At 37.6% G+C, this 253,553-nt stretch overlaps 2 protein-coding genes across 7 annotated transcripts; one reads left to right on the top strand and one right to left on the bottom strand.

Moving 5' to 3' along the window:
• Positions 1–31,129: 31,129 nt before the first annotated feature.
• Positions 31,130–96,362, bottom strand: SPEF2 (sperm flagellar 2). Its single transcript, XM_074932681.1, is given in 34 exon segments — positions 31,130–31,623; positions 31,725–31,848; positions 31,935–32,143; positions 32,230–32,447; positions 32,550–33,362; positions 33,364–33,746; positions 41,102–41,331; positions 42,656–42,794; positions 45,505–45,627; positions 47,771–47,936; positions 48,714–48,894; positions 51,077–51,237; positions 53,699–53,836; positions 56,615–56,753; positions 56,858–56,985; positions 58,431–58,585; positions 58,706–58,866; positions 59,664–59,772; positions 61,492–61,739; positions 62,581–62,684; positions 63,494–63,567; positions 66,230–66,308; positions 66,527–66,657; positions 67,109–67,328; positions 71,251–71,419; positions 72,929–73,116; positions 74,272–74,460; positions 80,106–80,322; positions 81,178–81,257; positions 82,290–82,427; positions 84,017–84,187; positions 85,887–86,139; positions 95,373–95,475; positions 96,266–96,362. Coding segments are annotated over 34 exon segments (6,375 nt in total). The 5' UTR covers positions 96,324–96,362; the 3' UTR covers positions 31,130–31,247.
• Positions 96,363–97,152: 790 nt separating this feature from the next.
• On the top strand, positions 97,153–246,485 carry PRLR (prolactin receptor). Of its 6 annotated transcripts, XM_074931823.1 has the most exons (21): positions 97,153–97,267; positions 98,658–98,738; positions 100,241–100,286; positions 103,660–103,706; positions 114,166–114,258; positions 119,373–119,506; positions 181,141–181,228; positions 225,579–225,647; positions 230,981–231,091; positions 232,033–232,165; positions 233,634–233,803; positions 234,625–234,791; positions 236,185–236,187; positions 236,407–236,548; positions 237,952–238,084; positions 239,289–239,458; positions 240,726–240,895; positions 241,903–242,047; positions 242,879–242,978; positions 243,924–243,993; positions 244,637–246,485. In XM_074931823.1, the coding sequence occupies exons 9-21, from the start codon at positions 231,022–231,024 to the stop codon at positions 245,654–245,656; spliced, it is 2,493 nt and encodes an 830-aa protein (XP_074787924.1). In that variant the 5' UTR covers positions 97,153–97,267; positions 98,658–98,738; positions 100,241–100,286; positions 103,660–103,706; positions 114,166–114,258; positions 119,373–119,506; positions 181,141–181,228; positions 225,579–225,647; positions 230,981–231,021; the 3' UTR covers positions 245,657–246,485. The 6 variants fall into 6 exon arrangements, with proteins under 6 accessions (XP_074787924.1, XP_074787920.1, XP_074787925.1 ...); XM_074931819.1 differs by lacking the exon at positions 236,185–236,187; XM_074931824.1 differs by lacking the exon at positions 236,185–236,187 and having other exon boundaries at positions 244,641–244,759.
• Positions 246,486–253,553: the final 7,068 nt, after the last annotated feature.

Below are 253,553 nucleotides of genomic sequence, written 5' to 3'. Positions count from 1 at the left end.
TTGCAGGGATGTGGTATGATGAGATGTCAAACTGCAGAACCTTCATTACACATAATTCTTAAAAATAAGAATTAAAAAAAAATATTTCCCACTGTCAAGAAAATTTCATAAAATCAGGAATGAAATAGAATTGTTTTTCTACTTACAAATGCACAATTTGTTACAGAATCTGCTAGAGGTAACAAAAGCAAGTATTTCATACTGATAAATTGAACAATATTCCATCTTTTAAAATTTTCGGATTGCTGTTTAGTTTCATAACTATAATACTGCAAATAAGTTTGTGCAGTATGCTTGATTTTTAAATTTTAGCTATCATTCTGTGCTTCTTTGAACATTTTTGAGCACATCTGTTCAGCAGTCTTCATGCATTAAGAAAATTCAGCATAGCTAAGAGGCTTTTCACAAAATGGCTTGCCTCGCTCATGAAGAATACAAAAAGAAACCATGACTAAATCTCACGCTCAGGGGAAATTTTGAGGTATGGACCACAAAGCAGATTGAGGAACTTTTCTTGCTATTAAGGCAGCAATGTGGCATAACATAGCTTTATTTTAAAGTGAAAAAAACACTGTCTTTAAAAGTGTTCTGGTTACTTGTAAATTTTTGAATCTGCTTCCTAAGGGATGTGCCTGGAAGGATTCTACTTAAGTAAAGGAATAAATCACACCTCTAAAGCAGACTAGTATGGAGCCTGAATTCTTTACAGAATGAAATGTTGAGCTTGATTTATACAGAGCGATTTTATGTGAGTCAACAGAAGTGTAGGAGACATCCTAATTTAGCAGTATGTTTTGGTTTGTTGGGTTTTTTGAAAGAACATTTTTGCAGGGATGGCATACAACTAATTTAAATTATGATGAGAACATTGTTTACATAAACTCCTTTGCATCTTTTCTAAGGCAAACTATCCAAGGAATTTTCTATGCAGCATACACAATACTTAAAATAAGTAAAGAGTAGAGGAAATATAACATTCAAAGAGAGCAAGCTGTGAAAACAGGATCAAACACATTGCATACAATTAACAGAAAGTCAAACTAATATTTCAGGTTTTGTTTTTAATTATGTATTTTAATATAAAATGTGCAGTTATTTCTTGTTTTAGTTCCCATCACAAACTGGATTTAAAAATAATTATCTATCTTGATTTCACAACTCTGTGATGAGGAAATTGCCACAACATTTAGTAACTTGCTTCAAAAGTTAATCTACCTCCCTGTTAAAAATTTGCATGTTACTTTGAAGCCTAAGGTTCCAGCCATTGAATCTTGCTTTGTCGACCAGAATGAAGATGCCTTACACGCATTCTTGTAAACTGATCTCTGAACCCCTATTAAGTTTTCCTCTTATGAAGAAGACTGAGTTACTTGAATTTTCAGGTACAAGACATGATTTTCCATCATTCTTGTAGCTCTTCTCTGAACACTTTCCAGTTTTCAACATCCCGGTTGAAGGGCAGATATGAAAATTGAAGATGATATGACTGTAACTCCATGGCCAAATCTGAATGCAAATCTACTCAGCATTCCCCCTTCATAAATACAAGTACCTCTTCCATGTCTGGGCCCAGCATTGGATTGGGAACCCCAAGTCTATTGAATAACTACTGTGATACCTAATTATATTCAAGTAGCAACTGTTAGTTAAATTAAGTTGCTATTGTCAGGGCATACATTCTGCGCTTTTAAAATTACACCTTTTACCATAGAGAAATATGTACTGTTTGACACTTCACCATGCAATCCAGTTTGCTTTTTATTATTTGACATTGCTCTACAGATTGCACTTATTTTCAAACTTTATCAGCAATGATTTTATGTTCCATTCTAGGCCATAGGTAAAATATATGAACAGTGTACGACAAAGGAGTAACACGACGAAACTTATCTAAGTAGCAGTTTATGATTTCCAGTAGCTGACATTCCCTTTTACCTCATTCAGATTTAGGGACTGTAGGTACGCCTTTCTGAAAAGAATATCTTTTTATTTTTACATGAAGAACTCCAGTATGCAAATTCAGAATTTAACACTTAGTAATTAAAGCTGGCTTTTATTAAAGAAACCAAATACAGAACAAAATAAAAAATTTAAAGATTCTGAAACATGCAAAAAGCAGAGAACTGCACTGTGATTTTTTTCTACCCACATAATATTTTCATATGAGAAGAAAACAGCCAAAATCTCGTATGAATATATAAACATATATAATGTTTCAAGAACATTGGGGATGAAATTTTGACCAGGTTGTATGTTCTATGTGAAGAAATTATTCTGGTAACAAAGCAGATTAATTTGTATGCATGATAAAGTCTGTTGTCATAAGTAAAACGAGGATGTTGAGGTTTTAACATGGTTTGCGGGGGCACAACAAAGTTACATGTGTTTCTAAGATAGTACTTAGCTACAATGTGCTGGTGTGGTTAGCACAAAATATGTAGAGTGAAGAGACACAACATTATTCGCCTGAAGCGATAAGCTTACTGGATTCTATTCTGAGCTTTGTATATCACATATAGATACTTTGATCTGCTACCACTAGACTATCAACTTTCCTTTCAAAATTTGACTGCCTTTAATCAACAAAGAGACAAACCTGTCATTATTGTCACCAGCAAGTTCTAAAAATCTGAAAAAATATTTATTGTTTTATCACGACAGAAAACAGAATGTATTTTACAGGTAGGTTTGTTAGTCATTGCCTAAATATAACTATGACAGTTTCTCTTTTTTGTATGCTGCTATTGCTTTTTCTGATACTTATTGTTTTATACCTCAAGCAGGCAAGTTAGAAACCTCATGAGGAACACCAGCAAATGTTATGCAAGTACTATACTACGTCATGCATATTTAGCTAAAAAGTAATAAAGATACATTAAAAATGTAAAAGTGTTCTGTGCAGATAGTACTTCCCAACAAAGGGCAAAGGTTTGTGGTTCGCTATGAGTTAGCTGACTTCAATGGGACTATTTGTGTTCTTAGAGAGCATCATATGTTTGAGTACTTCGCTGAATCAAACCAGGGAAAGGAAGTTTTAAATGTTTTGTGTAATTGTTACCAGGGTATTGCCAAATGCAGCAAAAAATATCCCAGAATGACAAAGCAGTGTTCAACTATGAGTAGGCTTCTTGGAAGTATTTACTTATTAATTATGTTTCTAAGCCAGTAAGACAATGTAGAATGTACAAGGTTTGCCAACATCTTGGGCAGCTGACAGATTGCAAATTAGAAGGTATACAGAGTTCAGATAACCACAGTTACCTACTTGCTATGTTCAGTCTTCAGAAAACTTGAAACTGTAGATCAGAAGAATAAGTACCACTGAAAATTGAGGATTTATTAGACATCTCAGTGTTGAATTCCAGAGGAATTCTAAAATGTATGCTAAAGTTCCATGAAAAAATATTTCCTACCATCTTATGGTTAGCCATTATCATTAGCCACAAGAGAATGAAAACATTGGAATAAAACTGCAAGGAAATGTGAACATCCTATTGACAAGAAAATTTCTATGAAAACTATTCCAGAACAACTTCCAGGAAAGCCACTAAGACTGGGTATAGAAGAAGCAACAACCACTTCAGCAGTCAATAAGGAGAGTGTTTCACCAAGACTCTGCTTAGTCTCCCACAGAAGGCAACATCCGCTAGATGTCATCGTGTGTCATAGAGATTTTTAGACAAACACCTACCACACGGGTGTCTGGAGTACAGGGTGCCCTTGAATACACTGTGCTGATTAAAAAAGGACTTTCAGTAGATTAAAACAGTTGTGTGGAGCCCCACCGTGAATTCTAATGACTAGCGATACTACGTGCAGAGTTAGCAGTGGAACCACAAATGGTGTAGTGTCTACGTAGTGCCTACCTTATGGCTTCATCTGGGGCCTGCTCAGTGCAACATGATGGGAGGGGAGGTTACTGGGGAGCAGCACCCTGTGCCACCCACTCCCTCGTGCTGTGTGTGGTGCTGCACTGGAGAAAGAGCCTGCAGATTTTTAGTGGGTGGTAGCAGAGTTGAGCTGTAATGGAAAGTTAGAAATAGGAAGGTTGGATAAGAAAGGTTCATAATCTCTGCCATCAATAAGCTCTCTATTTTCATGTACATGATGTCCTTTTACTAGTTTACCCTGATCTTAGAGAAAACAGTGTTTTAATTATTTTATTAGCTATGAATTGCAACATTTAAAAAAAATAATTGATTACATTTAATTCATTAAAAATTAATGAATTAATAAACTATATACATAAAAGTTGACCAGATATATCTTAGCTCACTTACAAGAATTCAACATACTCTGTTCTTATACCAATTATTAATGAGCACACCATCAGCTCTATTTAAGTTCAGAAACTGTTTAATTTTATTTAGAAGTATCATCAGATCATTTAATATTTACTAACCATAACTTTCCCATTTGTTTGTTTCTTTGTTTTTTTAATTTAAATTAACAGAAAACGTGTAATTACAATAGGATTTTGCTCTCACAACAATAAACAATCCTTTCCCATGGAAGGGAGGACTGAAGATCTAAGACACATTTCTTACAAAATTAAAAAAAAATAATAATTCTTTAATGTTCACGAACATCAATTTTTCATACATTGATGTCTTTATATGTGAGGGTTTTTTTCATCAGTTGACTGTGCTTGTTCAGATCTTTGGAGAAAGATTTTTATATCCTATGAAAAGAAAAATGAAATATTAAAAGGTTATTTCATGTTGCAGTTTGATCTACCTTAAAACTTGTAATAATAATGCCTGTCTTTCCATGGAGTGATCTTTCTAACTAATGACTAGAAGATAGAAGACTAACTTCAGTGGAGATATGTTACTATAAATGACACTTTCCCTAGGTTACATAAGATGTCTTCCCACAAGATCACTAAAAACAACGCTGTCATTCATCTTAAGCACTATGTATGTTCAGTGCACTAAGGAAAACTTAAACATACAGTGACAACTGCAAAAAGAACAGTCTTCGTAGAAAATTCTAAAAGAGCTGTGATGTATCATTAATATCACTGAGATAATGGTTTCATGTTATCCACACATCATTGTCTTCAGTGGTTTTACAAAACTACAGTGCGTTAAATTGCAATTCTTAAAGTAAGCAGATATCTTAAGCATCAGTTTAAACTTATCAGTAAAAAAAAAAAAAAAAAGAATGTTCTTTAAACTAGCAAATATTATTCAGAACATACACAGAAAAATTTGTCCATAAAGTTTCTTTTTTCTATGTGTCCTATTTCAGGCTGAACTTAAACAACACTTCAAGGAAATGGAAATAAAAGAAAATAAGTAACTGACATATGGAATAATACATACCTGCATTCTTTATAACACATTGTCTAATTTGTTAATTTTCAATATTTTTTTACTAGCACAATTGTCTCTAATTCCAATTGCAGCAATACTATCCATTGTGTAAGTAGGTTGAACAGGAAATTTTTAATTTTAAAAAATGATGTACTAAATGTCTAATACAAAGACAAACAGTAATACAACTTTCTAGCATTTTCTGGTATTGTCAGTAAATACATTTTTCCTTTAGGAAAATAATTAACCATCAGAATTCTTATAAAATAAAGTAGTTTAAATTCAGATACACACTCCAATATGTGTTTTATGCATATTCTGAAGATACAGACTTTTTTCAGGACCAGAAACTGCCTGTATGTAATGATGCCTCACATGCCTTGCAATATATCAGGAGTATTTCAGTGAATACAGAAGAACTATGTTAAAAAGGTAATTTTACCAGTCCTTTGTTTTAGAAGGTAGCACTAATATTTATCTTTGACTCTAAGAAATACTTCAGTTTAAGGAGGCCTTTTTCAGCACATTGAGTCAGAAAAAGGAGTTTCAATTCCGGTTTGACAAAAGTAAATGTTAGCAAATGGAACCTTCAGCAAGTTCATTATCAGCACTTATCATTACCACACCAAGCAGATGAGGATCTCAGTAAACTGTAGTGCTTCTGGCAGGACAGAATGTGAATTTTTTTAAGAGAGTTCTAAATAGTCTCTGTTCCTGTAAAATGTGTGAGAAAGGTACTGCTGATCAACGTCAAGCAAATGATATATAGAGACACTGTCACTGTTCATATGTGTGGGAAGTGAAAATTTTATGTTTTAGCAATGGCACAGAAATATACATTAAATATAAGTACAAAAGTAAGAATGGTATGATTGAAAATTATAATCTCTTGCAGAAAAGAGAGTGACAACATTTAAGAATGTGTTAATTAAAAAAAGTTTCCTCTGGACAGATTTTATTTGTCTAACCACCAGTTTTGCAGAGGAAACCTAAACTAAATAAACTCAAAACACCGGAGAAATAGTACTTCAACAGATTTACTAGGTCTGTGTTTAATGAAGTGAATAATGTTTCTGTTACATGAATAGATATTTTTATCATTTTTTAATGTAAGAAAATATTTCTAATGTATATTTGTATTTCTTAAGATTTTTTTGATAGAATACATGATAAAGAGAAATATACATCTCTTTTCTAAACTAGGTATTCAAAGATTGAGTTAAATTTTCCTTCTCTTGCACACTGGGACATTTAAAACACCACATGAAAAAGGCTCCTCATGTTTCATAAGTATTACAACTACTGCCTATGAGTAGACAGTGATTCAGCGGTGCTTTTTTTCTGCTAAAATATTAAGTATTGACTATGAACTATACAGTCCACCTCATAAATCTTACTGAATATAATCTGCATGAACTCTCCCTAGACAGAAAGCATTTTTACTTGGTTAAAAGATACATGGACTTTTGAATGTTTGTTGAGTTGTGTAATATTAAGTGGCTGCTGTGAGTATAAACACGTTTTGTAATAATTGTTCAACACACTAAAATGTTTTTTTGACAAAGACATGTCAACTATACATCATTAGGAATCCTGCCTCAGTGGAAGTCTCATTTGAATTATTTGAATGTTACTGATATGATTAACAAATCCAACTACAATAACGGCAGTGACAATTAACTTAGAAGAAACAAGCTTGATGCAAGGGCCTATGTTAAATGTATTCAAAACACAGATGCATAGAAATACAATGTGATATCCCTATCTCCAAAACCAGAGCTTTTAAAATATGACTATTCAGGATTTGAAAGCAGGAAAAAAAATGTGACACAACATTATCAAATGTATAATAGTTTTGATATCAGCAAACAGCATGCTAATTATAAAACTACTTGTTATCCTCAGTAATTATAAGAATGTAGTCCACCCAAATTAACAGATTAATGAAAGCATTGAGAATTATAGAAGTAGACAATAAAATGTGTGGTTGATTCTGTTACTGTACCTGTGGCAGTCTCAGGACAGAAGGCAAAATGTGTAACACAAAATAATACCAGGCCTGAAGAAGACCCCTTAACAGACCAACCTTAATAGACAAACCTATTCAGTAGAAAAAGCAGAAGTTCTTGCTTCTTCCACCTGAATCAGTCAGTCTAATAAAAATATTTTCTCACTTATTATTAAATGTATTTAAAGACAATTTAATTCAGAATGTAATGAAGTGCATTTATAAACACACACAAGTATAGGTGTGGTCTAACAATTCTAAACAAATAAATTTCATCTGATAAGTGAAAAAAATGTGCTGATAATGGGAAACCACTTGGAAGTTCTAGTCAGGACCAGAAAGATTTCTAATCAGGAGAGAAGAGGCCAGATGAAAAAGTAATATAATTTCCAGTTGGCATTTGTACTAAGGCTAACAGAAAGGTCATCATGTAGGGTGTTGCCAGCCCACTGGTATATGAACTGAGAAAACAACCTTCCTTCAAAAGACAAGAATATATCTCACCTGGAGACAGTATTTTTTCAGAGATAGTACTGCTTAAAATTGAACAGGTCAAGAGGCCAAAGGAATCAGGTGCCCTCACTCAAATTTTTAAAAAATATAAGCTAGATACACCATCTATAGTTTTCAACAAAACATTTTATTTTCTACTGTTTATGACTGCGATAGTAGAAGCATTTTAACCTTAGAAACCACACCCTAACTTACTATATTTATCTAGTAAAAAGATCTCAAAATAACAGCACTGTGGTTGAATTTCATTTTTATAGAGATTTTTACAGTCTTAGGAGTACTTCTGAAAGAAATAATCAATGCTAAAAATATTGTTTACTTACTTTGGAAATGTTTTGGGAAGAAAAAAGTTCATGTGTTCACCAAATATAGAATTGTCAGAGGAAAACTGTTCCTGGAGTTCATATGTTTTTGAATTCTAACCCACATAAAACAATGGCCTCTGGGACTCTATGTCTGTTTGCTGGTGAATATAATAATTGCTGTAAAGTTGAGTAAGTACTTGTGGTTTTAGCTGTTCCCCACTTAGTCAGAATTTGAAAATAAGACTGTGAATTGTTGATTTCATGCATAAAACAACAGTCTGCTATACCTAACTGTCAAGTCAGGAGACACAAGCATCAAATTAATCTGCCAGATAAGTAGAAAAATGTATTATTTATATGCAATGATACCAATATAGCTTTGGTAAACAAGTTGAGGAAACTCCTTTGGGCTTGAACATGTGCACTGAAACACTCAACTACTGCCAAGATTCATATACAATAGTTTCTCATCTACACCTTTTCTCATAGAATAACAATTTTTATAAGTGTACTGCCCTGAACATATCCTGACAGCCAGAAACAACATAGGTGATGGATGGTAGCAAACAAAATTTAAACATCTACTACAATGTACTCTTTAAGCTATATAACATAGTTCCTCCTGAAAGTGGTACAGGAAGGTTAGAAAATTTGATAAAGAATAGATGCTGTGCTCTTGATATTCAGCTATTGGTTAGTGAAAAGGTTTTAAAACAAAGTTCCTCTCTCTCTAAATAGCAGAGCATATGCACATAGCATTTTTCAGTTTACATCCTAGTTAAGTATTACTTTAGGTTGCATCACATCTGGTCTTCATGGGGAGCTTGCATTATGTTAAATGTTGCAAAGTCAGTGAGTTCTTTGTGTAAAGAACAGTTTTTGAGATGGATCATGTATAGAACACAGAACTACTTTAAGTACTGCTTTGGTCTACAAGAAATTCAGAGAAGTTGGAAAAAAATGTTCAAATTAGGAAATGCAGTACTTGATTAAATAAAAAGTGTCAGAAAGAAAGAAACGGGAAGGGAGAAATTACCTAATATTCTATGGTGTTTATCTTCCCAAATTGGCTGAGACATTGAAATAGGCAGGGTAGACACTCACTGATAGTTATAATCTTCAGCTGTATTGTCTTTGTCTTGCATTTACCTTTTTTATCTCTTCCTACTATGGCAAATAGATTTTTAACCCTGACTTTGACAGAGTACATATATTCTTTTATTCTTACAGCTTGTCTTTTACTAATGGTGACTACAAGTGATATAATAAATGCTGGGCATTTCAGTTCTTACAAGTGATGAATATACTTCTTACAAGTGATGAATGAAAGAAATAGCAAGTTACTCCTGGAGCGACATGCATCTATTCAGATTTACAGTTTGTGGAACAGATTTAGTTTGTGCCCCTGGGGGTGATCATCTCAATCTTGTGAAGAGTGTTTATGTCTGATCTTTGGATCTGCGAATGCAAGCATGCTTTCATCTTGTCTCATGCTATTTTCTTACACACTGTATATCATGTATTTTTGCCAGAGTTCAACACATTTAATAGGTTGATATTCTGGCCCAAACTTCCCTTATGTGCAACTGTTTTAATGCACATTTAAATGTAGCAACAGGGAAGCTCTAGAGTATGGCAGAGAAAAATTTTTGGAGCTGTACTACCTCTGCATGACCTTTTCTGCACCTGGTTGACCTGGGATAGAATGTGTTCTATTATATTTCACATAGTGTCTTGCAGTAAAATCTACTTGGGAAGAGAAACCAGCCAGGCTACTTCCTACAGGTGCGGGAAAAGGCAATGCCACATGTGACAAGGCAGTAGAAAACATGTGGGCAGGTGTAGGCCAGAAAGATAGGTATAAAAGAATAGGTCAGAAAGCAGCATAGTCTTTAATGAACAGAGATTTCACAGTAAACAAAACAACTGATCTAATCTACAACCTGCTGTCCTGTGCATCTAGTCTACACTGCAAATTGGCAGTATCAAAATTAATTACATTTACATTTCTGGAATGATGTAAATTTCAGTACATCTACTTAAAAAGCTCTTGGTCCCAGAAAGCTATACTTACAGGAAGCTTGTAGCCTTGATATGTGTTCATCAAGTCTTGAATGAAAGGATGCTTCAAAAGGAGTGCAACTGGAATGGGTGTCAGATCTTCAGTGCCTAATTCTTTGTATATTTTGATGAAATGCTTAATAAAAAATAATATGGGGTCAATTTATTAAGTGTTTAAAAAATTTTGGGGAAAAGCAAAGATTGCAGCAAGTATTTATTTAACATATAATGTAAGGTACAAAAACTTCTTTGTCTCAATAATCCTACCTTATCATAGCTGCCTTCCTTCTGCAGATTACTAAATCTATTATTATCTTCATCTTTACTTCCTCCAGTATGAAAGACTTTGAGTAGAGTTGCCACTGAAATGAGTCCTTCGCCTGTGTAATCCAAGACTTCTTTTCCATCTTCTATCAAAATTTTCTCATTTGGCACTATGTTCGTATAAGGAAAACCCTAAAAAAATAAAGCATAGGTTTAATACTTGGTGATAAACAGTCTGTGAGTAGGTCATTTGCTTCAGTTAGACATTAATTAAGGATCAGTGGATTATACTTCCAAACTTCAGTTCTTACAAAACAGAAATCATCAACTCACACAAAATTATCTACTGAACTATAGGATGAAGGAATACATCATGAGTTCAGAAATATCTACAACATTGGCATTAGGAGAAATTTAATAAACAGCTTCTTGCAGGAATGTGGCCAACATTCCACTGAGAAATTAATATTCTTCAAAGCAGCAAAACATAAAAATACTTAATAGTTACAAATTACAATACTTTATCAAGAACTTTGAATCAGGAGTAAACTTGGTGCCTCTGGATGTTCACATGAAAAAAATCATCATGAATTTTCTAGTCTAAATCAAGGAGTCACTGCAAGAACTTTAATTTGGTTAACAGTTAACATAGGCTCACCAACTCTTCACAGAAAAAGATGAAAAAAGCTGTATGCAGAAAAATAAGAAGTTTAAAATGCAATGAGGTGTCTTTGTGGTCATATTAGAGGTGGTCAAAGAGAAAAAAAAACTGTTGTAGACATTTGTGAGCACAAAGATGAGAAAGAACCTCACATAGGTTAACAATACTTTGATTACATTAGGCCACTGTGTAAACTAACCATTAACTGCAACTGGAAATTGCATTTACTTGAATGTACCATTTCTTTCCTCATTAGGAAGGAGAGACCTGAGATTCAGTCACACTTCTGCTACATGTCTTAGGCCTTAATACATGTATTTTTCAACACAGAAGAAGCATAGTCGTTGATAGTCTTTTTAACACTCAACAGTGGAGATTACATAAGTACCAGCACTTAGGTTTTTCTATCACCTACTGTACCATTTACATCTAGCTATAAGATCTACACAACAACTCAACGAAATTATTGACTTAAAAGCTAAGCATTTAAAGTGAGTCTTAGCTATGAAGTTAGTAAAAGTAACAAAAGTCTCTAGAATAGGTTTGTGTGATCTTCTCCTATTAACATTAATTTAAGATATAATTAATTATATATAAATTAATATACATTTCAGATGTATTTCTGTAGGCAGCTATCAATGAGAAGTCATTACAATTATCAGCACAGAACCAGAAAAAGAGAAGAGACAACTTAAATTAGGTGCTGCCATGTAAGTGTCTACTTATAAGCTGGCTATCTAAGGTTTACATAAAAATTCTCTGAGATGAGATGGATAGCTCTTTATATTCCACTGATAAATACTCCACTCATAATATTTACTGGATTTCCAGTACCTGTAGTGAAAACTGGGATATTTAGATCACATGTATACTGGACAAGGTAGTCAAAGGTATAGGTTCTTAATTTGGTGATGAAGACCACTTTGAATGTCTTCAGGAGTCAATGTCTTTCCATTTGATAGAGCTTGACACAAACATGACATGATACCAACTCATTTCCTTTTTGCCCCCTTGTGGTTGTGGAATATCCTGCATGAAATGCTGGCTCTACTGAAGCCAATGGTGAGAACTCATTCACTTCAGTGCAACAGGATTTTATTGTTTTTTCTGTTTTCAACATTATTGTTAAAGTGTACTCATATAAAACACAAGGTATAAGAAGAAATAAAAGATTGAAATTATGTTATTATCAGCCCTGCAGCTCTGAGCACCAATGGACTAAAGACAATTATAAAATCAAAGAGAATCTACACATGCAAGATGTTCATTTACCATCTAATTCTTAGATATTTCTGTGTTTCTAAGGGACTCCCTGAGACGAACTGGGCACACAAGCTGTCTGTATGATACACTGTGAGACATACATGAGATAGCACAGATTCACAGAGACAGTACATTGAGTGGGAAAATAAGCATGAGGAAATTCTCAGGTTTGATGGGATATAACCCTTGTCCCTCAGAGATATGTTGTTAATTCTGTATCGAAGGGAAATGTTTCCTTTCACTTGTGACTCACAGCCTTAAGAATTCATTGACACATAGGTGATAATGATAATGCCAGTGCAGCTACTTGCAATCTTACAAAAGTCCCAACCAAACAGATGAATCCAAACAGAAAACAGTAAGGAGGAGAAGAGGCTGTGTTGCTTTATACTCAGTGACATGAGAGTTAGAACTTTTCACTGAAATACGGAGACAAAGTACAGATCTACTGTATATAATTGGAAGTATCCTGTGCTCTCCTTCTTCCTATGAAATGTGAAAATTTTCTTATTCAGTCTCTCCCATGGACAAAAACTTTGATGTGCCAAATAAAAGCAGTACAATAATAGATTCTATTCTGTCATTTAAAGTGATAAAATGTAATTATTAATATGTATAGGATTATACTGTGTGGTAAGATAATGTACTTTCCACTGTTTCTGGAAAGCACGACTATTATTAATATATTTCTGTATGTTCACAACAATATTAAATCTTAGGCAAATATTAAAGTCAATGTGGTTGTGACAGTATAGTGAAACGTTTTATGACCTAGAAGAGCAAGCTCTTTCCAAGGTGTGCACAGATACATATTTTATGTCTCAAAAAATTACTTATACTTTAATAATAAGAACTGATGAATGCAGTGCACTAACAGCAGTTTTGAGACTTTAAAAACAACAACATACTGCAGATATGCTAACAATGTTCAAAAGCCCAGCTTAATTTGACATGACAATACATTCATCATGGTTCTAAAAAGAATTTTTAAAATTATTTCTTATAAAACTAATTATTAACTATGAATCTTTCTGATTCACAGGTAAACCAAAACACTGGAAGATAACAGCAAAGGTATAGCCCAAAGAAACATAGCGGAAAAGAAAATAAGACCAGCAATAATATCAGGTTTTTATATCTTTAGATAACAATACCATAAATCACACCACAATCTCATTCCTGGGGATTGATAGCTGGATATAATTGTCTAAGATTTGGTCAGACAATGTCCTCTATTCATCTGTGTAAGGAGTATTCATCAATAAATATCTTGAACTTTCATTATTATTCGACAAGCAAATTTTCAGACTTTTCTAAGAATACTCTGAGTATTATTACCAAAGCAAGTGGAACTATTCGCAGAATTCCCATGAAGTCAGCAGGACTATTTGTGAGGACTGGAGATAGCCAGCATAAGAAAATATACAGAAATCTAGATTATTTATAATTTGCAAGCCCCACTGCTATTCTCTATTATTTTATTGTAATATTTTACCCCACATGGAAGAGTAGCTTCTTCTTTTCTATGAATATATGTTCCAGTAGCAATGCTAAGTGCTCTGTAAACACCTTCAACTGGATCGGAGTGGGAGGCAAAATAAAGTAGCATCTCAGTATAGTTGAGCAGAGGAGGATCTTTTCCGGTATCTGCAAATAAACTGAAAAAAAACTATAAAAGGAAAAAAAAATTAAATTAATTTCTATAAGTGGAACTTAATCAAATACAAATCAAAGAGTGTAGATAAAAGGATGAAATAAATTAATGGCTGCTGACAAGTGATTATATTTTAAAATGTGATAAGGCTGTGGAAATCAAGATAAATTAGTCTAATTCATTCAAGGAAACAGAAATTGTAGTATTTTCTTTTCTAGATTGATGATTTCCACAGAATAGGGAGAAATTAATAAAATCTTGTATCATGACAAATAGATCCAAAACATTTTCTTGTATGCAGATCACACTATTACTCCCTCCTTCATGGAAATTTCCATGAGCTTAGATGCAGGGATCATTTGCCTCCCATTCTTTACAAAGTTGGTTACCGTGCAGCAAAATTAATGTGGTTCAAAGAACAGGACTAATGAAGTCCTTCTGAGTATACTGATTTAGAATACTGAAGGACAATTCCTAGATTTCTTTCTACATTATTTCTAACTTTAAGTTTTTATACATGGAAATCATATTCTGAAGCACCACCTGACCTCAAAAACATCGCAACAGTTATAGAAAAAAAGCAACCCAAGAAACTTCTGTATAAGACTTCTTGGTTAGAATAGTGAATGGTCTCTTCAAAATAACTATATTTTTAAAGTTACCTTTATGAGATGTCTTAGCCTATCTAAAGGCAAAGGTACTGTGCAACTTTTTGTTATGCTTAGATCTTCATTTTCATTAAACCATAAACCAACCTGATTAAAAAAAAAAAAAAAAAAAAAGTCATTGATGATTTCACACATTAAAATAAAGTGGTCTTTATGCTTTATAATTAACAGATTACTAAAACCTTAATTCCTGGATTTAATCAAGCTGAATTTGTTATATAATGACATTAACTAACTGTTTGCACTTTTGTAACAGATGCTTTGATAAATACTGAAAATGAAGAGGGATAAAAGTGACACTATGCTCTTGAAAAAAGTGAAAATTAACTAGGTAGTTTTTAAACGTGCACTGGCCAGGAAGCAGAATGTATATTCTGGTTTCTTCCTTTTAGGGTATACTTTGCTATTCCAAAGCTTTTATCCTAACTCAACTTTTGGAAGACACTGTCCATACACTTCAATATAATGAATGATAGAGGCATGGCTCTTCCAATTCTTGCCTGTTCCCAACAACAAGACTAAGTGTCCTGCAATGCTTACAGAGTTATACCTACAACTGTAAATTAAAAGTGACAAAAACCAATTTTCCAATTCTAGACCCAATACACAGGAAATATCAGCTGGATCTTACCTTCTAAAACAGGATGGCCATGAATAGACTGTCTACAAAAAAACTCACTTAGAAGTGGCCCAGGTTAAACCATGCCAGGTTGTGCAAACTATGCCACAACATGCACAACTGAGTATCATTACCTGGGAATGTTCCCCAATACTGTGTTCCCCAGTACCGGGGAATGTTCCCCAGTACTGTGTAGTTTAGTAGTACAGGTGCAGACAAAGGGGCCAGCTGGGGCACCTCTAATTCCCAGTGGAAGAGTCTTCCTGTCATTCTCAATGAAAGTTGCTTGTAATTGTTTCTTGTTAAGATAGTAAAATAAAGTAAGTTTCATGGCATTTTGAATGTATGTAAGTCTCAGTATTGAACAGAGAATAAAGTTTGTTTCCATTTTATGGAAAGATTTTAACATTTTAACATTTAAAAAACCTCAATATATTACCTATTAGATTAATGGACTAATAAGGAAGATTTCAAATAGTTGGAAACCTTTATGAATCACAGATGATAATGAGAGATGTAACAGTCTTGCATTGTAGGCTTTAAGTTAAAATATTGTAACAACATTCTAAATTTCATTAGCAACAGCTTTTCCTTTTCCATATTTCAGGTGAATTACTACATTCTTGATTATATAAAATATTTCATTATTATGAAGTGCTTTCTTTACAAAGCAAGACAATGAAATAGGACAAAACAAGAAGTTCCAAGAGATTCTTAAAAAAGAAAATAAATTAACAAAGCTAGTTTTCTGCTTTTTACCCATGTGAGTTAGCTGGGAGATCTGAGCAAATGAATAACAAGAAAATACACTTCATGTTGTCTTTGTGATCATTACCAGAAATATATAAGATGGTTTGCTGTAGATGATATAACTGTATTATCAATTATAACAATTGATGAATAATTATTTTACTCTCTGCTATTGTTCTTTCCTTAATTTTATGGACTGCACTGACTCATTAATTCTCTAGTGCACCATGTTCCACAGAACATGAATCATTTTCTTTTCAAGAAATTAATAAGAAAGAAACAAAACAATATTGACCTCAAAATTTGCCATAAATTGCTCCAAAAGGATGCAACAAACATTGCAATAAAAGCAATTCAGATGTTCTTCATCAATTAATTTGAAATTAGAGGACTAAATTTTATTAAAGTCTGAAAAATTCTGTTCCTGTTCTTCTCCTGTTCTTCTGTTCTTCTTTTGCACTGTATATGCAAAACTTCCATAACACAGTACTGTAAGTAACATGAAGTGTAGGACCTCATAAACAGCAGATATATGGGTTTTCATGAGGTTTTTAAGTGAATAAAGTTTTGGTCATATTTTCAAACATGAAATAGGAGTGACAGACATTATAACTTTTATTGAGTTGACCATCTGCAACAGGTCAAGGGCACTCATGCCACCTGATCCTCAAGGCAAAATGGTGGGCACTTGTCTGAGAGCAAAGGCTGCAGCTCTGGCTGGAGGGTCTGTACCATCTACCCAGCCATGACTGATGCCTCCCCGCAAACAGAGCTGCTGAAGAGAGAGGCTGCAGTGCAGACCTTAGACTGCAGGAGGTGCTTAGATCTTTCTCCTGGGGCAGGACAGGCAGCAGAGCTGTCTGCAAAAGGTGTGCCCGTGTGGAGGGCCTCCTGCAGCAGGTAGCAGAGCTACAGGAGACAGTGAAAAGGCTGCCTAGCATCAAGGAGGCTGAGAAAGAGTTAGATAGATGGTTCCAGGAGCAGTCTGCAATGATTCATAGCCCACAGACAGTCAAAAACTCCCCCACCAGGACACATGGAAGGAAGCCAGGCCAGTAATGCAGAAGAATGGAAGCTTGCAATGGCAAGAACCTGCAGGAGGAAGAGACTTCCACCTAAGCCTGAGATGCTCTTGCAGAACCACTTCACTGCTCTGCAGACTGAGAGCCAGCACATCAGGAGAGATGCTGGAGCTAAGGCAGGCCAGCCTGCTCCCTATATAACAACCAGTGCAACTAAGAAAAGGTGACAGCAGTAGATGATTCTGAGGTACAGAGACACCTATCTGCTGACCTGATGCACTCTCTAGAGATGTGTGCTGCTTACTGGGGGTTCGTATCAGGGATGTCACCAAGAGACTACCAAACATCATACAGTCCCCTATTATCTTCTGCTTTTCTTTCATGTGGCACCAATGATACAGCCAGGAGCAGTCTAAGGAATATCAAGAGGGATTACAGAGCCCTGCAAGCAGTGATAACAGACTGGAGTGCAGGTAGCTTTTTCATCAGTCCTCCCAGTCAAAGTGAAGGGATTTGAAAGGACCAGTTGAATCTGGTAAATCAATAATCAGTTACAAGATTGGTGCCACAGACAGGGGTTCAACTACTTAGACCATGGGACTCACTTTGAGAAACCTGGTCTATAGGGGGCTGATGGGGTCCATCCATCAGAGAAGGGGAAGAGCATCTTCTGTCATAGGCTTGCCAAGCTGGTGAAGAGGCCTTTAAAGTAAAGTTGCTGGGGGAGAGGAACTTCAGTCCATCCCTCTCCTACCAGCTTGATGCCAGTGCCAGCCACAGATGCCCAGAGCCTGGAGAGGGATCACAGGTCAGCAGGAGACAACCTGAAGAGCAGCATAAAGGAATTCCAGCCAGTAAGTCAGCTTCATCAACTTAAATGTCTCTATGCAAACACACGCAGCATAGGGAATAAACTAGAGGAGCTAGAGACGTGTCCATGCCTGCAGGGCTACGATTTTATTGGCAGCATGGATACTTGGTAGGATGACTCTTATGACTGTAGTATTGGAATTGAAGGATACAGGCTCTTTAGGAAGGACAGGCAGGGGAGACGAGGAGGGGGTGTCACCCTCGATGTCAGTGACAGCTGGAGTGCAGGGAGCTCTGCCTGGGGATGGGTGAGGAGCCAACCGAGAGCTGATGGGTCAGGATTAAAGGGAGGGCAGGGACAGGAGATGTTATTGTGGGGGTCTGCTACAGGCCACCCAACCAGGAAGACCGAGTGGATGAAGGCCTCTATAGATGGATAGGAGCAGCCTCATGTTCACAGGCCTGGTCCTCATGGGGGACTTCAGCCACCCCAGTACCTGTTGGAGGGAAAACACAACAGGGCATAAGAAATCCAGGAGGAATGTGCTGATGTTACCTCCACATGATAGCGGAGCCAAGAAGGAGAGGCACTATGTTGAACCTTGTTCTCACCAACAAGGAGGGGCTGGTGGGGAGTGCAAAGCTCAAGGACAGCCTTGGCTGCAGTGACTGTGAAATGGTGGAGTGCAAGATCCTCAGGACAGCGAGGAAGGTGCACAGCCAGCTCACTACCCTGGGCTACAGGAGAGCAGACTTTGGCCTCTCCAGGGATCTGATTGGCAGAGTAGCATGGGGTAAAGCTTTGGAGGGAAGAGGGGCCCAAGAAAGCTGGTTAATATTCAAGGATCACCTCCTCCAAGATTAGGAGAGATGCATCCTGACAAAGAGGAAGTCAGGCAGAAATGTCAGGAGGCCTGCACAGATGAGCAAGGAGCTTCTGGACAAAGTCAAGCACAAAAAGGAAGCCTACAGAGGGTGGAAGCAAGGACAGCTAGCCTGGGAGGAATACAGAGAAACTGTTCGAGCAGCCAGGGATCAGGTTAGGAAGGCCAAAGCCCTGACAGAATTACATGTGGCCCAGGACACCAACGGCAACAAGAAAAGCTTCTACAAGTACAGCAGTGATAAAAGGAAGACAATGGAAGGATTGCTGGTTACTCAGGACATGGACAAGGCAGTACTCAATGACTTTTTTGCCTCAGGCTTCACCAAAAAGTGCTCCAGCTACATCACCCAAGTTACAGCAGGCAAAGGTGGGGACTGAGAGAATGAAGAAATGCCCACCATAGGAGAAGATCAGGTTCAAGACCATCTAAGCAATCTGAAGGTGCATCTGCAGGTCCTGAGGGAACTGACAGATGAAGTGTCTAGGCCACTATCCATCATATTTAAGAAGTCATGTCAGTCCGGTCAAGTTTGCACTGGCTAGAAAAGGGGAAACATAACCCCCATTTTTAAAAAGGGAAAAGAAGACCCAAGGAACCACAGATCAGTCACTCTCACCTCTGTGAGATGTGGATTAGATCTTCCTGGAAACTGTGCTAGGGCCCATGGAAAATAAGGTGATTGGTGACAGCTAACATGGCTTCACTAGGGGCAAATAGTGCCTGATGAATTTGGTGGACTTCTACGACAGGGTTACAGCGTTGGCGGATAAGTGAAGAGAAACTGATGTCATCTACCTGGACCTGTGCAAATCATCTGACACTGTCCCGCACGACATCCTTGTCTCTAAATTGGAGAGACATGGATCTGATGGATGGACCACCCAGTGGATAAGGAATTGGCTGGATGGTCACACTCAAAGAGTTGTGGTCAGTGGCTCAATGTCCAAGTTGAGAGCAGTGACAAGTGGCATTCCTCAGGGGTCCATATCGGAACTGGCACCGTTTAACATCTTTATTGGTGACATGGACTGAGTGGGACTGAGCACACCCTCAGCAAGTTTGCTGATGATACCAAATTGGGTAATGGTTTTAAACTGAAAGAGGGTAGATTTAGATCAGATATTAGGAAGAAATTCTTTACTGTGAGCACAGTGAGACACTGGCACAGGTTTCCCAGAGCAGCTGTGGCTGCCCCCTCCCTGGCAGTGTTCCAGGCCAGGCTGGACGGGGCTTTGAGCAACCTGGGCTAGTGGAAGGTGTCCCTGCCCATGGCAGGGGGGTTTGAACTGGATGATCTTTAAGGTCCCTTCCAATCCAAACCATTCGGTGATTCTATGATTCTATATTTGCAGTATGAATCAGCTGGAGAGTAAAATCCTCAGAGCAATGCAGACTGTTGAACTGAGTTGCTTTGCATTGCCTCTGGAGGTTTCCATAACATTCTCTTGAGCATCTAAGTTATGTGCCTACCTCTATAGTTCTCTTCTGAAAAAGCAACTTCAGTTGTGGAGTTAGCTGTGTGTTTATGAAATTTTTAGTCCTTTTTAGTCTTTAAGCAGCTGTATGAGACTGTAGGTTCAGAGTCATCACTCTCATGGAAGTTTGGAAAAAATAACAGTGGGTAGCTCTATAAACAAATGCGTATACACCATTGCATATTTACTATCATTGACTGAATGTGGGATAAATCCAACCCTCACAGGAGTAAATTAATTGCTCAGTTAATATTATATTTGAATTACAATCCTGTGTTAAAAATATATGTATTCACAGTCTGCATGTCTTATTTTAAACTCTCACACCTCAGTAAAAATTATTGCATCAGTAGACAAATAGGTGCAGATAGACCTGCATATTTTGTTGGTTTTCTTTGCAAGTCTGGGGTGAGTAGGGGTTGGCAGGCACTCTTGGAAGTTTTAAATTAATCAAAGCTGTTTTGAAACTGATGGGTTTCTGGAATAACATAGCCTCTTTAATTTCTGAAGACAAATACTACTAGATAATTAGAAAACAAACTGCAATAAAGGTTCTATGAAATTTATTTAAAACAGTTTGAAAATTATTTTAGTATCACCAAACAAATACAAACTGACGGAACTGTAGAACTTTAGTGCATACATGCACAAACATATGTATCTACATATGTATATATATGATATATATGGCTAGTATGCATTAAAAGTGAATCAGCAGTCATCATAAGTATGATTAAGAATCCAAAGTAAAAGTAAAAATTTAATGACCAGAATCTTGATAAAAGAAGAAAAATGTATTCTTAATACTCTTTCATGAAACTTGCTTCCTAAAAAAACTTGATGAACAGTGCAACGGTTCAAATAGAAGCTGTCTTCTGATAAATTAATAGATCAATTGATTTTATAATTTTCCATGTATTCAAGATCCGAAAAACATTCTTTATTTACAAAAAATCCTTACTGGGAAAATTCTAGAAATATTTAAATAAAGTAGAGCTGGTGAGCCCAAACTAAAATACTTCTGTTAGGAGCTCATTTTTTGTCTTACAGATACAGTGTCCATCAAGTTAATAGTAGAAATGGAAGAAATGTAGAATAGTAGAAGTGGAATAGTAGAAAGTAGAAATGGAAGCAAAAATTAAGCTTAATTAGCCCAATTTGTGGAACTATGGATAAGATAGATATTAGGCCTTCAATTTCCTGATGACAGTTTTCACTAGAAAGCACTCTCAAAAACCAAAACATCTAAAATTCAGACTCAATTTCTGAATGTGAATAAACCCAGCAATACATCATTCAATTCAGACACTTTAATGAACGAATATTATTCAAAAGATAAAAGAATTCCAACCTGCATATAGTATTCCTGTGTAACAAAGCCTGATCCAGCTACATCAACAGACTTGAAGCTACGTAGCAATTTGAGAAGCTGTGTGACAGACGGCACTGGCCAAGGCTGTGCTGCTGCTAGCAAGAATCTGCGCCAGTCAGTAATCTCTGAGTTCACTGTGAATGCAGATGCCAGATTCTGTAACTATAAAAGCAAAATAATTAATATTGTCAAATATGCATGCATAAACATACTCTTTCTATATACTATGTATCCTTAGGCCTTTTTCCTGTTTAGGATGGACAAGGTTCTGCAGTGAGATTTCAAAGGTGTATAGACATGAATCACAAACAAAACAGGCCACAGACCACAGACTGTCACTAAGGCTGACTGGCATGTCCACTTGATAGCCCTCTAAATAAATACTCTTATTTCCTAAACAGGGGTCTCTATCTAAACTGCGTGATAACAGCCTGGTAACAGCCCTTAGTACATGCTAACCCCTGAACTGTGCTTCATCTGGGAGAGCACTAAGAATTGAACTAGCAATTTAGCAGCATGACTACAAAATCTAGCAAATGCTTGGGCCTGTGCCTTGGCCCTGTTCTGCTTATTCTTACAGGTGTCCACCGTGCGGCTTTTCTCTGTTCCAGAATTATTTTCAGTTAGAAAAAAGTAATAGTCAAAAGGCTGCTTTGCAGCTTGTCTGTGTGGTTTTTAACCACTGAAGACATTGTATGTGGATAGCAGAGAGGGTTACAGAACACAAATAGGAGAATACATGTAAAATCTCCTGATACAACATTGCAAAGGCTGTATTTGATAGAGTGAACAAAATTGGCACAGTTCATTTCAGCACTACTGGTGTTGTGAGACCCTACTATGTACCTCTACACTATTTCCTGTCCCACACCAAGATTTCCTTGTCAAGGGAAGTGTCTGGTTGCTTCAGACTAGAGTTTGAGAAGGAAGCAATGTGTTTACAGGAATAAGGGCCTGAGGCAACTCAGTGAGTCAATTTGGTAGTGTTGTAGATGTCATCTGCCCTAATATTGGCAGGTACAATACCGCTTATTACAATTTGAAAACTTATTTGAAATTCTATTAAGTCACACAACGATGAAATGGTGAGTTCAGTTCAGAATAGTTTGTGCAGAATAAATGTATACCTTATCTTATGCTTCATGCATTTCCTTTTATGTGTAAGTTCTTACTTTCACTATAAATTTAAAAGTCTCGTTTTAAAATGGTTCTTTTAAGGAAAGGAAATTCTGTTATTAAAATAAAAATAATATTTACAAGAACTAAAAGCTCTCAGATAATAAAGAACATGGGATATGTGCACATGTGGTCTATTAATAAACAATGTTTCACTCAGTTTTCCTGTGCTAAGATTAGATTTTTATACTGATGATGACAGCTATGCCTAGTTTTCACTGAATTCAGTGGAAATCCACCACGCAGAACCTTTAGAATGGTTTACTCATGCAGTTCATCTGTGCAAAGAATACTTGAATAAAGCTGTTTCCCTTATGTAAAATCCAATTAAAATTTTAATGTGAAACATGGCTTACGGTCAGAAATAAGTATCAAAATATGCTAAAACAATAAAATCTTGGATAAATAAATTTAAGGACATACAGCTTCAGATTTTATTCTCCTGTCTTGGAATGAAGAACATGAACAGTCTTATTTTAAGTCCTGGAAATAAATTTTCAGTGGTGTCTAAGGAATCGATATAATTTGAAAATTGTAAATAAATATAGTGCTGACAAAAGCATTTTTTTTTCCTGGAACAGTAGCTTCCAAAATCTTTAGTGAAACAGAAGAATTTAAAGGAAAAACTGATAATGCCCTATACTCTTGACTTTATCATAGTAAGGACAATGCTGCATCTTCTACACAAACCAATACTTCAGTTGAAATCAAAATGGGTTAACTTACATCTGGAAGCACTAAATTCGTCCATGCATCAGGAAGACAATTTGTTCCAAGATTCAAATTAATCAAGTCAATAAAAATGTCAATAAATACTTTCCTTTTTATAAAACCTAAGAAAAGAAAGTCAATATATAAAAAAATTACATTTACCATTTGAAATAGACTTTTGTTAAAGGAAATCTATTTTTTTATTTTAATGGCTATGGGAAAATAATTTATTTTACTATTGATAGTGGTAATATCTTTCAAGCCAAACATAAATTTTTTCTCATTTAAAATAAATAATGTGTGGCCTGTCTAATAGCAAAATGTCAAATATCCCAATACATTGCGATTTTCTTGATACTTGTCCTGATCTGCATTGTGATCACCAATCCATCCTCACCATCTACACTGACAGTTAATGAGCAGTTCACAAATACTGATCACATACATATTCTCTGTATTGAATACCTACCAACCTTTACTTTCACTGTGCTCTCTTTTAATCAGTCAAAAATCTATCTATACTTTTGAAAGCAAGCATGTTAGAGAATAGCATGGAAAATGCATACAATTAATTGTCTGTTGAAATTTGAAACAAAATCGAATTGCTTAAAAAGCTTCTCAGAATTTGCTTGTGGGAGTTATAAATAGCTCTGTTATTTTTATTTTAAAGAAATCATAAGATAAAAAATAAGTGCAACAAAACCTATTTGTTTTTTTTAAATAGGCATGGATTTGCTTATAAGCAATTAGAAAATTCAAAGTTCATGCACAGTATTAAAACACAAAATGATGCATACCAAAATTTGACAGATATGAGTCTTTTCTTTCAGAAATGGACTTTGCTGCCTCAGTGAGGATTCACTGTGAAACCTTTACAGTAACAACAAAAATTATAAAATAAGTTTCAAATTACCTAAATTTTGAGAGCCAAAACTGATTTTGTCAAGTTATGATCACTTCCATAGCATCACACCAGTTGGTTTTCAGATTAGCTTTAAAAGCAAACACAACCAGTGAAATACTGGAAGGACTAATTTTTTTTCCTTTTTACAGCCAAACATCTTGCCTTTTTGAAAAGGCACAGCTGTGCACATTCTGTGGCTATTAAACTCTTTTCTTCAAAGGGGAACAGTGTAGTGAAATTTGTTAAATTTATGAGAAAGGCTTGTGGTAGGAATTCTAAGAATGTGTTTGAGTATTAGTTTCATAATGTCAATATTCAAAATCAAGTAGCCAATTTGAAATAATATCGTATAATCTCTGTAGACCTGTTTGCCTCCCATCCGGAAAAACAGGAGTAATTCCCTCAGCATATCTTAATATAGAAGGGAAATCCTATACATATATAAGCTTGGAGATAAGAGGAAAAAAATAGATTTGGGAAGACAGGAAGAAGGAAGGGAATTTGAAGCCTTATGTCTGACCATAAATTTCAGCATGAAAGTGCAAGCTAGGAAAAAATACCGGCAGACTGATAACAGGGCTCTGATGTCAGCTCCTGAAGGTTTTTGAGTAATCTACTTTGAGAAAGAACATCTTTTAAAAATCATGTGTTAGGCTGTTTACTGAAGCATCTTGGATTGCTGATTGAATAATTTTAAGGTAACCAGAAGCTTGTATTTTGACAAGAACTTCAAGCCACAAGAATAAGATTATTTCCACATGGCACAATAAGGCTTACATCACAGAAGTAATACTGGGAGACTTCATAGAAGATTCAATAAACCAGGTAACTTTTTAGTGGTTCATGGGAGAATAGGCTACATTTCACTAAGGAGCCAGTGAAAACTTTATATTAAAATAACAGGAAAAGATTTTACAACTTATTTGCAGTCTCAAATTGTCTAGTGCTTTACCATGAAAAGCCTAGCTACCATAATTTTTATTTCATGTTTTACTAAACATTTCCCTTTCCACATCTGATCCCTAGTACTCTGGTAATCTAACTTATTTGTCTCACATTATCTTATGGTTTAAACTGTTCAATTCCTACTACCATTTCCCTATATGACAATAAAAAAATGCTGTTTCTGTACTTCTTACGAATTTCTGGCTTCCTAAAACAAAAATGAGTTTTGTTTTTGTGCACAAAATTCTAAAAGGATACTCATGTCAGTATCCTTCAAAATCAGGTCGCACCTCGATTCCTGTGTTCAGTTTTGGGCCCCTCACTCCAAAAAGGACATTGAATGACTCGAGCGTGTCCAGAGAAGGGCAACGGAGCTGGTGCAGGGTCTGGAGCACAGGTCGTACGAGGAGCGGCTGAGGGAACTGGGGGTGTTTAGTATGGAGAAGAGGAGGCTGAGGGGAGACCTCATCGCCCTCTACAACTCCCTGAAAGGAGGCTGCAGAGAGCTGGGGATGAGCTTCTTTAGCCTAGTAGAAAGTGATAGGACAAGAGGGAATGGCCTCAAGTTGCACCAGGGAAGGTTTAGGCTGGATATCAGGAAGCATTTCTTTCCGGAAGGGGTTGTTAGGTGTTGGAATGGGCTGCCCAGGGACGTGGTGGAGTCCCCATCCCTGGAGGTGTTCAAGAGTAGGGTCAACCTAGCACTGAGGGATATGGTGTGGCTGGGAATGGAAAAGTGTGAGGTTAATGGCTGGACTAGATGATCTTCAAGGTTTTTTATAATCTAGATGATTCTGTGATATCCTCATGTGACGTTTTTTGAGGCTACATGACTTCAGAAACATACTTAAAAAATATTTGAGGGGCAAGGAAATTAAAAAACTGGAATTGATAAATCACAATTTATAGAACTTTGATTAGATTATAGAACATAATACAACATAGTTTTCAGGTAATTTGATATTGGCTGATGTAAGTATATGGCAAACATGAGTTATTGTGAGATATTTAAGCACTGTCAGGTGATCTGCAGTGTCTACCCATTTTTCTTCCTCTGTGTTAAATGCGAATAAAACCACCCTCTCTTTAATTCACAACTAAACTACTTTCTATCTGTTAATTATAGCATTGCTGATGTGCTATAGGGTAATTTACTTTATTACCTCCTCCTAAAACATCTGATGCGGGACAATTCCAAAGTGTCCTCAAAGTTATAATAGTTCATAAACTTCAAATGGTGTGTGACCTAATTCCTCCTCATGACATACCTAGGACAAATGAGGAAGTCTCAAAGAGAGGGAGGAAACCCCTCATAAACATATAGAAAAGGTATCAAATAACTTTTCTCAATGTATTTTTAGTTATTTTGTCTAGATCTAATGTGGTTTGGTGGTTTGGTTTTTTTTACATTATAGAACATGGAACTGGTTTTGAATATCGGATTATATTACAAGAAAAAATGTAATTCACCAATTTAATTGAGGGGTTGCCAATGCTTTATAATCATGGAGAGATGCTATGAGTGGGCAGCTACACAGATGGTGCTGAGAAAAGGATACCGGTGTCTGCAAATGGTACTCTGCAAGTGGTAGAAGGAAATAATGTCCTCTGGGAAAGAATGGGAAAACAATTCCCAGAGTTGTCTGGAAATTGTCCACCTAACAAGACTGGTTTCAAAACAGGTATGTTCTTTACATAATCTTTTTGTTAAGTCAAAAAAAAAAAGAGAAGAAACCAAACCCAACATGTTTTTGCTGAATGATGTAGGACACTGAACAGAAAATGAACTTATTAAATGTCTAGAAACACTTTTAATTAGGAGGGATAACAAGCATTTTGGAAAAAGAATCCGATTTCTAAAGGATGTTGAAAAACTGGTGATATGGTCAAGATCAGTAAGTAAATTTCAGTGGAAACAGATCAAAGCACTTTAAGGAAACAGACTGCACAAATTAATACACTTATTACGTTGCAGATAAAACCAATCAGGAAAGGACTTCAAGAACACCAGAGAACAGGATTAGAATTCAAAGTAAACTTCACAAATCTGAGATATAGTCTAGGATAAGAAGGACACTATCCAATAAGAATAAATGTCAAGTGCAACACTGGACTGAAATAATAAACTGCATAAATGTCACAATGGGAATCTTACTGACAAAGTAAAATTTTTGTAGAAAGTCTCTAAAGATTATGGTAGATTACAATATCACCAGAAAGTACATGGGAAGACACTGGAAATAATCCTTGCACTCTTTTCAGTTGTTTTGGCTTCTGCTGGTGTACAATTTTGGAATTTGCCAATATAGAAGGATGTAAGGAAACTAAAGAGTGCCCAGAAGAAAGTAGCAAGAATCATCACAGCGTTAGAAAACATGTCTTGAGAGGCAAGGTTGAAGGAATAGTGCTAGTTACATCTACAAAAGGAAGATTATGAGAAAACATAGCAGTAGTTTTCCAGTTAAAACCAAACATTACAAAGAGGATAGGGATAACTCCCTCTTCCATAAGTGCATTTAGGAAGAATCATAGGAAATACAATTTGTTTGCAGCAAAACCAATTCAGACAGTAGTAAAAAAAACATAAGGAAAGCAAACTACACATTCTACAGTAGACTATTTCAAAAGTTTATCACAAAAGAACGAGGGTTAAATACTAGATACAGATTGTCTGACTAAACTTGATCCCATTTTTAGACATGAATGACTTCTTGATATCCCTTTCCAACTACTTGTTACAACAGTCAGATTTTCCTAGTATTTTTCCAAGGGCAATGTATCCACTATCTTCAATCCTAATACTAAAAATGTGATGCTGCCCACCTTGTATCATGGAAGTGGCTTCCATGTTACAGATTCTAAATACATTTTTGTTCATTACTTTGGTTTTTGCCTTCTGCTGTTGGACATTCTGGGGATACATTTTCAAACTTTTTCTAACCCCGTCATAGTTAAAATGTCCTATTTGAAAACTTTGAGGGGAAAAACTTTGAATTATGCGACCTAAGAGAAAATCCTTAGAATTAGCAATGCCACTTATAAGGTATCCTGTAAAATATATATCCTTTAGCTTATTAGGTAAAGTATAGGTAAACTTTTTTGTTATCTGAGAAATCACACAAGTGAAGATATTTCAATGATGTATCTTTTATAATCAATGATATAATGCATAGTGCTGATCTCTTTTTCTGATCCTTACAGATTAACTACTTGACTGGACTAACATTCTTTAATGAGGCATGCATTCAAAGCCTACTCTATTTCTGACATAATATTTAGACATTGAAGTAGCATGAATATATATGCAAGACATACCAAAAAAAAAGACTGTATGTTTGTGTGTGCATGTATAGAATATATCTTCCTCAATTACTAGACATATTTTATATTGAAATTAGAGAGTTGATATTGATTTAGAAAAAGTTTGATTTAAAGGTGAATGATCTTACATTCTTTTCTCCCAAATTCCTTCTAATTAATATTCATCACTGTTAGAAGAAGCAGGGTCATTAATGACTTCAGCTATCTTTTGATATAAATCATTGCTTTTTCCTTGATGGTCAAAATACATTCTGCTGGTATATTTTACCTTGATTGGAAATTATCAAGTAGAAAGTTGCATTTAGATCATGTAGAACTATGAAATTATGAAATCAGGTACTTCGCTGAACAATTCTCATTCTCAGCTCCTAGATTAAAAATCAAGATACAGCATCCTATTGCAGCCCTCACAAACATTTCTACCGGGAAAAAGGTCATTCAAGATGTGAAGTGTATTAGTCATATCCTGGCTGTAAGAGTATTTGCTATTGGAAAACTGATTCATGTTCTGTCTCTGTAGGAAAGTCTTCTGAAGGACAAGTCTGACAAAAATCTGTGAAAGGTCATGCTAAACCTTATCAACAAGAGAATAAGAAGTAGCAACATGTACAGATATGGAGAGAAGGTATGACCCCAAGTTCGTAGGCTAAAGAGGTCAAGCAATCACTCAAGAGAAATAATATTCTGATTTTCCACACATTTATCAAAAGAAAATCAGAGTTTTCAAAATCAGTGAAACTTCTTGAACAATGAAAGACTGATAGTAAGATGATAGTAACTCTGGCGGTTATAATATATCATTATAACTCAGCTAAATGCAACAAACAATCAGACTGAAGTTAAGACATCCCTCTGTCCACATGTTGCCGAGGTAACAATTACTCTATTTTTTTTGGACATTGTCTTCAGATTCCTAGAAGTCAGGTATAGAAGGGCAAATGTAAACATCTACAGATTGCCACATTTGTAAACATTACAGATTGGAAATTGGCCAATGTGACGCCCATCTGTAAGAAGGGTCAGAAGTATGACCCAGGAAATTACAGGCCTGTCAGCTTGACTTCGGTGCCCAGGAAACTGATGGAGCAGCTCATCCTGAGTACCATCACACAACACGTGTGGCACAACCAGATGCTCAGGCCCAGTCAGCATGGGTTCATGAAAGGCAGGTCCTGCCTGACAAACCTCATCTCCTTCTATGACAGGGTTGTATCCTGCTTGTTGGATGAGGGAAAGGCTGTGGTTGTTGTCTACCTTGACTTTAGTAAGGCCTTCGACACCGTTTCCCACAGCATTCTCCTGGGGAAACTGGCTGCTCATGGCTTGGATGGGCACAGGCTTTGCTGGGTAAAAAACTGTCTGGATGCCGGGCCCAAAGGGTAGTGGTGAATGGAGTTAAATCCAGTTGGCAGCCGATCACAAGTGGTGTCCCCCAGGGCTTGGTGTTGGGGCCGCTCCTGTTTAACATCTTTATTGATGATCTAGACGAGGGGATCGAGTGCACCCTCAGTCAGTTTGCAGATGACACCAAGTTGGGTGGGAGTGTTGATCTGCTCGAGGGTAGGGAGGCTCTGCAGAGAGACCTGGACAGGCTGGAGCCATGGGCTGAGCCCAACTGGAGGAGTTTCACTAAGGCCAAATGCCGGGGGCTGCCCTTGGGCCACAACAACCCCCAGCAGCGCTACAGGCTTGGGGAGGAGTGGCTGGAGAGCTGCCAGTCAGAGAGGGACCTGGGGGTGTTGATTGACAGCCGGCTGAACAGGAGCCAGCAGTGTGCCCAGAGGGCCAAGAAGGCCAATGGCATCCTGGCTTGTGTCAGCAATAGCGTGGCCAGCAGGGACAGGGAAGGGATCTGACCCCTGTACTGGGCACTGGTGAGGCCGCCCCTCGATTCCTGTGTTCAGTTTTGGGCCCCTCACTCCAAAAAGGACATTGAATGACTCGAGCGTGTCCAGAGAAGGGCAACGGAGCTGGTGCAGGGTCTGGAGCACAGGTCATACGAGGAGTGGCTGAGGGAACTGGGGGTGTTTAGTCTGGAGAAGAGGAGGCTGAGGGGAGATCTCATCGCCCTCTACAGCTCCCTGAAAGGAGGGTGCAGAGAGCTGGGGATGAGTCTCTTTAACCAAGTAACAAGTGATAGGACAAGAGGGAATGGCCTCGAGTTGCACCAGGGAAGGTTTAGACTGGATATTAGGAAGCATTTCTTTCCAGAAGAGGTTGCTGGGTGTTGCAATGGGCTGCCCAGAGCAGTGTTGGAGTCCCCATCCCTGGAGAGGTTGAGTCAGGTTGACATAGCGCTGAGGGATATGGTGTAGCTGGGAACTGTCAGTGAGGTTAATGGTTGGACTGGATGATCTTCAAGGTCTTTTCCAACCTTGACGATTCTGTGATCTACTGATGACTCTGATAAAGAAAAGCCACATTTTAACATTATAATACATTATGGAAAAGGATATAAATTTCACATTCATTAACTCTGCAAGGCATTCTGCCCATGGAAGTTGCAAGAAGATTTTGAAACAAAACCTAATAACTTTCATCTAGTTAATTCCGCAGAGACTCTCCAAATCAAACTCAGAGTAGTAATCTGGTCTTTCATTTGTCATTATATCACCTCCGTGAAGTCTTCTGTTTTTCTGACAAGTAGCATTCCACAAATCAATAGCTTTCTGGGGATCAAATTTTTTGATATCTGGAGAGTTCATCTGAATTATCATAAGGTCCGTCACACTTTCAGATCTTAGTTTAGAGTGCAAATGCATCATGGTGAGTTTCATCTGACTGAAGCCTCTCTCTGTTTCAGTTGAGCTTGCCGGCAGAGTTAGGATCAAATCTACCAATGTCAGGATGCTGGGATACTTCTTTGAATAATCTGAATTCACTGAATCCCATGTCAAGGTCTGGATGTTCTGAAATCTAAAAAGCACAGTAAAAAGCATAATTATAACTGTCACTAAATGTATTTTGATAATCCTTTTGAATAAATCAATAAACAGACATAAATGCAATTTTATTACCTTTTATAAAGCTCTAATTTCAACATGCTCCATTCAGTTTCTACTTCACCTATTTTCACACTAGCAGCTTCTAGTATTACTTCATAATGCTTAGTCAAGACAGACACTTCCTTTTCACCAAATTCTATAACAGGGGCAAATGAAAAATATTTTTATACTTTTAAAACATTTAGAAGTTGTACTTCAAATAGCCACTATCAAGTTCTATACCTTGTTTCATTTTGTCAGGCCATAGCTTAAAACTTCCAATAGTAGTTGCTCTCAAAACATATTGACTAGCATCACAAAAACAATCACATAGTCTCTTCACCAAATTACTTAATACTTTGGTTCGTACTGCTGAAATATTTCCATTTCCAACAAGCAGGTAACCGTGAAAGTGCTGAATGGTCTCTATCAGGCGTTCCTTTGGACCAGCTCTAAATGATATAGAATACAGAACAATATATAATACTCTTTTTTTATATTCTCAGAAATCATGGTTCATTTATTAGAAATGCCAGACCTTGTTTGATACATGTGAAGTGTTTCCAGTGTCAACTGCATGGTTGCAAATATATCTGCAATGGAGGAGTTGTGATCCAGAGTAACACGTGACAGAATGTTGAGGACATTGATGACATCCAACAAGAAGTGAGAAAACTTGACTATCTCCATTCTAAGAAGCAGACATAGAAGGCCTTTGACCTTCTGCTGGTTTGAGGCTCTTGAATCTCTTTCAATCTGGAAATCAACATAGAAGAAGAAAGCATCAGGTATGTGGACCAAAATTAGCCACAGCAATTAATTTTTCCTGAAGTTACATCCAAATTTTAAATAATTTACCTTAGTCAGATGTAGCACAATTGCAGGGTAACCTTTAAGGAGAATTTGTAGGGCTGTTTGTAGACGAGGAAGCCACTGGGAGCCTCCAATGCGAGAAGGAATAGCTGGGTGTAACTTAATGGCTTCATATATGGCTTTGAGATTATTCTTATTTAGAGGTGAGTTATGATAAAAGTAATACATATTTCTCAATGCATTGCTTAAGATGTTGTATAGCTGAATATTTTTCAGTGTTCCCTTGTAAGCCAGCTTTAGGCGCTGAGCAAAACAATGCACAGACTGTACACAAGGCTGAATTTCCCTCAGAAGTTTAGCTACCCCACTGTTTTCTTCTACCATGACATCTTTCCCATCGTTTCCAAATCCAACTAATTTTCTTGACCAGTCCTGGCTTGCCAGACTGAGCTGAAGATTTATTTGTAATGTTTCCTCAATTGCATTTTTTATAGTTGAAGCATCAGTTTTGTTAACAGGTTGAACCTCAACAATCTGGCAATGAACTCTTCCTTCATTTGCAAAGCGTACATAGACAACTGCAGCTGCTTTGAGTGTACTGTCTGTAATTCCATCACTAATAACAGAAAAGAATTTACATTTCTTCAGTTTCTTTTTCAAAGCTCTTCTTTCTACTTCTGCAACAAAGTGTATAAACATTCTTGCTGACTTGTCATTTCTAAATACAGAACCAATATCCACTCCTTTCATATCATCTAGTTTGCACATCCAGTCAAGGTCTGTAAAGGGATGACCAGATTTAGCAATAGCATGACATGTTCTAAAAATATTTTCTACTCTAGCTAATGTTATGGATGGAGTTCATACTCTTCAACATCTGCTAAGCAGAAGCTGTATCTAGTGAAGCATTACTGGCAGCTTCCATGCAGGTAGCCCAGGCATGAGCTTCACTACTCTGGTGTGTATTTATAAATTCAAGTTTGAAATCATCAGTGCCAGAACAAAAATTATGAATGTTTTCTCCCAAATCCACGTTATGCTTACGACACGGTGAACAAAACATTATTCCCCTTTCATCATCATATTTTAACCAGGAGTATTTTGTTAACCATATTTTTGGAAACTGGCGATTCCTCTTTGTTCTCTGATGTTCCAAATCTTTCTTCTCTTTCCCTCTGTCACCAACTTCTCTCTTGCTAGAAGAATTACTCTTGCTTTTAAATTGCTTCAGTGCTTTTATGGCTATAATTTAAAAAAGAAACAACTAAATATAAAGTAGTTTTTATTTATAAATTATCAATCGCATTTTTTTTCATCCACATTTATTTTGTTAATTTAGGACTAGACTGTGACTTGAAATAAACAGCCATAAAAGAGGACAAGAAAAACTGAGATCTGCTCTTAAATCACTTGGAGGCTACTCAGGACCCTTGTAAGAAATAGTCAGTTTTGACTCCAATTTCCTTTTGACTACTAGAAGTTAGTCAGAATATGCAACTAGATGCAGCAGCATCAATACCATTTTTGAAAGAGAGAAAAACAGAGTTAGGGAGTGAGATTCTGAATAATCTTTCAGGCAAAACTTCTCCAGAAGATTCTACTACTGAAGTCACAAACCTATTACAGTGCCCATTACACCTGACATTAACAGAAAAGTTAACTTGGAGCAAGTCTGTAAATACATAAATACATGTCACAGAATGCAGAAGATGTTCTAAGGCATATGTAGCTGGCCTGATCTTCTTAAAATACATTTATCTACAGACTGATTTTATGACTGCTTTTAGAAAAACAGCTGTACAAGCTTCACATTTTGCTCTCAAAATGGAAATGGTCTTAAAGCACTGAGATTGCTCTCAATATTATTTTCCCAAATTGTTCTCAAAATGGTCATTCTTACATTTTGTAAGAGTAAATGCCATAAGCTGACATTTTTGAAAATTCTATCTCTAAGGCTCATGAATCCCCTACTTTTGGCAAGGAATTTAATGATTCTTTTACTACATCATGTCTTTGAAAAGAAAGCAAATAATGAATACAAATTCCATGCAGAACTATAAATCTATTCATTGGAAAACAACAGAAGTAAAGCAATGAGGAAATGACCTAAGAACAACCTGACTCCTCACCCTCCTTATTGTGATGCATACATCAAGAGGCAAAATTAATGATTACATTAAGCTAATCACAGAAAGAAATGCCATTTCTGCTGCTTTAAAAGGTCTTAAGAAAAAGAACCCTTGTATTCTACTCTTTTCTATTTTACAAGAAGGGTTAGATTTTCATATATGCCTTATACAATTTGTGAGAACTGCTTGTTCCCATTGCCATAAAAATGATAGTTTGTCTGCTTCATTCTATTCTGAGCATTCTGAAAGGCCATAATATTAAAAAATGTTAGGAACATGCACTTTAAATACATTTCCATTATGAGTCATTCTTTCAAAGAACTTCAAATCTGAAGTAGCAGCTGTGGTCCACATGGACAGCTAAAACAGCTAGATCACAGAAGCTTTTTCTGACATGTGCCCAAGTACCATATCCAGGACCAAAAAGAGAGGAGCATTCTTAATAGACATTAAATATTAAAAACCTTCCCTGACATTAGGAAGGCACAAAACCACAAGAAAATGTGAAATAGAGATGGGGGGCAGGATTAATGGATCTGTAACTGCAGAAGTCAGCGGGTGGAGAGGACAAAACCATTGTAAAACTTCTATAGTGCCTACTGCTTCTTGAGGTGTATGGGCACCTGGAGAAATCTGCTGTTGATTAGAAAAATGGGAATCAGAGTAGATTCTGTGAGCCACTGTCAGGGATAACGTTCCCTGTATGATTGACCTTCAATGTTACCAACGTTTTTCAAGTTTTGAATTTTTTAATTTCAAAACACAAGTGTTTAAACTCTTAGAAATATATGTTTGGGACATCATGTGTTTATAAGTGATTGGCTGTATGTGTCTTTAGAAAGACACATATATGCTACAGTGTGTTAGAACAGTAAATCCACAGCTGAGAGGTACAAATTATCAGATCAGCTCTATAATCCATCTAAAGTATGATTATATTCATTACAAGTCCTCCCTCTAGTATATTCTTACCGTGCTTACCTAAGAAAATGAAGGTTATGCAGTTGTGTTGCCTATATATCTCTACACCAATTTGTCTGTCTGCCAGTTCTCCCTCACTAATAATTTTAGAATGGCCAATTTGAACCAAGTTTATCAGATGGGCAGAGTTATGAAGGTCCTATAAATGTCTTTCAGATATCATCTGAGGTACATTACAAAGATCCTCGTAACACTCCCACTGAGGAAAAAAGCAGGGAGATGATCAGCTTTTATCCACTGTGGCCAAGAGGCATGAGTCAGTCTAAAGTCAGTTCCAGACCACACACAGCATCTAGTGCATCCTAGCCATAGCTGTGCAAGCAAAACATGTAGGTAAGATGACATGAAAGAAAGACAATAGTAGTTGGTTTTTTTAAAAAAATTAGGCTAATACACATGGAAAGGAACAGGAGATGGAGTAGCAGGAGGAAACTGGGAACATGGGAAAAGATGGGATTTGTTGCAGTGGGACTATGGAAAGAACACAGAATACAAAAGGAAGCCATCCTGTACTACTTATGAAGCAACCTCTTTTCACATAAAACTTTCTCATCAATGAAATCAAAAGGAAAACTAAAAAGCTACACAAAGTAGAATTATTTTTCATTAAAATATTTTTTTTAAAATGAGTATCATTCACTAATACACAAGGTGACAACCATTTATATGTTTCAATAAGTAGTGCAGAAACAAAATAAGCAAATGCAAAAAATTAATTGTGAACAATTTAAGATTATGACCACAACTGAAACTGAAAACAGAAAAATAAACATTCAAAAAGGAGCATTAAGAATTACAACAGCGTGTGTACACTAGATGGGTATATTCTGTGAACCAGAACCATGACATTTTAAAGAGACGTAAGAAATAGAGCAACCACCATGCCTCAGTTACAAGGCACTGATATACAGAAGAGACTATTTCTTAATGATACACCAGTCAGCAGAATATTTTCATAGAAGCACTGTATAAAAATATTTCCCTAAACTGAGGAATTGAAGTATATTCAGATTATAAATTTATACAGGCAACAAAATGTGAATACATTGTAAACCTATACTAGAGATGAGAATTATGTTAACATTTTATTCCCTTTTCATCGAATTTTACCAGAACATTTAAATAGATTCCTATTCCCCTCCATTTACTCTGAGAAAAATGTTTCCATAGCAATTTCTGGCTAGAAGTTTGGATGATGATCTATGCAAGTTATGCACCGGAGTCTGTAGCAATGCTGTAAGGGCTGAATGAGTGAAATAAACCCTATGAATTACATTCATCTAACTTCAGCAGTCTAAAAGCCAGTAATATGGGATACTGTTGTCCTTAGATGACAAAGACAGGAGTCTCAAAACCATGATTAATTCCCTCCAAGATATTTAGATACTCATAACCCCCTGCAAGTAATTTTCATTGTAAATATTTACTTAATTTATTCACCAATTATTACTGATTCTGCTATGATATATGTCCAGTCTTCACTCATTAGCAAGAATTGGGTTTTTAAATTTAGAATCACAGAGTTTAAGGTATGCCTGTTGCTGCACAGATTCAATGAAGGGAAAGGAGAATTCCTCTGATTGAAATCTTAATACTTGGATATATAGATTCAAATGCACAGAAATATATACAAACATGTTAAATATGTTTCATGAAAGTAATTGGATACATAGATTTTTAAACACCATGGGCAAACAGTCAAAGATTTCTGAAATTAAATAACATACATGATTTAGTAGGAAACATAACAGGAGGTGTAAGTGAAACTAAGTCAGCAGAATTACTGAATTTTCCATTATCTGTAGGGAGAGGTAGTGTATCTATTCTGGATCTCTGATTAAGGTTTTTACATCCCAGAAGTTTAGGCATTTTCTATCTGTGTCATTTGTCTAGTACATGATACTTCCTCTGTCTACAAACTTAACCTTTCTTATTTTCAAGTTTTGAAAAAAGCACATTGGAAAGAAATATAGTCTTAGAAAAGATAAGTTAGAGATGACAAACTTCTATGCTCACATATGGACTTCGCTATTCACATCAAAGTCACATCATTACTATTGTAATTACTATGTATTACTATTGTAAGGTTTTGAATTGTTTCTACAAAACTGCTTGGGAAGAAAAATAATAATTTATGACATTATTTAGGGTCAGCATATAATTCTGACTTTCCAATCAACAAAATATTCTATTAGAAAGGTAAAATTTCATTCTGAAAATGAACTAGATGCATACTTTAATATGCCTGTCTGTTCCAAACCTAGCAACACAGTAAAACTCAATTGACAAGTCCACAATTTGAAAAGAAACAGCAATACAATTTGGTCATAGGCTGTTCTCTATATTTTACTGGTTTACATTTTAGCAGACTATTTTATAGTTTTATAAACAAGCATTTTAAACATTTTTTGTATATTGGATATAGAAATTTTTTAAACCTGACTGAAATTTATTTCTGATCAATAATCAGTTCTATAATTCAACTGGAATAGTTTGTGAGGATCAAGACTGTGAAAAACCTAAGTTTTAAGATCCCCTTGTGAAATTCAGTCATAAGATGGAGAACAGAAGTCTGGGATAGAATTTGTATCGACCTGTTTGGTAATGCACAACGTCACCAAAACTGCATTCTCTGAAGCACCTTTAGAAGAAAATTGAGACATTCCAGATGTGTGCTAATGGAATTGACAATAGACGTAGTCATAGGGAGGATACAGTGCTAAAGGGAATCAGGAGGGATGAGATCGCATAGATGATTAGTTTAATTTTGTTGATAAGAACAGAGCACATCCAAAGAGACTGTAGAAAAGAAAAAAAAAGTGAGTGTTAGTAGCTCCTATTAAGACCTGCCACAGTTCTTCCTATAAAAAAGCAGCATGTTCCTGAGGCAATATATTAAAGCACTGCTAACAAATCAATCAAAGGATTTAGTGAAATCGACAAATACTGCAGAGCCACCTTGAGTTTGGGCAATGGCACTTGAAATAATAAAAAAAAATAATAATTTAAGTATTTCCTTATCAAATGAAAGACTGTCAGGAGGTAGCAAGGTCCAAGCGTAGGCTGTATGTTTTGTCCATCGGTGCTTAGAATGGTGAGTAATGTGCTTCCATGGAGAACCAAGTGTGCAGGATAGAACAAAGCTGTCAGTGATGAATCGGCAATCCTTTAATATTTTAAATTCCTAGGAAACACAGAACTGTTTACAATTTGTATAACATCTCTGTTGTAAATATAAAACAATTTTTAAGTATATTGGCACTCCCACTTTTTGCTTTCATTTTGGCAATTTGTTAAACATATCTTGAAAAGACATCCTTTTGACATTTACCAAATATCCTGTAAGAACACTGTTTACTATTTATTTCGTCCAACAAAATAATTTCTCCTTTTACTCTTTCTTTGCTTGGATTTCTAGGTAAAATTATTCTTCATGTAATCTCCATAATGCTATAGAAAAGAAGTCTAATATTCCATTTTCAGAACAATATTAGGAATTTTGCTATATACATAGTACAGAAGATTGGTAGATATATTCTCTTTAGACTTGCCCTATAGTCTATGCCTCATGTGCTCGTTTGTGTGGATTTCCATTATGAATGCTGTTAGAGGACTGTCCAGGTGAGTAACAATTAGAAAACTAAGATGTTTGGCAGCAAATCTAGATCTGTGTAGAGGTTCTCCAAGACAGGGATTAGTCTGTTTTTTGTCATCTTCTTCAGAGCTGCTGTCCAACATTTTCACTGTCAGGGTGCTGGGTGCCTTAGCGTTTTCCCATCTTTTGTTTAGTAAGAAACTACTAAGGAGGTATATATTTTCTATTGAACATTCAATTGAACACGGGAAAACAGAAGGATGGCAAAAATTGTCCTGATATTTTAGGAGATGAAGGATTTAACTCTTCCTGTGGAATTTCTATAATGAAGGAGAGTGCTTACCTTAGGAAATCTCAGATGTCATTTATGTGGTCTTAGAGTGTGTAAGAGAATAGGAGAAACTATTTTAAAGATGATTTGCACATCTTGTGCTTCCTATCCTAAATCTGCTATCCAAAAGAAGTAAATATCTTGACTTAATAATTATGAGACAGTTAAAGAATGTGGTTGTATGTTCTTTGGGACCTCATTTTAAACAATAATTCTTTACCATTGTTCCATTCACTTTTTTGGATAGCTGTGCAAGTCATCTTGGGTCATTTTAGTGAATATGTTATTATCAAAAGGACAATATTGTAGACAGATAAGATTTAATTTATCTTCTTGTAATTATTATAAATGTACAAGGAAAATAGTTGTTCTGTCTTAAGCATGTAAAGAATATTAGAGTTTGTATTAGACAAAATTTTAATTTTAATTATCTTAATGAATAAATGGCACATTAAACTGTTATCTGTGTTTCACCACTATGGCACTACCTAATGATTACAAATATGCAGATTTTTAGTTTCATGTGGCATTATATATGAAATACTACTAGCTAAATTAATCTCTGTAGAAGAGTTTGGAATGCTTACACACATACTCACACTCCTACACTATAGATAAGATGACATGCATCTCTCTAAAGGAAAATTGTAAACATCTTTCTGCCTAAAATGTGTTCATGCTCAAAGGGTAATTGGATTTTCTCCATAAATATAGACAAAAAGCATTTCTTAATAAAGAATTAAATTCAACTTCATCATGCCTTTGTGGCCTTATTAGATTGGGAAAGTTGGATCCAAAATTTTAAGTACATGTTCACACATCGTATTTCATGACCTTAATGGCAATCATACCAAAATTTAATTATAATATGGAACACTGGTAGTAATGAAACCCTTCACAAATATATGTTTAAACACTTCCCATCTCAGTTTAAAACTGCCTTACCTAAATTATTTTCTAACATTTATACAGCAGTAGGAAGTTTTGCAAGAAAGTCTTTTCAAGCATCCTAAACCTAAGGTTCCCATAATTAGAGGGTAGGCACACAGCAAATCCATACAAAGGAAAAAAAATACGTATCTGAATTAACACTGAAAACAACAGGGACACATTGACTTGGAGAATATAATGGTTAGTAGTTATAATAGGCCCTATACAATAGTTTCAAGAAAATACTGATTTCTTAAAAGATATGTTTTAAAATAATATAACTTCAGTGTTCACTGAGCCATGACAAGTTAAAGACTTGCATCTCTAAACAAAGTAAGCATGGTATGTAGCACTTTCAAACAGAGACACCTGTTACAGGAATATTAAGTACACGGCCTTGAGGATATAACGCCCGTAGCAAAGACATTACAAGTTTTCATGTGGTCTGGTTATTTCACATTTTCAATACTCTGCACTATGAGTTTACTTTTATATGTAGCAGGATCTTTAATTGTAGTATGATCTTTAACAATATAGGTAACTAATGTTCAGTAGCTCCCAGAAGTTACTTTAAATTTTAAGTAGGTTACTAACAGTCCTTCAGGAGTGAAAAGAAAAAAATTTTTCTTACCTTTAGGTGCCACCTGTAAAAATTGCTTATGAAGTGTAGTAAGTTGTGAAATAGTTAGAGTACTACTTCCAGAATTGTCTACATGTGGAACATGTGGTAAAGGAGCAGGGTCAGGAATCACTTTTACATCACCGTTGATGAAGAAATCTGTTTCTTCTAACGTAATTTCATATTGGATTTTGCTAGAACTCTCAATATGATGTCGTGCAACTTCAATCAGCTTTTCAACACTGTGACAGTGTAAATGCAGAAAACAAAGAGTACTTTTAATACACAATGTTAATAACTTAGCTTCAAATTTTAATGTGTTTACACTTTGAGAGCTTTCCTGAAGTAAGTTACAAACCTTCTGTGTGAATTCTGTACTCAGCAAAATCATTATGAAGTGTACTACTCCTCTGATAGCAAGAAATCTTTTGACTGTGGTAAGAAATTTATATAAAGGTATATCTAAGCCACAAAAGAGTCCTGATGGAAAATACAAAAGGATGATACTTTCTTTATTCCATAAATTTTGTAGGGGTGGAGCATACATGTTCCATCGGTAAACATCCTTTAGCCTATTTCAACGTCTTCTCCTCTGTCCCTAAATCCTAGATGTACAAAGCACTTTCTAAAGTAGCATTGTACAGGGGCATATGAACTCCTGTTTCAAGTGTAATGAGTATAATTTATACAGAAAAACACATCAGCTGTGTATAACATTCAACTAGACATAGGTTTGGCCTGGCACATCAGGTCAAAGGACATGATGTTCTATAAATATTGCATCTTTGGTAGCGCTTGGTGTCAAGAGATTAAATAAAACTGGCTGGAAGGCAGAGACTCAGCCTCTGAGTTACTGCCTGTTACAGCCTTCACATCCTACATTCATGTCTCTTGTCTTGGGCTTGCCCTGACATGGATCAACTAGCACTGCCCCAGGTATGCTTCAGAAGTTTGTACAGGCCAAAAACATTTTCCAAAAGGCAAAGTGAACCTTTCTTTTGGAGAGTAAAATCCTTTAATGATATGGAAACAAGACATTCTATGCCAGTTGGCCTAAGTGTCGTAGAGTGGTCCCAAGCACATTTTATTTACTAGGGCAGAAAAAATTTGAAGAAGGTTTTTTTTTAATGGACCCTGAAATAAATTTTAAAAATGTTATACATGGTGGTAATTACAGTAGGTGGAATTTTCCAGGATGTGTAAAGCACAGGAAAGAAAATAACCCTCAATCCAAAGTGACAGAAGCCACTGAAATGATATAGAGGTTCCTACTAAATGGAATAACTGGTTGTCTGCTGGTGCTCATAAATATGCTAAATATGTAGTCTAGAAAAACTGAACTGATAATTACCTCTACAGCTGCCAGAAGTATCTTCTAATCATCTAAGAAATTAGTTATTACCATACAGGTATTTAAGTTAAAATTAAATTCCAGTTCATTAAATTAAAGTATTATTTTCTACTTTCTTTTTTTTCAAATTATTTGATTCTGCATAAATAACTATCTTTACTAGTACAGTCTAGTTTGAAAAAAAAGGTTCCCACATAAAACTGGATATATATTACCTGGACATTTCTGCCAAGAACCTGGATCCAAGCCACTTTTCCATATCTTTATAAGCCTCTTCTGCTTTCATCGTTAGTTCTTCAACAAATGCTAAAGCTTTTTCTTTTATAAGTTCTAGTCGAGATTTTGCTGCTACCTCTGTTTAAACAATAATGTCAAAATAATTCTTACAAAATTTGAGGAAAATTCTCAGTCTTAAGCACCTAATGTTAACCTGTTTTTAGGGAGTAAAATATTTAATTTGTTACATTTTTTAAAAAATTATTTTTCAGAATCACCCCTGTTGCACTGTGTATTTTACAAAAGTGTGTCTTCTATGAGCATCAGAATTCGCAAGGTAGCAAATACCTTAATAAAATGATTATAGAGGTGCACTAGAGGTAAGTAGACAGTGACATCGAACTAAATTAACATTATATATCAACAGACCTACCTAGAAGCTTAATGATGTGAGTACCCTGTTATGGATAAATTTTAAAGAGAACACATCTAAATCATTATGTACGTTAATCAGAATAAAAGTTCGCTTTTCTGGCAAACTTCACTGGTTTTGCTTCAAGCTTCCTGCATATGACTATTTATACTCTAAAACTCAGGTTGCATTAGAGAAGTTTGATTAGTGAACACTAAAAAATAAATAACCTCTACCAAAATTATGCACAGAATACTTACACAAAACTTTTAAAAACATTGAGAATGTAATGATTTTTAGTTTTCAGAATAGGAAGAACTGAGAAAAAAAAAAAATCAGTCTCTCACTGAGAGGGTAATATTTAAAAAAAGGAGCTAAAAGGACAAGAAATGGGAAGAAAGTAAAAAGGATGCCAACTGGATGAAAAGACAGATAAGGTAATGCATTGAGACACTCATGAAAGAGGCATTGAAAGATACTCAAAGCCTTATAAAAGAAGAGTAAGAAAAGAGGACCAGTAGATAGAGATTATTTTTCAATCCTGAAGGCAAATTCAGTATTCAGCTTGATTTTTCTTCATATTTAACCTTCTGTACTGCAGAATCTTTTAAACATTTAATATTTTAGAGTAATTGGCACAGTGACTTCAAAGTTTAAGACTGTAAAATTATTTACATTATAATCCTTATTCTAGATGCTACTAATTTTTCAAAATACTTAGGTTTAGGGATGAAACTTTCTTTAAGCAACCAATGTAGAAAGATGGACCCTAGAAAATATAAGGCATGTCCTTTTAGTGTTATTTCTCAGTCACAGTAGAACGCAACTTTGCACACTTTCTGTTTTCAGCAAGAAAGAGTTGACGTTCAAAATTTTAAACATAGAATGGATCTGGGTCTCACAGAGGATTATTTTACCTGATGGCAAAGTTATAAGTGTAAAGGTTCTAAGCAACTGAAAGTACCTTAGAGGATGCTTTGTGGCTGTCTAGTCACCTTTCCTTAATACAGTTTAAGACTGCCTTATTTGTGATTTCTCTGCATTTTCCTTGAGTAGCTGCTATCAATATGTTACAAAGATAAGTGTATGACAAATTTTGTCTCCCTATATTTGCAGAAGCAGGTACTGCACAGTCCACTGATAAAGCTGCTCTCTTAACAGTAGCAGAGTAAAAGGCAAGGCACATTGATGCAACAAAGAAATGGAATATGAAATCATCATAAAAAACTCAGCAACTGTCCACAGCTAGTGACTTTGCTAGTGTTTGTGTATCTGGATAACCAAAACCACAAGCATCCAGTTACCACAGCTGCAAGTGAAACTATAATCCTCAAATGTACGAGCTATGTGCCTGTGCAGTTATGAGATATAGCTCAACATATTTCATCTCACATTCTTATCTTGGGGTTTTTTTTTGTTAAATATAAGATGAAAAAGAAGCAAATTCAAGAAAATAAAACATGTCAATGAACCCCTAAAATTTGTCTTCATATTACCGAGATCAAATTATTAACATTCCTCTCCTCATTATCCCAAAATATTAGACTATTTATTCCTAAACTGTTTTTCAATTAAACCATGTTGAAAGTGGTAGGTGTACAAGCATTTGGACCAGTATAGACCTAAAGAAGCGTTATGAATTTTTGTTTTGTTCATTAACTGCTCTTTGCCCTCTACTTTTCCTAATAAATATAAAAGCCTTCCAAGGGCTTGCCACCTGTGTCAAACAGGATCTCTAACAGCTAGGTACTATCTTCCCTTTAGTAAGAAAGAGGTCTTTTTTCATCTAGCCAAAACGCATCTTCGAAAAAAAAATTCCAGCCTATTTTCAGTTTGGGACTTCTGTTTTTCAGACATCTACTTTTGACTGAAATTGATCAATTAGCTTGGGAGTTATTGGGTAAGACAGTCAAAGAGACAGAACAACTGAAAAATACATAGTTTTTGGAACAGTCTGTCTGGAAAGGAGTCTGGAAGAACAAACAAAATCTGTGTCTTGCTGCTTGAATCCCATGTGGCTTGAGGAAGCGTGAATCAGAAGAGCACCAGTGAAATATAACTGCCAACAAATTCTTTCCCAGATCAAAACATTTCAAATACTGAATTCAATACTGAAGAGTGGCTAACCACCTACGTGAAACTTATTCTCTCATGATGAACACTTGCTTAGTCATGGAAAATTAAATGAAATGAAACAAGAAAGAACAAAAAAGAAGAATAAGAACAACATTTCTATTTTAAATATATTTACCACAAAATCACTGATGAGTACTACCCTAAAAAATTCCTGATTTCTCCAGACCCTTCTTTCTCTCCCCTCGTTTTTCTTACTTATCCACCCATCTTCCCTAGATTTTCTGGGTAGGTTTGACTATTACACCACCTAAATCAGGAATAACAATCATCCTCAATATAAGTAACCAAATAGTAACATACCCTCATGTTTCAAGGCACTGAAATATTCTTGCTTTATTTTAAGTGTCAGTTCTTGTTTCTTTAATTTTTCTGGTGTTATAGGAACTGGATTGACTTCAACCACAGATGCAGTAGAAGGTGGTCCTGCAGGAAAATAGATCTCTCACAGTTTTTGGACGTTGCTGGTAAGTTTGTGTATCCATACATAGTTACTCACAAAACAGGACATTATTTAAAATGGAAAATGGCACTTTCCATCTTACTTGATGTGACCATTTATGACAACATAGAGGTGGTTAGTTGTGTCTTATGTCAACAATAAATAATTAGATTTCTTCAAATGTCATTTACATTTACACTGCATAAAATTACTCCAGCATATATAACTTATTAAAATTGGTTAAATAACATGCTAAAATATATTTCTGCAGGGAAAATCATGACTGAGTAGGTGTGCCTCTTTTGTGATTCTAAATGGTCAAAATGTCCTCTTTGACCCTAAAATCTACCAATTTATCACAAGGAGCACACAAATAAACCCCTTTTGAGTGAGAACTGTTGCTTCTGAAGCAAATTTTTTTAGTAAACTGTAGTAAAAATGCTACGTTAGTAAATATCATTGGTTACCATCAATCATTGAAAATAATGCTATTTAAAAAATCAGAAAAAAAAAAAAAGAGAGCTATGTTATTTCATGTCTTTTTAAACCATTCTGTTAGCTGCTTTTGCAGCTTGTTTTAACTTACATATGTATGAACAAACATTCTAAAGGTATTTTATCATGGTTTTGAAGATTGCATGAAATTCTGCAGTCACAACACTTCTACTCAAAAGTATTATATTTGTAACTGCTTTGTCCTAGAAGAGCAGATGGAGCTGGTACAGAAAAAAATATTGATATCTGCATGATACACAAGGTCAGCATAAAGCAAATGGTCAAACCTAGAAGTGATAAAATTACATGTGGCAAATTGTATCACTCACTCACTAGCCTATAGCTGTATCCCAGGGTATTTTGTTACAGCAGCACTACAGTAACACTGTTTGGCATGAAACCAAACTTCAGTTACAAATACATCAGTTGATACTTCATCTTGTACCATGAGGAATGCACAGCTGAGTTCTAGCTGCAGATCTGTCACTTCATAGTTTTGTGATTTCATGCAAGCCATCCAGTGCCAGGTCTGAACAATAATTTACTTCCAAGAGGCAATCCACAAACCCCACCCTAACCACTTAGCATAAAATGGGTGATAACTGCTGATTTTTTATCACAAATCTTTTCCAGAAATCCGAAAAATTGCTAAAAATTCAGTCACTTTATGCATAGTAAGTATGCAGTTACAGCTTTCTCATTTGGAAACAGAGTACCTGAATTTCAGTCTACCCTCACACCCACAGGGCTTGAGCCCCTCTCTTGCTGAGTAGAATGCTTTTACAAAAGATATGAAGTTTAGGCTACTAGCCTTGCTTCCTGCTGCAGCTACAACATTTTGCAGAAAGAAGTGGAAGTTACTTAAACCACTACCTGCTCAAGGAAGTATTTATGAAAAAATTTATAAAAAGCATTGCGTGCCAGAATTCCTTCCAGCAGACTGGCTGAATTGCTAGGCTAAACAGATAGAGGGTTTTAGATCTGTTTCTCCTTTGAATTTTGTCTTCTCACCTGGTTGGAAAGATTCTTGCCAGGCCTGTGAGCAAGATCTATCTCAATGGGAGTCTGCTCTTTTTTAGCACTACATCTGCCATTAAATTTTATGTTCTTTGTTTACACCATGTTACAGTTATAGATAAAAACGATGGACCTTGATAGATCCCTGCTACTATATGGCTGATAAATTCATTCCAAAATACATTGTGGTATTGGATGATTTATCAATTTTATTCCAGTACTTTCATTTTCATATATGAAATATTTTAACATATGGCTGGAAAGTAGGCAGAATTGAACAGAATTTTATTTAATTTTATAACTAGTTCAAACTATTCAATTCCAAAACAGCACATGGAGAAAAATTAATATTTACTTTCTAAGTTCTATTTAGAATATTTATTCCTGCATAATAGTAATGGCAACACATATGATTAAATAAATGCAATTGCCATTCAAAAGCCTTTGCACTCCTTTATCACCACCAGATTTTCACATTGATATGTCACATTCGACATTGCAAAAGAGAAATTAAATCCAAATTAAATGTCTTGGCTTACTCATTTCTGTATTACAGACATATTTATATTTCAGTAATTTCAAGCACTGCTGAAACAAAGTCTGCATTTCAAATACCTTTCTTTTTGGTAGCTGATTTAGGAGAAAGCTTTTTGGCATCTTTGGCATCTTTCCCAGTAGCTTTGCCTGTCAGTGTCTGTGAAGATTTCATATCTTCTTTCAGTTCTAGCTGCTGACGTTCATTTCCTTCCTCCATTTCTTTAGACTCTATTTCAGCTGTTACCTTGACACCATAGTCATACATAGTAAAGCACATAGTATCAACCCTGCGCAACTACTGTTTTTAATAGTCTATATTTGCTGCAAGCATTTGCTGAGACATACACACATAAATAAAACAAATGAGATATTGTAATTATTTAAATTTATTACATTTTGATTATTTATCAAAAATAAAATTCTACAGCAAAAATGCAAGAAGGAGTGACAGTGGTTTTAATTCTTGTAACCTATTACATGTACTCTAGGAACAAGTGAGAAATGTAAGAATTAACAGTCCGCAAAGCAAGACTACAGTTACACTTTAAGGGTGCAGAAATTCACTTACTGTAAAATGATCAAAGAGAAAAGAAAAAGTGAACCTAGAAACCATCCATTTGAAATGCCCACCTAATTTATTATTAGCTAGAAGAATGTAACCATAGCTTCTGAAGCTGTGAAAGGTATGAGCAAACAGTGCATCACAGGATAAAATTTGTCCCTCTTCTCATGCTTCTGCTGAGGGATAAGGGAAGAGTTTATCATGGAAGAAGTAGATTATATAAAGAGTCAACATTCAAAGTATTTCTCTCAGTAATGTAATGAAAGTATCAGGTATAAACACATATTCCAACATTTTCCTCATAGAAACACAAACACATTCAATGACAATATCGGTGGTGGAGCAAGACACATGAAATTGAGATAAACAGTGCAAAGGCCGTGTGTTTAGGCTGCCTACTGAAAGGGAGGCTTTGACTGTCTGATTCAGACAGGTTTAAGTAAATAAAACATTTCTTACCATATTTGATACTGCTGTTACTGCTGCTTGCCATGTATCAGTAATAAGATTTTCATCTTTCCTAAAAGTGGCCACTTCATTTTCAGAATTCTCATCTTTAGCACTCTTCTGTGTTCCCTTGATTTTTGACTTGGTAATATTTATTTCTAGCGAAGGCAGTTTCCAAGAAACCAGAGGAATCCTTAAAAAGAAAAATATAAGGCACAATTCACACACCCCTTTATGAAAAGTGTTACTTTATAACTACATTGGAGAATATGCTGAGAATGTGAATGCTATTTTCAAAATTTGCCATAGCAACAGAAAAGGGATGAGCTTTCCTCATGACCAAAAGTAGAGAAATGTGTAGATCACAAGAAAACTGTCTAGTTTAACTACAGAAGCTAAGGAAAAATAGATGGCTAAAACTATGTCAAGTGACTACATGATCTGCTGATATTTTCCACATGGGCTAAAAGCATGGCCTCATTACTCAGTTTCTAAATGAACTGTAAGTATTTTTTAGAAGTAGATGTCATTATTGACAGCATTTTTGATATTATGAAATTATTTTATAGCATCCCTTACCTTTTAATATGGCATTCAGTTCTCTGCATCTTTGTAGACTGCTTTCACAGAATCAAAGAATCATCAAGGTTGGAAAAGACCATGAAGATCATCTAGTCCAAGCATTAACTAACGTTGACAGTTCCCAACCACACCAGATCCCTCAGGGCTATGTCAACACGACTCTTAAACACCTCCAGGGATGGGGACTCCACCACTGCCCTGGGCAGCCCACTGCAACACCTAACAACCGCTTCTGGAAAGAAATGCTTCCTAATATCCAGTCTAAACCTTCCCTGGCGCAACTCGAGGCCATTCCCTCTTGTCCTATCACTTGTTACTTGGTTAAAGAGACTCATCCCCAGCTCTCCGCAACCTCCTTTCAGGGAGCTGTAGAGGGTGATGAGGTCTCCCCTCAGCCTCCTCTTCTCCAGACTAAACACCCCCAGTTCCCTCAGCTGCTCCTTGTACGACCTGTGCTCCAGACCCTGCACCAGCTCCGTTGCCCTTCTCTGGACACGCTCGAGTCATTCAATGTCCTTTTTGTAGTGAGGGGCCCAAAACTGAACACAGGAATCGAGGTGCAGCCTCCCCAGTGCCGAGTACAGGGGTCAGATCCTTTCCCTGTCCCTGCTGGCCACGCTATTGCTGACACAAGCCAGGATGCCATTGGCCTTCTTGGCCCCCTGGGCACACTGCTGGCTCCTGTTCAGCCAGCTGTCAATCAACACCCCAGGTCCCTCTCTGACTGGCAGCTCTCCAGCCACTCCTCCCCAAGCCTGTAGCGCTGCTGGGGGTTGTTGTGGCCCAAGGGCAGCCCCCAGCATTTGGCCTTAGTGAAACTCCTCCAGTTGGGCTCAGCCCATGGCTCCAGCCTGTCCAGGTCTCTCTGCAGAGCCTCCCTACCCTCGAGCAGATCAACACTCCCACCCAACTGGGTGTCATCTGCAAACTGACTGAGGGTGCACTCGATCCCCTCGTCTAGATCATCAATAAAGATGTTAAACAGGAGTGGCCCCAAAACCGAGCCCTGGGGGACACCACTCGTGATTGGCTGCCAACTGGATTTAACTCCATTCACCACAACTCTTTGGGCCCGGCATCCAGACAGTTTTTTACCCAGCAAAGCCTGTGCCCATCCAAGCCATGAGCAGCCAGTTTCCCCAGGAGAATGCTGTGGGAAACGGTGTCAAATGCCTTACTAAAGTCAAGGTAGACAACATCCACAGCCTTTCCCTCATCCAACAAGCAGGTCGCCCTGTCATAGAAGGAGATCAGGTTTGTCAGGCAGGACCTGCCTTTCATGAACCCATGCTGACTGGGCCTGAGCATCTGGTTGTGCCGCACGTGTTGTGTGATGGTACTCAGGATGAGCTGCTCCATCAGCTTCCTGGCCACTGAAGTCAAGCTGACAGGCCTGTTGTAACCCACTTAATTATATTTGTTGGTGCTTATTTTAAACCTATTTAAGTTCCACAATAAAATCTAACTTAGTTATGTGAGGGTCATGCTGAAAACTGTCAGCAACACAAAGGGAAGTAGGAAACACTTCTACAGCAGATTTCTTTCTAAGGCAGCATTTAAAGTATTTTATAATTCAGGGATGCATTAGTGAAAATGAAATGGGCAAATCAGTAAAAAATCAGGGATAAATTAAACCTATGATTCAAGACTCATCAATTGACTGCAATCCCTATTTAAAAATTTTTATTTCCCCATCCATTGAAATCTAAGCACATATATTTCCACATACACCCACAAAGCTATCAGTGCATTGTATCTGTTGATATTTGTATAATTTAGTAATGCATTTCTACCTTCTTGATTTATTTTGATCTTCCTTCTCCTCTACACCAATAATATCTAACAATGGGATTCTAGTAAAATCTTGACAATCATCTGTTGGGATTTTTCCTTCCATTGCCCTGTAATAGTCATGAAGAAGTTTCTTTGTATCTTGGAAACGATCCAGTTCAACCTCAGAAAAAAGGACAGAAAAATTGCAATTCAAAACAGAAATTAACAAATTTATGCTACATTTTTAAATAGATGATAGCAGAGGAAATTGTAAATTCTAAGAGTTTGAGGGAGAGCAACAAACATAACCATATTTTAAAAAAAATTTATAGTGTATTCAGTGCATACGTCTACTGCACCTATAATGTCTTCACACTGGTATTTGTAAGGATTAATAAAAATTTTAGTTGTTAGAATAGGAAAAACTATATGCCATAAATAATGTTCGATGCATTAATTTTAATAACAATATATTTTGAGCTATATGTATTTCTATAGCAGCAAGTATACTAATACCAACAAATTATAGGCACCTTTTTGTTCAAAAGAAATAAAATGCTTAATAGCATAAAATAAGAAGGGTTAAGTGATTGAGAAAAATTTAAAATCCATACAGTTTTTCTGGACCAAAATCAACAGACTTTATACACCTAAGTGTCTTGAAGACTTTTGTGTGAATCATCCTGGAAGAAATCAAGTATGATTCAAAAAACATTTAACACCTGTCATGTTTTGATTTATTGATAGGGTATGGTGTTTCTAACTGACAAAACAGTACTAAATATTCATGGGAAAATGTACAAAACCACAGTCACAAAACAAAGGATAAAACCTTTGTGGTGTAAACCAGCACTTATCCATAAGTTAAGGAGAAAATATCTTCTGGTATACCAGTGTGTACACAGAAAGGTGGAAAGAAATCTGATAAACGGCATTTATACAAATCTATGTGTAAATACAGTAACAGAGCCACCTGGGGAATATATGTAATTTCCCACAGAAAAACCCACAGATGCAGAGCTCAAGACCAAAGAAGCCTATTTTTGGCTGCTTCTCAAACAAAGCCATAACATAAAGATATAATTATTATATTTTTAGTTCTGTAGTTTTAGCTTTAATTATTCATTTATTTTGGGGACTATATACTAACTAAAGAAAGTAAAAACTGTTTCCTTTGCATTTTTGTTTAGGAAAATAAAAGCTGTTAATACAAGTAAATGTAATACAGGTAGTTGTAATTTTAAATGGCTATTCTGCATATACACACAAGACAGATCAAACTAGATTCATAGTGAATCTCCTCTGGACTGCATCATACATGTCCATGAAATTCTGCTAGAAGTGAGTTAGGATTGCAAAGTCATATATGAATATAAAAGGAGAAAAATAAAAGATTTAAACTCAGCAATATTACTTTAATTTGGCTCCCTTATGCATATAATTCAAGATATATTTTTTAAATACTCCTATAAATATCCTAATTACAGGATGAATGTGTTTCAGTCAGTAGTTATTTGATATTTTGACCTCTCTCTTTAGCCAGTGGCCTTAAGTCTTTATTTAGGGCATTATTTAGACTCTGAAAAGACAGTTAATAATTTCCTTACTCTAGCAACTGACTACTTCACAAACTTTCCTAAATTACCTCAACATTCATATAAGAAAGTAATTCCCTTGTTTATTAAACATATAAAAATAACACATTTAAAGGGCAGGTAGCCTACCCTAAACTGTTTAGGCCTAATTTTTCAGCCAAATTAGCACCACATGACATGTGTTTAAAGCACTGTTTTCACTGAGTTCTTTAAAGTTGCCAAAACTTTCACAGAATGGTCACTCAGTTTATAGAAAAGTCTGCCTAGTCTAGTCTAGTCCAGTTTAGTTCAGCCCTAAACCAAATTTATGCACCTAGAACAGAAGTCACAGCGAAATCTTACTTTACTTCAGGAACTGAAATAATTAATGGTCAGGCTGAATGAGTAGAAAGGCTTAACGTTGGAGAGAGGAGAGACAACTAATTGAAGATGGTCTCTTGAAAACTTTAAAATCAGATGCTGGATTATGTTTGAATGGATTATCTCAAGAGCAACAAATGACACCACATTCTGTAGGTATCTACAGAATAGTATTTCAGTTTGTAGGTAAAATTTCAAGCCACGTTGGTGAAGTTAACAACTGAAATAATTTTGTGATATAGGGAATACAGGACAACCTTAGCAGCAAGTGGGTCTAGAATAGCAGTGAATTATGTACTTTGTAAAGTGAAAGCAGATGTCAGTATGATCACAGAAGAATAAACACCTCTAACATTCCTGTTACAAACTCAGACAATTCACTGGACTGATAAAATTGCAGAAAGTAGCACTATACACCACAGATTTTAAGTCAGAGGGGGGTAGACAATACCAATGGTGTTTTTCTTAACCTTTTCTGTCTGCCAAACAATTTCATATATGGAGTGACATCTACTTTTTGTCTCTTAATTTTCCAGATAAATTCCAGAGAAGCATGAATATTTGCTTATCTAATTCTCAATCCCTCACTTATTTGGAGCCAACCATATGAAATTTCTCTGAGACTGACTATCCTCCAAATCTAAGTCATTATCGTCTTCCATTGTAGACTCCATACTGGATCCATACCTGCATAAGTGAAAAGAAATGGTTCATTGCAATCCCACTATGATCTGGTAACCAGCCATCATTCATGATATCAGTACGTTCCTGCTCTGCTTCTTCCCTTCTGTTATCACAGATATCCCAGAGAAGATCTCTTAGATCCTAAAACACAAAATCAAATATGAGATATAACTATGAAAGAAAACTTGAATAGCTTTTTTAGATTTATTATTTTAAATTATATTTTTTGCATGTGCATAGGTAATTTTTCCATCTGGAGCTTTTTCTTTACTGATACAAATGTCAAAGCCTGGTCAGGAAGTCATGTGCTCACAGAAAGTAGCTTTATAAATGTGCCAGAGAGAAGAATACAAAGGTACGAGATGAATGTGTAGGCTGCCTTGCTTTCCTCAAGAGAGAAGACCTATCTAAGCTAGAGAAAGATGTGAGAATATGAATAGCTAAGCTCCCAACTGCACCAACAACTTTCCACTTGAATGGTTTACTAATTAATACAAGGAGAACACTAAGGGGATGCGCGATCTGAAAAATTCCAAGAAATTATGTTCAAGTTTTCTTCTAATTTTTATAGCTCCTTGCCATTTTTCTTTCATGTTCTTTATAACTAAGGGCTCTTCAACTACTGACTGTATCTAATAGCAGAACTATGTGGCTCACTGACAGCACTGAAGACCTACTAAGCATACAACATGCATGCAAACTCTCTGTTCCCCATTGCTGTCTCTGCCTGGAAACAGTGTGACAGACCTCTGTGTAATAAGGTGGCGAAAGAGAAGAGTGCTGTTCAATGCAGTGCTAAGGTAAGCTAAAATGAGCTGTCTCTCAGGCTCCAAGCAGTTCTACCTCACCTGACCTGTTTCTGTATAGAGAAAAGATGTTCCAGACTACCAGCCCTGCAATAAGGAGCTTAGGCTTCAGGTGATAAGTGATTCTATATTCATCCATTCTTGGTCTCAGAGCAGTATGTTGAGATCCTGTTTCTCTCCCCCCCATCCAAAGACTTCAGACAAATCCAGTTGTCCTCTGCTGGACAAGAGCCACAGGGAAGCTGACAAATGAGTAATACATAACACATCCAAGGTGAGGCTACCAGATATTCATGGTTGCCAATATTGTAGGATATACATGTAAGGATAAGCAACTGAATAAAATAAGCATACAACTTATCTGTTTTGCAGTGGTGTGTTGACCTTGGCTGGCTGCCAGGTGTCCACCAAGCTGATCTATTGCTCCCCCTCTTCACAGGACAGGGGGAGAAACAATGATGGAAAAGTTAGTGGGTCAAGATAATAATGGGAAGATTGTTCATTGCCATCATGTGCAAAACAGACTTGACTCAGGGAAATTAATTTATTGCCAACTAATAACAGAGCAGAATAGCGAGAAATAGAACAAAACTAAAACCACCTTTCTCCCACACTTCTTCCAGGTTCAACTTCACTCCTGATTCTTCTACCTCCTTTCTCCCAAATGATGCAGAGAGGATGGGGAATGAGGGGTTGTGGTGAGTTTATTATGCATTGCCTCTGCCACTCCTTCCTCCTCATGCTCTTCCCTGGCTCCAGAGACAGGTCCCTCTTGTGGGATACAGCCATTCATGAACTTCTCTCACATGGGTCCTTCCCATGGGCTGCATTTCTCCAAGAACTCCAGCGTGGGTCCCTTCTATGGGTGGAGTCCTTCAGGTTCATGCTGCTCCAGTTGGGTCCTCCATGGGCCACAGGTCGTGCCAGAACACCTGCTACTGTATGGGTTCCTCTCTACAGGCTGCAGTTCCTTCCAGGAGCCTGCTCTGGTGTGGGCTGTCCACAGGTTGCCTCTCCCTTCAGGGCATGTCCCCCTGCTCCAGCATGGGGGTCCTCCACAGGCTGCTGTGTTGCTATCTGTTTCACTGTGGTCCTCCATGTGCTACATCTGCAACACCATCATCTTCTCCACAGGCTGTAGGGGAATCTCTGCTCTGGCACCTGGAACACCCACTCCTCCTCCTTCTTCACTGACCTGGGGACTGAATAGTTGTTTCTCTCAAATTTTCTCACTCCTCTCTCACAGCTGCCACGCAGTGTTTTTTACCCTTTCTGAAATATGCTATCACAGAGGCACCACCACCATCACTGATCGGCTTAGCTTTGGCCAGCAGCAGGTTCGTCTTGGAGCCTTCTGACCGTGGCTCTGTTTGACATGGGGGCAGCTCCTGATGTCTTCTCAAAGAATCCATCTCAAAGAATCATCCATGATTCCACCACTGTTCCTTTCAACTAATAATGTTGCCAGCATTTTTTTCCCTGTTTTATGGGAGCACTTCCTGATATGATTTCAACCAAAAATCATGTCTGCTCTGAAATAGGAATCTAATCAATTCAAAGATAGTTCTACTTCCTGCCTAAGTTAAATCTGGCTCTGAACTTGTTAGGACCTTTAGTGTCATGGGTTTTCATGAAGAACTCTCAGGACGTGTATGACCTAGCAAAGAACTACCTGAGTCAAAACATTTTGAAGAAATTCTCTGTACTTTGTATGAATCAGTTTTAGAAAACATATATTACCATATATCATTTATGGAAAAAGTAAATGACTGCCAAGATTTGTCAGAATGTAACAGAAATGTCCAAATTTATGAGTAAAATCACTGAAAACGATAAAACATAAAAAAAAAAGAAAGCAGAGAAATATTTATTTTATAATGTGCCAGAATACCACAGTATAACCTAAAAAAAGAAGCAAGACACAAGAAAGATATGGCCAAAAAACAGAGAAACAATTGTGAAGAACACTTTATGTAGAAGAGGAAGTGAAACAGCTTAAGAGGAGTGGTAAAAAGGAAAAAAATGTAAATAATAGTATCATTCGTGGTACATCAAATTTGTATACAATGAAATAATACTTTAGGGTATATTACAACTTTTGCCATTTACTTACAGTAACTCTTTGGTGTAGTTCTGCCTTTGTTTCCTCATCTTCTCTCATGTCATCATCAACTGAATTAAAATCTGATTGCCACTGAGATACAAACTCCTGCTTAAGATCTGGATGCTTCAAACAATCTTGGAATTTTTTTCTGTAAATTACGGTAAAAATAATTTTGGTTTTAAAAGACATAGAATGCCAGAGGGAAAATACTAAATACGAGAATTAATGTAATAAGCTACTATTTCTACTCACCTAACATCTGCTAAGTAATCAATCACAGCATGCTGTTCATCCCTTAGACATCGAAGTATAGTTTTGATGGTACTCTTATATGTGTTTTCTACCATTTCCCAGTAAGGTACTAAAAAATCAGGTATCTCCTGTGAATTTTTTAAAAACATCAGAATTAATCAATATATTTCTTGGTAACCCATTTGGTTGTAGCATTAGCAAATATAAGAAAGGTTATTTATTGAAATCAAATTACTGAATTTTTCACTATGTACTTCTTTTGATTTACAACTGTGTGCAACTGATTACAGAGACTGTACCAACATACAGTTTATCATGTGCATTTCATTGGAAAAAGTGTCAGTACTCAAAATGAATGGGAAATTCCAGCAGAACACTCTAGTATCTGTAGTTCTGGATATATTCATAAACTAAGTGAAAATACTAAGTGAGTACTTAAGAATCAAAATTTGGTTTATGCTGTTTATGCTGGTAAAAATCTAAGCTGTCTAGTATTGCAAAAGTGACATTTGACTGACTGTCATTAAATGCAAAATAAAGCCCATGGACAAAGGAAACACATTTCTATGCAAGCTAATTGCAGTCATGAAGGCAAAACTGGTAAAGGAATTGCAGGAAAAAAACCCCAAAGCATCATTATGCACCCTTCAAATCTAAATTTCAAATACTGCATACTGTCCCAGCTCCCCATTTAAAAAAATTTACAGTTGAACTAGAACAGCCAGACAGAAGGACAAGAATCATAACGTATGAACAGCTCCACATGAGGATTTAAACAGATGATGACTGGATTGAAAAAGCAAGGCAACACTGAGCAAAATGAGGATGTAATAGATGCTCGTCACTTCTTAAATACCTTAAGAGAGTGATTATAAAATTATTATTCATTGTATCTCACAATAAAAGTAGAGTCATCAAATGACTCAAGTAAACAAAAGGTTTAAAGCAAAGAGACAGAAATACTTTTTCAGAAAGAGCCTAATTATACAGGCTATATCATGGAGATCAAAAAGTAAATTGCTTCAAAAAGAAGCAACTAGACATAATCACGGAAGAAAAATCTACCGAGAGCTACTAAACACAAATATGCAGATAAAAAGTCATCTCAGGAAACCCCTAAATTTCACATTATTGGAAAGTAGGAAGATATCTTTGGGGAAAATACGTTGGAAAAAAGTATCCCAGGAGAAATATCAGTGCACACACTCCCCATTCTTACATTCTTTCTACAAGATGCACAGTAAAGAAACTGACCTAGTAAGTCTATGTTAGTATTTCATAATATTAAAAAGTATTATTTTGGCATCCATGTGTTATTCTTCAACATTATGTGAAGAATTCAGAAAAATACAATGATCAAAATTTTAAAGTGTGTACCTTATTTTATATAGTTTAGTAGAAACTGTTATTTGTATTTTTCAATATTTATAATACAGTAGTAGTGTATCTTTCCTTGAAAAACACTGAAGAAAACAACATGCAATGAGACAAAATGTTTGGGTATAATATGCATAAAATACTGAGAAAAAGATATACTTCGGTATCTAAGACTTTTAATCACGAATGAATGTACCTTGGGAAGTGGTTCATCTACATAAATCCATTCATCTGATCCTGGTTCAATTGGTGGTGGTGCCACAGGAATGGGAGGGAGCAGATCTTGACTTGTAACCGGTAAAAGCTTTTTTTCTGATGATATTTCTTGAGCAGACCCTTATATATGAATGTATAATTAATACCTTCAAATATGTTTTAAATATCAATAGTTTTACATATTTATTATTAGTGTTAATTATAAATAACAAAGTCTTTTCTTACTGAATTGTAAGAAGTAAGAACAGGAAAACTTACTTCTATTCTGTTTTTTGTCAATTTCCTCCATTATAATTTCCTTCACTGTTTCACACACAAGACTTTCTTCTGTCTCTGCATTGACTTTCACTAGAATATTTTGATGGACTGAAAACCATTTCTCTAATTTTGGCCACGTGTCTAGAAAGCCTGAAATTCTACAAAAATCATATTAATGTATAAAAGTAAAACCTAACTAATGAAAAATAAAACATTTTCCTGAATTAATAAACAAAAGAAAAAGCAGACCATCTAATGTAATACTAAAACAAATCTAGGTAATATTTTTGGCAGAATACCCCACCCACACCAACCCTTCATTTTCAACATAGTAAAATTTTAAAAATCCTACTGCTAACTAGACTTCCATATTTCTTACTCTTTCTTATCACAAGCTAAACCTACTTTCTTATATCACAACAATAATAATAATCTCTGAAATAGTTGACAGTATCAAATATTTAGTAACAAAACTTGTTCTTAATTTTGCCCTTTATGCAAAGTTAAACATCTAATCAAAACCAATTGTTTTTTAGAAATGTAAAAGCAGAAAATACCATTTTAGAAAATCTGTCACTCAAATCAAGTGCATTTCACTCAAGGGCAGTCACATGATGTATGACATACTTCAGACATATGTATGCATAGATACATATACACACATATACGTATACATACAGTTCATGCAATATATATATATATATATATATATATGAAAAATAAATTCTCCTTGGAAGAATACTTTGGAAAAGCAAAGCACTTTAATTCTTATAATCTAGGATTATATATGTTGTGCAAAAATGAAAGTACCCTTTAAGCTCTACATTAGAGAAACTCCTAAGTAAATTCTGAACACTAGGCATATCAGTATTATATGGATCATATATGAGATTCAGATTAATGACATGCCTAAACATCTGGCTGAAGCAACTTTTTTGTACTTCATATAACATACCTATGTAGCACCTGGTCCCTGGCTAGGTCAATCTTCTCCTCTAGGATTTCAGCATCTGAACTTTGATTGTTGTCGTCCTGTTCAGTTTGAGATGACTTTGATTTATCTGCTGTGTGAAAAACAGCGTATATTTGGATATATTGAAAAAGGCAATTATAGAGGTGGTTATTAGCCCAAAGTAAGATCATTATTAAAAGAAAAATCTCAGTATTCCTTGATCTTATATTTCTTCATTTAAAAATTGGGTACCAAACTCCCTAAGAGAAAGGAAAACTCAAGAGAAAATAATAAAAATCTAAAATTAAGCTGGAAAGACAGAGTCTTGCCTCTTCCTCTGTTTAAATGCATAGCCAGTTATAGCACTAATATTTCCTGATGGATGCTTTGCAGTCACAGAAATCTCCAGTTGCAGAGAGGGAGCATTCCTGCAGGTGGACTATTACAGGTTTATCTATTCTAAAAGTTAAAAGGTATTTTCACAGTCTAATCTGAATCTTCCTCGAAGTAACTACTCCTTTTCACAACAATAGGCAGATATTCCACTGTATTTGAAGATGGTATTCTCTCTTTCTGAGTCTTCTAGAAATTAAAAAAACCCCTTTAACTAGTACAAATAAACCAATTTTTAATGGATTTTAGATTTTTTAATTTTTTGACTCTATCACATTACCTCTGATGAAATAAATTCTGTTTGGATTTATGAGATTATATACTTTATTATCACATTTTCAAAGTGTTTTGGCAATACAAAGTTTTTAAATGAATAAGAATTTCAAGTGTCTACATTTATCTTCACCACATTTTTAGCAGAAGCTCTAATGATTTTGCCTTAACCTCTTTCCTACCTATACATAGAAGTTAAAGGTAAAGGTGGTTTAATCCAAGCCATATACCATATACCATGTAAGTGCTGCAGTGAAAGCAACAGAGTAGAATTTCCTTGTAATTTGGACAATATGGGACATACTAATGAAAAGAACTTGTTTTACCAAGGTGAGCAAAGGCAATTAAAAATGTGTGCTCTAGAAGCAAAACAGCCCTCAAAAAGCTTTTGATGCCTTTGCCTTTGTTGGACAAAATCAACAATTTCTGATTGTTCACTGACTAACTGAAGACAAAACAAAGGTAATAATCTATAGGGAATGAATGCTGGCACATCCCTTTGTTTATAATTTCCTTCATCCCTTTCCAAATGTATCTCCTGGAGAAAAATACTATTTACACACAGTCATTTGTAATGAGGCATTTTTCTGAATGTGTTGTGTTTTTTCCAGCTGCTGTTTTATGTGGTATCTACACCAGCCATTTTGGTATCTCAGCTCCGGGGAAAATTCAGTATGAATAGAAACAAGCATATACACATGTACTTCCACATTTCTGATCTGCCTTTGACTGAAGCAAATAAAAGTATTTGAAATAATCTGGAAGCATTCAAGGTGATAATGCACAATTAATGAAAGTGATACTGTGAGATGAAGAGCACTTGTGCAGTAATACTATTTTTCTCCCATAAGTACAATTTATGTTTGGTAAATAATGTTTGGGATGAATGTGTTCCTTATACCTAGTCATGTACTTTTAGATAAAGTTAAAAGGGGCCTTAAAAATGGAGAAGAAAACTGTCAAGAAATCTAAACAATTTCTAACTTCATAATTGTCAGAGGAAAATAAACACATAAATTAGTGTTTTTAATTAAAATATGCAACTCACTAGTATTTTGCAAAGTAGTCACAATTTAGTTATTTCAGTGTTATATCAATCTTTACATGCCCCATACGTCAGAATCTGCTCGTCATTTTACTTTTTTAAAAGTAGTTGGAAACTTACTCTTCAAGTTAGCCACACGTTTCAGTACCACAGTGTCTGAAACATCCAATAACACAGAAATATCAAATGCAGGTGAGGTAACAGGAGACTTGTTAGGGACTCTGGGATCTGTAACAAGTGAAAGCTTTCCAGAATTTGTATCTTTTGCTTCTGGATCAATCCCTGTATAGGCTTTTTCAAATAGTTTTGCCTGATTAATTGTCATTGGAAACCCATCCACAATCCACCCCTTCTCTGCTGGTATTTTGCTAAAAGTAAATGAAGAAGCAGAATTATACAGAGAATTGATAAGATAATAATAACACCTAAAGAAGAGCTGGCCTTAGCAATCTTTCATTCTAAATTCAATATATTAAATATCCAGAGAAATACAAAATATAACAGACTATTAAAACTTACACTATGTAACAATGGATTTTAAATCAGAAAAATAACATGCCTAACTAAGTGAAAAAAAGCAAAAACAAAACATTTTTTGCTATATTGATAAATAAAGATTTCAAAAACATTCTCTATATGGACTATGATCAGAGGTGTAATTTCACTATTTTGTCTACTAACTTTTGCATTGAAGTAACAAATAGCAAAATCTGGTTTGTAACTTTAAAATATACTAATAGGAGTAATATAACAAATTATATTCATGTAGGAACTTAAGTGCTAATTGCACATTGCATTAGTTGAGAGAATGTTCTGTCAAGAGTAGTTGAAAGGAAGTAACATAACTGCTGAAGTGTGAATGCTTGGATTATTAATTTCATAAAATCTAAAAGAAAAAATACTAGCACATGCTGAATAGCTTCCAACTAATACATAAAATAGAGACACTAGCTGTGCTTAATGACTATGTGATAGTCATGTGTATATTTTTACTTACCTGAAGTAGTGTACAATGTCTGCATAATTTAGTGCCAGACTCTACTGCTAGCATAAAATGAGCATTAATAACTCCACTATCTAGCTCCACTTTCCAAGTAGAAGACCAATGTTCAAAAAACCATCTTAATAAAGACAAATGGTTGAATCTAGACTACAAGCTGGATAATTACATTTTAAATAACTGAGGAAAAAAGCTACACAATTTCATACTTAATGGCTTCCAATAGGATGTCAATTAGTAATTCATCAGGAATACTTTTTCCTTTCTTCAAAAATTTCTGTGATGTAGCACCAAGCTGGGCACGTACAGACAGCTGTGGAAGAGTGCAGTGTAAGACTAATATGCTCAGAACATTCACAATACTCAGTCTTAAAAATAGTATGCTTCTACTGTATACATTATATATGTATTTAAATTTAATGTTTACTGTGTTGTTTATATTTAGTACTTAATGTTATCTATTAAAGATAAATAGGCTCAACTGATGTAAAAAAGGCCTAACTTAATTGAATCTCCAACTGATTTCCATCATTACACCCATTAAAATTTTAGACAGAAACAAGGTTGAGAAACAAAGTATATGACCAAGAAATAAAAAAGTAAGTGCCCTGGTCCTAAGCTTATTCTGATTTTTCACTACCGTGAATCCACTGACAGTTTTCTACAGCAGAATTTAACTTTATTATTTCTGCAGGGATTCTTTTCCATCTTAGCTTTCGAAGTATTTTCCAGTGAGCAATAAAGTCAAAGAGATCATTGCAGAATTAAATATTTCTGAATATAATGAAAAGAAACCTTGTCGTGGGATGAATTATCTGCTTGGTAGCAGCAAGATCAGGAATACATCTTTGCTAACTCAGAAATGATGTAGAAACTACCATATCTTACATAAATGTAGGACTTAACAAGAAGATATATAACATTAACAATATGTACAACTTTAATCAACATACACAGGAACACATTTTCATAATAAACTCTTTTCATATTTCACACAGAAAATGCTTGCAGTGAAGTCAACAAATTAATTTTAGAATGATGAATGGTTATCACCTTCTAAGTAATTTAATCATTTTAACTAATATATCTTTATAAAGTAGAAGCTAAAACTGCATTACAAACCTTGGATAAGCCATCCTGACTGTTATCCAATATAAATTCTTGTCCAGATGGATCCTTTTTGACAGGATAATTGCCTAAAATAGGTACATTATATAAAGTTTGATAATTCTATTACTATAATATTTTTTACTATAGACAAATATAAAGTATATGCCTCATTATTGTTCTTTGAACAAATCAATACAGAAGGTGTATACATAATTGTTAGAACCATAGGAACATTGATTAATTCAGGTTGGAAGCAACTTCCAGAGATCACTTAGTTCAAGTTCAACCTTCTGCTTCAAGTGCCATCAGTGAAAAAGTCAGACAAGGTTGCTCAGTTGCTCACCCAATTGTGATCTAGAAAAATTTCCACGGATGGAGACTACACTCACTCTACAGGCAATTTGTTTCAAGGCTTGATGATTCTCGTAGGGAAAAGGCGTTGTTTTATGTCCAGTCAGAAGGCAACAAAGAGGTCTTTTACAGTTATCTCTACAGCAAAAGGAAGGCTTGGGAAAATGTCGGCCTGATGAGAGAGACATGCAGAAGACTGAGGTATCCCAAGCCCCTGAGACTAGCAGGAAAGTCTGCAGCAGGAAAGATTTACCCTTGGTGGAGGAGGATCAGCTTAAGGAACACTTATGTAAACTGTCAGTACACAGGTCCATGGGACCTGATGGCATATACACACACATGCTGAGGGACCTGGGTGGTGTCATTGCTATGTCACTCTCAATAATCTTTGAAAGATCCTGGTGATTGGAGGAGATTCCTAGGACTAGAAGAATGCAACTGCCACTCCTGTCGTCAAGAAAAGCAAGAAGGGGAAACTGGGGATGTACAGGCCAGTCAGCCTCACCTCAGTTGCTGGGAACCAACGGAACAAATAAGCATGGAAACCATTTCCAAGTCTATTAAGGACAAGAAGATGATTTGGAGTTGTCAGCATGGATTTATGAAGGGGAAATCATGCCCGACTACATGACACCCTTCTACAGTGAGGTGGCGGGCTCAGTGGCTGAGAGAAGATCAGTGCATGCTGTTTGCATTGACTTTTGACACTGTCTTCTTAACATTCTCATAGACAAACTGATGAAGTATGGACTAGGTAACTGGAGAGCGAGGTGGACTGAACACTGGCTGAACTGCCAGGCTCAGGGGTTTGTGATCAGCTGTGTGAAGTATAGGTGACAGTCAGTGATTAGTGGTGTAGCCCAAAGGCTCATTCTGAGACCAATACTGTTTAACATCTTCATTAATGACCTGCATGATGAGACAGAGCGCACCCTCAGCAAGTTTCCAGAGGATACAAAACTGGAAGGAGAGGTTGATACACCAGATGTCTGTGCTGCCCTTCAGAGGCACCTTGATGGGCTGGAGAAAAGGGCTGGCAGAAATGTCATGAAGTTCAGCAAAGGGAAACGCTTCTGGTGAGGACAACCCTGTGCCTTCAGTACCAGCTGAGGGCCAACTGTCTTGAAAGCAGCTTTGCAGAGAAGGGCCTGGAGGCCCTGGTGGAGAAGCAGTTGATCATGAGCCAGCAATGTGCCCTTGCAGCAAAGGCGACCAACAGTGTCCTGATCACATTAAAAAGAGATGGCACTGGTGAGACCACATCTGGAGTGCTGCATCCAGTTCAGGACTCCCCAGTGCAAGAAAGACATGGATATATTGGACCAGGCCCAGAGAAAGACCCTGACAATTCCTAAGGTCTGGAAGAATCTGGCATAGAGTAGAGACTGAGAGGTGGGACTGTTCAGCCTGGAGAAGAGAAGGCCTGAGGGGAAATACCAATGTTTAGGAATATCTGGGGTGGGGAGAAGAGTAAAGAAAACAGAGACAGACTCTTCTTAGCAGTTCCAAGAAAAATAACAAAAGGCAACGGACACAAATTGAAACACAGACAATTCCATTTAAACGTAAAAATATTAACTGTAAGGTTACAGAATATTGGAACATGTTGCTCAGTGAGGTTGTTGAGTCTCCCTCCTTGGAGATGTTCAGCATCCAACTGAACATATTCCTAAACAACCTGCAGTAGTGACCCTGCTTTGAGGAGGATGATTGGACTAGGTGATCTCCAGAGGTCCCTTCCACCCTCAATCATTCTGTGATTCTGAGTATAGGTGGCTGATACCAATGTCAGTTTCTTTATTGGTAAGATCTGTTGTAGAGAAAGGTAAAATGACAGGAGGTGAGGGCTTGCTCTTCCTTCCTTTGGAAGCTGCTTTCAGGCTGAAGCTCTCATCCTGGACCCTGCCTGTGGTACATTACAGCTGTGTAGAAGTGATGTCTGCACCCCGTGTCCTGTGTACTTGATTCTGACCCCGATCCACATGTGCTAACTTGAGCTCCCAGCTTGACCTCAGACTTGATTCATTGGCAGAATTGGTGGGTTATCACCAGACTGAGGTGCAGGCTGATCAATGTCTCTGGACCTTACAGTGACCCTGACTTCAGTCAATATCCTCACTCTTGCTGGTGAATGTTGGCACTTCCTGCTTTGTTATTGTCCTTGTCATCTAGCTCACGCTCCTTCATGAAGCAGACTGCACTTGCTGTCCCCAGAGAGTAGGAATGCGTGGAAACAGGAAATTCATAATGGAAACTACTGTGAAAACTCAGATGTCAGGGATACTACCTCAAATGTAGAAGAGAAAGGGAAATTGCCATTTAAATGTAATAAGAATTGAAAATAAATTTTACAAATATATAAATATACACACACATATAAATAAAATATATACACACCTTCGGTTCCATTGATAGGTGTTTCTGTTTGGAGTTTCTTTAGATGTTCCGGTGGTGATTTTGATAATTTCTCCTGGACCTTGTATCAATTATGAAAAGAAATGGATTAGAAAGGAAACTACGTATTACAGGAAAAACAAGCCTGCCAGTACAAACTGACTGTTTAAGTCTTGTAAATCAAAATTTAAAATTAAGTCTGAAATTGAGTAAAAAATTGAAATAATATGTTTTCTTCCTTATATATTTCATTCTCATCTCCCCGTGTAAGCCAAAACCAAAATTAACAAAAATGTTTACCTCATTTTGTTTCCCAGAACTCTCTGCTTCTTGTGGAATCACATTGTGTTCACCTCTCATTTCACTTTTAAGAAAAGCTTGGATAGCCTCCTGAACCAGAGTATCAACACATAGTACCTGAATATTGCAAACTAATACACAAAAAAATTAGATAGCCTTACAGTTCAAGTGGAGCATACATACAGAGACACTATTACTGTAAAGTAATGATTTTGTTCGGGCTTTTGATATAAGTTGTTTCCACTGTCTTCTCTGTAACCACTGCACAGTGTGTACCTACAGTCACAGCTATCTTGCTAGTCTATTCTATAAGAAACATCCCCAGAGAAATTTGCCAAAAGCATTTTCAAATTCTCAATGCAGAAGCAATACTGTTTTAACACTATATTAAAATTCAGATGTTTTTAATCTCATTTTGGAAGATAACGGATGACTCGCAACCAACCCCTGCAAAATACAGATGCATCTGAGGTTCAAGGATTAGTAATGCAAGAATTTGCACAAACAATTTTCACTTTAAGATGGGATTCTAACACAAATAAAGATTTTTAAGAATTTTAGTTTTTTTAAAAGTATCTCTACCTTTTTCAATAAACTTTACACAGGTGGTTTTTCCACTAAAAAGTTTTCCCAAAATACATCCCTTAATAGGAAATGGAGGAAATACAGGTGGTGAACATTTGGGTTTTGGAGGATAGAAAATCTCCATCAGTCTGCGAAGCACATGACCCAATATGTTATTATTAAGAGGAGGTTTGATTACACTGTTCTCTTCTGTTGGGCACCATTCCCCTGTCATACTCTGTATAAATGACAAATTACCAAATAATTTGTTAATATGCCTTGTCTTTCATCTTTCTAGATATATGTCTTTATATACAAACACAATACATACAATAACCAAATCTGCATAGTACTAATAATATTTTTTAAAATAGACCCTCGTTAAAAGCTATATTTTTTTCACAATCATTAAGCATTTATTGATAATCACTAATACCTAGATGAGAGACAAGTACTCCTATAACCATTTTCATAGATTTCTAGAATCCTTTTTTTTTTTAATTCCATAAACATGAAAAATCATTTCACTAATACCAGAGAATGAATCAGTAGTAGATTTTTTGAATAGAAGCCCAGCTTCCTAATATTCAGCATTCTAAAAATTGGGCAACATTATTGCCCAGTATCACACATAAATATTTGAAAATTTTATGGACAAATATTTCAAATATATATACTTGCCTAACACACATTCAATAGAGAAAAAAAAAAAAAAAAAGCAAACACACCCCCCCAAAAAAAACCCAACAACGCTGAACAAATCCAAACCAAACAAACCATCATATAATTCAAATAATTTTAAGGGAAGGAAATACTGAGTACAAACTTCTAGTTCATCTACTTTGAGACCAATAAAAATTTATCAGTGGTATGAGTTACCAGAATACAGCTTAATGAGGTTTTGTCAGTAAATATACTCTTACTGACAATCACATTGGAAGAAAGATAAGAATGGAAGGATGTAATCAAAAGAACCGAACACAGAATTGTGTTCACATTATAATATATACTCTACCACTATTGGATCTTATAACACTAGCAAAGTCCTGATGAGCAGTTTATGCTATGAGAAGCTAAAAGAGAACATTTTAGTATGCAGGATAATACTAGTCCTGTATTACTTATTATTTGAGCGCAGGCTACTAAACAGCTTTTTGGAAGATATGTTGACTAATATTCCCAATCAGATTCTAGCTTGGTTCCTCATTTGGGGTGGTGCACAATAAAGGGTTTAGAGGCAAAATCAAATGTTTCAGTAAGAGAAATTCCAACTAAGAAAAAAAAAAAAAAGAAGAAAAAAGTTCACAATGAAAGTAAAGCACAGTAACAGGTTGCACAGAGTCTGGAATCTTTATCCTTTGAAACACTTGAAAGCTGACCAGACAAGGTGCTAACAACCTCATCTGACTCAGAAGTTGGTTCTGCTTTGAGCAAAGAAGTTGAACTAAATGACCTCCACATCCCTTTCAACCTAAACTTTACCATTCTATAACTTAAATATTTAATCACCATCAACAGAAGCAACCAGTTTCAAAGTTCTACTGGAAAACGTTTTGAATTCATGTTCCAGGAAGAATATGCAACCTTTTCCTGAACTTACTACCAGGAATGATATATTGCCACAGCATGCATTTTGCTAACAAAACTTTATCGGTGTTGATTTTAAACATATGTGCATTACATAGAACAACACAATGTAACTTCTTATAACTCTAAATGAAAATACCATCTATTTTTAATCAGTAAAACCAAACAAACAAAATCCTTCTCTTCTCTAATACATCTCAGAAAATGTACTTCTTAACACATAATTGAAAAGACAGGCTTAAAAAAACCCAAACCCTTGACCTATCTGAACGAGTCTTCCTTAAACATATAAGTAGAGATGGATCAGTTATTTTAAGTTCTATCAGACCTGTAGGAAAAACGAATTCCAAATGGAATAGGCTCCCCATTCGAAGTACTCACCTTTCATATTTCTTGTCCTTTTGACCAGAAGATTGCTAGACTGTACCTTTCTTGAGCTAAAGTAGCTTACCTGTCAGAAACAAGTTTTCAGGTATCCAGGTGCCAGTTACGTAACTCCTGGTTAATACTCTCAATCAAAACTGGAAATTATTTTATATTTTCAGCAGTTATGTTATGCCTGTTATGGGTGATTCCATTAATTTATTAATTGATTAGCCATAACTGACAATGTGGCAGCTTCCAAATATTTTCAAACTCAATCTAATTTGGAATGTGCAATGGACTGATTTTGTTCTTGTATTTTATATATTTGACACTTCTAGTCAGGATTCCTAACGTAAATTTAGTATTATTGAGATACCAAAATGTGGTGCAGGGCTTTTTTCTCAAGGCTTAAGAAAATCAGCATAAGATTTGTCAGAATGCCCTGCCAATAGACTTTAATCTAGAATACTTTGAAGGTATTAGCTGTTCACTGGGTTTTTAGAAGACATAAGTACAAACTGCCAACAATTTTATATGTCATATGAACCAGCTTCTTATACAGAAACGATAACAACATCTGCAAAAAAAATTAATTATGTGAATGCATTTGAAACAGGCTGGTAGTGAAAAGGAGGCTTAATCTGTCATTAAATGATTGCAACATTCAGTGCCCTTACATCTAGAGAAGATTTTGTAATATAAACAACAATATGATGAAAAACTTAATTTTCATTAGTTCTCTCCACTGTTTCCTGCCTGTCTATCCTATATGTCCCCCCTGTTGGTCATGTATATATGCCTTTTTCCCCCTAAAGAAACTTATCATGAAATTCATTACATGCATTGATATGGTTTGAACAAGGGCCTTATAAATAAACAAATCAGGAAAACATATTAATATTGACAACAAATTGAGCTGTCAGTCATTCACCACAGAAACTTGTAACATTTATACTCCTTGCAAAAGAAAATGTACCAGTTGGTTCAGGAAGTAGATATTCTACACTGCAGTTATAATTTCCCAACAGGTCAAAGACAGGTTATTTGCCATGATTTTGCCGTATTCTAGTTATACAGATCATTTGAAAAGACTAAATATGTAGGGGGATTTTTTTTTTTTCAAAGAAAAGCACTGTTAATGTAATTTGGAAAAAATTGTACAATATATTTTAACAGGGAAACATTCATTCTTTATCTTTCATTTGTGAAATTACACTAATATATTGCAAAGTTGAAGAAAAGTTTTAAGGCACCTTGAAAAATAGTCACTTGTATTCTAACAGAAGGTTAACAAAAATGTCAGCCATTTTTAATGATTTTCACAAATCACAGAATCATCTAGGTTGGAAAAGAGCTTGAAGGTCGTCCAGTCCAACCATTAACCTCACACTGACAGTTCCCAACTACACCATATCCCTCAGTGCTATGTCAACCTGACTCTTCAACCCCTCCAGGGATGGGGACTCCACCACTGCCCTGGGCAGCACATTCCAACACCCAACAACCCCTTCTGGAAAGGCGTTGTTAAATCCAGTCTAAACCATCCCTGGCACAACTTGAGGCCAATCCCTCTTGTCCTATCACTTGTTACTTTGTTAAAGTGACTCATCCCCACCTGAAGCCAAGCTGACAGGCCTGTAATTTCCCAGATCATCATTCTTACCCTTCTTATATATGGGCGTCACATTGGCCAATTTCCAATCTGTCGGGACCTTCTCAGTCAGCCAGGATTGTTGTTAAATGTTACCATCTTAAAATAAATAAAGCTTTCACTTAAAATTGCTGAAACTAAGACTATTAGGTTTTGTAACAGATATAATATTTTGTTTTACTTGCTTTTGCTGGCTATTTTCTGTCGCATTTTCAAATGTGGTAGCTTTAACCACACTTTCAAATTCCAATTAGCTGAAAATTAATTGCATTGCAATTAACATGTTGGTCCTATGAACTCAGGAGAGAAATATGATCAATGTCATATATAGGAATAAAATTAGCAATGTTTTAAAATAGCACTAGTGATTCAGTGCTACTAACATAGAATATAGCCATATATTTCATATACAACCTCAGGCAACACAAAGAAAACGCATGTCAAGATCTGACATCAGAAACTAGTGAAAGAATAAAATAAAACTTCACAACAAAATATTTGATTATGAAACATCAAGCTGTATTTTCATATATTATGTCTTATCAGTCTGATGTACCTTGTATTCACCATAATCTTTTTCATCTAACAGATTCATTTTATTCAGCTCTACAAGTTGTTCTGGGCTCAGATCATTTGGCAAAGGTTGAACTGAGGCTTGTTCATACATTGGTTTTCCATTAAAAAAAAATTCCTTCCAATCAAGCATCACTTTTAATGGTATTCTGCTGCAGAAGAAAAAAAAAAGGTTACAAAGTAAAGATTAAAGGTGTTAAGGGAACCCAAATTTACAAGAATCACAATCATGAAACAAGCATATGTTAAACTAGATATAGTTTATAATGCTTTCTATAATTATTAGAGCTTTTTATAAGTGCTTTCTTACTTATATGACAGCCATAGGCACTTGTAGGCTTCAGTATTTTCACAAATGTGTTATCACACAGTATTTGGCTGGCAGAGCTATGTAGTAACAGTTTTGCTACTGCGATTTTTCCCTGTTCCAAAATATTCTTCCCTTTTTTGGGGTAAAGCCTCCTCTCACCAAAAATCTATATAATTTTTTCCTGGAATCTAAAATTAATTCAGAATGATATGAGTAATTACAGTCTTTTTTTTTTTTCTTTTAGAAAGGGAAAATATGCATATAAAACCAGATAAACTGCATATAGTAGCAAGCTAAATGCAAACAGGATGCTGACATATGTCACATTAGAATTCTATGGCTGCCAAATAAACAATAACAGCTTAATTTTAACAAATTATCAAAATGAAAATCTCTACTATTTCTTAAGATTACCTCAATTTGGAGTTCCTTTTTTTTAGTAGTGATTGTTGATACTTTAGTGTTATAGCTTTAAATAAACTCTGCATGTGCTGTTCAAAAATAATTGAATACCTGTTACATGCATCCTGCACAATTAAGTGCATGGAAAGACAGATAAAGCACACCTATAGTGAAAGTAAATGTAGATACAACCCTGATATGCATACTTTAGAAAGGTATTTCAAATATCTGCACATATTGTGCACCACTCAGTACAAGCAAACATGATACTAGCTGACACTGGAACCATGACTGTGTCAGACAAGGCAATATTCAAATCGTCACTAAACTGTGTCTAGGCTGACTATTTTATCGTGTACTTACTGAGCCTAAATTTACATAATTTCCATAAAATATAATCATATGTATTTCATATGGTTACAGCTTTATTATTTTAACACAGAATTATTCTAAAAGGCAATGAAGATTTTGGCAAACTTTCTCATGCTGTAAGCCTTACCCCATAGTCTAATCACTGAATACTAATGAAAGAACAACAGCAACACCCCACTCTGTGGCTTTCAAAACAATCCTACACTTGGAGGTTACTGCTTTTTTAGGACCTTCTCAGAAACCCTGTGCAATTAGGGCACATCAGAAGAGGGAATCACAGCATGTACAAGATTTTGGACTGAGTTGCTACTATTTAGGACAGTCCAGGCAGGTTGATATGTCTTAGGAAATTCATTCAGGTTTGAATTGTTCAGCTAGTGCAGATATCTATGAGATAAGCACCACTCAGTTTTTAACTTTTAAACTAATGAATTTGTTCACAAAAAAAGCAATCAGTAGTTCTAAGGCTGTAGAACTAATAGATCTTAGTCTTCTAAGGATTCAAGTTGCGAAAAGTTTGATGTTTGAGAATCTAACCTAATGGCTGTTATTTTTGCCTAACAGCTATCATACTCACTTGTTTGTCAGTAGACGATATTCTCCTACTTTTGTGGACAAATCAATAATTTGGTCAACCACTTCCGAACATATAGAATAATGCTTTTTATAACGTGCCTGAGCTCTTTCAACTGCAATTTTCTCATGGCATTCTCTTTCTTTGATAATTTGTTCTTCACAATCAATTTTTTCTTGTTTTGCAAGAGCCTAGAATTTTTTTTAAAGAGTAAATTTGAGATTGTAAAGAAAATGAAAGTGCAGAAGTGCACAGTCCTGGAAAAGAAAATTAACTTGCTCATTTAAGTCAAGAAATTAAAACAGCTAGACTCTCACCAGAGCTGGATAGTCAGCAAAAAGATTAACACATAGAGAAATCTAAAAATTCTTATTCATTCTAAAAATTCCAGTTTGTTTGATTTTCAACTGCTAAAATATAATGAAATAAAAGAGAAACATATTACCTCTTTCATGACAAACAGATTGAGAACATATTCAGTGCTTAGAGGGCAGGGAAACATGAAATTATGCTCTCTACTCTTTCTAAGGAACAACTATGCAGATGCATTGGTAAAGGCTTAGTTCCACTGAAACACACAATGGAATACTCATTTAGAGTATGTGTCAATTTAACTTACAAGATTCTGATCTGCAAATAATCTGATACTATTAATGCTGTTCAATCTTTGAGAAAGATTTCTGGTCGTGGTAGAAAATTATCAGTAGTTCATGTGATGGTGTGTTCGTTTTGGCAGAAAGTGTACTGAAAGAGATGTAATCAAGAGCTATAGCTGCTGATTACACAGGACTCCAGCAGTGTTGGAGGATTTGGAGCTGCTAATTGCTTTTGGCAGAAGCAACGTAAGATTTCTACCATCACATTACAGCCTACTATGAGCATAGCACTTGGCAGTTTCCCACAGGATTAGAAATCCTTTTAATTTACTAATCAGCTCCAAGATCCAAGGTAGAAATTAGAACTCATGAGTGAAGCTCCTCCAGCGTTTGTCAAAAATGGATGTTAAAAAATTACATCTAAAGGAAATTAAAAACATGAGTCTTGAAACAAGTTCTTATGTCATTGTCTTTTGTCATTTTGCCTCTGTGCCTTTTAAACTCAGCATACAGAGATGAGTTTTCTTACAAAGTTAATATTAGTTTGAAAGAAAAGATCAAAATCACACTTTAAGTTGCTCAGCTTTATCCCTTATAGAATATATTAACCCCTAAAGAATATATTCATCATTAAATCACACTGCCTCTAGAAAAGTCCTGAATTCTAACAGTTGACAATACAAATTTCATTTATAACAGGAAAGTACTGTAACAGTCCTGCAGCAGTTCAAGGAGCAGATAATCTTTTACCGCTTCTCTATCAAGAGCTTCCTGGAATTCTTTCAGTCGTCTTTCTTCATACTGTTTTTCCCTGAAAATTCTGTTTTGTTTTAACACCTCTTTTTCATGTCGAACATGCATGAGTTGAACTCCAATCCTCCGCTCCTGTTGAGATTGTCTCATTAGCCTGTAAATAAGTTGCTCCTCCTGGTAAGCCTCCTAAAAGATAACAAATAATAGTATTAAGCACAGCTTATAAACTATCTCATAGACATCTCATCAGTCTCATATGAGAAATATCAGTGGAGTCATATACCAGCATTTACCTGCTCATTTGATATATAAATCTGGATACATACCTATTTATGAGTACTATTTCTGCAAACAATGTAAGAACGTAGAACTATGGAAGTGAATTCTAAATATGTCTTAACTGAGATTCAGTAAAAACATTTGTTCAGATTACTCAGTTTTAACTTGGATATTTCCTGTGTGCAAAGCAACTGGTGCACATTTCAAACAATTGATTTCTGTATGTAAAGATATACCTTTTCCTCAAAACATTAACTTATCCCTGCTCCTCACCAGTCCCCATCCTCAGCCATACTCTGCTGGATCCTTCATCCAGTCTATTCTCCTACGGGTTTGAATTTTTTCCCTCTTTCTTCAGATTTGGGTAATTACTTTCTCCGTTCTCCTCCATTCAGGAGACTGGGAATATAAAGAAGCATTCAGAACAGAGGAAGATACAAGATTTCCAGGTAACAATTTCAGTGGTTTAACTGGGACATGAATAGAACCCCATGTTTGGTACTGTAAGAAAACAATTCTGAATCAGTGCCTGAAGCAAATTGATGTGCACAGACATTTTAAGGGTTGTAGACTGTTAATTTTCAAAATACTTGTGAAAACATAATAGTATCTTCTCACTACTACACTTCTCTAGACTGTTCTTGGTATCTAAAGCTTTGCCTCACTTCTTTCACAGTCCAGAAATACTTCTGAGTTCTATGCAAAAGCTTGCTTTTCAAGCCCCACTGCCAAATATCATTTCTACAGCAGAATTTTGAAAGGAAATTTCTGATTCCCTGGACATTTGTTTCAGATGCTGCAAAACTGCTATGAAATATATTAAAATTTAAGGACCTAAATTGGGAACTGATCTGGAGATTTCAAATTAATTTTCCTAACAGTGGAACAGGTAAGGCAGTTAGTAGTAGTACCAAAAAATCAAACTAAATTAAAATATTGCTTCTACTTTCTTTTAATCTGGTTTATTTTTCATCAGCTGCCTGTGACAGAGAGGGCAGAACACATTACATAAATTCACCTACAAATGAAAAAATCAAACTTTATTACATATTATCATATTATTTATGAAACAACTCCACAAAGATGTCTAGATACGTGCTACACAGTGCAATCAGGACATCTGTAATAGATTTCTAATGCAAAATTTGGCTATTTTAATTGCACTAATAAGAACAACAACTTTCTAATTAATTTATATCTTTAATGTTGATGTTAGGGAGAAGCCATTATTTTTCAAACAAAATTCTCTTCATATTTTTAAGTGTCTTTGCTTTACATGGGAATAAAGTACATTCCAGTTAAATACTGGTGACCTGAAAATACTAAACATATAAAAATCCCTCAACATTTTGCTTATTTCAGCCAAAATGTGAGCTTTGCACTCCCCTTTCCTAGCACTGAATCTCATGGCACTGCATGGTAGCTCTAATGGCAAAGATGTGGTCATCTCAGGTTTTAATCCCAGAGTACTTCACCTGCACAAAATATTGTCTCTCTACAAAGCTTACCACAAAATGAGGATCTAATTTTGAATGTGTTTTATTTGTACTCTATTTGTAGTGTACTGTTTGTACTATTTTTCTGTGCACAGAATTATCATCATGCATATAATTGAAATGGAAAACTATACAATAGTAACAACTTCATGTGCACTTTATATTTTTGTATTCAGGCTATGCGTCATTTGATACAGTATAGGTGATAAAATTTTCCAGTAGCACTGTCTACCGAAGAGTTAATCTGCCCATTTGTCTCTTATATTCATGAAGTCAAGGCAATAAAAGGAGACATGATGCTCTTTGCTGCTTCAGTTCTATTCACTGCTACTTTGGACCTAGTATTTCATTAGCATTTGAAAGCAGAGTAGAGGACGCACAGGCTTTGTTTCCTATTAAAACAAAATATCCTTCACCGTTTTCTTTACTTGCAACTGTTTATCCTCAACCATGGATTAGTACAGCAATAAGTACTTCACCAGAGGAAAAGGGATGTTTAAGTCCTAATTAGCAGGGGATTGAAGGAGCCACCCTTAGAGAGTGGTCATTTGTCATACTCAAACCATCAACTGTACAGTGCAAATAGTTGGACCAGTGAGAAATCAAAGCACCTCAGAGTATAAGTGAATGAGTTCTTTATAAAGGAGTGGGAAAATGCTCCTTTAGAACACTTCAGAGCAGCCAAAAGAGACCTCTTCTTTGTTAACTGAAGGGTAGAGAACTTTGATATTCTAAGTGATCAAATATTTGACATGCTGATTTGGCCTAAAAAGCGCCATCAGAAAATTTTTGAGGAACAGGAATATATAAAAAGGCAATTAACTTAAAGCTACACAATGGTTAATTTAGGATTCAGAACACCAAAGTGAAGCATTGGTAGCTATCTTTCATACAAACAGGAATAGACAAAGTACTAAAGCTGAAAAGTTCTGAAACTTCTGGACATATCAGGAGATAAAATGGTAACACTATTTTTTGACCTAACATTTTACATCAGCTTCTGCATAGAGAGTACTGTGCAGTGTCTGAAGAAATCATAAATATCATAAAAGGGACATAAAATCATAGAATGGTTTAGGTTGGAAGGGACCTTAAAGATCACCTAGTTCCACCCCCCCTGCCATGGGCAGGGACACCTTCCACTAGCCCAGGTTGCCCAAAGCCCCGTCCAGCCTGGCCTGGAACACTGCCAGGGAGGGGGCAGCCACAGCTGCTCTGGGAAACCTGTGCCAGTGTCTCACCACACTCACAGGAAAGGATTTCTTCCTAATATCTAATATAAATCTACCCTCTTTCAGTTTAAAGCCATTCCCCCTCACCCTATCCCTACACGCCCTGATAAAGAGTCCCTCCCCATCTTTCCTGTAGCCCCTTTAAGTACTGGAAGGGCACTATAGGGTCTCCCCAGAGCCTTCTCTTCTCCAGGCTGAACAACCCCAACTCTCAGCCTGTCCTCACAGGGGAGGTGCTCCACCCCCCTGACCATCTTCGTGGCCTCCTCTGGACCTGCTCCATAGTAATCATTTGAAAAATTCCTACCGAGAAAGCATAATGCACACTTTTTTTCCATTTACCTACTTGAGACAACAGTGGCATCCAGTGGCCAAATATTAATGTATTTACGCTTCATGTTGCTCATACATAATTACAATATCACGTTTTTCTATTTTTTCAGTTCCTTTTTTAATTTACATACAAATGAAACAATTCTGTCCTGTTGTGTAGTCATAAAATTTATCACGAAAACTTACAACTTAGCATACATAAATCTATTTGGTTGACAAGGAATGTAACAATCCATTTCCCCTCCTGTTTTCATCTTCCCAATTTATTGCTAATGGTAACTTCTTCATGATAATTTTTTAAATTCAGAGAGATAAAACCAGAACAGAGTATTTAATAATGAGTGCTTAGAACAAATACTTTGTTGAAATGGTGGAGATCAAAGATACAACTGGGATGAAGCCATGTTACTGTGAAGTACTTTCCACTCCTGCCTCTGAAAATCTGACTGGCATCACCCCTGTGCTCCATGTAGAGGAGTGTCATGTCATTGTAAAGTATTTTTTCTCCCAGGCTCCAACTTGTAGTGTGCCAAAACTCAAAAATTTAAACAAGATTCATTTAATAGAGATTTATACTTATGGACATGAAACACACTAAAGCACTCTCGAGGGATGAAATTCATTTGACTCTAATCCCATGTCCTGTGCTCAAGTTTTATGCAGTACAGGTAAAAATCTAACTCTAATGTTTACAAGAAAGCTGCAATTTCAGTCTGCAAATCCTTTCTAGTTCAATGTCTAATGGAGGAAGAAAGTAATTTTCAAGTCCTTTGTATATTTTTTTTTAAAGAAAATAATCTCACTTTGCTTCAAGCTTCTCTTAAATCACGCAACACCTGATTTTTGACATCTCACAGAATTCCAGCCAAACACCTCTTCGTCTGTTAATTTAGAACCAAATTACTACTAAGATTCTCTAAACTGGTCAGAATATTGTTGTAGTCAACTGCTCACTTGTCTTTCCTAATTCCTGCAGTTTGTGATTTTGATTGTTTCTATATCCACACTGATTTTTCTTCTTGATAAGTTAGGAATACTGTTGTTACTTTTGCCTTGCTTTGGAGCCTCACTGGAGCCAGTCTGATTGACAGCACATTGCAATAACTCCTCCATCTCAAACTGACAAAAGTTGTACTACAACCACAGATGGACCAGCTGTCTGACGTCTTGACAGCACTGGCTGGCTTTGCTGTCTTAGAACTACTGTATCCACCAAATGCCCCAGTGATTGTTGCTGGACACATGGCAATCAGCTGATAGCCACGGTTATCAGAACCACTAGTTCAGGATGTTGGGATTGTGCTGGAGCTGCAACAGCTAATAGCAGATAAAGACCAAGTTTTGGGACTACAGTGATTTCAGACAATTGGGTTGTAAACTTCTTCATGGCCTATGCATATCGACAAGAACATGATATAGAACATCTTTGAATGAGAACTCAGAGACAGCATACATGGATAGACAGACTCTTTATCTAAACCACTACAGGTGTTTTTCATAGAATACAGGTCTGGGATAGATCTTAAGAAGTCATCTAACACCTAGACGCCTACCCCAACAATTTCTTAACAACTCCAAAAACATTTCCAGATGTCATAAGCCAATAAATAAATACACATGTAATTTCATACTTTCCCTTTCAGAGATGCCACACATCTGAAGTGCTATTATTTTATGCAAAAGCAGTGGAGACAGACTCAGCTATACTGGATTCAACACATATGAACTAAGCTAAGGATTCACAGTGTAACACTAAGATAAAAGATAACTAGAAATCATAGAAACCCAGTGAGTTTCTATTTTGATACAATCATTACAAAAGAGAAGATCCCGGAAGTCAGTAATCTAAGAGCTGCTTTTTGAATAAGGAGTGTCTGAGGAGGAATCTGAAAAGCCTTATGCTTTATGGGACAGGATTCAAATGCAACATCCACTTTCAGACACAACATAGACATCCTCCAGAGACACATTAAAAATCAAAGCTTTGATCTGCAAAGTGTTTTGATTCTTCATATCACCCAACACAACCACTTCAGAATTCATTCAATCCAGATCAAAAAATTTACATGACAGATTTGTAAATAGAGGTTTTCTACCAAGGAATGCCATAGTTGTTGCTTTTTAATAAGTACGTTCTTTAGAACCAATATACATTTTGATAATTTAAAGCTCAACTTTGGGGGGGTGGGAGCAATAGAAGGCAGGTCTTCAATGAAATTTTAATAATCTTAGCTCTGCTGCCTTCATTTATCCTTTACAATGTATAAGAATGAAGTATGACGTAAAGGTGGTAAGAAAGAATGGACAACCTTCTATAGTTTCCAAGGAAAGACAACAGTTGGTATAAAAGTTTTTTCCTGAGGTAAGTGTATTTATCTCCCTTTATTCCCTCCAGATTTTATTCAACCCTCCAAAAACACTGTTCTTTTACATTTGTAAGCAAATTCTTAAATTGTGCATGAGTTATACACTTCAGCATACATTTTCTCACCTCCTCAGTTTCATGTGCTATTAACTGTTCCATTAGCATTTTTCGTCGTCTCTTTTCTCGTTGTTCTCTAGCAAACGTATCTTCCTCTAAACGTTTTTGAATTTTCCTTATATATTCATCATCTGAATAAATATTTAACAGCTCATTTGCAGTCTGTGCTGTAGTTTCTAGAGTTGTTTCTTGCAACTTCTGTGTTTGCAGTGATTGCTGTATATCACTGATTGAAAAGATTAAAAAGAAAAATATCACTGACTTTATAGGAATTATGGTTCTTAGAGGTGTTTTCATAGAGATACGTATATAGTTATGTGCAAGTCTGACAAACGCACAGTAGCACTCTTTGTGGGCACTGTGGCTACTTCTTCATGTGTCTGTGCCCCACAATGACCACTAAGTCCAGAGGAGGGCTCCAGCACTGACTTGAACCAACAATTAGTTCATTTGATATTATGAAGCCATGTTCTGCAGAAACAGGAAATTAGGATAGCTCACAAAATATCAAAGAATGATGAGTTACTCTTGAATATATCCATACATTCTGAGTGCAGTTTTGAAGAGCTATTAATGACAGGTTATTTACACGCAGCAGTATGCATGAGTGCCATCTCTTCTGAGTATGGTATACGTATCACTAAAGATGACAGAATGACTATTACTGAAAATAATTCACAAATCAACATACAGATAAGTCTAAGTAGAAAGGCTATTTCTCTATATTTTCTTTGAAATGTGTTACCATTTATGTACATCCACAACCATTCTCGTCTCTCTGCAAGTCTAACTGACCTTACACACTCAGTGACTGAAATGAACAGAGATGCACTTTGTGTCCTTTCTTGCTGCATATATGGCAAAAAGGAGAGCAGGAAGCTTGAGCCAAAGGTGAGGTAAAAATACTGTAATGGTGCTGGAGTTGGAATATTTTGAGTGCTAGTGGGACAGTTGCTCAAAGGACAGTCACAGCTTAAACTAGACAAGCTACTACATATTGCTCAAGCAGCTGTCTACATAGATAACAGGCATCTGAGGTAGGAACCTGACTAATCTTAACAATCCAAAATCCAAATATTACCTGCCAGTGACATGGCTGTGTACTGCAGAGGCATTTCCTGCCACAGACTTCTCAAACTTTTTAATCTCCTTGTATGTGTCCTGAAGAAATAAGACAAAATATAATGTTTCTTTTCTCTTCACAAAGGATCATAAGGAAGGTTCAAGAGACTAAGTATTAGGGCAATATTTTTGTCGTATTAGTACAACAGAAATATTTACACTGAAATTATTTTAAGCATCAGATAGATCAAGAAAACAGGCAAGACTATTTCCTTCTTTTATATTTCATTTCCTTTCCCCTCCCCTCTTCTTAGATTGCTATGTCCACCAATCAGAAAATCCTAAGATTTTGCAGCTATTAATTCTGCAGGATAATTCTTATTTTACATAGGACTCTAGTTGTTTACATACTTCCCACCATTCAGGGATCTGAAACAAGATATTCTGGGCTATGATCCACTTCAGATTTAGTAGCTTGAATTTATCCCTAATAGTTACTCAAGCAATTCTGTTCCTACATTCTATATTTAAATATATCTGTCATGGTTGCATAGTTATAGAAACTGGTAATATCTGCACTCCTTATGACAATACAATCCATGAACTGTAAAATTACAATCCAAGTACACTTCAGCACTAGATAATATTGAAATCTTTTTTATTGCTGCATTGATATCATCTCTTGATTGGATCCAAGTCTATTGTCAATTTTTGCTGTTACTAATAGAGCAGACAGCTTTATAGTGTGTTACAGAAGAGTTCATAAATTACGGTGCAAAACTTCATCATGCACAAATATGAAAGAAACATTAATGCTTTTATTTCACATATTCTACTCAGTAGACCAGAAGCTAAAATACTGTCAGCAATTAAATTAGTACCTACCTATGGTATTTATTCAATAAGAACCTTCTCTTACATCAATCCAAATTTTTATTAAGTAACAAATGAAGAATCATAATCAAATTAATATTTAGTCTAATTTTCAATGGTTGAGTCTGTATCATTTCAACAGTTGTGTCAGCAGCTTTTGGATGGTGCAAATACAGTATTTCTAAGTGTACATGCTTCCAGAAATAATGTTTTGCAAGTCCATATAATTAACATTAAAAGAATATAGAACATAGTTACCTCTGCTTCTCTTTTTTTCTTTAATTTTTTGGCTTCAGTAGCTTTTATGGTGTGGCTTGGTGGTGGCTTTGGAATCTGTATAATGGCTGCTTGAATCCTGGCCATTATTTCATTTTGTCTCCTGCCTCCTATGCGATGCTAAATATACAACAACTTGTGTTCAGACACTTGAGCTGAAACAAGATACAGCCCTAATATGCTACCTATATATTGGTGAAGTAAATGTAATTATGCCATAAAGAAAAGTTTTCCAGGAAGAAAGTAGAAGAGCTTATCAGGCTCCGAGCTTGAACAAACTACTTCTCTTTCTTTCTTTCTTTTTTCTTATTCAAGTGGATCACTGAAATGCCATGAAAGCAAAAAAATTTGTTCTCTTTCGTCCACAGTTAAACCTTGTCTTAAGAATATTCTCAGTCACTGTACTTGTAAATCACAATTTTAAAAGATGTAGATGTTGTAAAATACATTTTAAATTAAATCATTTTTTCATTCTGAGTAATTTGACAGCTTAGCAATATACCAGTATATGTTCTCAATATTTGAGGATGAAGATATATTTTTTAACTACAATTATCAGAAAATGGTACATCTATAAATGCTATGTCTACATTAACAAATAGTGTGGAGCAATAGAAGCACATCTGTAAAGAAAAACAGTTTGTGCTCAGTGCCTAATAGGCATGTAAGGACTCGTATTAAATTCTAGCTCTAGTATGGTACCTGTTTCAGGTCAGAATTCAGCATGGAAACTGAGAATACCATCTTCCTGGTACAGAAACTGAGAATACCATTAGGTAATATTACCACTGAACAATTAGTCTCAGATGATCAAGAAGCAACAAACATTTAAATTATACAAGTTAAAAGTGCACTACAGATGCATGCAGTTAAAGGTGGAATTGAGTGGAGAAAAAATTTTTTTACAAAAAGTCAAAGATGTTAAAAAAATTAATATGTAATATATCAAATAAGTATATTTTTTAAAAAATATATTTTTAATATTTTGGATATTGCTTGTATTTTCTAGATACACACAGGGACTTTTTTTTTAATTCTTGCTCATGCAGTGGCAATAGAACAGCTAAATAACCACAGCAAGACTCTCTCCCTTTAATTCGCTATATAAAATGCTTCTCAAACTAGTCAACTTCACTTTCACTGGTTCAACACCCCTTGAATAGCTGGCAAGTTCCTCTATATAAACTACAGGCTGTATTTTGGATGACTGTTTTCATACCTTAAGAATTTAGTTTACCTTTTTTACTTTACCAGAACAGCTACACAGAGCTAGAAGATGCTCTGAGGTCATACCCACTATAGGTCCCCTTCCCTGTGTCTTTTTCCTGCTTTTGAACAATGCTTCATCTTTTCTTCACAAATGAAGTATGCCACAAACCTCTTTTACAAGGACACCTTAAACACATATAGTTGTGAAATTTAAACTTCATCTTCAATCTGTAACTATTTTCCATGAACAACAACCCACAAAAACTCTCAATTTAACATTAAATGATTTTTAAATATTGATGCTAAGGATCTTATAACAGTATATTGACTTTCTATCTACATATTAATGATTGCCATACATACCCCTTTTCTTTGTTTTTTTATAAACATGACTGTGTGGCACAGAATTAACAAGCATTCACACTGGCTTTAACTAACTCATTGTGTGCATGACCTTAAGAAAAAACTTCTTCAGAAGTCTATAAAAAGTAAGGAGTCACCTTTTCAATGTCTTGGGTTCTTTGTTCCTCTTGGAGCTTCTGAACTTTCTGTTGTTCTGCAATATGTATACGAGCTATTTTATCTTCTATTGCCTTAGATTTTATTTCAAATTGCTCTGAAATCTGCTGCAGTTGCAAATCAGTCTGACGTGGCGTTAAAGTTTTCAGACGCTAAAATTAAACATTAAGCAATGAAGAGTCAGAAACAGTAAGGAACTGTATTATATTTTTGCAATAGCTACTTCAAACTGTGTTTTCCTGTGTTAATGTACACAGAACATCTAAACATGGTTGAATATTTTTCAGACGAACAAGTCTAGCTCCATTGAAAATAACATGAAGATTTGAACTTGAACAATGCCAAAATTAGTTTGGAGAAAAGGAGGCTGAGGGGCAACCTCATTGCTCCCTACAGCTTCCTGAGGGGAAGTGGAGAAGGAGGTGCTGAGCTCTTCTCCCTGGTATCCAGTGACAGGACACATGGGAATGGTTCAAAGCTGTGCTAGGGGAGTTTTAGACTGGACATCAGGAAGCATTTCTTTACTGAGAGGGTGGTCACACACTGGAACAGGCTTCCCAAAGAGGTGGTCGACGCCCAAAGCCTGTCAGTGCTTAACGGGCATTTGGACAATGCCCTTAGTAACATGCTTTAACTTTTGGTCACCCTGAATTGGTCAGGCAGTTGGACTAGATGATCACTGTCGGTCCCTTCCTACTGGAACTACATTCCATTCTATTCAATACAGAAAATTCAACTTAAACATAAGGAAAAAGAATTATTGAAAGGGTAATAAACAATTTGTTCAGACAGGCTGCGTAATCTACAACTTTGGAGATATTCAAGACCCAACTGAACAAGATCCATGAGCAACCTGCTCTAGCTGACTTTTCGTAGGGCAGGGAGGGTGGATTAAGTGACCTCCAGAGGCCCCTTCCAACCTCAACCTACAACTGAAATGCCATTCTGAACCTATCTATTGATAGGAGCTACTCTCAGTTGCTTTATCTTCTTTAAGTTATCCCACTATAGGTGAAGGGATGTTTCAACTGTTTGCCACTTTCCTTGCACTTTTTGGTAAACTTTCTGCTTGTAGACTGTTTTCCAGGAAGTATGCCAGGAAAAAAAAATGAAATTTCACCTAGTTAAATTTGATTAATGATATATAGCTTCTTAAAAATTGCTCATCCTGGTAACAAATTATGGTCTGCACATGCTGAACATTACTGTTGGAAGACAAGAAGAATATCCTTAACAGAATCTACTACATCAATACGGACTTCCTCTTAAATACTCTCTTTCCCCTTTGTTTTTCCCTCTTTATATTACTCAGCATATGGTTATTGCAGGCTGGAGTGTAGTATAAATAAATGGAGAGACCTGCAACAGAAGGAACCAAACCACTGTGGCACGAAGCTCACCACAGTTATAAATAGGTTTCCTGGAGGGGAAATTAGTCTAAGTTGATACCTAGACCACAATAAAGTCTGCAATCTGTACTGATCAAAGGACTAAAATGGCAGCTGCTGAACAACTACTAGCCTTTGTTGCTATACATATCTTAAGTCTGGAGAAAGCTTAAAACAGAGCAGGTAACACAGAATGAGCCAAAATAAAGGAACACAAAACACATATGATCAATATCCTCATGAGTCACAGATAAACCATATAATCCCACTGCCTATGTATAAGACATAGCAAAGGACTGCTTCTTTTGCATATAAGTATTGTGTTTTGAACAGGAGATTTAAAAAGTGGGGAGGAGAAGCATGCAACATACTTGAGAAGTACATGTAAATATCTTTTATCCTATATGTAAATGTAAATACCTTTTATGCTATATATTTATATAAAATAGCCATAGTTAGTTACCTCTCGATACAAAACACTTTCAACAGACTTAAACTTTGCAGTTGCTGCAGGTCTCATTGCTTCCATGGCTACTCCAGTGAGTTTTGCCTTCCTCTTTTTTTCTAAAGCAATATACAACTCATATAAAAGCTTTGTTGCAGCTCCATGCTGTCCTGTCATGATGTCTTGGGCCACATTCTCATTAAATTGTACACCAAGGAGGTGAAATGTGGGCTCCAGGCGAGAAAAATTGTTAAGTTTTGCATTTGCAACCCTACATAATTAAAAACAAGAACAACAAAACAACAATCAGAACATAAACTTCCTTGCAATTCCAACTTGCTGCAATAAGCATGGTCATGACATTTATCTCATATCCAGACAGGAAAGGTAAAAAGCCACAGATTACTTCCTTAAAGTAATGTGATACACACTTTGGCAGTACTACAGTACATGTAACTGCATTGGTCTACTAGGCACAACTTTTGGAAAAGATAGAGAACACACTGGGTTATATAAATCTTGATACATGCACACACAAAGTGCACCTGACAGCAAAAGTTCACGCCCCATTGCAGCTAACTGTATACCATTCACAAAAAAAGTACAGAGTTAGAATGAAATTTCTGATTAACTGTATCAATCCACTTGAGCTCTAAACAGCCAAAATATATGAAATTTTAAAAGCCTATATAATCTATTAACACAACATTTCATCATATTTCTTCTCCATTAAGAAGAAATGGACAGATGGGTTGAAGTAGTGTTGAAAACAAAGACTATGGTCTCAACGAGCAATTTACATTCAAAACTGAAATAGTGGATTGCAAAGTAATGTTTCTCTTGATATGTAGATTCTTCTGTGGAAGCGCTCAAGATCAATAGATATACAGGCCAAAACCCAATAATAATAAATTATTACTGTATCACAATTAACGCATCAAATTTAATCCAACAAATCCGTAACTTCAATCTGAGTCAAAACATCATGCTTTTCATACTGCTCTATCACTTGGGTTCACAGTAGTTCCTTCACATAAACCAACAAGCTTCTGAGGTCAGAAAAGCTACAGCATAATTCTACAAAAATGTTCAACTTTAACATAATACCTTCTGGTAACACAGTATTCACCTTATTCCTAAACGAAATAATCAAGGAGCTCATTATTCTCACTGTAATAGTCCATGCCTTGTTTCTTACACAATTATACATAACTGCAGCTTACAAGTACGGAATATTTTTCTGTCATTGAGTCAAGGTTAAGGTGAGCCCTATTGTCAGAAATCACCTCACATGCACTGGGAATCTGTGGCGATATCATCTCTTAATTTTTTGTTCTGTAATCAGTCCAGATGGAACTTCTTAACCTTGCCTCATAATACAAAAATGTTGTAAATCTTATTTCAAGATCATTGTAAGAGTTCAGGTAAAACTGCACTACCTTAATTTTTAAATATGGACAGCAAAACTGGAGAAAGTTTTCCCATAGTATTTGTTTTTAAAAAGCAGCATCACTTCCTCAATTATTATTCCCTTGCTTGTATGTCCAAGAACTGTGAAACATAAGCAGCTAATATAGGTAAGTGGACCTTGACTAGTTAGTCACAATGACCCAACATTTTTTTCTGTCAGTGCCTTCTAGATTACAGTTGCGTATCCTAAAAAATGAATCTACATTTCTTCCATCACCACCCCAACATCTATGATCTTGCCTTGGACTGTGTTAAAACAAAATAAAGTGATGCCAGCTTACCAACTGATTGATGAATAATAATGCTTTTCCTTAATAGCACACTCTAAATTTTAAGAGTATTACTTTATAGATGTTAAGTAAGATTAGGCAGGTACACATTCTTGCAGGATTCCAGGACAGTAAAATTACTATTACACAGTAATAATTCATTTAATATGCAGAAAATGAATCTTGGAATTGTGAAAATCTTGCCTCAATTCTCAGTAGTTCTCAAAAGATCAATGTCAGTAATAATTAGGAAAGAAAATAAGAAGAGAGATGAAAGCATCTATTTATCTTTAAAAATTAATGAAATACCGTGGTAAAGAACATCACATACAGTTTTCCTCCCTCTCCCTGTATGCCAGATTCTTACAGACCTTAGGAATTATCAGGGTCTTTCTCTGGGCCTGGTCCAATATATCCATGTCTTTCTGCTGTGGTAAGGCATTAGCTGTCTTTTTCTATCTGCTAAGCCACAGAAATGCGGTGTTCAGATTACAGCTAACACCTGCAGGAAGTTAAAACCTTCGTGGGAACAAAAGCACAAACGCCAATATGGTGGTTGCTGTTTGTTCTATTAACTGCACAATTGCTTTATATACGCCTTTCTGTACATTACAAGACCTTTAGTTCCCTGTTCTTCCCGTACATCGCAAGATCTTCCAAGTGCCTCTCCCTACATCTTTCTTGCACTGGGGAGTCCTGAACTGGATGCAGCACTCCAGATGTGGTCTCACCAGTGCCATCTCTTTTTAATGTGATCAGGACACTGTTGGTCGCCTTTGCTGCAAGGGCACATTGCTGGCTCATGATCAACTGCTTCTCCACCAGGGCCTCCAGGCCCTTCTCTGCAAAGCTGCTTTCAAGACAGTTGGCCCTCAGCTGGTACTGAAGGCACAGGGTTGTCCTCACCAGAAGCGTTTCCCTTTGCTGAACTTCATGACATTTCTGCAGCCCTTTTCTCCAGCCCATCAAGGTGCCTCTGAAGGGCAGCACAGACATCTGGTGTATCAACCTCTCCTTCCAGTTTTGTATCCTCTGGAAACTTGCTGAGGGTGCGCTCTGTCTCATCATGCAGGTCATTAATGAAGATGTTAAACAGTATTGGTCTCAGAATGAGCCTTTGGGCTACACCACTAATCACTGACTGTCACCTATACTTCACACAGCTGATCACAAACCCCTGAGCCTGGCAGTTCAGCCAGTGTTCAGTCCACCTCGCTCTCCAGTTACCTAGTCCATACTTCATCAGTTTGTCTATGAGAATGTTAAGGAAGACAGTGTCAGAAGTCTTAATGGCACAGGAGCAGGTGGTACTCAGGTGCTGTAAGAGATGCCAGTGCCAGAGAAGACCACCCTGGCTGAAAAGGGAAATTTGGCTGCAACTCAGGGAGAAAAGGAGAGTTTACAGCCTTTGGAAGAAGGGGCTAGCCACTCACAATGAATACAAAGAGGCTGTGAGGCTATGCAGGGCAGAAATCAGGAGGTCTAAAGCTCAGCTAGAAATTAATCTGGCTTCAGCAGTCTAAGATAACAAGAAATGTTTCTATAAGTATGTGAGCAGCAAAAGAAAGTCCAGGGAGAGCCTCCATCCCCTGCTACATGCAGGAGGAAACATGGTAACAAGTGATGAGGAAAAGGCTGAGGTGCTTAATGCCTTCTCTGCCTCAGTCTTTAATAACATGACTAGTTGTACTGAGGGAATCCAGCCTCATCAGCCAGAAGTCAGACTAGGAGAACGACCCCCCTGCAATCCAGAAGGAGACATTCAGTGACCTGCTGCATCACACAGACACACACAAGTCCATGGGACCGGATGGGACACACCCAAGGGTGCTGAAGGAGCTGGCTGGGTGCTCGCCAAGCCGCTTTCCATCCTTTACCAGCAGTCCTGGCTTACTGGGGAGGTCCCGACAGATTGGAAATGGGCCAATGTGGCGCCCATCTATAAGAAGGGTGGGAAGGGTGATCTGGGAAATTACAGGCCTGTCAGCTTGACTTTGGTGCCCAAGAAACCGATGGAGCAGCTCATCCTGAGTACCATCACGCAACATGTGTGGCACAACCAGATGCTCAGGCCCAGTCAGCATGGGTTCATGAAAGGCAGGTCCTGCCTGACAAACCTCATCTCCTTCTATGACAGAGCGACCTGCTTGTTGGATGAGGGAAAGGCTGTGGATGTTGTCTACCTTGACTTTAGTAAGGCATTTGACACCGTTTCCCACAGCATTCTCCTGGAGAAACTGGCTGCTCACAGCTTGGATGGGGACAGGCTTTGCTGGGTAAAAAACTGTCTGGATGCCGGGCCCAAAGGGTTGTGGTGAATGGAGTTAAATCCAGTTGGCAGCCAATCACGAGTGGTGTCCCCCAGGGCTCGGTGTTGGGGCCGCTCCTGTTTAACATCTTTATTGATGATCTAGACGAGGGGATCGAGTGCACCCTCAGTCAGTTTGCAGATGACTCCAAGTTGGGTGGGAGCGTTGATCAGCTCGAGGGTAGGGAGGCTCTGCAGAGAGACCTGGACAGGCTGGAGCCATGGGCTGAGGCCAACTGGAGGAGTTTCAATAAGGCCAAATGCCGGGGGCTGCCCTTGGGCCACAACAACCCCCAGCAGCGCTACAGGCCTGGGGAGGAGTGGCTGGAGAGCTGCCAGTCAGAGAGGGACCTGGGGTGTTGATTGACAGCTGGCTGAACAGGAGCCAGCAGTGTGCCCAGGTGGCCAAGAAGGCCAATGGTGTCCTGGCTTATGTCAGCAATAGCGTGGCCAGCAGGGACAGGGAAGTGACAGGGGAGACTTCATCGCCCTCTACAGCTCTCTGAAAGGAAGTTGCAGAGAGCTGGGGATGACTCTCTTTAACCAAGTAACAAGCAATAGGACAAGAGGGAATGGCCTCAAGTTGCACCAGGGAAGGTTTAGACTAGATATTAGGAAGCATTTCTTTCCAGAAGGGGTTGTTAGGTGTTGGAATGGGCTGCCCAGGGACGTGGTGGAGTCCCCATCCCTGGAGGGGTTTAAGAGTCAGGCTGACATAGCGCTGAGGGATCTGGTGTAGTTGGAAACTGTCAGTGTGAGGTTAATGGTTGGACTGGATGATTTTCAAGGCCTTTTCCAACCTAGATGACTCTATGAAAAGTCAATGTAAACAGCATGCACTGATCTTCTCTCAGCCACTGAGCCCATCACCTCACTGTAGAAGGGTGTCATGTAGTCGGGCATGATTTCCCCTTCATAAATCCATGCTGACAACTCCAAATCATCTTCTTGTCCTTAATAGACTTGGAAATGGTTTCCATGCTTATTTGTTCCGTTGGTTCCCAGCGACTGAGGTGAGGCTGACTGGCCTGTACATCCCCAGTTTCCCCTTCTTGCTTTTCTTGACAACAGGAGTGGCAGTTGCATTCTTCTAGTCCTAGGAATCTCCTCCAATCACCAAGATCTTTCAAAGATTATTGAGAGTGACATAGCAATGACACCACCCAGGTCCCTCAGCATGTGTGTGTATATGCCATCAGGTCCCATGGACCTGTGTACTGTCAGTTTACATAAATGTTCCTTAAGCTGATCCTCCTCCACCAAGGGTAAATTTTTCCTGCTGCAGACTTTCCTGCTAGTCTCAGGGGCTTGGCATTTCTGAGTGCAAGTTTTACCAGTAGACTAAGACAGAGAAGGGATTAATACATCATCCTTTTGCATGGCAGGCTGAGGAGTATTCGAGAGTCTGAGATAAAGATTCATCAATGGAGCTGTACTCTGCCATCTAGGTTGCGTGGCCACTATTAAGGGGTCTGCTTTGTCCAGGAGGAAGGCAGCATCAGAAGGGAGAAGGAGGGGTGGAAGAAGGTTACAGCATGGAGTTGTAAGCAAAACCTCTCCTTACTGTCTAAGATACCCTTACACAACAGGTAGAATGCCCTGGGTGTGGTGGACAACGCCATATAATGAGATAGAGGAGGAACTTGCACAAGCAGTCTTGCCAAGGTCAGATATGCCAAGCCCTCACAACAAAACCTACATTAAGACCAGTGCCAAGAAGAAACAACAGTGAGTTACGGTCACTGGGGATTCCCTCCTGTGCAGCCCCTGTTTACAGACCAGACTCTATTTTCAAGGAAGTTTGCTGCCTCCCTGGAGCCCAAATTAGGAATGTCAACACAAGACTCAAGAGCTTAGTACAACCTTCAGACTACTACCCATTCCTGCTCTTCCACATGAGTACAAATGATGTCACAACAAAAGTCTGAAGTCAATCAAGAGATTTCAGAGCCCTGGAAAGAATGCTAAAAATTTTGGGAGCACACATAGTGTTTTCCTCAATGTAAGCACTGATGGGGTTTTTTGACTGGGTCCTGTGCCCTCATCAGCAGCAGGCTCATGTTTTCTCTACCCTTCCTTTTGCTGTGGAGATACCAGCAAAAACCCTTCTCATTGCCCTCCATGTCCCTCACCATTTTTGACTGGTGATGGGCATTGGCTTTCCTAAAGCCATCCCTACATATTCAAGACTGTCTCTGTGCTCTTCCTGGATCATCTGACCCTGTTTCCACATCTTGTATTCTTCCTTTTTGTGTTTCCATTTTGTCAGCAGCACCTTATTCTTCCATTTGTATTTCCTGCTGCCTTTGTTCAGTTTTAGTCACACTGAGAGGGATTATTCTTGAAGCAGACGATCCTTGCAAGAAAAAAAAAAAAAAAAAAAAACTTAAAAAAAAAAAATCAGCTGCCTTGGACCTCTCTTCTCTCCAGGACCATTTTACATAAGATCCTTCCAAGCAGATCCCTGAACAAGACAAAGTCTGGTTTCCTGACACCTAAGGTTCTGATGCTGCTTATTTAGCTTGTTCACTTCTCTCAAGATCACAAACCCCACCATCTCTCACAGTCATTGCAGTCAACGCTGCACCCGACCTCCCTTGTGAGTACATATGAGGCTTAGTAGAACATCTCCCCTCTTCAGCTCCCCAATCACATCTCTCAGGAAGCTATTGTCAATGCACTCCAGTAACCTCCTGGTTGCTTGTGCCTGGCGGTGTTTCTCTTCCAGTGGATACCAACTTGGTTAAAGTTTCCTATTCAACCAAGGTTTGTAAAAATGAGAATTCTTCCAGTTGTCTCAAGAAAACCTTATGTACTTCTTCCTAATCAAATGATCTGTGGCAAACAGCCAGCACAGCATCACCCAGTTTGGCCTTTCCTCTAATCCTAACATATAAAACCTTAACTGGCCATTATCCATCCCAAGGTAGAGGTCCACGCATTTTCTCTGCTCTCTCACATAAAGAGAAACTCCTTCTCCTCACCCTCCCAGCTTGTCCATCTGTCACATGTACATAAATAATGAACTGTTCATAAAGATGATGTCTCAAATAACTCGAGTGAAATGCCCTGTGGGGGATAAGCGGAGAGAGCACTGTGGAGGTGGGGCAGTGGGCCACTTTTCTCCCTCTCCCTCCTGTTGTTGCCTAGAGACAGAACTTGGCTAACTGTGCAGGTACAAGCCAGAGAAAACAACAACCTTCTGGAACAACTCACTGCACATGTGTAAGAAAAATTATTATACAAAGACAACACAACACCTCATGTATGTCCTTGTTGACCCACAGACCAAGCTTGCTACTCTATGACAACACAGGATCCAAGCCTGGTGATTCCCCTTTTCTTATCTCCTCTCTTTTTCATCTTTCTGCTCTCGCTCTCTCTCTTTCTCACATATATTCATGTGTATAACTTTTGTATGAATTGACCATTGACCGGTTGTTAGGAAAATAGTCACATCACCCAACTGCCTTTATTTGTTCAAGTTATCAGCTAATTGTTGCCATATTGTCTCCATTCACTCACTGAAGTTGTCATTTAACATAAATTACCAACTAAATTGTTCCTCTGAGTCACTGTGGTGACTCAGCCCGCCCTGCTGCTCTGCCAAGCAGAGACCAGCTCTTCCACCAGTACTCAGGCTCTTGGGGAATTTAAAACACTCACCCCCCCTCATAACCCATTGCATGAGATAAGACACCATCCTAAAGAGCCTATGTCCAGCCATGGCAGTACCCCAGTTGTGTGAGCTATCCCACTGCCTGTGATTCCAGTGATACCGTAGTCCTTAAACTGCACACAGGGCTCTAGCTCCTTCTGTTTGTTCCCCATGCTGCATGCATTGATGTAGAGACAAGACACTTCAGAGAGGCAGCCAGTTGTGTTGATTTACCAGAAAAACTGTGAACACTTCTCCCATAATGGTGCTTTCTCAGCACTTCCTTAACTGCGTACATACATTTGGGGTGGGCAGACATCTGCACTGTTTTGCCCCTCTTATTCACATCACCCTTCTCCTCTTGCTTGCCAGTCTAGGTCACCACTTCCTCCCCTGTTTGAGAGTAATCATCTCGTTTCCCCTTCATTCCTAGTTTAAAGCTATTCTCACCAGGTTTGCCAGACTGTTGGCAAAAATGCTTTTGCCCAACTTGGTTGGGTGGGTTCCATCTCTTCCTAGCAGTTCTCCATCTTCAAAGAGGATCCCACGACTGCAAAAAAAAAAATCCCCGCTTGACAGCCGCTGCACAATCACTTGCTGACATGTAGAATCTATCCACTCCTCATCAAGCCCTTCCACCTCACCAGCAGAAATGAGGGAAAAAAACACCTGGGCCCCATGCCTTTGACTTTTGCCTCTAGAGCCACTCTTCATATGCTCCATGTCCCTCTGGCAGTATCCTTGGTGCCCACATAGAAGAGCAACGGGGGTAACAATGCAAGGGCTGGATGAACCTCCACAGTCCTGGACCCAGCCCCCAGCAAGCAGCAAACCTCCCTGCCTAGCATACAAGGTCAGCAGGTGGGCACTTCCATCTCCTGCAGGAGAAAGTCTCCTACTACTACCACTCACCTTTAATCCTGGTGCTATTGTAGGGTTCGGGCTTCTTCAGCTCAGATGCTTTGTTGCACAGAGCCATCAGCCTCTCATCTGCTACCAAGGCAATGAACCTGTTCTGCAGCTGCAGATCACCAAGTGAAGCAAGAACCTTCCTTCTCTTGCCAGAAGTCACCAGCTGCCAGTCACCTCCTTTTCCCAACCCAAGAAGCACAGATTCTCATTGCCTCCATCTCAGCACAGCTGCACATTCAGGTTCCTGTATCTGCAGTATCTCAGAGAAGATCCAGTCTATCTCCTTTTCATCATCTGTGATGTGAACCATCTACTGAGCTCCTTCTGCAGCCACTTGACTTGGCGAAACAGATCTTACATGAGCACACACCTCTGCAGACAAACCCACCAGCTCCCCCTGCCCAAGGCTAAGATTTTTCAACTTCTTGTTCACTGTGGATATTATACCACATAAGTTTACTTGTTAGCTTATAAATTCTTATGTAATCTTCCTTCAGGGCTTTACTCAGAGCCTCGCAATAGATCTCTACCATTTTCATTTTAGTGAAGGTGTAATGGTCACCACCGCACTACACCTCTGGATTCCTGGCTCTAAACAGCTCATGGGGTCAGTGTCAGTATCTCCAATTGTAGAGACATCCTTGAAGGCCTGTTGAACTTTTGGTCTCACCTGTTGCTATGATAGTTACAATCAAAATTCTTGCAGTAGTATGATCAGTCTCTATGGAAATACGAAGCTAATCCATAGTAGCTTTTGACTTACTGGTAAATGTATCAAATCTTAATAAGTTCTACATGTCTTTCTCATTCTGGATTAGCAAATCATAACCAAAAAATAAATATCCTGTCTGATTTCTGTAAGAGCTGTGTTATCCATAGGTACTAACCTGCTCTGTGAAAACTGATGAAAGTCATCCTGAAGACCATATTTGTGTAGAAGTTCTCCTAGGAGGTAGCCAGTAGAAAATTCTTCTGAAAATGATCCTGGGACTGGTTTTATTGTTGGGTTTTTTTTAAAAAAAAATAAAAATTAAAAGAATTCATATATTAATCTTAATACAACTTGTTATTATTTTTGTAACAAAACCAAGCCCAAACTTTATTAAATAATTCAAAGGAATTTTAGAAGATTAATCTAGCAGTAACTAGTTTTCAAGTCACAAATAAATCTACTTTCAGTGTAGGTATTTTGCAACGTAAGCTTTAAGTAGTCATTTAATTCCCATTTTTGTTGTTAAAAAGTGAACACTTTCATAATTGTCCTTGAGATCGCGGCAGTATCTATAAATGATAATTACTAAATTTTCTGTAAAAAATGAAAAAAAACCCATCAGATCTAATGTGCTTCTCTCCCACGGAAAGTTGCTTTCTCTTTGCAGAACAAATGCTTTTCCAAAGCCAGCACAACACCTGCCATTCAAAACAAAGCACTGCTTTGCAAACATATTAAAATGTATTTATCCTCTGGAGCCCTTATTAGCAGATGAAGCCTGAGATCCTCATACCTCCTGAGAGTGCTTGCGCCTTGAGGCAAACTAGCTTCAGCTCGAAAATCACCGCCTTGCACATGAACATTAAAAATGTACCTGAGGAGGTATGTGGACGCGAGGAAGCGGGAGGGTTCGTCAGTCGGTCAGTCAGCGGGAGTGGGCCCCGGGGGACCCCTAGATCCGCCGGCGGCAGGAAGGCCCGGCCCTGCGGCAGACCCCGCGCTGACAGGCAAGACTGCCGCTCTCCGAGCTCCCGCCCCCCCCCCCAGCGCCGCGGGGACCCCGCTCACCCACGCTCCGGGAGAGCTTCACCTCCTCGTTCAGCCACTCGCACAAAATCTCCGACATGACCGGCGAGAGGCCGCGGTCCTCACGGCCGCCCGCCACCGCGTCCCGTTGCCACGACGATCGGGGCCGGCGCATGCGCGGTGGAGGAGGGTGGGACGCGCATGCGCCGCGGGCGGGGCGGGGTCGCGGGTGTGGCCGGGGCGGGGGAGACGGAGTGGAAGGTGAGCGCGCCGCGAGGAGGAGCGCGTGCCCGCCTCCGCGGGCGCTGGCGGAGGGGCGCGCGCCGGGGCGCCGCCCGCCCCCCCCCCCCCCCGCCCCGCCCGCCCCCCAGCCGCCGCCCCCCGCCCCGCCGGCGGGGCCGCTCGGCGTGGAGCGGGCGGGCGCGGGGCTGCCCGCGGGCTGCGGAGGGGGCGGCCGAGCCCAGGGGCGTTGCGGGGCGGCAGGATCCTTCTAGCGGCGGGCGGGCGGTAGCCCCCGTCGCTCGGCGCTCTCTGGGAGGACCGCCGGCCTCGGCGGGCCGTGTGGGGGCTGCCTTGGCCGCCGTGCCCCCTGCCTGCCCCGGCCGCCGGCTCCGGGCTGCGTGGCCGCGCGTCGAGCTGCTTGTTCCATGGGTGTTTAAATCACGACTTCCCCGTCCCACCCCGGCGGGACGCGGCTCTTTGCTGAGCTTGTTCTTGTGCTAGCACAGATGGTGTAGAGCAGAGGACTCTTGGGCTGAAAAACAATCTGTCAGGAAAAAGAAAAAAGAGGAAAAAAATAATCCAGCGTAATTTTCCCAAATCTGTTCACATAACGGCGCAAATTACCGTGCAGTAATGTGCACAATATTGCACATTGGCAATTGGCACTGTGTAGAAGGGGGAGGGAGAGCAAAAGCTGCTGAAAAAAGCGCTGCCAATTTAAATGTGTGCTACACATTTGCAAGGATGTTTTTCAACAGTAATGTTTGTGTAAGAAGACTCAAAGCATTTGTGTGCCAATACAGCTGCTCCTGTGGCCCTGCGGTAAGACAGTTTGGGGATCCAAGCTTGGTTTGACATCAGCCTCACTCGTAGTAGATTTTGTTCTTCTTTTGTTTGTATTAGGTCATCTTCATTTTAGAATCACACTGAAATAAGTTTTTGTTCTTCTTTTGTTTGTATTAGGTCATCTTCATTTTAGAATCACACTGAAATAATCGTGTGTAGTTTCAGTGCCCCCATTTTGAAGAGTGTGTTAAAAAATGGGGATGATAGAGAACTACATCTAGAAAACACAGTGTATACCATGGGTATTTAACTTGGCCAGTTTCTTCTGGAAAAGATCTCTAGTTGATTTAATTAAGTTTTCAAGTGCCTTTCAGTGCAATACGGAATCCTAAAGGATTACTAGATCTAGAAGAGACAGGAACAAGAGGATCTAGTGGTTAATGACAGGCAGACAACAAACTAACCATAATTTTCAAAAGTTAACAATGATTAACAGTTGACATAGACAAATTGGAATGTTATGGATTCAGTTCCTCTAGAAGTCTTCAGAGTAAATTGCTGTGCTTTTACAGAGGGTGTGCTTTAAATCAAAATAAATTACTGAGTTTTGTAGGCGTAACTGTGTAACTGGCCACTTATTTGTATCTCGAGAAGGTCTTTGTAGAATTAGTGGCATATGAATGAATCAAGTAACAGGAGACTTCAAGAGAGGGGAAGTACTTGAAGTACTTTCAGGGCATGTGTTTAATATCTATATCCTTTTATTTTTGTGTATATGTTATAAAAATAGCCACACTTCAGGGGAAGAAAAAAACCTTGATTTTAGTGGGGTTTTTTCTTATGACAATGTTTGCAATGGGAGCATCTACCATCAGAGTGTGTCTCTGGTATGTCAGAGTGCAAAGCACAGATCTATTTTAGCTTCATCGTGGAATTTTTTCCTCAGCTCCAGAAACCAATGTAAATGTATTTATGTTTATATATAGTTAAATGTTGCTGTAAGTAGTCATTAACAGAACTTTATGTTGATTTTAAAAATGCAAACCAGAACTGATTTATATCATGTTTAGAACTTTTTTCCACATCAGCTCTGAAAAGCTGGTACTTCCTGTTTCTTGAGATTTTTTAATGAAAGGTATTCCTTCAAGTTCATTATCATATTCAATGGATTTCTAAACCTCTAATTTTGTTAAAAAATAACATCAGTTGTTCTATGTGCTGAGATGGATGTAATCAAATCTTACTCAGATAAACTGGAATTGTGAGGAAGGTGTGGAATTTTATATTTAAATTCAGTAGTGTTTTGCTGTTTCATCTAAATCTGTATTTGCTCTTAATAAATTAATGTGTCTTTCTTACAGAATTCTGAGTAGTGATGGAATAATGTAGTAATCAATTTTTACTTAATTTTTCCCCTGAATTTAAGAACTTGGAAAGATGTCTGTGTTCTGCACTGTGAAAGCTGAGTCCAGAGAGTGTTCAAAAGAAAATACTTGCAGACAACAAGGTAACTGTTTCCCTAATTCTACCCTTGCTGAAAACACCAATATTTTTAAACAATAAGGTTATTTACTCTGTGTTCTGTTAATTTCTTGCTTCTCTACTAGGAATGCCAATGGAATGTCCTGGAAATTCCAAACTGATTTTCCACAGGACACAGTACTTTGAGTAATGCAGCTTTTAGACACTAATATTGGGCTGTGGAATGCATCTGAATTTTTCACCTGAAACTGTTTGTTTTAAACTTCATGAGTCTTCCTGTGGACTTGCTTTGAAAGAGGAGAAAATTGTCTATAGGTAGTATTTATAATGGTCAAAGGAATAGAAGCAGTCTGTTGAGCACAGAAATTGAAGTGCCAGGGATTATCTATTACATTTCATTCCTTTTGCCCCCCCAAAAGAAACTGCATGTACAAAGAACAAAAAAAGGGCTTATGGCATAATCAAGCCTACAGCTTTTGTGGATGTTAGTTTTGAATAAAGTGAATGTAATAGTGGTATGCATAAAGAATAACAGGGCAAAATCCAGTTCTTAATGTTGTTATCAGTAACTTAAACTTTTAGCACAAAAGGACAATCAAATACTTTTAAATGTTCAATATACTAAACTGAAGGGGGAGTTAATTAGGATGAATGATTTCATCTTAATACAGTCAAGATTAAAAAAAGCCAGATGGAGAGGTACTGGAATTCTTAAATTGCATTTAGATTGAAGCCATGCAGATGGGAGTAGCACTAAATTGATACAGTGTAGTTAAAAGAATGTGTGGGTTCAGGAGTTTCCTTTTTTTTACCCCAGAATTTGGTTTTGCATCATTAAGATTGTTTCTAAACATATTTAAGTATGATCTTTTTGTAATTTTATGTTCTTTATTGTTTGCTTGCCTTGTCTCTTTCCTGGGAAGTTACAAAGAAGCTAAATAGCCTCCACTTCTTATAGGGCTTCTTTCCCACTTTTCTATCTCTAGTTTGAGCAGTTATTTTGTAGTAATTTTTTAATGCACAGAAAGGCTGTGTGCTTGGTGTGGACAATTGAAAGTTCTCTCCAGTTAATTGTTTAAAAGAAAAAAAAAAAGGCAGCCAAGTAATAAGTAAAGTTCAGATGGTTCATTTTTGTTATGCACTGTTGACTTCAGCCTCTGGCATAGTATTTCTGTGAGATACAAATCAAGCTGATAAAACCAGACTTTTCCAGACAGTTACAAAATGTGAGTTCATCATTTTATGGGTGCGTTACTTTATATACAATGGCCTGATATATTTTGAACAGTATTTGGAATACTGATAAAGCCTTATCAGTTAATATTTTATCTTTAAGTTCAATAAATGCTCATTAACTGTGCACCATTCATCTTATATTCTTTCACTGTAGCTTTTTGCTAGCACTATTAGAGAATGTGTATAATGCAACTGGAATCCTTTTGGCTGTTACTGAAATGCAACTGCTTTTTCTTTTAGAAATAGGACAGCTATTGTGCACTAAAAATTCTGTTCAATTATGTTTTTAAGGTATAAAATGAAGAATAGTGTGTCTGTTCTGGAGTGGAAAGGGAATGTAAGTAAGCATAATGTAACTAAGTGATGGAATTTGGCTAGCATCCTTGCAACTAATGCCAGCACTTAAAAGCCTTGGATACTTCTTGTTCTCATTATGCTGAATGAGAACATGGGTCAAGCATACCGTACATTGGAAATGTTCTTGATAGAACATCAGGCTTTCACAGTTGTTCTTTAATCCACAGTTGGTAGCTAATTAGGGTAAAACTGATGATGTAAATAGTTAAAAAAAATTAAAGTTATGTTGATGTAGCTAGACAAAGAAGAGAACATGAGCTAACATTCCCAGTGGCTCCTTTTAACAATAAATTAATGATAAATCATGACATGATTATGCTAGTATACAGAAATTAATTTTTTAAGGAGAAGATATGTGTAGACTTTCTTTTCTAACATAATGATTTATATTTCAAGTTGCGCATTTCTCTCATCTTGCCAGAATAAATTTGTTCTCAGACTGATACCAATAGATGTTTTGTTTTCTTCTTGGATGTATGTGTTGCTGATAATGATAGGGATACTGTTGTGCTTGTGCTTAATGGCTACTGAAATACAATTGTGTTTAACTATATCTTTGTCTTATTAATTTTTTTAACTACATGCAATCTGACTAGAAGATTTAAATGGGAATAAACTGTCTACCTTAAAATAAGTGTAATTCTGTAAAAAAGTTTTTAATATACAATAACTGAACACAGGCACTATTGAAAGATGCAAAAAACCCACATCCAGCTGTTCATGCTTTAAGTTGTGGCACAAATAAGCATTTTAAAGAAATGACAGAAATTTTAACTGTTGGGAATTCGTATGGAGCAATGACTCCTTAATGACTGATCGATCACTTCAAATCATGTAACAATGTAAAATTCTATATGTTCAAACCAGTACTAAGACTCTAAAATAGTATGCTACACTGCATCTTATTTTCTTCAGCTGTCCTACCACTTACTTCTATTTTCAGCTCTTTTTGCTCTATTGATTCTTATTCTCTCCTGCAGTCAGAATTATTCTTACCCATATATTTCCATTTATTTCCTTCTTAATTTTCCTCAAGTCTTCACAGCTGATGATGTGTCTTTCTTCTACTGCCCTAATCCTTCCTCCCTACTAAGGCCCATGTGCTCATTTTGTTTTCAAAGTACTGAAATTTTTACTGTAACAACTCTGATCATTCTCTTTTCTCCTTATTCTCCAGAGTGATGGTAGAAACTGTTAGAATTGCTTTTGAGATTTAATGGCAAGAATTTTGGGGCCATTTGAGTCATTTGAGTCATGTGGAGAGTGGTAGGCCAAAAAACCCTCCAACTATTCCCTTTTGTGGAAGTACTTTGAAAGTCATTTGTCATATAGATGTTTGGCGCATGCCTCTCTAAACAACTTAGTGTTTTTTCAAATTACAGTTTTTAAATTCTTTTCAGAGAGGCATGGTAGTTGTACTGCTTTATCCCAGAGAAATGTTTTATGAATGAAATTTAAAATTAAAACCAAGCAAAATCATGATTGGACTGTCAGATATACACAAAACCAACTGGTCATTATGCAGCTTAAAAAAAACCCCTAAGACTAGAGTAAAGCACGTTCCGCCCTTTCTCTTGTTTTACCTCTCATCATACTGTTACTTCTCTTTTACCATACCAAATACAGATGCTCAGGCTGCACTATTCAAAACAGCTGTTTGAACTGCAGTTATAAGAGTGGGTAGTTACTGATATTAAATGTTTTCTTATATGAGTACGAGTAAGTCACTGGTGGATTTCTTCTTTTTTGAAATCATATTTAGTAGAGAATTTGAAGTTTTAGAATAACCTTGAACAGAATTCTTGCTGCTCATTAGCTATTTAAGACATTATTTTATTTCTATTTTAAAAATGAAAATTGTCACATGTTCTGTATCAAGAATTCTGCATGGTAGATAATAAAATATGTAAAGGAAGTTGACTTGTTCTATCTTTCAGTCAGTTTATCTTTGGATGGCAACAGAAAATTCTTTCACTAAAGCTCATTTCTACTGGAGACACACAACCCATATATTCTGCATAGATCAGAAGCAACAGAGTAGTCCTTATCCTCCATTTAGAGAAAGGTTCAAAGATTTATGCATATATTTTTGCTTCCTATGAGGGCATAGGTTTTTTTCATCATGTTTGGAATAAGAAAAGGCCCAAGCCTATAGAAGGCAAGTGCAGCATACTGTTTATTAAATTATTTTAAATCAAATAAATTCTGTCCTTTGGTTTTGTTTTTTTTGTTGTGTGTGTTTGGGGGGGGGGTTTACAGATTAATGCATGATATTACTTGAATGGGCCAGGTGAAGCACAGAACAATAGTTTTAATTTTGAAACAAGGAATAAGTGTACATGTCAGACTTCACTGCTTATACAGTATCAATTAGTTTCATTTATATGCATAGGCCATCCAAAAAAAATTTAGTAAGTTACTGCCTAGTATGGTACGTGGAACCCAAGACTCATACCATTCTGTTCCTGGAATTATGCAATTCCTTCCTGTGATTAGGTGCCTCGGGAACCTCTGTTCAACAATCTCTTTTAAGGACTGTTTTTAACAGTTTCTGTTCCATGGTGAGAGAGAAACCAGATATGGAAAGCCCAGGATTGGCAAACATAACCAGGAAGTAAATAAATGAACTTGCAACATTGTCATTGCTTTCTGAAAGACCCATAAAAACAAAGTCTGACAGTGCAGCAATTAAATTCATATGAATTTTTGTTCAATTGTTTCAAGATTTGATTATCTTATCATTTGTGTCTAAAGCTAAGGAATTAAGTTTGCTTTGCTTTGATATGTTAAGACAGAAAAACATTTATTAGTGGTCTTTGTGGTCGCAACCATCCCACAGCAACTCAGAAAATTAAAGGACATTTTGGGAAATTAAACTCTATTCCATCTGCCTCATTACACCCAGCTTTACAGAAACCTGTAAGATTCATAAGAAAATTATGTATAGATTGTGTGTGAGTGTGCAATCATGTGTGTATATGCTTTCAAATATTGTTTTAAAACATCCAGTGATTTTGAAAGCTCTTTTTCAAGCACAAAGTTCAGTGTTTCAGACCACTAATAAACAAAAAACTAATGATTGCTTTCTTACTGCTGCAATGCAATTTCTTTCCCATAGTCACTTATTTTAATGAAAACAAAATAATTACCTTTTTCTGAATTCTAAATGTAATTCTTTGATTTAGTAATATTTTCTTCCTTCATGACATATTTTTGCAATTTGAATAATTGTATAAATACAGCTTTTTCAAACATTTTGTAGATCTGTTCCAAACATTCTTGTTCTGTTCTGTTCCATTCTGTTCCATTACATTTGTCTTTTGAATTTATCATCCATCAACTTGTTTATGCAGAGAAGAGAATGAGTATAGGAGATTTGACTGACTTTCTGTGAACTAGAGTAAGTAACATTGTTTTCTTATGGTAGTTTTTGATATTTAGATAATAGTCCCCATCAGTTCTGTGTTTGTGAGCTACTATTTACAACCTTTTTGTAAGATTAAAAGTAGATATTTCCATTCTGTGTGTAATGTGTCAGCATATAGATCAGCAGCTGCTACAGAGGTATAGTTTTTCAGTAACTAATCTTTTGTTGAGCTTTGTAATTTATTATACTTTATGACTGTGTTACACAACAGAAACTTTTAAATGTTGTTCATTTTTTCCCTTCATCTTTGAGCTGAATATGATGATCCATTTTTATTTTATAGCTTGTGCATTGTTTATGATGAAGATATCCTCACTAGTGAAGTTGTTAGCTGTTGATCATTCATTTTCAGGGAGGATCCCTTACAGTGTTCAGAGTATGCAGGTGTGGTTCAGCCATGGTTTATGAGACCAGTCTGTAATGTGGAAATTTAACAAGTAGAAAAAAATGTATGTTTTGCATGGCAATAGACTACAAGAAATTAAGGACAAATAATGGAAACATAAATGGTGTAATTACTAAATAATGGAGATTCAAAATCTGTATAAAGAGTTTGTAATTACAATTTGCCTTAGCAAGAGCTATTTGGTGGTGTGATTGTCACTTAAATGAAAGAACACTTTGGAATTGGGGCTTTGTATCTAATTGTGTCTTCAGTCATGTGGTAGAAAAGTAAGAGACAATGATAAAGCTTAACAGAAATTCTTAGAGAATTCTGTAAATCTGTTGAGTTCACTTCCCTGTTCACTATATAACTGCCTGGGTTAAATGGGGAGGCAGTTCAGGTGTATTGGCCATAGCTTTTAATCATGCCATTTAGAAATTTATGCTGACTTGTAATGATGATCCATCTTTGACTTTCAGAAATTAATCCTATCTCAAGGCATTGCTGCTTACCAGTTACCCTGATAAGAAACTTATCGTTACCTTCTTTATCACAATGTTATGCTGAACTTGTCTTACTGGCGTCATGTGACAGAATTGTCTCTCTACTAGTTTCATGTAGTTGTGAAAGACCTGTCTCGGTTTCTAAGGTCGTATTCCAAACTGAAACATAAAAAGGGGGAATTGGGACAGGGCAAATTTCTAAATTACTGACTTTCCTCTTTTGCATGCACTGTCCTTGTATATATAAAGAACTTCTTAAAAGAACTGTAGATATTATGCCACAATATTCCTGTTGCTAACATTATTTAGCCCAATATTCTAAGTATTCAGGTGTAGTATGTACTTCATATATGTTCTGTTTAGATTCTTAACACTGTAATTGTAATTCTCTGGAATAGTGCTGGGGGAAAATATAGTAATTGTTAAAACCCCATTGTGTGAAAGGGCAAAATTCCTAAAAATAAAAGTAATTTAAAAACCACTGTACTTCTGTGAGAAGCTCTGTTTCAGACCCTAGCTGAATCTTCTTAATACATCTCCAAGCTCTGGTTTGTTCTTTACTTCCTCCTTCTTACTCAACTGATATTACTATAATTTTTATTGACAGCTGTTTGTGCGAGTTTGAGAGTACTCAAGAAGGACACAGTCTTTAATTTTATCAACATTTGTTTTCTCCTGTGCAAGACCAGCTCACTGTCCTTTACACTTCTTTCTACTACTCCTCTTCTTTCTATGTTGTCAAATTTTGTTACTGAAAAGGGAATTTTTTCTGCTTTACTCAGTTCAGATTCCATTTCCTTTTGTATTTATTACATATTTTAGAAATACTAGAAGGCCTAAAATTATTCTACATTTTAAGCAGTCTGTAAAACTTATTCTTTTTCCACAAAGTTTTCATATTATGAGTTTTACATCAGGTCTTGGCAATGTAAGTAAAACTCCTAATCTATATAGGACACTTCCACAAAAGAAAGAATGTGTGAGTTTAAGGGAATAATTTTACCGTAGTGTTAGGAAGTCTAGCAAGTCCTGTCATCAGCATTTCAACAATCTGCTGATTTACAGCAACTAGAAGAAAATAATAACTTTACATTAAAAAAATGTGTAAGATTTAACTTTGTGCTCAAAGAAGTTAAGCTTAAGGCCCTAAAATGTCATTATCGTAGGTGATCTTGTGAAATATTGTCATTATTGAACAAGATATAATTTAAACTTAAAAAGGCATGTATATTACAGTAAATAAGTTGACCACATTCTTTTCTAACATACAGTTTTGTTAAGATAAACAGAAATATGCTATCAAATGGCTTACTGAACCTGGACTTATTGCTACGTTCTCATACACTGCTGATGTGTAATAAATTTCATTACAGAGTATGAAACGTATGCATGCTGAAATATGCTGGAAATATTTCAACACTTTCAATCCAGCAAGTGTGTAAAGCAGTAAGATAAAATCATTAATAATTGGGTTCTGGATAGACATTACACAACCCTTATTGAAGCAATTCTTTAAAGCAATTTTTTCTGGATAGGACATGCTTTACAAAATAAAAATGCCACTTTCCCAAAGAAAACAAACAATGACTAGTAAACCTGAATGTGCAGAAAATTAGAGGAAGAGGTTCTGGTTAATATTTTTGAGGTTTTTTTAAGAAAAAAATCACCATTTTGGCTACAATCTTAAGTGTGAAGCTGTAGAACAAACCAATCATAATAATAAAATAGATGAAGCACAGGACTTTTAATTCAGAGTCCATTCATAAGCAATAAGAAAAAAAAAGTGTTTTGAGAGAGAAAAGAGAATTAGAGAAAGTAGGAGCTGTTTGCTTAGATGGAAAATGTGATATCCTTGCTCAATCCTTAAAATACTGGTAATCTAAAAATCTAAGAAAGGACTTGATGAGTAATTTGTGGTGGAAAGATGACTAAGTTTACCTTTTATATACAGCAGCCACACGGACTTAGAGGATTAACTTGGCTATGTTTTTCATGCCCCAGTAAGACCTCTGTTTATACTGTTGTAGCTCCTGGACAGAACAGGTATATAGTAATTTATTTTTGATCTACAATGCAATGTACTTAAAGGACTTAGGATTTTCTTTTCCTTTAATACTTTGGATAGAGTACTCTACCACTGATTTTTTTTATTTTAAGATTTACTTTCAATCAAGTTGTAAGCTTGGAATTCTTTTTCTTATATATGTGAACAGTTTTGTTTCTGTTCTTACACAATTTAGTATTTTTTATTCAGAATTTCAAATTTGGTATAGTAATAAATACGATTTTTTTTCTAAACTGGGGACTTGTTATTTAATCCACTATATGGTAGGTCTGGTTTATGCTTATTTTTTAAAGAAAATAAATCAAATTCTGGGACAAAAACTACTAGTCCTTGCAATGGAATGCCAGCTGCTAAATCATTAGGAACCAGTCTGACTTCACATTGTATCAGTATACTGGATCTCATTTGTGACAGGTGTGGTCCCTTGATGGCTTGTATAGGCAGACTATATGTTTAGTTGGAGGAGAAAATTCTACATTGTAATTTATAGTTATTGCTAGTAATTACTGTTTATTGCATTGCCATGACTCAGAAATCCATTTATGATAGAATTTAAACACAAGAGAGGATGATGCCTTATAACATGTTGAGCTGAAGATTAAAAGCATTTTTCTAGTTTGAGGGGTTTTTTTCTTTCCTTCTTAGTTTAGCATTCGACTTTAAATATGTTTTATTTGTAGCAGCTCATAAGTTAATATCACTTGAGACTATTTCTCAGCGTTCTATCCATAACTGGATACTGAGCTACCCACTTACTTTATTGTCCCTATGAAAATATGATGTGGTCTATCATTTAACTGAGGGGCAAACTCTGGAAATCACCACAACTTAAGCTAGCAGGTGTAAACCATATTTGTTGCTACCTGAACTTTGCTGCTTTGCTGTTCTTGCCCAATAACCTTTTCTTTAGTCTTAACTTTAATATGTTTGTTAGAGTTTCATCATTCTTTGTCCTTTCTGCTAGATACAGTAAATGCCAAGATTTCTTAATTCAGGCATGTCTTCTGAACACTTAATATTAAATTGGCTTACAGCATTGAAAGTTGATCTGGTGTTACAGTCGTTTAAAGCAATATTCTTTAATTCTATGTTAGACTGTACGATGTTTTCTTAAAAGAAATTAAACTTTAAGAGAAATCAGTCTAGTGCTCTCCTGTTCTGCCCCTTCTTGTGTATTACCTATTTCTCACTTGGATAGAAACTAAATACTTAGATTAGTAGATCACATATATCTTTTTTTTCTTATATTTCAGACTAAAATTTAATTACTATATCTTTTTATATGTATGTAAACATATATCTCATGTATACACATACATAGTATTACCCCTTCTCTATGAAGCTATCTCTATAAATCTCTAAAGTTGTGAGAAAATATTCATCATTACTATCTTACTTCATGGCTTTTGCTTAGTGCATAAGAAAGACATACTTTAAAAAACATATTTGAAAAAATGAAAATGGGATTGACATGATGCAACTTGCAATTACTTTTCTTGGCCCTGTGAGAAGATCTTTATCTTCACTTTAACCGTAGTCATTGTCAAAAGAGGAAAGAATGATAATACTGGAGATGGAAAACTCATTTGGAACTGGCATAAAGGTCTGTTTGTTTATTCTCCAACTTTTTAAATAAAATTGTATTGATATTAGGAAAGAAATAGTATACTCTACTGTCTTTTAAATAATTTAAGTTAGTAAGTTGGTATGATAAATGACTTGGTACTGAGTAATTTAACTGTGTATGAGGAACAGTAACCTGCTCTAAGAGATGGTGTGAACATTGTAATAATTGATGCTGTTGGTTTTTTTCTGAAGAGAGGTACATGATTTTGAAATCAAGGGAAATCTTGCTGCAGACACAGTCATAAAAAATGAGCCTTTTCTAAATTCTTAAGTAATAGTATACCTGTAAGACTATCGAGTTACCCTCCTGTGAGCCTGAAAGGCAGAATTAGTACCCCTTACACACTAAGCAAAGTGACTGTTTCCTGCCCACCATGCCCACCCTCTCTCAGTCATTGGAAGTAGTATTTCCTGTTTGACATCCAAAGCCATGCAGCCCCAGAACGGAAAGATAAATAATTGGATACAGAATCCAGTTCCAGTACAAGGCGTTTATATTGACTCCCCTCATTCCTTCTCTAGCCAAGCAAAGTAGATGGTGTTTTGTTACTCTGTGGTCAGGTCTAAATGGCTTTGAGTGCTGTTTTGTTTATAGAGCACTTGGTGTCCTGTGATGTGAGTTAAATTGAAAATTCTGGTCGGGATTAAGACTGGCTTTTTCATAACTGATAACAGAGAATCAATAGCCAGGTGTGGGTGTGTGAGTAAGGTATAGACTGGTAAGAGGAGTTTTGTTGCTGCTGCACTTCAAACTTCACCATATGTGATGAGTCAGAATTTGTTCTTGGAATCAGCTGAGATTCAGTGACCTGAAAAAGTTAACTTTGTAATTATGGAGTCAAAAACAAACCTGAAAATAGGAAAGCATCATGATGACGATCACAGTACCTGAAGTATTTGATCTGGATTTTAGAGAGATGTGTCAAAATATGGGTACACTATGTCTTGAGCAGCTGCCTCTGGAGACTTACAAAGCATTATGGAGTATATCATCTAGATGATGAAATGAATGTACCAAGAAAGAGTTATTTTATAAACAATGAAATTCTGAATAGGTGTGTGTAAAACAATTATTTTGGTTTATATGGTTCATATTCTATGTAACAGTTTACTTTATATAACCATAGCTTTATTCCTAAATTCAACTCCTCTCTTTTGCCTTCTTTAAGTCTACTTGGAGTAACAACAGAATGAAAAAGGGAACATAGAGCAGTTGTGTAATTTAATCCTCTCTGGCGATTTTAGTACAAATTATTGATATGCTAATCATATCAGTAGTGATCTGTAGATAGTCAGCTGCCTTTCAGATATTAATTGGGCTAAAGCTTTGTGGCAGTTAAACTTATATGAATCAGTTCTAATATTAAATTCTTATGTGCATTTTATGATAGATTTGACTATGAATCAAACAGATGCACCTTTTCCATCAGCTTTGTTAGTCTCCCATTTGAAAGGAAAGTATTTTTCAACCTAGCATTTCTTGACTGTATTTTATATCTTTCCTCATCCTGGCCTAATTTTTCCAGAGCTCTTCATTGATATGCAGTTTTTCATCTAACTATAATACATTAATGACATTACTCGTTTCATTACTTTTTGCAGTAACACATTTGGTTTTCATGTGTTGTCTCAAGATGGTAGAAACTAACTGTAACATCTTAAACAACAGATATAGTTTGCAATCAGCATTCTTTAAAATGTAACAAATGAGTTAAATGAAGTTGACTACATTTGAAAATTAAAATCCTCTAATCAGTTGCTGATAGATACAATCTGGACAATATTTTGCAAGAGTTTTTATTGAGAATATTCAACATCAGCTTTTGAGAGCTTATGAAATTGACTATAAATATGGACCCAACCATAGGGAGCTAAAAAGGAAGCTCAAGTGACATAACAAGATCTTCATGGAAATTTACATTGACATCCTCTTCTTCCATGGAGAAGTTATTGAGGACTGAACTGAAAGGCAGCAGAATTGCTTAGACTTTTATCATTGTTTGGCCACAAAGTCAGGTAAGTTGTTCATCTACCAAATTAGTGAATGTGGTTTTTTGGAAGCCGATATCATAAATATTGAAAGCACAATTACTATGAAGTGTGGTTAGGTGGATACGCTTCTAATCCCTGTATCATTTTCCCAGAGGACTGGTGATACTGATGTATGGTTCAGAGAAAAGAAGCTATTTTAGCTGTGCCAGCAACTGAATCTTGATATGCAGCAAAGGTTTTCTACACCAGGCAGAGTAATCGGAAGTTTTGCACATGTAATAACAAAATCTTTGATTATTTGTTGTTCATTGAATTCTGGGTTGCTTTGAGCTTGTACTGCCTTTAAGACAGGAATGAGAAAGACTGTGCATCTTTGTCTCTGCAGATAGTATGATTTGCATTCATAATTATGTCACAAGAGGTAAACCAAATAGTGAGAGTTTGTGGGTGAATTGCACAGATCAGTCATCATTACACTTCCAAGTGTATGATTGTGATAGAAATTTGACTGTTAGCCATCAGAATGACATGGCTTAGCTGATGTGATTAATCTTGAAGCAGACTGAGTCAAAATTTTCTTTTCCAGAGGAATAGAAGCTCTATTTTTCTGAGAGAGTGGCCACACTGGTAGAGATTGGAAGAATGGAGAAACTAGAGTTTGCTAGACAGATTGAAAGGATGTAAACAGAAACTGAGGTGGGAGCACAGAGGAAAAGGGGTAACAGATAGATTTATATTGGTTGTGGAGATTAAAATAGAACAGTCTAGGCAAAGAGATCATGAAAATGATGTATTTCCTTATTATGCCTATTGTGATTAACTTATAGGAGTAATAAGACTTTCTTTTTCCTAAATATGCTTAAAATTTAACTTATTCCTTATGTTGTGAATGCTGTAATGTCTTAATACATTGTATGCTTTCTCATTGTGTGTCTTGCCTTTAGATCCACCCAACTTCTTATAAATGACATGGTTACTAACCAGTTATAAATATTTTTATCCGTCTGCTTAGGAAGGGGTGATCTTCTCTATGCAGTAACATTCAGAAGACTGAAGTAAGAAGGAAATGTATTGTTGGAAGATACATTAGCTTCAGTCTTTCAGATCTTATGGCTAGTGTTTTTTGTCTTTGGATTTTTTTTTTAATCTTTCATATGTGTTTATATTTTTCATTAGGTATTTTATATCATTTAAGATCACTGAACTATGACTGTAGTCTGTTAATTTGACATTTCTGAAAGGCTGAAAAGGAAGTACCAGAAACTATGAACCTAGAAGGCAATAATAAACAGGAAAACAGAAATATACAAAAACCTAATTAGAAAGTTGTTCTTAGTTGGTTAATACATGGAAGTGAATAACCACTGAGTTGCATCAGCTGTCACTGCATGTTGAAAAGCTGAATGGTAAAGTAGTGTGTAGTAAATACACGGGTTTACCGCGGTCTAAGAATTCTGCAAAATGAGCAGGATATAATCTAAAATAGTTCTTTAAATTATTTTCCATTCTTAGTGATGTACCCTATTTCTCATTGCAACTAATGTGAAAACTTTTGACCAGCAAACACATATTCAATGATTATTGAATATTTATCAGGCTACCACCTATTTTTGTTTAACATTTCTAGAATTAAAAAAATAAAATTAAAAAATATACTTTTGTTGTTGTTGTTCTTTCTTTCTCTCAATCTTAATCATTTTGGCACACTTTGTCCTCAAATTTGTTTTGACTAATAATTCTTTGAGTATATTCAGGTAATAATATAATGCCTAGTAAAGAGAGTTGTTTGGCGCATATAATGCTATATTCCTGGGCTTTCCAAACATTGGATACTGCTTAACTAATAATGTCAAGATAACCTATTTGTTTTTTTAAGTTAACAGCACTGAAATTGCTATAAATTTCATGGCACGGAATTTCATTGAATTATTTAATACTGAAAAAGAAAAAATACACAAGATGTTTAATACTGTTGAAACTTTCTTATTTCTTAACAGGAAATTGTAATAGATTTGCTGCACTGTGTTGAAAGGTGTTCATTGTATTAAGAATATTTCATAGAATCATAGAATGGTTTGGATTGGAAGGGACCTTAAAGCTCACCTAGTCCCACCCCCCCTGCCATGGGCAGGGACACCTTCCACCAGCCCAGGTTGCTCCAAGCCCCGTCCAGCCTGGCCTTGAACACTGCCAGGGAGGGGGCAGCCACAGCTTCTCTGGGAAACCTGTGCCAGTGTCTCACCACCCTCACAGTGAAGAATTTCATCCTTATATCTAAGCTAAATTTATCTAATCTAAATTTACCCTCTGTCAGTTTAAAATTGTTACCCCTTGTCCTCTATCTACACTCCCTGATGAGGAGTCCCTCCCGATCTTTCCTGTAGCCCCTTTAAGTACTAGAAGGCCGCTATAAGGTCTCCCCAGAGCCTTCTCTTCTCCAGGCTGAACAACCCCAACTCTCTCAGCCTGTTCTCACAGGGGAGGTGCTCCAGCCCCCTGGTCATCTTTGTGACCTCCTCTGCACCTGCTCAAGCAGGTCCATGTCTTTCTTATGCTGGGGGCCCCAGAGCTGGACACAGCACTGCAGGTGGGGTCTCATGAGAGTGGAGTAGAGGGGGAGAATCACTTACCTTGACCTGCTGGCCACACTTCTCTTGATGCAGCCCAGGACATGGTTGGCTTTCTGGGCTGCAAGCACACGTTGCTGGCTCACAGTCAGTTTTCCATCTGACAATACACCCAAGTCCTCCACAGGGCTGCTCTCAATCCACTCATCCCCCAGCCTGTATTTGTGTTTAGGATTGCCCCAGCCCATGTGCAGCACCTTGCACTTGGTGAGGTTCACACGGGCCCACCTCTCCAGCCTGTCCAGTCCCTCTGGATGGCACATCCCTTCCCTCCAGTGTGTCAACTACAACACAGCTTGATGTCATCGGCAAACTTGCTGCGGGTGCACTCGATCCCACTGTCCATGTTGCCAACAAAGATGTTAAATAATGCTGGTCCCAACACCAGCCCCTGAGAAATGCCACTCGTCACTGTTTTCCACTCAGAAATTGAACCATCGACTGAAACTCGAGTTTTAAATCCATTGACTTATTCTAAGTTAATGTTTTCTAAAACTATTAATTCCATTAACCAGAGACAGTTGCTTGATTTGTGTCACACTTCACAGACTTTGTAAGACTTCAAGTAGATTTTATTTCTCCATTCGCATCTAGAAGGATGATAAAATTTTACAAATTTTAATTGGCATATCCCATCACTGAAGAGTTTGAGACTCTGATAGCACTAGTTTTAGAAGACTTACTTTACTGGGAGAAAGGTGATGTCAAAAGATATCAGTAGATGTCTGTATTTCCTTGTACAATGTGCTGCCATATTGTAAAATTTAATTCTTTTAATGAAAAGGGACAAATTATGCAATGTCTTTATAACTATGCAATCCAAAAAAATATTGTCCTATTGGAAAAGTATAAAGTAGTTAAACATGAATTACTAGTGTAAAACAATTAAGATTAGTGGAAATTACTTGCATGTCTTAACATTGTTGCTGTAATGAAGGATAACTTTGATAAGTCAAAATTGGAGCTACAGTGATTGAAAACTTGTATGACACATATGTGGAGATGCTGGCAATTTGGGATTCATTTTGCTATTAGACTTCTGGTAATTACCTGAACACACTTGACAGGGCATCATTAAGTATGACAGAAAGAAAAATCTGTCACCATCACATTAAAGAATACATTCTGTAATGCTGAAAGCTACACTGGGTTTTAGGAAATGGAAAATGTTCTTTCTGATTTTAGTGCCTGTACTACTGCTCCCTTCTTAACCGGTGCTTAACTCTCCTTTCAGATACTGGAGGCTGGAAGAATCTATGGAGTTTTTGAAACAAGAAGTGTGAAACGAGTTCTTCTCCTGCCCAAGCTCCTGACTGTGTGAAATCCTGTAGGTCATTTAACCATTTTATCTCTGTTTCTTCCTTTGTAGATTATGAAAATTTACTGTTTTCTGTATTTTTAGAAATGCTTTGTTTTGACTAAAATCCAATCATTATGAAAATTTCAATTTTGTTTTAAAATTGAAGTTAATTTAGTACAGAAAAGCTGTTTTGAAGAAAATATAAAATGAAACCTTACTTCATTACTTTTCCAGCTAAAATTCCTAGATTTGTAATACTTTCACAAATAATTTCAGCTGACCTAAGCCTGACGTTGTAAGACTGCTTATTATTTTTTTACAGTTACCTAATGGTTTTACAATGTTTTCAGCATTTAATATATACACATGTTTAACAAGCAAATGTTGTTATTGGCTGCAGTTTTATAAACATGTTATGTGCTTGATTGTGGTTTAAATCATTCAATTCTTTTGGAGCTGTTGAAGTATGATTTCAATGTTTAACTCCCAATGATGTGGGGGGCATTCTATTCACTAGTGGATCCAGCCAAAGAAATGATCTCACAGAAAATAAATCTACAAGTTCTGAGATATAAGATTAGAGAATATAGGGCAATATCAAATACAGAGTTCTTAGGAGAAGAGAAACATTTCATTCTCTGTGTGAATCAGAAAAGGCTGGCAAGTTTCCGTTCAGTATCTGTATTAACATACTATTAGCAGAGAATCTGCCTTGCAAGTAGAATATCAACATCTTTCAACTGATCTGTGTTATGATCTGATTAGAGTGCATTTCTAATAATTTAAGGAAATTGACAGTAGAATTTTCAGAGGAATTTCTTGGCAAACTAGGATGGTAGAGCTCACTCTGCAGTAGGTAGGACATAAATATGTTGTTTAAAGACAAGAGGGAGATGTATTTGTAATCCTGAGTAGCTCATAATTGAAAGGGGTGTTCATAGTTCTTGTGACCACTTGAGTCAGCTGGCAAGAGGCATTCTGCCACCATAGATGCCAGGAAAGCCATTCAGTTAAGGTCCTGACTGTAATAAAATAGCAATTGTGATCAACATCAACATGTTATTTTATTTGTAAGTTGGTTTTTAACACTGTTTTCCATACATTAACATTAGTAAAAATATATTTTAACATCATTTATATCTTCACTCTTACATGAATATGACTGTAAGAATTTAGGGATTCGGTGTTCTTCTAGAGGGCGTGTAAACATGAGCTGCAATGTATCTTGTTAAACATGAACTAACCCTGAGTATGCTTGTATTCATTTTGATTAATTAGTGTCTTTTCCTCTTTCTGATTCTTCTGTTGCAGAAAGCCTTATATCCACTTAACTTTGCTTTTGCTTTTATTTTACCCAATATGTGCGAGCCTCCAAAAGGAGTGAACTTGAAATCTTTATTGTTTATTCGTTGGTCATTCTTTTTAAAGAATTTTAAAATCAGGTTTGTCACATTAGTCACTATCCTTTTTTAAGTATTTGTAGTTATTATTTTCTGTGGGTTTTAGCTGATGTTTTTGAAGGTATTTATAAAATTAAGTTCCTTTCCTAACTATAGATTTATTTTTTTTTTAATCTGGTATGGATGTAAAATACATGATGCAAATAAAACTGTGTTTGCAGTTGTCATCTGTTTCAGAATTTCCAATAATTAACTCTGGGTCTTTCCTACAGGTACTTCTTTGTCTAATAATATTAGCTGTCTTTCTAAATATAGTTGTATTTCTTATGAAAGTCTCACTTCTAGATGAGACTTCTGCTTCTGCATCATGAAGGTTTGAAATGGCTAATTAATGGTTTGGTTGTATATTGACATTATTTTTAAAATGTGTAAAGTATTTTATAACAGTGATTTCACAGAGCATTGATAATGTAAGGTGCCTAGAGTCTGTATAGACTAAACCCTCTTTCTAGCAATACATTAAACATTCTGTCATTTTTGAAAAGCCACTTAGTCTCTTCACTGCCTTACATCTGCAATATGCAAATTTTGTGTGGTTCAATCACCTGTGTAAATAATAGTTTTCTCACAACTGAAATGAGCAAATAGTTAGTCATTAATAGTTTTGCATAGGCAATATTTTATTAAAAATAGGTTTTCACAAGCTTACAGAAAATTTTGGATTTTAGGCTTTTTTTAACTTCAAAACAAGGAGACTAAAGCACAAGCAGTATTTACCAAATGCTCTTATTTTGCTTAACTGGATATTTTATTAGACCTACTATATCTCACTTATCACTGCACTATTTTAGTATCATAGAAAATTGATATTGTCTCAGTGCATACTTTCAAAGATTGCAATTTTCTTTATTAGTTATTTAATATGCAGTCCGGAGGAAAATAATTCAGATTACACATTCTACATTTTCTTCTGAAAGCAGTAGAATTCATAGGTTTTTTGACTTCCCAGGGCTAAAGTGACAAATATGGGTCGGACAGCTGGAGAACACTTTTGATTGTTTGTTGGGTGTTTGGAAACTAAACTAAACAAACAAACAAAAAAAAGCCTCCCAAAAAAACCCGAACCCCACAAGAATTTTCTTTACATTTTCAGCTCCACTGTTCTCGAAGATGGAAGATTACTGTAGCTGTGCTAACCAGATCTTTTCTGTCATGTAAACTTGCACACTTTAAATATTTGAAAGGAGAAATTGAAAACTTAAATTTAACTGTATTCAATAGGAAAACAATTATATGAGTGGAGGGATGTATTCTTGGTGACCTGTGTTGCTAAGAAACAAACTGCTCTATTCTCAATTGATTAAATCCTTCTATTCTAAGTGTTTTTACCACAAGGTACATTGCAATGCCTTATTCAGGCTTGGATATCTCAAATCCATTAACCATGAGGTCAAGCTATTTTCTGCTTCTTTACTTCAGTCTTGCTCCTCCTAAACTAAAATCACTCAGACACCTCTCCAAGAACATATTGTAAAAAGTTCCAGTTCAACAGGGGCTAAAACAAAAACTCTTCCTGTTTGTCCAGACTTATGTCCCTCTCTTGTTTCTTGCCTGGATCCTGGTAGTGCATCTGTCATGTGGTAATGGAGCCTGGATGCCACCTTCAGCTCATTCTTGTTCCACAAAATCGTCATTACTGAATTTGTCTAGTGCAAGTTGGGTTAGAACACATGTGGGCACATACTGCATTTCTGTCAAATTAGCCAGTGCACACAGGAAAATATTTTTAACAGCCTTTTGGTTTTGTATTAGATTAGTTGATATGTAGACAGATAAAAAATCGTCAGACTTCCTGAGGGTGCACTCAATTCCACTATCCATGTCACTGACAAAGATTTTAAACAGTGCCGGTCCCAATACCGACTGACCCCCGAGGAACACCACTTGTCACTGCTCTCCACGTGGACGTCAAGCCATTGACCACCACTCTTTGAGTGCAACCATCTAGCCAATTCCTTATCTGACAAGTGGTCCACCCATCAAATCCTCCATGTCTCTCCAATTTGGAGACAAGGATGTCATGCAGGACAGTGTCAGATGCTTTGCACAAGTCCAGATCAATGACATCAGTTGCTCTTCCCTTATCCACCAACGCTGTAACCCTGTTGTAGAAGGCCACAGATTCTTTCAGGCATGATTTGCCCTTAGTGAAGCCATGTTGGCTGTCACCAATCACCTCCTTATTTTCCATGTGCCCTAGCATAGTTTCCAGGAGGATTCGATCCATGATCTTGTTAGGCACAGACACCCTCTCTGATTCAGTGATAATAAAACAAAAAGGAACTTCTCTGGGTCACTTTTCCTAATATGTTAGCCATTTCAGCCAAGAAAGCTGATAAACAAATACTGTCTTTATAGTGATACTGTTAGATGACAAATTGCTGATTATCATCAAGAGGGTAGACAGTTGATGACCTTGGTTAACATGTGAGGTGAGACTTAAAAAATATGATAGAGTTTGCATGGTCTTGCATGATTCTCAACTTCAGAACTAGTTCACTGGGTATAATGTGTGCCAGCCACTTGTGGAAAAAGCTTTTCAAAAAGTTAAAAAAAAGTAAAATTGTCTCCATGTTTGTGATATCATTAGTCATATTTCCACTTTCCAAATGATGACTGAATTTTTAATATATGTTTCCTAATTCTGTCCATCATCTTATATCATAAGCTGATGATTTATACCTACATGCATATCACATGTAAATTACATGCCTTGAATAAAGAATACCTGTAGGCTGCTGTTGTGGTTTAACCCCAGCCAGCAAATAAGCACCACACAGCTGGTCACTCACTCCTCTCTCCTCCCAGTGGGATGGGGAGAAGAATTGGGAGAAAAAAGTAAAACTGTTGGGTTGAGACACAAATGGTTTAACAACTAAAATAAAATATAGTAATATCATAATAATTGTAACAAAAATGAATATAATAAATAAAATCCAAGAAAATGTAAGTGATGCACAATGCAATTGCTCACCACTTGCTGACCAATGCCTGAGGAGCAATCAGCCACCCAGCCAACTCCCCCCAGTTTATGTACTCCGCATGACATTTTGTGGTATGGAATATTCCTTTGGCTAGTTCAGGTCAGCTGTCCTGGCCATGCTCCCTCCCGGCTTCTTGTACACCTGCTCACTGACAGAACATGGGAAACTGAAAAGTCCTTAACTTAGGATAAACACTACTTAACAACTAAAGCATCAGTTTGTTACCAATATTATTCTCACACTAAATCCAAAATGCATCACTGTACCAGCTACTGGGAAGAAAAATTAACTCTGTCCCAGCTGAAACAAGGGTAACTGTTCACCAAGACAAGAATTGTCATGACTCCTGAGTTTCAGAGGTGTCTATCCCATATAAAGAGTGTCTTTGTAAGTAATATCAAAGGGCTTAATATTAACAGAAGTAATAGAATGTATTGGAAGATTTTAACTGATTTTATGTTTAGCCTATAGTGACTTGTAGAAATGGCATTGAATAACAGATTATCAGCTGGGCCATACTCTAAACCTGGACATGACATGTGGCTCTAGATGCTGTGGCAACTGCAGCTGTGTTGTCAAGGAAACAGCCCTGTGCTCAGTAGGCAAAACCAATGAGGATTAAGCAAGGCTATATTATAGCTAAGCCTCTGCAACCTTATCAGGGAGCAACAAGATCTGTCTGTTCTTCACTGTGCAGGTGTCCCTCAGGAGTGAAGGAGATATGCACAGGCAAAACCATATATGCAATATAGCTGACTGAGATGTCAGACCTGGATTGTTCTCACAGGTGAATGCATTTCCCAGTTAGATGGACTAAAAGACTCCATTTGTGTAAGTAAAATGTTTCTATAGAAGAGAATTAAATAATAGAAAAGAAAGTAATGTGACATGATTTTATGTAAGCTATGAAATGAGGAAGAGGTAATTGAAATATTATAAACTCTAGAAGTCCTTTTGATCTTTCTTGTAGCTTTGTAATCAGGCTAAAATGTTAATTTCTCAATGATAAGAAACAAAGTTTATAGAACACTGAGAAGGAGAATAGTTGTCAGCAGTTTCAAGCATAGTGTTCTTCTGTAGTGAAAAGAATTAATGCATGTCACTGAAGTAAGCTCACACTCCAACATACACATGTTATTTCACCCCAGTTTTTTGTATCTAAAAGAATCAAAATCTAAACGGAACTGAGATAAGTAAGTGCAAGAGCAAAATGCCTAATTGTTTTTTTCTGGGTGGGGAAGTTGAAAAAGTTTAAATTGCTGTCAGAAGTTAATTGTTTTCAGTTTAAACGTTAAAATATCTTTCCTCTTTGTTTCTAAAGCAGAATAGAATGTTACACTTTAGTTGAAGCTTCATTATGAATAAGAATGAATGAATGAGCAACTAAATTTTAAGTGCTTTGGCAGACTCTCTGGAGTTTATTGTACTTTTTTATATTGTCACGTAACATCAAAGGTGATTATATGTGTTTCTTAATTATCCCTATGTTTTAATTGTTAATATGCTTGTATTAACCATTGTAATTTTCTTATTTCAGTATCTCTTGTGGTGTTCTGTGCCCATTTAAAAAAAAAAAAAAATCAGTGCTAATTTATCTGCAGATAATGCCACATGAACCTTTTTCAATAGTGACTGTCCAATGTCTCGTACAGAGAAGGGAGGTACTGAAGTATACTGTGAAATGAGACACATCTGATTATCATAGCGATTTTGGTTCTAACATTTTTTTGTGATTTCTTTCTTGTTTGGTTGGGTTTTTTTTTCCTGCAGAGGTTAATCTAAACCTGCCAAAGACAATTAAATTTTTCAGATTTTGATTATTCTTTTCTGGCATCCCACTCCTTTTTTTCAGGATTCTGCATTTTTTTTCCTTTTTTATATCTGATTATTTAAAATACCTGATTTTTTTTCTTCAGAATTATTGTTTCAAGCATTTTATCTCAGTTAGAGAAAAAATCTGTGTATAAGATATTTCCTATAAAGGGAGCTCAGACATTTTGCAGTATGTTTAAGGCCATTATAGAAAACTTGAAATTGACCTGATTTAATTGCTTCATTTCTAAGAGTTGTCACTCTCCTGATACAGTTTTCTATCAGAACATCAAGGGAAGAAATTAAAGAGGACAGGGAAGACTTGGCCACTTCTGTGAGCTGAATATGATGTCAGTCGTCTTAACTATGTAAAATGTGTAGTAGAAAAGTTAGAGATGAGAGCATATTCAATCCTTAAATATTTAATGCTTAAATATTTAAGAACAAAACAACATCAAAGTTGTTAGGATACTTACAGCACTTAGCTTAAAAAACTGTAACTTAAATCCTTAGAGAAAAGTTCACTATGATCCAAATATGATTAGAGAAACAGGATATTAATATTCAAACTAAAATTATTAGGAAATGTGTTGTGCCTCCCCAAAAGTTTCTAATTTCCATTCCTTCTTTCCTTATTAAATTTTTACTTTCAATTTTTGGGTGATTTTGTACTGCTGTCATATTTATTATCACATGTGTTTTCATCTTCTCAAGTTTCTGTTTATTCCTTATCTGTCTAGTAGTTATTCTGAAGGTCAGGTACAGAGCTGGATACTTCTCCTAATTTATTATCTGTGTCCCAACCTTTTTCTCCTCCGTGGATTTTTCCTAATTTTGAACAAATACATCTGTCTTTATTCTCTCTTGGTCCATCTTCTATCTGTAGTTTTATGGTAATTTTTCTTTGCTTTTCTACCACTAAAATTCGTGCTTTTGTTAAATGGTCTGGATTCTGTAAGGAGTTTGAGGTGAATTAAGTTTAATATTTAAGCTAGAGCTCACCAATATGAATTACCTTGACCAGTTATCACTAATATAGGGATCAACAAGTAGAATCCAACTTTTTTTCTTTAAACCAACTATTATAACTACTTTAACAGTGTGCCAGTAAATTACTGCAAGTTGTCTACTACCCTGCCACTTTCTGGTATAATCTGCAATCCTGAACAATAGCAGAGCAGCAGCAGTCTTTCCAGTTAGGTTATTTGAGGACAAATAGGCAGATCAGCCTTTCTCTTCTCATGGAATGAGTTAGGTGCATCCAGGACATGTCATCCCTGCTGTGCATGTGCTGTGCAACTGATCTGTGCTGTAGATTTACAGCAGGCTATCTGTTCATGTCCCAAGACCATGTGTCCAGGTGTTCCAACTTGTGTAGTAGATGTCTTTTGTTCCATGTGAAATGCTGGAAAATACTATTTTCTCATTGCATTTTAAATTACTGGTGTAACTTTGATCCATCTGTTCTAAATACCTTGGACCGAGGAGATTTAATTTATGTGATCAAATTTAGATGTTAATTCAGGAGTAGTCATTGAAAACATATTACTGTGAAATCAGATTAATTCTATAATATCAGTATGGAGGAAACCAGAACTAGACCTACAGTAACTCTACTTATGTCTAATTTTTCTTCATCTTTCATCTTATGTAGCTATCTACAGTGCTGTAAAATGGAAAAACAGTTTTACCAAATCAAAATGCTTACAATTGGCATATATTTGGCAACAAAGCCCCAGAAAAAAATAAGCCTGTTGAAGACCTCAAGTATTTAGGCTGCTTTTGTCAAAGGGCTGAACAGAGAACTGTAGTTTTAACTAAAATAAATGTGTAAAGTGTAAGTCAATTTAGGCTTATGTTCTTCTTGAATCTTTTGCATGTGAGTTATATCCCTTTAGATTATGGTGCATTAATTCAATTGTTAGGAGATTATGTGTTTATAGGAATAAATTATATAGTATTGTTTTTGTACTGTATTGTAATATTTTGAATTTGGTGCACTGTTCATAACATATATATACAAATCTGTATGTTGGATGCTTTTTTTTCTAATTTACCTTTAGACTTCTGATCTGATTTACACATTTCAAAGTAAATTTCTCATGAGGGTAATTTAAACTTGACGTTAAACATTTAAACTTGAACACAGTTTTTCAGGTTATTAAATCCAGATGTTTAGGTGGGTATATTAATCAACAGATGCACGGTTTCTTAAAAAAAAAAAAAAAAAAAAAAAGAAAACATAGCATTATGCTGCCACCCATCAGTTTTAAGTCAAAGACTGTCAACCACAGTAGCTGTCTGTGAACAAGACAACCAAAGACATTTGTCCTATACATCATTCTATCATTGCAATAATAGGTAGCAATAGATAATCCTAACAGAAATCAAGTGTACTATTCTAACAACTATCCAGGAGTACCTCATGGTTTTGCAAATTGTTTACCCAGTTTTCCTGAAACAGCCATTTGTTATCTAGAAAAATAGCCAGCAGTAGACTTTGATTTATGGATAGTTTTAAATATCAATTTACTGTGAATGTGGTCTTTGCATGTATGTATGGTTTGCGTACTGGTTTTCAATTTATAACCCATTTTAAACTTAAATGGGGAAGCAACCCAAAATTTCAATTATAAAACTGTTATCACTATGTATGAATCCATATCCTTCCTAAATTCAAATTGTTTGCAGCAGTAGTTAATCATACTTAAGATTATTCTACTAGGCTTACTGTGATCCAAAAAGCAGCGTACAAGCTGGACTGCACTTAAGGATGCTCCCTTACGGCTCACTGCGTCTTCCAGGAGACAGCGCATGAATAGTGAATAGTAGCTGAGTGCCTTCTATGCCTGTTCACATCTTAGCTTAGAGAGCAAGGAGGATGTTGCAGGTATATGCGACCCTGAAGTTGTAGCTCTGCACTGGAGGAGAGTGAAGAGTGTCTCTCACAGCTGCCTTCTGTCAGGGGGATGTGTTTCATTTCAGAATCAAGGTAGTTTGGCTTATTAGCTTGTGGAAGCTGTGTCACACTTGCCAGCAATACACAACTTACTACCTCATTATTGCATTGTCAGACACCTTAAGAAAGGGGGTCTTTAGAGAAGCTGCAATGCCTGTTGGGTTTTCTCATCTATTGATACGTGTTGCGCACTTTTCAAGATTATTTTTTGAAATGTTTTTGAAACATTTTTTGAATATACTTTTATTTAAAGCACTGGTGTTTCAGTTTAATGTTTTAGAAATGATAGAACCAAATCCAGAAAATTATTAATAGAAAAACTGCGAAAACAGGTTCGACTTATTTGCTAACATTCTTTGGTGTCTCCACTTCCAGTCTGCAATATTGATAAAACCCGAGTAAATACTGGTGATACTTCTACTGAGAGATATAACATTCTTTTGGAAGTAATAATGTTCGTCCTAACAGACCTTCAGGTTGGCTGGGAAAAACACACAGAGGATCATTTGGATTACCAGTTCTGTTTTTTAAGGGTATTATCAGGCCCACATCCAAGAAGATGATTATTTCAGTGCTTGCTGCCTAGGATTTACACAGAGGCACATGGCTGCTAACACAAAACTGTTAGTCTTCCTTAGGAGATGTCCTTTCAGATACAATAACATAGAAATGGCTGTACTGGATCAAAGCTGCTGATCATTTTTCTGATAGTCTATGATTGGCATTGATAACCCATTAATTTGAGAAATAGAGTATGTTGCTTTTACCAGATAATCAGCTTAATGAGGAAAATTTCATGTTACGTTTTCCCAGTCACTGCTTGTGAGGCTTGATTTATATGCAAAGACTGCTTTGTAGAGTTGAATGGACAAAACGAAGGAAAGATAAAAAGTTACTTCTTAGTGATTCTGGGTAAAGGAGAACAGTAAGAAAGACTGACGGAAAAGGCAAGACAGACACCCATAGATAGACAATGACACAAGTAGCTGACAGTATCTTCTGAATAGGCAGTATTTGATAAATGCTGCCTAAACAAAAATGGAGAAACTGGGAAAAATTCAGGACACATTTTCAGGGAGGGGAAATGATTGTGTTTGTCATGAGTGTGGTGAAAACCTTGGATATGTCGTAAGGGGAAGGAAGAGGCTTTCAGGATATTGACTGATGTTAACTACGTTTCCTGCTACAGGTTATTAGGTGACAGTGATAAGAGATCTATGCTATATCTGAAGATGTTCAGTGTCTGATGGTAAACAAGAAAAGAACTACAAGACTGAGAAAAAGCAGGCTTTAAGCATTTATTTTTGTCAATTTTGAATTTACTGGGTTTTGGTTTCTGAGTCATAGAAGCCCAGTTTATTTTCATTGTACTGTGTTATTTTATAAGCCCACAGAGTCATCTTTCAAACTTACAGAGTCCTGGATTTCTTTTCTCTTTTGTATGGTAATTTTTTTCTATACCTCTCCTTATATTTTTAACGTTATATTTTAAATTCCTGTCTGAACTTCCTTCTGTAATTTTTGTATTCTTCCTGTTTTCTTCTTTTTTGATATATGAAATCAGTATTACTGGTATATATATGTCTTTGATTTCTGTTAGCCATAGGAACGCTGATAATATTCTCTTCCATTCTAATTCTTATGCCTTGTTTTAGCTTAAGCTTCTGAGCAACTTTGAATATTGAGAAGAGGGGATTTTTTTCTTAGTAGTTGCATTTGATTGCATCTCCAGCATATGTACAAGTAGTTTGGGTTTTTTTTTCTTTCAATGTCCACTGGGTTTGTACTTATTTAGGAAATTGTGTTTGCTAATGTGATTTTCAAAGTGGAAATTAAGTCCATGTCTTGGCTGTAGAGCAGAACTCAGATAAAAAGCACAGACAATTTACATATCTCATACATTGCAGCTTGTGTAGGTGGGACTAGAGGTTCTTGCTGTTAGCTCACTAAATAATTTGTTTCTCCCAGTATATTCCTCTTTGCTTGAGATAATAAAACAAAACATGTTATTCTCTGACACACACACACACTTTTTTGGTTGTATATAGATTTTCTCTTTTAAGACTAGGTTACAAACTCCCTGTCAAAGCAGATAGATTATTTAACAGAGCAATGTGGTGTCTGGACAACCAGAATCACAGTTAGGCAAACAGATATTCTTTCATCCAGTGGTCCCTTTAGTCAGGTGGCTCATATGTTCTTGTGCTTTCCGGATTGTGGATTTCCTGGACTACAGCTCCCCTCTTAAGTAACGTTGAATTCCTTAGCCTGTCGTACTGGGTCTTTTTTATAGGTCCCATACTGTTTAGCAGGGCACATTCATTAACTGCAGGTTAAATGTTCCCCTTGAACTTTTTCCAAGAATTTTCCACTTATTTATCTTTTAAATCTGCTATAGTTATGTGCAAGCTTCAGCAGAACCCAACAGAAGAAAACTATTTGCATATTTTACACTGTACTAGACACAGGCAATACTTACCTTACTTCTGCAACTTATACATATGCTTTTCCTAAAAATCCTTTCAAATATCAGACTTCAGATTTGGCTAAGACAGTAACTTTCACTGGTTAGGACAGGTATTAGGTCTGCAGGAATGACAGGTATTAGATACACAGTTCCTGTTTTGCTGACAATATGAGCTTCACATTAAACCTTTAATATTATTTGATATATCTACATGACTCTGCTGCATCACATTTTCTTAACAAGTTTCTGTTTAAATAGCCTGTCACTTCACTGGCATTTTGGCAACTCCAGAAGCAGGTAATGCGCGATTCTTCAAATAAATATTATAATTCATTTTATTATGTTGTTACTTTTTTTTTTTTTTTTAATAGTATTGTTCAACTCTGCTTGCCCATACAGGGGTATTAATGTCTCCAATTATTTTATTCTAGCTAAAAAATCCCTCTGGTTGATCTCTGAATTTTCTTCTTACTGATGTGTCTGTAGTAAATTTATCCTGTGCAGTACCTTAATGAAAGGAATTGGGTAGGTAGGACATTAATCTCATGTTGGGCTGCAAATCTTTGCCAATTCATGGGCAGAAATGTTAACATTTTTCAAGGTTTTTCAAGACCTGTAATTCTTTGGTGGAATGGAATGGAATGGAATGGAACGGAATAGAATGGAATAGAATAGAATGGAATAGAATAGAATAGAATAGAATAGAATAGAATAGAATAGAATAGAATAGAATAGAATAGAATAGAATAGAATAGAATAGAATAGAATAGAATAGTTGGAAGGGCATACAACGATCATCTAGTCCAACTTATTATGGTATTCAGGACTGTTCTTATGGCTGTTCAGTGGTTCCTGTGTCCTCATGAAATCTCTTCATTGGGTTTTGGTGATTTTTTTTCATTTGAGTGTGAACCATCTACTGATTTTCTTATGCTTTATAATTGAATTCTTTAGTGATAATTTGCAGTTCATATGGAGTCTAATAATATATAACCATTTTGTACTGAACATTACTTAAAATTAGAGTGAATTTTATTTTATCTGAAAAAATGGAAATGCAACGTCTTCTGGTTTGTGGTCCTGTATTTGAATAACTCCATGGGTCTTGAGAGGATATGATTAAAACCTTTGGTATTAAGGGAAGATCTTCTTTGTGACAGTTCATTTTGTTTCCTACCTATATCTTACTTCTACTTTCTTTTATTCTTTTTTCTCTTCCTTCTCTCTCGACTTCCTGGTGGTCCAGTCTATAGATTGTTTCACAAGTATAAGTTACTCGTGGAGCTGTCTAAGCTCCCTCTCAGAAATCTAGTGATGGGTGATACAATTCAAATCTTCATATTGATGCAAAAAGGAAATACAATGCTCTTAAATTAATTCTTATAGTTAATTAAGAGTCACAATATTAGCATCATTTAGGTTGGAAAAGACCTTTAAGATCATCAAGTCATTAATTTGGTCTGAACCAATACCAACAGTAATAGCTGTGAGAGAATGGGATAACTAAATCTCAAGATGCCATTGATTCTGTGCATTTCTTTTTTTTTGTATAAGTTGTTATTTTTCTAAGATACTTCAAGAATCATTATTTTAATAAAGTTGTCTTTTTTGTTGGTTTTTGATATTCATCTTTTGTTGATGTGACAGTTCTACTCTGGAGCTTTTCCCACAGTGAACTGAATTCATTTGTAGTGTTGTCATACCAAAAATGAATTGGAAACAACTAGTACTTAGCTTACATTGAGGGCTGACGGAGGGGAACTCAGGCATGTACACTAGCAACCTGCTTTGGAAAATGCTGAAATTAAGATAGGTTGCACATCTACACTAATAATTTTGTTACTGTGTAGCTGTGTTCCTTCAAAGCTAGTGAGTACTTTTCGTTTAGTTTTGGCAACTTGTGACAGTTCATTTTGTTATTCTGTTCCAAGTCTTCTACTGTCACATATATTTGAAACATATTTTCCAATGTATCCCCTGTAAGGACAGCTCCTTCTTTTTTTTTTTTTTTTTTTTTTTGAAACCCTCTCATGGTGCCACTGAAAAGTCTTCATGGCACTTACAAGCAAATAATATCTAAACTTTCCTTTTTGATTTTTTAAAAAGGCCACTCATTTAAAAATAATTTCCTTTTTTTTTTTTTTTTTAATTAAACCCTAGATTGGTGGATTTTTAAAAAATTTTTCCATACATTGCCTATGAAGTGAAGAATGTGGTGGACACAGTTACAGATAAGCTCCTTAATAATATAATTTTGAATCATGTCCTGTACTTTGTGGACAACTAACTCAAGAGTTATTTCTCCTCTTGTGGGTTTCTTGACTGGATTCACTGAAGTAAACCATTACAGTATTATAAATTTTTGCCTCAGCAAAGCACCCTTACGGAGTTTACCTGGTTTACATTATTATTTGCTTCTTGCTGTCAGGTTTCCTGGTCTCCCACAGTATGTCACAATTATTGTCATCATCCTAGTCCCACCATCAGTATTATAGTCTTAAAAATTCTGTGCTTTCGTATTTAGGTGAGGAATCCTCATCGATAGTGATCCTATTTTCCTTATTAATGCAGTGAAGTTCTTTATCTGATTTCCTTCAGGTATTTAGCTTTTATCACTACTCTTCCATAGGAGTGAACAACATTTTTTCCTGTTTTCTGTACTGAACACAATAAGCATTCCACTTATTTTTTTATATGTGTACATGGTTATTAAAAATAATTTAAAATGAGGCATTCTGCTTCCCCCATTTTAATTCTTATTTTTTTTGCACTTATGTGTTTTCATATATTTGGCTGTATTTTTTCACTCACCATAAAGTTTCAATGGGACTTTATTGTTAACTAATCAGTAAACTGAATTCTCTCATATCTACAAAATGATTCAGGCAAATATTTTATTCTTCATTTGTTCACTTGCCCTTCACCTCCATCAGTGCAATATGAACTGTATTACTGTCTTCAAATTTAGTATGTCTAACACAAAATGACCTCATATTTGATTTCTGTAAGATTAAAAAGAAAAGCAAATTAAAAATTAAAGGGAAGCAGTTATTCTAAAGTTTGAGTGTAGACTCACATTGGTATGAATGTGAAATATTTATGGGTTGACATGTTTTGTGGGAGGCGGCTGCAATTTTCATATACACAGTAGGGACAAATTAATATTATTTTTGTAGGTGCACTAAAAAATGTAATTATGCAGTAGATCATACATGTTTCTACATTTTTTTCCTGGTATCTTGAGTTACTCTTCGATACTTTCAGGAAACTGAGAAGGTTAAGAACAAATAAGATTTCCAAAATTAAATAATAAGAGGTCTGCACAAAAAGCTTAGAGGGAAATGCAGGAGCATTTTTTGCTAAATATTTATTAATGTCCTACTTTAAACTTCCTCTGATTTTCTACATATTGTAACAGCCATTTCCTGTGAGAGCATGACACTTTGCATTAAATGGTCCACTGATTTGTATGCTGAGTCTTTTTTAGTATGCTTAGCAATACTTTAGATCTGGAGTAATGATGAACCATACAGTCACTCTTCTGTTATTTTAAACTCAGTGTATCTGGGAAAGACAACTTAGATTTTAGCCTCACACTGCATGCATGAAACTCCCCTTTTCCATTACATTCATGCAGAAAGTTTCCTTTTATATAGCTCTCTGGCTTGATTACATCCTTCTGGAAATTATTTAGCTTTGTTTTCTTTATTGAGTGGAAAGGTAAGGGCATTCAGAGGAGGGTTTTTGATTGTGTTCTGTTTCATAACTGAAGAAAACATCAATACAAGACAGTGGATCTTGACAGAGAAAAAAATCAAATTACATGAATTTTTGTTATAAATAGATGTCCCATTACAATGCAATAGCCCTTGCTTTTGTCAAAACCAGAATTTACATAATTACACATATTCAAAAAATCTGTATGCCATTACCATAATGAAAAAGCCATCATTTCTGTTCTAAAGCTCTTCAGGAAACAAAATTAAGAGTGTCTGCCAGCACATTCAATTCTTCCATCTTTCACATAAAATTGTACCCTATATTTAGTAAGGAAATTGTGATTTTTAAAGTTTCTCCATGCACATTTCAAAATAGAAAGTGAAAACTGGTGTTCTTGCCTAAAACAAATTAATTCTAAGAATTTCTCAAGAGCGTTGTTCTAGACACTCCTTGGAATTAAAATAGTAAATGTTTCTCCCCCCACTAGCCCCCTCATCTGTTTCTTTTCACAGATATATATATGTCCCTGACCTTGGCATGATTGGCAAAGTTAGACTGCAAGCTCTCAGTATTGCTTTACACACATCAGTGAGGTAATATTAGGAATATTAAATGTATTAATAGCTTAACTAATACTTAATATATAAAATCTATCATGTATGCCATTTTACAGTAAACTATTTACTTAGTAATGTGAATTTTTTTCTGTCAGTAAAAATCTTAAATACTATGATTAGTAGATACAAATTTCAATTGATTTTATAGACCACAAAGGCATATATCAGTATATTGTGTGCCTGCTGTTCACTCGAACATGAGTGAAGTCTTCAGTCTCCATAGATATGCCCCTAGAGGGTGTTTGCAGTTGTCTGTGATGATGAGACTTAGCTATTCTCTCTATATATTTTTCTATGATTTTTTGCTGTTTGTCTCTCAACTCTTTCCCACTTGTTACTGCAATTGCAGTTCTTCTAAGTGTGGATACTTACAACAGCCTGTGTAGACTTAATAGTCAGTGAAGAAATAGGCACTTCTCAGAGAAATCATTCTTATTCTTTGTCTAAAACAGGTAAGATGAGGCAAATTAAGTAAAAGCCAGTTTCTTTTCACTGACCATATAGGGACCCTATATGGCTCACCTACAAGCTTATCTATAGGCTTCTAGGTAAGTGAGGTGAAACCTAACTAGTCATCCTGAAAGTATTATGAACTTATTCATTTTGAAAACTCAACTGGCATCACAGAAACATGATGGTACCACTCCTATGACTGTAGTGTTGGAATGGAGGGATACAGGCTCTTTAGGAAGGACAGGCAGGGGAAACGAGGAGGGGGTGTCACCCTCGATGTCAGTGACAGCTGGAGTGCAGGGAGCTCTGCCTGGGGATGGGTGAGGAGCCGACCGAGAGCTGATGGGTCAGGATTTAAGGGAAGGCAGGGACAGGAGATGTTATTGTGGGGGTCTGCTACAGGCCACCCAACCAGGAAGACCGAGTGGATGAAGGCCTCTATAGATGGATAGGAGCAGCCTCATGTTCACAGGCCTGGTCCTCATGGGGGACTTCAGCCACCCCAATACCTGTTGGAGGGAAAACACAACAGGGCATAAGAAATCCAAGAGGTCCCTGGGATACATTGATGATAACTTCTTTCTCCAAGTGGTAGAGGAGCCAACAAGGAGAGGTGCTATGCTGGACCTTGTTCTCAGCAACAAGGAGGGGCTGGTGGGGAGTGTGAAGCTCAAGGACAGCCTTGGCTGCAGTGACTGTGAAATGGTGGAGTGCAAGATCCTCAGGACAGTGAGTAGGGTGCACAGCAAGTTCACTACCCTGGGCTACAGGAGAGCAGACTTTGGCCTCTCCAGGAATCTGCTTGGCAGACTACTATGGGATAAAGCCCTGGAGGGAAGAGGGGCCCAAGAAAGCTGGTTAATATTCAAGGATCACCTCCTCCAAGATCAGGAGTGATGCATCCTGACAAAGAGGAAGTCAGGCAGAAATGCCAGGAGCTCTGCATGGATGCAGGAGCTTCTGGTCAAATTCAAACACAAAAAGGAAGCCTACAGAGGGTGGAAGCAAGGACAGGTAGCCTGGGAGGAATATAGAGAAACTGTCCAAGCAGTCAGGGATCAGGTTAGGAAGGGCAAAACTCTGATAGAATTAGATCTGGCCAGAAACATCAAGGGCAACAAGAAAAGCTTCTATGGTTATGTCAGGAATAAAAGGAAGACTAGGCAAAATGTGGGCCCTCTCTGGAAGGAAACTGAAGACCTGGTTACCTGGGACATGGAGAATGTTGAGGTACTCAACAACTTTTTTGCCGAAGTCTTCACCAGCAAATGCTCCAGCCACACTGCCCAAGTCACAGCAGGCAAAGGCAGGAACTGGGAGAATGAAGAACTGTCCACCATAGGAGAAGATCAGGTTCGAGACCATATAAGAAACCTGAAGGTGCACAAGTCCATGGGACCTGATGAGGTGTGTCCACAGGTCCTGAAGGAACTGGAGGATGAAGTGGCAGAGTCACTATATATCATATTTGAGAAGTCGCGGCAGTCTGGTGATGTTCCCACTGAATGGAAAAGGGGAAACATAGCCCCCATTTTTAAGTAGGGGAAAAAGACCTGGGGAACAGCAGGCCAGTCAGTATCATCTCTGTGCCTGGCAAGATCATGGATCAGATCCTCCTGGAAACTACGCTAGTGCCCATGGAAAATAAGGAAAAGATTGGTGACAGCCAACATGGCTTCACTAAGGGCAAATCGTGCCTGATGAATTTGGTGGCCTTCTACGACAGGGTTACAGCGTTGGTGGATAAGGGAAGAGCAACTGACGTCATCTACCTGGACTTGTGCAAAGCATTTGACACTGTCCTGCACAACATCCTTGTCTCTAAAATGGAGAGACATGGATTTGCTGGATGGACCACCCACTAGGTAAGGAATTGGATGGATGGTTGCACTCAAAGAGTTGTGGTCAACGGCTTGATGTCCAAGTGGAGACCAGTGACAAGTGGCATTCTTCAGAGGTTTATATTGGGACCAGCACTATTTGACATCTTTCCTGATGACGTAGACAGTGGGATCGGGTGCACCCTCAACAAATTTGCCGACAACACCAAGCTGTGTGGTGTGGTTGACATGCTGGAGGGAAGGGATGTGCCATCCAGAGGGACCTGGACAGGCTTGGATGGTGGGCCTGTCACTCAGTTCAACAAGGCCAAGTGCAAGGTCCTGCACATGGGTCAGGGCAATCCCAAGCACAAACACAGCCTGGGGGATGAGTGGATTGAGAGCAGCCCTGAGGAGAAGGACTTGGGGCTATTGGTGGATGGAGAACTGTGAGCCAGCAATGTGCACTCAGAACCCAGAAAGCCAACCGTATCCTGGGCTGCATCAAGAGAAGTGTGGCCAGCAGGTCAAGGGAGGGGATTCTGCTCCTGTGATCTCCCATGAGACCCCACCTGCAGTGCTGTGTCCAGCTCTGGGGCCCCCAGCATAAGAAAGACATGGACCTGCTTGAGCAGGTGCAGAGGAGGTCACAAAGATGACCAGGGGGCTGGAGCACCTCCCCTGTGAGAACAGGCTGAGAGAGTTGGGGTTGTTCAGCCTGGAGAAGAGAAGGCTCTGGGGAGACCTTATAGCGGCCTTCCAGTACTTAAAGGGGCTACAGGAAAGATGGGGAGGGACTCAGAGGGTGTAGTGAGGGGTAATGGCTTTAAACTGTCAGAGGGTGGATTTAGATTAGATATTAAGAAGAAATTCTTCCCTGTGAGGGTGGTGAGACACTGGCACAAGTTTCCCAGAGAAGCTGTGGCTGCCCCCTCCCTGGCAGTGTTCAAGGCCAGGCTGGACGGGGCTTGGAGCAAGCTGATGTAGTTCAAAGGTGTCCCTGCCCATGGCAGAGGAATTGGAATTAGATGATCTTTAAGGCTGCTTCCAACCCAAACCATCCTATGATTCTTTAATTATCTCTTAGGGAGCACACAATCGACTCAAATTCAGCTCCATCTGACTCATTAAGAGGGAACAGTACTTCCTTATTCCAAGATGGGCAAGTTGTAGTGACCTTTCTAGCGTGTATTTTACTTGACAGTTGACTGTGTTTTGCAGTCCTTTAGTTACCTATAGTAGTTGCAGGATTGCTTCTTCCAACTACAGATTTCTCTAAATCTTTATTTTTGCCTTTTTTACATTTATTGAACACAGTGTATCTTTTGCCTTCATTTCTCTTTCCCCATAGCTATTAATAGATCCTGAAACTTGATATAGGCTTGTAATTAATGAATGAACAGTATGTTTCCTCTTTAAAATATGCTAATAAATTGTGGCTACATGAAATAGATGTAGACACATTAACATTCCAGGGTAGAATTGGAAATCCCCTATCCTGTTTCTCTTTACCCAGTTCTGGCCACAATGTGTGTTGCTTACCTTGCACTAAAATATCAGAAAACTAGTTTGGGAAAACCAGAAGTTGTCTAACTCATTAAATCTTTAATCTTGAGATCACATGGATGCTGTATCCTGGACGGTGGGACAGGGTGGGGAAATGATATTACTGAGCTTGAGAAGGAAGGGACTGAATCAAAAGCAAAAGAAACAGGGAGAAAGTGAGGAAGCAAGACTTTCAGTACTGTCAAATTTCTGATTTTTTCCACTCTTAAAGTGAACTGTCATCTGCAGATTTAATACAGCTGCTCTTCACTAAACAGAATAACTGAAGTTCATTTTGCCATAAATTGCAGTTCCTTATTCTGCTGTCAGGTTGCATACCTGTGCAAGCCCACCTGAGTTCTTATTTCAGATGTGATTTATGAGATTCTATATCCATTCTAAATGACTACGCTTGCATCCCTGGTTTTAGGTAATCTAAATTAATTGATCTTCTAATTGGGTCTTATAATTAAAGGATACTGACAAGGTATATCTGAAATAATTTTTATGTTAATATTGAGCTTTATAAGTGGTGTGAATTTAATTCAGTAGTTTTCAGTTATATGAACATGCGGGAGAGCTGAGCACGCACACGACCAATGTGATCAAGCAATGCCCGTTTATTACAACTAAGAAAGCCCTTTTATAACGTTCTCCCGCACACGTGAGTAACATGCAGTACAAGTCCTCAAGACTGGACAGTTAACTTAGCCCGCGCTTTAAACCTTCTTATGATTGGATAAAAAGTGCCACATCAGCCTTGCCAGGCACCTGCCTTGTGGAACTTCCTCTTCGTCCCAACCCCTTCTGGGGGTTGTTTATCGCATCGAGTTTCTCTCCCCTCATTCAGGGTCACATCCTTATCGCTTTCTTGCTCGGCTGAGGCTCTTATCAGTCTTGTTCTCACGCAGGATTGCTCACATGGCCATTCTCTCGCAGAAAGCCCTCTAGAATCCCAACATGAACATAGTGAGAAATGAATTATAATTAATATATTAATATATGGGCCCTATTGATAGCCATAGATATCACACAAAAGCAGTGTGTTTCTTACAGTAACAAATTTTTAGACTATCTGAGGCTTCGGTCTGAAAAGAAAAAAAAAAACTTGTTCATTTTGTTGTAGCATTTTGCACTGTGATTTCTAGATTCACTGGTGGTCTTGCTCTGTGACTCAAACAGGAAACTTGGTTGCAATGATACTAGTGAGTTAGAGCTGTTTCCAATTGATTCCACTTCTTATCTATCCTGAAACTGCATGCATGTTATTTAATTAATGGAAAACGTATTTATTTTAGCTAGTTGTGAGAGAAATATGATGAATCAGTTAACCAGAACCAAAAAAATAAGGGGGTGAGGGAAGAATAGCCTTTTCTAGGGGTGAAAAGAAACTGTCAGTCCTTTCTGCTTCCTTAAACTCTTTTGATTGTCTTCTTTTTTCCCTTTATTTCTGAGAATGAGTACACTTTGGGTTTGGAATTAAACAACATACAGAAATGAAGCACTTAAGTGGTACGTGGATACAGTGTTAATTCCTTTGTGTAATCAGAACTACATGCAAAAGTATTAAAGAGATGGTTGAAATCAGCTATGACAGGATATATTCCTGCTGAGAAACCCTTCCGCTCTCACGTCTTTGTTTTGCAGACTGTAGATACGAATGCACAGAAGAGATTTTCCACTCTATTTCTTTCATCTTGGATTGCAGAACTATTGAATATCCAATAGCTAAAATGAAGATTCGTGGAAGTACGTATTTGAACATTGCATCCTCCCAGGCTTTTCTGTTCCTGATCCCAGGGCCTGCTTTTTTGCTCTTAGTACTTTCTTCTATACCCATAGTTCTGATGGTTTCGTACTTTAGACTCATGGTTCAGCTGATTACAGGGACATATTGTTATACTCTTATTAGCCGTACCAGTCATTTGAGTTTACCTGCTCAAAAGTTGATAGAACTCAGCAAAAGTTCCTGTTTTGACAGAAGTTTTAGAAAACCTGGCCAAGCTACATTTTACCTGCCTCCATGAGAATGCTGAAATGGAAAAATATGACAAAATGAAATTGATATACAGTAGCCCAGGGGCCTCTGCCACAATGTTTCTCCTGCAGAAGCATTCTCTGCAAAGCAGGCTTTACAGACAACAGTGACCTGTCTGCATTTTTCTGTCTTGCGTTACAGAAAAATGAAAGTGCCATCAGAGCTACTGACTGTTTCTTGTGCATAGCAGCTATGCTGGGTGTCAGTTCCTGTGATCTGTACCCATTTATACTGCTTGCAAGGAGTGAGATTGCCCAGCAGACTCAAATAACAGAAGTTATAAGAGGAAAAGAAGAAGGAAAGTCTTCAGTATATAGTCTGGCACACAGAGTGTATACATATTCTTAAAGCAAAGTTGTGCTCAGAGAAGTAAGCTAAACATATAGATTTTAAGTAGGTAGGAAAGGACTTGGAGTTTAAGCAAAACTCAGGAGTTCAACATTTAATTTTAATCAAATAATTTCACGATGGATTGGAATTAAAATCCAAGCTCCTGTGTGTTGATGAGGTGATTGAATGTAAATGCCTTTGAGAAATTGTCATTAACTGCTAATGGCTAATTATGTCTGAGAAAGTTTGGATGATAGTAGCTGTCTATTTTTAAATATCAAGATCATAATTCAATTTTCTTTCTCAAATGAGCAATCCTAAATATCAAGTGTGAATTAAAATTTATGTACAGAAAGTTCTGAAGTATGAATTCATGTAAATTGGTCTTTCTGGGTCATTGCTTCCTAGGGAAAGTGAGTTATTTTTGAAGGAGGTAGCATATTAACCATACAAAATTGCTTTACAGGTCCCATTAAATAGGGGCTTGAGAGCTGAAAGGTCTTGGTCTTTCAATCCAAAAAGCTTACTTTGCTTCACTCGACCTCTGAACCCACCCATGGATGTCAAATCCATTGTTGTCAAATCCATTGTTCAAACTGTCACTCTGGGGATTGGGTAGTTGAGCAGACAGTGACCAAGGACCTTCCCTAACATAATGGACAAGGTTTACTGGCTGCATTAATAAGTATGCAAAACTCACCAGTGATGTATAATCCCTGATAATGAGATCTTACATCTGTTCTCTAAATGTCCTGGGAGTCTGGACATCTTGGAAATGATGTAACTCAGAAGTAGACTCAGTTTTTCTTCATTCTGAGCATTCACATGTTGGTTGTTCTGGCTACTTTCTGTAATTTTTCCCAGTTCCTTGCTTGTTGTGTTTCCACTTAATTTAACACTTGTTATACTTCTTTGAGTTATGATGCTATTTTCTTTATCTCCTCCAGTCTTATTTAAGAAGTCATAAATCATTGTGGCAGTTGTTCATTGTCTTGTTACATTTCATTGTCTCATGACCTACAAGAGGCCAGGTGGCAAAACCAGCTTTTGCTTGGGACTAAATTATCTACATTTGTCTCTTAGTGGCAGTTATTCACTAAGGTAGAAACTGTCACCTAACTGTCTCCAATTCCCGTATTCATGTACAGCTTATTTCTTGGTTTTGTTATTCTTTTTCTTTTGACAGTGCTGTATATTTAATGTGCATAGTTATTCTTATTTTGGCTATATTAAGACATTGCAAGTTTATGAACAATTGAACACCCAAATAAAAGTATAAAAATAGACTACAAATAAGAAAGTACAATGAATAGACAAAATCAAAATTTCCCTTTTTATTTCCTCGTTTGACATTTTGGCTGAACATATCTCAAGATCTTGGATTTATTATCTTTCTACATACTTTTCTATTTCAAAACCGTAAACATTTAAGATTTCTAATCCACAATCTGGATTAGACTCTGTGTTAGTAATTTTAAAGGCATTTTTCTATTTCCATGTTTTCCAGCTGAAATAAGAAGTTACTTTAATAAAACTGTAAATCAGTCTCACACAACTATTTATATTCTGTAAAAGTCTGAATTGAGGGAGGTTTGTTTATCCAAACAAAGATGGCTCTCTTGAAAGTTTTGACTCCACCGAGAAAGACTTTAACCTTTTAAGTAATCTTACTGAAGCCAAAGCTCCCTGGTATTTATCTTAATCAGTTAATACATGTTAAATGACATGTCATCTACCATATGTCAGCTAATACATCGGGTTGGGATTCTTTAAAAATCACCAGCTCTCCTAATGCCAAAAGGCAAACAAATTTTCTTTCAATTCCCTGACTTTCATTGTCTTGTCTCATGTGATATCATAATTTCCAAGAGTCATTTGAGACTGCCTGCTATTTTACCTTTAATGTTAAGCTGGAAGAAAATAACTTCTGAATTCCTCAATAACTCATAAAGAGCCAAAATAAAATCCAATCACAAATCTTCTTCCCTTTACAAAATATCATAAAATTCAGCTCTTAGAGACACAATGATGTAGGTAAAGAAGTCCAAATACCAAGTTATATCAACACTTCAGCTCTTCAGGATGACCAACACTTTTGCATATATTATACATTTAGCATTTCCTGTTGTTATTTTATTTAATACCCTAACAGGTACATACTTAATAAGTAGGCTGTTCAGGAAAGCGTGTTTTTCTTCTGAGAGAAATTTATCAGATTTTACTTACATAAATGTAAATAAATATTGAGTCTTTCCTGGAACATTGTTTTGATGCTTGGAATGATTTTAAAAGAAGCTGAGGATGGCCAAGCTCCTTTTAACAGTTTGCCCACTTCACTGTTGAAAAGTGTATGCTTATAATGTATATGTCTGTGTTACAAAACTAAATTAGATGGGACTAATCAGGGTCTTTATCCAATGGACAGCATGGTACCTTTGTCAGACCCATGGAATTTTTAGGGGGTGATACGAATATAGTAGTAATAGATTGGGTTGTCAAAAATTTATATCAGAAGTACTGTGACACAGTTTTTCTGACAATAATATGCATATATGTGAATGTTTGCATGCATACTGTAGTCACTGTGTGTGTCTTGAGCAGTGCTCAGCTCATTCTGTAATCAGATTATTAGTTCAATCGTATTAGAGTACTTTATGCTCTGAGGGTATTCCCTTAATCCCATTTTGTTAGCATGCAGAAAATATGGCAAATAGCAGTAATGAACATTAGGTTCAAGGAATAGTCCCTTTTTCTCCATCCCCTACCTCTGCAGCTTTAGAATTAAAGAGACTTCACTTGAGCGTACAGGGGGAAGAAATAAAAAACAAACACTGACACTTGAAATTCACACACTTTTCTCTGTTGCCCTCTTAATCATTTTGATCCATTTTACTAGATAACCATTTTGAGAGCTAGGAATGTTATATTGCAGAAATACGTAAACTAACAGTAAAGTTATCATGTTTTATAGATTATCATACTTTATTAGCATATGCAGCTTTGATATTATATAAAACACCACTTACAGCTTACTATTCATAACATATACTTACTAAAGTAAAACTTGTTATTCTTTCTTAGATATACTTTAGGTACCATATCAGTAGGCTTCCTATGCATATTAAACAGTTTCAGCATGCCTTTCTTACAGGCAGTCATTATGGTTGCACCTTTTTTAGTAAATTAAATGTGCCCAGGAATACTGACTTGGAGGCCAACTGGCATGAAATACTCTGTCTGTACTTTTAAGATGTCTTGCCCTCCAAAATACTGTAGTTGTATGTCCCTTGTGCAGACTCCACACTGGTACCTAGATCTACCGTTCTTTGGGAGACTAATAGATGACTTGACCAAATCTCTGTCAGTGACCATTCCAAAAATTTAATATAGGCAATCAGGTTCCAATGACCAGGAATGTTCCTAGGTACATGTTCCTAGATTTACAAATACGGATATAGTCATTGCAGCTAATATATAGTAGTTTCGGACTGTAAAATTCAATGTGACCTTGTTAGCATCTGAGTAGTGTGTGATGTGGTTTTAAATCACACTAATATGCACTTTTTGAATACTGTTGCCATCTCTATTGAATTCTACAGTAATTTCAGGTTCCGAGGAAAAAAAATAAATTCATATATTCTGTTTGCTACCTTCAACATAAATCAGATTAACTACTTTTACTGGCACATTCAGAAAAAAAAATATGGTGACTAAATTTTTTGTGTATGTTCTTTTACATTACAATGAGTGTGAATGATTTTTACCGATGATGCTTTCTAATATATTAGCAAATATATTGTGAAATATCTAGTTTTCATCATCATCTCAGTAGTTGAGCACTGTACCGCAATCTACTGAATCTTGACTGAAAAACAAAAACAAAATAAGACCTCTGAGTTTTGGCAGTACTTATTTTAGAAGATATATACATTTAAAAAGTGATTATTAATCAATATTATAACTAATACCAGTCAGGATTTAGTGAAGGATGGATACCTATCAGCTTACAGGGAATATTCCTGTAAAATAATTCCATTCTAGGCCAGTCATTTTGGCAGATCTGTAATGGAAAATAATTACAACTTTTAAAATAGTAATTTTTCCAATTCAAGAGCTGCAGGATTCCATCACAGCATCAACAACCACTTTAAAAACATTTAAGTGTAATTTACTGATGTAGTTTATGAATATTCTAGACATGCAGAGACAGAGATCTCTGTGCTGAAGAGTTAATGCTACAAGCAGGCAGCATACAGTTGGGAGGTTAACTAAAAGATATGGATCAGAATCCTTTCCTTCTCAGGTTTTTTACTATTCTAACTGTTTCTTGATTATAGTTTTGAAATTATTTTTCTAAAGAAATTCTCCAACTGTGTACTTCATTATACGTATATAATGTGCTTCTGTGTTTCTTTTATACAAAAAAGGTTTTCAAACCATCTGGATTTTGCTGCATTACTCAGTTAGACCTCCTTCTTTCACCAGAATGGAGACTTCTTGATCTGTCTGTGATCCTTACCTTCCTTGTTCTTTCGCATTTAGACAATTTCTCTTTAGCATTTGCACCACTTAATTTTAATTTTAATTTATTTTTCTTTCATCTGGAACTGTAACCTCTGTCTCACAGCCTTCGATTACAGTGAGCCTCAGGGCATGAGACTGTTCTATCACAAGCTGCTGGGAAGCTTTCAGTAAGTTAGATTTTAAAGGAACAGAATTGATTGATTCTTGCATGCTGAGACTGCCTTCCTTTCTGTCTGTTCAGAAAGCATGTTTATGTCTGTTGGTGGGTAACGTGCTCCTGTGTGTAAAGTTCTTGTGTCCTAAGAATTCTTCTTCAACTTATGCTTCAGATCGTTTCTTCCAAATGTATACAGCTGATGATTGCATTGTTTCCAGTGTCCAAGCAAGCACCAACCTCCTTTTTACCCCTCTTCATCCTTCACAAAGAAGCTACACTGTTTTATGGTAATACATATTAATTATCCTACTGATTCTCTGCTCTATCAGTTCTGACTGTACCTTCTGTACTGACTATATGAATAGATATAGGAGAAGTTCAGTAATGTTTGCTTGGACACTTGGTCTGGAGTCTGTAATACAGTGGCAAATTTCTGATAGTTTTTAAAGGGGAAAAGAATGTAGACAATTATCATGGTGAGGGCCTAGTAAACACAACCCAGAAAGATTCAGAAAGCAAAGCTTCTTATGAGCAACTAGTTGAATCTTCTACCATCACTAGTGACAGTGAAGGATTTCAACTACCCAGATATCTTTTGATGAAAGGAATACAGCAAATAAAACCATCAGATTCCAAATTTGCAGACTTCAGTTCTGAAAATTAATATGGAATATTTCACAGGAGGTAAGTCTTAAGAAAAAACTAAAAGAAAACATATCACCTTAAATACATTATACTATTATACTGAGTACACACTCCTCCAGGATATACCATGTAGAAAGCAACAGCCCAAATAAATCATAAATCATCTCATTTGACTTCAAATATAAGAAGTAAGCATAAAGAAAGCAGAAGCTAGGTCAAATAGCAACAGATGAGTAGAGGAGAATAATATAAACCGCAGAACATCTCAGCCAAATCCAGAATCATTTTTCAATATTTTTAAGCAATCAAAACAAAAGAAATATTAAGTAGACAGAAGTTAGTGTCTATACCAGTATATAAAATGAACGAACAACAATTCTGTAGCCCCAAGAATATGTGGTGCCACACAACCCATATTGATATAGCTAAACTCTCTTTCCTCCAAAACAGTATGGCCTTGTCCCACACTGCCTGTAGGGAACAATAACTGGTTTGTGCTTCTTCCCAAATGCTCCTGTGCACTCCCTGGAGGACTGGTAATTTGAACAGGCTAAAACCAGACCAGGAGTGTGCTAACTGTTAAATAGTATGGACAGATGCATACTAGTGCCTGAGATTGTGCCATAACCTTATTTAGTTACTACAGTAAACATTGCCAGTGAGTCCTTCTCACATTTTACTGTAGAATTTAATTATTTTCCTTAGGGAGATCCTTACATGCCTTGCCTATCCGTTCTATCAAGAGACTCTTTTAATACAGCACATTTTTCATTCTGAGTTTAGTCTCTGTTTAAAGCATTTGAAGAGGAATGAATCTTCTTCAGCTTATTAACAGCATAAGGTCTTGGACTTCTTATAAATCAAGTTTATCGGCTTTCCTAAGTACAAGACATGAAATGAGATGTGACTAAAGAGGGACAATTTGGAAAATGTGAAATATCTCCCTGGTACAATAAGAGAAAGACCAGTAATTTTATTTCTCTAACAAGTGGAAAGGCCAAAGATTTTAATTATCTTTCATTAAGGAAGTCAGTCTCAATTTGCTGCTGAATGAGGAAGAGTTATGGTATCTGTTTAATTCTGAAGGAGAAAATAGAACAATATAATAAAGCTACTTACCTATAAGAATAATGACGAGAACAAGGAGATGAGTAATGTGACAGCTTTGTCATGAACAAATGATGTCAAACCAGTTCGATTTCTTTCTCTGAGAGGACAGCAGGCCTTATAGATAAAGAAACAGTAAATATTAGGTATCTTGATTTTAGTAAAGCTTTCAATGCTGTATGACATGCCATTCTCATAAGCCAGCAGGGAAGCATGGTCAAAATTAATTTATGTTAGAGTGAAAACAAAACTAGTTGGAAAATAAAATCGAATGTAGATATCAATGGTTCAGCATCAAAAGTCTGTATCAAGTGGAGTTCTGTATGTGTCTGTGCTGTATCCAGTACTATTCGGGATTTTTATTAACATCCTTAAATACCGACTTAAAAAGTAAATGAAAGAAAATCGGTGTGGTGGAGCTGCAATAGTAGATAATCCAAAGTATTATTTAAAAATTGAAATCATGTTATGAAAAAATAAGAGACAACAAGAAAGGATGAAAACTTATAAATCTAGGCAGGAAGAAAGAGCCACACAGCAACAGGACCGGGAACAACTAAATCATAATTTTGCAAAAGTAAAAGGAACCATAGACTATAGCAGATCACAAGCTGAGGGAGAGTTAAGCCTGTGAATACTGTTTGGTGTGTTTCACTTCAAGTATATGAATGTGAAATTTATTTGCACATTGAAACCATGCTTTGTTTGCAAAAGGAAGACTTTCTGTTTTGCCATATGTTTCAATTATTCTTTGCAGATAAACATATTTTATCTGAGTTACACATATGGCTACTTCCTGGTTTACTAGGAAAAACATTTGTGAAAATGGCATATATTATGCCAGATATAGAAAGGAGTACAGTTCGTAAGATGTGTATTTTTCCTTCTACTCTTCAGCAATGGTAATAACTAAATTGAAGTACTTCATTTTTTGACTGTTTCACGTCAAGAAGATGTAGAATAATTTCAGCAAATCTAGGAGAAAGCAGCAAGCTTTGTCAGAAATCCAGAGAAATCTATGACAAGGCTGAAACCTGAAATCTTGGATCTTGAGAAGATAAAATAGGAAGATAGGAGTAGAGGGATATGATAACAATTTTCAAATACTTAAAAGCTGCTGCAAAAAGGAACAGGTTATGTTCTCTCTCTGTGATGCACAGAGCAAACAATAGTTTCAAATCACAGAACAGGTGATTTAGGTGAGAGATTATGAAGACTTTCATGTAAGAGTTTAGAAGAGATTATGAGAAGGCAGATTTTTTTTAAAGCTATGTAGATTTCTTGGACGATTATGGAAATCCATCACTAAATCATTAAGAGTAGGTTAGAAAAATGTCCCTCTGCAATGAGAAAGTGCTTTGGTATTGGAGATCGAGCAGATGTCTTACGTCTGTTTCTGACCCTATTTTGCAGTGATTCTTAGGGTAAAATTCCAAATTCAACAGCAGCACTGGCATAAGACCTTTCTATTTTTCAGTATTTGAAGGTGTATAATGTTTTCATTCAGTCTTTATTTTCCTACATTAAATTGCACTTTCTTTAGTCATCCTTCATAGATGATTCCTGATTTTTCCCAGCTCATTTCAAGTCACAGAGCATTGCCTCTCTCTTGTTTTGGCACAATTGACTGTGGAGTGAGACTGTGAGCTTAATTGAACAACTAAAAAATTCTTATTTTTTGGAAGAACTGATCACATTTATAAGTTTTTTCAGGTGGGCCAGTTGCTAGATCCAGTTCACAATCGATACTGAAAAATAAATAAGCTGATGTAACTAAAGAGGCATCAGAGGGGAGGAAACAGATGTTAGTAGTGATAAAATGCAATAAAATGAGCACTATCACCATGAAAATATACATGGATCTGTGGGTTCCTCCGAAGGTGTTTAAAAAGTTCTGCCTCTATGTTTCCATATACTAGTTATCAGGCATCTGTCATTGCTATTTTGAGAAGTTATATATTAGATTTTTATCCTATGGATGTTGAAACCATCAATACCTTTGAGCCACACAATAATAGGATTGAAATTCAAGCAGTGGGGAATTATGGAGAATTAGCTACTAGAGTAGAAAGGAAGGGAGGGGAGGGGAGGGGAGGGGAGGGGAGGGGAGGCGAGGCGAGGCGAGGCGAGGGGAGGCGAGGCGAGGAGAGGAGAGAGGAATAGAATATTTCAGTCAGAAGGAATCTACAACAATCATCTAGTCCAGCTGCCTGACCACTTTCACGCTGACCAAAAGTTAAAGCATGTTGTTATGGGCTTTGTCCAAATGTCTCTTAAACACTGACAGGCTTGGGGCATCGATCACCACTCTGGGAAGCCTGTTCCAGTGTGTGACCACCTTCTCAGTAAAGAAATACTTCTTAATACCTCTGAACCTCTCCTGTCATGACTTTGGGATGTGTCCTGTCACTGATACCAGGGAGGAGAGCTCGGCACCTCCCTCTCCGCTTCCCCTCCTCAGGAAGCTGTAGGGAGCAATGAGGTCGCCCCTCAGCCTCCTTGTCTCCAAAGCAGACAAGCCCAGAGCCCTCGGCCCTCCTCACAGGACTCGCCTTCCAGCCCTCCCACCAGCTTTGCTGCCCTCCTCCGGACACGTTCAAGCACCTTCGCGTCCTCCTGAAACTGTGGGGCCCAGCACTGCCCGCAGCACTCGGTGAGGCCGCACCAGCACTGAACACAGCAGATAATCCCCGCCGTTGCCCGGCCGGTCGTGCTGTGCCTGATGCACCCCAGGCGGCGGTTTGCCCTCCTGGCTGCCAGGGCACACTGCTGGCTCACCGTGAGCCTGCTGTCAGCCAGCACCCCCACAGCCCTTTCTGCAGGGATGCTCCCCAGACACTCCTCTCTCAGTTTAGACCCGAGTCCAGCGTTACTCTGTCCCAGGTACACAATCCAACATTTGTCCTTGTTAAATTTTATCTCCCTGATGATTGCCCAGTGCTTCCATCTGGATTTCTCTGTCTTAATAAAGAAATGCATCTCTGCTTCCTAATTGCTTCAGCAGCAGTTTCATCCTTCCTCTGGATAAGAATAAATTTTTATTTTTGAAAAAAAATAGAAATAATATATTTATATACACACCTTAAATGTCACACTATTGGTACAAGTTGTCTTCACTTTGTTAAAGTACCAACCAAGAAATGGTTATCTGTCTAAGATAAACTACACTTACCTGCTAACAGTAACTGATGTGTATGGGGGGGGGGGGAAGAAAACCAACCTATACTTACTGAAAATAAATAATGTTTTTGTAACAGAAATAAAATCTTCATTCAGATATTTGAGATAAAACACTCCAAACAGTATTGAAGACATTGGCCATTTTTACCATTTCCAATCTACAGACTGCAAGGACAATGCAGATATATAACAGATCCAGTGGGGTCAATCATATTGAAGTTTTAGCTGGCATGAATCTAGGCCTAGTAAAACAGAACTGTACTATATTATACTGATAGTAAATAAGGTAATTACATACTTGGAGAGATTCACTAGATCTTTGTCTTATTCCTTCCTATTTTGAGTGACATGAATTATTACAATGTGATTCTCATCTTGTACTTATAGCATATTATTAGTGTCATTAAATAAACATTTTGTAATAAAAGAAATTGATGGATCACATTTTTAAACCTTGCTCACAAATGCTGTCATATTTCTATGTTTTTAATCTCAAAGTACTGTGGTATAATCAGCTACTTTTTGAATTTCTAGTTATTAATTAGACAATATTCTCTTAAAATCACTTTCAGTAGCAGATTAGTTTGTTCAGTTATATTCTTTAGAGAATTTCAGAAACACACATAACTCTGAAATGTAGCAAATTGTTTTAAAATGGCAAATTTTCTTAATTACAACTTTCTTTTTTATTAAGTTATAGCCAAACATAGAGCTGTAGATGATGTTTAAGAGGCAGTGGTAGAAAGAAGTGCTAGAAGAAGTGAATCTTTATGAATTACCTAAAAGGAAGAATCATACAAAGTACAATGGACAGAAGAGTTCTAAAAAGCAGTGGGATTAAAATAGAGTTGAGTGTGAGAGTAGAGGTAAAAAAAAAAATGTATTGCCAAAGAAGGAGATAGCAGAGCAAAATAATTAGACAAGAAACAGTGAGAAATTGGCAATTTCACCATAAGAGAATATTGCTGAATTATACTGCAAAACAAGACTTGACACCAGCAAAGGTATTTGGGTGGAATAGGGGAAGTCACCATTGGAACTGGACAGTAAAGGATAGCCTGCATCAAAACTGCGGGCATCATCCTGAGCTCAAGTTAACATTGGTCATGCAGAGAAGTGGGGGCTATTAACTCAAACCCAATGTCACACTAATGTCACTACACTAGTGATCTATCCACTCTCTAGGTCAGCTGCACATGTGACAGTCAGCATCTAGTATTGGAGACATGCCCTCTGCTTGGCTGACTGTATGAAAGAAAACTACTTTGCTTTAATGATACTGTTTCTGTTCTTCACTTGGATTCTTTAACTAAAAAAGGCCATCTGCCCACGTGACTTACCAGCATCTTCTTTGAAATCACTTACAACTGGTTTTCCTTACAAAAATGAGAATTTTGGCAGTTTATAGCTTTAAAGAAATGAAAAATACATCTTTATTATTTCCCTGCTAAAGCTTTTCAGAAAGGATTCTCAGCTACATACAGCTATATACCTTAACCTAGAAGTTAATTCTTTTATTTTACAGCTTTAAACTTTCATGTCTTAAAACCTAGTTTTCCTCATATTTTTTATAATAATTTTGTGGAAAGATACTGTATGGTAGCGTGACAGTATAAAGCACTGGTCAAGTGTGGAATAAAAATACTATTTTCTGAACATACAGGTTTTCCAATGGCATGGAAATAGATATGCATGGACAAATGTACTGTGGATTCCTCCAGTAACTGGCCTTAGGCAGACAGACTACCCAGTAGCTGCCACTAGATTCCCTAGTCTCCTTGTTGCCTCACACACTGACAGACGGATGCAAACAGATTTCTTCACTAAGCTGGTCCAAACTTATGATCTTACTGGTAGCTCATTCCAGTAGACTCCATGGTTTCTTCATGAGCTGGTTTGAACTTTCTGGTCTCTCCAGTAGCCAACTCTCAGATTTCCAGTATCCAGCCTGGATTTATGGACCCTCCAGCATTCAAGTCCCAAACTTTTTGTCATACAGTAAAACTGCAGTAAAATTTCCTGTAAACTATGTGAAATGTCTTAACTTGAAGCAGAAAATTAAGGAAATCTGCATTATAGTAAAATGCAGCAAAAAGTGCTATTGTCCACATAAATGCAATGAGTTCCACTTGCAATATTCTGAATATTTGTGGTTACCTTAGACTGTATATAAAAAAGCACAGGTATCACATGTCTTTAGTTTTGCACCATATTTTCTAGCATTTCTTTAATTTTGAATACTCTTCAGCCTTGTTTATTCCCAACTTCTTTTTTTTTTTCCCCTCTATGTTTACTCGGTTCAGATTGTTTCACTCAAAATTCTATCCAAGACATGTCTGGGGTTTTGTTGTTCAATGAAGCTGTATTGGTATACAGACTAGGTATGTAAACTACCTAATACCAATCAAAGCAAGAAAGTGAAAATTGGATCACTTTTAATAATGTTGCTAATAACAAGGTTTGTTATCAAGTAAGCAAGGATTACACAAGGAAACAAGGATATATAAAAGATAAATATGTTCAAGGATCACTTAGTAAAATAGAAGCCCACAATCAAGAATTTGTCATAGACATAGGTCATGCCAGCAACGAGCTACTAACATGCATCAGTGTGCATACATTCTTGGAAATTCATGCCACTGTGGCACACAAACATACAGTTACACAAAACCAAGCAGAGCATCTCAGACCCCACAGAATATACTGTCAAAGTACAGTAAGGAAGATTAATAGCCAAGTGCTACCAGTATTTGAATGAGAACTCCTACCAATTTTTCTCCTTGCAGAGAGCTGAAGGGCCAGACAGCCTATTGTAATAGTTTGTTTTCACATTGAGACAGAAGTGTTATTAGAGCAAAGTTGGCTGTTTCTTAAAGGAACAATATGAAGGGCACCCACACAAATTACTCTTGAGCAAAAGAAACAGAGGCAGTTCAATGAAAGGCCAGTTTGGCTAAATCATGTGTTCTTCAATGTCTGAAGAACCTGAAGATGGTCCCAGGAAACAAAGTCACATAAAAGGTGGAAACTGGGTCAGATTACAAAAGCTGAATAGAAAATTAATACCATATGCATGTAGAGGTCAAATCCAACATATCAAGGTACAGAATTACATACAACTAGTCTTTATTTTCTATGCTTCATTGTCTAAACAGGCAATGTTATTTCACCAGATTATTTGTATTAACATAGATCTTATTTTTTAAAGTTGGCGCTTTTTTTCTAGAAAACTGCATGGTGTGCATTAGAAGTATAAAATAATTCTCAGCTAGTACATGTCAAAGAAAGTCACAATGTAAGACGTAACATCCTGAGGGAGAAAATTGTTCTTGGTTTTTTAAAGTATTTTCTGGTTAGTATGATCTGATGTGTTTCACATATAAATGTTTTTATCATAATAAAAATTAAACAGCATTAAACAGAATCCATTTAGAACAAAGGATCTACACAGAACCTTTTAAATTACTCTAAATGATTAACTGAAAACCAGTATATTAAATAGCCACTTCAGACAACCTGTGCAGGAAACGAAAAAGCAATGAGCAGAAGAATTTATGGGAGAAAATACATATTCTGTCAAAATCTCCCATAGACACTCTACATTCCTATAAGGAATTTTTTAAAATAATTTTTATTTATTATTTAAAATAATTTTAAAATCTTTTTTTAAAAGTATATGCAGAAGAGAGTAGAAGGATAGTGAAAAACTGTATGTCTTTGTATATTTTTTAAATATCTAAAACAAAGTACCTTCTAGAACTTTGCTTGAGAGATAATGCAATCTAGTTTATTAGCAGGAAAATGAACTAATAATGATATCTTCCACAGCATTATTTCTGTGAGGCATTTTAAATAGATTACTCCAGAGAATGAATTCATATATTTAATGAAAGAGAGCAGTTCTGTATAGTTAAAAATGCAGATTTTCTGCGGATTGCTCTTTATTTGCATATTATACTTGTAAAGGCAAACTTAGAAATTGACATAGACATGTAAATACTTTCCTATGCCCATGAATCATGTGCACAGATATGCAGACTATCTAAGTTTCGGGTGCAATAATTTACAATAAACAATTGCAGCTGTAACTGTCTGCATCAGGCACCTTAAAATCACAGTAAAAGGCAGGCTTTTTCAAGAACAGTGGGAAAAACTGTCTTCAACATTGGTTGGAAATTTAAAACCTCCATTACTAAATGTCTTTGAGAACAGGTAAGAGAAATATTTTTTATAAATTGGTACACTTGATTATACCTTAGAACTGAAGAGTGGTTTAAAGGTGCCTCAGAATATCAGCTGTGCTCTGTGCTTAATTGTGCAAAATAAAAAAATCTACCCCATTCCATAGTTTGCCTTTTTGCTTTAAAAAGCAAGAAACAAACTGAGCATTCTCCAAAAGCTTGGTAGATCCTAAATTCCACCCACAAGGTGATTTGGCCTAAATATTAGATCTTCCATTTCAAAAGCATTTTCTGTCTCTTGTATATATGGGTAAGAGGAGAAGACAGGCAATTTCATACCTCAGTAACTTCAGTTGATCATCTCTCTGCTAATGAGGTGGTGTGCATATGTCAAATACTGCACAATTGTAAAGGGTGCTGACAACAGAATGTGTCACAGTCTTTCAAAAATACTGGAGGGCTATGAACCTAAAGCTGTCATTTGTAACAAAGGAGCAAACCTATCACAAAACCACATTCATATCTTTGTCTCCATTTCATTATCTGTACACATCAGCAAACTAATAATAACAAGGTTCTGCTAAGAAACCAGTGTTTTCATTCTACAACTAAAGCACCTTCTGCAGCAGATAAGCTTTTGACAAGGAATCTCACTTATCTTTGTAAGAAAGCTTCTGACTGCACAATAATGAGAGATTAAGTAGAACTGGAAAAGAAACATAGCCTACCATAGACAGGCATTGAAGAGTGAAACTTGAGATGCCAAACAACATTTGAAAATGAGAGTGTGTCCCTACATAATTATAATTAAATTTCCTCTGACATTTTGACATAGGCTGAAAATCTATTTTTTTTTCTGTGCAACAGACCTGTTAAGATGGAAATCAGGCTATTAGACTGTTACCTTTACCATCTTGAAGTGAAAAACTATAAAAAGTGTTTTAAAACAAGAAAACAAGAAATGTTCTCAAAAAAATAATCCTTTCCAAAAAAATTTCATAACTTGTAACAGTAAGCTACAGTTCTAAATACCTAAAGTTTATGCATAATGATAAGACACTGTTTTGAACTACTGCCATAGAAATCACATAATGTTTGTGTGTTTATTCTATGAGATGTTAAGCACCCAAACCCTCTTCAGGTCATCTGAGTTGGTTTTATATGCTGTGACTTAACTGTCCCTGAGCACCTGGGAATTGTTTTTCTAGCTCCTCATACCCATTGAATAAAATACCATCAGCTGGATTCTTGCCTAAACTAGACATTAGCTCATCTAAATCCTGACAGGGAACGTAGCCATCAACTCTCCCTCATCCTAATGTGTAGGTGCTTACGTTCTGCACCAGAAGTTCCCTCAGCATGTAACTGTGCACACCCAAACATGTTTAGGAGTGTGTGTTCTGCAGAGGTGACATTTTCTTCCACTGGGAACATGTAGGATCTGTAGCTGGGGTGACACTGGTATACAGTATAGCATTCCTGCCCCTATTTATAGAGCTAGTTTTACTTTCTGACCATCTAGTGGTGGTCTAATGTAAATACTTATATCAGTGATCTGGATGATGACATATCAGCATTAGCAAATTTACAAAAGGTAGTAAATTAGGGGGTGAGCTTAGGCTGAGAGGACAAGTGGCAGAATTTCAACCCAGAGGATACTTAGCAAACTCAAGGAGCTGGCCTAAAGAAGGCTTCTGTAGTTCTGCATTTAAGATGGAGTAACTTTATGCATCAGCACTGACTGGAAACCAGATGGCAGGGTTTTATAATGGATGGGATTTTTAATCGATGCCAGGTTGAATATGAGCCAACAGTGCACTCTTCCTGTGAAATAGGCAACCGTACATTGTGCTCTTTTAGGGGGAGGGTAACTACCATCTGTATTGCTGTGTTCCTCAGTACAAGAGAAATGTCTACAAACTGGAGCAGACCCAGTGCAGTGGATTGGAGCAAATGATGCACAGCAAGAGGCTGAGGGAAGAGGGTTTGTTTAGCCTGAAGAAGAAAAGGTTAACAAAAGATTTAGTTCTATTCAACAGCCTAAAAGGCCAGACTCTTCAAAAGTGTATACTGGGAGAAGGCAGGGTTCAGAAGTTGCAACAAGGGAGATTTGGATTGGACAGAAAGAAAAAATACTCAGAGTGGTTAAACACTGGATTGGTTTAGCTAAAGGGGCTGCTGAAATCTCCAACTTGGCAATTCTCAAAGGTAGCTTTCTCCATTGACTCATGATAAATTAGGGATTTACCCTCTATCATTTCTCTCCTGAGGTCAGAAGGTTGATTTTAAATTTTGTTTGTTAGAGAAGCAGTACCTCAAATGGGTGCTTAAATTGAGCAAAGCATGTTTGGCCTTAGGAGAGTATAGCAATAACCTGATTTGAAGAAATTGCTTTTGCTGTCTTTACACTTTACTTTCCATGCACTACATTTTCTGTAATTTTGTGATGGTAGTTCCTTATACTTTCCTAGTAATACTTCTGTGAGAATTGGCATGAGCAGACAAAATGAGCATTATTTTTTCTATTTGCTTCTAATGGAGAGTGATTCATAAATAGTCTTACAAGGCTTTGTATTTTTAATTATTTTGCCCAGAATTTTTTAAGTATTTATAGAGCTTTTTTCAGACATGTACTTCTATTGAACAAGTCATTTATTGTTATGCACAAAGAGCAAGGCATGTACATTCAATAAAAATTCTTATTTTAGATTAAAGAAAACAATAAAATATAAAAACCAGCTGCTGACCCTGCAGATAGGCAGCCTTATTGGGATATTAAAGCTCAAGTACCAAGAAAACAAACATAATTCATATCCAAGTTCTACTTGTCACAGTGCTTTAAGTGTACATTATATTGTTTATTTGCCATGTGTTTTATTTTTAATTTTGCTTTACATGGATTTTTTTCTGATTGGTGTGTTGTGTCCCACAAATGCCTTGAGCAAATAATGTGAAGTTACTGTTTTTCAAGTGTCCAGAATATCTCTCTTCAGGTTGTACCATTGTAAAGTTCCACGTGTTAATTTCTTCTTTTCAGTCTGTGGTTTCTAAGAGATTCTCAGCCATTTTCACTGCTAGTTTTCTACTGTACAGCTGTCTTTGTCTCTTTGCAGAATTTAGTTCTTCATATTAATATGCAGAAAAAAGTTCAAAATCGAAGATAACCCACTAATAAAACATTCTTCCAGTTTTGAACTGCTACATTAGAACAGCATCAGTTAAAAACATGAATTAGGAATTCTATTTGTTTCTTAACAAACTATCACATACAAAGCTTGATTGATTCTTCAGAAGAGAAGATAGCCATTACCAAGGTGAGAGAAAATTTTCGTAATTATGGACAAGTAGTTTTTCCTTGCAGTTATGCCCATCACTCATAGTGCACAAAGAAGGGGGGGGGAGGGGGGGGAACACAACAGAGAAAAGGATAGCTAAGTAAAGATCAATTATTAGTAATTATGTCAGTATTAAACTGATCAGCTAGAATGCTTTTAATATACTGATGGTGCTTATGTGATTTCTTCTAACTGTAATAAAAAGTATGATTCTGATCAAAAGGTGAATTAGTCCTACCAGGTAACTCTGAATAACAATTAAATTATTTTGATTGAAAATAAATGGGAAATTGGATAGTCTTGATAGGAACTCTTTTCAAATTTCCTATTTGGGATGCAGCTATTTTTTTCACTGGTTTCTGAAAGATCAGGTAGTTGATGATGGTAGAGACCTCTTCCTTCAGGCTTGCTGCATGGCAGAGGTTTGACAGTGTCCACATGTGGGAGGAAAAGATGCACTGTACCTCCTGTTGCTGTAATTTCTTAACTTAAACTCTGCTAAATACTGTTAGAAGAACAGTCATACTGGGTCAGATGAAAAGTCCGTGTGGTTCACGTGACCAATAAATGTTACTTGAGAAAGAGAGTCATCTCAAGAAAATACATATTTATATATATAAAGTAGCACACTAATCATTCAAGCCAAGGTAAAATATGGCAGCTTTCTTGTCAAGATAAATACTTAATAGGCAATGAAATACTGTGCACCTACAACATTTTTCTACACAGTGGTTATTCAGATGTCAAGTAAGGCAGCAGTATGATTCTTAATGGTCATATAACATGATTTTGAATAGCAATGTATTTTTTTGAAGTAAGCATTATTTTCTAGTTCATTTAATACAGTTATTGGAAATAACTCTCAAGGGACATTTTTCTCCTAATATACATACATCTCATAATATGATGCATTATATTATATTATATTATATAGATGATATGACTTGGAAAACTCCTAATATAAAATTGCAGATTTTTCAACTTTGTTGGATAGCACAGCTGTCAAGCCCAGAAGTTATAGCAGAGACCTGAGATTGTTCTGGAACATGAATACATTCAGGCATACTTCAGAAAAGATATTTGAGAAGCTATTCTTATTGCAGTCAGGGTTGAATTTAAATGTCACTCAGGAGGCACTTCTCTTGGCCATAGGGCTTATGGCTGTCAGTAGAATACATGAAGAAGTATATTAAGCCAAGTTCATAACTGAACAGACTACAGAATCAGAAGGAATCTCATCATCATTACATAGTTCTGCATCCTACATATTACATACTTTATTGATTTGACATACCTCTCTTCATCTACTCCAGCAATTTCTGATTGATTTAGGGAGCAAATGATCCAAGACAGAGTGCCAAAACTTGCATTTGAAGAGTCTAAAAACTAATAACATAAGGAGGACTATACATAAAATACACTTCTACAGCTAGCGCTCGTAAGACAATAATGTAAATTAGGATTATTTGTGTTTAGTGTCTTGTAAAAAGCTGTATCTGTCCTACAATAATGAATGGGAATATTTCTTGGAACATTTTAATAGACTGAATGAATCTTAAAGAGATTGTAAATAACTAGGAGACAAGACCTCTGAAAGCCTGCTTTTATTACCACCTCTTTTTCTATTTGTCTTTTCAGACAACATGAGATTCTGTTGGACATACTGTGTTAATTAGATGTAGAGGTTTGTGGAAATACATTCTGGTTTAGAAATGTAAGTAGGCTTTTTGTAACACTAAAATATCCAATAAGAAATGACTCATTGTATGATAGCATAACTTTAGTTATAAATCAAAGAGATGAAAACAGTTAAACTCTGAGAGGGCTGGCTGGTCTGTCACCACTAGTACAGAGAGACCATGTTATTGTCTAAATGCTACTTTGTGTTCATGGCATCATTGTTTATCAGTTGGATCTTATGCTGTTAACCCAGTATTTGTATACGTGTATCTCACATCAAACAAGGTCTTTTGATAAAGAAATATTTTTGTTTATAATTTAAGCAAAAAAAAATTCAGTCAGGATAAACATCATCTTTATTTCATGAATGTTCCCATGAGAAGAAAACATTTATAGGCAATAGATATTTACTGATTTTCCCTTTCTCTGCATGATTAAAATGGAGGGAGAGAGGTACAAGAAATAATTAATTGAAATACAGATAGTGGATGTGATCTCCATTCCTTCCACCATGTTCCAATTCTGGTTTAATAATAACCATAATTAAACTATGTGCCAACTGTGAGAGAATGAGATAGTCAGTGAAGGCATCTATGAAAGCTATGGTTTTATTACAAATCCACAATTAAAAGAGATAGAAACATTTCATAATTCTTTAGGAGGCAGACAAGCAATCAAGCATGGCTTAATGAAATAGGAAGCTGCCACACTGTACAATGATCCCATCCAAGAAAAAAGAATTATGTTATCTGTATCAACAGATAAATTCAGCTGAACATGCCAGCTTTGTGCAGCTGATTATGAATTTACAGGGTTTTTTAGGGCATGTGATACAAGGCTGAATTAGATAATGTTACACTTAATATTCAGTCTATATTAAAAATATATAGAGAAGTATTTTGTATATGTATTGGACATCATGGGACAAGGATGATTCCTGAAGAACAGCAGTCAGTGATGACAGTAATATTCCTTATAGTTATATAAATACCAAAGATGTGCTTATTATTTGAAAACAAAAATAAACATATAGAAACAACTTATGTAAAACTATAAGATCTGGTTAATTCATATGTTCATTAATTCATTTAGGCCTTATAAGATTTTCCATTTTCCTCAACATGGTTAGAGATAGGTCTTCACATTGTACCTCACTTAGTAGGAGTCCAGTTTTCTCTATTATACCAATGCAGATACAGAGTTGCACTGGCTGCAGGCATGAGCAAGGTGATAGATGGAATACTTCATCACTAGTTAAAGGACAACTTTCACACAACATAGAAGTGACCTCACTTCCAGCACAAGTCCTGCCCACCACAGCCACAAGGCAGGTGTACCCCAGAAAAGTGTCAGGTCCCTCAAAACCAGGCAGCCCTCCCTTCCATTGCTCATGTCAGCTGCCACTTTGCCACCATCAGTGACACCCACAGGATCTCAGGGCTCCCGGTGACTGCGTGGCTCCCGAGGCCACAACTGCTTGCCGGTGCGGTCCATGCACGCCGAGGTCACAGTGACTGAGATCCCATTGTGTGACCATCTGCTACATGTTAATACAAAGATCATCAGCATGTCTGATGATGGCAAACAGCAATCTCACAAATCCCAAGAACCGGAGTGCAAGAATAAGGTGTCCTAAGTTCAGGCTGCTGTGGAGGTCTGGGGAATGGTTACAGTGGCACAAGGCCCGAGCTATTAAACCAACTGTGGTTTTGTTTGAGAGGTGCAAAGGATATGTGGAAAAGACTTGCGAATGTAGTGGCTGGAATTATGGTATGTGTTGAGAACAATCTTGAAAATAATCTAGCATCAGTGCTTTTTGTCTGTGACCAAAAATCCAGAAAAAGGAAGGGCTGTATTTTTGATGACACGGAGTGTATGCAAAATGTCTTGGACTTCCTGGTCCGAGTGTACTTCTGGGTAAACAAGAAGGCACAGCTGCCAGCCCATCATAGGCCATTCTCAGATAGCATGGGCTACAGCTCTGTAAAAATGGTAGCCACCATAAGCTGAGGGCATCCTGGCCCTAGGTCCTTGTTTCTGGTGTGAACCCTAGGTACTTCTGGTGTGAACCTGCTGTGTGACAAGGAACAGGGCAGGACTTTGAGGCACATGGGTGATGTCAGAGTTAGTGGTCTTGGTATCTGCCCTGTCTTCTTTTGTATGACAAAAGTCCTGTAAGTACATTTGTCTGTCTGAAGAGACTCAGACCTTGAGGTCATGGTAAGGAAAGCAAGGCAGCAGCAGAAGAAAATATCATTCTCTCTGTAGTTCTATGAATACTTATTCCTATTTTATTTCTTACATTCTTCTTCTACATTTAAAAAGAGGCTTGTCCTATTTGCTTTCCTCTGCCTTTTTTTTTGGGGGGGGGGGGCGGGGAGGGGGAATAGAGAAGGGCAGGGACAAACAGCTACAACCTCTACACAAACAGTTACTCTCTGAAGAAGGCTGGACGTTTTTGGTAGATAAAGGCTGTGGGAAAGGGAAAAACAGATTGCAGTCTCCTCTCATATGCCCTTTCAATCTCACTGCCTGACATGCTCCTTTTACCATTTTTCTTACTTGTAAAGCCCTTTCCAGAAACCTTATTGCTTCCTTTGACTGCTTCCTCCAATTTGCATCTTCTTTCATGAGACCCCACCTGGAGTACTGCATTCAGCAATGGGGCCCCCAATGTAAGAAGGACATGAACTTGTTGGAGCGGGTCCAGAGGAGGCCACCAATGATCAGGGGGCTGGAGTACATTCATTATGAGGGCAGACTGAGAGAGAGTTGGGGTTGTTCAGCCTGGAGAAGAGAAGGCTCTGGGGAGACCTTATGGTGCCCTTCTAGTACTTAAAGGGGCTACGGGAAAGATGGGGAGGGACTCTTTATCAGGGAGTGCAGGGACAGAACGAGGGGTAATGGTTTTAAGCTGACAGAGGGTAGATTTATATTAGATATTAGGAAGAAATCCTTTACTGTGAGGGTGGTGAGACACTGGCACAGGTTTCCCAGAGAAGCCGTGGCTGCCCCCTCCCTGGCAGTGTTCCAGGCCAGGCTGGACGGGGCTTGGAGCAACCTGGGCTAGTGGAAGGTGTCCCTGCCCATGGCAGGGGGGTTGGAACTGGATGATCTTTAAGGTCCCTTCCAACCCAAACCATTCTGTGATTCTGTGATTTCCTGCCTTTCTCCCAATCCTACATACTTCTGTTGCAACATATTTTGCTCTTTTTGAGAGCAGTGAAATTCTGTTCTGCCTAAATTTCAGAAGTCTGATGGAGCTCTGATGCAGAATAACTTCACTGAAGTTGGTGAGGTTATACTGATACAAATGTCATTATATTGAAAATAATGTTAGGCTTTTGCTCTCTTAATTTACTAAACCTTCCTTCTGTTGATATTAAGGACTGCTGTTTGGAATTTAATAGCTTCTTTTAACAGATTCCAAGCCTACAAACTTTTCTAAATAAATCAGACTCTGGAAATGAAGCTACTATTCTTCTAGACCAGCCACAGAGGAATCTTTCCCTGCTGACTATAGGGGCAACTTAAGATCCTGACCTAAACCAGATTTCTAAATTGGATATACCAGTTACATGACAAGGAATTAGTCAAGTTGATAATCCCCTTCAGAGACTGGACAAGTTCTATTCTAGAAGTAGCTATGCTTTTTTTAACCTATTGAAAGTCTGCTCCAATCTTCATATTCTGGATGGATTCTTTTAGTTTACTGCCGGATTTTACTTGTGTTCTGCTTCTACCTGTTGGTTTTGCTCTAGCATAGTTCCTTAGCCTAAACAGCTACTGGACTTTTGCAGTGCTTATTCTCTTTTGTATTTATAGACATATATTACCTTTATAGGGACATGTAGAAGCCTGTTCCATTTTCTGCCTCGACCTTTACTTTGCCACATTAAACCAGTCAAGTTCTATCAGTCACTTTTTAATAGATAAGCTTTAGAGCCTTTACCTCATCTTGGTGACATTTCTTTTCTCCTGTCCTAATTTGAAAGAATCTTTCTTGAACGTGGGTGACCTGTGTTTTGTGCATATGAGATTTTACTACTACCTTACGATATTCTTAATCCAGTGCTCCTCAGATCACAGTTGTCTTTTCTTGGCAGTATTCCACCAGAGGCTGAGTGTGCTTGTGCAGACTTGCCTGACTGGCTTTAATATTGCTAGTCGTGTAGCCACAGGCACACAGTGCTCATTAAAAGCTGAAAAAAATAACTCCAGTTCCTGGGGAAATATTTAAGAACTATCTCACACTGCACTGCCTGCTGCCACAGTTACCAAGGTTGCATTACATCACCTAGCTCTAAAATGGATAGCACAGGTATAAATGTCTATAGTTATCTTTGTTACAGATCTCAATTATAGTTTTTAACATTCATCTCCCATCTTGTCTTTCACTAAATCATTAGTGATTTAGTTTTTGTTTTTTTCCCATCAACCAGATTCCAGGGGTATAAAGTCTGTTTTGGTTGGGGGAAAAATGTACACACAGACATTAACATTATGTGCTTCTCTTATCGAAATTAAGATAGTGATGATGTGGACAGTATTTCTTGATTCACCTTCATTTTGAAAAGCTCTTCCCTAGGCAGGATCTTACCTCTTTCTTCTCCCCCTCCCCATTTTGATCTCCCTGTGCTTAGCAGAGGCAAGCAGATGCAGAAATAAAACAACCAGCCACAGCCTGCTACATCTTTCCTGGCTGGTGAAATACCTGTTAGGTTCTACCTTCTGTTCCTTTTCTCATTTCTCAGAAAACGTGTGTTATATCTTTTCAAGTACACATTCCCTATTTACCAGGAGCAGTTTCATCGCCTTCCACACAGTCACTGGTGGAATTTGCTCAGAGCTGGCTGAATGCTGTGAGCATGTGATCAATTTTAGGGCATAGTTTTACGATACAATCAACTGAGTCTTTACTGCCAGCTATGTGTTCCATTCCTCTTCACCACCAACAGTTTGACCTCAGAGTGAGCCTGTTAAGAAATTTAGAATAGGACGGGGAAAAAAGGAATTGTCTTCCACCAGTTTAGTTCCCTAAACTATCAAAACATGGAATCAAATGGGTAACACTGCACACATGTTGGATGGAAGGAAGCAACACAGGTGGAGGTGCAGAGTGAAACTTCCTCGCAGCAGCAGCTGGCAGTTAGCACAGCCATAACCATACTGAAGAAACACACCTGAAGTTTTATAATCTCTGTGGACAGATCACAAGGTATGTGTTCCTTATGTGAAAATGTTTGCCTGTCTTGCCAAGAAACTGTTCATATGACTACTGGTTGTTTAATGTCCATTTGGTCACAAGATGTGAACAATTCTGACCTTGATTGGAGAGACTTGCCTCTAACAGGAACTTAACATCCACACTACAGAAATCTTTCTTCATTATGAAAAAGAATGTTCTTGATCAATCTTCTTACTTAAAATATTTTTCACTACACATGCATTCATTTTATTTTCTGTGCATTTTACTGGCATGAATACAGAGAAGATAAAAATGTCATTCCATGAAAGCATTAATAGGAATATGTAAAAATGTTTACAGTTAAGTAGATGACAAGTGAATGCTTGAGTATGCCAGTAAAAATCAAAAGTCCTGTTGCATCATCTGAAACTCTTTTCAAATCACATGAAAAAGCTAAGAATTTCCAAAAAAAATTTTTTTTCTTCTGTTTAGTCAGCTTTTTGATGTAAAACCAACACCTCTCATCCTGTTGTAAAAAGATTTTTTTTTCAGTTATTCTAGAATATAAAACATGGACTAATGGTTCACAACTAGTATTATGAATGCAGTTTATGCTGAAAGGGTATTAGTTCTCCCTTTAAAAAAAAATATCTTAGGCAATAAGCATTTAAAAAACTGTAGAGTCTGCAGCTGATGCTTAAAAATATTCTTTTTCTGCTGATGCATTCCTACACTCCAGAGTACACCTCTCACCTTTAAAGCTGTCACACTCCAAACACTGCTTGCACTGAAGAGAATCTCTGTTTTGCCCCGAGCAAGGAACGTAAGTGTTGCAAAACTGACTCCTCCTCTAATGGGGAGAGCATGTACAAGTACACAGAGTTGTATTTCTCCTAGAGCTGCCAGGCTGAGTATTTTGCAGTCAGAGCTGTAAACCTTACAGGCTTTTTCTTTGTTTATCTTTCTACTTTTGGGCCCTTTTTCCCACTTTCTTTCTGGATTTATTTTTAATATATGTGAAATTCTGTCAAATGCTGGATTTTCACGTCCTTGTTCAGGAAGCATTCATGAATTGACATGGGTCAACATACTTTTCATTACCAGGCAAAAGTAAGTACTGCAGTTAAACCTGTTCCTGCTGTGTGTTTACCTGACTATAAAGGGTTCTGTGTTATTGTATAAAGGACAGAATAGACTGTAGTTCTATTAGCAGAAACTAAAAACTTAACCAAAAAAGTAAAATCAGTTCAAGTTAATATGGTATGCTAAATATTGTATGGCTCACATTCTGAAAAAAAAAAATCCATACTTGTTACTTGTCAGTGATCTCTCTTAAAATACTGAAATAAGCTGGACATATAGATGCCATTCCTTCTATATGTTTTTTTAAAATTACATTCAGGATTGCATTTTTTTTTTTAAGCATCTCTAATGCACTTGCTAGTACTAATCTCATGATATTACAGTTTTATATAATTTATGTTCACTATACCTTATTTGTGTCATTCATTAATGAAAATAGGCTGGTGGAGGAAATAAACCTCCTGAAGCTCCCATAACTGCCATCATATCTTCCACTATCTAATGTGCCCTTTCTATTATTTTATTCTTCCTATGTATCTTCTTCTATATTTGCATATACATTCACTAGTTACCAGATCCAGCTGTGTGTTACTGTCTTCAGAATTGTTTGGTATTGGCACAGACTGGCAGTTGAAGGCTGAAGGGAAACAGATCTCAGAGAGAAGAAAAGCTAGTAACTGAGCTGGCGAGGAGAAAATGGTGTGATTGATCCTGAGAGCATTTTTTTAGCCAGTTTTCCCTGCGTTTTATTGAAAAACTCTTCCGTCATCATCTGTAGTATTTTCAGTAATCCAGCAGTCTCCTGGGAATTCATTAATAGTCTGGGAATAAATACAGTTTCCTTTGCTATGAGTTCCCTCTAGAGAGCGCAGCAGCCTGCAAGAGAGTTGTATGGATTCTGTGTCTGTATTACCAGCATCAGCTTTCTGCTGCAGAAATGCTGTGCTGCAGCTAGCAGTCTTTTCTTCTTCTGAGAGCTGGCTTGCTCTTATTGAGCCGAACTAGGCACTCCCTTCCCCAAGGCAGGCAGATGGATTGCCCAGGCAGTGAACAAGTTTAAGCAACAAGTAACGCTTGAATGTCTGCATAATGAATGCAGCCATTTACCATATGCACTTTTCATGGCACCGAGTATCTATAGAAAGTCTGTGGCATGAATGTTCATCGGTCTTCTATGATAAAGTACAGCCTAGTTAAAGTCTGACCACAGGATTAACATAGACCTACATTTGGCAATGGAGCTTGCAGATCTTGAAGGAAAACAAAACCTAGCGAAATGCAGTTAGTATGAAGGCAAGAAGGAGCAAAAATCAATAGGCAATCCTAGCATTTTTTGTGTTAAAATTGAACTGAAAATCTGCTAGAGTAAATTTTCTTATAAAGGATGTGATGTTTTCACAAGGCAACGTTTTTCAGTGGATCAAGATCAGAAGGACAGTTCAGGTCTCAGAATTTTCATCTTTATTTTTGAGAACGGCTTTATATGTTTTTAAGCTATTTACATTGGATTATCATAATTTTTTTTGTTTCCCAGCTAAAGATCCTTTTTTAATATGTTGAGTTTTTGTGGCTCCAGTTGAATTAACACCCATAGCAAATGAAGCTCTGCTATCAGAAACAGGGTACTGGGAACAAAGGTGGCTTTTGAAAGCTCTGGCCTTCATTTAGAGGTTGTGTAAAAGTTTGACTTTTACACATTCCTTACTGCAGTGAAACAAAAGTAGTTCAGCCACTTCCTTCAGCTGCAACTTCTAGTCTCCCAGGCTTGTATTCTTAGACACAGGTTAATTACAAACTCATAAACTATAGAAATACTTTGTTCCTATTACCTCCTGGTTTTGTCTTGTTTGAAGCTAATACTGTGGTGCTTCCAGCCACACAAATTTACAAACTTAAAGTTGTTTTTTATATTTATGTACCTGTATATACATACATATGTATCAACACACTTTTTATCCTTCAGGCAGGATTTTTTTAGGGTTTTGTCCCAGACTCTTGTTATGCAATACCTGCCTTTCAGAGAGGTTGTAGGACTTCACGAGGTAGGATCAAAGGGCAACTCAGCCTGTACTGTAAATTCTCAGCTATACTGATTAATCAGACTAATCTAATGCTCTCATAACTTCACTCACAAAGACTATCACTGGTCTTTTCCAGACTGGTCCCCTACACTTTGGGGGGGGTGGGGTGAGGTGCCTTCATTCCCTGGTTTGGTCTCTATTATTGTATAGCTCCAATTGCTATAGCATTTTCCCTCATCCTGGGTCTGAGTTAGAAATCTCCTATCACATGAGTCTGTACTTACTCCCGCTGTGCGGACAGCTAGGCTTAACTTAGTTTATTTGATGCTGATCTTGCCCCTTTGAAAGAACCAGCTCATGTTATTTTAACATCTTTTATTGGTTGGTCAGCTGAAGCTGTACCTATTCTGCAATCCTCCCTCCATCCCAAGTTATCACTTTGGAGTAATTAAATATTATGAAATCAAGGATTCAGATATTTTGTGTGCTAAATAATGAGAGAAGAAAGGTTTCTCACTTTCTTGCCCTTCGACCTTCCTATCTTTTTTATTGCCTGGCCTTACTGAAGAGGTTATGACCTCCCTCTGAGAGAACAGTAGGTCACAGTTCTGGTAGATACCAGTTGGTAATGGTTCTATTTAACATGACCTTTAACTCTTGTAAAAACTTACTTGCCAAGAAACAGGATAGCCAGTGACTTTAGGAAGGTTTTGTTTAATCTTTATCTCAAAAAAACTATGTAGAAGGTTTCATTTGAAGATTCAAAGGAGTCTGAATCAAAATTCTTAAAGTGAGAAATCAGGAAGAACTGAACCATGAGGAAATTTGAATCCGTTTCTAACTGTATGATTGAGTCTAATTGTAACTACAATGATTCACCTGGAAGATGTATCTGGAGGTTAAATCTGAGAAAGCATATGATAAATTTACTTTTACTTAAAAATACATATCCCTTTCCCCTTCAAATTCAAACATTCAACTCAAACTGTTTTCTTATGGTATACATTAAAGTGACTAGAAAAGGGAGAGGAGAGACAAGTTGAGAGACAAAACCCTCAGTTGTGTCTGTGTAGTATAGTATTCACAATAAAGTATAGTATTCACAAGCACAGCTCACTGCCATGAACAGTTCAAGTTGAGTTCTGTGATAGTTAAAACTGATTGAAAATCCTCTTCAGGACTGCAGATTCATTTTTGCAAACTTTTTCCATATTTCTCTGCAAATTGTGAAATTGTCAGATAAAGATTCATTTAAAAAAATCATTACAAAGATACAAATAAGTCTAAGTCTAAAGCACTTGCTCGTTTCCATAGTCCAGGCTTCTTGTCATATAATGGGCATTGAGATGGACAGAGTATTCCAGAAGTATTTGCACATGTCAGCGTTTCAGAATAGTATTTAGGAACTTCTTGAATATGTACATTCATGTGTCCACATATTGTACCTGTGGAGAATGTGTGAAGTGTCTGTGAAGTGCTCTGGTACTGTTGAATGAACTCCAGAACACACTCTGTGGGGCAGCTTGAACCCAGACTACCCCTTAACACAGGAACCATTATTCCCCTCCTACCTGCAGCATGTACCAGCTGTGGTTCTGCCTGATGACCTTCCTCTATTGCATATGTCCCCATGCCTTGCAGCATCATATGACCAGCCAAGCAGAGGAGTCTGGCTAGACTCCTTTTAGGGTGGATGGATATAATGTACCAAAAAGGAGATAGGGAATTATTTTACACTTCTAAGAGAAATGTAAAATATTTACATTTCTAAGAGAGAGAACTCTTGTAGTTTTTTTTTTTTAATTTTGAAAAGCCAACTCTAGGTTGCTGAATAAAAAATGTGACAGATCTCTGCTGTTCAGGATTGCATTTAGGCGAGTCCCGTTGCCTTTGTATACAAATTAGATTATCATCATGATCTCTCTAGCTTTACACTTAATGATCTCTGAAAAGATCTAATTCAGAACATTTTTTATATCTGATATAATTTGCTTTCCTTGTCTTGAGGAATTTTCTGATCTGGATTTTAACCCCATGGTAACCTGAGGTAACCAGAGTGTTCTAGCATGGCAAATCTCTCAGCACATTCATCGTTCCCTCAGGGTGAAGTCATTCTTTACTAATAGTACTTTTAAATTGTCACATTTCCACGTCTGGTGAACATGTGATACCTAATATTCCTTGTGAACAAGTATGTACTGGTTCATAAAAGCAGTCAATAAACTTGGCACTGATAATTTCTGAAAACTCTCAGACATCTAATTGGAGCAAGAGGGATCATAGAGCAATCATGATATAAAAATGGAAGTTTTCCAATTTAGGATAGAATGATCTGTTTGATGAATAACATGGTTTGGATGCTTCTGTATGGTGTGACGCTTCTTCCTTGGAGGAAAAAAGAGATGGCATTTGGAAAAGCAAAGATGACTTGTAGCCAAATCTACATCTGCTCACATCCAAAAATTTGATTGCTGCTGTTGCCACTTCTTCACCACTAAACATTATCTGGGAAATCATGAGAGTTCAAGAAAGCCAATCCAAAGAGAGTAGGCTTTTCCTATAAAAAATTAATTTTACTTAATCATGATGCAGAGAGAAAATAAAGAACAATACACTTCAGTTATGATAGGGCAATGTCGTGCTATGGTGATATGAAATGTGGATCAATCATTTAAATACAGAATTAAAACAGCAAAAATATCTAAAAGTACAAAAAATAAAAGGTACATACTTTAAGAGTAAAGATTTTTAAAAAAAAACTAATAGAGAAACTACCTATTAAGATGGAAGTTTGAACTACCATGTTCAACTAAACTTCACTACCAGGTTCAGTGACAAGGTCTGGACACCTAAAGGTCAGATCCTCATGTGGCCCCTTTGTTTTAGGTAAGAACATAAAGTGTCCTTGTCTCTATTAAAGTAATTCATTATAATCATACAATTTTGTCTTAATATATGGAAGATTAAAAAATAGCTTGTTAGCTATTTGGCATTCAGGATGTTTCTTCTAATCTCTCCAGAAAAAGCCCAACCTCATGTGTCTTCTCTCATCACTATACCCTAACCTGCTTAGTCTAAGTAATGCCAAATTAACTCAAACTGCCTATAATAATTACTAATATATATTAAAATACTACTCATGTAAATCCTTGCCAATTATTATTATGTACTGTTTCCTAAATTATTTGATATCAAATACCTAGTTTCATTCCTTGTTTGACTGGTAGCAACATAGATCTCTATTGTGATTCAGAAAGATGAGGAGGGGGTGAAGAAAGGCTGCAACCGAGGGAAGATTCATTAATACCAGTTAAAGAAGAACTTTGATACAAGATGGTGCAGTTGCCTTTGCCCCCTTTCCAGCCATATGACTCAGCCTAGAAGTGTATCAGATCCCTTAGGCCCAGAAAGTCCTCCCTTTGTCCTTGAGGTTCACCATTTTGTCATGGTCATGGCCATACCCCATGTGATCTCAGAACCACCTGTAATTGCTGGCAGCTGAAACCCTGCCTTTTTCTTTACCCCAGAAGTATAGCAAAGGCCCTCCTATATACATACATGCACATACATACATATGTGTGTGTAGGTTTTTATAAAGATACGTGTCAGAGTGTAGAGAGTATATAAATTATGTTTATACATAGTTACACTTCCTTATAAATATGTAAGGACTATATTTATAAAGTGTGTGTGTAAGACTGTTAAATAAGAGATAATGAAATTAAGTCAAAATTGAATGTAAATATAAAATTAAATAAAAGTACAGTTGCAGGGTGTGGTAGTGTGTCAGAGAGAGTAGGGGGCTGTGAAAAAAATTTGAATGTGCATTGAGCAAAGGGCTAAGCCTGTGAAGCTAACCAAGAGGCCACCACCCAGCCCAGCTCGTCCAGACCAGTCCTGTGAGTCTAACCAAGAGGGCCCCTTCACCTACCTTCAAACCAACCATACAGATGACAATACAGTATTACTGTGGCAGTCCTTCATCTTTTTCCTGTGCTACAAAATATAGGTAATACTGCTTACTAAAGTAGAAAGCCAGAACAGAAAACTTCACAGGAACATGTGTGTAGGGACACCTACAACCCAAAGGGGTTTCCTAAAAAGACCGTATGCATTCAAGAGAAGTTCAGCTTGGATTTTGGAAAGAAAATTTTGTTGGAGAGTGTGGGAGGCAACTTTAGCCTACATCTCACTGTGCTAACAGCTACTTGTAATACCATGACAGGGTTTGTGCTGCATGTGTTCTCTTACCCTTATGCTGACATAGATTTTGTAGCACATTTTGAAAACGTAATCCTGGCTGATTACATAGAAGATAGAATTGTTCTGTGAACTGGTTTTGTTCCTGATTAGGACCACAGGATTCAAAAAAGGACAACCCTTAAAGAAAGAACAACAGCTTTGAAAGAAAAGAAACAGTGACAATGAGAGACAGGTCACCACCCCAATGAACAATTAATAAATAGTTTCACTGAGCATTGCTTAAATCAATTGTCTGATGTTTGTTTTCCTATGTGCATGTAGTAGCAGCACATCACTAGACAGTGGCATCTGTTAAAAGGTAACTTGTTGGCTTGGAGTACTGTTGATCTGAACAGAAAAGTAGGTGGCTGCATGGCTTGTAAACTAAGACATTTAAAACATAGATAAGGCAGTGAGAAAGCGCTTTAGAAGTAACAGGTATTTGTGGCATATTGCAAACACAATAGCAGTATTAAACTCTTTTAATGGTGATAAAAATATTATTCCACTGTGCCCGGACTGTGTGTCTAAAAGGCAGAGGGGGATCTGAAATAGCTGAGGCTTTTGAAACTGTTTTTGCTGCCTCAGTGATTACATATGAAACAGGGAATGGATATTTTTAAACTAGCTTTCAGCCAAGCTGTTAAAGTAGAATAATTTTCACTACTTTGTTACTAAAAATGAAGTAGAGGCCTCTGTCACAGATTGCTTTAACAGGATGCTAGAAACCAAGATGGGGGGATGTTTTACAGCAATTACCATTTGCTACATATGTTACTGGAGTTTATAACAGAGAGCTATAATTTATAATTCCATAGCTTCCATAGTACTGTCAGAGTCAGACCTATGGATGTGAAACCTCTAAGATCTGCAAGGCTTTGGAAAACCATGTCTGGGAATTGGTGTAAAATTAGAGTAAATATGTCTTCACTCAGAAAGGAAGAGCATGTGAGGACGTCTAGAACAAAAGAAAGATTTGACAATGGTTATGATGTTCACAGACAGAAGTTGAAACTGTGGGAAAAGGTCAGATACCCATATGCAGCTTAATAGACTAGTCACCAAGCTATCAAGGGGATGTTTTATTCCAGTGAACTTTAAGTGAACACTTTTGAGGACAGAATCTGCAAAATCGAAAAGTTTCTAGCAGTATAAATTCAAGGAACGAAGAAACAGCTGTTTGTAAAGTGGAGTTGCTGGCCCTAGAAATTTAACAGCTTGATAAAAGCCTCTCGAGTCCATGATGTTTAGCAGTTGGAGCCAGAGTAGGAGATAAAGGAGGATGGTAAACTGTGGTTTTTTACATCATGATCCCCAGCAATGCTTGCACCAGAATTTGCCCACAAAACACCAGTTTGAACTTTACCAAACAGCCCCTGGCATCTGTCAGACCAGTGGGAGGTGGGGTTTGCAGAAATACAATACCCAGACAGCAGGAATAATATTAATAGTGCTGCTGGGTAAGACATGGCATTATTCTTTGCGGCAAATCCATTATCCATCCATATGCATATTGCTGGAATGTTATTAGTTCCAACAACAGAGCTTTAACTGTTGACCAGCCATAGGCCTGGTCTTCAATCCTGCAGTTATGAACACAAAGCTTAAAACAAATGAAAATTGTTGTACTTTTTGGACAGCTGGGAAGCTATTGAGTTCTTTGGAAGCTTCTACTGGGGTTGCCAGTGACAGTTTCCCTTTTCAACTAACATGCCTGGAAGGTTTATCCCAATCTATCCCTACACAAAACCTTGTTGAGCACCAGCTGGTTGGAGATCTCTTGGTCCCATTATCAAGCTGAATTCTGGCAAGTGGCAATAGCACTGAGATCATTATAGTGACACAGTACAAACTGCATTATGTGTCAGGGAACCAACTTCATATGGATACAGGCAGCACTGAAATAAATACAAATGAAAACAAGCACATCTTATTTCACAGTGGAAGGGAAGTTGTGAAGTTGTATCTTCTACCTTAGAAGGTTGGGATATTTTAAGGAAGCACAGCGTCATGTAGTAAAGGAGTAGCACAAGAATTAAAAGGACTCCTCCTTGTGCATGTATTACTTGAAGAGCCCAGGTGGAGTAGAAGGTATATTCTACAGCCTCTTTCCAAAAGCTGTGTCATTTTTCTACAGGAGTTTGGAAATTATTAAGCCACATGTTAAAAGCATGGCTGAAAACATGGCCAAAGATGCAATCAGATGTGTCTCCCAGGCTGTTGTGGCCAAGATGCAAACATTGGCAAAGCAGGAGGGCTCAGGGGTTTTTTAGACATGTCACAGCCCTAAAGGGACAGTCTTCCTCATACCCTTAAAAGGAAAAGGATGGGTAGTGCCAGGCTGCATTCCACCCACAAGAAGTAAAAGAATAACAAACCTTACTGAACAGTGAAAAAGAAACGAGAAATCAAGAGGAAGAAGGCCCATTCTACCACTAGAACTGGAGATATATTTTAGCAAGACTGATTTTTGTTCACGGCTGCTGAGAATAACCTACCAAACCAAACTGGATTTGTCTGAAGCGGCCCCAGCACAGACAAGCATCAAGAAGAGCTTGTTCATTGAGATGCCATTACTTTCAGCTATAACACACTTTGCTCCCTTGGACTTGAGTGGGAGAGATTGTGTAGGTCTGAACGACCATGCTGGATCTTTGCTGCAAAATTGCTGAAGAGAGGAGAGTGAGTCTGATAATTACTTGGCATCTACTTTCATCCAGCTGGATGTTACATGAGGAGACATCCTCATTCTGAGTTCATAAGGCACAGTCTGCTGTGTAAGGTGTAGTTGACCTGAGGTTGCCTTCAGTTCATCTTCTGTCCTAACAGGAGACATGTTTACTGCTGCAACATTTTCAGGAGAACCATTTGCATTGGAGAGGCCTTTTGGTAAGCATAATCCACTGCCCTTGTCACAATGCACAATATGGTTTTGCTTCAGAAACCGCAACCCAACTATTATGTATCTGATGGATGTAGTCTTTTGGGGAAAATCCATTGGCAACTTAATTTAGTGCCCCTAAGCAAGTTCCTATAAAGTTGAATTTTTGTTCAGGTTTTCCATGTTAGTAGGCAGTGTTGCCCGTATCTTGTAGCACAGCACACAGTCCAAAGACTGCCCAAGTAATGCTGTATGGTTTTTCAGCAGTCTTGTTAACTGGTGGTCCCATAACTGTATTTTATTTTTATTTATTTTTTTTTCTAGTCATACGTAAACATTGTTAATTTCAGTATGTCTTATACGTAAACTTTAGAAAATATAAATTTTTTATATATATATATATATAAAGAAGGGTATGTGTGCATTTATATGTTCCTTTCTGTATAGATTTATAGAGATATTTACATGGCTGTATATCGTATGTATCGAGAATATATGAGGGCCCTTGAGAAGTTTCCAGATGACCAGGAAGGTGGGGTTTCAGCTGCCAAATGGTCATAGGATACACTGAGATCACAGGGTTTGTACCATTAACAAAATTTCAGCTGTGACAAAATGGCAGCCCCTCGCCGGGCAGAGAAAGAACATTCTGTTCTCACTATACTTCTGGGTTGACCAAGGCATAGCCTCACTGGCCAGCCAATCCCAGGAAGTGCTGGTATCGCACGGGTTATGGCTCTGTCAGAATGGTGGCTTCACATGGGCACAGTGATGTTGTCTGGGGAGGCCTGACTTAGCTGGAGGTGCATAAACCAGTCACATGCCTAGAAGGTGATGGGGCTTCTGGGCAGAGAGGTCAGGTGGCCACAAGGGCTGGACTTGCAGTGGGAGAGGGCATGCTGTGGTCTTACCCTGTCCTGTCTTACCTTGTGTGAAATGGTCCTGACCCTTCCAGAATCTAAAAGAGGACAGGGGGAGACAAAATGTTTTCTTTAGACAACAGAATACCCAGTCAGCAGTTTCTGTAGTCTGTTCACGACTAGTACCTCTGTACTTTTGTTGTGTCAATATTTGTAACTGTTCAATCTGCTTAGTCACAAGAAGGAAAAAATTTGTAATGAAGATAAATTTAACAGATGTGATTTAAGGGCAGAAGACTGAAGAATAGCTTTTTATGATCATTTGCAAATTTCTCTTAATCATCCATTCTTAGGTAATTAAAACCAAGACACCTGTACCCTCTCTGTGTTGATCACTTGAGTATAAACTGCTGTAGACACTGAAATGAATATATGAGACACACGGAGATAAGTAACAGCAACACAGGTTCTCACCGAAAAGAAACAATCTTCTCAAAGCACTCTGGTTTCTTTCTAAAGAAGGCCAACAAGGATGGAAGAGCAGCAGTGATGTCATACATCAGCAATATGGTCAGGCTTTCAATAGAGTTTCATGAAATTTTTGTCAATTAGCTAGAAACACGTAATCTGGATGAAACTACTGTGATAGGATCACAGGTCCTTGGAAAACCATTTGCAAGTGGTTATTGGTAGGTCACTGTCAGAGTGAAAGGACAGATTGAAACCAGCTGCACAAGGCTAAATCCTTGGTGTGGCAACTAATCTGTATTTCATTAGTGATGGAGGATAACATTATACCAAGTGTATATACCACACAACAGCAAAAAGAGAGGGAGTACCAGTTTACTGGAGAAGAGGAAGAGAAAACAATTATTTTGATAGGTTGCTGTTTTGTTTCTGCTTTTAAAAAAAATACTCAGTAGAAACGTGGATAATTGCACAGAGAAGAGCGGTAGTAAGTATTCAAGAAGGTCTTTCGTACACATAAGTGTTGTAATAGTACACAACAGGAACAGGAGTCAGCGGTGTCATCCTGCTGTACAAAAAGTAAATACCATGCCAGGATTTATAAATAGCAGTCTGTTTTGAGGTGTGCAAAGTGATTCTTTTATTCCCTTCAGTTTTTCAAGGCCTCAACTGAAATACTTTGCTATCCTGAGGCACAGTGCTTCACGAAAAATAGGCAGAGTCTGCAGGAGAGTAACAGGATTTAGAGGTCTGAAGAATGTGGCATATGAAGATGAATCAACACTGATAAATCTAAATAAGAGAAGACAAGGGTGATATATTTGAAGTGTTAAAAGTAGTGTTTCTTAGCTCTGCAGAGAAACAGGAGTTGTCTGTTTTTTGTTGCTGTTAGACCACAAAAGAAGTACTGGGATTAAGTTGCAGCAAGGAAGGTGCAGATCAGATACTAAGAACATTTTAATAATAAAGATAATAAAGCAGTAGCCTATGTTGCCTAAGGAGACTTTGAAATTCCCATAATTGGAATTTTTTTTAAGAGCAGATTAAGTAAATCTCAGGAATGAAATTGGCATTGTTAATGCCTCCTTGGGGCACTTAGATGGTCTAGATGACCTCCCGAGATCTGTTCTAGTCTGCAATTGATTGAGAAACTTTTATGCGTGAAATTATTAGGTTTCACATTCTTTGAAACAGGAACCATGTCTTTTGTATTTGTACAGCACACAGCAAAGCAGTCCAAGGCTAGAGACTGTAGTCATTATAGAAACTGTATGTACTAATGATATCTAATCAGCATGTTGGGTTGGAACATAACTGTAAGACTGTGAGTCACAGTGCTATCAGTGACTGTGGTGGGTTGACCTTGGCTGGCTGCCGGGTGCTCACCAAGCCACTCTATGACTCCCCCTCCTCAGCTGGACAGGGGAGAGAAAATACAATGAAAGGCTCATGGGTCGAGATCAGTACTGGGAGATCACTTGGCAATTACTGTCACAGGCAAAACAAATTTAGCATGGAGAAATTGATTTAATTTATTGCCTATTATCACCAGAGGAGGATAATGAGAAATAAGAACAGATCGAAAATCACCCTTTCCCCATCACTCCCTTCTCAGGCTCACCTTCACTCCTTATTTCTCCCCGAGCAGTTCAGGGGGATGGGGAGCAGGAGTTGTGGTCAGTTCATCACACATTGTCTCTTCTGCGCTTTCCTCCTTACAATCTTCCCCTGCTGCAGCATGGCGTCCTACCCACAGGAGACAGTCCTCCATGAACTTCTCCAACGTGGGTCCTTCCCACAGGCTGCAGCTCTTCACAAACTGCCCCAGCGTGGGTCCCTTCCATGGGGTGGAGTCCTTCAGGAACAGACTGCTCCAGGGCGGGTCCCCCACGGGGTCATAAGTCTTGCCAGCAAACCTGCTCCAGCGTGGGCTCCTCTCTCCAACAGGTCGTGCCAGGAGCCCACTCCAGCATGGGCTTCCCATGGGGTCACAGCCTTCCTCAGGCACATCCCCCTGCTCTGGTGTGGGGTTTTCCCTGTGTTGCAGGTGGAGATCTGGTCCACTATGGACCTCCCTGGGCGCAGGGCACAGCTGCCTCACCATGGGCTGCCCCACGGGCTGCAGAGTAACCTCCGCTCCGATGCCTGGAGCACCTCCTGCCCCTCCTTCTCTGGAAGGAAGGGATAGTACGAAAGGACTGTGTCGGGCAGTACAGCATTGTTGAAGGCTGTTCTTTGAGGGAGAAATGTACCTGGATTGTGCCCAAAGAAACAGGGACAAGGCATTCCAGGGTGCCTCACATTCAAGTCTGCATATAGATAAAGTAAGGCATCATCAGAACAAGATGGGATTACTAATAAGAAGATGGAGACAACTGTTTCACCGAAGTTGGATATTTGGGAAAATGTGTTTTATTTAACAGGACAAACTTGTAATGATCTTTGTTTTCCTTCTCCTTCAAAGCTGAATCTATCAAAGAACAATGAAATCTCTGTTTCAAGCTGCAGCCCTGCCAAAGAATCTCACCTCTCTATATCTGTTAACATCTGTTCATCTTGTGTCAGAACTCAGGTTTGAGTCCATTCCCCAATATCCCCAAATCCAACCATGAATGCTCCAGCATGAAAGTCTTGAAACACGCTCATTTGCAATATGCAAACTGGCAGGTCATTATGCAGCAAAAAACACCATTCACCATCACTGGTGAGCAGATCCTGGAAACAAAGGAGTGGTGAACACCTGATTGCTGCTTCCTGGCTCCAGTAAAAATGAATAAGCAAGTTCAGACCAGAACTCAGGAATGTTCCAGAAGGAGGAGAAAACAGCTTTTCTCCTCCCTTTTCCTGTTCCTGCAATACAGGTCCGCTGAGAAGCATCACCCTGAACTGAGTTACCAGCTAACGCCAGAAACTATGAATAGTAGAGGAAAGAATTATTCTGGCATGTAGGCACCAATCTCAAGTGGAAGGGTTGTCTGTCCTCTTCCAACTGAAAACTGTAATTTCTTGCGGATGCGAGATGGATTTGAGTTGATTCAACATCGATGTCCAGTATTGGAAATTTAAGATGTAGTATGATCACAAGTATAATGACTTTAAAGTAAGTGACTTTAAGGCACCCACCACTTTCTTTGTTGAGGTTTTGTCTGACATGTGATGTCAGGTAAAAAAGAATATTAACCTTGAATCGGTGTCAACTAAAAAATATTTCCATTATACATTACTGGTAATAGCAAAGAGAAAGAAATTCCAGACTTAAGCATTTATTTCCTACCCCTGTCCTCCAATTCACTATCACTGGTAGTACAGCTGTTTGTTCAGTGATAGTATAAACTGATTGACTGAGATGACTCAGGCTTTAAGAAAAACTGTAGGTTATTTTTTAGTACAGACCCTTTCTGTGATTGCCCCACAGACTCATAAGCAGCTGTATCAACCCAACTGAGTAAGTAGGAAACTGCAGTATGGGAAGGGCAGTAAGTTTAGGAAGGTTCCTGAGAGAGCTGTACTGGAGTAGATCAGTGTATTGTAGAATTGTACCCCTAGCGTTTGGAAGAGATGTCAGTGTAGCCTATACCCCTTGTATAAATGGTGTCAGATCTGAAGACTGTGTCCCTCTTAGGTGGGAACCTCCTGCCTTCGTTCTGACCACTTGACACAAATATGAAATTTAAAATTTCTTTCTACAAGAAATCACAGCTTTGTATGTAAAACACATCCAAAGCCATATAGATACAGGCTAGAATATATGGACTAGATTCCTTAAAAAGGAGATAATTTTCACTGGATCTATAGGACTATATTGACGCCTGAGGAACACCACTCATCACTGCTCTCCACTCATACCTCGAGCCCTTGACTGCAACTCTTTGAATGGGACCATCCAGCCAATTCCTTATCCACTGAGTGGTTCATCTGTCAAATCCATGTCTCTCCAATTCAGAGACAAGAATGGGGGGACAGTGTCAAATGCTTTGCACAAATCCAGGTAGATGAATTTATTTGTTCTTCCCTTTGTCTACCAGCACTACCCCATTGCAGAAGGCCACCAAATTCATCAGGCATGATTTTCCCTTAGTGAAGCCATGTTGGCTGTCACCAGTCACCTCCTTATTTTCCATGGGCACTAGCATAGTTTCCAGCAGGATCTGACCCATGATCTTACCAGGAACAAAGGTGAGAGTAACTGGCCTGCAGTTCACTGGGTCTTTCTTTTTTCCCTTTTTAAAAATGGGGATTATATTGCCCCTTTTCCAATCAGCAGTAGTTTCACCAGACTGCCATGACTTCTCAAATATGATAGATAGTGGCTCAGCCACTTCATCCTCCAGTTCCCTTAGGCCCTGAGGATGCATCTCATCAGATCCCATGGACTTGTGCACCTTCAGGTAGCTTAGATGGTCTTGAACCTGATCTCTCCCTACAGTGGGCAGTTCTTCATTCTCTTAGTCCCCTCCTTTGCCTGCTGTGGCTTGGACAGTGTGGCTGGAACACTTGCTGTGAAGGCTAAGGCAAAAAAGTTGTTGAGTACCTCAGCCTTCTCCATGTTCCAGATAACCAAGTCTCCCATTCCCATCCAGAGAGGGCCTGTACTTCCTCTCTTGTTCTTTGATTGATTTTCATCTGATTTGTTCAAGGAGCTAAGATAACAAAAAAATAGCTCTACAAAATGAAAAGTGGTTGGATTTAGTCCTTGAACTGATTCACTGCAGGTTTGGGTGAGTAATGAAAGTGATGCTACAGGGAAGCTAGGAATATCTGTATTTTGTTGGAGGACTGTTGAAATGACGGTGGTGAACAGAGTTGAATCCCGTTGGCGGCTGGTCATGAGTGGTGTCCCCCAAGGCTGGGTTTTGAGGCCACTCCTGTTTAACATCTTTATTGATGATCTAGACGAGAGGATCGAGTGCACCCTCAGTCAGTTTGCAGCTGACCCCAAGTTGGGTGGGAGTATTGATCTGCTCGAGGGTAGGGAGGCTCTGCAGAGAGACCTGGACAGGCTGGAGCCATGGGCTGAGCCCAACTGGAGGAGTTTCAATAAGGGCAAATGCCGGGGGCTGCCCTTGGGCCACAACAACCCCCAGCAGCGCTACAGGCTTGGGGAGGAGTGGCTGGAGAGCTGCCAGTCAGAGAGGGACCTGGGGTGTTGATTGACAGCCGGCTGAACAGGAGCCAGCAGTGTGCCCAGGGGGCCAAGAAGGCCAATGGCATCCTGGCTTGTGTCAGCAATAGCGTGGCCAGCAGGGACAGGGAAGGGATCTCACCCCTGTACTCGGCACTGGTGAGGCCGTCCCTCGATTCCTGTGTTCAGTTTTGGGCCCCTCACTCCAAAAAGGACATTGAATGACTCGAGCGTGTCCAGAGAAGGGCAACGGAGCTGGTGCAGGGTCTGGAGCACAGGTCGTACGAGGAGCGGCTGAGGGAGCTGGGATTGTTTAGTCTGGAGGAGTCTGAGAGGAGACCTCATCGCCCTCTACAGCTACCTAAAAGGAGGGTGCAGGGAGCTGGGGATGAGTCTCTTTAACCAAGGAACAAGCGATAGGACAAGAGGGAATGGCCTCAAGTTGCACCAGGGAAGGTCTAGACTGGATATTAGGAAGCATTTCTTTCCAGAAGGGGTTGTTAGGTGTTGGAATGGGCTGCCCAGGGCAGTGGTGGAGTCCCCATCCCTGGAGGTGTTCAAGAGTAGGGTCAACATAGCACTGAGGGATATGGTGTCGTTGGGAACTGTCAGTGTGAGTTTAATGGTTGGACTGGATGATCTTCAAGGTCTTTTCCTACCTAGATGATTCTGTGATTCTGTGAAATTAGTTCAAGTTACAGAGCTGTACCATATATACTGTCTTAACTGCTTGGCATCACTAGAAAAGACTAGAAGAAAATTATCCCCTACTACAAAATGTGAACTTTTTTTTTTTCATAGGTTGACACCTGTAATTTTAAGTAGGCTGGAGGTTTTTCTAACAGTCTCTCTATATATAAACTTATTTTGGTGATGGTAGATATCTGTCAGCCATGTTGACCCCATTCTGTTTTCCAGTTGGAGTAGCTGTGTTGAAATCCCATGCCCTATTTTGGTTTATATATTATACCATGCTTTAGGTATTTTCCTTTGTCCTCATCCATATAAGGAAAAAGCTAACATTATAGTGAGTTTTATGAGAATAACTTCAGACTGGTATAACTAGAATGGTTGCCTCTCCCATGCTCAAAATGCCTGGTCTCTTTCCTAACTAATAGTCTCAGTCCTGTTGTGCTGCCAGAATGAAGTAAGCACCTATATGTTTAATCAGCCTCTTGAATGCTGAACAGTCAGTGTCCAATGACTGATGACTGGCAGCTCATTAACTCCCATGCAAACTGCCTCATGGGAAAATTTAAAGAGATTAAATCAATGAATTAATGTTTGTTAGTATTTATTCTTTTTTTTTTTTTAATTTCAGCTGCAAAATTTTAATATACTTAAACTTACTTGTTTTTCTTTACTCATCCAGTTCACAGCCTGTTAGTGTAGGCACTACAGAGGATTAAGCTGAAGCAAAAAACATTTTGTAAATCAGTGCCATGCTAAAAATAATTTAGTCAGGTTTGATATAGCACTGGTAGATTAGAAACTCCAGTCTCCTTGGTTCTCCTGCTTTCCCCATGGGAAACCTCCCATGTTTAGCTTGGTGGAAGGCTAATTTTCTGTCCACCCTGAAATTCAGGTCCAGGTATCCTTGTCTGCAGAATGGCTTGTTAATCAGGCAGCAGAATCCTTCTAAGATATGGAGTAGTTAAGAGTTAGCTCTTGGCTACTGTCCTAGCCCAAAAGCTGCATGAGTGTTTCCTAGTACTTGGGACACAAACACAATGCAGAGCAGCAACATGTGTGTCACTGCAGCCGCTGGCCTGCCAAGCACAGCGTCCCACATGGGGCAGATGATGTGCTTGCTCCTCTCCACTTTTTGTTTCCCGTTGCCTTGGTCCCCAGCTGTGGTGAAGAGATTTGCCTCAAGAAGTCAGTCATATTTTTCTTTAGAGAATCTATTAATGCAAACATTTTGGAGCATTTTACAAGGCAAATAGATATCTTACCACGTAAAACATAAACTGAAATCAAGTGACATGACTTACGCTGAGGCTGTCTTCTGTGTTGCCTAAAATAGACCACTAAAGTTAAAAATACATAGACAAGACTCTGTGTCAATTTTACAGTCAAGCAGTCTGTTTCTTTCGTTAGCTAGTTGGAGAATTCCACAGGCAAGGCACACAATACAGCAAACCATGGTGTGGCACCAATGGAGATTGCAGGTGCACTGAAAGTGCAGTTTGTTCAAAAGTCCAGTTAAAGCTGAACATAGAGATCCCCTGGCAACATACCAAAATAATACTGATTTAAAGGTATGCTTTCTGCTAGAAAACTATTGTTGGTGTGTAATCTTCAGTTGATCTCTAAAACTGAAAAATAGCCTGACTCTGTTACAACTGACCAAACAATAATAAATTTGGCCAGAAGAATGTATATTTAAAGAACTATGTTGCTGTTTAAAAAAATGTGTCATGGTGACTCTTAAAGGCCAACTCTTAAGGTTGATCTTGTTGTGCTAGTTCTTTAGAGTAACAAAACGAGAAATCACTCTGTCCTGAAGATTTTTGTTTGGTGTTACACCAAAACATTTTACATCTAATATTTTCACAAGACTGATTTTCTTCAGAATGTAGATGTATTTCAGATTTTTTAGTAGACAAAGGCTTTTCACAAGCTTTTTAAAAGGGCCTAGAAGTACTAGTACAGTTTCATCTTGTCCATGGCCTTGAGTGTTTTTCTTTGTTTCAAATATACATTGATGTTTCTGTATGAGTTTTATATGCTCTGATCCCCTCAGCTCCCACAGAAAATGGGCATGATCTATCCGGCAGAACACATGAGGTGTTGAGTTCAGTGTAAGAACAAAGACAAGAAAGATTTTTTGGGGCAGAATTAGGCTTTGCTGGATCAGAATAGTTCACAGTTCACTAACACAGAGTAGCTGAAATTTAGATTACATCAGTTGATTCTGAATTTGGTTTTGTGAACCACAGCAAATCCAAAATGGAAAAGAATCCTAAATCTCTTCTTGAGCTATAGGGATCACTGAAATCCCAAACCAAGATTTCTTTGTAAGGGTTCTTGAAGGTCTGTTTATGTTAATGATGTAGTGTTCAGGAAAGTATATTTTCTTTGAAAAACATCTTAATTTTCTTTCAGGGTTCTGTTTAAAACATTAAGTGCTTCAAACATGGATTCAAATACACACTAAATCTCCAAAGGTGATAATGTTTCTTTAGAAGTGTTTCCAGAGGACCTCTGGAGAGTAGAATACTGCATTTGCTTGTGCTTGATTAATTCTTGATGATGAAAGAAATAATGGAATCACTCCTGAGTAAAGCGGCCAACAATTGTCATGGAGGTAAATAAGAACAAGAAGGTAATCATAGATGGCAGTTTGGGTCACACAATAGCTTAGAGCCATTCGTACAGTGCATTAAGGATAGTTAGGTACAAAATGGTAGATAGCAAGTAGTGAGTAATGAAGGTAATTTTTACAGAGTGGAGAATGTATCACTGATTCTGAGAACTGCAGAGGCTTCAGAGGACGTGAGCAACTCAGGTACTGTCAGTTTGATGCTGTAGGCTAACATGAGATCTCAGCAAGCTTGCCTCCATAACAGGGTAATTTTTTTAACAGTCTCTGTATATCTTACAAAACGCATACTTATGTATTCAGTACATTCCTACGTTTTATGAATGCTGAAGAAATAGAAGGGTGCAGAAATCTGCACTATTTGTGGGAATTGGGGAAGCTGAAGTCAGTGTCTTAATATGAGAATAATCAGGGACTCAGGCTGGTTATTTGGAAAGAATAGGTGACTTAATTTTTAAGTAATTGTTTGAAGAGAAAAATTATGAAAAGCGTTTTCATCTGGGGTTTAAAGTCAGAGGAACAGATGACCAGAAGCTAAAACCAGAAAACTAAAAAATTAACAGTTAATAATACCCTTTCATTTCTGAGCATGATTCTCCCCCCCAGGTAAGTTATCAGGGATAATGTCTAAATAAGTACTTATGGTAGGCATCTGCAGGGAAAAACTGAAAATTGACGCAATGTATTTTTTGTGTCAATTGACAGGGGAAAAGCCACAACACTGCACTTCATCAGGGAGATTTGGAGTCCAAGGTTTCTGAAATCAGTGGAGGCTGCTTGAGAACAGAGCCTGGTAAGATCACATTGTAAACTTCTGCCCTTTTTCTGGATAATACGTATGATCTCAAATTATTTGTTTAAATGGATGAAATGTATTAGCCTCAGATGTGCAAGTGTTCTGATTTCTCCTTTTGTCCTTGAACTCTGTGTCTGCAAATAACTTGGGAATTGCTTAAGTAATAAGTAGGATGTGTGGAGTGCTTGGATAGAACCTTACTGCGAGTATCTCATTAGAAACTTAAGTCATGGGCAAACAGCGGCTGACAAAATTCCTATTAGCCTGGGGTTACAGAATATTTCTGTATCATATTATTACCAAAAATGTATACAGTCTTTGAATTTTAAATGTAACTTTACTTCAAGAAAAGTGATTCCTAGTGTTTTAAATAATGTGCCTGCCCCACAGTTTAAGTTTCGGAATAAACAACCTACATGTCAGTAAATAGCCACTAGGTTTTGTGGTTAATGAAAAGAGAGTTGAAAAGAAAGACTTCACAGGAAACACTTGCAAAACACTTCAGACTTTGTTAAGAAGCCGATTTAGGATGAAGTCCACTTAAAAAGAATATTTACAAGTCAATTTTATTTAATATAAATAACACCTTGTGGCTTTCAACTGCTTTGTTATTTCACTATTTGGGTTTTTTTCTTTCAGCTAGACAGTGTTACATCTGTGTATGTAGGTAATTTCTTTTGAAGTACTGTCTTCAGGTTTACAGAATGAAGTTGGACAAGCAGACCCCGAAAGGCCATCTCAAAACTTTGTATTTCTTTAGAAACTAGTACCACCAGAATAAAAAAGCTATTTACAATAATTTGTTCTTAAAATAACTGTGTGTGTTTGCTTGGCATTTTCATTTTGATGTGAATGTGTATAGCTTGGTGGGTTTTGTGAGAATTTTATTCCTTGAATTGAAGAAACAAACCTGAGTTTGTAACTTGAAACTGTATATGTGAGAAATAAGATATTTCAGTTTTGAAAGAAAACATTTGCTTTTGAAATTTTGAAGCAGCTGAAATGATGAATTGACAAATGTCTGGGCTAAACCCAATCTTTGTAAAACAACACCAGAATATAAGTTTAAAGATCTGAGAACCACAAAACCAAGGGTGTTTTAGACACAGTGTCAGAAAGCCAGGCTGCTAATACAAAACATACTGATCTGAGAACAGTGCCCCAAATTGCTAACACACAGCAACACACAGAGTCGGGTTTCATCATTGTTCTTCATTTCATAAAGTTGTACGCATTTCAGTAGATGTTTAACTTTTCTCTAGCATTGATTTGTACAGTTATAAACCACTTGGTATTTTTGTTTTTTCAAGGTTTCACACAAGATTTCTTTTCTATAACTAATTTGTTGAGTTCCCAAATCATCTACTAATGTTGAGGAATGGAGAATTCCATCACATAATTGTGTGGAAGTGGTATAAGAAAGTAGAGCATATAATTATAAAAGACTGTTCGTTCTCAGATATGACGAGATGGCTTGAGAATATTGTATATATAGAATCTATATTAAATGGGAGGTTGGAAGAAAAAGATGCAGGCAGCTGTGCACTGGTCAGAGTAATTTAGAAAATGTACAGAACTTTAGAACAGTTCTAAGGTAAAGACAAATACACAAATAAAGGGAGAGTAGAATGAAATGCTGTTGAGATAGACTAATCTGATACTTGTTTACATACAAGTGCAGTAAATATCATCTAACTTCAGTAAAGTATATCTTTTGTTGACACATAGAAAACTAGGGGATTGAAAAGTGGAATTTAGAAAAGGATTTTTAGGGCTTTACCTCAGTAGATAATAGCACATGCAATTAAAGGAAAGTTCTTGTGTAGAAGAGGGTTAGCTTTGAAATTCCTCAGGTGAGTGTTGGATCTGAATCTTTAATACTGTTTTTAATCACTTGGACACAAAAGCTCAGAATACAGTGATGGAATTTCCTGGTTATGCAAAGTACATTCTCAGTATCAAACTGCTATATAGGAAGAAGTAGGTGACCTTGAGAACTACAGTAATGTAAACAGAATGAAATTTACTAGTACAAAATGTAAATCCAATGGAATGGAATGTGAGGACTGAGACTGGACTAAAAACAAAAATTACTCTTTCAGCCAGAAGCTCATTAGTTGGAAACATAGGCAAATTACTTTGGCAAGTACAATCCTAGGAGCTTTGACCTGCTTTAGCTGAATTATTTATAGCAAAATTAGAGGAGTGTTAATGATGTTATGCAAAGTTCTAGTGAACTCATCAGAATAATTTGTGAGGTTCTACTCATTCATATTCAAGAAATAATGAATTAAAATTGAAGCAGATGCAAAGAAGGGCTCTATTCTTACTATCCTAGTAGCCTTTCTTATAAGAAGATACCTCAAAAATAATGTTTACCCTAGCAAAAATTCTGAGAAGGAATAAATTCATAGAAAAGTTTGTGTGGGAAGGGACCTTAAAGATAACCAAGTTCCAGTAGGCAGGGACATCAAAGCCCAATGCAGCTATCTGCTGTCTGAGAGGGGATATTGTATCTCTCCATAACATTTTGTACAGTGGAGGAAAATGCCAAGGAGACGTTTCAAAACTAAGGACAGAGAGGAGAAGAAAATGCAAGACTCTCTGATCTGTCTGAGCCACAAGAAGTAGTAGGTGTAAAATAGAGAATAAACTTTAGTGGGAAAACAGAAGATGGTTCTTTTCCATTAAAGCAATTAAAGTCTGGATCACCTCCCAATAAGAACAGTCAGAGCCAAAGAAGTAGCTACTTTTAAAATGTATCTTGTTTAGTTCATTAACAGACTTATGCAATATGGTTATTTGTAATAGCAGGTGGCTTGGCTGAACCAGGTAGTTTCTTCCAGCCTCTGCTCCCAGTTGTGGCCTCTGTGAGGGTGGATATGTATAGGCGTCTGTGGATGACAGATCACTGACACATTACAGATTTACTGTAAGTCAGAAATTATTTTTTGGAGACTGAACCGTGATGCTAGTGTCAGGTCTTTGAAATTGTCCGGTTCAACTATTTTGGTTGCCTGTAGCACATATTTTCATTGCAGGTCTAGTCAGTAGTCAGAGCTGGTTCATGTATGCAGAGGTATTAGATTTTCTCACTCTTGAGCTTTTGACATATCAGTGAAGAATATGAAAGGCTTAATTGTGCTCTTGTGAAGCTAAGGTGCTGCCTGTGGTGGGAAAGAAGTGTTTTATGGCAGCTGGGGAGGCAGTGATCCTCTCAAGCACTTTGGTTACCATGGTTGGGTAGCACCAGCAGTACAGGTCTGGCCGGTCTTCCCACAGTTTTCCATACTGTCTTTCCCTATGTGTGAAAGTGAAGGGAGTTCCTTGAGAAAAAAAATGGGATGAAAGGGAAAAGATGAAGGGGTATAATCCTGCCTTTCAGATGCTTCTTCAGAGGCACTGTTGCCCGTGTTAATCGTAACTGATACTCAGTTTATAAAGCCCCAGTTTGCTGACCTCTTGCTTAGATTAGTACAGGTTACCACATTGGTAGGTGAGCCTATTGCCTTGAACTTGCACTTTTGTTTCTATGCATGGTTGCTTTTCTTCCACGTGTATAACCACTGCTAAAGGTTTTGGGAGCTTTGCTTAAGCAACGTGCATGTTCAATTGCTGAACAGGACTATGAAGGAGAAGTGCTATACGTGTATGTATGTAACCCAGCTCTGTACAATAGAGATAATCTTTTCACATTGTTCTTTTAGTTTCTTATCCCATTTTTTTTAATCAGGCATCCAGTAACGTTCCTGACTGTGTCCAACACTGTGGAAATCTGCAATGTGCACTTGAGTGGGAGTAGTAATAACATAAACACTTCTGGTGTTTATGCACTTCCCACAGACCTCTTGGAGCCCTTGTGTAATAATTTTCTTCAGTAAAGTAAACTGTATAGTCATTAATCATCAAAATGTAGCGAGATCCTGCAGCTTGCCTGGCTGTAGAGTGCAGTTTGACATTTTTTGGCATTGGCAAGTTTAGGAAGGGTTGGGTTGAGTGAGTGTGTTGGGTCTGGCTGGGATGAAATTAAGTTTCCCCACAGAAGCCCTCATAATGCTGTGTTTTGTATTTGTAGACAGAAGGGTGTTGATAACACACCAGTGTTTTGGTTACTGCTGAGCAGTCCTTGCACAGTATCAAGCCTCCCAACATGGCCCTCTCCCAAGGCCAGTAGGCTGGGGGCAGGCAAGAGACTGGGAGGACGTATAGCCCAAGCAGCTGAACCAAGCTGCCCGAAGGAATATTGCATACCATATGACGTCTGCTCAGCTATAAAGGCGAAAATAAAGGAGGAGAGGAGGGGGCAGTAATTATTAAGGAACTTGTTTTTCAGAGCAACCTCTACACATACTGTGGACCTGCCTCCCAGGAGGTGACTGGACATCACCTGCTGATGGGAAGTAGAGAATTAATCTTTTTGGTTTTCTTTGCTTCCATGTACAGCCTTTGCTTTTTCTTCTCTGAACTACCAAAGCTACTTGCTTACTTAACTAGAAAGCCTGATGAGAACATGGACAATTATGCATACTATTCAAGGAGCTGAACTATTTTATCTACTCTCTTTTGTCTCTCTTCATAAACTCTTAGAGAAATGTAGCGTGACACAATTTGATTTTACAGTGATCAGTCATGCAGCTGGCTATAACTTTTTATGACTGGGTTTGACACTACAGCTGAGATAAGCTAGTAAATGCTTCTTTAAAAGGGGAGATGCTGCTCACCCACTTCTCTCTCCACTCCTTTATTCTGCCTACCAGTAAGCACTACCTCCTTTGCACCAGCTTTGGTGTTCACTGGACCTCTTATGAAGCTGATTTAACTTGCTGACCTGACAGAAGGTTTTTGTCAAGGTAGTTTGTCAGTTTGGAGCTCTGCTGACACATGGAGAAGTGGGAGCACATGTCCAGGAGGAAGGAGGCTGAAGGAAGTGAGATCTTCTCACTTCATTGATCCACTCAGCCATGTTGTCAAAATGCCCCAGCTGCAGTCGCAAACACATGATATGCTGCCCAGCAAGAAACTAGGTAGAGACAAGTTCATGATGGTGTCAAAGATACATGTGTTCATAATTCAAACAATGGTTTAGCCTTGCAGTGCCCAAATAAGCCTAGTGACAGTAGCAAAGTTCAGCCATGAGCCCAGATGGCCGGACAGTTCCACAGTGGAGTCAAGTCAGGGATCAGGCCAGAAACTCAAGTTCAAGGCTCAGGGTCAGCATCCAGATCAGTGAGGTGCCTGGCCCAGCACAGGCATGGCTGCAACACTGCTGCAGCATAGCTCAGGTGGGAGCCAACTGTGAGGCCCTCAGCTTAAAAGCCACTGCAAGGCGAAGTGGGGGAAGAGTGCCCACTGAGGCTTCTCAGCAGAGCTTTCTTTCTGGAAGAGCTGTCTTCAAAGCTAGACACTTGTGCCATTATTGAAGCTGACCCTGAGCCCAGGCAACCAAACCCCCCAGCCAGGGGGAAGGTAGAAGGGGTGTGCTCAGAGCTCTGGCAGCTTTATAAAAACATGCATTAGTTCAAAGCTAGAACTGGAGTGAAGTAATAAGTGCTTTGATTTAGAGGGGGGAGGAAGGCGAGGGAGCACGCAAAACTTTTTATCTTCCAGTGCTTACAGTATCTGATTTTTATGTTCTCTCTTGGTTAGATAGATAATCAAATACTACAATAACTCTAAACACCATTTCCTTTCTCCAGAAACAAGAAGGTGGTGTGTTTGGAGAAGGATAGACATTTTCTTACAGTTTAATTTACCCAGTGCACAGGGACCATAGTATCATTTATGGTATCTCCGTTCACACACAATAAATGGAAAATTCCCATAGATGAGCTATGCTGTGCATTCACAGTAGGAATTCTTGTCTTCTGCTTTATATCAGCTATGAATGGGAAAGCTAGACTATAGGATTCCGGATCTTCCCTTTCACATATTCATTAACCAGCCACAAACAAACCCAACAGAATTTATAGCAGTTCATATGGGACTGTGGTTCCAATTAACACTCATAAAGCCTTTAAAAAATCACATGCATAAAACAAAAAAACACATATCTTTAATAAATTCTGGTTCTATCCTTCACTTAATTAGCATATACAGGACAATGACATGGTTAATGAATAATGAATAATTCATTCATGACATTTAAAGAAAAATCTTGTCTAAAATCAGCTTACATTTAAAATGTTCTGGGCTTACAAGAAGAATGTACTTGTCATCATAATACAGTGGAATTATTCTCCTAAGTAAATTGAAATAATATACTTCAGTCTTTTGAAATGTCTTTGGATGAGCACAGCTGACAATTTTACAGAAGATTTTCTTATATTTATTCTTATTTAACATATTAAAACTGTATTTGGTTCACATTAAATAAGAACAGTTTCAAAATCCCACTGTCATCACTTTGTAAATAATTACACAGCTGTCCATCAGCAGTCTTGACGTAATCTTACAGAATATCACTCATGTAATTCTTCCTTCATGCTGCCTGCTGTCCTGAGTTCAGTAAGATTGTTTCCAGAATAACATTCTGTTCCAGAATCCTGAAAGTCAGTCAAGGGTAGGTTATGATGAGAGGGTAAAAATGCTGTACTTGAGTCATTCTTAGCAGTCTACATGTGTAGGTGATTATCTTTTTTCACTACAGTTAGAAAACACTTCATATTTCTGTTACACAAGAATAAAATCAAAATATGTCTGTAAGGAAGAAATACTCTGGAAGTTTCATAATTTTTAAAAAGTTTATTAAATGTGTGTATATTAAATATAATTAAGTAGAAATAATATGCAAATGTGGGTAGCTCAGAGGAATTCCCTTGTCTCTATACTTTGCTGTACAAATTGGGATCTTGCTTTAGTCACTCAGTTCTGTTTTAATATTATGTCACCTGCTAGAGGTAAAACAGTGAAACTAAATCAGTAGTAGCTGCTTTAACTTGATCAGACAGTTTAAAATTTGAAACAGAGATCCACTTTTATGTTATGCTTCTAAAAATGAAAATGTATTTATCTCTTCAAATTCACTGTCTCTATGCATGAGATTTGAATGGGCAAAGGTAGCTTTTGATATTCTGAGTTTGATAAGACTCCTGTTTATGCAAAACTTAGATTTACAAGACCTCCTGAGTGTAGTGAAGATGTCAACCCTGATTTCCACAGTAATACCTCTAATTACAGGTATGCTATCCTGTGAGTGTTCTTCTACATTCTTCTCTCTGTTCCTGTCTCCCCTTATGTAAGCAACAATCAAAAGTTTTTGATCATTGTCTTTCATTGTCTAACTCAACTTACTCCAGTCTATGGTGATGAAATAACTCCTTTGCACTTCAGAGTACAAAGACTTTGATTTTGCTTTTGTCAGTTTTGCTTTTTGAAACATCTTTCATAATCTTTATAAACTCTTTCAGATAAAGCTAATCTCTGTGGGGATCTGGAACAGTATGATCAAGATCAGATTCATTCTATATTACAGAGGTAACAACAGGAAAAGAGCCCTTTCTAAAGAAAAAAAAAAAAACTCTTTCTAAAGCAATTTCAAATACCTGCTGATTGCTGCCATCTTCTAAATTCACAGTCAGATTTGACATGAGTTTAGCAGCAGCAACCCTTGCCATGTCTGCAACTCTTACTCTTTTTTGTGTGTAAGCATGAGGTGTCCCTGTTTCCAGTTTTACTGTGTAAGGAATAGAGGGTAATACATAAAGGACTGCTAAACAATGATCTAAGTAGAATGTCATGACAATGAATATTTCATATGCTTAGCCTGTGAAGTGCAATTATTACAGAATGGGTTATAAGACTTTATTGTGAGTGTGCACTGATCAAGAGTTACAGAAAATGTGAGAAGAATAAACCTGAAAACAATTGTCTTCTGAAATTAACATCTTCCAACGAAGCATTTCAAGATCATGCTTACTTTAGAGTAATGCACTTCCAAGATTCTGTCAGAATGACATAGTTTTATAGTCAAGTCTGGGAATAAAATGAGAAAAAAAGCGCACTAAATTAAAAAAAAACTTTTTTAGATTAAGAAATTGGAAGGGTATATTTTTCAAGCAGTGTTCTCATTGGAACAGTCTCAGGTCCTGGGGAGGTATCTGAAAGCAGTTGAGGCCTTTCCTGTCTCTCAGGGAATAATGGGGCTTAGAGAAGGCAGGTGTAAATTGACTTCTCAAGACGGGGCAACCTAAGAGATAATGCATTGCTGTAAAGAAGCTGTCTAGTCACAGTGCACAAAACCATTGCTTTTAGAGGATGCAGAGGCTGTCTCAATGCCTAAACGCATGGAAAGACTTACCTCTCCCTTTAAATCAAAGTCTCCTCCTGTACTTGAGCACATTGTTTTTGTTAAGTCAATAACAGTGGAGGGTTTTGTTTTGCTAATCCAAGCTGCTGTTCACCAGTTTTGGAAATTTTTCTTAGTTTTAATATGTACTCATTTTGGAGGAATGCTTTCATTTGGTTTCCCTAAGGAGATCATCATTCCACTGTGCCTAGAACCTGCTCCTGGCATTTGGTAACAAATATGTTGGTTCCAGATTCCTCAGGTCAGGAGTGCTCTCTCTCAAAACCATGACCTCTCAGTGCTGAGGCTGGCAGGTCATGGTTTTTTAGACAACAGCTTCATCATCTGAGATCTAAGCTGTTTAGAGGTGCTTAGGCATCTGCAAATTTCACCAGCTCTGTCTAAACAGGATGGCAGGCTATAGGCACATTGTGATTTAGCCCCAGCCAGCAACAAAGCACCACACAGATGCTCACTCACTCCCACCAAGTGGGATGGGGGAGAGAATCAGAAAAGTGAGAAAAATAGTGAGTTGAGATAAAGATAGTTTAATAGGTAAAGCAAAAGCTGCCCCAGAAGTCTTGCATTACTGCTAGCAAGATCGACCTAGCATTTGCCTCCCTTGTACTAGATCTTTTTCATAATTTCAGCATGTAAGCCTGTTGTATAGGGCACCTACTTACTGCCTTGTATGTCCACATTTGATTTTGTTGTGTCAGCTTGCTGTCAACAAACAGATTCATGTGAAACTGATAAAGGATGAGATGCATTCTGGGTGAATTCAAGGTCAGGCAGTTTCAATATTTCTGTGGCTCTGGGACAGTATCACAGAATCACAGAATCATCTAGGTTGGAAAAGACCTTGAAGATCATCCAGTCCAACCATTAAACTCACGCTGACAGTTCCCAACCACACCATATCCCTCAGCGCTATGTCAGCCTGACTCTTAAACCGCTACAGGGATGGGGACTCCACCACTGCCCTGGGCAGCCCATTCCAACGCCTGACAACCCCTTCTGGAAAGAAATGCTTCCTGATATCCAGTCTAAACCTTCCCTGGTGCAACTTGAGGCCATTCCCTCTTGTTCTAGTGCTTGTTCCTTGGTTAAAGAGACTCATCCCCAGCTCTCTGCACCCTCCTTTCAGGGAGCTGTAGAGGGCGATGAGGTCTCCCCTCAGCCTCCTCTTCTCCAGACTAAACACCCCCAGTTCCCTCAGCCGCTCCTCGTACGACCTGTGCTCCAGACCCTGCACCAGCTCCGTTGCCCTTCTCTGGACACGCTCGAGTCATTCAATGTCCTTTTTGTAGTGAGGGGCCCAAAACTGAACACAGGAATCGAGGGGCGGCCTCACCAGTGCCGAGTACAGGGGTCAGATCCCTTCCCTGTCCCTGCTGGCCACGCCAGTGCTGACACAAGCCAGGATGCCATTGGCCTTCTTGGCCCCCTGGGCACACTGCTGGCTCCTGTTCAGCCGGCTGTCAATCAACACCCCAGGTCCCTCTCTGACTGGCAGCTCTCCAGCCACTCCTCCCCAAGCCTGTAGCGCTGCTGGGGGTTGTTGTGGCCCAAGGGCAGCCCCCGGCATTTGCCCTTATTGAAACTCCTCCAGTTGGCCTCAGCCCATGGCTCCAGCCTGTCCAGGTCTCTCTGCAGAGCCTCCCTACCCTCGAGCAGATCAACACTCCCACCCAACTTGGTGTCATCTGCAAACTGACTGAGGGTGCCCTTGATCCCCTCGTCTAGATCATCAATAAAGATGTTAAACAGGAGTGGCCCCAACACCGAGCCCTGGGGGACACCACTCGTGACCAGCCGCCAACTGGATTTAACTCCGTTCACCACAACCCTTTGGACCTGGTCATCCAGACAGTTTTTTACCCAGCAAAGCCTGTGCCCATCCAAGATGCGAGCAGCCAGTTTCTTCAGGAGCATGCTGTGGGAAACGGTGTCAAAGGCCTTACTAAAGTCAAGGTAGACAACATCCACAGCCTTTCCCTCATCCAACAAGCAGGTCGCCCTGTCACAGAAGGAGATGAGGTTTGTCAGGCAGGACCTGCCTTTCATGAACCCATGCTGACTGGGCCTGAGCATCTGGTTGTCCCGCACATGTTGTGTGATGGTACTCAGGATGAGCTGCTCCATCAGCTTCCCGGGCACCAAAGTCAAGCAACAGGCCTGTAATTTCCTGGATCACCCTTCCCACCCTTCTTATAGATGGGCGCCACATTGGCCCATTTCCAATCTGTCGGGACCTCCCCAGTCAGCCAGGACTGCTGGTAAAGGATGGAAAACGGCTTGGCGAGCACCCAGCCAGCTCCTTCAGCACCCTTGGGTGTGTCCCATCCGGTCCCATGGACTTGTGTGTGTCTGTGTGATGCAGAAGGTCACTGTCTCCTGGATTGCAACGGGGTTGTTCTCCCAGTCTCTGACTTCTGGCTGATGAGGCTGGATTCCCTCAGTACAACTGGTCATGTTATTAAAGACTGAGGCAAAGAAGGCATTAAGCACCTCAGCTTTCTCCTCGTCACTTGTTACCAAATTTCCTCCTGCATGTAGCAGGGGATGGAGACTCTCCCTGGACTTTGTTTTGCTGCTCACATACTTATAGAAACATTTCTTGTCATCCTTGACAGCTAAAGCCAGATTAATTTCTAGCTGGACTTCAGACCTCCTGTTTTTCACCTTGCTTAGTCTCACAGTGTCTGTAATCACTGTGTGTGGCTAGCCCTTTCTTCTAAAGGCTGTAAACTCTCCTTTTCTCCCTGAGTTGCAGCCAAAGCTCTCTGTTCAGCCAAGGTGGTCTTCTCTGGCACCAGCTTCTCTTACAGTACCTGGAGTCTGCCTGCTCCTGTGCCATTAAGACTTTCTACTTAAACAGTGCCCAGCCTTCCTGGACCACTATACCCTTCAAGACCTTCTCCCAAGGGATTCTGTCAAGCAGGTGACTAAACAAATCAAATTCAGCCCTTTGGAAGTCTGGGATGGCAGTTCTGCTGCCCCCTCTCCTGGCCTCTCTAAGAATAGAGAGCTATTATTTCATGATTGCTGTGCCCAAGTCGGCCTCCAACCGCCACATCATCCTCCAGACCTTCTCTGTTCACAAAGCAGAGATCCAGCAGGGAACCTTCTCTGGTTGGTTCATTCACCAGCTGTGTTAGGAAGTTATCTCCTACACATTCCAGGAATCTCTGGGACTGGTCCCACTCTAATGTGTTGTATTTCCAGCAGATGTCTGGGAAGTTAAAGTCTCCCACAAGAACAAGGGCAAGTGATTGTGAGATTTCTTCTAAGTGCCTGTAGAATATTTCATGCACCTCTCTGTCCTGGGTGGGTGGCCCATAGTAGACTCCCACTGTGATATCTGCCCTGTTGGCCTTCCCTCTGATTCTAACACAAAGACACTCCACGCTGTCTTCACTACACTAGTACTCAAAGCAATCATAACAGTCCCTTAGAGCACCACCCCACCACCTCTCCTTCCTTGTCTATCCCTCCTAAAGAGCTTGTAGCCATCAACTGGCACACTCCAGTTATGGGGGACATCCCACCATGTTTCTGTGATAGCCACTACATCATAATTTCCCTGTTCTATCATGGCTTCAAGCTCCTCCTGTTTGTTACCCATGCTGTGTGTGTTGGTATACATGCACTTCAGATGGGCTGGTGTCCTCAGCACCTTTTTGCATTTAGAGGTCCTAAGTCTGGCCTGACCTTTCACAGGTGTTACCACAGTTACTGATCCATCAGTATCCCTTGCATCGTTGTTGTGCTGCATGTCTCCATCCCTTATCTCACTAAGATGGCATGGTGAGGGTCGTTGCTGACACAACAGCCCACAAACTGTGGTAATCTACCCTTGGGCTTATGTCTGGGAGTTCCAGTTTCGTCCCCTTCCCCCTTCAAATCTAGTTTAAAGCTCTCTCAATGAGCCCAGCTAACTCCTGCCCCAAGATCCTTTTCCCCCTCTGAGACAGGTGCATTCCATCTGATGCCAAAAGGTCTGGCATCCTGTATCCTTAACCCATGACTGAAAAATCCAAAGCCCTGCCAGTAACACCAGTCTCAGAGCCACAAGTTCATCTGTTAAGTTCTCCTGTATTCTTCTTCATCCATCCCCGCAACTGAAGGGATGGAGGAGAATACTATTTGTGCCCCTGACCCCTTTTAACCAGTGTCCCCAAGGCCCTGAAATCTCTCTTCACTGATATAGGACTTCTCCTGGTAATATCATCGCTACCTACCTGAAAAACCAAGAGAGGGTAGTAGTTCTTAGGTCTCACTAGAGTGGGGAGCTTTGCCATAAGGTCCTTTACCCGGTTCCTGGGAAGGCAGCAGACTTCCCTATGAAACGGGTCCGGTCTGCATATTGGACCTTCATCACCCCTCAGAATGGAGTCAGCCACTACTATCACTCAGCAGTGCAAAAATTTTTCCCTGCCTGTTTTGTGGAGAACACATCACAACTGTAGAATGATGGCAACAGTGAAGTCACACTAGCATCTGTGGATAGACTACATCATCCTTCAGGTACTGGACTATTAGTAATGGGATACTAATTTCAGGATGTGAAAGGCACTTCTGGGCCTTCTTTCAGAATTAGTTATTCTGCCTTTTCAGAGCTGTACCTGGGTGTCCATACTGATCCAGAAGTGGGTAGGCATCTTTTGTTGAGAATGTACTTACTAAAGATTTGGGACTATCTTACCCTTGGCAAGCTCTGTTCCTGTAACTGTTCCTGTAGCAAACATGCTCAAGGCCATCCACTATCTGTTCAGTGCTTTGGTCATTGCTGTGGTGTCATCACTGGCGCTTTCCACAGAGGCAACATGACCACCTGGGCAAGTGGTTTTGTTGAGAAATATAGAACTACAGCTGTTCTCTGGAAAAGTCCTGACAACATTGCATCATACTCTGATAACTTAGAAGCTACTCTAAACAATTCAGCTTTATTATATATTTCCTGAAACACTGTGATTGACGTATTTCAGTCTCCCCATAGTTGGTGATGTTAACTTGTTTCCATGCAGAGATTTACAGTCAAGACATGAATGTTCTGTCTTAGGTTCTTACTGCATATGTTTAGTTGTGCTGTCATATGGGATGTTCTCCTATTCTGATGGCATCTTCTTACCAGATACCTACTGGATACTCTATCAGGTGGCTAAGGCCTACTAGTATTGCCCATAAAATCAGCTCAATACAAACCTGCATAAAATTATTGGAAGGCAGCTGAATACTTTGCAGTCCATGGAAGGGCAGTAAAGAGCAGTGGCCTTTGCTGTATGTGTTTCCAGGCCCACATCTGAGCTGTTGCTAAGCCTGTGACTGACTTTGTTTACAAAGCCAGCAGTCTATGAGGGAAAGATCTTGCTTAAGTTTTGTAGCACCATGACTGTTTTCTTTTACCTAGCCTTGAGACTCTACATCTACTCCCTTCACCCCTTGCAAACTCTTCTTTCATCTTCCTCCCCATCCCTATATTTTCATAGCAACAGACAGCAAAGAGATTCAACCAGCCAGCCAGAACAGACTTTGCTGCCCTCACACCAGAAATGTTAGTGGACGTATTGGGTGTAGGTGTCAAGGTGTTGGTATCAGGGAGCTGCAAGGGTGGCCTCTATGAGAAGAGGTGAGGGGCTGCCCTATGCAGGACAGAGCTGTCTCCACGACAGATGCACCATAGGACACGACTGAGTCCATCATCACCATCAGTGAAGCTGGTAGTACCTGTGTGAAAGCATATTTCAGAAAGATTTTGCAAGGCAATATAAGAAGTGAGGGAAAAAAGTGTGAGGAACAACAGTGTGACCACCAGGGTCAGAGAATAAGGGAGGAGGTTCTCCAGGAGTCAAAGCATTATTCCTTTGCAGCTCATGGAAGAGACCATGGTGGGGCAGATACCCACACTGCAGCCAGTGGAGAACCCCATGCCGGAGCAGGCTGGTATTTCCTGAAGGAACTGCAGCCTGTAGAGGACCTGACACAGGAGCAGGTTCTCCTGACAGAAACTGTGGCCTTTGGAGGGTCCACACAGGAGCACATTTTTTTCCTGAAGGACTGCAGCCTGTGGAGAGGACCCACACTGGAGCAGTTTTTAAGGGACTGCAGCCCAAGGAAGGGACACGTGCTGGAGCAGAGGAGTAGTATAGGGGAAAAATTGGAGGAGGAATGAGTAGCAGAGATGAACTAGTGCATACTGACCATAATTTCCCACTCCCCAATCCCCCCTGGATTGCTTTTGTGGTGGGGAGTAGAGGAGTCAGGAATGAAGGAGTGAATCTAAGCCAGGTAAAAGGAGTGTGGGGAAAAGGTGTTGTTTTGATTTTGTCTTTGCTTCTTCTCACCACCCAAATCTATTTAACTGTCAATAAATTAAATTAATTTTCCACAGGTTGAATCAGTTTTGCCCAAGATGGTAATTAATAGATGATATCACAGAATTGCAGAACATTTTGGGTTGGAAGCGACCTTAAAGGTCTTCTTTACTGTGAGGGTGGAGACACTAGCCCAGGTTGCTCCAAGCCCCGTCCAGCCTGGACTGGAACACTGCCAGGGAGGGGGCAGCCACAGCTTCTCTGGGAAACCTGTGCCAGTGTCTCACCACCCTCACAGTGAAGAATTTCTTATATCTAATTAAACCTACCCTCTTTCAGTTTAAAGCCATTCCCCCTCATCCTATCCCTACCCCCCCCCGATAAAGAGTCCCTCCCCATCTTTCCTGTAGCCCCTTTAAGTACTGGAAGGGCACTATAGGGTCTCCCCAGAGCCTTCTCTTCTCCAGGCTGAACAACCCCAACTCTCTCAGCTTGCCCTCACAAGGGGAGGTGTTCCAACCCCCTGATCATCTTTGTGGCCCTCTGGACTTGCTCCAACAGATCCATGTTTTTCTTACATTGGGGGCCCCAGAGCTGGATGCAGCACTGCGGTGGGGTCTCATGAGATCCAAGCAGAAGGGGAGAATCCCCTTCCTCAACCTGCCGGCCACACTTCTTTTATGCAGCCCAGGGATGCAGCCTTCTCAACTGCAAACAGACATTGCCAGGTCATGCTGAGCTTCTCATTAACCAACACCTCCAAGTCCTTCCCTGCAGGGCTGCTCTCAATCCACTCATCACCCAGACTGTATTTGTGCTTGGGATTGCCCCAGCACACGTGCATGACCTTGCACTTGGCCTTGCTGAACGTCATGAGGTTTTCACAGGCCCCCCTCTCCAGCCTCTCTAGGTCCCTCTGGATGGCACATCCCTTCCCCCCAGTGTGTTGACCACACCACACAGCTTGGTGTCATCAGCAAACTTGTTGGGGATACACTCAATCCCACTGTCTGTGTTACCCACAAAGCTGTGGAACAGCTCCAGTCTGAACACCGACCCCCGAGGAATGCCACTCATCACTGTTCTCCACTCAGACATTGAGCTGTTGACCACAGCTCTCTTATCCACCAAGTGCTCTATCCATCAAATCCATGTCTCTCCAATTTAAAGAGAGGGATGTCACACAGGACCTGTAAAATGCTTTGCACAAGTCTATGTAAATGACTATAGTTGCTCTTCCTTTATCCACCAGCACTGCAACCCTGTTGTAGAAGGCCACCAAATTTGCCCTTAGTGAACGCATGTTGGCTGTCAACAGTTACTGCCTTATTTTCCATGGGCCCTTGCCCAGTTTCTAGGAGGATCAGCTCCTTGACCTTGTAGGCACAGAGGTGGGACAAACTGGCCTGTAATTCCCCATCTCTTACTTTTTTCCTTTTTTTAAAAATGGGGGTTATATTGCACCTTTTCCAGGGCAAACTTCACCAGACTGCCACAACTTCTCAAATACGATGGATAGTGGCTTAGCCACCTCATCTGCCAGTTCTCTCAGGACCTGTGGATGCTTCTCATCAGTTCCCATGGACTTGTGCACCTTCAGGTAGCATAGATGGTCTTGAATCTGATCTTCTTCTACAGTGGCTAGTTCCCTGTCTTTATCTCAACCTACAAGTTTTTTTCATTTTATTTTTGCCTCCTGTCTACTTGAGAATGGGGGTAAGAGTGGCAGCATGAACATTTGGCAGCTGACCACAGTCAACCCACCATGGTAAAAAAAAAAAAAAAAAAAAAAAGGCTTTCTCCTGGGTTTTAGCTCAGTCTTTTTATGATGAGCAAGAGGACTTGCTTGGATTTGACATTCATGCTTATATAGCCTTAATCTGTGTATGAGATCAGAAAATGCTCTGCCCAGTGTACGGTCTAATGGGGTACATGGGACATTTGGCTGTACCTTAATGAGATTTTGCCACTAATAGTTTTTGCCTGCACATTTTTTCTCTCTTTTTTTTTTTTTTTTTCTTTCTATAAGTGTTTTTTATTGCTGCCCAGACTTCTCCTGCTTGAGTGTTGCTTTTCTGTCAAGGGCAAATTAGCCACTCAGTAGAGACCCAAGAATGGCATCTGTATTTTCCTTTTCCAGTCCTTATGTTGTGTAACTCAGTTCTGCTGTCGTGTAACTTCTGCTGCTGCTGTTTCTAGCATAAACAATTGGTGATGCTCTATCTTCTGTAGAACACCACAGGCCTGCCTTTATTCAGCTCATGATGCACTGACCCAAAGCCAGGACTCCCTTCGCCATGCAATAGGATAATAGTGTTTGTGTGAAGAGGTTACGCCTGCAGCCCGGAATGCCTTACAAGGAAAGATGGCACAGTATGGCAGGGTCCCTGGCCTCCATCTGAAAATAATTGTTTTGAAAAAGCATGGAGCAAAGCTGCCGGTCCCTGTTGATCTAATCAGCCTCCTCCATTTGGCCAGAACATCTCTGACAGCCTTGCATGTGTCTACTGGCTGGCACTCATGGTTTTCCTTAGTGGCCCAAAGCGCATTCAGCAAGCACTGCAATGGAGATTTTGCTGTAAGAGCATGACTAGGCATGGCATGGAGCTTCTGTCCTGATTCAAGACTGTGCCTCATCCTTTGTGGCATCCTTAGGGATTCCTTCCAGAGCCATGATCTACTGCACTGTCTTGGGATCTTTGTCCTCTCTATTAGGTGATAATGAAGCAAACTCACTGGAGCTCTTATCCTTTTTGTGGTTGGCTGAATTTTGTCAGACAGATCCTTCCAGAGGGAAGGGGATTTCTTTGTATGTGGGCCAGCTAAGCTCAATAGGGTCAATATTTCTTGCCAGAAGGAAGAAGGGGTGTCCCAGCTGGATGGATTTAACTGGTAATTGTATCTCATTGTTTCTGAATTGTAAACCTAGAGGAATTGATGGCTAGGGAAGATTCTGTTGGAATGTTGGAACAGTGGTGTATACCATGGTAAAAGGATACCAACAGCTATGTGAATAGAAGTTTTGCCACTACTCTTTGGAGGAGCTATATACAGTGTATCTTGAACATCCTTTTGATTCTTCTTCATCACGTTATGGTGATGAATTCATGCACAGTTACAGGCTTTGTAATTCTCTGCAAAGTGAGGACCTCTAACAAGAGTTCTTCCTCCCCACTCAAATTCCATTTTTCCCTGTCCTTAGATTTGTGATAGTCATAGCTTCTTTGCTTTTGTCTTACACTCATGTCCAGTCCATTTGTGGCATATAGGCAGTGATGTCCATGTACTAGGTGGCATTTTCAAAAACTTGGTCTTACCTGCACAAACAAATAAATAAGGAATAATGACTCAACCTGGATTCATGATGCCTTTGTCTCCAGCCCTGAAATGATGTATTGCATCATGTTCTCCACTGTGCAGGAGGATGCTGTGGAAAGCAGACCAAACATTGGACACTCAGTAGGTTTCACTGTTTGGTGCTCTCAGGGAGTGTCTTGAACATGCAGACTTCAGATGCAGAAAAGGACTAGGCATCCTCCATTGCTACAGAATTCATCCTCTTGCTGGCAGTACAAAATGTTCCCTTTTTACATAATTATGAAACTCTCTTGTGTTTATACATAAGCAAAGAATTATATCCTTTCTGACAATGAGCAGCAGGCCCTTCCACTCTATAGATTGTTTTACTGCTCTTCTTTCTTCTTTTTTTCTTAAATCAAAACCTTATTCAGTCCCTCTGTAAGCTTCCATTTTAGCCTGACAGACTTAGGTCATTAATCTTTCTACTGTGGTCTGGAAAACATCCCCAGACTCATTCCCAGATGTTTCGTTCACTTTCTTATCCAAAATGTGCACCCTGTTGGTGAATCTAAAATTTTAACCCAATCATGGGTACTTTTTTTCACAGTGCCATTATAAACTGCATGTGTTCCAGATCATTTGCAAACTCAATGCATAAATAGCTTCACTAAATCATTAAATTTACCAATTTGAATTTTCCCAATTTGTCTGCTAAATTTGTCCATCACCACCACTACTACCACATACTGATTTTGTTTTCATACTAGTCTGTGTATCCGCAGGGAGTAGGAGAGGTAATTAGCTTCTACTGGAGGACCAAGACTACTTGTTAATGAAGGCACATGTATTTGCTGAGGAGGTCCATTGGAACAAGGTCACAGCCCCCATTTTGAAAACCTCTCAGGCTTTCATTCAGACAGTAACTGTTTTGCTGTGCAGAACAAGCTGCAAGATTTCTGCATGCCATGATGTGGGCCACAAACATTCACTTCAGAAGTCTGAAATAAGTCTACATTGTTTGTCCGTAATCTAGAAGCATGTTCTTCTGGCAACTGGACCCTGAGAAATGCTGATATCATGTTAAAAAAGGAAGGCTCTTTTATTTTTCAGTACTTAACTCTTATTTGTGCCACTTATTTGATTTACTTCCTGGGACCTTCAGAGCAATGGAAACTATTTTAGAATGCTTTCAGACATCTCTGTCTCCTGCATCACAGCACCTCTGCTTGGTTAATGGCTTTTAGAAAGCTCTACATTCCAAGTAATGTGTAAATGATAGATGACATGCTATTCCATCTTTTGGTTGCTGTAGCAACATCACACTAAACTACACATTAGTCAGTAGTCCAGACCAGGACTTGTTTTTAAAGCATGGTTTACACATTATGACGACTATTAGAAACAAATGCTAAAACAGATAATTGACTATATAAGCCGTTTCAGCAGAATAATGTGCATGAGAAAGCATTATGTTGATTTGGTTTAGAACTGTGTATTAAGATCCGTACATAGATCTTTCAGATTTCCCTCACCTCCTCTTAATGGTTGAACTGGATGATCTTCAAGGTCTTTTCCAACCTGGGCAATTCTGTGGTTCTGTGATTTCTTTGTCCATGCAAGTACATATTCCATTTTTCATATGCATGCAATGATGAAAAAAAATGTGCTTCAAAGGTAGGTAAAACCTGAGAACTAGAAGTTCTTTGTGAAGACCAATGTATCTCTGTCCTGTGTCTGTGATGGTCAGTCACATGATGTTGCTGTACTTGCCATGGTCTTTTTGTTTCTGTATATAATATGATGACACAGATTTTAGGAAAATCAAGTAGAGAGATTAGATCTGAGAAACAGCTGTCAAAACATCCTGCCCATGAGAAACAGTGTGAGGTATTAAGAACTATTTAGTAAATTGAAAATAAAATGTGAATGTTTAAGTAAGTTCTAGATAAGAGGTAATGTGTTTTAAACTTTGGTATGAGCAAAAAATAAACACTTCTTACATGTAAAGCTATGAATTTATTTTTATTGTAATAAAAGAGTCTAATCAAAGAATTCTTACTAGTCCAGATCCAATTGTTACAGAAAAAGAAAATAAACTACAATTTCAGAAAAAATCTCAAAAATAGTAACACAATAAAAATTGTTGTGCACATGTTTCCTAGTATCTAGCTCTTCTCTGCTCATCTGTTTGCTACCTCTGGCTGCTAAGGTCAAAAATGCTAGTCTGCCTCGAGCAGAAAGGAAGGGAAAGTACTGCAGCAAACTGTCAGTGCTCCCAGTCTTTCACTGAGAGGAGTGAAATGCTGATGCTGGAGCTACTTGCTCTTCTTCACTAGGAGGAATACGATATTGGTGTTCATGGTTTCTTCGTCCCCTTTAGGATACACTTCCAGCCACTTATATGTTTGCTAATGTTCTGCACCTTGCTATTTATTCAATGGTTTGTGAGTTTACATTGCATCCAGGTGTGGGTTTTACATAGTTTGGATATTGTTCTTCATTTCCTTTATTTTGCTCAGCTCAGTGTAGACGTTCTTTAACTGACCATGGGTGAATTGCTTATAGCCCTTGGGTTTTGAGTGTCAGCTTGTTCCCTTCTTCTTATCAACCCATGCCTGAACTCCTTTGAACTGCATCCTGTGTCCTTGTTCTCAAGGCTTCTGCTATCAGACCAGGTTTGTATTCCTCTAGACTGAATCATTATGCCATTATTAAATATTCCATCATATCAGAATAACTATATGTTACTACTGTATATAAGAAATACAGTTATACCATACAATAAACAGAAGTAAAAGTAAAATAAATTTGAGAAATTATTATTATGCCTAAACAAGCCCCCCCCTCCCCCCGAAAGGTGCAGGCAGGCCAAGAAAAGTTCAAAGTATGCCTGACAAGCCTTGGTTCTGTGAACTTGCAAAGCCAGTACAGTCTGCAGCCTGTGAGAGCAATGACAGTGGTGTCGTTTACAGGGACACGGGGCTCCAGTAGAAGACAGCTGTGCCCTCAGGGGAAAATGGCTTTGAATTTGAAATGCAATTTGATCCTGGACCACAGTTATGACAAGCATCAAGGTGCTAGAATTTAAAATATCTGTAAACACAATTAAAGAAATGGGAATTCTCACATTAAGTCCATCTCTGGAAAACCAAGTACTGTTAATTTCAACTGACATGAATTTTTCAGTTTTCCTATTAAGTAAATGCTAAATATTCAAAGTGTTGCCATTCTTGAAAGAAAAGAATTGAAACTGTTGTTCCTTGGTAAACCTTTAAATAAATAATCCCTCCATGGTTAACATTTGTGAATTACATACAGTTCATCAGAATGAGAAAGAGGTTGATGATTTGACCATAAAATAAAAATGAGTTGGTTAGCTTAAAAAGTTGCTTGGAAGTCCATTCTGGTTAGCAAATACTTAAAGCTTTACTTTCAAGGATGACCCTGAATGTGTTGATATGGGTGCAGCCTTCACATGGTTTGTTTCATCATTTCTGAGGAATTGTTCTTTTCTTGCATCACATTTTTTGTCTTGTTTGAAGATGTATCACTACTTACTATGCTAGAATTATTCCAATTAAATAAGTGGCATATTATTCCAATTAAACAATCTCACGTGGCAGTGAGATCAGGAGGATATTCTCAGTCTTCTGTCAAACATTGTGATTTTGTTTTGCTTTAATCATGGGCGTTTTCCATGCATTCCACTTCACAGAAAACCTGCTGAGTTTTATGGGGGTTTTATATTTTGCCCAATGAAACAAAAAGCTTCATGGGTGTTTTGTGTACCTTCAGCTAACGCTAAATTCAGTGAGATTTCTCTGTATATACTGGTCTGAACGTGAACAATGCAGAGCAAAATAAGAGATTAAAGTGTACATGGGATTGGTATAGCAGGTAAAATAACTCAGTATTTAACCTAGAGGACTGCTTGCTGTATTTTTATTACTGGTCATTTTTAGAGATAAGATAATGGCTCAGATGAGCTTTTGTCTATCCAGTTAAGAGAAAGTGCAGTGATTTACAAAAGAAAAATAATGTGATTTTTTTTTTCCCCCACATAGTATTTTTAAGGGACTGATTAAAACCAGTGTAAGTTCAGTATTGCAGACTCTTTACATGTTAATTACAAAGTTTAGTTGACTTAATTGCCTGTGCTTACCAACTGCTGGTGTAATTTCTGTATCCTGCTTCTCCCAATGGAAAAATCATGAGTTAGCATTCACAGACACTGAAAATATTGAACTAAAAATGAGAAATAAATCAAATCAATGCTTTGCACTATAAAAGGGAAAAATGAAGACACCAAAGGCCTTTGTTTTGGAATTTGTTTTATTTTCTGATTCAAGCTGGAGATCTTTTTTAAGTTTCATGGAATATTTTAGTACTGAATTTGGTGTTTGGCATTAAAAGTGGATCCTTGCGATGTCATGGAAGGAATGATGCTGTAATTAATAAAGACTTTCATCTAGGGTCTAAAGAATATACATATTCACTGTATATATTCCTAGTAATTTTCTTTTCCAATTTCATCATGAGTTGCCATTTTTTATTGTCAGCAATAGTTACTTCAGACAGTTTTGCAAGTTATATAAGTAGTCTTACAGGCAACTTGGGCTTCTTGCAGTCAGTGTTAAGAGTATGTCAGAGCTGTACTTGGTGCAGCCACTGTTCTGGTGTAAGAGTACTTCAAAGCCAACATTTCTTTTGTCAGAAGCAGTTGTAATATTTAGCTCAATTGGAAAGAGAGTGGGCAGGGAGGAGAATTTATATTCCTAATACAGAACTAGGAAATAAATATTATTCACCCTTTAAATGTATTATTAATAAATAACTTGGAAAAAGGTTGTTAGACAAACTTTCAAGACAGTTTAAAGATGTGTGAATTTCAGTCAAACAATATCATAATTAAACATTTCCTCCTTCAAATCTTCATCTAAGATCAGATATCCTGATCTTGTGTCATACCAGTCTTTATTATAAGTATTTTAGTTAGGATCTATATTTTTCCTGGTAATCTCATTATTAGGTATCAGTATAATCAAGCAGGAGAGAAGATACCTATTTAAATTATGATTTGAAATGTCAGGAAGTTACCAGATACCAATTAATTGGCTTTAGGCAAGATAATAAAGAATTTTCCTTAGATTCCATAATTACTATGCTCCTGAAATTAAATATAAGATCCAGCAAATTGTAGATGATTGCAAGCTTGTGGAAGGTATTGGGAAAGAGCAGATAGAAGTTAGAGTGGAAAACACTTTATGTGTCTAGTAAGGTGTTTTACCTTCAGATAGGAATAATCTTCTGAACTGTCTCCTGTGGTATTCATTACAGATGTCTGTAAGTGCCTAGTGTGGCACTTTGGCAAAATCAAAGCATATAAATCCATCATTTGTAACATCTACCAGGTGCTTGTATTTTGATTTTGAAAATGCCCTAGGTATTTAAGCTTCGGCTTCTGCATGTGTGCCATTGGTGTAGCTAGAAAGACTGTCTCTACTCAGCATGCTGAAAACATGCCTAATTAATACCGACAGTATAGTTCCTCTTTTCCCAGTTATAAAATGCATTCTTTATTTAGCAGTGCTCCTGACCCAAAGTAATTTCTTATGATATCCCTAAAGTTTGCAGATCAAACCTTGGGTTCTGTATGCAAAAGTGTAACAATAATAGAGCCCAACTCTCCTCCCTTGTGTAGTGGACTCCTTGGGCTCTTCCTGTGGCAGTCTAGCGGCCTCGCTAGCCTGCCACTGGAGATCTCTTTTTTCTGGGCAGCATTAACAGCAAGAGCTGCAGGAGGAGGTTGATCCATATCTGCATCCATCTGCTGAGTCTCTGTGGCCCAGTGTTTGCTGCAGCTCTTCCTCCACAATGCACAACATGTAATACAGTGGAACAAAGTCAACACTTGGGATCTAAAGTTTACAAAAGTTTTTGGACATGTGGAAACTGAAATTTATTATCCAGGCCTAAACCTAATTAATATCACTTCAAGAGTGTGTGAAATTTGCTTTGTCAGCCAACAAAAGCTCTTTGTGTCATTGGTATTCAAGAAGTGGTGGTTATTTTAATTGAAGCTCAGTTACATATTCTGTATCAGTAGGTCCTAGTTCACCTCATATTTGTAATCTTGTTTAAATAAAACCAAGGCCAAGAGGATATTGATAGAGATTTTCCAAGGATTTTAGGAAGATAAGGCATCCAATGACTCATGTATTTTCTCTCTAATAATGCCTCCTTTATTTTTAAGTAACCTTTTTTCTCTTAGCAGCTTGCCAGTGTATTTTTCTCTTCTGTATGCCAGCTATCCATACGGAAAACAAAAATGGTTGAAAGTTGGTCTGTCATAATAAAACTGAAATACGTTATTGCAAGCTTGTTTGTTCATGGCATTTTATGTGGTATCATGTTTTGCAATGTCTAGATTCAGAGCTGAAAGAGTTCCTGCATTAAAACAGTATTCCTCTGCATTAAGAGAGTCTTCAGTGGTTTTTTGATACAAAATAGATTTAGCTGAATGGATCATTGAGTTTGTGACCCAAGTCACAGATTTTGGATTGTAGCATAAAACTTAAAGGAAATCTTTTGGAAATGAAAAAAAAACACCAACAACCCACACCACAAAAACCCAAACACAGACACACACCCCCACCCACCCCCCAATTATTACCAGTAATAATACATTCCACTTTTTTGTCAGAACATTTTTCAGCCCTGTGCCTTAGGCAGCAGTCTTCTGTTGTGGGAAGGGCTGAAGGTTTGCACTTAGAGCACGGAATTCTCTGCTGCTGAGATTCACTTTTTCGTATTATTTTTGTGCTATGATCGGTCTTCTATGCTATGTTTATGCTTCTATGCTTCTACCTACGTCTACTTTCTAGAAGTCTTTTCTAACTTACTTTTGTGCTCATTTTCCTCATAGCTTTGATCTGCTGTTTTGCTTTCAGCTTTGTGCTTGTCTGCGTGGTCTTTCTTCGCCAATTGGACATTAGAATAGCCAAGGCAACCTGGTAGTTTCTTCTCGGTCTTACCTTGTCAATTTGCATTATCCTGTGATGGAGCTGAGGTGCTTGCTCTACTCTAAAGGAGCTTGGAGTGGTGAGCGCAGACGGCTGAATGTTTTGTGACTGAGCAGGGTTTCCGTGCTTTGGTAGAGTCACAGCAGTAAAAGGAAATACTTTCTTTGTTACCTCATGGCTGCAGATTTTATTGTAAATGTGCCTTACAACAGTAGTGTACATAAATCTGAGGGCTTCTTTTCCTGGATGTGTAAATCATTAACAGAACAGTACGTGTGGTCAGTAGTCAGTTTACGATTTAAGTAGTGCTTACTTTTGTCCAGGGCATGTGGTGAGAAAAAAGCATAAAACTGGTAAAGGTTCCAATTCAGCAATACGGGCATCTCCCTCTGCAAAAATGACATACGGAATTTTATATTTTATATGTACAATAACTCTTCAAAATATAAATACTCCTTTTCCTTATGGATAAATCCAGCTACTGACAAGCATTTCATCCATAGACTCTGCTTAAACTAATCTTATTTTCCTGCTTCACTCTCTTCTGAAGTCAGTTCACTCAGGCACTTTATTTCCTTAAAGAGAATTTAAGTGGCTTGTCCTCACTCTTGAGGATTATACAGTCTCACTGCAGTTACTCCTACAACCCCTCCCTAAACTGTGGGTCCACTGTCACGCTCTTTTCAGTTATCATGTATCAAAGTTACTTTTCTGTGCCTATTTCTATCAAATGCATTTAGGTCAATATAAACTTTGTTCTTCCTCTTTCCTTCCTCAGTGTAAAAGACATTTGAGTGACTAGTTAATACTTGACCTGGCTGGAACAGGCAGGGAAGTCTTGAATTTATAATCTGAGTTTAGTGATATGCAAACTTACTTTTTTTTTTTCACAGAGGTTTTTATAAAAGAATCGGTCTTCCTATTCTTGGTTTCCAAGAATACTTCTATCAACATTTATTTCTTCTAGAAGTTCTTCCTAACTCTTTCATAAATTGTGCTTTTCTGTTTAATTCTTTGTCGATTGTAAGGCATTAACCATAGGAATGAATCTTCATCTGAAATTTGAAAAATAACATGTAAAAATGCAGTGTTACACAAATTATTTTTATCAGTGGCATGTTTAAGAACATTGTGTAGTGCAAAAATAGTTTCCATTAGTTCATTTCAATAATTAAAAATCACCTAACTATACATCATCTTAAAAATAGACTAAAAAGAAAGAAGATAGTAAAGCAAATATTTTTTAAAGGAAAGGTTATGGTTTTACTTCATCTATTTTTTTTATTATGCAGGAAGTAACATACAGTATTTGCCACACAAACTTGGATGGTGAAATAACCTTCTGAGTTTTATTTTGAGCTGTATTCAATATATTTCATTCACTGTGCCTTCATAGAAAATGGAAGTAACAGTAATTTCTGTACAGTTTATGTAGTGTAAGAGAAATTATGACACTATTATGACATTTGGGAGGGGAAATTCTAAGTTGTTCTATTTTTTTTGTATTGGAATAACCTCAGTGGAGTTGTCTCATCTTATTTGTATAAATAGTTCCTTATTTACCTGAATAAGGGGAAGCACCTGAAAAATTATACCAGCTGATACTACAAGTTCTTAGAGTTCTTTTCAGAAAATGTCAGGTAGACAAAGGCAGACAAGGATGGAAAGAACAAATATGTAGATTCTGGCATTCAAAACCAGATAGATGTGTCTAGAGAGGAATCCCAAGGACCTGCAAAGAGTAAAAGGAATGTTTTACATGAAGGTTGAGCTTGTTAAGTTAGTGGATGAACCCCATAGCTAGATAAGATGAAACAGTCCTGGGGCAAAACGTTGTGAATTAATATTAAAGGGTCTGGTATCTTCTAGTTCTGTTCTTTTCATGCCATCTCAGTGCTGAAGGTGGGTTTAGACTCCCTGTGTGAAGCTGAAATGGTTTTAATCTGTCCAAAGAGAGGGTCTTTTCCACCAGTTGTGATGCCTCCAAGGTCAACAGTGTTCCCGGGAACATACAGCTGGAGGACTTCATTTTGCCAGAGCCCCACCAGCAGCCCATATGCAGGGACTATGTCAAGCAAAGCTGTATCAGTTCAGGATGGACAGATGTGTAGAATGCAGATGTCAGCTCAGCAGTCAGGTGAAGGCAGGACTCAACCAGCGCCAAGATACCCACTTTGTACACAGTATTTTAAATTGTTAAGTAGGGAATGCTGTGTGCATGTGCAAGGTGACGGGGATTATCTTTCCATTGCATTGAACAGTGTTTTACAAATCAGAAAAGACTAAATCAGATTTAGATTACTTGTTTGTTCAGTGAGATTCTAATCTCACCGATTTTAGCTACAGGAGAGTTTTCTGTTTCATTCAGATTAACTGTGGGATCTTAATGGTTTATTTATTAAGACAATGGGGAAGCACTAACAATTTGCATTTGGGTTTTCATTTCAGCTATTTACACACAAAGAGAGGGAGATTATTATTTTTATCTTCAAATCAGTTTAATAACTGAAGGTATTACTGGAGCTTTGCTGCGTTACCATATTAGAGTCTTTATGAGCCCATTTCCAGACTGTTTCCACATAAACAGCATGGGTTTATTTAAAATGAAGAAGTTACATTTCCTGTGATTTAGAATATATTCTGAGTCAGAGGGCAATTTTTTTAGCTTTTCTCAAGTATTCACAAGCTGCTTGTATTATATCGCATATTGCATGAGAAAAAGGGCACTGCAGTCCCCATACAAGTAAAAGAATCCATCAACATCAGCAAAACTTGCTTATACCACATAAGCACAAGCCAAAAAAAAAAAGTGTGAAGGCATATGAGAATCTCAAGACCTTGTTGTATTTTCTGCCGCTGTGTAAAGCCAAGGTGCTGCCTTTACACACAAAAACTTTATTGTATCACTCCTCGAGGATGTAGGTTGATTTTCTTGACATAGTAAAGAGAATACTGTATGTGCTCCTTGGGCCATACATATATACCTTGAGCCTTAGGATCTTAGGAGCTAAGAACAATGAACTGGCAATTAGTTGTTGATATAACAGTTGCATTCACATCAGCAGTTTCAAACCTAAACATTTGTTCTCTAGTGATCTTATGTAACAGGCAAACAATCTTTCTCTAATAGGCTCCATTCTTCCAATGCAGGTAATTCAGTGAAATGCTAGTGCTGCGCAGTAAATTGTCTGTTATTCTTCCGTTGTAGGTTTAAATAAGCACCTGCAGAGTGTCTCTATCGGTGGGGAAGGGGACAGTGGCATTGAAAGGAATGGACTAGAGCTGGGAACATGCAGCTTTTAGGAAAATGACAATGAAAAATGAATTTCCACCTATACTAATCTTTTTGTTCTGAAACACTAAGCAGCTGCATCAAGCTAAGCTCTTTCTAATCTTGACATTTTCAAGAAGTACTTTTCCGTAAGTATGAAATATTCTTGAACCATTCTTTCACACCCAGAGTTTGAATTGGTTTTGTTTTCGCAGTGGGTTGCATTTTTTGTGCCCACATACTCGTGTGTAATTTTTGGAGTGTTCACTCTTAACTGGCTAGGGAAGGCTGATAATATTACACTAGTCAAAATGTAAAGTCCTTTTCTGGGCCTATAATAAAATCCCTAATTTCATGACCATTTGTTTTACTATCAGCCACTTCTCCTAAGAGCATGAGAGCCCACAGACTGGTTTGCATTCTTTGTTGAACTCCTGATAGTTTACCCTACCTCCCTACTGAGGCCACCTAGTTTATTTGCAGTAACATAGGTTTCTAAGTGCATCCATACAGACAAGATATGAAGAGAGGGGTGATCAAAATGCACAATGTAACAAAGATAATAGTTAAATGTCAAAATACAACTTGGTAATTATCTCAAACATATTTATTTTTAATATTTTGATGGGGTTTTAGGTCTGTTCACTGTCACAGTTGACGGTTCTATGGGAGCTGATGAGATTTCTTTTATTTTATATAACTCATTCCAGAAAAATTAATCAAAACTATTGTTTAACATTGAGACTTCTAGCAGTAGCTCACTAGGGTTCATTTTCATGATCTATTTGAATTTGATTTCCTTTTGTAGAAATATACATGTTCATATTAAGATGCTGCTGACATACCCTTTTTTATGTAGGCCAAGTGCATTTTTTTCCTTGATTATTGATTCTTAGCCAATATGACTGAAGGAACTGCAATTTTTGTTTTACAGTGGCTTCATTTGCTTCTAAGAGGGAGAAAAGGCCACAGGCATCATAGAAGGAATATGCAGTTAGTGCATCAGCCTTAATTCAGATGAGTGCTCCAAGAGAGTAGAAGTTTTGGATTAGAACCAGAGAGTGACAGTCAGACAGTAGAACTATAAACAGAAAGGAAAATATGGGCCTGGATTTTCCTGATGGCAGTCTTCCAGTACCTGCAGGGAAGTTACTGAGAAGATGAGGGAAGGCTCTCGCTGCGCTACATGATAGAAAGACAAAAGATGACAGGCATATATTGAAACAAGAGAGGTTCTAACTGAATATAGGGTAGTATTTGTTCGCCCTAAGGACAGTCGGACAGTGGAAGCTTGTGCAGTATCCATCTTTAGGGATCTCAAGCTGTGAATGGATAAACCCAGAGCAACCCAGTCTGGTCTCACAGGTGATTGCTTTCAGCAGAGGGTGGATTAGATCCCCAAGCTCCCTTCCAACCTGAATTGTTCTTGGATTCTGTGGTTCTGTACTGTTCTACTTAACCCTAATAGGTGCCATAAAATTTAGATGATCCTGTTGGTTCTTTCTTCTGCTTTTGTTTTCAATTTTTAGTGCATTTCTTACAATCTGGTCCCATACAGAAACATTGTCTGTGTGCAGCATTTCCCGAATTTAATGAGTCTTGCATGCATGTCCCACACAGTTAGCTCTACTTTTCAAATTCTTCACTAGCAGTGCCCCCAATAAGAAGTAATACTTCAATAGCTTGTAATTAACTGATATTTTTAGTCTTGGCAATAAGATTTACCTGCCACATCTAGCTCAGTGCAATTAACACAAGCAGGAGAATATGTGGATACCATGCTTCCTAACCATAAACCTTGCAGGTTTGTTTGTTATATACTAGGAAGTTCCAAATGTTCACAGCATTTCATGGACTTCTAACCAAACATGTTGTATTTGGTTTTCCACTTAGTCCTAACTTAAACAGCTGTTGTACATCTAGAGTTAAGGTCAACTAGATTTTTTGGCTTTCTTTTGTCTGGGCAGATTTGCTCTGCAAGGCTGTTTTTAGAACATTTCTTTTGAATGGAAAGCTAAACAAATATATGCTTCTGCATATCTAATTAAACAAACACAAGTAGCTGGCTAATTTCAGTCTACAAGGGTGGTGACTCCACAAGCTCTGCTATGCAGACATTCACTGTTTCATACGAAGCTTGTGAAACATCAATTGCTGAGTAACTGAATTGTCTCTTAAAAAAATTGCAAAAGACAAGTTGCTTTATCTCTTTTCTTCTACAATGGTCTTCTCTTCTTCCTCAGTCTCCCCTCCCTTCTGTGTGCCCGCATGTGCAGACACACAGATGACAGGAGACAAAAGTTTTATTTCTGTCTTCCATAATTCTGCTGACTACGACAGCATGTCTTCTCTCTTCTTTCTCTGCAGGAGTCTACTCTTGACCCTTTTTCACTGTCCCTTCATATCTTATTCTGCATCTCATTGGAATCTCATTTGACAACTCCATCTATCTGTGGTGATTACCCATGAATCTGCATCTCCAAACCTTTTTTTTTTCCTTTTGTCCAGACAAAAATATTGACCTTTTGACATTTCTTTGTGAATTTGTCACCAGTAAAGCAAGCTAGACAGTGCACAAGGACAGTCACCCAAGTCCTTTGTTTCTTACATTCTTCCTTAACTACTGTACTAAACTGAACCATCCTGCCAGTTAAGCAGCAAATCAGTTTTCACATCTGACTTCAGATTCAGTCTGTCTTGCACATTCCTTTGCATTACTATTCTAAAATACTGTGTTTCCTGTTCACCAGATCTCTTCATGTATTTTACATTAAGCAGCCACTGTACAATAAACATAAAATTAGGGCAAGGAGCAAGCAAACCTCATTCTTTCCCAACTAAGTACCCTAAATGCTAAACTATAGCTACATTCTGTCCTCAGTATCTTTTTCCTGTGCCTGTAGCTCTTGCATGCATAGCCAGAATGGAAATAGAGAACAATTCTAGCCCAGATTACTCTATGCCATAAGAAATAAGACATTTGGGATTGAATTTCCTAGGATGAGATAATAATTTAAATTATGCCTCCTGATTTCTAGGCAAATGACCTAACAGGGCAATTTTAATCCAAGTGAAGCAATAATTTGTAGTCCACGTACTTTTTAAAAGCTTATGCCCTGTTTGCTCAGGTGACAACCCATAAAAAAGAACCGCATGCTCAGAGTGAACAGAAATACCATTACAGAGTTACTGGAAAATAAAATTTAAATTTCTCTAAAATTAAAAAATAAAAAATAATCACTGGAACTTTTTATATGTGAAACCGCTCTTGATTTATTAAAGAAGTGAGGCTAACTGATCTCACAAACTATAGGCCCTTTCCTTCCAGTGTTGTATTGTCCTGTTACCTGGTATAAATCATAATTAAAAGAGGGTAGAATTCCCAAAGATAATAGGAGCATATAATTTTTCTGAAAATTGTCAAATGAATGGAAGAGAGACCCTAATTAGCATTTGTCCTCATGTGAAAGGAAAAATGGGTAGAATTTTGTTAACATTTCATTCCATTTGGCAAAAGCCCATTTAAACTATCAGCACATGCATGCTGGCCACTGAAGCCAACCTGTGTTGAAGCCACCCTATTGGCATGTTTATCTCCAGCCAAGACATAGCCTTCTGTTGCTTGGTCAATGGAGTATCATAGAGGATGTCAGGAATGAGGAAGCTGGTGGCAAGGTGAAACACATTCTTAGAAAACCCGGCTCTATTAGTTCCACTGCTCATGGAAAAACATGGAATTTTTCCAATAATGGTCTCAGCTTTAATCATGTGTTACTGCCACGTTTTAGAACTTAACTCCTGGTGACTCAGTATTGCAAAACTGTTCCTGAAAGAGCTTTTGTCTCACAAAATTACAGACTTACTGTATTCAAGGGCACAAAGTGTTAGCAGTAGCCAAGAAATGTTTGATGCAACTGGAGGCATAAGGGTAAACCACTCATCACACCCTGACATCATCAATATATGTCAATACCACTGTGTAGAATGGAACTATTTGAAAATTATTTTGTTTCATACCAGTTGTCTGTGATTCAAACCACATCTCCTGGCTTGAGAAGAAGGGTGGTACATAAATCATTACAAAACCCATGATGAGTATTCTCTTCCTCTGTGCTGCCATAGTCATAGCTGGCACAGAGCCCACCTCCTCAATTCACAATATCCTTAGTCAGTGTATTGGGTTTTCATGGCAGGATTTTGGTAGCAGGGGGCCTACAGGGGTGGCTTCCATGAGAAGCTACAAGAAGCTTCCCCCGTGTCCAACAAAGCCAATGCCAGCCGGCTCCAAGACAGACCCACCGCTGGCCAAGGTGGTGGTGGTAGTGCCTCTGTGAGATCATATTTAAGAAGGGGAAAAAAACCCTGGACAACAGCTGCAGCTGGGGAAGAGAGTGAGAATGCGTGAGAGAAACAACCCTGCAGACACCAAGGTCAGTGAAGAAGGACGGGGAGGAGGTGCTACAGACACCAGAGCGGAGGTTACTCTGCAGCCCGTGGGGCAGCCCATGGTGAGGCAGCTGTGCCCTGCACCCATGGAAATCCATGGTGGAGCAGATCTCCCCCTGCAGCCAGTGTGGACCCCACGCCAAAGCAGGGGGATGTGCCTGAAGAAGGCTGTGACCCCGTGGGAAGCCCACGCTGGGGCAGGCTCCTGGCAGGACCTGTGGAGAGAGGAGCCCACAATGGAGCAGGTTTGCTGGCAGGACTTGTGACCCCGTGGGGGACCCACCCTGGAGCAGTTTGTGGGGAGCTGCAGCCCGTGGGAAGGACACACATTGGAGAAGCTCATGGAGGACTGTCTCCTGTGAGAGAGACACCACACTGGAGCAGGGGAGGAGTGTGAGGAGTCCTGCCCCTGAGGAGGATGGAGCAGCAGAGACAACAGATGATGAACTGACCACAACCCCCATTCCCTGCCCCCTACACCACTGCAGGGGAAGAGGTAGAGAAATCATGAGTGAAATTAAGCCCAGGAAGAAGGAAGGGGTGGGGGAAAGTGTTTTAAGACTTACTTTTTATTTCTCACTATCCTGCTGTGATTTGATTGGTAATAAACTAAACTAATGTCCACAAGTTAAGTCTGTTTTATCTGAGACAGTAATTGCTGAGTGATCTCTCCATGTCCTTATCTCGACCCATGAGCCTTTCTTTATATTTTCTCCCCCCTGTCCACCTGAGGAGGAGAGTGATAGAGCAGCTCTGGTGGGCACCTGGCATCCAGCCGGGGTCAACCCACCACAGTCAGGTGCTCCACCCAGACTTCATAACCTAGTACTACTTTCATCTTATAAGTAGGAGGCTTTGCTGGGTTTTAATGTCAAATGTGGTTGTGTAAGTAAAGCTGCAGGAAAAACACAAACCTGCGTATTTTGTAGATGCTGAAAAGAACAAAGTTCCTCAGTAATGAGAAATGTGCTGTCACTCTGAGGTTTTTGTAAAGGGATAATCTTTAAAATGCGCTATCACAGAATGTCACTCAAATAGAAGTGCCAGGCATGTAATTCTTGTTAGGAGTTACCAACCTGCGTGCTAATGGAGGGAGAGAAAAAAATATCAAGAAATAACAAAGCTTTTATTTTCCATGTGGTTATCCAAACACAGATGAACTTTCTGAAGAATGACAGTTTGTTCCCAGGTTGAGAATTTATATGAATTATTTAATGGTTTGGCTGTAAAGTCAAAAATATAGTGGTTTGTGAAGGAATTCAGTCATTGGCTGCTGCTTTTGTTATGAACACATTTCCTCTAAAAAAAGGAATCATATTTTTATTAATGGAAAAATATCACATAAAAGAAAATAAAAAGAGATTCAGGATTAGAACCAGAATTTCCTGAACCTCAGTGCCAGTTCTTATACATATTCACCAGTGGAAAATGAGCATAGTGGAGCTCAAACGCAACGTTCTTCTCAGAGTTGGCCTAATAATCTGTCCGTTTCTCAATGAATGGAATTAGTTATATATTTTAGCTATGTTTTTCATGTGTTGTTGTGAAGGGTTAGATAGTCTTAAGTTTAAGGCATCTGGAGTGCTGTGTCCAGTTCAGGGCTCTCTAGTAGAAAAACCACATGGGCATACCAAAATGAGTCCAGCAAAGAACCACTAAGATAATTAAGGAACTGCAGCTCTCCCATGAGGAGAGGCTGAGATTGCTGGGACTGTTCAGACAGGAGAAGAGAAGGCTCAGGGTAATCTCATCAAAGATCATAAATACCTGATGAGGGAAATAGATGGAGCCAGGCTTTTCTCAAGTGGCATCCAGGGAAAGGACAAGAAGCAATGAGCACAAACTGAAGAATCAGAAAATCCCCTTAAACATAAGAAAGGGATTATTTACTGTGAGGGCAGTCAAACAGTGGAAAGGGTTGCCCAGAGAGGTTGTGGAATTGCTATCCTTGGAGATAGTCAAAACCCAACTGGACAGCCTGCTCCCGTTGACCCTGCTTTGAGCAGTGGGTGGGACTAGACAGTCTCCAAAGGTCTTCCAACCTCATCCATTCTGTGATTCTTTGAAATGTTTACTAAAATTTCTGCCACTTGGATATTTTATTTAAATTATTTACAATGAAGTCACTACTAGCAATAATCTATTCATGAATAACTCCTTCAATCTAAAATCCTCAAAGTATCTTGGAAACATTAAATTCAATCAACATGAAAATTATAAGTGTAGTTAAAAGGTATACATCTCTGTGAGATTTAATGTGTGCCCATTTTGCAGGTGTGCAAGAGACGTCCAAGATACCAGAGACTAAGCTATTGGTAGGGATAGGAGCAGAACTCTGGACCTGAATTCTAATACTCCCCCTTTATCAGCGTAACACACACCTGCTTTCTGATACTCACTTCTGTCTTCCCCACCTCTTGTATGGTACCTGGAAGACTTGGTGTCCTCCATGAATCTCTGCCCTTGATTTTTTTTTCCCTCCTCTTATCCACAGATTTGTGCTCCAGAACCTATGCTTTCAAAAAATACTATCAGGTCTCACACAGCAGCACTCAGTCAGGAAACCAAGAGCCTAGTTTTAAAGCCTTTGAACCAATGAAGATTCCTACCAATTTCACTTACAGCCAGCTTGCAGAAATGCTTCTGATTTTAACAGTTGCCTGCTATATTTCTGCAGCGGTTCTTAAGAAAATATTACTGGTGCTAGCAGTGCTTCCTTCTGGTTGTTTACAGATCCAGTTGATGTATTTAGCCCATAATCTAGAGTCTTTTCCCTGCCAGGGTACCAAAAGCAAAAACTATTTCCTATTATTTTTAGTTTCTAGTAATGGATTGATAAGTATTTAATTCACCGAGTAACAAAAATGCATGAATTCAGTGAAATTAAATTGATTTCATATCAGAGTGTATACTAGTGAATTTAATTCCATAGCAAAACTGACCTTGAGAAACTGCTACTAAGCCTTCAGATTTCTGCAGGAAATCCAGAAGAATTTAAGCAAAAATTGTGTCAAATCAGGAATAACTCCATAAAATTTTTCAATAATTCACATCCATTTAGTGTGCTACTGTTTTAAGAATCCACTTGATGCTCTCTATTTTACATGTAGCAATTCATATTGTGCAGGTACTATATTAAAAAAAATCCACAGATGCTACTACGAGGTTAAAGAAAAATGTTAATAAAGCAGTGCATAACTCATGTTCATCCCAGAGAAGACAGAAATCTCAAAAAGTAAGTTCAGATCAATAGGACACTCAAAGGAGTAAAGAGGTTTAGACAGATGGCATTAGTAAAGGACTAAACCCATGTGCTTGATTGATGAGTCTTGTGAAGTATCAATATATTCCTAGAAAATATGCTTGGTAATAACACCAAAAAAATAGATCTGTCTGGACCATGTAATTCTCATGAGAGTGTGTGACTTGGAACAGGTGAAATTATCAGATGTGGAGCATGTAAAGAAATCATAGTATTAATGATATGAAAATCCATCACATGGAAAAACAGGATAACAAATGATTCCTGAAGCACTAGTAGTCTTAATAGCCTTTTTCTCAGCAGAAGGGTCTTGCCTTGGCCGCATAAAGGATCATAAGACATCTTTCTTCTTGCATCTGATATTTGCAGTTGTTCATGAATACATCATTGACATATAACAGAACTAATACTGTGCTCAAAGAAAATATTCACATATATCTAGTCTCACAAATACATCTTCTCAGAATGTGATCCTGAAAAAGGAATCACAGCATTTGTTTACATTTTTGAATGTTGTAAGTGTATTTGAAGGGCAAGGTGATTCAAGATTGAGTATTAAAATGGAAAGGAGTAAGCTTAAGCTAATAAATAAGCTAAGAATAAATGGTCATACTTGGTGTAGCAACATGGTTGTTATTGTGCACTTGCTGATTTAGAGATATTCTGTTCGTCTGTGCTGATGTATACACATAATTGTAAAACTATACTAGGTATACACAGGTATAAAAAGTATGCACTCTTACTCAAAAAAGAGTTTTTGAGACCTAAAAAAGTGCCCATGACCTTTTCCTTTCATATGCTTCTATGAATACATCAGTATTTTCAAGTACTGGTTCCACCCTTGAAAGAATGAATTTTGTTCAAGCGGTTAAAGAGTTGTGCTATTAAATTAGAGTTGGAAACTGAAATAGTGGAGTAGATTTTGAAATGCAGTGTGCATCAGCAACTTGCAGAGCTAGTGTTCTTTTGCACCACTGGAGGGGTGTACTAGAAATCTCTATTAAAAAACAGTCCTCTTGATTTGGTTTTCCATATCAAGGACAAGACGGGCTGTGGCTAAATGTTACCAAGGCTAAAGGTTTATTTAACCTTCCAACAACTGGGACATTGCCTATCTCTTTTCTGTATAGGATAACATCCCATTCTGAGTGCACTTACAATCGTATGTGAGGTTAGTGGCTGTGTGTTCAGATCTGTACACCTGTCACTCTCAATCTGTGTGATTCTGGATGCCTGTTCTGAGTAGCTCACGCTACAGTCCAGAATGGAGAAGTGAGGTTTGCATCTCTAGGCTGCTTCATTGGCAGTAGGCATCTGGAGCTGTTCAGGAACATTGCAGAGGTGGCTGTTAAACTGAGTGTGTCCTTAGTGTATGTTTTTCAGTAGCATTTAACTATGAAGAAGAATTGATCTGTATTACTGAACAGCTAGTAATTTTTGTACTAGTCAGCATACTTCACAGAAGGTAGGTATGTAAATGAAAAGTACAACAGCAAACGTTTAAATGTAGCTAGGGCTCTGAATGTCAGGTAAAAATCAGTTTGAAGAAATCTGAGAAGAAACAAACAGAGAAATGGTATTTATAACCCAGTGGACTTCTATGACTCACTTGGTCTACTTATTTCTAAATGTATATTTATGTCTAAAGATTTCAAAATGCCTCAATTACCCATCTATATTGTCTGCCCTCTCATGGTCCTATTGCTGTTTGTGCAGTCTTGAAAGACCTTGAGGCAACCCTCAAAACCTGTTCTTCATCCAGAGAGCAACTTTGCAAGCTGAGTCCCCTACTCTCTGAGCTGCACCTGGGACAAAACTCCAGGGAGGAGGAAGGAAAGGTGCCCCTTTCACGCACTTCTGTGGCAGGTTCTTAGAGCCCTAATAGTTTCTGACGGCTTCTTTGTTCTGTGTGCTGGTAATAGCCATCCAAGACTGTTCTATTGGCAGCCATGTCAGAGGTGTAACCATCCTTTTCATACGCACTCTGAAGGATGCACAAATTTCAACTGGAAGAAGACCTCAAGGGAGACAGAGATCTTGCTGTTCCGGCTACTGTGCCCAGTTAGACAAACCATCTGAATTGAATTTGACAGTCTGGTGCCAGTATCTGTTAAACAGTGTCAGAGCATATATTCAACATACTGTCAGTAGAGCAACTCAAGGATTAAACTAAAAGAGTAATTCAAAATATGGTTGTGTTATTTTTCAATTATTTTTCCACTTAAATTATATAAAATGTGCTGCTACCCAGGGCATGCAGCCAAGAAGATGCAGGCATACGACCATAAAAGGCATCAGTGAAAAGGCAACTTGAAAAGATGCAGGTAACAATAATGCCTGAATTGTGTATCCAAGTTTCACCAAAAATGACTTTTATATCAAGTTAAAAGGTCAGGCTTTATGTAAGCAAGGATTTAAAAGCCTCTGTTGTTATTACCTAAAGTAAAACCCACAGTTACAGCATTTTTTCCTCCTGTCCTTTCATAAATGTCAACATAAGGTTTTTATTTCAGGGATTGTGGAAGAAATATTGTGGATTAAACACAAAATGAATGTTTTTACCATTTGAAATATGATTGGATAACTGGGTGCCTACAAAAAAACCCTAATTAAAGTTGATTGTAATGGAATATAAAACAAAATGGCTTGATATTAATTATAGAGGCTGATAGTTGTTTTCTAGTGTTCTAAATTACCATGGTTAAAATTATTTCAGCTGTTAATAAAATTTCCTGCTCTGCTGCAATTTACCATGAAGCCCACCATACGAAGGGCAAGCAAGAAAGTTCCTGATGTTTATGCCTTTTTTTGATGCCCTGTAAATACCAAATACTCCTAAAAGAAATGTCATTGATATTTCAGATTTATTACCTTCACATTTTCTTTTTTGTGACATTTTTGTGACATTTTGGGGAATTAAAAAGTCATTTCTGTCTACCTGCAGTTATTGAAACTTTTGATTTTTTGGTCAGAGTTTTCTTTTAGATAAAAATCAGATGTTTTTTCTTGCAAGCAGTTCTGAATTGACCACTCCAACACCTCACCTTCATACCTTCCCCTTTGGCTCCTGGACTGGTGTTGGTTTTATCATGTTGAAGAATCATGCCATTTCAAAGGCAGAGAACTTCAGTGTTGACCAGTGTTCCAAGGTGAAGTCATTGCCCTGTATAAAACTTGATAATTATCATAGGTCCAGTCTGAGAGTGAGTACAAAGAAGGAGAAATTCCACAGCCACTGAAGTTATACAATAAACAGTGATTCAAATAACATATACTGAAAAAAAAGAGATGTAACCAGATGCATCAATACATGCTATAAGCAGAAGTCATTTCATTCTTTTTTCACCAAATAATCAGAATGTACTGAAGGGAAAAAAAAAATAGATTTTGCTCTAGTACAGAATGTATTTTCTATTCCTTGAAATCTTCCCCAAATTCTGTTTAGTAGCTATTTCTTCATTATTTAACCAAGTGTGCAAACTCCACAGAGGACTAGGACGAACTGAAACATTCATGTCTAACTGGACATACTCAGTGTTACAGTAGAGGTAACGGAGGAGCATTCTTATGTCCTTAGTTTGTTAAAACTAAACAGTATCCAATAGTCCAAAACCTAATATCCCATATTTAGTTAATCTTTATTAGTGAAGCCATTTGTTTGTCTTTGCTGCACAACGAAGATTTTTCTCTCTTTGCAAAACTAATTTCTTTGAGTAGTTTCTTGACCCCTTTTATTTACTCTGTCAGGGATGCAAATATTACCTGTTAACAACACATTCATGAGTAGGAGACACAATACTGTCCTTGCAGTTCTAAGGAACAGAGTGAGTTAATGAATGAATGGGTTAATGAATGAATACATTAATAAATTTACCTTTAACCTCCAGAGACTGCAGTGTAAGTCCTCATTCTGTAAACAAGTACATAAAAGTCTCGCAGTCTGCAACCTCAGGGTCATCTTATACTGCAAAACAAACAAAAAATCCAAAACACGATTCACCATGACCGAGAATCTCCAAGGAATAGCAGCCTGGGATGAAGATGGGGGGTAGAGCAGGTTAGTGCTATACTTCATTCAGTATATGCATTCATTGTGAAGAAATTAGAAGGGAAATTCATACTCCTTATCAAAGGTTGAATTCAATTCCTGCAGAATGCATATTGCATCTTTTAGGAGCTTCAGTATTCTTTCACTTCAAAACTGTAATTAAATACTTTTGCAGGAAGATGAACATCTATGTGAAATTAAACAGGGTTGTGATAAAGCAATATTGATACTGTTATTGGTTTAGCACCTAGATAGTTCAGAGTAGTTTGAACATTTTAATGAGTCGCTCCTAATTAGAAAACTGTGTGGTTTTTACTGACATTAGAGATTAATGCCGCCTGTGTAAACACCTGTAGAAAATAATGTGTTCATAATGTATTAAACAGTAGTCTACTCAGAAATTAGGTACTGGAGGAGGTCTACAAAATGACACCAAATTTAGAGCTAGGTGTGATAAAAATACTTCTCTGCATATCCACATATTTCTGTATTAAAGGAAGTATAATGCTTTAGGTTAGAATGACAAAAGATTAATTATCTTAAGCTCTGGGAAGTGAAGGTTGAAGGTTAAATACTGTTTTATTCCCATTATTGTCAGCAATTTCTCTCAAATAATTGTAAGAAAACAATCAGTTTTAGATTACCTGGATAACATTGTTTCATTCCTTTAGCTAACCAGTTTGCCACTTAATCTGTATATGGCATTAGTGGTAGACTTTAGCATGCAACAACAAAACTCTTTTATCAACAAGTTGGAAGCTCGGGGAATTTATTTGAGAAATGTTCATGTTCACAAATAATAGGACATTGGGTGTTTATATCCGTTTGATTGAAGTAGTAATTTTTGGTAATTGTGTTCTTTTACAGAGTAACTCTGCAGTCACTTAAGCAAGTGTAAATGTACAGCATGTACTCAGAAAAAGACAAAGAAACAGCTACTTTTACGACCTCATACTGAGGGACTCCTGAAAAAGAGAACACTGAAACAGAAAACAATTATTGGTCCAATAGTCTTCTCTGTTCCCACTGATATTGTTAATTACTGAGCATTTTTGTGGTTAAACAAGAACATTTATTCCCCTGCAGCCAGGTACTTTCTGTTACAGTCTTACCACAGTCGTAAAGCTTTGGGGAGAGACTCCAGACAGAGGCTCAGCCAAAATGGACTGTCTCAGTGGGAAGGAATAAACTGTGCTAGTGCTAAGGTCACAGCTTTCTTCACCATTGCCCTACTGATCCTTGCAGGCACTAAGATCCAGAAGATGCTTCTCCACCCAACCCCATCCCCTGTGTTCACTGAGAAGAGGCTATTTGGGGATGGCATCCAGTGGATGGAGCTTTGAAACTTGAAGGGGATATTGGAATACATTCAAAATTACAACTTTATCTGATCCTTTACCACCCAGTGCCAACAATTTCTTCTTTCAACTTCCTGTGTCATTCCTGAATGTCCCTTCTGTGACAATCTCTCGTTCCCTCAGATTCACTCCAAAATCTTTCATACATTTCTATGTGTTACCTCTACTACTTTCAAAGTCCCATTCCTTTGCTTCCCATAAATTTCAGTCTCTATGCAATAAACTTCCTCACTTCTACACCAGCATATTCCCCCAGAAACGTCAAAACAGCAAGTCAGTTCATGCCATTGCATTGCTCATTGAAATTCTGCGTGTAGTTAAAATGATCAGAAATTTTTCATCACAACATGTTTTCATTGGGGAAAAAAAAACTTATAATAAAACTCAAATTATTTGCTTAAATTTCAGAAAACATTCTACTGGAAAATTTCAAACCAGAATGCTTTATGTTGATATTTGGTGATATTTGTTAATTTGGAATTTTGAAAATTTTCATGCATTGGCTGTGTTTGGAAAAGAATTTGTGCCATTCTGAAATTACATTCTGAAGTGAATTTTCCAAAACTGATTCTTCATAGGCAATTTCAAGTTTATGGGATATTTTGAAAATAGTTTACAATTAAAATAATTATTATTTTAAAACAAAAAATATTAAAGTTTTGACCTGCTTGTTATACCCCTTCCACTCTGTATTTTTAATCAGTTATTTACCTTTTCAGTTCTTAAGAGCAGAGACTCTTCTTTGTACAGTGTCTGAGACAGTGGGATTGTATCTTTGTTCTCAGGACTATCATAATAAATATGATTTGAATAATGGTTGTTTGATGTAGAAATACTCAGGTGAGAGACATTGTCCTGGTTAATGCAGGAGGTAAGGTCAATCATGTCATGATCCTTTCCAGTCACCAGTATGAACAAGCCAGTGCCTGTGGCCCTATTATAGCTTCGGTGAAAAACACTTTTTATGTCAGTCATACTATGTAGGGATGTGTCACCAGTTCATATCACTTCCTGGTGAAAGCAGTCATGAAAGCACAGTAGAATTTGCTGGTAGGATACAACAGTATGTTTTGGTGTAGTACCAAGTAGTAGGAATCAGAAAATGTAGAGGAAAGTTTGGGTTTATGTAGTGATCGTAACCATACGTTTTCTCTTAGAACTAGGCTTCCTTTTAAATGTGGAACAATTGCATAATTTTTTAAATGTCTCTGTGAAGTGATCTAGATCTACAGGGCAGCTTGTATTTTGGGAGAATTCTTCTGTTTAGCCAGTCTTGAGTCAAACTGTGTTCCCAGCATGGACACTGACAATCAGATTTCCATCCTCTCTAAACCAGGGAGCACTTACTGAGCTCCATCTCTTAACTACATTTCACTTTATGTCATGGTTGAGTAACTTCATTGCAAACATTATTTCTGCCACATTCTTTGCATGTTATCTATGCCGTTTTATATATGCACATAAAAAAGAAAGAGTCTATCACCCTCAATTAAATCTGATCCCCTGTAATGGCATAATGTCTAGCTGCCAAATAATTTCGTGGCATTTTTATTGTTCTCATTAGCTTTACTGAAATGGAGCCAAACAAAAGAATACCCTGGTAACAGTAATACAGGTTCCCACCTGGTCTCCAGGCAGTACAGACAGTTCTTAATGTTAGTTGTAAAAATATTTTATTTTGTTGCAAATTGTTTAGAGAGAGATTTAGTAAGAAATAGTATGATGAAGTTAGTAATTTCGAAGTTAGTAATTTAATGTATAAATAGTTTTTCTTGCTCTGGCAGACAAGTTGCCCATTGTAGCTCATCTAAATTATTTCTTCATGGCATAGTGTATTCAGATGGGATGACAAAGAACAGTTAGTTAAACATAGTGGCTTTTTTTGGTAAAACATTTAATTTTAATCTGTTAGAGACAGCTGAATCAGGTGGCCCCATAGATGTGAGGCTGCTGTAGGTCCATATCCTGAGGTTTTGCAAGTAGTGAAGCTGAGCAGCTGCCCCCAGTGGGTGTGCACATAGTCACAGTAAACACACACAGAGGCCACGCTCATCAACAAAGACATAATATATACATTTACATGTATATGCTTATATTTGCACAAAAAAAAAAAGGGTTGCTCTAGTAGCTGGTCTTAGATGCTCAGTCAAACCAGTAGCTGCCCCCAGATCCTCTGGTCTCCCCAGTTGCAGGGGAGTTGCATATGAGCCCAGAGGTTTGCAATCCCACTCCTCACTGGCTAATCCAGCTGAAAGTTCACTAGCATCCAAATGTACCCACTCAGAACAGAGCTCACCCAGGCAGAAGACAGTTAGAAACAGGACTTAATGAGAATATAGAGTAGATAACAGTGGTCGGGCACATGTCTCAGTCAAACTAGCCACCAGGTTACACTTACCTGACCCCTTTATTGCCCTTTTCACCTTATTTTCCCATGCTTCTCCCCTTTCCATGTTTCTCCCCAGTCCACTTTGATCCCTTCCTTTCGTCCCCAGGTTCTTTCCCCCCTGCATTCCTCAATGAGTGCTATACCTCCTTAAGTCTGTGAGGCATATGGGGAAGGGGGTTGGTTTGGTTGGCTCCTCCTGGTGTGTTCCACACAAGGGACAGTGGTTTAACTGTGGTTTGGTAGTCAGGCATAGCTGATTCCCTGCACCTCATTTTCACTGATGAGGCTGATAGGGTTCCTCCCCCAACCCCATCAATTTTTATCTGATCCTGTCCCATTTTTGTATGTAGATGATGATTAGCCTTTATTCACATAGCCTAGCAGAGTCTACTGGTAAATCTAAACTGCATCATAAGTTGCTACAAATGTTTGTGTTTTTATTGGAACAAAGAAAAGAGTGTACAGTAACACGGCATATTACTGTAGTCGCTATTGCTCTCATTGTTTAAATGTATTGACTTGAGTGTCAGTATTTGAATGAGCTAATACAAAGAGTGATTTTTTTTTTTGCTCTTTATGTTTTAGGAATAAAATAATAAAATAAATAATTCCAGTAATATACTAATCCTGGAGGTTTTTTTCTCTTGCAGAGTATCAGGTGATCTGGCATTCATGAAAGAAAGGAAGAAGAATCTTCCTTGCGCACATGAATCCTTTAGGTAGGAAACTGGACTTTATATTTCATGACTATGCTATATATAAATAATATTTTAAATTATTATTTTAGCTTAAATAGCAAACTAATGACTGAGGAGTTGGGCTTGGTAGTTGGTAGAGATGAACATCATATTTCAAGCACAATTTTTGAGTTCTAATATAAATTCTTACCTTTCAAGCTCTAAAATTTTACTCTTTACAGCTTATGCTTTTCTTGTCTGTAAAATACTGCTGTAAAAATAATAATCCTGAAATAATGGCTAAACGTACAGACCACCAGGGAAAAAACCAGAATATTCAGGAGCCATGAGACTGGTAGAGGAAGATTACTATTGTTAGGTAAATCGTGTTTTATTGCGAAAACAAAGGCAGTAGAAGTGGTATTCAGAAAAGGAAAAAACAAAAACAAAAACAAAAACAAAAAACCAACCTACTAGGAAAGGATCAGTTTTTAGCTTTTGTTACATTTCTAGTATGACTCTGAGCAAAGTACTTGATCATTCTCTGTCTCAGTTCCCCATCTGTAAAGTAGGGATAATAATAGTGCATTCTTCTTTTTGTCTTGGCTTTTCTTGTCAGTTCAGATGTTGAGAATTTTAAAGAGTTTCAGGCTCAGTTCTGTAAAATGAATAGGAGTTAAGTGCATAAATACTTTAATGGAGAAATAAGTGTCTAAACTATTTTTGAGAATCTGGGGCTTCATGATTATTCTTTTTCAAAAATGACTTAAGTCTTTCAGACTGAGGAGCACATTTCCATGGGTGAGAGAAGTTGTTCCTGTTCATCATCACATGTTGACCGCTAATCAAAGGAAGGACTACAAGGGGTCATTAGCGGAAGGTTTGTTTAATAAAGAAATTTAGAAAACATATATTAGAAACCCTTATATAGGCTTTTCAGGTGAAATGTAAAAGAATTTGTGGGGCTTCCAGTTTATGGAACACAGAAATATGAAGTAGTTGGTCCAAAAAAATTAACTGGATATCCAGGTTCCCTTACATAGCCAACAGCAGGAACGAAGCATCCTCACAAAGCACTCCACAAAACCTCTGTGCTAAAAATAGCCACCTGGAGTCAGTCGTAAGAAATTCAAATCAGAGACATGTCTGAACTCCCCATCTTCTCTGGAGCCTATACACCTCCATGAAGACTGTACTGGGTGCCTGAGGGATTCAGAATTCGGAGACTTCCAATTAAGGCTCATTCAGAGAAGGAGAGCAGAGCTCTGTACACACTGCACATCCACAGCTTTTAATTTGCAGTATAATCCCATCACTGTCATTCATAAATACACCTAGTGATAGAGATGCCCAGTTCTTGGCTAGGGACATATACTAGTGTTGACATTTGAGATCTTGGCATGGGAAGGCAGACTCATGCAATGTCCAGAGTATAGCTGAATGTATGGCCAGTAGAATTCTGGATGGTCTAACAGACTGTCACATTCTTGCTTTATTCTGTTTTGTTTTGTTTTGTTTTGTTTTCTACTTGGTTTCATACAGCTGTAGTTCAGCCTTTCAAATGGTAATGAACTGTGTTGTTTTGAGACTCCTTGAACTGCCTTCCCTGAGGCCTGAAAGATGAACATTGTTTATCATCATAACTAGTGGGAATGTGAATCTTGTTCAGTACAGACTGCTAAAGTACTTTTGGCTTTGTATTTCTTTAGCAGCACAAGCAAAGCTTGTGAGGGACATAATGTCATTGCCAGTGGGTGCTGTAGCGTTGTTCCCCTTTCTGCAAGCCTGAAAACATTGCAGATAGAAAATTTTTCCATCCGTGCAGAACTGAGTAAAAACTTCTCTGTCAGTCTCAAGAAATTTATCAGCATGGCCAAGGAAGAGAGAGAAAAGCATGTAACAACTGGAACTCAGTTAGGACAAGGACTTTTTTGTCTCAGCTGTGTTCCACAGCACCTGATTTCAGTGTTGATATTTAACTTTCAGCTTCATCTAGTAGGATTGTAAACACAGCTTTCAAACCTACAATTTCATAATATTATTCATTGCAGAGTAGGGTTATTTTACAGGAATATGTAGCACTTCTGTGCATTCTAAAACCCCAGTAATCATTTCCATTAAGGTGCACTGTTTTCTGGGGTGCAATGTGCAGCTGTCATGTAGTGACAGATGTGTTAAAAGGGGGAAATTCAACTATAATGTCAGGATGTAAAAAACCTTCAAAAAGGAGGCGTGTGATCTTTTAATTATGAGTTACTCAACCCTTGGTTTTGCATGAAATTCTAGCAAATCAATGCCCACTGTGTTCCTTATAAAAGAATGCATTCAGTCCTAAAAGTGAGGCATTCCCTCACAGCATCTTCAGTAATGCTAGTTAGCCTTTAAATAAAACATTTTCAAGTCATAGGGGAGACACAGTTGATATAGTTATGACAAAGTGTACATTATTTTTGCTATTAAAGCAAGTATTTTTAAAAAACAAGACACCTTTCCAGAAGCCTTATAAACGATATTTGAACCACAAATACCAAATACCAGGCAACCATGGAAACATAAGCACTGGAACAAATGGAATATGGTTAATGTGCCTGGTCACTGTTCTGCTGCTTACATTCCTTCAGAAAGCAATACAAGTATCAGAATAAAGCTTTTCTAGGATGCTTCTAAGCATAATGTTCAAATAAACACAGGTTCTGCTAATTCTTTAATAGAAAATATTTTGACATTAAATCCTGAATTTAAAATAGGACATCCAGCCATCTCATACTTCTGCACAGTTTTCTAACTGTTGATAATTCAAAGTATCAAACTTGAATTGAAACACTGGCCTGAAAAGCATATATTGGATCACAATGTCCAGTCCTCAGCTGTCACAAACACCTATGTCATATTTCATAAGAGATCAGACTACCTGGGAAAACTAAACAGGATTTTTGTGTTTGAAAGACTACTCCAGAAACTCACTGCGGTGATTGCAACATTTTTCTCAGTTTTTGGAGCTAATTATGGCCATCTATTAATGTTCCAACATTTGCTAGATTTTACACATTCTTATTTCCCTCCTTTGATGCTAATCTCCTGCTATGCTTATAGTAGACAACCATCCTTGCATGGAGTAAAAAGCCAATTCTTTAAATCGCCATCATGAGACAGCCTCTGTGTCCCCTGCTCATCTTTGTATCTCTGTTCTAAATTTGTTCTGAATAGGTTAACCTGGGGGTGTGTGGGGGGGTGTCCCAAGAATTGTACATAGAGTTTAATCTGTGGCACCAACAGGTCCGTATTCCTCTCCTGTATCTCCTGTTCTGTTTCACAGGCACATTACAGCAGTGGTTCACAATCATTTTTAAAAAACAAATTCTCCCAAGGAAAAACACTTGGGTTTAAATGCATTAATTTAATCCTATTTCTATTAATTTGGTTCTTTAGGTCTTCAGTTTCCAAAATTATCCATTTTTTCTTGCAGAGTGCTCTAATACATCTCTTTCTTGATGTTACCTCTCTCTTTTGTCATATTGACAAATTTAATTTTTTTACAATTTTTTTGTCTGTCTGTTCTTCACAACAAAAAGATACATTTGTAAAAGTAAGAAAAAAAAATCATGGTACTGGTTCCCTATAGGGAAGCACAGTATGAGTCTCAGTTTGAAAGTGCTCTATTTTGCAAATGTTCCAACTATTTTTAGAAATATATAAAATACTGTAAGTGGTATAATATATATGTACATGAAATAGTTACAGTTTATAGTTCATTATTTCACCTTCAGTTGAGAAAAATGTGCTTGTTCTTGCATGAACTCAACGGTCTGTTATAAAACACCAAGTTTTCAGGTAATTTCTGAAGTTAAACACTAATGTGTGTGCCTGTCATTTGTTTATAGTTATGAAATTTGCATGTGCTTACACAAAACTGGAATTTATATTTAAATAGTTTGCTTCCCGCTGATTGTATATGCACAGATTTCTGTGAGTTTAAAACTAACCCAGATGTGATTTTGCAGCCTGTAGCTCAGTTACATGTGTAAAACATGCTTGGATATTCAGAAGTGGTTTATGGTAATGTAGCCAACTGTTGTTCTGCACATTGCCCACAGTAAACATGTTTTAGACTCAGTTATATTAACTGATACTTCATTTATCTTTGGGCTTGAAAAACACTTAAATGCTGTCAGGTTATAGCTTCTTGATACAGAAAATGAATTGCATAATGAAAATTGAGTCATCTGATAAACCACAAAGAATTTTTCCTCAGCAAAGAGACAGTTTTTTCCCACGCTGTGCTACACTGAATGTGTTTCAAGCATGCAAATACCTGTCAGATGTGCTTGGTAGGAGTGGAAAGCTGAGGTAAGGAGTTTCCTATCTACATAGTAAATTGTTCTTTCGTTTCAAAGAGTGAGTTTGGCTACCAGGGATCTAATAGCCGAATCCTGTCACCATCTTCAAGCAGGAAGCATACTGTGGGAGAAGCAGGAGGTTTGCTTTAAGTAGTTCTGTCTTTTCTTCAGGCTAAGCAAACAGATTTCGCAGCAACAGGGACTCCTGATCACCCTGAGCTGTAACCTGAATTCTGAGGACATCTAGTGGTGTCAGCCCACTGCAGGGACTGGGGCCTCGCAGAGGGTGTCTTCCCGTTTGCACTTATGTATTTCAGCTGACACTGCCTCTGGTCTTTACAGGTTGAAGAGGGATGGTTGCATCCCATCTTTCACTTCCACCTGATTAATTAGCTGTGATGTTACACTACTTTTTCCTTGGTTTCTTTTCTCTCATCTTGGCACTTTACTGCAAAATCAAATGCAGTAAAAACAATGAGTAGAATGTACATAAAGAGTAGCATTCTTCAGCTCAGATGATCATAAATTCAACACTGCCAGTAACATATATTCAAAAGTCATGCGATTGGCTCAAATATCATACACTTCTAAGTAAATTTTGGATATTTTCTATTTACCTTCTGTTTTCAGGACTTTCAGAGTTCAAATATGTTGAGCTCTTCTTTGTATCAACAGCAAGAAAAGTATATTTCTTGTTACTAAAAGACTGGTTTCTCAGGTAAATTAATGAGGAGAATAAAGTTAGAGCTTTAAGAAAAGCACCCAGTATTCCAAGATGCCAAATAAACATGCAAGATTTGTTAATGATATGGAATTGCAATCACTGCTAACGATTCAAAGACTTTCAGGAAGACCTACTTACTACTCTATGATTCAGGTTTTCTGCTTCTGAAGTAGAACTATAGGTGTTGCCACACCTTTTTGAGAAATAACAGGAATCAGTTTGCCACAATTCAAAAAGGACTTTGATCAAGCCACGTGATACGTATTACTTGTCAAGCATTATTATTGACTATTGTATGATGGCATATTTTTCAGTGAGTCCTTGATCTGATATTTCCTCCTGAGAAGCGGACATCATGAAGCAGAAATTGACATCATCAGTTCAAATTATTTTGCTACTTGCTCTGACTGCAGTGGGTTCGACTGGTAAGAACACCACTTCCTGAAACACTTGTTTTTCCTTGAAACACATTCTTTAGAAAGGTCTGAGGCTTCACCTGATCTGTCCTGACCACCACTGGAGATTTTTTTAGAGATTTTGAAAATAGCTTGAGTCCTCTTTTCTTAGTATTAATGATGAAGTGGTGGCGATGGTGAAAGGCACTCACTCCATCCCTACACTCACTGCATGCTTGTCACCTTCAGAATTAGCATCATATGAGTAGTAACACTATTAGAGATAGTCGTATGGAACTTTAATGAAATACAGATAAGCTTAGGTTAAAAAGCCACATGCTTTTAATGTCAAAATGCATGTAAATTTATGGTCTGTGCTCTTTGTAGAAGTTAATGACAAGTAGCCTTAACAGGAAATATTAAAAGTATTGGGCTTATTAGGGAATACTCAACTGGTGACATTTAGGTTGCCAATACACAAAATACTCTATCTAGCCCATTGATTCCTTCTTTTTATCACTTGTCTTACCTATAATTTACCCCAAATATGTGCACAGTGAAATTTTGATTATGTTGCAAAGTTGAAGGTGAAATTTAATTTTAAGATGACCTGAAGATAAAAATCTTGGATATTTTAGGAAAATAGAAAAGGTCATACCTTTACTTCCAAGATTTTTAATTTAATCTGGAGATAACTGTACACTATTTAAGTTTAGGTAAAGAATAGATTTTCATTTGAAAAAGGAGTAAATTAATTTTTAGTAGCTATTTTAGAAGTTTGAGGTAAAATGTACTTTTCTGAAAGTTTTGACCCTTTCCCAGCATATTTATTTTGCCAAATTCGATCCATAGTTTCAAACAATTTTAGTGTCCTCAAAAAAGCATTCCTTGCTGAATTTATCATTCAATAATAACAACAAAAATTGTTGTCCAACGCTAATATAACTAGCTGGATTTCTGCACTTTCCTAGGTCAATCATACCCTGGAAAACCTAAGATAATAAGATGTCGTTCTCTAGAAAAGGAAACTTTTTCTTGTTGGTGGAAGCCTGGTTCAGATGGAGGACTTCCTACCAATTATACTCTGTTCTACAGCAAGGACAGGTAACAAGTGGTGCATATGTATTCTGTTAGTGATCAAGTGATGATTATGACAGAATGAGGGAATTATAGCATTATTTTATAAAGGTGTTTTTTATGAATCCATATTAAACCTCAGATAGCTAACAAGGGCTACATGAGATGAATGGTTTTACCCTGTTGGAAGAAAACATGACAACTACCAAGCCCAAACATTCAGCCTGTCCCTGCTGAAACACATCCGACCTAAAAACCCACTGCTGGGAAAGGTGCAGTGTGTCCATCTTGCCAGGAGGCACACAGCTTTTAGTTGAATGGCGTGCTTCTCTGAGGAGTGAGCATCAAAGGGCCAAGTAACCAGGGAGGCTCAGAGGTTATAAATTTCTTTGAATAAATCCAGTGAGGTTCAGAATAGGTAAGCTAGAGACTCAGACTTCCCTGCTTCAGTTAAATAAAGTCCGTCATTTGCTATCAGGAAAGATGCAGCCTTTAATGAAGTTACCACACTCAACAGTGATCTGAGAGCTTTTATTTTATGAAAATCCAGATGTTGCAATCTTGATCAAAACAAATTTTAATGAACATTTTAAGTCATACCTATCACAGCCCAGAACTGTCCTGCTTATGGATGGATAGGAGTGCTTATCCATTTCACTAAAATCTGCTGCACTGCTGAGCACTCCAGATCTGGGCCACGGTTGCCTTTCTCAGCTCATTGTCTCTCAGGTACTCCCTACTCCCATCTTTTCTTGGTGAACTGGGACAAAACTTCCTGCAAACTGAGACCTTGTTATTAGCAATTCATAAAGCATAACAGTGGGACTGAAGTGCATCCTTGAACCATTTCAACTGGTGCTTTAGGTTTATGCTGTTCTTCACACCTGAGATAGGCTCTGAGTATATCACCCAGTTCAGCTTACTGAATACAAAACAATCCCTCTCCTAAAAAAGCCAAAGACTCATATAAAGGTAATAGGTAAGACATCGTGCATTGATCATATATTTTTTGTTGAGACAGTTGTGATGAGCAGATAAATTAACATCTTGCTAAAATTAAGATAATCAGTAAAAGAGTCCTCTGCCATAGGGCCCATCAGGTTACTTTCCAGGGGAAATATGTAAGGAAGATATTTAACAACTTTTATTCTTTAGTGAAAGTGAAGGTGCTTAATTTGCCTTTTAACTTGCTTTTAAACATTTTTTAATATTTCCTTGTGCTGTCTCTGGAAATTTCTCTTTCCATTCTTTTGTTGGCATATTCCTATGTATAAAAATGGGGTTAAAAGCATTCATCCTGAACAATTGCAGTAAAAATAGTAATGAAGCATTTTTGCTAATAGCATTTGACACTCACCACTACCAGGGGTAGGATTATATATAGCTTTAAAGTTAAACTTTTCAAATTTCTTTGCTGAACCTAGACCACTACTAGAGTATTATCTGCTTTGCTTTATTTCCTAAACTTTTAACTTTTTAAATAATTTTATTTCAGTGAAGAAAATTTCTATGAATGTCCAGACTACCGAACATCAGGTCCCAATTCCTGCTACTTTGATAAAAACCACACTAACCCCTGGACAACATACAATATCACTGTAATGGCAACGAATGAGATTGGAAGTAACAGCTCAGATCCTCAGTATGTGGATGTGACCTCCATAGGTAAAAAGGGAAGAATGAAATGGAAAACATACTAGTTGGACATAATATGTGGGTTTTAATCCCAGAACAAGTAGTGGTGAAAGATTTCTTTCCTCATGGTGTGAAACTTGCTATGGAGGAGTGTTTACCTACAGATGATCTAAAATACACATCTTTATGTGAAAACTGCATTTTACTTGTAAATTAAATAACTACATATTTTATTGTCATTGTAACACTGACTCAAAAATTGGCTCCAGTTTTTAGCTATCTCCAGTATTTCAACTGGACTCGATGGTTTTGCAGGTTGCTAGCACTGCAGATTATAAAACTTTCAAATTAGGTTAAACTACCTACATTTTCCAAATTTTCCAACTTTTTTCCTACATTTCCCAACTTTTTCTGTCTGCCAGCATTGTAGTCTCAGGAGGGTAAAAATAACTGCCTAAGCACTCTGTGGGCTTTTTGTAGTATTTTATATTCCTAACTCTGTTCTGTTTTCTGCATACACATAATCTACACATTGTAATGATAAATGTACTTAGCCTTTTTAGCTATTAAATGTCTGACATTTTAATGCTGCAAGGCTGGCCTAATGAAATAATGATTTGTATTTCCTTAGCCTGACAAATTCAGAGTAAAGTCTAAGATTTGCTGATACTGTGGTAAATCAGTAGCCAGTTAAAGATTATGAGAGAGAAAGGAAAAAAAGGCTATTGTACTATTCCCTCACAGAAGTGCTGAATGATATGAAATTAATGTGATGAAATACAAAACCAGAAAGGAAGTGCCTTTTCTGAGAGAAAATTAAATCATTAATGGCAAACTTTTCATTTATGCAGTTCAGCCAGATGCTCCTGTGAACCTCTCCCTAGAAACAAAAACATCTGCTAGCATAATGTACCTTTGGGCAAAATGGTCTCCACCTCCATTAGCTGATGTCAGCTCTAATTCACATGTATATCACTATGAGCTACAACTGAAACCTGAGGAAAAGGAAGAGTGGGAGGTAATGGAAAAAATATATTTATTGTATAAATGTTCTATTCAGCTAATCCTCTTGTCTGAACTGGTATTACAAAAAGTTTCTGTAAGGACTGTAACCAAATCTGATTAAAGAAAGAAAAATACTGTAGTGTATTGTTGTGTGTACAGTAGTAGTTGTACTACAGTACAGTTGTAGTGTACTCTACTGTTTGTAGAGACACTGAAATTCGAGGTATTTGTATAATTGTCCTAATGCCATATACTAAAATACCCCCTATTTAGCCCACTGATATAATATTTAATTGTAATTTTTGTAAATGTGTCTGTTCCCAAGCGTCACAGTAACTCATGTAGTTTAAACCAAATCAGGATCAAAACAGTTTATTGATTCATTACAATGTAATTAACAAGCAATCAGTTAACTATGCAGTCAAGGTCAGTATCAGCAATACACAAATAAATCACAATACTGGGCACTTAAAAATGTTAACAGATACATACAAATTTATAAATACACTTCTCTAACTAGTCCCAGAAATATGCTATATACAGAAATTCTCCTCTCTCAGGAAGGGTGGGTTACAAGCACACCCCACCTTCTTGGGAATACAGACTCCCCTATTTACACCCACTTCTGCAGGGGACCATGGATGCTTTACCTTAATGTGAATGCATGTCCCCTCTTACAGTCTGCTAAGACACACATCAGTGAGAAGGTACCCACATGGTCACATGCATATGCAGAGGCGTGGGTTCCTGTGTGCTGCAGCCCACACTGTCTGGAGTGCAGCTGCTCATAGCATCAGAAAGGAAGGCTGCTCTGTCTGCCCCCGGTGGAGGTCATGATGCTAGCAGAGCAGCTTCTGATAGCATCAAACTAAACTTCAGCTACTGCTAAAGTTTCCAGTCCACCCCACACACTATTACAAATTGTCATGCTTCTTTAATACTCTTCGTTTCAGAAGTCTCTCATTCCCTAATTACTGTTTAACTGGGCTGAGAGTCATCGTCGTCGTCATCATCATCCTCTTCAACCTGATCAGTTGGCAACGCCCCTCACAGAAAGTTTGGGGTGTCCTACTCACATACACTATATCCATTGGCATTCCCAGCTGTTACCATTTTGCTAATAGTGGGACACAGTACTCCCACGACTGAGATACCAGGATAAAGTATCATTCTTGAAGTCATAGTCAGGTGGCCTTAGTGCTGCCTAAATTGTTGGTGCCTTATTGATGGAGAAAACTATGTGTCTTGAAAGACTTCTGAAGAGAGATTCAAAGGGCCTGAGGAAGACACTTATTTTTAAGCACTAAAACTAGCCACTAAGAAGCATTTATGCAGAGGGTTTATCCATGAGTTGGACTGTCTGTAGTGTTCCTTGAGTGGTTGATCTGATGGAATACTATCTTTAGGAAGTCTAAATTAAATATGTTCTCAAGTGTCAGAATCTCAGTGTTACTGAAGTGAGGGTTTTTTGTTAAGTCACTGCCTTTGCTTCTTTCTAATTCACATCTTATTTTTCTGACTGAAACCATTGCCTTTCAGAAGTCAGTGACACAAGCCTACTCCTTTATGGTTTATTTGTTAAAATGGCCCAATTCTTTATTATTTTTCCAGTCCATTTTCCTTTCCAGACAATATCTGTTGGAGTGCAGACACAGTGCAAAGTGACTATGATACAAGCTGGGGTGAAGTATGTTGTTCAGGTCCGTTGTATGTTAGACCATGGAGAATGGAGTGAGTGGAGCTCCGAAAAACGCATTCAGATCCCCAGTGGTGAGTGAATGATTGCTGTTGTTTTTAAATTCTAGCCAGTTCAGTGTTGTGAAAAGTGCATAAATGGCAGCTCTGAAAACACAGTTCCTCACACAGATATTCATAGTGCTGGAGGAACAGCTTAGTGATCTTACCATTCTTTGTGTGTAATTGTATATTTAGTCTTATTGATCCACTCATCTAGCTGTAACAAACAGGTTGGGATATACTAGGAAGTCACTTCCGATACAGGTATGCCTAAAGAATTTATTGTTCCTATCCCTCTATTTAAAAATCATGCTGATTTACTCTATAGCTGTAGAGAACAGGTAACACCACTTGTGTAAGAATCATTTATTTGTTCATTAGTTACTGGACTGAAAGCACTGCCATATCTAACAGAGCATAACACCTGCAGCTACTATCACACGGAAGTAATTATCTGTGTTTTGTTGGGTTTGAGTGGACATATTAAGTATGCATGACATCATGTCCTGTTGTCAAACACTTTAGCTAGGTTGACTCAGATCTTCTTTTGTCACTAACATTCATTATTTGACATGGAGATTGCTGAAGTACTGTTAATAGAAAAATATTTTTTAAATGTTCCATTTTCAGATCTGCCTTAGGCAATTAGCAATTTTAAAAATCAATGTCCCTACTCTAAATAGTAGGAAATACATATTATTGATGTAATAAGGCCATTATTTTGCCACAAATATATAACTTCAAAAGTTTCAGTCACATCAGGGGCTTGACTAGCATCATCCTGTTCAAAATTTAAGCATTTTCCTCTGCCCTAAGTGCTTTGCTTCGGTCTATAAAAACATCATCAGGAACTCAAATAATTATAAATTGCTTGGCAGCAATCAGGCAAGTAGCCTGAGTATTGAGCATAACGTCACTTCTTTCTTCAGGAAAGAATTACTGGCAAGGACATAGTCAAATGGGCAAATACTTACTTTTTTCATTTTTTTGCTATAAAATCCAACAAATGACAGCATTTTTTTTTAAAAAAAAAACAATCGGAAGCATCTTAAAGCACTTTTTTGAAGAAAAAATGGTTTATGTAGAAAATATATTGGGTAGCAGAGTGTATTGTAATTCATTTTATAGAACCGGCTATGACAGTATTTGAGCACCCCTTATCAGATCTAGGGGTAGAGAAGAGCTACAGCCAGGGAACTAAACCATAGCTCATCAGCACAGTTGCAGTGGGAGAGGGTTTTGAACCCAGATCAAAGTAACAGGCTGCTGCCCTAACTAGTGAACTATCCTTCCTTTCCTATGCTAATATGAAGTAAAACTTTTTTCTTGTAGAAAAACAAGTATTCTCCTGTGCTCTGCTTGGCATCATTTTATGGATTCAGGGTTGACCTAATGCATAAAACTTACCAGTTAGTTAATTTCTTTATCTCTTACAGGAGAGTCACCTCCTGAAAAGCCTACAATAATAAAATGCCGTTCTCCAGAAAAGGAAACATTTACTTGTTGGTGGAAACCTGGTTCAGATGGAGGACATCCTACCAACTACACTTTGCTTTACAGCAAAGAAGGGTAATAAGCTGTGTATAATTGTTCAGTTTTATTGGAAGGACCTGGAAAATCAGTATTGTTTGGTTTTGCATTTTGGCGATGCTGTTTTTCATAGCATGTGGTTTTGTCCAAGTGACATATTCTGGAATAGCGCTAGCAGCAACATATTTAAGGTTTGAAATAGGTTCTTTTGTAAGGTTTTTCTGTGAATTCTTCTGCCATGAAAGACAGACTGCCTTGAAAGTTGCCATGGCACAGCAGCTGCACAATAGTATGCAATACAAATGTCCTGTAGCTCTTTGGTCATGCAGCCCCAGAAATAAAGCTTTCCAAAATGACCAGATATTAAAATTTTCACCTTGTGATAATGCTTATTTTGCACAAGTATTCACAGGCCATGAATGCCTCCTGTCTTCTGCAGTAAGCTCGGTCCTGGAACTTAGATCAAGTACTAAACATTAATTTTAAAGGAGTAGTCAATAGTTTGTTTGGGTCCTGTGAGCTATTTTTCGTTCACCCCGCACTGCTCAGCCCTGGACTGACCTAACTGGATGCTAAACTCCGTACTTAGCTGAGAGCCAGGTCTTAGTGGAATAAGACAGATACTGGTCCAGCCAGCCAGGGAGAGTGTGAGGTCTATATCCACAACTTTCTCTTTCATTATTGTGCATCACAGAGGAGTCTGGAAACAAGTACTACATACTCAAACTTTCTCTCCTATCCCTGCTCCCTTTGGGAAGCTTGGGAATGGATTTGGAGCACAGGTACAAAGTAGAGGTTTTCAGCAACAGGTGATGAAAGACCAAAATAAATCCTGGAAATGCAGAACTCACGTAAGTGTGAAATGAACAATGGAAATACTTAGTTTTTAATAGATGGGTTAGAAGACTTCAGCGATCACTTCTACTGGCTCTCTGGAACCTGTAAGGGCTATGCAGCAGACAATGGCATTCTGAAAAGTAGGAGCTGCACTCTACTAGGCTACTGCTGTATCTACAACAGCCTAAACTGTTCAGGCTTTGTAGTCTTTATTTTGGGAGGAGAATGCATGCTACAGACTCTGGAATTGTCCAATGACTCTTTAGTCTGAAAGCAGTTTTCTGATTTTCTTCACATTGCCAGGCATAAAAAATCTCATCCATCCCTAAATAATGTTGAACTCCTAGTAACCGATGTCAGGTGGTTTAGTCTGTGTAACCTCATCACTGTGACTCTTTCATTTCAGAGAACAACAAGTTTATGAATGTCCAGATTACAGAACTGCAGGCCCCAATTCATGCTACTTCAATAAAAAACACACCTCCTTCTGGACCATATACAATATTACTGTGACGGCAACTAACAAAATGGGAAGTAATGTCTCTGATCCTCATTATGTGGATGTGACTTACATCGGTAAGAGATCAAAACTATTTTCCATGGAACCAAATAATTCAAAAATATGGGTTTTGACACAAGAACTCTAATTCCAGCTCTTCTCATGTATAGTATTATATCAAAGTTAAAACCTTGTAAGAACAAATAAGATCTTATCTGGTGTAATAATTCAATATTAATCTCTTTACCATTTTATTTTCAAATGAAGCATAAAAATGCTAAAAGCTTTAAAATTGCATTCAGATAACCATTTAGTGGTTTTCCTTGTTTCTTTCAGTCAAGCCCTAAGGAACATCATTAGGTGGCTAAAATCTTTTTCCACTCTACTAGCAACTGAAAGAAAATTGATTTTTTAAATAATAATACTTATATTTGATTGCCTAAAAGTAGTTTCCAGATCCAGGAGAAGCTGAATTAGTGCTTTTTATAGCAGTGTACTGATAATCTCTTTTCTCGGACTTTTTCCACAGAGTGACTGTGGACAAGTATTTAGGGTTTTTTCTAAGGAAACAGAACATTATCATTGATAACCATTTTTTTATCAATGATCTGGCTGCCAGGAGTCTAGCAACTGGAAAGGGGCTGCTGGAGAAAAGGCTTTATTTTTTAAATCCATGCCCTGACTACTTGCTTGATGAAGCTTTGCATCAGACAGTAGTAAAATACATGTACCATATGCAGAAGCTCTGCCTCTGAACTGAGGAAGCTGCAAACCTGACCATAGCAGAAACCTGCATTCCATTTTGGTTCATTTTTGAGATTTAGACAGGACTTTAATATGACTGGGTTTTTTTATTTTCAATATCCTTATGTATGCATGTAGGTGTTATGTTTTCTGAATGTAAAAGGTGGGAGAAGGACAAAGCAAGTTTCATCAGCTACATATTGTATTTTCAGCATTCTTAAATATATATGCCGACTTTGATAAGATTATGGTAAAACACAACTTCCATAACACAGCATTAAAGAAGTTAACTTTGAAACTAGTTGTGGGGAAAAGCAACAATAAATGGTAATGTAAGAAAAGATTATTTCTGGTGATAAACAGTTAAGGCAAATCTCAACATGAACTCAACATATTTACTGTTCTTAATTTTTTTCTTCAAATTCGTAAACCCATGCTTACTTTATCAGGAAACTCTTGATCCCTGTATTCCAGCATCAGTTCTAAATTACTAGACACAATGGAGGTGGCAACCCACCACTCACACCATTTTATGTTTCTTCCTAAGATGCAAGGAAAAAATCATTTAGACTCTTATTGTCAGTTCTTTCATTTTAACAGTACAGCCAGATCCTCCTGTGAATGTAACTCTGGAATTAAAAAAGCCAATAAATACAAAACCATATCTGATCTTGTCATGGTCTCCACCCCCGCTGGCTGATGTCAGATCTGGATGGCTTACTCTTGAATATGAGTTGCGACTAAAGCCTGAAGAAGGAGAGGAATGGGAGGTAAGGATGTTAGAAGTTTTTGCTGGATGATGTTTTCTGATAATTAGATTTTGTCAGCCATGTCCCATGCCTGATTATAATGAAGCAGGCACATTGAGTAGTTCATCATTTTTCTAAAGTGCTTGTGTGGTCTGTGATTTCCTACTGAGAATACTGGTATTTTGGATGCTGTCACAGGATAGTAGGTGATAAAGCACTTATTTTTAATTGTGGCCATTATATATTATTCATATTGGCATTACAGTTTAAATTATTTCTTCTCATTTACTCAGGTTTCTTTTATGATAATTTGTTCTTAACCACAAGCACTTAGGTAACAGAAAGCTCAGTGGCATTACGTAAAATCATTTAAATTTGTACCAACAGCCATTAGGTGACAGTTGTCATGGCAACATAATAATACGTGTCTATAGCCAGGATCTGCAACTCAAACAACTGGGCAGCAAATTAAAGACTCCAGCTTTGGAGTATTTTGGCTGCATCCCTTTCTTTGCTGCAATGTTTCCCAGCCATCTCTGTATGTCTCCCTTCCTTCCTCCCTTCCTCCCTTCCCTCCCTCCTTCTGCACTTCCCACTCCCCTTGGCCATAGCAAGATCTGCTTTTTACTACCCTGTGCAGTTCAATCAACTCCACATTCCTTTTCTCTCTGCATTTTCTTTCCCCATCTCTGTTTCTTGCCTCGCTTTCCTCATTTCACCATTGCAGTTCCCACCATTACCAAAGTTTCTCCCTATTTGCCATATGCTAATGACGTGTTTTTGTAGTAGTTTAATTTGCACAGTCTACCAGAGCCAGACTTCATTCCCACTGAATTACATTAGAAAGCTGAACTATAGAAATAAAATAAATGTACCATTGTTTCATGCCCGCATAAAAATTATTAGGAAGCTGTCCAGATTAGTTCTATATTCCCAACTTGGGTAATCAAGACTTAAACCTAACTGTGATTTTCATAGAAATGTGTCTCAATTTGATATGCATTTTATGATTTTTATTTAATTTCCAGACTGTTTTTGTTGGACAGCAAACACAATATAAAATGTTTAGTTTAAATCCTGGAAAGAAGTACATTGTACAGATCCACTGCAAACCAGACCACCATGGATCATGGAGTGAATGGAGCTCAGAAAAGTATATTCAGATCCCTACTGGTGAGTGGTCACGTGTCCCTTCCGTAAAGTTCATGTAATACTTCTGTAAGGTGTTCGTGGCATGGGCACTCATGCAGATTAACATCCCATAGTTTCCCTAGGACAAGTGAGAACATCATTGCTAATGTAACTGAATTCTTAGCATCTCTGCACCACACCGAGTTAGCTTTCCCCTTCATTACTTTTTGGATTTAAGAACGTGAATCCATTTCATAATTTATTTAAACAATGTCCTTTCTGTTTATAGCCTCATTTGTTCGCATGATGGTAGCTTTTAATTAGAAGAATATCAGTAACTGCGTTAAAACTGCTACGTAGACAGTAAAGAGTGACTGCCTTCAGGCCGTAAGAGCTCTTCATTACCCTTTATCTGGAATGAACACCTCAATGTAAAAAGTGTTATGTTACAATAGAAATCCTTAAAAATATCTAGTCTACATCATTTAATTCACCATTTAATTAATTGTATAATATGTATTTGATAATTAAATTATTCAATCCGAGTATTGGCATAATTGGATTTGAACACAATTGCTACAGCTGGCTTTGACAAAGTTTTCATACATTTGTATGTATGTATATACATTTGTAGCATTTTTCTGAGAGTTTATTTCCTGCACAGTGACATTAATGAAAAGTATATTTATTATCAAATATTACAATGATTAGTGAGATCCATCTATGCTAATAAAGGCCTCTAGATTCAATACCAAATTTGGTGGTTTAGACCAATTTTTAAAATAAAAGTAATTTTTAAAAAAGTAATTTTTTTGCATGATGACTATCCATATGCTAGATATGCATCCTCAAATAGATCTGTTTGTTTCTTAGACTTTAGAGTAAAAGATATGGTTGTGTGGATCATCGTTGGTGTTTTGTCATCTCTTATATGTTTAATCGTGAGCTGGACAGTGGTTTTGAAAGGGTACAGGTAAGTCATCAATTTCAAATTTCACAGAGTTGAAAATCTCAGCAAACTTTTCAAAAATAGACTTCTAACACTTTATTCAATTTCCTATAGATTTTGTGTCCCCTTATAAACTCTAACTTACAGGTGTTTGACTTTAAATTTGCAACTGATAAAGAGGTATTTCTGTTCTTTAGGGAAACCAGGCTAAATTCTCAATTGGTAAAGACATGTCTCTGTTAGATCTGGCCATCTTGGTTAGCCATGTAACTATTCAGCAAACATCATTTGGAGTATCCTTGCTTCTGTAGAAGACACACTCTTTAGTTTTGCCTTGATTTCCTAAAGGAAACAAGTTTATATTATTAGGTTGTCGTTCTGCCCACCTGTCTGTCAATTCCCCAAATAATTTATTAGAACACTTGCTAATTTCAATCTGATCTGAAAGAAAAAGGTGTCACGAAGATTATCACTTTTGTACAAGTCTTGCAAAAAATCCTGGCTGAGTGAAAGAAAGAGATAGAAACTGTTGATGGAAAAGCCATCAAAAGTCATTCATCGTAAATCTTGTTTAGCAGTAGTTAGCTGATAGTCAAGTATGTACATATAGGCCCACTAATCCTCCTGAACATAGCCCCACATAGCTGTTCCTTGGCCAGTGATGAAGTTACAGAGATATTAGAGGACTGGAGGTTAAGGAGCAATAAAGGGTCATTAGCCCTGTTACATTTCCAGTTAAATAACTTTTGTACTGCTCTCATTCTTATAAATATATCTAAGAGTAATTTATGAACTGTCTCTGGATTAGTAAGTTACCTGGCTTGAGAGGTAGAATTGAAACAGAAATCCAACAGGGAGATATCAGATACGGGATAAGTGTTTAAAATGTCAGTCACATTCCAAGGAAATGGGAGAACAGAGAGATAAGGGCCCATTCTTACACCCTGTGTGTTTGTTCTGGTTTTTTAGAATGATAGCATTTATCCTACCACCAGTTCCGGGACCAAAAATAAAAGGCATAGATACACATCTGTTAGAGGTGAGTACCACTGATACCAACAAAAGGATTCACCATTACTTACTTTTCCAAACTACATACTAGCAAACACAGTTACCATAATAAAGTATAAACCAGCTTCAATTAATTTAATCCATGTTAAAAATAAGTGATGCTTTCAGGTTGATCATGTGGAGTGTATGTGTGAGACAGTCTTGCCTTGTACTAGTAATAGCAGGGCGTTTGAGAACAGGATTCATGACCACACCAGTTCCCTGGGACACCACAAGACCCAATGCCTGTGTGATCTTCTAGTAGTTCTAGGAACTTCCCTAGCAGTTGCTCCTAACAGTCTCTTGCCATGCTGAGGAGACAGGACATGGCCACTCTATCATTCTCTTCCACTTCTTTCTTCCTAAACCAATGAGACACATACCTGCCAAAAGCTCCCTACTCCTCCCATTTTAGAAACATGAATTCTGGGATTGTGTCTCCCCACTGAGGGAACTCAAGAAATTTTCTTCTGTTCTTCCACTATTTTCTGCAGCAGTAGAAATCCAGTTTAGGTCTAGTGATACAACTATTAAAAGTATTTGTATAGTGAATATGTAGATTGTTCACAATTGTTCAAGTCAGATAAACCTTAAGGTTAACAGTCAAAAAATATATCTTATTATGTCCTTAGACAGGAAGATCTGAAGAACTATTGAGTGCTCTTGGTTGCCATGGTTTCCCTCCAACATCAGACTGTGAGGAACTACTGATAGAATATCTGGAGGTAGAGGACAGTGAGGATCAGCAACTCATGCCGAGCCATGACAATGGTCATCCCAGTAAAAATGCAAAAATGATACCCAAGGAAAAAGACAGTGACTCAGGCCGAGGGAGCTGTGATAGCCCTTCTGTGCTTTCTGAGAAGTGCAGGGAGTCCCGCGCCTTTCCATCAAGACTTCAAACACAAGACGTAAGAGATGTTCAAGAAAATAAAGAAGGAAAGAGGAGCTGGGAAACTCAGTGTATAGCCTCAGAACAGAAAATAATCCTCTTTAACAATGAGAGTACAAAAGAGACCACATGGCCTGCATCTCAGTTACCTGATAATCATCCTCCTATGTTTGCCTACCACAGTATTGTAGATGCACATAAGATAACACTGAGTACCACAAATGTGAACATCGCATCATTTCTGGTGGGAAATGAAGAGCATCAGTCACAATATCCTATGACTGAAACTGTCCATGATGACATGGAAAAGCAGAGAGAGATGGAGAATTTGCATTCTAAACCTGACCAAACCACAGTGCAGGTCATAAAAACCAGACCTAATGACAAGTCACCTTTTTTGAGTCCTAAACTGATGGATTATGTAGAAGTTCACAAAGTCAGACAGGATAAGGAGCCAGCAGTGTTACTGAAACATAAAGAAAATAGTGGAAAGACTGAAAAATACACTGTTCCAGGAACAAGCAAGGAATATACTAAAGTCTCAACAGTTGTGGACCATAATATTCTAGTATTAATGCCAGATTCACGCATCCATCACACATCTGTGATTCAAGAACCTTCAGTGGAAATGTCTCAGAACCTGCAGCAAGGTCAAGCTGAGAAAAATACGAGCTACTGTCTGACAGTTCCAAGCGAGTGCAAAAGAGAGCCCAGTGGATCAGAGTACATGGACCCATCTTCCTTTATGCCCTTTAAATAACTAGTAGTTAGCCCAGTGCATACTTAGTTATTTACAGTAAAACAAAACCACATAGCAAATAGTTCCTTAAAAAAGCCTAGCCTCCTGTGTGTATTATACAGAAAATAAAAGAACTTGTGGGTTGAGATAATAATAATGGAAATAAAACTTGGATCATTAACACACGTTTCTGACACAGCAAAATGAGGAAATGGATATTATCTGCCATGAAAAATACATTGTAAACTAATTACTCAGCTCTGCAGATCTTCTATTAGTTGAGAAAACCTGAGGGAATACTGCAGATTCAACAAGATGAAAATTGTTACAGGTCAGTCAGTACGCCAAAGTGATCTGAGCAGTTCCTTGATCAGATAAATCATTGCACAACAGCATTCTTATCTACAGTGTATTTTCTCCTGAATGCATTCTGATACTAGATAAGTTTTCTATATATTTTTTCTCAATCCTTAAGAAAAAAGGAGCTCTTATATATGACAAATCATATATTTAAAAAAAAAAATATTCAACGAGTTACAGTAAAATAACAAATTCTCCTAAATACATTTTTGGGGTTTTTCAATGTGACAGAAAACTTTGCATCCCATTCATACCCTAGTCCAATCAAACCAAACATGAAGAAAATATCAGGTCAATATTTGATATACTGCCTTGCTGTATATAATATACAATTCTACTTTAGTACAAAACCATATGTTTAACAATGTATTTTTAAAAGCTATTTTTCTATTACCCAAAAAAAGCAAAATAAAATATTTTTTAATTTCCCAATGCTATTTAGCTACTTAGGAAGTTTTCTGTTTCCTTCTGCTGAGACAGCGGTAACAAGTAAAGCTACCATTTCTATACAAAGCATAAAATTAAACTTTATACTAATTAAGAAAATGAAGTAATTTTTAAACTATATTTCTAATATATTGCAGATGTATTACTATTTGAATTGTAAATTATTTATTTCACATGGTTTTTTATCACCTGTAATTATAAAAGTAGAATCTAGGTTTTGAGAGCAAAGCTTCTTTCCCACTGATGCCAGTCATGAATGGAATGGTGTTCTGCATCCTTAGATATTGCACTTTTCTCTGAGCCTGGAAAGAAAGTGTGAAGTCAGATTTTTCATAATTAACTTATCAACATTCATTTTGGAACCTAGCCTTCAATATCAAAGATATGAGGCATAAAGTCTGAGTCAGAGCTCTGCTGAAATAGCAGTGGGAATGAGGAATGGAGTCCATGTACTTGGGCTGGATAGATGTTCCCAGAACAGCAGTGGGAACAGTGAGGCTTCCTCATATCCCATGTAACCAAAGGCAGAATCAAAATGATACTGGAATGGCTCTGAACTTACTGTGGTCCTTCCTGAAACAAAAGTTTAATTTACTCCAGGAAAATACGACCAAGTGATGACTCATAAACACTGAGCCAAGTATTTAGCCAGTATCACTACCTTCAGGAGAAATTGGAAACATAGCGTAAGGGAAATTGTCCTGTACATGTGAAGGAAAGGGTATTTACTATAGATGGGCTCTCCTCTGTTCTTGTCCTTCCTGAACAGCTTTACATTTCTCCGGCTTTTCATTGTTTATGCACTGAGACAGCCTTTCTGCAGTATCAGGTCACCTGTGCAGAGCCAGCCAAAAGAGACTTTCAGATTTTGAAGGTCCCAGGACACATCTCATTTGGCAAATCAGATTCTCACCTTTTACCTTCACTGTACTAAAGTACAGATGAGTCAAGCTATGTAGCCCTTCTGTTGGCAGGACTTTAGAATTTAACTAATTATCTGTGTGTCTGTAAACATATGTGTTAATGTATACTGTAACATTTACTTTAGGCATCAGACTTAGAGCCTGTGTCCTCTATACAGGCAATGTACTGCCCACTTCCAGAGGCTGATCAGAGCAGTCTGATGAATGTGTAGGGAAGTATGTTAGATTCCTAATTCAGCCACTTATTTAACACTTGAAGGAGTGTAGTGGCTACTCCAGAGGGCAGCCAAACATAGAATTTTTAGTTACAGTTAACAAGACGATTTTATTGTAGATACACTGTAGTATATCTTACACATTTTCTAGAGATGCTAAAAGTACTGCAAAGAAACTTACCAAGTCAAAACTGGCATATTCTGGAAGGCAGCAACCAGTGTGTGCGCATTTATGTAAGCTGTACATTCTTTCTGACAGTACTGCATTTACACTTCAGTTTTCTGAGTGAATCTTACAGAACTGATGGGGATCAGACACATTGTTTTTCTTTACACAGATAGCCATATCTGAGCCAAGCCATTGTTTCCTACTCCTAATGCTGTGCATAAAGACATGCTGCTACAGGCCTTCTGTGATGCATCTGATGACACATAGAGGCTATCGAATCTTATCAAGTCATAGCCTAAAGATTTTCCTTATCTAGTGGATTTCTTAGGGTAAAACACAGGTGACTACACAGATGTTGTAAATGAAAGAATGCATGGGATAAGGGGTTAGCAGCAGGCCATTGCTGTCGTATCAGTTACTTTGGACCTGAGGCAGACAAAACTTCTAGATTTTAAGTGTATGATTCATCTTGCCTAACTGTAGGTATCTATATGTGTACCTCCAGCAATGCACACAGAAAGAGAACTGAGTGGAAGAGTTCCTGTGCTTTGCCATAAATTGGTACTGAAGTTGCAAAGTAACTGTAGCCTAAATTATATTGTGAGGTGTAGATTCTCTGCCACCTTTGCTGATGAATGTCTCAATATGCCAAATTGTCACAGCCTTCTGTGAAAAGGGAAATTCAGCCAGAGTAGAAAAGGTGCATTTGCTCGTTGCTCTGAGGTAGATAAACTTTCTGAGGGATATGCTAGTTAAATACAATTTGAACACAGTTTTTGTAAATATACTTCATTCTTTAATGGCCTGAACAGGTTAATTATTTTTCCCTTGGATTTGCTTTTATTTTCCAAAACACCTTAGTACTCCCACGGTGGAGCTATACTTTCTGAAAGTGGCCTTTAACATCTGAAAGTACATTAAGAAGAGAATAAACTAGGGTTCTGTAAAATCAAAATAACCTTCAGCTAAGTGCATGGGTCTTTGGATGTGCAAATACTTCATTCTTTCTGTTTGCAACAATATTTTGGCTTGCAGCTCTTTAAGGAACAGCTTTTTATTAGAAAATAGATGAGATTTTGCAGCAGTTGTACACAGTCAATTGTTGTAAAATTATGACACACCAGGGGGAATAACAGACCCTTGACACTTCCTTTGATATACAGACAGATAAAGTGTGTAACAGAATTTACCCCAGGAAAAGGGATTAGTTTTATAGCTCTTGTGCCATTAGTCAAATTTCTCACTTGGAATAATTATTTGAAGAGTTTGAATGATGTTTTCAACGTCAAATTTATGCATGTGTCACTTAAAGTGTGAATTACTTTTTAGTAGCATAACAGCCCTAAAAGGAAACATAAAGGCACTTCAAAAGTAATTAATTTTATAAAATTAATAAAATCAAATGTATCTATTTTTAATTAAAACTTTTCCTTTGGACTCAGTCTAATTTTATTAACCATTTTTCTTGAGTAGTGATAAATACAACTCTATCTTAAACTTTCTAATTAGACTTTTTTTCTTTAACAAAGACATATTTGATGTACAGTTTTAGTATTTCAGTGTAATATTCCTGAGTGTTAAAGAAATACAATTTATTGAAGTGGGGCATGTGCTCCCAAAACTCACTGTCACATGAAATGTAGGCTTGAAGAATGGTCTTGATGATACTATGTAACTAGAAAGATTATTTAATAAAAATGCAGTAAACTGACCTTACATAATACTACTACAAGGATATATGTTTTCATAGAACAAACTGTAAAGCAAATATATAATGATAAGTGATTTGTGTTAAAGTGGTGAATTTTGTGGTATATCTGTTTATGTGTCTATGTTTAAACGGCTGGAAAATACACAGTTGCTTTAAGTGTCATTTAAGTATTTAACATGTTGTAACAGCAAGTGTTCAAGCTAAGCAAAATGTTTTGTGATCTCTGAAGCATTGTATACATGGGGTTCACATCATGAAGCCTGTAGATGTATTTCATAGTTTTTTATTAACTGTAAACAATTTGAAAGTAGTGTGCAAGGAAACCAAAGTCATTTAAGCCAGCTGATAGATAGTAGACATCTTCTACAAAGCCATAAAGACAAATGAAATGAGAAAGTGTCATGAAATCAGGCATCATATTCTTCAAGAATTGCTACCTCAGATTTTTTTTTTTTTGCTCCCTTTAAAAAGACAGACAAAAGCATTTTACTTTGTGTGTCAATTGTGAATCATTCTATCAGGATTTAAAAAATCTTATTTATAACATTCAAATTGTTTTTGTTAACTAACAGCTTGTCATGGAATTATCACTTGTGTTGCACTGATAGTACTCAGATGGGATCTTTGAGATGTGCAGCTAAATGAAATGTTTTTAATATGAAAAAATAACAGAGAAATTTCCATCTTGTAAGGAAAGCCGTACTGACCAGCTTGGCAGCCATGCATCAGTCCCCTTCCTGGGCTGAAATGTTTTTTTTCCACTGCCTGTGTGTCCAGCTCACTAGGACTGAATGAGCTGAGTTGCCAGAGATGCTCTGATTCTGGATCTCAGCAGTGGAACTAAGCATTTGTCAGTACTTGCTATTTATAAAGACCTGGTTTCAGCTGAGTTGCTGAAAAGTAAATCTTCAAATTCTGTCCCTAAATTAGTGAAAATGGAGGCTAGCCCCATTCTCAACTATCTCAAACCCTCATAGTAAATTCAGACTCCAGTTCAGTGGGTGTGGAAAGACAGACTGAATTACATTAACTGGAACAATCTTGAGGCCCTGCCTTGAAAACCGTTTTAATTCAAATAAGGGAATTTCTTAATTTTTCCTGTGTATGTCAAGCAGGAGTTTAAAGATAAATCATATAGAGAAATACATAACATATGGGGATAGAAAGAGAGCTTAATGATGAGAAGAGGGACATCATTGCTGCATGTGGCAGAATGGAAGAGGAGTACAGGTCACTATAGGATAGTACACTATAGCATGATAATTAGAGAAATCAGAGACGATAAGCATGCATTTTGACTACAGCTGAGAAGAGAGGGAAGAGCAGAAAATGGAAGCAAAAGAATAAAATGTAAGAGTAGATAGGGAAAAATAAGAGAACTAGTAAAACTGAGAGGAGTGATAAATGAGTTTGTGAGAAAAATAGAGAAGAAAATGCTTTTATCTAAAAAGTGGGAATATGCACAGCTACCTGAGATGGTCCACAAAAGCAGTAAAGCCTTATTAAATGCTAAAGAGTTGGCAAAATGTTGAAATCGGCTACTACAGACCAGCTATCATATATGAGCAGAAAAAGTCCTGTAGATAAGAAGTGGTCATTCAGTTGCTATCAGTTACAGGATTTTCCTCCACATACCTGACACTGGTCCTGGGCAAACAGAATGCTTGAAGAGCTAGACCCCTCATTTGATCTGTTGTTGCATCTCCTATGTTCCTAAGGAAAAATCAAGAGAAATAAAGGGTACCACACTGTTTTTAAAAGCAGCATTCAGTTTTGTTAGATCTACAGATGAGGCATATTTCTCCATTTACGTTGTCTCACACATATGCCTGTCATTCTTAAGCATTCTTTTATTTTTTATTTATTAAAGATAGTGTAATAACCTATGAGCTCCAAGAGAAAAAGGTCTTTGTGGATCCTACTAAATGGTCTCTTGACCTTCCTGGGCATCCTTTAGTTTGTACCAGTGACAATGTATCTGTTAACATTTTCCTTGGGCAGAAAGTTCCTGCCTTGGTGATAAATTTGGAAGATTACCAAGTCAATCTCAAAATACATCTCATTTAAGCAGTGATTTTAAGAGAAACTATTCTATCTGTCAAAAGTAATTAAGAAAAATACCTGAAGTAGTTGTGTGGCCTTTTGCAGTGCTTATATGCTAAAAGCTGGGCTTAAACTCAAGAAGTTGGTGTGTAGAGCAGTTAGATATAAGGAAGTTATTTTTTACATCTTCCTCTTTTATTTTTGCAAGGCTTAATGTCCTGTTCTACTTTGTGATGCTGCTTGTCTTGGACCTTCTCCTTATTTAACTTTTTTTTTTTTTTTTGGACAGTGTTGCTTTTGGGTCTAATTTTTGAGCTGCTGAGTACCTTCAGCTCATTTTGACATCCATGAGAACAGAAAGATTTCACTTCCATTCCTACAAAGACTGGAATGGTCAGTGTTACAGACATGTAGCGCTGAGTAGAATTACTACAGAATGCTGGAAGTCTTTGTAGAAGTCACTTATAGAGAATACCTATTCAGTAGGACAGAAAATTACATCCAGGAAGAGATGTTTCTACATGCAGAATACATGTAGAAATATAATTATGTCAAAGGATATTTTTAATGCTGTAGACTACCCCTGTGTACTTCAGTCCAAAAGAGGAAACTACTGCTCACTTATACTCACTCAGAGCTCCTGAGCTGCTTTAGTGTTGTTTATTTTTTCATCTTGGAAGGTAATTTTTTTATTCTGACTACAAATAGCATTCATCATCTGGAATAACAACAACCATCAGTTCCATATATGCATTATATTGCTCACAGATACTCAGCACTATCTGGGCTTCTGAAATCTTTACATTGTGCTTCTTACATTTTTTCAGTCATTGTGTAAAATACAGCAATACTGAGGGTACTGTTCTGAAAAAGTACTGCCCAGAAAAACAAACAAACAAACAAACACAACAAACCACACCTGTCAGCAGTCATTAAATAGTTGTATTTGTTCAATTTTCTGCCATGTTGTTAGCAGGTAAAGTCTCTGGAACTTCCTTGCCTTTAATTGTGCCAGCAGGTCTCTCAAAGAAACATATTTATAAATTAAATTGCATGTTCTGAATAATATGCAGAATAAACAGTATACATTCCAGTAAAGAAAGAGATGAGCCAATATTTAAAGCAAACTTATTTCCATTTGCATAAACCATTTCACTGCTAGCCTTGCAATACAAGCTAGGCATTTTTTCCATTACAATTTCAGAATTTGTATGCAGTCTGGAACATCCAAGTTATTGCAGTGTCATTACTGTAGCAACAGAATGACTTGAAGCACAAGTATTCTATGAATCATACCCAGATCTTTTGTAAAATTTAAGAAACAATAGAAAGTGGATTTTGTATGCAGTTTGTGCATTGATTGGAGAATACTGGTATAGAAATAGGTGCTCAGGAATTCTTCACTGTTTCTAAGTGTATCTGAAGAAAAATGCTTTAAAATGTTTTTTGAAGTTCTTAATATTGAAAATGCTGGCTTTAATAAAAACAGTTATTTCACTTGTAAGATCAATATTGTTCTGGAGTTTGTAGCTTTCTGATGGACTTTTCAATCTTTTGTCATTGTAAAATCTCTTTGCAATGGTGTTCGCATTTCAATTTAATAAAAGTTCTTGAATAAATTTCACAAATTCTAGCTTTCTTCATGAAATATAACAATTCCAGTATACAATACATAAAAATGAAAAGGCAGACATCCAGCACAGTCTGTAGGATGGGGTCCCACTGTTCTGCATGTGGAAGGACCCATGACAGATGCGTTTAAACCCACGTTGCATGCACCAAGCAATTGGGCAGGTTAACACAGATGGGTCATGCACCAGTTCACAACTTTTATACTCATCTTCTTTATGACTCCTTGTGTTGATGGAATTATCACCTAAATTCAAGGATTTCAAGTTAGCAAAAGTAAAGTTTGATTGAGGAAGGTTGAGCGTTTGGGAGTCCTATGTATGTAAGCACTGACCTGGTTAGTAGGAAGTACAAATGTCTGACCCTTTGCAGCAAGATCAAGCAGTTTTCCTACAAAACTGGCCCTGCCCCTCAGGGCAGG

This window comes from Athene noctua, chromosome Z (assembly GCF_965140245.1).
Source record: "Athene noctua chromosome Z, bAthNoc1.hap1.1, whole genome shotgun sequence".
Lineage (NCBI taxonomy): Eukaryota > Metazoa > Chordata > Aves > Strigiformes > Strigidae > Athene > Athene noctua.
The sequence above is the reverse complement of the archived record's forward strand: the minus strand, read 5'-3'. Positions and strand labels throughout refer to the sequence as shown.

What these genes read in the sequence shown, in the direction of transcription:
- PRLR (XM_074931823.1), top strand. Translation starts at nt 231,022, where the DNA reads ATGAAGCAGAAATTGACATCATCAGTTCAAATTATTTTGCTACTTGCT. An exon ending in CTGTTCTACAGCAAGGACAG is followed by an intron (nt 232,166 to 233,633) that starts GTAACAAGTGGT and finishes ATTTTATTTCAG; the next exon opens with TGAAGAAAATTTCTATGAAT. An exon ending in ACGCATTCAGATCCCCAGTG is followed by an intron (nt 236,549 to 237,951) that starts GTGAGTGAATGA and finishes TATCTCTTACAG; the next exon opens with GAGAGTCACCTCCTGAAAAG.